This window comes from Glandiceps talaboti, chromosome 14 (assembly GCF_964340395.1).
Source record: "Glandiceps talaboti chromosome 14, keGlaTala1.1, whole genome shotgun sequence".
Classification (NCBI taxonomy): Eukaryota; Metazoa; Hemichordata; class Enteropneusta; family Spengelidae; genus Glandiceps; species Glandiceps talaboti.
The window spans coordinates 12,879,399-13,156,138 of record NC_135562.1 but is presented as its reverse complement, the minus strand read 5'-3'; the positions used below and the strand labels follow the sequence as shown (position 1 = coordinate 13,156,138).

The following is a 276,740-nucleotide window of genomic DNA, read 5'->3' as shown; positions in this document are numbered from 1 at the left end:
ATAAAACCTCGTGTTCTCGGTCCAAGAAAGTTCAGTACACATGAACAACCACGCCTTCGACGCGATGTCGTCGAGACAGTAGGACGCCCTCTATGACGCATTGTAACTGATATGTGAGTGTATTCAGACATCATAGTTCATACCTGTGTGCATAATAAGTAATACACATAATGACAAAAATGTGTTTTAAGGAATGCAAGGAAATTTAATTCGTGTCTGAATACACAGTTTATAGACAACTAGCTGCCTGCTGAATTGCCAACTTAGGAATCGGCATTTCTACCCACAAGGTTTTTTTTCTTTTCTTTTTTACGATAAGATGTACAATGAAGGAAACTCTCTCAAATATTTGAAATGAAATGAAATGAAATGAAATGAAAGAAACAAAATGAAATGAAACTGACAAAAGAAAATTGACAGGCGTATGAGTGGAACCTGTGGTATACACCCAGACTTTGATGACAAACTACATTGTTCTTGAACCATGCATTCCATAACTGTTTACACAAGGACATCAAGTCAATGCTCACATGACTAGAGGAGTAATTCAGCTAATCCTAATGATGTAATTATTACGTAAAAATGTTTGGTGGCTGTTAACGTGTTTGTTTGTTTATTCATTTGTTTGTTTGTTTGTTTGTCTGTTTGTTTTGGGGTTTTTTGGCTCTTCTCCATATATGCTTACAAATTTACGAATATAAAGCCTTATTTTGTTTCGGTTACACGACCCCACACACACACACACACACGCGCGCGCGCGCACACACACACACACACACACACACACACACACACACACACACGTGGTGACCTCTGATACATAACTTGAGCTGCGTATAATTTGAAATTACTAGATCATTTATTACCCCCCTCCCCCATTTTTTGGAACATTTCAATCATTTCAATCCCCATATTGGTCGATATGCTAATTTTTGTAACAAGAAATAAAAACAATTTTTTTTTTCAAGTTGTATGGAAATCAGTTCCAGATGGTACCACATCAGGGTTAAAATGATAAGCTATGTCAGTCATGTATATATATTATATGTATACGTTAACCACCATTCTCGCAAACCAGAGTTCTGAGCGTTTCCGTAAAGAGGCTGCAAGGTGCTAACTCACACATGGCCATACAACGTTTTTAGTTCTCCAGCTGGCCATGAGAGGGCGTCATTAAATACTCAGGCTGGGCGATGAATTTGAAGGTATCTCTGCGCAGGTTTGAGCACCAATTTGTCATTGCAATGACATATTTACGACTTATTCATAATTAAACGCCCCATAAGCTTATAATGTATTACTAATTTGAAGGTGTATATATATTTTTTAGTTTATACTGACGCAAACCTTTGTCCTTCGACAAATGACATAGAAGGCGAAATATTTTGTTTCCTTTCTAAATAAATACACATCTCTGAAATAATCCCCTTCTGACATTTTCAGCAGATAGTCCTAGGCGAAATTATATTATCGCTTTCTGATTGGCAAACAAAATTTGTCGCGCATTTTACATGTAAACATCACGTTATTACGCATTCAAATATACAGAGAGAGGCACACGAGAATAGAAGTATACCTGGAGTGTAACCATGGCAACCGTTGAATTAGAGCGATGTGCGTACAAGATCATGCTACGACAGACAATGTGATTATCTATGAATGTTTGCGCATCTTCCCATAGCTTCTACTGTCGTATTGTTATCCTAACACGTGCCTCCCCCTATTGTGTTTCAGATTTCTGACATATCGTCACTTGCAAATGGCATCGAGGTCAGATAAAGCAAATCGGCGATGACGTCATCCTCACAATAGGTGTGCCTCTCACCTTGTTCGCCATCTTGAAAGTGAATTTGATTCTGAATAGTTACATTACGTAATATATTTGCGTTGTCATTACAAAGTGGATTTATGAAGATCGGAACGACCGAACGATCGCGATCGCTACCCGTGTGTGCAGTGTGCCACGTCGATGTCACCGTAACCTAGGTTGGACCACAGTTACTTGTTCAGGTACGGTTGGACACCAATAGTACGATCACTACCAAGGTAATCGTGGTTATGACGGATGAGTAACGGACGAGATCTGTTTTTTTCAGCACGTCGATTTTTGAAAGACAATGGATGACAATCTGTGACAGCATACAACTCGTTACGTGCTACCTGTTCCAGGGAAAAAACATTACACGATTTTATATCACTGCTGCTTAACGAAGAAACTATTCCCAGGCCTCCTTTCTCTCCAAGATAAGTGTACGCATGGTCACTGATTACTTAACAATGAAGACTCTACAGAAAATTGTGGTGCTTTTGGCTATTTTGGTTGTAGGCAGTATTGTCTATGTCAGCGTACAGATCGGTATGCTTGATGCGGTGTTTACACATCAAGGCCAAACGGGTGATCGGCAAATAGGAGCTCCACGTGTGAAATTTGTTCGTGCAGACAACAGTTTGTTAAATGACGGAGAAAAAGACCGGGAAGGGAAAATATTGAAGAAAATCAATGAATTAATTAAACCTATGAACGTTGCAGACAACACCCATATAAACAATAGCTTTAATGGCGGAGAAACGAAAGTTGTTAATCCTCAGAATGGAGTTCGTCTACCACTGCAACACTACGGTGCAAGTGCCAAAAATGGTCGGTGCTTCCTCGACAAACAGATGACTTGCGAAGCGGTATATTCACGTGTTTATGAATGTCTGTCAGGAAAGATAGTAGGCCGTGAACCACTTCCAAATTTCTACCTGCAAGACGAGATCGATTATTTCACATACCGGGAAGCTAGCATAGGATTTGTTCATCTCCCCAAAGCTGGAGGTACGTCAGTTGAAGACATCTTATCGGAGTTTAAAAGGAGACGATGGCAACATATGCATGTCTTACACTGCACCCACTTCTTTCGGGCTGCAACCACGCATTTTAACACGAACGATAATATACTTTTTACCTCCAAGCGAACTTTTGGACTCCACAATTTTGTGAATCCTTCTCGCCCATTCCTGTATTTAGCGTGGTTTCGAAATCCCATATCTCGGATTATTTCTGCGTACTATTACATCAAAAAGACGCAGCCATCGTTTCATAAACTATATGTTAAATATGTTTTAAATACTGACAATTTGACCGAATGTATACAGGAGTCGAAACATAATATTTTCACAGAGTTTGATAATTTCGCTGTTCGACTTCTGCAATTCGGGGATTATCCGATTATCGACACGACGTTCGAAGATTGCTGCGGTGCGTACATCGACGGACTTACCAAGGTACCAGAAGTGAAAGAGGAGCACTACTTGATTGCTAAACACAACTTGGAAACAAAAATGGCGTTTGTGGGTGTCTTAGAAGAGTTCAAACTATCTCAAGACATGCTTTGTTACATGTTAAACATACCGTGTCCTCGGGAAGAAATACACGTTAATGCCAACAAGCATGTGCATGACTTAACCGACTTCGAGAAGGAGGAACTGATGAAAAGAAATCACTGGGACATAAAACTTTATGAAGATGCTAAACAAATTTACGAAAAACAGAAAACTAGGTACTTAGAATTAACTAGTGAAAAGAAAACAGAGGTGATTCATTAATTACTCTGTAGTACTTGCGACATCAATCGTCGTAAACCGCTATAAACCTCTTTACGGCAATTCTACATAACATCCAACTTTGAGGAGTGCATTCTCGCCAGTCATAGCACAGGGTAAAGGACCAATGATCAATTTTGTACTCGCGATTTTCCGGATTTCTAATATTATTTTCTGTACATTCCAAATAAAGTTTTAAATACTGTTTCCTCTTACTGTTTTTTTCTTCTATTTCCTACCTGATATCAATGTCTTATCTGAGTTTATCAGCTTTGCATTAATTAGTAGCTTGCTAGAACAAACTCACTATTTGCCCAAATTAACGCATTATGCCGTGAGTGTAAACATCTACTGATCCGACTAAATGGTAATCCGTGTATTACCATTTAGTCGGATCAGTAGATGTTTACACTCACGGTATAATGCGTTAATTTGGGCAAATAGTGAGTTTGTTCTAGCAAGCTACTAATTAATGCAAAGCTGATAAACTCAGATAAGACATTGATATTAGGTAGGAAATAGAAAAAAAAACAGTAAGAGGAAACAGTATTTAAAACTTTATTTGAAATGTACAGAAAATAATATTAGAAATCCGGAAAATCGCGAGTACAAAATTGATCATTGGTCCTTTACCCTGTGGTCATAGTACATTTCTCCCATCACAATAATAAACTTGGGGACATGATTAAAACTGACATAAAAGTCAAGTTTTTACGACAAGGGGGTACTACTAGTAATTACTAGTAAATATTTTTCGCTGTGTCACCGAAAATGTTCTCTGGCTTGCTTGTGAGAATGTCATCGTGATTAAGACCGAAAGTGATAGACCGCTTTCTTCACAGCCGTATAAGAGGATTAGAGTCTGACCTTTGACCTTTTCACAAAATGTTAGCGATATGCCAATCATGTAGTATTAGTATAACCTTTTGTATCTCTATATTCTGACTATAGCTTTCTATGCACTATACCACAGTGCGTTACTTCTAAGAGTGCGTAACAACAAGGAGATTAATTATCTGGGAAGATTTTTTTTGATAGACTCTACTCCAAACCATGTTTTCCTGACTACATGTTCGTTTTGATTTTTTTATTCAGTATTTATGATTAACCTCATACATATTTTTCGTTGGAAAGTTACATTTTGAAGTTGTTTCAAAATGAAGCAAATCGGTTTACTCATATGACCAACACCTTGACATTCACCCAGTGCTTTACTTCGTTTGGAGTCACGTGTGTTGTGGGGGGGGGGGGGTGAGATTTTTTTTGCCAATTTTGTTTCTGCCCAAAGCTCCCTGATTAGTTTCACTGAAGTAACCATTATATTTGAAAACTCGAAAATTGCAATATAGGTGAGAAATACATATTGAGGTCTATTTGGATTTGTGAATAATGGAAAAAATTGTACTACTGTAAAAATTTTGAACTTGGAAAAAGAAACAAGATAAAACAAGATAAACTAAGTAATATGGAACTTGCAATCCAGATTGAGCATGCTCAGATGCAAAGGACTATGGGATTATCTGTGGTTATCGTAATACCTAATGTGGATACCAATAAAAAAACCCACAATGGTCAGGGTAAACCATGACATGATATTTCGTGGTTGCAAACAATGTAACAGCAATGTTTACAATACCAATTCATTCGTATTTATTATCACATTTCCCACGATACAACATTCAACATGGCGGGTTTGCAAGTTCCCTATTACAAGTAATCAGTACGTCACATCCGGTTTGTACTGTACATACAACTTCATATAGAACTGTTGATTCCCCAAATATTGAAACATCATTTCGTATAAACAGAACTGACTACCTGTGTTTACTTGTGATTACAAGTAATTACTTAGATTTTACAGTACACAAGTATTCACCACGTCATGTCCAATCTGCACATGCACGTGACATGTTGCTTCCCCAGATATTAAAACGTCACCATTTGTATGCATATTATTAGATGAACAATTTGATTACAAGTGATTGTGTTTACTCCTGAGTTTGTTTAGTATTTTACAAATCATTTTCGAGTGTACGAAAACAAACTTTTTTTTTCACAATTCTTTCCTTCGTTAGAGTTACAAATACGGGCTTGGTTTATATGTTGTTTCAATTTTGTTGTTGTTGTTGTTGTTGTTGTTGTTGTTGTTGTTGTTTCAATTAGACAACAAAGTAAAGTTGCGGGTGTTTTATTAAGGGGCACAAGTTGAATTTATACGTGCTTAGGAGTAGTTTTACTGCATATTTAAAACCTAGGTATACCTTACAAACGAACAGATGACGTAATTTATGATACGTATCAAAAAATGTTCAGGAAATCCCTACTATGCAATCAACTGTTCTAACAATTCCAGAATACTATCATAATATTAGAGAAGACATGCTTCGACATTAATATTATACTGGAATGTAGGTGTTTTCACTTAGAGTAAAAAGTTTATAAACTCAGCTTGTGCCCCTTTAATCTGAAATGAACACCAATTTCTCGTTCATAACTACTTTTAATAATATTCCGTAAATATCGCCTTAATAATTTATGTACATCAGACAAATTATTGAAACTCCTCAGGGTTGTCTAATATAGGACATTTATTAGAGTAAATAATACGTACTGTTTACGTTGCCGTACAGAATGGTGGTGACATAGATATACTCTCAGTAAGTTAGGGGGTCTACAGGCTCTTTCTGAAATTTCATTATGAATCATAATCTTCAATCAGAATATCATATCAATAACATTAATAATCTTTATTTCTACTGGATAGTTGTTTAAGTATATAAATACTTATCTCCCAAGAAGTCCAGTGAGGACCATCCCTCATGGGTTCAGTGTTAATGCAGGAGGAAACCGGGGTACCCGGGAAAAACCTGAGTTGTTCAGTAGAGTCAAACTGAACGATACTCTTCTTACTTACAGCGTGGTAAATTTAATAAAACCCCGAATGGGTTAGAACCCTGACCACAGTGGTAAGAGGCAAGTGGTTTAACCACTTGGTCACAGACAACCCGACAATCAAGAGAGTATGAACATGCATATGCGACATTTCACTGCACTGTATGTATTTATGTTGGTTGAATATGTTAAATATTTTTCAAGTTGTCTATGTTAATTAATTTCAACTAGGTGTAGGTTAATTGTGTTTAGACCTACCGTGGTATCGAACCATGCGTCGTTTAATGACTGTACATGTCTCGGTGGCTTCGGTTGAATTTGAAATTTCATCTCAGGACTTCATTGAGTTAGAAGTAAAGAGAAATCTTGAGATTCAAAACCACGGATAGTACTCGACTTATAAATACGTAAGCGTTTTGATTGAAAATCAATAAATGTATTGTAGAAATAAATGTGAACTTTATAAAATATGAAGTCGAGTGATCTGTCGTATTCTGTATGATATAAATGTGTGTAGTTAAAATTGCAGAGGATTGGAACGAGGTTACAAAACTGTTTGGCGAAGGTGCAGAGTAATAAATGTTATTATACCAAAAAGATACTACGCCAAAGAGCTTTAAGAAATTGAAATTGCCAAATCATCGAATACTAAACGGCCACCTTGTCTGCAAGGTTACGATATGAAGGGGCGCCCTCACTCATCGGTCAATCTTTTTTTTAATGTATAAAGTTGTCTGATAACAAAAAACTGCCGGACAACAACCAAAAAATCCCGCAAAAACGCCTTTCCTTGATCTGGAGTCATACAATAATAGCTGAAAAAGTGATATATACCGCATGTATGATTTACTATGTTAGGAACTAATACAAAATATAATATCAGAAGATCATCAATGTATAAGGGTACTATATACTTATATTCTGGTACTAGTGTGTCCAAAATTAGCAGAGTTTTTACAAATTCAACCAAAGCATATTCGTTCGTTATGTATAAAGGGAACAATGTGAGCGTGGGGAGTACCTTTATAGATGCAGTTGCTTTAATGCTGAGGGGACCTGACTCAGAAAAGTTATTTTCACCATTATATTTTTACACTGCAAACAACTCTAAATTAGCTTTATTACTATAAACATTGACATATCTGGTTTTAATTTTAGAAGACGTCTTCTATGCAATTCGTAGGGCGCGCGCGGCATTATGGAGAAAAGACATATTTAAACACATCGCTTTTATTTTACTTCAAATGCGGATTCGGAGACGAAATAGGGTCCAAAACTTTGTTTATACCAGTTGAAAACTAAATACATGTAAAACTAGTTAATATATCCAGAAGTGAAATATTGGCTGCATGAAACGTTATGCAATGTTACTAAAGGAAACTTGTAATTCTGTTTATCTGCTTGTCAATGATTTATATTTGCGAGTGCATACACTACAAAACATGCTGATATTGTTAAAATTACGAACTCAGTAACTCAGTAGTGTGTTGTCACGGTGGCAGCATTACGTCGTATGAGGGCATGATTTACATTTTTCCTCTTCAGTGACGAAAGAATTTCGAATCACCGATTCATAGTACTGGATTGACGTCAAGCCAAGGTAATTGTATTGGCGATATACCAGGGCCGTAGCCTGACCAAATTGCCAAGGGGGCAGAACTTTGTCTTGGTGCATTTAAAATTTAGAAAAGAGCTAATTTACATAAATGTGCATGCAATTTACATAATATATATTTTAGCATATGCAATTAAATATCATATGTAAGGTCAGAAAACATAAATAATGCTTGTCAACGGGTAACCTAACCCATCACATTGGGTAAGTAGGTCGATTTCATTTTTTCACAATGCTTGACAAGGATAAAACAAACCATATATAATGACAGCAAAATATTTCAGGTCGAGTTTAGATAGAACTTATTCAGTCATCTTGATACCATCTAATGCAATTTGTCTGCATAGCTACAGTTAGGAAATGTACCCAATTTACGGTTATACAAATGGTGTAGTTCCTCGCACCCTCTCTTCTCAAAAATGTTAAGCCCCGCCAATTGAAACTCAAGCATTATTTTAGCCACCCCTTCTCAGGCTTCTGTCACCTACACTACAGTGGAGATATAAAATCATATGGTACAATGATGCATTGGAAGGAGTCAACTCCAAAGGTGAAAAAAAAAATGAAAATAAGACATTGTAGGAGGCCATTTAGTGGCATAAAATATCAAACCATAGACATAATAAAATGCCAGAATTGAAACAATTATGCTATGTATTACATATTATCTGGAAGTGTATTTTGTAGTGGCAAAGTTGAAAGATATTATGCGGATGTGCTTATGGTACATGACTTCTCCTGAAGTTTAATTTCGTTCCAACAAATCCCGAATAAAGAGTAAAACATTTCAAGACTTTCAGACTTTTGATGGCCCAATGGTCGTAAACTTTTGTTCAATTCTTTTTTAGTGCACATTGGATATTTAATCTCAATTCATGCTTGTATGCAACATCAGAGCCAAGTAAACCACTGTATAAGATATTATATAATTTGGAATAGACTCAAATGTATATTGTTACATGTGTACTATTCAGAAAATATAAAGAAATATCCTTAATTTTGAAAAGAAAATGCGAAGCCCGCATGAGGATATATTGCCCATCACCAGAAAAACATATATGGGTAGGTTCAACTGCTTTTTCATTCTCTTCTGGCCTAATGTCGAAAAGATGTCACATTCAAAGTAAAAAAAATGGATGGTGCTTTCTCAAATAAGTAACACAACAAAATAATAATTTTCTTTACTCAACTCCCAAACCTGTTATGGCCTCATTTATGTTGGAGCCCAAGGTAAACTCAGTGAATTCTCCTTGTCATTATCATTATAAGGGGAACTGGAGTTTGGATTTTGATGTCGAAGGTACAGCTCTGTTTACAAATTCAGGGCCATTCTTTCCATAGCAAATTGTCGCTTCAAAATGAATTGTGGAATAACGCTAGTGTCAGTGTGCAATGAGATAATTATATCAAACAACATTTTAACCAAAGACAACGTCGAACACAATTATTGAAAGAAATATCTTCAAATAGTGGATCTTAAACTGCGTACCTAGTTTAATAGTTTTCAGGGCCACCAAATATTCCAAAAAGAGATCTGCCGTTTTATCAGCATGAAATCTTTTAATATAAGGAACAAGATGTAAATGAGATCGAGCGCATCTTCGGAGTCACGAGTCACTGCATGCAGCATAGCAGGCGACCTCACGTTGAACGACTTTTTCCGTCTTTTTTTTTTTGAGTTTCACTCGCTGACATTATAATTGCGACTTGCTATCTTCAAATGAAGGAGACTTTCAAGACTACTGTTACTCGCAGAAAATACACAGTGCATGTGCGCACTTCTTTTGTACTTTCCCGCGCAACAAAAATTCAAGTTGCTGCGAAATGTTACAATTTTTAATTTTTTCAAAGTTATTAAAGCCAGCGTACAATAGCGATATAAGATACATATTATCAAGGAGTCAGTGTACAGTCACTTTAGTGAACTATCCATTGAAATCGCGCATGCTAGGAATCGTCACGTAAACAACGATTAATGGCATCGCTATGTATTCAAAAAGTAGCTTTATTTCTTTCTTTTTTTTCCAAAATCTGGAGGGGGGGGGGCAGCTGCCCCCCCCCCCCCCCAGGTTACGGTACTGTATACTGTAGTTCATCGTTTGCAGCATACCGTAGAGGTTTCTTAAATTATTATTATTACCACGTTATAGTGTTTCATTGATGGGACATTACAGCTAAAATGATGTAGGCTTGGTGTTTCACTCATGGGACATTACAGCTAAAATGATGTAGGCTTGGTGTTTCACTCACAGGACATTACAGCTAAAATGATGTAGGCTTGGTGTTTCACTCATGGGACATTAGTACAGCTAAAATGATGTAGGCTTGGTGTTTCACTAATGGGACATTACAGCTAAAATGATGTAGGCTTGGTGTTTCACTAATGGGACATTACAGCTAAAATGATGTAGGCTTGGTGTTTCACTCATGGGATATTAGTACAGCTAAAATGATGTAGGCTTGGTGTTTCACTCATGGGATATTAGTACAGCTAAAATGATGTAGGCTTGGTGTTTCATTAATGGGACATTACAGCTAAAATGATGTAGGCTTGGTGTTTCACTCATGGGACATTACATCTTACCAGCCAGAATGAATAATTTCTGCAATCGATATCTGACACTCGAATACGCATTATCATCATTAAGTGTATTTTTTGTGTGAATTAGCTTGTACAGATCCAGTCAGGGTCGGACCTGAAGGTTTTTTTTCTTCTGAATTACGTTTCTTCCTTTAAACACGAGAATTACTTTTTTGTTTATAGCTTGACAATGTAGTCGTCAAGACAACCAAACGAATAATTCCATGACATCATTTTAGAGTGAAACCAAACATTATGAATCAGACACCAGGATAGGGTCCAGAAAGTAACAGTAATATATATATATATATATATATATATATATATATATATATATATATATATATATATATATATATATATATATATATATATATATATATATATATATATATATATATATATATATATATATATATATATATATATATAAGCTTATGACACCAGCGATTTTAAGTAGACCCACCCAATATTGCAAAGGCTAACCCAAGGGTAGGTAACGTGCACTTCCCTGAGTGCAACATGTGTTATTATTTGTTTACACCGACGGTCAATGACTCTGGTGAGTGGTCGGCATAATAAAAGTAATCCCACTTGTCAAATAAACAATGTTGGAAAAACTGTTAGGAAGAAAAAAGATTATATTTCATGGCCTATATATTTATATTAAAGTTATATAAGCGATCGTTAGACGACTAAATAAATTGGATCCCATTTTAGTGGTCTGACGATCGCTCGAAGTGTGAAACTTTGAGTAATGACTTATAACATCCTTATTCTTTTGAATTGAGTCTATAATGCTCTGTTACTAATATTTACATCTAGCACTGTTCTCTCCAGCGAGACACTTACATCCATATGAATATATGTATTGCGCACACTAAGTTTAAGTTTATTTATTTTCTAAAGCGCCTTTCCTATTTAAAATATTCCAAAGCGCTGCACATAAAATACAAAAACATAAATAAGGTGAATGCTACAAAAACAAGTATACCGTTAAGACCCTTAAAATGTCAAATGTTAAAAGGATAGTGAATGGTCATTAAAATTATAGACTGAGACTACTCAGCGGCAGAACATGACGTACGTATTAGAATAACCAGGGTATAACTTCCATAATTTTGGTTCAAACGCGTTCAGCTTGGCTTGCGTGAGGTATAATGTTCTTATAAGATTTAGTTCACTTGCCGATTTGGCATTACATGTACATATAATACTGTTTCATCGATCTTTGCCAACATTCCTTGATATTCACAGCTGTTTCCGCTATAACATTTGCGATGTTGACTCGTTCCTTCATATAGTAATGCATGAAATTATGTATTTTATATACAATATTTCCTACTTGGAATAACTACGGAATTCAGTCGTGATAATTTCAGAAAATGATGGATTTCACCAGTATGTATAAAGTAAAGTCGCGCCGTCGTAGCTGAATTACTAGTAATCTGTAAACGTGTCACGTGATTAAAATGGTCCGTAGCTATAGCTAGCTCCGCACAGGTCTGTGTATATATAGACTAACATGAGATGGGTTGATAACTTGGTACTGCGATTGATAGTTTTCTGAATCAAAGCAGCCTCTAGTCTAGAAGTTATACGTGTGGGCTCGTTTTCTATACGATGTCGCTCTCCATGTATTAAGATATATCATGGCATATCGAATATTCTGTGCAATCCGTGCTATTTCGATGGGAGGAATGAGATGCTACAAAATCCCATTTGGACAATTAGAATCAGAATTACAATCACAGTTTAGCTTTCATAATTCACACTTCATGGTCACAGTATCATTTAAAGGCTTTCGTAAAAGGGAGAGCGAAGCAAATGTGAATTACAAGATATTACAATATTGTAATATGGAGGTGGTACATCTTTTATCATTCCAGACAAGGCTTAATTGGTTGTTTATCTAGCTATAGACTGAGGGGGTGTTTCGGAAAAAAACCCTAACTATTTCGATTCATTCAAATGACATATCTCAGATACATAGACGAAGAGAAAACATTTTGATCGTGAGGTCATGATTTATTTAAGCGGATACGTGGGTATGATCGAAACTGTCATGGCTGTTTATAGTCAGGTTTACTACTGAAATGACGTGTTGTAACGACTACCATGCCAGTGGGAGGGAGAGTTTCTCTTTTAACGACGTATATGAAAATAGCATGTAGTTGTGAGGGGTGGACCATTTGATATCCTGGGGGGGGGCTTGGAAGAGTGGTGGATAGTCATTATTGTCCCCCCCACCTGCTTGCCTGTGAATCATTTTGCTCTCCTTCGCCTATGCTAGCAACTTTTTTTTCTTTCCTTCTTTGAGATATCCGGATTTTTTTACACCTATGTTGAACACCTACTTTTGTTGCCACAATTTTCTACTTGGTTTTCGCACAGGGTAATACAGAGAGTAAAAAGATGCTGTTCTATCACACACAGATTACATTTAGGAAACTAAATAAAGACTATTTCAATGCATGTTTGATTTTGAAATTGACAATTTTATGCCATGGTATAATGCCACACTGAAAATGCAAATCGTAGAAAGAGGGGAAGGGGACTCCGAAATGCATCAACGTTAAATACGTGAATGACATTGCGTTTACCATGTAACCAGCTATGGGTTGTTAGATCAAGTTTGTTAATAAGTGGAAATATTTTTCCAAGCTGGTCCAGACTTGATTTTTAATAATTGGTTTGAAGGTCAGTTAACCACGTGACCAGTATGTCAAGGTTATTGACCCTAGTATTAGTATGAATTAGCATTGGCGATACGTCCGCAGGCCGATACTTAGTTGACCCTTCTTTTAAGACGTTTCACACTGGCTGTTGGGGTCCTTCATCATTCGCAGTTCTGTCTAACGAGACAGTGTTCCCGATTGCTTTTGTTTGGCTTAAAATTGAATTTTGTTCATCAAGCAGAGATGCGAGTATTAATATAAATTATGATCAGCATGGCTTTTTTCAGCCTGGCTTTTAGAGGCAGAATACTTCAGTTTAGTTGTGACAAGTATGTCTTTAAGATTTTTTGTTTCTTTTCTGTGCTATGATTGGCGTGGTCGGGTAGAGTTGGTTCAAGGTTACATTATTTTCTAGCAGTTCCCAATGTTTTGTTAATGCGTCTTTCAGTTTAGACGCTTTGATGTTGGGACTATATGTTGTCTTGAGGACTAGAGAAATCTCTTGAGTTGGTGTCCGATTTTGGAGATAAGTCTCCCTATTATCATAGTAGAAAGAGGTGGAAAGGGACTCCGAACACCATCAATGTTAGATACGTGTAGAACCATAGACCCTCCACCCTGCGTGGATGGTCTATAGTAACATTAAAGTATATAGTGTATGTTGCAGATATAACAACATTGATGGGAAGACATGAGAATAAATTTTCAAAGAATGTAAGTAAATATGTCTAGCAACATAAACATTGCAGAAAATTTAATTGTACTGTCTACAGTTGGGCTAATACACCATTGGCGCTTTCATTGAATTTTTTGATGTTTTCCAGTATTTTTTGACAAACATTAGTCTAGCCACAACAGTTGGTTTTGTTGAAGAGTTGTTGTTGTTTTTAGTTAAAAGTTAAATTTAATTTCCCAAGAATGCATAATTGCCAATCAATGTTACTTTTGAACACCACATGTGTGTAAAACATGTTATGATAATTGTCTTTGTTTCTGATCGTTTATTGTCTTATCAGATTTTCACTTTTTTTTTTGTACAGACGTGAGTGTAAATAATTCTAAGTTATTGTTCCTTTAACTTGAAACTGTGTTGGGTTGAATTGTAATCACACTAGAGCTACTTCCAGAATATTTTTGGATGTTGTGCATCATATCCCTGCCAAGAATTTTTTTCCTAGCAGCAATCTCCGTCTTTTTTTTCATCACCCACTTATATCCGTATTTTTTTTCAAGCAAATCCATTAGGCGTGTTTTTTTCCTATCCAAATCTTCCAAGCCCCCCCCCGGATATCAAATGGTCCATCCCTAAGTGAAGGTCAAAGTATACGAACGATGCACTTCTTTTTCCCCTTTTATCTGTGATTATTGCAACATTTACAGTCGGTTGCCTAATTTGTGTAATTTAAAAAGCACCGGCCAGACATACTGTGACAGGCCTAGGACCGGCCACTAGCTACTAGTACTACCTAGGCCCTTAATATGCCTTCACAAAATGCATTTTAGAGTTCGAAATATTATCTATCATAAGAATGTATTTCATGGGGTAGTAATATAAAAAGTAACTAAAATTTTGCAGCGAATAAATAATTTCAATATCAAAATTTTTAATATAAAATAATATATCCAATTATAGCTTCATATCACTATTGAGGGCGCCGACATTCACTTGCTGGAATTTGATGTAACCTTTGACCTTGCCTTTGTATGTGGAACCGAGGCTTAGACTGCGGAGGAGGCAGGAAGGGCAGAGTAGTTCCGTCTTCGAGAAAATACATTTTGTGAGTAATATTTACGGGATAAAATCATACCAATCGGACCAGCGACTTTCAACGACATTATAACCGAAGACTGGTCGGAAACAAAATATTGATACCGAGAGGGAGTAGACGAGCGCTTTGTTCTAAACGAAGGTTGGAGAGAGCGAGTGAGGCACGGCGTATGGGGAGGAGATACGAGTATGGAAGCCGTACCATATTTCGACGACGTCACTGCACCAGGGTGTGTCGGTCTATTTCAGGTAATTCCGCACGTAGTTCACACTTCTCCATTTTTTTTACCCAGCTCTCCTAACGACTGTATTTCGTTTGTGGAATTTTTAAGGTATGATATTGACAAAATATAGAGGGAGTCGAATTAGCGAGAGGTTAAATTCCATGGAATATAGACTGAGCGTCACGCTAGGTTAAGTTATACAGCCATGACCTTGACCCTTTTCGTTATAATATCATTGAAATAATAAACGTTGGCGTTTTTATTTCAGGAGGGCGTTCCATTGTCAATGTGGCCTTTAATTTTTAAAATGAAAAATGAAATTTTGGGGGTTATTCTGACCTTATATAACAATATACACAACTCGGCGTCATTGTAGAAATATTGCTCTAAGTATTATGAGAACGACCTCACACCATGGCGCTGTGAAGGACAATAACCCCAACCAGTAAAACTGGGTGTAACTCACTTTATGCATCGTACATAGTGATGGCCCCCTTTCTGTGTTGTTACAGAGGGAGGGTTAAGTATTCATGCAAACAGTTTGTTTATTTTGATTGCTATCAGTGTTGCAAAATCTGGCTTGTACCATTCAGAACCGTGACCCCTCCCCCCTGTATATTTTTTCCAAACTTCCCCCCCCCCCACCACCAGGTAGTTTATTTATTTTTGAATAAATTTAATATTAATAAGTTACCATGCTTATTCTGCCAAGCTCTGTCACCGTAGAGTATTAACAGATTATTAGTAATTTATAGGGGGAAAAAATGATAGCGTGAATAATTTTATTTTAAAATAGAAGTTGTTCCAGAATTAAAAAAATAATAGAATGACATCCACAGCTAGCAAGTTAATTCAACCATACACATGTCAAGTAAAATTTAAAAGTCACAATTAATAATATTTTTGTATTAAATATATTTTATGTAATCATGCCACATACTTTAAGTACCACAAGTTTGTCGTCACGGAAACATAGTAAATTTATTGCTATTTTATTATTTATTTATTTATATCTATTTATTTTTTTTATTTATTAAATTGAAAAAAAAAATGTACAAAACAGTCTCTGTTGATTTATGAGTAAAGAGGCTACTTAGGTGTGTGGTTATTTTTAGGGTTGGTGAGGTTAATTAACACATGCTTGGTGGTCTTGCATTGAGAATTGTTATTTAGTTATTTATTTATTTATTGTTTGTTTTTTCTACATTTTGAAGAGCCGTACATTCTTCCAAGCTGTTCAAACTGTACAGACCATTTTGAAGTACATTTCCTCCTGAGATTTTTGTATTGAATTTACATATTGGACACTGTAAATGTTACTTGTTTTCTAGTGATGTTCTAAAAAAAGCGGTGAAATCCTCGCAATACAGTTGTATATATAATTTATAGTTGCATTGTTATCAATTGAAGCATTTTGTATCAACTCTGTACTTGCTGCTGGACTCAAATTAGCAATAGTCCAGGGCATGTCACGAATAAACACTGTATCTATATCTTGGACCAATGGATATCAATATAACACTAAAGCTGAAATCATTACCTTTCAAGACTAAATCTTTAGGATTACTCAGTGTAGAAGTTCAGTGTGAACCCTGAATTGTAGAAGTTCACATGAAATGAATAACCATTATTTCATAATACTACATTTCCATATTTCAAAATTTGAATTTTTTTTTTATAACCATACATGTATTGCTCACATTCACTAAAAACTTGTAAATTAGGCCAAAAAAAGAAGACGAAGGAATTGTTTCTGGTCAGGATAGTTTGTCCAAAATGACACTTTTTTTTTTTTTTTTTTTTTTTTTTATTCTCAACAAACCTTCACTGTCACACAGTCTACTATTTATAGCAGTGACTGTTCTTTTTATTTAGTACTTTAGAGCAAGTGTATACATGTGGGGCAGATGTCATTCGCTTGTTCATGATTGGCTCTACAGTTGTCTTCACTGAAGTAGGGAGGCTTATTTTTGTGTTTCCCTACAAATGTGCAGACTGCATGGGCTGGACAAACACACACACAAAAAAGACCGACACAAGGGTATTTAAGTGATGCGCGCTGACCAGAAACTTCTTTTTTGGGGGGCCATACATAAAATATAATATTTATATCTCACTGTATTCCATTTTATTAACTGAAAAGCAATGAAATATCAATGAGAAGAGTTGAGAAAATTTTCCTGTCAACTGAAAATTTTTCATATGTAGTAAAGAAAATTATTTTGAAAATTGACACGAAAATCGAAAAAATTCTAAAAACATAACACAAAAATAGAGATGACATGATCCCAAAAATATGAATGAAAAAGTTCAATATTGTTCCGACATAATCAATCCAATGCAGTCAGAAGCACAACTTTAGTGGGCACTGCTTTTCTGACCACATGCAGGGCAAGTTGTACACATTCCAACAGAAAATAGAGGGTGTAGTGTTAAAACTACATGATTAGTGTAAAATGCACTCATTTGGTGTTTTTTTTTGGCTGAACAGAGATGTACTGGAGAATGAAACTCAATTAATTAACCTCAAGTGGGTGTCAGTTATAAATAGATTCAAACTTTCCCCTTTACATATATATGTGTAACTTCAAACACTTACATCAAAAAGTCTTATTGAGTGAGGCCCACCCAATGTGTAATGATTTTTAGACCCCTCCCAGTTTAAATTAGAATGCATTTAGCAAACTGAAAGAGATGACATTAGTGTTGAGGAATTTTAGTTTACAAGGGTAGGGTGATAGAATGGAAGTCGCTAGTTTTGTCAGTGCAGTACTGAATTGTTATTTCTTGGAAGGGCCATGATTTGTAAATCGCAGCCTCTTTTACAGCACCGTCCAACACACACACCACCGAAAGGCCATGAAATATCAGCTGTGGTTTGTGAGAATGGGAGGGGGAGGGGCTACTCCCCTTATTTGAGTATACATATTGTGTATGTGTCTCCCTGCTTTGGGGTGCGTTTTATAGCCCTTTGGTCTAAAATGGGGACTGTTTTTTTTCAAGCTGAAGAACCTAAAATGGGGTCTACTTTGCATTATTTTCCATTTTGCTTGGTCTAAAATATGGTCCACTGTACTTTACAAATCATAACTGCCATTAATTGCCCCAAAAATGTTGTCTCCGAAGGAAAATATATTTAGGTCTAAACTTTCATCTTTTAAAAACCTGTAATGGTCTAAAATGGGGTATTGATTTTTGGTCAAAGTGGGTCTAAAATTGGGGTGGGAGTTTCCAGCACTGGCCACACTACTCCTACATGTACGTACCTAGCACAGCTGGTCACTGGTACCATTCATTGTGTATGTTCAAATATATACCAATCTGTTACATGAAATTGCTCGATGATTTACCTGTGCTCTAATCATTGATTGTTACTGTGCACACAGTGGCTTGAATTCCATGTATTAATAGTCATGACTTATGTATAGGTCATTATTTTTGTTTTGTCAACATGTGGTAAATTTGTCCGACAAACAAATAAATAAAAATAAAAGTAATGTCGAGACTTGTAATAATCCAGAATCTATATATTCAAAGATCTTACAATTTCACATACATTGTAATTCTAGGCTGCTTTATTACATGGTAGCAACAGTATCCTTCTCAGTTCACACTTGATTATTTCTTTGAAATTTATTATAGTGAAATGAAAATTATGATTTATATGCAAGGTCATGAGGTCAAGAGTGAAAGGTCATAACAGATTTAAGGCATACAAAAAAATCACATGGACTGATAGTGTAGTCATTTCTAACCTTTCCTTCACTTCATTTTTCCTTGAAATTTATAATTGGGTATTGAGGAATAAAGGAAAATTTGTCATTGTTTGAAAGGTCATGGTAGGTCAAAGGTGAAAGGTCAGGAAAGAAGTGAGGTATAGAAAAAATCACAGTCTCCTTTCTAACCTTTCTTTGATATAATTGTTTTCCTTGAAATTTATAATTTGTGAATTGAGGAAGAAAGGAACATTTGTCATTGTAAGCAAAAGGTCATGGGAGGTCAGGGGAGAAAGGTTACATATGTAGGTACAGAAAAAAATCATAATCTCTTTTCTAACCTGAACTTTTTCCTTGAAATTCATAACGGTGTACTGAGGAATAAAGGAAAATTTGTCATTGTTTGAAAGGTCATGGAAGGTCAAAGGTGAAAGGTCAGGAAAAGATGGGGACTCTAGAATCACCTGGGTTTGGTACATGATGTATTGTGTTGTACAGCATGGGCATTTCCAAAAATACTTGACTTAATAATCCAGTATTGGTTAATAAGTAAGGAGTGGTAGTGCATAGAAAAAAATGTTAATCAACTGTCTCTCGTATCCTATGTACTTATGGTAGAATTTAGAAAGGTCCTGACCACACCCAGGTGGTTTGTGTTCCTTGGAGTTGAAGGAACGAGAGACAGAGACACGCATTCCCTTTGATAAGGAAGGCAGTAGTAATGTCCTTCAATTACATGTGTATGTTGGAATAGTTGGATGGCAGTCAAGCAAATATGGTAGTAACTGGATTTCCTATCCATGCAAATTGAGAAATTGTTTGTCAGGGACGTGACTACAAGCAAGGACAAGCTAGGATTTAAACGCATGATCTATTCTAGTCAATGGACTCTAATCACATGCTTGAAAATAAAGTACATGGTTTCATTATTTATGTCCTTATTATTATATAAAAGTAACTTTTCACACTATTATTATTGCCATGCTGTTGACTTTTGTTGTGTTTTGTGATCTGTCGACTCCGACAGACATTATGGCATACTTCCAGAATAGTCAGATAATAGCCTCTACCAGAAAGGAAATACAACTGTATCCTAGATTACTAGTACATTCAGGACAAGATCGTTGACCTCTCTTCAGTGAATCATGTACGTATATGAGAACCAAACAGTGAAAATGATAGTATGTGTCAGCCTTATTCAACAAGAATGTAAAACAGTGGACTTGCTGAACAGAAAATACATCTTTGTATCAAAGCTAGGGAGTTGGGTCAGACCCCCTAATGTGCTGATTAATAGGATCAACCGTGACTGACCACAAAGTTTACTTCTGCCTTTCATGTACAAATGTAGAGTTAGTCTATTCAGTGTAAGGCTGTAGCACAGTAGACTAACCAAACAGGAGTTATATTTATATCAAAGCTAGGGGGTTAGGTAACAAGTAGACCTAGTGTTAGACCCCCTAAGATAGTGATTTGTAGCATGACTGACCATTAACTTCCATTTGCTAATAATTATAGTTTCATGAAGTTTTCATAAAAATAGTAATACATGCTTCAAATTTCACACGTGGTGCATACACTGATGGTGATAAAACACATGCACTGTACATTTGTACATCTTAACAATGCATGCTTCAAAGAATAATGTAGAACTTAGAAACAACAATCCTGACACTAGGCTGCCATGGTGTGTACCGATAGTCACTATGAAATTAATATGTGTTGCGTATGATTTGTTTTAAAAGTGAGAGTGTATTATTAAAAGAAGTACGGTGGAAAAAAGACGGTTGGGTCCCATGAAAAAAAGAAGAGGGATAATTGGGAACTGAGTAATAATTGGTATCGAGAAATTTGAGACACTACATTAAATTTATAAATGTATTGTGAATAATGAGGGTAGAAATGCTTAGAATGAAGTGTTGTGGTATGGTGTAACTAATACTGTTTTTTTTAGTACAAATTGGTGCCTGTAAAGGTATGGTATTAAAATCTATGGTGTCTTGTTTAAGTGAATGAATAGATTTGCAAATGTTAATAGAGTTTTGTTAGAATTGAGGGGTGCATCTATAACTAGCATGCTTCATTAAAAATGTTACAGGTTTTGATAAATAACTGGTGTAGGAAAAATTAATGTGTGTGTGTGTATGTGTGTATGTGTGTGTGTGTGTGTGTGTGTGTGTGTGTGTGTGTGTGTGTGTGTGTGTGTGTAAAATATTGTGTGGTTTTATTGCTGTTCTAAATAAGGTGACAATGCCATATTGAGAGGGGGCGTTGCTCTATATTACAGCTAAAACACCCTATATTACACCTAAAACAGGAAGTGTTCACCAGAAGACTGTACATAAGTCGGTCAAAATTGATTACTTAGCCAGGTAAGGGTATTGTGTTTAATACTTTGCTAGATAAGACAACTTTTACTGCAGGACACAGCTGTGATTGAAGAATGAGTTGTTGTTTTTTTTCACACATTTATTGAACGTTAGGTACACAAATGTAGCCGGTCTGGTTTTCCTATTGTTCCAGTTGTTCAGAGTGAACCTCATGGAGTAGTCTGGATGCCAATGTGGTCTCTAACCCAAAGAGAGATCTTAGACTTAGAGATTCAATGAAGGATAGCACTCGATAACTTATACTAGAGTACAACACATGAAATGGAGATAAACTAGCCTGATGTAAATACTAATAGTAATACTAGAGCCCTTCAAATGCTAACATATGCTGGTGTACTATTAGTGCTAGCCTAGTACTAGAGCCCTTCAAGTGCTAACATATGCTGGTGTACTATAGTATTTGTGCTAGCCTAGTGCTAGTGCTGAGCTAGCTTGGTGTTAACATACATGTAGAGCTAGTGTAGGTATCAACCCTCCCAGTTGCTAACACACATTAGTGCTATCTTGATTTTAGCACTAATCTACCCAAATGCTACATTTTTTGTAGTCTAGTTACTACACGTATAGTTGTTCTGTGATCTCTTTCTAGCGTTATAGTCAAACAGACAGTGGACAATCTACATGTAGCTATGGTAAGTCTCCTGCTGGGGAAGGGATGAACAGCGCATATCAGTAGTAATCCATCATACAGACTGACTCTAACAGGGGGTTTGCAATTGGTTACGTTGTTAACCTCACAAACTCAGCATTTGGTTTGAATTTACATGTAAGTGACATAAAGACACTATGACATCATCATGTTTATAGCATAAATAAACCACAATGTATTACTGTTGATGGTAAAAACAGAATTCTGTGCTGGAAAAATCTATTTGGCGATACATCTTACGGTGGAGATGATCGTAATGCTTATACTATAGGACTTTTGTACCTTAGCATCAGACTTCCACTGGACTAGCAAATTGGACAGCATTCCTACATACCTTGTAAGTTACACATAGTAAACTGAATTAATTCATTCCCTATGGTCTCAGCATTATCCTTGGACTGCTGCCACTCATTCCATCAATTTATGCAACTTTGTTACACTCTAGTGGGACTCTGCTTTCCGCCACTATGACTTTCATGATAGCATGTCATATTTTATGAAATTTCAATATATATTGAAATTACCAAGGATAATGCAATTGATAATATATTGCATTACCATGGTTCTAATTTGACTTGTAGACATGGTAGTCATATTTAGCCAGGTGAACTATTTCATCTTCAATTTTCTATTGATTTCCACTGGTCTAACAGAGAGTAACAACAGTAATTGAGGTATATTGTTTCTTAAAAGTTTAGTAGTAAAGTGTTCTTGACTGCAATTCTCGATACCTGCAATATAATTCTCCCACCTACATCATATTACATGTAGGTTTGTCATAAAATTAATGACTTCGACACTAGAACTTCTGCTCCATATGCTACACATGCATTATTTTACTATCGGCACGCAATGATAATAAGTTGACCGTCTTGTACTGCATGAGGTAAAATGCTATTGCTGGTACAGTACTCTGAATTGCATTGAAATTTTATATTGATGTTCATATTATTACTACATGTAGTCTAACAGACTACCACCATACATGTATATATACGTGTAGGCTAGCTCAAAGTGAGCAGTGGGTAAATTAGTAGTCTAGATATGATGTTTAGAAAAGTGGAAGTGTTTTGGACTACTGCTGGGTTTGTGTTCTATGTATCATTCTTTGTAAAAGTGGTACTTGTATATATTATACAGTGGCAAAGACAAAGGAAGCTGGTTGATGTATATGTATATGTATGTATATGGATTAAAATGACCAGCAAAGCCAGATTTAGATGCACTGTTTCTGTCATGGGTAGTAAAATGTGTTGAGTTAATACTTAGATTTTTGATTTTGAAAATTGTTGAAATATGGAAAGTTTGTTTGGTAGAAATAGAAAGACAGTGACCAGTAATGCTGCATGGCACCCATAAATTTCATTTTCCTGAGTAAAAGTACCATCCAAAGCTACAGTTATTTTGTGTGCACTCTTCATTTGAGAATGTCTCAAGGCACAAAGGTACATTTTAGCTCCAATATCTAGTATCATGAAGTTAATAAAACCTTTCATAGCAATGATAATGAGATCCCCTACAGGTCACCTTCCATAATGATGATAAGTTCTCCTAGGTCACCTTCCATAGCAATGATAATAAGATCCCCTAGGTCACCTTATATTCATAACATCGATACTAAGATCCCCTAGGTCACCTTCCAAGGCAATGATAACAAGGTCCCTTATGTCATAGCAATTATAATAAGATCCCCTAGGTCACCTCCCATAGTAAGGATAATAAGATTGCCAAGGTTACTTTCAATAGCAATGGTAATTATACATGTAATAAGATCCCCTAGGTCACTTCCCGTAGTAAGGATAATATGATCCCCTAGGTCACCTCACGTAGCATTGATAATAAGATCCCCTAGGTCACTTCACATAGCAAGGATAATAAGATCCCCTAGGTCACTTCACATAACAATGATAATAAGATCCCCTAGGTCACTTCCCATAGTAAGGATAATAAGATCCCCTAGGTCACTTCACATAACAATGATAATAAGATCCCCTAGGTCACCTCACATAACAATGATAACCACATCACCAGAATCGGTGACCCCTTCTTGAACTGTACATAATGTATATTGTTAGGGAACATTTATACCACTTAGACAGCATAACATCCCAACATTCAGTTTCAGTGAGTGACTGGTACATCCCTTTAGGCTTTATAATAATTGCTACAGTCTTTCCACACCCGCATGACTTGAATTCTTGGAAACCGTGTTATTTTTGGAACACATTAATATGTGTAAGGAATTGATATGCTGGTACTTCTAAGTCAGAATATTATTTCAACCGTGTGGTTTTTTTTGTTTAACAATACTACAAAGAACCTTACTCTGTTAGTTTTAAAGTTACTTCTGTTAAAAATTGAAAAAAAGAAAGAGAAGAAAAAAAAAGAATTTTGCCATGTAACACTCTATAAGCATAGCATATCATTTCAGTGGTGAACAAATCCACTGGTCCTGGGTGCGGGAATATTGATTTTTTTGGGTGGACCACACAAATTTTACCTTGTCTGGTCCGTTGGACCAGTACCTTTACTGTTAATAACTATGTTAAAAGTCGTCTGAATATACAGATTCATAGGCAAGATTTAATGTTTCACATTAGCAGGACCTGGGACCACTAATTCTTTCAGCAGGACCACTGGATTTTTTAAGGCACTGGTCCGGGGACCACCAGTTCACAAAATGATTTGTTCACCCCTGCATTTGCATGCTGGTATGCAGTAATGTTTTTGATATTACACTACACTGTGCATAGATACCACCAAGTATGCACATGCACAGATGCAAGTAATCATGAGTACAAATGTAACAATAAATTTATAATTGGTATTTGTTGTATTTTGCAATTGCATGGAAACCCAGATTATGGATGTATTGCTGTTTATTAATAAATAAATAGACTCAAACATGAATCATTGACATCCTAGAAAGATACATGTAGTTCACCCAATCTGATTAAAATCCGATGTAGATGTCGGCTATTTGTTCATTGCTATTTTACCTTCGTTATTTTGCCTGAATTGACCTTCTTGGTACATGTTTACATTTTTTAGCCTGATCGCCTCCTCTACGATCTAGAGGAGGAGAGGAGGCGATCAGGCTATGTACCAAGAAGGTCAATTCAGGCAAAATAACGAAGGTAAAATAGCAATGAACGATTAGCCGACATCTACATCAGATTTTAATCAGATTGGTAGTTCACCATACTGCCATCTATAATGGTTAACAGCAGTAATCATTGCCAGTTTATGCCACAGAAGGCAACTTTTATTTTTAAGTTTAACTGTTAGAACATAGACAGAAAAAAAGTTACTTGTGTCAGCAAACGTTATTCCAGAAATATATATTGTTTTGAAATTTGAACTTAATATACTTGCTTGAATTGTAACTTGATATCGCTTTGAGAGCAACGATTTCCTGGCTAAGTTTTAAATTGCATCATAAAATTTGTCCCCTAAGATTTTTTAACGACAGTGAATTGATTTCATTCACAGACAAGGAAGAAAAACGGACAAGGAAGGGAATGTTTTGCCCCTGGATGTAGCAATACACAGCTGGATAAAGACGGAAATCCATCGGGAATACATTTCTTTAGATTTCCTCAAGACGAACCAAGACGGACTCTGTGGTGCCAACAAATCAAGAGGCAAGACACTATTGATGACATCACAGCTAATTCTGTCCTCTGTGAACAACATTTCAAAAAAGATGATATCAGGAGAACACCGTATGGAGCTAATCGATATTTTCTGAAGAAAGGTAAGACTGTCGTTTGTTTTAATACCTCTAGGGGTGTCTTGATTGGTGTACATTTGTAAATAACTCATTAGTCAATACACTTGTCTGGAGGTGTTACAATCAACTTATCTTGGTGTTACTGTCTCAAGTACACAAATGTACTCTACCTCAAGGCCAAGGCTTTTGCCCTTGGAAGCACAGAATCCTATAGTTCCTGTATGACATCATGAGATTTACACATGTTTAGTTTATAGAGAGACCATGTTGGCATCCTGACTACAGAAACCTGGCCTGGTTTTAAATTACCAATAGCATTATGTGTGGATCTTGTGTTGACTTTGTTACTATAAAACCACCCTCCTACATGTAATTCAAGTCATGTGTGGATCTTGTAATGACTTTGGTACTATTAGACCACCCTCCTAATTCAAGTCGTGTGTGTGTGTGTGTGTGTGGGGGGGGGGGGTGCATGATTACATCATAGGTTTATGTACAATATCCACTTAGATTTTGACAGAGCTGTTGGTGGTAATGTCAAACCCATGACAGATTGCTACACTTCCACATGCATTTGTTAGGGTTTGGTGTAGAGAAAACTCTAATGTACTGTAAGATTGTACCCCCCCCCCCCCCCCCCCCCAAGACAAGTCTGTGGGCTAAAACTCTGTTTAAACTTAGATGTTGCTCCAATGTTTATGGTTTAGTCTGACTTCTATAGTAATGTCTCTGTCTATATTTTATCCAGATTAGTGAATTATTTTACCCACAGCAAGCATTGATACATACATGTCTGTGCACAGTTAACTTGTGATATCACAGCATTTTTGCTAACCCTGATGTAGAGGGAGATGGGGTGGGGGAGGGAGAGGGGGAGATGATTAGGGGTTGTAAAACTTGCATAGCATTTCATACCTCGTACCATTACTGGTATATTGGTAGGGAACCATTGAGTAAAATTGTTGGGGAACTCAGGTAGATTTGGTCTACTTACTGCACTTCACAAAAACAGTAGTAGGAATCACTTGTTAAAATACCAAGTTTACCTAAACACTCTTCTCAATAAAAAAAACACTTGAAACCCTTGAAAATTGAATTATTAAAAGAACTCTTGTGTATTTCACATATTTAGTTCCCTTAACAAAAACACTGGTAGGGAACTCTGTTAAATATGTTGAAACACTTGTAGATTTTTTATCCCATACCTTAGAAACTTAGGTAGATTTTACCTAGTCACCACCCTAAGCCAAAACACTTGGAAGGTAACTCTGATAAATACCTTGGGAACTGGAATATATTTTGCCTACGTACTGCCCCCCCCCCCCCCCCCTCCTCCTCCCCCCTTTCTAACCCAAAGTATGCCGTCAAGTCCTATAGGTTATTCTGATGACTTATTTTTGTGTCTGTAGATTCAATACCACAGCAAATCAGTGATCCTGTTCTACTTCCCAGGAGAGGAAGAAAGGCGTCAAAACCGCAAAGATATGAAGGTAGGGGGAAGTTGATAGACATAAATAATGATGCTAGACAGCTTTCAGTCAACCTCTTTCACTTTAGATGTTAATTGTCACCCATCTCCAGTGTACGTTCCATTGAAAGACTAAATTCATGTGTGTTAGTGATGTATTCAATTGTTAGAGAGATCCTGTTGCCCCCCCCCTCCCTTTCCTTTCCCCTTGTCTTTTTCATGAAAACTATGTTAACAAATTGCTCTTCAGAAAATGTGTATGAAATAAGAAAATTAGTCAAAAACAGATTGCCTGCTAATGGTAGCCAAATGTTGTTGTTGTGGGTCAATATGATAAAAACTGACATTTCTTGTGAGTCAGTGATATATACAGTAAGAGAAAGGAGAACACCAAATTTTGGTACGGTCACTAGAAATTGGTGACTAAAAATTCTGTGCATCAGTGACATGTCAAATTGGCTTAGCAGGCACACTGGTCAAAAATTGGATATGCAAACGTTCATAAGTAGAGCCAAATTAAAAACAAAAACATTTGGGTGTATTATGTGGTTGTGTGACATGACCTTTGACCTTATTGCTTATGAAAGTGAAATGGAGTAAGCCATAAATTACATGCAATGTACTGATGTCACACAGGAAGTTGTCAGCATTTCACAGTACTGGCAAACCTTAAGGAAATTGATTCTATGATTTATGACAGTGGTTTACTTTAATAGACATTTGTTGGCAAGGTCAATGAGATGCTAAGTATTTAGGAGAATGGTGGGTGTCAATTTTCAATTGAATACTTATGTAGAATTATTGTACAACTTTAATACATACGGTAGGCATGGTAAAAGTGTTCAGTGTGTGGACATTTGTGTGAGAGAACAACTTACATTTAGCATTGGACCGATTACCTTGTGAGTGTGTGTGTGTGTGTGTGTGTGTGTGTGTGCCTATGTGTGCACATATGTGTATGTGTGTATATGTATGTATGTATGTATGTATGTATGTGTGTATGTATGTATGTATGTGTATGTATGTATGTATGTAGATGTGTGTATGCATGTGTGTACACACATGCACACACACATACACACATCCATCCACACAGACACACAGACACACAGACACACACACACACACACACACACACACACACACACACACACATCCATCCATAATTCATCAATATACAAGAAGCACAATGACTGTATAATTGTATGTTTAACTTTTACAGATTTCATACCACAACAAATAACAAGTCCTGTGGCAACACCCAGGAGAGGAAGAAAGGCATCTAAACCACAAAGATTGGAAGGTATGGGGAAGTTGATAGATGCAAATAATGAAGTCAGACCAAAGACACACCAGACCAGAGATCAAAAGGCTACATTGTATGGAATACAAAACCAAACTAAGGTTTGTGTCATGTATATGTCAAATTCTTTGTATATAGTGGTGGCTGCAGTTGTCAAAGGCTCACTTAGAGCAGGATTTTTGTATTTAAAAAATCACACTTGTCTGTGAGAGGTACAGAAACGATGGTTCTCAACAAATGAATGATCACATGTAATCCTTAGTATTAAGATAACACTAATGTGATGACCCAGGGATTGAAACATGGTCCTTTATATTCAAATTGTGTTCAGTGTTCCCTCTGCTAAGGTTGATGATGTTGTCTGATTATGAAGTATGTATTTTGTACAAGTCAGAGAAGTGTCAAGTATTTACACTTGTATACTTTATAATGATCATAGAAATACATGCAAAGGTGTGGTTTCCGGTCTATGGAACAAGTAGGAGGTACCACCTAGATACTTCTTTCAAAGTGAAAATTTCTACTCACAGAGTCTAGATAGGAATCCCAAATTTTTGTAGACCTATCAGCAGCAGCATCATGGGTGTACTACTAGTTATGTCTAGAGTCATCAAACTAATCGAGTAACCAGTTCATTAATTAATTCTTTGCCCTCCCCCTCCCCACAAAATCCCTCACCCCCTCCCAGCACACACACACACACACACACACACACACACACACACACACACATGTGAAGCACTCATAGAGACATACACACACACACACACACACACACACACACATACACACACACACACACACTCACACTCACACACACCTTATCCGCCCCTAAAGTATAACTTCCACATTACAGATTGAAGTAACCCATGACCAACCTCAGACATGTGTATTGTCAAAAGATTCCAAATCTCCAAAGAAAGTATCAATTAAATATTACACCAAGGTCACCTATTATTTATTTATAACATACTACCTCCCTATAACTTCATGTACATCAAGAGACCATAAAACGTTGCACTTGACAATTATTGCCATCAATACTCTTCATGATTGCTGATATACCCTATATTACAACACTAAGAATGACACAGTCACATGATGTATCTGCTGTTTGCATGAGACAGAAAAGCCATTTATATGTACCTCATTACATTTACAATATAACTTGACCAAAATGAAAACTGGATGATCTCAACAAAACTCAAATCAAAGGGTTTCGATAAATTCTGACAAGTTTTTGCCAAGTTAACAGCACCAGCAGTTAAATATATCTTTACCACTTATACAAGAAAATATAACCGTTTATATATTTACTCATGTACAACTACATTTTCAAAATATATTTACTGTTTGTAGAAAGGAAGTCCTTTCATGTTTACATAATAATACCCCAGTAAAGTTGCAAAATATTTTTACTAGTTGCACAAGAACAGAAGGCCATTTCTATACTAGTATATAATTTATACAGTATTAATTTAGAAGTGACTTATTTTTCATGAAAATACTTTCAACAGAATTGTCAGGACATCTAAACAGAGATTTGTCTTATTGGTGTTATTATCACAAATAGAGTTTCCTGAGAAAGTACTAAACACCAAGACAAGTTTTTGGGCTAAGTTTGGCCAGAGATAGTTGATGTAAATTTTAAAGCAGTCCATATCCTATTTGTGTGTTATTGAAAAGACGGTCCTACCTATATCTATAGTTGTTAAAACATTGAGTTAGTAGTTATACTAGTCCACAATAAAAGATAAGTACTGCCAAGTCAGGGTGTGGTCAAACACATTTGTGGACTATCTACTTCACTTATGCAAATGAGTGTTATTTTAAGTTCCAACATGACAACACAGTACCCTGACTTCAACCAGTACTTTGGGTAATGGGAACACAGTACACTGATGTCAAACAGTGATTTTGGGTAATGGAAACACGATACAATGACCTTTGGAAATGTCTAGAGAACTGTTTCATCTCTAGGAAAAAGTGTTAACTGTAAACCTAGATATTTTCACTACTACTACATGATTTTGCAATTTTACAGTCTTCAGCTAGTTTTCAAAGACTAATTTTCTCTAATTACCAGACTGGTACATTGTGTTCATGTGCAAGAAGGAATTTTAGTCAGTACTTATTTTTGATTTTTTGTTTTCCAGTGAAATTAGCGAAAATAAGTCTTCAGCGAATATTTCCAGGTTTACAATACTTTATAAAAATTATATACCCTGGTATTATGTATTTAGATTACTATAGATTATGTATTTTGTAATTGTGCTACACTGTACATTTCAGTATTTTAGATTATGACGTGTGGATTTCAGTATTCATATGGATGCCAGTTTTAACTGAAATGAGGTCCAGTTGTGTTATAGGCATTGTGAAATGTATGTGAAGGTGTGTCTGTCTTTCTGTGTGTGTGTGTGTGTGTGTGTGTGTGTGTGTGTGTGTGTATGTGTCTGTCTGTGTGTCTGTGTGTGTCTATGTGCTTTTGCATTGTGTTTGAGTCTACATTTCTGAGCATGTATAAATGTGTGTCTGTGTATGTGTATGTCTGTATGTGTACATGTATGATTGTCCAAGTGTCCACATGGCTCTTGTGTGTGTGTGTGTGTGTGTGTGTGTGTGTGTGTGTGTGTGTTCATTCTCGATAAATATATTAAGAAAATAATATTTCTTTTAACGCTACATAATTATACTTTGCATATCAACAAACTATTTGCAGTAAAAGAAAAAATTAAACTAAGATTCAAATAGTGTTACAAAGCCTTGGGTGTGTACTGAATTGTGAAAGTGAGAAGTCATACTAGGTACATTCATGTTTATTTAAAACCAAATGACTTAAGCAGGCAGGATGTTGTTAATAATTCTGGGAAGTGACCAACCTCAAGGAAATCAATGTATGATACATGACAGTTGTAATAAGTGTTTATGATGTCAGCTACTATAGGTATACTTTGTTTATCAATAGAGTAATGTAGGTGGCAAATTTTGAACTGAATACAGATGTGGAAGCACATTGTTTTCTCATAACTAGAAGTACACAGTAATAAGCCATTGCAGACTGCAAACAGGAAATTGAGAATACAGCGCCCTCGCTCAAATTGGGGGTATCATCACCTCATAGTACGGTTTCGTAATAGCATTGTTCCTTGTATTCTGTAGAAGTGTGAATCAGGGATGTTTACATTGTTCAGACATGGAGGAAAGCAACAGTGCTCTATGATTAATGGAGTAATGTATACCATGTATACCCCCAAGGTGCACACAGACAGGAAGTAGAGCTACCCCCAAGGTTCACACAGACAGGAAGTAGAGCTACCCCCAAGGTTCACACAGACAGGAAGTAGAGCTACCCCCAAGGTTCACACAGACAGGAAGTAGAGTGCCACCATGGCAAATTTTCGAAAGGCCTATGTGTTAAGTGTATATTGTTATGGAAAGCGCACTGAGACGCAGTGTAGTGCGCTCTTTTATAAGAAATAAATTATTATTATTATTAAGTGTACTAGATCTGTGATTGTCTACATGTCTGTCATGTGTATTTAGGGATCATGTACTTAAAGGTCATTAATTATGGTTCACTTCTCTGAAATCTTACTGTCATTTTCTTTTTACTAGATTGCAAGAAGACAGGAAGGCAGTCAAACTATGTCTGTCATAGCAGGTTAGTTGATTATTGAATTGAATTGAATTTTATTCCACCAGAAAATGAAAACAAAATATACATTCTTTGAGAGTAATACAAAACAGAATTCTGGTGAAGGTCATGGAATAGTTCCTGAGGAACTAATTAAAGTCTGTGAACCCAACGTTGATGAAAAATAAGGCTGGTGTGGGATACGAGATATAACAATGAAATTACATCTCCTGTGACTAGTGATGGAAATTATGTCGGTGGAAAATTTAATAAATATACAGAAACTCTCTCGGTATAGGAAATGAAATGAATAGAAACTTTACCCCCCCCCCCCCAAAAAAAAAAAACCAACAAAACAAACAACAACAACAACAACAACAAAAAAAAAAAAAAAAAAAAAAACCCTCCAAGGTTCCCAAACTTCCCCTGTACCACCCTAATAAAGATTCCAGGTTTACCAAACTTTCAGCCAAAATTTGCTCCAAAACTTCCAGAGTTCCCAAACTTCTGAAGTGTAACAACAACTGTTCAATTCGTAAATTTATTTTGTTTATAGATGCAAAATACAGAAAATACAGTGCAGTAATGACGAAACTACAGCTACAATCTGATTGGCTGGATAAGATGAATAAACTGAGAAAGGAGGGACTGTTTTGTGATATTCATCTAGACATCAACGGTAGAGCTATCAAAGCACACAGAATTGTCCTCTCGGCTTGTAGTCCATTATTCCACAAACAACTCGCCACTGGGGGCACTCTTCTACCACCCGATGAAGCCTATACTAGTGACTTTGTGCAGGCCTTAGACACTGTCATTGAATTTGCATACACAGCTGAGATACACTTGACGGCTGAGAACGTTCAACACATCATGCAGATTGCATTTCATTATCAAATTTTACCGCTCGTTGATATGTGTTCTAGTTTTGTTGGACAACTCAAACAACAGAACAATCATGTAAGAGTCCCCGGAAATAATGAAAATGGGTTCAATATGGAAGAATCTATGGAGGTAGTCGATCATAGAGATTCCGTAGAGACAGATCGCCATGGCGATGTAAATGTCAGTAACAATATAGACTATGGTTCGGATCAAGAGGAAATCGCCAGTGTGAAAAACAGCAATGATTATGAAATAGCCGAGATGGAAGAAAGATCACTGATTAATGTTCATGCTGCAGATATCAAGCAACAAAATGGTTTGGGTGAAGATACTGGAGGTTTGAATGGGGATGGTTTGCTGTCACTTGTTGATACTGAGGCTGAGAATTGTAGGGTACAAGAGGGGAGTAGTCCTCCTAAAGAAGGAATCTTCCGATCACAACAGGATGTATCTAAAGATGACGGAATACAGCTCAGGCAACTTCTCCTCAATAGGATGTCTGCAAAATCACCGGATAAGAGAGATCTGGAGAACCAAAACAGAGGGAAAGGGCTGCCGAAAGACAGGGATATGGGTCTAGACGTGGTTGTAGACACAGATTCATTATCCCTCGGTATGTGGGCGAGTCAATTTGATGAGAATGTGTCATGGAAACGCTACACTGAGGACAGTCAGAAGATGAAAGGTGATGACGAGGAAGATGGCAACCCACAAGGCACCCTCTTTCTGTGTGTTGACTGTGGAAAAAGCTTCCCGTCAAAATCTAAATTACTCAAGCATGAAAAGTGTCATTCTAAAGATGTCTTCAGGTGTAAACACTGCTTTGAAAAGTTTCCATGGAAACACTCACTCGAACAGCACATAATGCTTCAACACCCAGATGTCTTAGACTCTCAAGAAAACAACAGTAACGATGCCCTGTATCCTAACAACGCTGTGCCAGCAGATGGTTGCTATGGTGATTCTGAAGTAGAACTTGATGGCCGTGAGAAGGAAAAGGTGTATTTTTGTGGCATCTGTGGGAGAGGTTTTTCGGAAAGATATCGACAGATGAGACATGAAAAAATTCATACCAGAGAGAAACCATTTAAGTGTAGCCAGTGTGAGAAAGTGTACTCACGAAAGGATAATTTAGACAGACATTTCTTTGTTCAGCATTTAATACGAGATAGAGAAAGTAAGTTAGTGGTACAAACTGAAGGTGGTGATCGGGAAGAGGAGAATGCAGCTGCTACGGAAACGACCAGTCCAGAAGCCGATCCCAAAGATGGAAATACAGTTACCGATGTTAATGATTCACCCAAACAAAATGAAGGTAGCAGTGCTCAAACTCTGACAGATATTCCGTATGATAATAAGAACGAAACTACATACGCAGGAGAACAGAATTACGTGAACATACTAACAGGATTCATGGCACCGAAACCGACTAAACAACATGTATGTCTTGTTTGCGGTAAAGAATTCACCAACAAATACCGACTTGTCAGACACGAAGTCATCCATACCGGCGAAAGACCGTATAAATGCGAGATCTGTAACCGTAAATTCACCCGGAAAGATCACATGGAACGACACAAATCAAGACAACATCCTAACGGTGAGATTGGTATCCCCAGCAAGAAAGGCCGAAAACCTAAAAGTAAACTGGATGCCATCGACTTCGATATGCCAACCGGCGTACCGGAATTTCAATGTCCAATCTGCGGTATGGTGTTCCAGAATCAAAAGAGTCTGACGGTACATAAACAGTGCCACGAATTCGTAGATTGTAAAGGCTGTAGAACGATATTTCTAAGTGAGGAGGATTTCCGTACCCATCAGTGTATTGGTGAACCAATGATATACAGTCCACAACCAGGGCCTTCAAACCTACATGTACATCAAATGGATGTACCTACTTAGACAACATCATGTCATGAAAGTCCCCAGTAGGTGCAACTTGTACAATTTATATTTTTCGTCCTTTTTGTTCTCATTTTCGACTTATTTACAGCATAAATGGAGTTACTTTGGCATTTCACTGACGTGTCTCGATGTGTTTTTAAGTAGGATAGATTTTATTTCTACTTCAGACTAGCAATAGCAGAGACACAACACACAGACGAACAACACACGTACATGCACACATGCACACACATATGCACGCATGCATGCATGCACACATGCGCACATGCGCACATGCTTGTGCACAACATGATCCTTTACCTAATCACATCAAAAAGTGATAAACATTGCTATTCTTTTACAGTGCAATAGAAATGGGCTTCTGCTGAAAAATTTACACATGGACTTGATTATTCCAAAGGCTTCAAATTTTTTTACTTCCAACTAATAAATCAATATGATTATTTGTCTACTACCTACATCCAATATGTGCATGACATCTCAGTAATTGTTATTCTGCACTTGACTTTGTCGCACTATGTGTTAAAAATGTCATGTCTCGTGAGTGAAATGCCAAAAGTCGGCCCAATTGTGCTGTATACTGTACGTGCTGATTGAAAACATGTCTGTCTGATCACATTGTTATTAAACCCTATCAGCATAGAAAACGTATAACTTGATAGTACCGGTAAATGAAAAAAATGACCCGTACATCTGTCAAGGTTGTTTCATGTAATTTGAAAGATGGACTTTATGTACAATTTGATGTATTCTTCAATTCACAAAAAAAATAGACAGAAAAAAAACTAAAAAGTTGCAGCTACTGGGGATTCAACTCTAAGACTTCACTGTATTTGTATCTGTTGAAACAGTAGCAAATGTATCATTCAGTCAGAAGTCCGACAAACCATTGAATTTATGAAATTTTTACTTCCATAACTGATCCACACAGTCAGTCAGAATTGTACAAAATTTAATGATTTACAAAAATTGTATATCAAATTCATTCACTTTTCACAATTTTCAGAATTTATGAAGTCAAAACTCTGTTGTTATTCAAAATTGGCACAACAATATATTTCCATTTTGCTGTACGACACGTGAACAGTAACCACAAACCAAATATGCTGTAATTTGTATATCATAATTTATAAATATAAAAAATTTATGATTTCATCATTTATTCATTATTTTTTTGGCATTTGGTCTAAAATGAAATTTAGTTGTGACAAAAAATTATGAAACTGTTGAAATTTGTTCATAAAACTATGTGAAGATTGAATTTTGTTCTGAAAAATATTTGGCGGGAAAGTGCTATTTATAGTTTTAACATATAGATAAGATATTGTCGATTTGTACAAGGCAAACAGGAACAATACATCATAGCTGACTTAAAATCTAAGTGAATATTATTTTAGATAATTTCATAGCAAATATTCAGTTGCATGTTTAGTAGCCTTTATTTATTTATTTGAATATCATTGTGTGTTTCACCACAAATAATGCAAAATGTAATTCAAAACATTGAGAAGCCGTACATCTTGAACTATTGCCTGAGCTTGGCGTGACATTTCCAGTCGCAGATTCTAAAAAGAGTTGATTTTTAGTAGTGTGCTAGTATCTTTTGACAGTACTACTAAGATTATATGTGTTCAATTCAATTCAAATTGACTTTGCTTAGAGGTCAAAGGTCATATGCCAGCTGCAATTAGCCTGTCTTTTGATTTCACTGTTCTTTATTGTTGATACATGTACTGAAGACTTTGGTGTGTTTTAGCACTTCATGCACATACAAAATGCAGTACTAGAATCCTAATCTAACTCCGAGTAAATTTAGAATTTGCACATTTTCTTGTAGCATTAAAGATCGACTTTGTTACAGTGCTGTCAGAATTCTGATTGTTCAACCAAAAACAAGTTGGTGTTGCAATGTTCTGATTGTACAGCCAATCACAAACTAGCAATGACTGGCATTCAGATTGTTTAACCAATCACAACATAGCACTGATTGTCATTCAGATTATTGAACCAATCACAACATAGCTTTGACTGTCATTCATATTGTCCAACCAATCACAAACCAGCATTGGCTGTCATTCAGATTGTTGAACCAATCACAACATTGCACTGACTGTCAATCAGATTGTTGAACCAATCACAACACAGACTTGCGACATACAGCATCCTAATAACTGCATTTGCAGAATAACCACTTCAGACTCAAGATAGATACTTTAATATTTTGCATGATACCAAGTACTCGTACACCGTACTAAATCTACACAACTCATTATTTAAACAATGTAAATAGAAAACAGAATAAAATAATTCCTAGTCGACTTTCACTCAACTACAGTTGAATTTTTGTGGACACACGTTGCATGATTTTCATGAATTTTACTCTTTAGTCTAATTTTTTTCAAAGGGAATGAGGTGCAAGACATTTATCAAGATATGAAAGTTATTCATTTTTCCTGACCACGAATGTGTCGAGAAAATGAAGAGATTGTGTTTGTAGCATGTAAAATGACAACACAACCATGTTTGTTTTTTTCAAACTTAATTGCAATACAATGCATTTGATAATATTTCTTCAGCGATATCAAATTTTTTGATAATGTTTGATTTAGCGATATCAAAAATTTGACATAATTTGTCAAATGATTCAAATTGAGTCAATATTTTTTTTCAAAAGTTATATAAAATTCATAGCAAGCTGCAATTTTTAAAATACACATTTTTGTGTCATCTAACTCAAATATTTTGCTTGATTTGATAATGATGTATATTAAAAAAGTTTAATGTAATTCAGATGGAAACATCTTTTTGTAGAAATTAGAGATTTTTTTCTTGTATGTTTTTTTCCCCCCATTATTTATCAAGTGTTGTTATTTATAAAAAGCGTCAAAAATTTTTTCATAAGAAATCGCGTGAAATTGTATATGAACTGGAATGTATACTTAGATAAAAGCACTGAATTTTATCCTAATAATTGTCCGAAATGTTGTCTTTGTGTCTGATTAGATTGTACATCAGTACAAGTATAATATATTGAATAAAGCGTTTCCTTCAAAACTTAACAAGATTGATTTTGTTATGTGTTGTGGTCAGCTTGACCTCATGGTCAAAATGAGAAGGTCAATTTATTTACATTCATGCCATACATGTGTCAAACGGAAGTCATGTTGCCGATCAATACCCAAATGGAATGTTATTGTTCAGGGCTCGAAATTAATGTTTTTTTCCTTGGTTGTCCCAGTGGGCTGTCAAGTTCAGAAATTGGTAGCCCAAGGATGGTGACCAGTAGTCCCATATTCATGAACTGAAAACAGAGTTTCTCTATTGGAATACATGTAGGTGTGTTATGAAAATAATGTCAGAAAAATATTCCATCCTTTAAATCATGCATAATCAGTGGTAGCCTGAGTGGGTTACCAGCTGCAAATTATGGTAGCCCCATGACAAGAATTAGTAGTCTGTGGACACGGGACTACTGCTAATTTCGAGCCCTGCATGACAGTGTATGTGTTGTGGTCGTTTCTCCTACAGTATCATTTTATTTCACACTACAGGGTCAAAATCGAACGAGGGCTGACTTGCTCTCAATTGCAAGCATGGCATCATGCATACGAGGAAGTCGTGGTATCAATGAAAATTTGGAACAGAATATCATTGACTGTGTTGTGGTCTAAAAATTAATTCATGGTACCTTCAGTAGTATTTTGCCTCATGAGGGCAGGTCAAAATAGAACCAGAAGGTCGACTTATTCTTGGTACCTGCATAAGTAATTTACCTCATGCTAGGGGGTCAAAATAGAACAAGGTTGGCTTAATTCTCATGAGTTCTTACAGTATAGTAATGCATGTGGAGCGGAAGTCATTGTGTCAACCAAAACTTTAACAGAATGTCATTACTTATTTGTTATAGTCAATGCTCAGTACCTCTAGTAGCATTTTATCTCATGCTAGAGGGTTAAATTAGAACAAGAAGGTTGTCTTATTCCCAAGCATGCCTATAGTAATGCAGGTGTGACAGGGTGGAGTAGATGTCCCCAAAACATAAAATGAATGATATTGCATTGGTCACATGTTGGGGTTATTTCACAGACATGGACCAATTTAGTCACACACAGACATGAACCAATGCAGTCATACACAGACATGAACCAATGCAGTCACACACAGACATGGACCAATGTAGTCACACACAGACATGAACCAATGCAGTCACGCCCAGACATGAACCAATGCACAGTCACACACATACACGACCCAATGCAGACACACTGACATTAACCAACAGCGTCACACATAAACCAATGCACAGACGTCAAAAACTGACATAAACCAACATACACAGTCAGACAGACATGGCCTTGTGCACAGACAAACTGTAACAATCCATTACCCTAAAAGAACGTTCAATAATGACTCTTCATTTCCTTTGACATTGAAATACGACTTTATTGACACACACTATTCAGTGATGACAAGACAAACACCATCACATCGAGTACTGTCTTGTAATAATAATAATAATAATAATAATATAATATTCCATGCACTAAGTACATAATAAAAAGATTCTTATCCATAAATATATCATTTCAAAATGATATAATAGACATACATATATATTTAAATTCTACTATACTTGTATATTCAGTATGACTTTCACAAAGTATACACATTTCTACATTCTGTATAATTCTATTTCTATAAACTGTGGTGAGTTGACACAAATGAATGAATAATGATGTGCCAATGTTTAAAGGTAAATGCCACTCCGGGAAATGCACAAAGTGACCGTACGGATGAGGATTTGGTATTTTATATCGGATTTTTAATTTATAAAAACAGTTTTGACATGGCTTCCTACTTGAAAAATCAATATGAAACAACATATGCCAAGTCTGTGTTTGTAACTCAAAAGATTGATAAACGTGTGAAATGTTTGTTATTTTACGTACGATAAACTTTTTACATGCTTTTTATCTTTTTGCACTGTACTGAGTATAATACAAAACAGATTTTGTCTATGTTGTTTCACATTGATTTTTCAATTAGGAAGCCATTTTAAAATTGTTTTATAAATTAAAAATCCAAAATAAATACCAAATCCTCATCTGTATGGTCACTTTATTAATGCATATTCATGGTGTTTCCACTGAAGGTAATAAGCACTCAGGAGTTATTAATATTCATTGTTCATCCATTACATATGCATTTCTGCCCTGACTGCCATGAGGTAATGTACTCCCACCACAGTCAAAAATCACCAAATGAGGCACAAGTTCAAATTGGTGTTTCTCTGTTAATTCTGCGTATTGTAAGGCATTGTAAAACCATGTAATGACTCTCCAGAATCCAAAGTTTATGACAATGTCTTTATTTCCTGGAGTGGTGTTTCCCTGTAAACTGACCAACATCTAGGATGCCTGTAGAATCAATGACATCCTGTATTTGTTGTACACAATAACTAAGATTGTACAATATAAAATTGATGACAATTCATGTCATTCAAATATATAACAATGAGTTTATATTAAAATGATTAAGGTTTTTTTCAACTTTATTGGATCGAGGACATTTCAAAGGTGTATTGTTCATATGTATTTATAGCCTTGGGTGTATGTGTGTGTGTATGTATGTATGTATTTATTTATGTATGTATGTATGTATGTGTATGTATGTATGTATGTATGTATGTATGTATGTATGTATGTATGTATGTATGTATGTATGTATGTATGTATGTATGTATGTATGTATGTATGTATGTATGTATGCATGTATGTATGTATGTATGTATGTATGTATGTATGTATGTATGTATGTATGTATGTATGCACATATTAAGTACATCACATGTAGAGTTGTTTTTCTTTCCTTTTTGGCAAGTTTGGACAATACTGGCAAGCTTTTGTAGCATTTTACGTCTATGCAATCATGTCAACACAACTTTTACTGTTCTTACCAATGTATATACAGTGTACATAAATCCAGCCAAATCTAACCAGAGATATAATTTGATATATATAGACCTGATATTGAAATAATACAACTGGTATTGATTTTTAGAAAGAAGTCTCCTAGCATCACCTATAGGCAAATTACAGACGGCAACTCTATGGGTACAACAAGGAGGCCCTGTACGGACTCTACAGCTGAAATGTTGACGTACCATATTATACATAAAAGTAGATCTTTTCTCATACAAAACCTTTTGTCTAGTACATTCTGATGAATTTATTATTACATTAGTTGTTCTGTTGTTTTGGAGCCCTGTCTAACATGAATGGGGTATGATGTACTAAACATTACCGGATATGTTGGAGGGGGACCTCATATTTCATACAAGAAATGTTACAATCTGACAGAAAATCTTTTGAAGGTTTGATATGAAAAGCATACTCCAACTCATACCTGAGGGTATTACATGGGACCCCTTTCACCGGGTCCCTCCCCATATTGCCATATGCCCCCTTCCCCCATTATTAATCTAACCCTCCTCTTGTACAATCAATTTGACAAAATGTACACCACATCCATCCAACGTGGACCCAATGTGCCCTCTAAGACAAATTGCACACATAATTTCTAGTGACTGTACCAAAATTTGGTGTTCCCCTATTTCATTATTCTCATACTAAGTGGTGACTCACAAGAAATGCCAGTTTTTATCATTTTGAATCACAACAACAAGATTTTGCTATCCCTAGAGGGCACACTGCATGGACCTATAGCAGAAATTCCTCAAATGGCATGCAAAATACAAGGAGACTGGCTTTCAGACATTCATGCATGGATAAAATACAATACAATATATTTACACTCTAACTGACACATAGTGAAGATGAACTAAAACACATACTATAAAATCATTTCTATAACGTGGTCAGCAATTTTGGTTTGTTTTAATTAGACCAAGTTAAACACTATTTCCTTTCGTTTTCATAATTCTAATTCAGGCATAAATAAATGCTACAAAACTGAAAAACTACATCAAAGGATACTGTACACGTTAAAAGTATATATTACACTTGATCAAGTTGCCATGGCAATGTCTTCGTATTGTGTTATGATAAGATTTTCTGCCGCATCGTGTTCAGGCCTCTCAACATCACTGTCCTGTGTTTCTGGTACATAGCCATCGCCGGTCTGTTTTTGAGTTGCAGTCCTGTCACCATCATCACTGTTACAGTCCTGCGAGTCTTGGTACAGTGACATCATCATCTGATCTCTGTGTACTTTCTGTTCGTGTACACTCATGTTGTCTTTCCGCTGGAATTTCTTGTCGCAATACATACACTTAAACGGTCGAAACTCTGTATGAATGATTCGGTGTCGTTTCAAATTCTTCTTCGAAATGAAATGCTTTCCACATTCTTTGCATAGAAATTCACTGTTGTTGGTTACGGTTCTCCTTTTGAGTGTTGCTTTTTTCTTATTTGGTTTCTTCGGACTACTTTCTTTGTCAGCGACACTGTGCTGTGCAACTTCCGCTACTTTTTCGCCTTCCTCAGTGTCGTCGTCAACTGGGATTTCAGAAATGTTCCTCCCATAATGTTTATGACATTCCCTCTGGTGCCACAAAACGTAGTCCTTCCGACGAAAACATTTATTGCAGATATTGCAACGGAACTTGACGGCGCCGTGGAAAGATAAATTGTGTCTTTTCAAGGTTCTGTTCGAAATGAAATTTTTGTCACAGAGTTTACAATACAAGTCATTACTCTGTTCTGTATTTATCTTCTCGTCATCTTCCGTTGTTTTGTTGACATCCTCTGCTGTCATATCCACTGAGTCGGTGTTACTTACTACATTACTAGATCTATCCATAAAGTCACCGTCATCAACAATGTCATCTCCAATTCTTTCATCCAGCTGTACCAAGCTGCTATTCGCATTGTGCGCTCCTTGAATCTGATGCTGAATCTGTTGCTGTGGTTCTTTAGTAATCTTTACTCTGATTCTTTGTACATTCTTGCTATTCGTATCCTGTGTGCCATATATCTGATCCTGAACCTGTTGCTGTGTCTCGTCATTATCCGTTATTTTGAATCTTAGTAGATTCTTTCTATTCGTACCTTGTGTGCTACGCATCTGATGCTGATTCTGTTGCTGTGTCTCCTCATGAGTTATTATTTGGATTCTTTTTGGATTTCTCCTCGCAATCCTAATTTGGTTCTCACCACCACTGACAATGTCACACCCTGAGCTGACTCGATTCTGTGATCTGGCATCCATTTGATCTTCTGGTACAATGTCTTGTTTTTCTTCTTTGACTGTGGTCCATGTTTGTTTGTTTGTTTGTTGTCTGTCCTCTTTCTGATTGGTTTTCTTCCCATAGATGCTAAAATGAGCTGTTTTGATCTGTGGTTCTTTGTAGTTGCTACCCTCTATACTCTGATTGTGACGATACTGTGTGTCTTCAAACGAATCACTGTTTATCGCTTCAACGGGTGTATTTCCAGAATGGTCTATTTCAAAGTTTCCTGATACATCCCCATTCTGTGTTCCACTCAGATCATTACTTTCATCGGGTACAGTACTTGTTGATACAGCTGTCATGTTCTTATCGCCGTTGAGTGTGCTAGCCGTCACTACATCATTACTACGAAACGACTTCTGTGCAATTGGCAAAATACTAATATCTCTCCCAAAGTACTTGTGAACCCTCTCTTGATGCCAGACTGCGTAATCTTTACGTGAGAAGTCTTTCTTACATATATTACACTTAAACGGTTTGACACCGTAGTGAATAAGCTTGTGTCTTCGTAGCGTTTGTTCTGAAACAAATCGTTTACCGCACTGGGCACAGACATACGGAGAACTGGCATTTGAATTTCTACGTGGGTTCACGATGTCAAAATCTGCCATCCTTGGCAAACTTTCATTACGAGATTTAGACGAACTTTGACCCCAAACTTGTGTCGGGATTTCCTCTTTCGTAATTTGTTGAAAGAACTCCATCTCAGTCTGAATAACTGTAATATCTCTATCAAAATGTTTATGAAACTTTTGTTGATGCAGAACCACGTAGTCCTTTCGCTGGAACGTCTTGTTACAAATATTACACCTAAATGGTTTTAACATGGTATGCGTTAACTTGTGTCGTCGCAGATTCTTCTTGGATACAAACTGTTTTCCACACTGGTAACAGTAAAAACCGTTTCTACGGGAATGTTGCGAGTGTTTGATGCGTTGAGTTTTAGGAGTTAATGTGCTAATGGCTTTGTCAAATTGAATTTCTTCATTGCCCTCAGCGTCTACCTTCTGCATTTTGACAGTGTTGCCGTCAACGTACCAAACACAGTCTTCGGCCATTTCTTCGCTTGGTGTCTTGTTGTTACCAGACTGAATGTGTTGAGATGGTTTAGTGTCATCATCCCGGACACGTCTATTTTCTGGGATCTTATCCACTTCTCCCATCCTAGTATACTGACTGTCCTCATCGCTCTGTTAATTTATACACACAAAGAATAACATAATTAGAAGACGATCACTTCAACTTATTCATGTCAGCTTGTCGGGGATAAATTAAGCACATTCCATATCAAAACTAAGCATTACAATGCATAACGGATAACTAAGGCATTTCAGCTACTCTACTTGCCCCATTCACTTAGAATGTTCACATCAGGTGTAAAATAAGAATGTTTTGACTGCTTTATTATCAGCTCAGTAGTTGCTCTAAGTGTAATCTATTACTCTGTAAACAATGGTTACCCTTTTGGAAGAATAGACCCTAGCTGATCACTATCAGTGTCAATGAAATTTGTCTATTTTCTAATTGTAGTAATTGTGACACAGTTGGGTTTTGTCTTCTGGTGACATTGTTTACAAATTGAGTACATTTAGAGTAACCACTACTGGGCTGATAATGACACTCTTGTCTTAAACCTATTATGAACATTCTAAGTGAATGGGTCGAGTAGCTGAAATGCTTTAGTTATCCCTTACGTGTTGTATATCATTTTTAAGCAGCCCCTTGTCTTTTTCTGGTCAACATCAAATGTTGTCTGTCTGTCTGTCTGTCAGTCTGTTTGTCTATTTTATTTATTTCATTGTATTTATTGAATAACCACTTATAGGCTTCTTTGGTTCAGTGTTAGTGCAGGACGAAACCAGAGTACCCGTGGAAACCCTGCATTGTACGGTAGAGTCAAACTGAACGACACTCTTCTTACTTACAGCGTGGTGAATTTAATCAAACCCATCCAACACCTGGCGGGTTCGAACCCAGGCTGCAGAGGTACAGTAAGAGGTGTACAAGCCAACCGCTCGGCCACCGACAAATGTCTGTCTGTATGCTTATACCTTACAGTTACAGTACAAGTCAGGCAGGCTAGTATTGGACTAGCTGGATGCTAACACTAGGCTGGCACTAACTGTAACACCCACCATCATGTGCTGGCAACTGGAAGGGCTATTGCCAGCACTAGTCCTATATTAACACTAGACTAGCTCAGTGCTAGCACCAGGCTGGCACTAACACCTGATAACCAGTATGTGTTAGCAGCTGGATGATTTAATGCTTGCATGTACCAGTGCAGCCCAATGTTAACACCAGGCTTAGCACAATACATGTATCAACACTGTGCTGGCACACTACACATGTTACAGGTGTTAGCAGCTAGATGAGCTAATGAATACCTCAACCCAATATAAACACAAGACTAGCACTGTGTTAACATCAGGCTGGGCTGACACCAGGCCTGCAAATCAGAGACGGATTCTTGAGATATACAAAATGTACTACACAATAACACAATGCAAGCCATGAGTTTTAACACCAGGCGGCTGGCAGGTGGACACAAGGCTAGCAAATTCATGTTTGTAAGACTACAACAAGAGATGTTCTTGAGGTATACTGCAGGTGGCAATACAACAGCATGAAATCTCTGACTACACTGTTAATGTTTTTGATTGTATCTTGATAGTTGCTGGAGCAGCTCTACAAAAATTAAGGCAATGCTTCTGAGTTCTGAGTCTTACATTCTTACCTGTACTTCTATCCAAATTTCATCTTTAATTTGAGGATATTCCCTTGTTTGTTGTTCTCTCCCAGTAACACCTGCTATTCTACTACCGCCATTTTCACTGTCACCTTGAGCTTTTTCATTTGAATAACCATGGTGTATCATTTCCCTCTGTCCTGGATCCGAGTTGTTCAGTCCCAGGTGTTGCATAATTTCTCCTATGCAGTGTTCACGGTTGTCTTTATCGTACTGTGTCCATCGATGTACGGCAGTTCGGACATCTTCCGGAAACTTGATCGCAAAGTGTCCATCAGAAATGTATGACACCAACGCATCCACACCGAGATGAAGAAAGGTGTCACTTTGACAGGCAGCTACGAACTTATCACGGCGGTGATCGTGAACCGTGTCTGTGACGTTTTCATTATCGTCATCATCGACAACGAGGACGTCCTTGGTTATCTTCATCACTCGAAGACAGTTATCCGGCGTGAGCTGCTGATGGAGATAATCATAGCAGTATTTCTCTAAATAGGGCAGTTTCCACGAACAGGCAAATCTCAGCACAGACTCCACCGTTTCCATACTAACTGATACTTCACCAGTATACAGAAAGTCTAAGACATGACTGACAACAGCTACCGTTGTACTGGTTAGTTCTAACTTAGAAAGATAAACATCGGAGTTGGACGAACAAAATGTTTCATGGAAACTGTCGCTGAATGCTGATAGAACAAGTTTATGAGCTGGGAATTGTACTCCGTTGACTATTAGTAAAACATCACACAGTTCAGCCTTGTGTCTCATTTTGTTCATGGTCTGCAAACACTCAATTGCTAACTTGGCTGCCATTTTAGTAGTGTGTACACAGATAAGTATCTGTAAATCACAATGACATCTTCATCTGTAATCAAATGATGTTTTTTCTCCCCTGGTCCTACAAACAAAAAAATAATGATACTTGATTAAAATTTGACAATGGAAATGCAAATCATATATCTATAGCTATTTCAAGAGACACAATCTGTAAATTTGCCCCAACTTTTAATAATGTTGGTTTTTATATAGTACTTTCCCGCTTTGTACTCAAAGCGCTTCACAATTATTACCCCTGGCTTGGATTTATAGCGGCTCAATAACCCTTTACACTTCAACTCCCTGGGGAGCATACAGTCCATTGCAGCCTTTATAAACACATAGGATTAAGGCCTTCACATTGCAACCTCTATCTTACCAGGTCCCCAATTATACAGCTGGGTTGACTGAGGCACAGTCGTGGTTCAAATCTTGCCCAAGGACTTTAACCCAATCAGAAACAAATGGCAGCAATGGGGCTCGAACCTGCAACCTGCAGATTCCAAGCCAACCACACTAACCATTCGCCCATCATGACTCCAACTTTTGATGACAGTCAGTACACAAAATTCACATACATACAGTTTACACAAAATTTGTTCCAAAGAAAATCAGAAACAACACAGTATGCTAGAAACAATGGTCACCGCCCAACACCATAACATGAACCCATACTAAAACAAACAATAACATTCACAAATGGACTGCTAATTCAATCAAATCGATTTTGAGATCTAAGAAGCAGACTGACGTCAAAACACTTAGCATTCAGTCATTCAAGGTCAAAGCCAATATTATTGGTGTAATATTGGGTTGTTGTTTGTTGTTGTTTTTTTTAAGAAGTAAGCTTTAATACTATATATTCAGCAACTCACAGGGTCAAAGCCTATATTTACAAGAAGATTCAGTTTTCACTTATAAGTTATAATCCACGTTTTAACCAATTTTTCATCTATTTCTTACAAAGTAACAAACCTCTATATGTACATCAATACACATACAAATTGTTTTATAAATTCATTTTTAAACAACTGTGTAACTAGATATTTGTTGAAACGTTGGCCAACATGTTCTACTGACAACATATCCTGGTTCACAAAGGGTACAAATGCTGCAGATAACACAGTCTGTAAAAATTAGTAAAAACATTGATGCTTCAAATACAAATTCTTTAACAAGGCCGAGCCAAGATACCCAGTCCCACATAATGTTACACTGGCAATGGTTCCTATACCCATCCTTAATTACAACCTTGCTCCCTCACCATGATGTGTGGTGGGGAGGGAAGGGGGGGGGGGGGGGGGTAGAGGGTGGAGCAAGTGCTCCTACTGATAGATGAACTGGATGTTCTGCCAAAAAAGGTCAGTTTACTTTTATTGGAAAAAATAATGGGTGGGGGGAGTTGTCCAATTGCTTCCCAACAGTTCCCTAAACATGGAATCAGTAAATATGGATATGTATTTTTATGCTCAAAAGAACCATAGACCCTACACATGTATGGTTTATGAAAGAACTAATCACACACTATATATATATATATGTCATTGGAATCAGCAAGTCTGTTTACATGTGATATAGTATGCAATGTAACATTAACTCTGGGTAGTCATTTCAACTTAGACTAGTACTCAAAACTAAAATTAGACCAAATCTAATGTTTTAAGTTGCAACAGCTGTATAATTATGTCAAACATTTATAGAATGTATGTAGGCTAATTTTATCAAACTGAATACAGTGGTTTAATTTTAGCAATAATCCTGGGTACCTGGTTATTGTTTTCTTGTTATTATGATATGAAATACAACCTGTGTTTAGGTACATTCTAATCTTGAAAAAGATTACCTAATTAAAAGAAGTATTTATAGTGAATAACTAATGAGAAAAGATTAATTTCATGATGGCTTGATGTTTTCTATGAATATGTGAATGTGTGTGTGTGCATGTGTCTGTGTGTATACATGTACATGCTTATGTACTTTTTTTTTTAAGTCTGAGTGTATGTGTGCAAGTATGTGTGTGTGTGTGTGTGTGTGTGTGTGTGTGTGTGTGTGTGTGCGTGTCTGTCTGTCTGTGGTGTATCTCCTCAGGTCAAGTCCATGTAAAAGACAGTGGCCATGGTAGGATTAGGGTCTAAGTCTGCAAGCATGATGTGTAACATGTAGTTTTGTGTGTTAACTGTCTCATGTGTATACATCATACATGTGTGTGTATGTGTAAGCTAACATTTGAAACGCGTGTGTGTGTGTAATGTTTAATCTAAATCTATTTTTAACAGAGCAGATGGAAAATGAAAGAAACGGTGATATCACAGTTTCACATGTTAGGTTTTCAAGGCCAGGTTGGTAATTGTATGCAACCTGTTTTTTCTTACCCAAATTGTGCAGAATTACTTACTAAATGGAAGACTCGCCCCACACTTGAAATACAGCTACATGTATGTTACTTAGACAACTGCACCCTGCTACGATAAGCGTACTACAGTTGTGTCCACACGCCTAGTAATGTCTAACGTGTTGGATCGGATACGGGCGGAACAATGGTGTGGTGGTCCAGACTATTCAGATACCAGGGTGTGGAAAACAGGGGAGGCAGCAGCCGGGTACACGGGTTTCATTTCACATCTCGTACGGTACTTTGCATTAAAGTACGTGTACCACAGCGATAACTTCAGTAAATGTTTGACTTACTTCACCCGTACAAACGTGGACACTTAATAATCTTTGATTCGGCGAGACTTAACATGCAAATTATCGAGCCGAGTATATATCGCAGGGATAAAAATACCGGAAGCCATATTTGCAAAAGGATAAATTACAACAGCAGAAAGAAATTGAGGTAGCAAATGAAATCTTACCTTGAAAGGCGATCCAACTTCAAATAATGGCTTCTTTGTTATTTGACGTGGATGAATATCTAATTCACGACAGCCAAATGTACGGAATATACAATAAATTTGGCAAACGGAACAACATCGAGAAAATGAAAACAGACGACGGCCATATTGAATACTCAGGATTCCTCATGGTTAGATTCAGATTCGGATTCAAGTTGGAATTCAATTTCTTATTTGCCAATGTGTGATATAATTGCATGTAAATGTGATACACTGGTAAAACTGAAAGAAAACTAGTTAACAATTACATGTAAAACGGGGTATAGACACGAGTTTTTGTGATTTCATCTCACGGAAATCAATTCAACCCAAGTATTGGGGACAACCAAATGCGAGCTTGAAAGCCCCGGGGGTTCACCCCTATGTGTTTCATTCACCATACTCATCAAATTTATTGTTCTGCACCGTATACGCACATTGACCTCCACAAATACCATGTAGTAGTGTCCTGCGATTTAAGACAGTATTAATGTTACGACTATGAAATAAAGGAATGGATAAACGTTTTTACAATTTGAGGAACGCCATTCCCCGTGATAAAGATATGTTCACATTGGGTTCTGGCGAATCATTTCATGATCGCTCATTGTGCTAGACTGGCAGTATAGTAAGTAGGCTAAATCTGTATGAAGCACCAATTAGACATCTTTTAAATTGAAAACAAATTAGTATCAACTTGATCTTGATCAGCTCATGGGCTCTTAACCATATGACCGTAATTAATATGATAACTGTAATTATGATATCATATGAACTGTAGATAAAAACACGAATTCTGAGCTCGTAATGAGCACAGATTCCAGTCACAACAAGTGTTGTCGTCTGAATGATAAAGTTTGGCTTTAAAAGTTATCATTTTATCCAGTAATTCTTTCCTTAGATCCTTGTATAAATTACAGTAAAACATAAAGTGTACTTAATTCTCTGTTGAATTTTGGCAAAAGTCACATTTCCTGTCTTCGACTTGAAGCCTACACAATGAACTGTAGATGAAAAAGGGTAGTGAAAGTTTTGAGAATGAATGGAATATGCGGGTGAAAAGTAAACTCAGTAAGCTTACTAATCAGAAAGAACTACATATCATGTCGTGCAGGAAAAAAAAAGGTTCTGGGGAAGAGTAAATGACGTCAAATACATTCAGGCATAATTTATGATACCATGAACTCCTTGCATATATATTGAGGATGACTTCGACTTTATGTCGAGCCAAACACAAAGTTTAAGTTTTTATCCGATTCCATCGGTTACTTGAATGCAATGTTTGGTGAATAATTTGTTTGTTTGTTTGTTTGTTTGTTTGTTTGTTTGTTTGTTTGTTTGTTTGTTTGTTTGTTTGGTTGTTTGTGTATCTTGTTTTTGTTTTATTGTAATCTGTAGACTTCCATTATATTGGATTTCGTCATCCTCTGTTATAATTCATTACCATATTTTTGACGACATGCACTCACAAAAGTCGCGTTTTTTCAAAGTACAGAATGGGGGAGGGACCACAATTACTAGACAAATAAGAAAGAACTCACACACACACACACACACACACACACACACACACACACACACACACACACACACACACACACAGATGTCACAGGTTTAACTTGAACTGGTCTAATTTCTATAAATAAAAAAAGTACAACACCTGTACAGCGAAATTGCTAGTATGAAAAAACTATGCTTATTATCTATAAATTTAGAGTACACTTGAAAGTTACTGACGGCTGGTCGTGGCAAATAGTATTATAAAACTATACTCAATTTAAATTTGTTATAAGAAAGAACATGTTTCAATGGTGACGTTATGGTGAGTTTCTTTCATTTACAGCAAATTCAAAATACTCACAATGTTCGACGTACAGTCTTGTTTGTCTTGTATTGAAGCTCAGACTTGGGGCACACTGTTGGTAGTGCAACACATACAACTCGTGGATGAGATTGTCAATTGTTCACGAATACATTGCACAGTTTTACACAATGTATTATTCTCAGTCCGGCAAACATTGAGTTTCCAAGCAATAATAGAGTTCAGAACTTCCTTATTCTGAAATCCAACAGCATACTACAGCAATATTGTAGGTTTATAACAGATCAAATGCCGAAGATCAGCTCCCAGAAATGTCCAATATTTATCCCTTTTCTACTAAGTATCAAAACAACTCTATTGCTACACACGATTGGATGATCCTAATTGCCGCCAGGTGTCCTTCATAGTTTATGCAAATTCAATCACCTTGTTTATCTACTTGTCAGCCATCTGTCGAAACATGTTATGCGAATTTACTACTTATTAAGTGAGCTTATATGCAAGTAAACATTATGCTTTTGATTTTCATAAACTAGTCAACATTCAACAATACAATATGAATCATATAATTATGACTTTACAACCGGTCATACACTCAACACAAAATATTATGTTGTAATACCTTCGAATTCTTCCACCTTTCGATCACCCCTCCACCTTCCAATCAACAAAAATTTCGTCATCTTTTAAGAAATGTATTACAATCATAACATAACAAAGATATCGACCGATTCTTTAACGCCGCTCATGGTGAATTGAACGACAGCGAAAACATGAAACGTTCGCAAGAAAATAATTTTAACATATGCATTTACGACCAAAGTTGTTTCACTTGACAGATAATTAACAACACTTTTACTGCTATAAAACACAGCATGATCGATTGTTATTAACGGAATCGAAGCTTTTCATGAACATGAAAGTAAAGAAACTCTCTCTGCAATCGCTATCCTGTTTAGTCTTGGTTACCCAGACTCTCACCACCGGGGCCACAGCCAGGGGCCACAGGGCCGCTTATACGAGACCACCCGGACGTGAAATTACGCGTGAAACTACGCGTTCCCAGAAACCCATGTTATTTTTACCCCTTCACTTATCATCGTCAAATACTTATACGTCAAAAATCTCGATAATTTATTTATTCTGAACACATCTTCAGTCACAAGTGTTTTGTGTTACATACATGTATATCCACTAATTTTGTTACTGCTCTCTGTTATTCTTATATATATGTATTGTTGTATTTGATGTCGGAGAACTGTGTATCCCTCACAGCCCGAACCAATAATGATATAAAGGTTAATGCATAACGCTCAATTTAAGGTGCGCGCCCTCTACGACAAACTTTGACGTTTCACTTGTACATAGTCACTTGTGTAACCAAACTATTCATCTACCCAGATTGATTGTATCCCCAAGTGTAAAAAATCCATTTCACATATTCATACTATAGCCTGCTTAGTTTATTACTGTGTTAAAAAACTTTGGTCATATAATTCATACTACACTGGGAACTGCATGATCCTCATTGTACAGGCGGCACACACCTGTAACATAGTTGTAACAACCAGGTTTACACACAGACACAACCATGTACACATACACGTATAAATACATATATACATACATACATACATACACACACACACATACATACATACATACATATATCCATACATACACATACATACACAGACACACAGAAAGACAGGCGTACACATACATACATAAACATTATACATACATACATACATACATACATACATACATAGACAGACAGACATGCATGCATGAGTGCATGCACACACACGTATATACATTATACATACATGCATACATACATACACGCATACACACAGAAATAATTACTCTTAAAATCACCATTAGTATATCTGATATAGAACATTTATTATTTTACAATAGGAAACAAAGAAATCAGAAAATAGCTTTATATGCAGAATTTTGTAAATAATTCTAGTCATAAAATTCATTTCTATATTTCATACATACATACATACATGGGTATTAATTATATAGTGTACATACACTGTGTATATATATATTGGTTTACATGTCATTCTAGTCATAGTGTTATATATATATGTTAGGGTTAGATTTCTAAATAATCATTATCAGACCAGATGATTAACTTTATACTTTTAAGAAAAAGTGGAAAAGTGGAACTAGACATTTAGCCTTGGTATGTATGTATGTATGTATGTATGTATGTATGTATGTATGTATGTATGTATGTATGTATGTATGTATGTATGTATGTATGTATGTATGTATGTATGTATGTATGTATGTATGTATGTATGTATGTATGTATGTATGTATGTATGTATGTGTGTGTATGCGTGTGTGTGTGTGTGTGCGCGCATGTGTGTGTGTGTGTGCGTGTGTGGATGGATGGATGCACACATGTATGTATGTGTACATATGTACATAGTATGTGTGTATGTACATACATACATACATACATGTGTGTGTGTGTGTGTGTGTGTGTGTGTGTGTGTGTGTGTGTGTGTGTGTGTGTGTGTGTGTGTGTGTGTGTGTTGAAAACATTACAAAGGCTTGATATGCATATATTTTTGGCCACCTTCATGTACGGTATTCTTAATACACACCAATACATTCATTTTAAATTTATGATTGTATGCAAGCAGAAAGTACTGTTATGCAAATTAATATACAAAACAAAAGATTTCAATTGCACATAAAATAATCCACAGAAATCTAGGTAGGGTGAAATATTGTCATGCTATTAGTTAAAATTGACATTTCATATATTTCGTCATGGTTTCTTTCTGTCATTTCATTGGTTTCTATGCCAACAATATATACAACATATTTGGTTTCCATGACAACTGTCTATACAAAACAAACAATATTGATTTGAAGGACAAAATTTACCATATTCTGTATTCTCGTAAGCCAGAGAACATTTTTCTGACCATGAAATGAAAAATAATTTGTTTTGGACGGTGCCGAAATAAAGGCTTGTGATTTTTTACGACTTATGATGTACATGCAAATAACATTGGTTTCAAACTGTATATACAAAAGATATAACACCAGTTGCCATGACAACTGTATACACATGAAATAATATTGGTTACTATGGTAACTTTATAAGCAGATAAAATAGGTTACTATGACTACGATATAACAAACAAAATGGGTTGCTATGACAATGAAAGTACCACTTAGTAATTATGATATCATATGAACTGTAGATAAAAACACGAATTCTGAGCTCGTAATGAGCACAGATTCCAGTCACAACAAGTGTTGTCGTCAGAATGATAAAGTTTGGCATTAAAAGTTATTATTTTATCCAGTAATTCTTTCCTTAGATCCTTGTATAAATTACAGTAAAACATAAAGTGTACTTAATTCTCTGTTGAATTTTGGCAAAAGTCACATTTCCTGTCTTCGACTTGAAACTTACAAAATGAACTGTAGATGAAAAAGGGTAGTGAAAGTTTTGAGAATGAATGGAATATGCGGGTGAAAAGTAAACGCAGTAAGCTTACTAATCTCAAAGAACTATATATCATGTCGTGCAGAAAAAAAAAGGTTCTGGGGAAGAGTAAATGACGTCAAATACATTCTGGCATAATTTATGATACCATGAACTCCTTCCATATATATTGAGGACGACTTCGACTTTATGTCCAGCCAAATACAAAGTTTAAGTTTTTATCCGATTCCATCGGTTACTTGAATGCAATATTTGGTGAATAATTTGTTTGTTTGTTTGTTTGTTTGTTTGTTTGTTTGTTTGTTTGTTTGTTTGTTTGTTTGTGTATCTTGTTTTTGTTTTTTTGTAATCTGTAGACTTCCATTATACTAGATTTCGTCATCTTCTGGTATAATTCATTACCATATTTTTGACGACACTCACAAAAGCCGCGTTTTTCAAAGTACAGAATGAGGGAGGGACCACAATTACTAGACAAATAAGAAAGAACTCACACATACAGATGTCACAGATTTAACTTGAACTGGTCTAATTTCTCTAAATAAAAAAAATACAACACCTGTACAGCGAAATTGCTAGTATGAAAAAACTATGCTTATTATCTATAAATTTAGAGTACACTTGAAAGTTACTGACGGCTGGTCGTGGCAAATAGTATTATAAAACTATACTCAATTTAAATTTGTTATAAGAAAGAACATATTTCAATGGTGACGTTATGGTGAGTTTCTTTCATTTACAGCAAATTCAAAATACTCACAATGTTCGACGTACAGTCTAGTCTTGTTTGTCTTGTATTGAAGCGCAGACTTGGGGCACACTGTTGGTACTGCAACACACACAACTCGTGGATGATATTGTCAATTGTTCACGAATACATTGCACAGTTTTACACAATGTATTATTCTCAGTACCGGCAAACGTTGAGTTTCCAAGCAATAATAGAGTTCAGAACTTCCTTATTCTGAAATCCAACAGCATACTACAGCAATATTGTAGGTTTATAACAGATCAAATGCCGAAGATCAGCTCCCAGAAATGTCCAATATTTATCCCTTTTCTACTAAGTATCAAAACAACTCTATTGCTACACACGATTGGATGATCCTAATTGCCGCCAGGTGTCCTTCATAGTTTATGCAAATTCAATCACCTTGTTTATCTACTTGTCAGCCATCTGTCGAAACATGTTATGCTAATTTACTACTTAAGTGAGATTATATGCAAGTAAACATTATGCTTTTGATTTACATAAACTAGTCAACAACACAATATGAATCATATAATTATGACTTTACAACCGGCCATACACTCAACACAAAATATTATGTTGTAATACCTTCGAATTCTTCCACCTTTCGATCACCCCTCCACCTTCCAATCAACAAAAATTTCGTCATCTTTTAAGAAATATATTACAATCATAACATAGCAAAGCTTTTAAAGATATCGACCGATTCTTTAACGCCGCCCACGGTGATTTGAACGACAGCGAAAACATGAAACGTTCGCAAGGAAAATAATTTTAACATATGCATTTACGACCAAAGTTGTTTCACTTGACAAATAACAACACTTTTACTGCAGCTATAAAACACAGCATGATCGATTGTACGGGAGCTTTTCATGAACATGAAAGTAAAGAAAACTCTCTCTACAATCGCTATCCTGCTTAGTCTTGGTTACCCAGACTCTCACCACCGGGGCCACAGCAGGGGGCCACGGGGCCGCTTCTACGAGACCACCCGGACGTGAAATTACGCGTGAAACTACGCGTTCCCAGAAACCCATGTTATTTTTACCCCTTCACTTTATCATCGTCAAATACTTATACGTCAATAGTCTCGGTACTTTACTATTTATTCTGAACACATCTTTAGTCACAAGCGTTTTGTGTTACATACATGTATATCCACTAATTTTGTTACTGCTCTCTGTTATTCTTATATATGTATTGTTGTATTTGATTTCGGAGAACTGTGTATCCCTCACAGCCCGAACCAATAATGATATAACGGTTTATGCATAACGCTAAATTTAAGGTGCGCGCCCTCTACGACAAACTTTGACGTTTCACTTGTACATAGTCACTTGTGTAACCAAACTATTTATCTTATGTCATGAGACATAATTTTACGTACCCAGATTGATTTTATCTCCAAGTGTAAAAAATCCATATCACTGACTCAAAATTTCACATATTCATACTATAGCTTGGTTACAGTGCTTGTGGTACTTAGTTTATTACTGTGTTAAAAAACTTTGGTCATAATTCATACTGCAGTGAGAACTGCATGATCCTCATTGTACAGGTGGCACACACCAGTAACATAGTTGCAACAACCAGGTTTACACACAGACACAATCATGTACACATACACGTATAAATACATACATACATACATACATACATACACACATATACATACATACATACATACATACATACACACATATACATACATACATACATATACATACATACATACACACACATATACATACATACATACATATATCCATACATACGCATACATACACAGACATACATACATACATACACACACACAGACACAGAAAGACAGACGTACACATACATACATAAACATTATATATACATACATACATACATAGACAGACATGCATGCATGAATGCACGCACACACACACACACACATATACATTATACATACATGCATACATACATACATACATACACGCACACACACACACACACATGAATGCATGCACACACATGCACACACACACACACACACATGCACACACACAAATAATTATTCTCAAAATCACCATTAGTATATCTGATATAGAACATTTATTATTTTACAATAGGAAACAAAGAAATCAGAAAATAGCTTTATATGCAGAATTTTGTAAATAATTCTAGTCATAAAATTCATTTCTATATTTCATACATACATACATACATGGGTATTAATTATATAGTGTACATACACTGTGTATATATATATTGGTTTACATGTCATTTTAGTCATAGGGTTGTATATATATGTTAGGGTTAGATTTCTAAATAATTATTATCAGACCAGATGATTAACTTTAGACTTTTAAGAAAAAGTGGAAAAGTGGAACTAGACATTTAGCCTGGGTATGTATGTATGTATGTATGTATGTATGTATGTATGTATGTATGTATGTATGTATGTGTGTGTATGCGTGTGTGTGTGTGCGTGTGTGTGTGTGTGTGTGTGTGTGTGTGTGTGTGTGTGTGTGTGTGTGTGTGTGTTGAAAACATTACAAAGACTTGATATGCATATATTTTTGGCCACCTTCATGTACGGTATTCTTAATACACATTTTAAATTTATGATTGTATGCAAACAGAAAGTACTGTTATGCAAATTAATATACAAAACAAAAGATTTCAATTGCACATAAAATAATCCACAGAAATCTAGGTAGGGTGAAATATTGTCATGCTATTAGTTAAAATTGACATTTCATATATTTCGTCATGGTTTCTTTCTGTCATTTCATTGGTTTCTATGCCAACAATATATACAACATATTTGGTTTCCATGACAACTGTCTATACAAAACAAACAATATTGATTTGAAGGACAAAATTTACCATATTCTGTATTCTCGTAAGCCAGAGAACATTTTTCTGACCATGAAATGAAAAATAATTTGTTTTGGACGGTGCCGAAATAAAGGCTTGTGATTTTTTACGACTTATGATGTACATGCAAATAACATTGGTTTCAAACTGTATATACAAAAGATATAACACCAGTTGCCATGACAACTGTATACACATGAAATAATATTGGTTACTATGGTAACTTTATAAGCAGATAAAATAGGTTACTATGACTACGATATAACAAACAAAATGGGTTGCTATGACAATGAAAGTACCACTTAGTGGAAGGCATCGTATGAAAATACCCGACAATAAAAATTTGATATGTCAAAAATGTTGCAAATTTAGTTGAAAGTACAAATATTGTGTTCCATCAGACTCAGTTGACGATAACACTTTTTACAAATTATTAAGTGTGGCCATGCCATTTGTCAAACTTTTCTATTTTTTTCTAATTTGATATTCTGTACGTCAAACTACGAATCTACTCCTCGAAAAGGACCAGATCAAATATGTGGAGGCATAGTATTATTATTATTCAGATATAATTTGATATATTTTTGCATAATTTATGGATATGGACATTGGACAGTCAAAACTTTATCATTCAAAGCTATGAAATTCAAGTATTTAATATATTATGATAATTCGTTTAAGGGACTACCTGATTAATAACATTACTATAAAAAAAGGAGTACCCGATTAATACAAAATTATGTAACTATAAGTTGACTGAAATGTACATGAAGAATTATTGTATTTATGTAACCTGTACTCTAAATTTATTTGTTCTCTTACTTAATTGAAACCTGATTCTACTCTAAGTTATTAAAACGTACAAAATTCTTATACTATTAAAAATGTGCTACTTACAAACAACAAATTTTAGGACAAACTTCTTGAAGTACATTTTATCTACAATTCCAGTCCAAAATATGATCCAGATGTACTAAAAATTACAGAAAAACAGAAAAATTGTTGTTGTTTTTTTACCTAATTTTGGCGGGAAAATATACACAAAAATTATCACTCCAAAGTCTACTTCTTTTCACTAAGATATTTGATAAACATTATTTCTACATTTCCAGTCCAAAATATGATCAAGATGTGCTAAAAAGTTACTGAAAAACAGAGAATTTGTCGAACTTAGTTTTGGAGGGAAAAATGTAGATAACGAATTATCACTCTAAAAGTCTTATATTTTCGACTAAAAAATCTGGTATCCACTTATTGATATGCAGTATTTCTACAATTCTAGCCATATAACATAAAAATCACAATTTCAAAAAAATTACAGAAAAACAACTTAATTAAAGCGGGAAAAATAGTCAGTACTTACAACAAAATTCAATAATAACATATACAATATAAACAGTACTCTACATTTATTACAACTAGTTCATTAAAATTTGCAATAATTTTTTGTCACACAATTAATACATATTTACAAATATAATTATCAGTATTGTTTGAAAAAATTTCTCTTCAATAATTCAAATTTTTATTTACACATGCAAATTTATTGACGAATAACCATGACTACTACTAAGTTAAATTTAACTTTATAAATAATGATTTGAATAATGGGACTGTGAATATTGTAATGCTTCAAATAGCTTGGGTTAGTCTCTCAATCCACCAAGTTCACATTTTCAAGCATTTGTATGTAGACTGCTAATCTACAATGATACAATACGTTGTCATGGTTACATAGATTTGCATATATTCAAATATGACCCCATTGTACTGTACGAGTAGATAGAATTCTGCCAATTGTTTTTTTAAAATGACAAGCTGACATGATGTGCTTCTTAAGCAATGCGAGAAAAAAAATTCTCCCTGAACATGGTATGAGGTGCACAGCGCCCTCTAACTAGTACTTTCTAAATTAAACTAGACAATAAACTATAAAACAAACTGTATGTTTATCAAAATATGAAATTTTATCTTCCATGATGGACATAAATAAAACATGGTTTAGTAGAATCTAGGTGTTGGATCAAGCTTTTTAAAGCAAAGTATACCTCTATCATATCATCAAGCAGAAAGGCATGATTTAATTTTGAGTAAATTTTTGATCACTTTTATCGTCCTTGCTTGACATGGATTGTCTGTTGTGAGGTGATTCTGAAAATTCTAAGTAATTTACATTACTTTAATAATACTCTTTATTATATTCAGTACTTTTATTAATTTCATCTTCATTCATAATTTACATTTTTACAATGATTTACAATTCCAGCAACTCCTAAAGTTAAAGGAGTGTGTATTTAATTGCTTTTGATTAGAATCCAGTTAATTATAGGGATAGATTTTTTGAATTTTGTAATGTTGAAATAATGACTTCAAAACCCCCATCTGCATTGATAGCATTGTTCAAATGTTCTGGATTGCTCAATTCAAACTGAATTCTTGCTAGATGTGTTATATTTGGAATTCTCACTTCTGCTACCTCAATATGTTTTCATTTTTCTTGTTTCTTTAGTATTATTGAAGTCAGTACTAGTATATTTTATTGCTGGTTAAATTTTCTTAGATGTCATCGACTCCATCTTTGTCATCATCTTTGTCGTTATCATCATCATCAGCTGGTGGATCTTCTGGTTTATCATCAGCAGGTTGTTCCTCACCATCACCATCACCGTCTGGTGGTTGTACTTCTAATTCTCTCTCTGTTAGGTTGTCATCTTCATCCTCTGCAAGCCATCTGTAAATAGTTGTAAAAATAGATGTGATTATAGATGGTTCAATATTTAATAACAATGTCAACTGTATGTGTGTACACAAAGGTAGACATACATACATACATACATACATACATACATACATACATACATACATACATACATACATACATGCATGCATGCATGCATACATACATACATACATACATGCATACATGCATACATACATACATACATACATACATACATACATACATACACACATACATACATACATACATACATACATACATGCACGCATGCATACATACATACATACACACACATACACACATACATACATACACACATGCATACATACATATATACATACATACATACATACATACATACACACATATACATACATACATACATACATACATACATACACATACATACATACACACACACACACGGATGCATAACAGACATAAATGTACATATACATGCATACTTATGAAGACATACTATCCGATGCACAGAGGATAGCTTTCTTAATTATTGCCAACTTTATCAAATTACAGTTTCTACTGATAATACTAATAATACCAGACACTATATACAATACTTACTTATTACAGGGGAATACATGTTCAGTTTCATCATCAGATTGTTTGATAACTATTTTATCCAAGTACCAGCCTGAACCAGTGCCCTGGCCATCGTGACCTACAATGACCTTCTGTAGAGGTCCTAGAGAAACTGCTTCAAGCATAAAGGTATCCTCCTTTGGGTAACAAAGTGTTTAAAAACATAATAAGACAAATCTGTTGTGGAAGTTTCCTTTAGTTTAGAATGAGAATAAATTACTGGAACACATATCAGGCACATTATTTTTTTTACCAATCAAAATAGTTTGCAGTGTTTGGCACAGACAGCTCTCTTTAAAACTTAATGGAAGACAAGAAATGTTTATGAAAGAAATTCAAAATTTCTGGAAATATATTGTTTGAGAAATTTACAGTACGTGTAAACTTATAGAACCTTCCAAAATGAATTTTTTTGTTTTTCAATTTAGGTCTTTAGAAGATTCGATTTTACATAGTAATGAAGTCTGGTGCAATGCATAAATTTACAATGAAAGTTAAAATTATAGACTTTAACAACAGCAAATTTCAACATTACTGCAACCCAAAAGAACAACCACTTATGTGTTTTCATGATATGAGCAACTATGTACTGGGCTTATAACTAATGTAAGCAAATGAAACAGTATTATATTTCACACTTGATATATATGCTGTAAATGATTGTGGCACACAGTGAAACTGCTTTACTTGGATGCTATGGGTTGTACAACTGGTGTATGGTAAAAGTCTGAAGCAATACACACATATACAATGATAAAGACATTACCAACTTTCACATTTTTCTTTCCTCAAAACCTCCAAATAATTGTCTTTGACGAAAATATTCACTGCATTGAAAATCTCTTTTCCTTATGATCATAGTTTCATTGACAAAAAAGCCTGGCCATTGTTTCCTTACCTTTCCAGTTTCAAATTTGTCATTCCCGTCTTTGTTTTTCCGTAGCTCTCTCTTTCCAGTATCACCTTTGTCACCATAAATGTTGAGATAGACATTAGAGTCTGTACCACTAGAGAATTGGCTACCAGTATGTACTATTACTTCATATGTTAAGACTACAATGAAATACAATTGAAAGGTAATGTTGAGATAAACATTACAATCTGTACCAGGAGAGAATTTGTTACCAGTATTTACTTTTACTTCATATATCAGGACTATAGTGAAATACAAGTAACAAACAGAAAACAGATGTTGTCAATCATACTAGTAACATATATTAAATTATAATATACACATTTTTATCATGTTTTCCTACATGTACATTGTGGTCAAAGTGTTGAATTATTATCTAGAGAGGTACAACAACTTTATATACATGTACTTCATCAAGTCTCTGCAACCTCCATTAGCAAATAGGACTGAATCCTTCATATAGCAACTTGTCCTACCAAGTCCCCATTTATACAGCTATTACAGTCCTTACAATGGGTCCATTATTTGGTGACCCATTTTGAAGTATGAGTGATTTCTTTATACATCGTTCTCTTCTCTATTTTAAGATCATTACATGGTGACCTCTCATTTTAATTCTTGATTGAAATGGAGTTTTCTTGAACAAGGTAACTCCAGATGGTCAGTCTCAGACAACACACCGCATAATCACACCGAGATCTTCCTTGGCGGCCACAAGCTTGACTAGCTCCTAAAAACTATTCTTGTGGTCCTCACCAAAAAATTGTTTTGTCATTTTATACATTATCTATTTTTGGTTCATTGACTTGTACATTTTGGCATTTTGTACATTTGTAGATATGTTCAGAGTATTTTGTAAGCTCTCAATTTCTGGCACTAAAGTTATAAAGTTATTATTTTGGCAATAAAATGCAAAAATTCAGACTTCTATTTTTGAGGTGTAGTCTATGTTAATTAATACATATTAGCACAATTAATAAATATAATTATGATTTCACAAGTCCTACCTTGAGGTGTTTCTTCCTCCTCTTCATGTTTTGCAGGTAGTTCTCTCACTATTTCCTCATCACCTTGTTCCCGTGACAACCATTTGTCACATGAGAAGGTAACCTCACTGTGGTTCATTTGATCAATAAGTACAACCTAGCACACAGAAAAAAAAGATGTTGTTTTTTGTTTAAACTGAAATAACCATGGCAACAGACTAAAGTAAAATTTACAAAATTAATGAAAAGACTCTCAAACTTGGTTGACGTAAAGCCCAATTTCCCCCTATTTTTCTTTTTCTTTCTTTCTTCATCAATTTCGATGGAATTGGAGTTCAAGCACTAAAATAACAAAAAAAAACACCAATGCAACCATAATTACCATAATTCATTGTTTAACTTACCTTATCCAAGTACCAGCCTGGACTGTCTCCATTATTGTCATGATATATACGTACTTTATACAGTTTTCCAATATTATCTACATGAATCTATTTGAAAGAAATACATGGAAAACAACAAATTATTAGTCTTAAGTGCCAATGGGGACATTTAATTGCATGCTCTTGACAAAACATACATATTTATATTATTTGCATATTATAATTATCACCATTTGCATATAGTTGTCATATTTGCATATGGTTCATTTGCATATTCTTGATATTTGCATGTACTTGACACCAATTGTATATTGCTAACAATTGCATACTATACTTGACATTTGCAGATACAAATTTCTGCTTTTATTGACATAATGTACAATTAGTTGTCATCCATACAGTTGCATGTAGTTTACTCAATGTGTATATTAATGACATAATTTGCATATTAATGACATTTGCAGATACAAATTCTGCATTTATTTACATAATTTACAATTAGTTGTCATATAGTTACATAGTTACATATACTTTACATAATATGTATATCAATGACATCATTTGCATGTTAATGGCATCATTTGCAAACACCTTCACCACATGCTATCCAAAAGGAATAAATCTACAGTACTGTTATAATACCACTAAGAATAATATTGACTTACATCAAACTCGTCAGTAGCACCAGCCTTGAAATATTGGCCACTGTCATCTCCTAGAGGAATCTCATCTGACTTATCTTCATCACCGTATACTACCATGGTAACACTGGCAGTTGTACCACTATCATCTCCATCTTTGGTTGTTACGACAACTTTGTAGTCACCCTCTGATGATAATGAAACAAAAGTTTTAAGAATAATAGTAAAAGTGAACAAATACCATATTTAATAACATAACTTATATATAATACCATAAATGACATAATTTAATATGATTTATTTATACTTTCCAATAGAAAAGTCATCCGGTCATTAATAACTTTCATTTGCCAGGGTACAATATATATCTGCAAATAAGTTGTATTTCGTCTCACGGCAGATCTCACGAGATCCCACATGAGCCATTCCGTCCATAGCAACCACGTGAGGGTGGTCAAGCTGAAAGTGTCAAACATTTAGCAACACTACTGTTCTCAATGTCATCACACATGACCATCTTGAAAGCTTGACTGGGATCACATTTGACAAAGTCATTGCTAAGCATATTTACATATCTCGCAAGATTTGCAATGAGACATAAAATCCCTTATTGCACAGGAAATGTTTTCCTATCATCTTTCAACATATTATCATGTAGACTGCAAACATGGTAGTCTTACCCTGTGGATCAGGTTTATCTTCACTAGCCAGTATTTCTCTTTCTTTCAAGTTATCGTCTTCAACCTCAGACAACCATTGACTACATTTAAATGCCCATGACTTCTCAGCTTCTGGATTACGAATGATAACTCTATCCAGGAACCATCCACCCTCTACACATAAAAAATAATAAATAATTAAGGTATATCGTTCTCACAAAAAAATGTTGATGGTATAGCAACTAAATTAAGCTTAAATTAATTTACTTTGTTTTTCTATTAATTCATATTCTTTAAAAAAAATGCACTTTTAAATTACTGGACATTGTTTGACTGTTGAAGGAAAAGTCTAATCAGACTTATTTCTGCCTCTACTTCACTTATATTGATTACTTTTATCAACTTACATAAAGTTTTTTTAACAAGGGTGATAAAATAGCACCTTAAATTGGTAACTTCCTACACTTTGAAATCTTGTAATAAAGCTCTACTGCACTTGACATGTGTTCAGCCATTGAGTTTTTCCTGCAAGGGTTTATGGGAAAAGCGCTGATGATGACATCACATACCCAAATCTTACTCCTTGCATTTGTAAAAAAACAAAGTGATTGTGATAAATATGATGTCATTATTACAACAGTTACAGCTACACTGAGGCTCTATTTTTAGTCAGAAGGGCAATGTAGTATATCTTACCTGCACCTTCACCATCATGTCCAATGACTGCTTTACTGAGTTCACCAAGATCGACTGCCTCCATTGTAAATTTCCTTTTCTGAGAATGATAAAAAGGAGTCAACATATAAAAAGTCTGCAGTAATTGGTGGACTTTCACTCAGAATTGTAAATATCACAACTGCTTCAATTTATGAACTTTTTGGAGAATATTTCAAATGTTTGCAATAGTAAATGACACTTTGCTCAAAACATTACAAAACAAAACTGTTGACACTATTAGCATGCATGTATATGTCTTAAAATATGATTAGAAAAATTTCACAAAATTTCTGCATGTCTTGCTTTGGTACAAGTGTAAAACAGTAACCATTTGTGTTGGATTATACAAATTATCATTATGTTAGGGGGTTTGACCCTATTCCTAACTGTAACTGTAACTCCCTAGCATGTAGAGAAACAGTCCACTATTATACGTTCTTCCTCTTTCTTTTTAGACTCTTGTACTAACCTTTCCTTGTGGGAATTTCATTTCCCCCTTTCCTTCGCCATCTTCCTGTCCATCTCCAGATCCACGCTGCCCATCACTTTCATTTTCCTCTTTCTTGTCATCATCCCCCTCCTCATCATCATCCTTGGGTTTATCAAGTCGTCTTTTCCCGGTATCACCATGTTCACCATAGACAGTGATGTAGACATTGGCATCTGTACCGGCATTGTCTATGTCAGCTGTACGTACTTCTATTTCATATTCTATACTTTCTAACACTTTCTTCTCAGGCCAGATGGCAGGGATTTCTTGGACTAAACTTTCATCTATTCTCAACCAACATTTTGGCTTAGAATTGAATTCTTGTAGAGTATCAGTGTCCTTCATTTTGATCTGATAAAATTCAAAAATTAGCTTAGTGTGAATTTCTGTGTTGGACACCTCAGTTGCTATATATCTTGAATTTAAATCATTCTGAGGATATATTTGTTATAACTACAGAACTGCACAGTAATAGTGGTATGAATGGTGACCCCTTCACACAAATGCATGAACACCCCCCCCCCCCCCACACACACACACAACACTAACACACACTGTACATGCCTACAAATGCATGTAAAGTATACATTGGTATACACATGTACAAACCTAGCATAGTACATACACACACATGTATATGTACATATATGCACGCATTCATCATGTGATGCAGGCACGCACATGCACACACACACAGACACACACACACTGAGACACAGACAGAGACACACTGATTAACAAAACCTGTTATCCTACCTTGTCTAGATACCATGCATGGTTATCTTCTGAACCATCAAGTTCAAATCTTATCTTGTAGATCATTCCAATCTGACCTACATTGACCTGTATAAAAAGAGAAATATAAACATTTATCAGTTTCTTCAGGAATGAATTTGTTTGGTTCAATAAAGGCCTAATCACTGAAACACAACCCTCATGGCCAGCCATCCACAAACACCCCCTTTGACCCACCCACCCACCCCACCCACCCACCCACCCACCAACCCATCCATCCATTCTCATTATCCACACCCATCGCCCAAAACACCAAATCTCCAAAATTACCAAATGAACCACTCTCATCCTAACTATGAAACAAGTCTTCGTAGAAGACACAGCTCCCCTGAAATATTTTACTTCTACATGCCATCCTACCAATTACCCCTTAATACATCATACATAGTATAGTTGACAATAATTCAATGTACTCACGTCAAATTCATCAGTTGTTCCAGGTTTGAACTTGTCAGGTTTATCTTCACCGACAACTATTACATCACTAATACCATCACTACCATACACTGTCAATGTTACTTTACACTCAGTGCCAGCATCCTCCTCTTCACCAGTTGTCACAAAGAGTTTCCACTGTCCCTCTAAAAAAATTATACAAGTACATATCAATCATTGTCACATAACATAATATGACAGAATCCTATGATGTGCCAGTGGCAAACTTCAAATAGTATGGAAAACCCACGACACTTGTCATTAGTACCACCATTGTGGCATTTACTCTGGGGCATTTGCCAGTGTGTGTTTGTGGTGCTCTTTGCAGCCATACGTCATGAGCAATTTGAGTCAAAATTTTGTTACAGAGGAGATTGGAAATTTTGAATATCCCACATTCTATATTTGGAAATAGCTCACTACATTCCATTTTGACAAACTCTGTCACATTACATACTTGGAGAACGTATACATGTAGTTCACATTCCATATTTGGGAGATATCAGTAGTGTCACTTTCCATATATGGGCAGAGTGTGCCAGGATATTGGTTCTATACTATATATGGACAGGGTGTGAGATACCAGTAATATCAAATTCCATATATGGGCATAGTGTGCCAGGATATGGGTTCTATGCCATATTTGGACAGGGTGAGATACCAGTTGTGTTAAATTCCATATTTGGGCATCGTAAGCTAGGACATGACTGGCCATCTATTACACAGCTCTACATGTGCACTTTCCCATATCATTAAATAGGCATTCACATCTACATGTAAGTATTCAAACATTTAGAAAAACACATCAACTTACGAGATTCTGGTGGTTGTTCACCTTCAGGAAGTGGTTCTGCAATCTTGTCACTCTCTTTAACTTCCAATGAATCAAACGTTTCCTCAACGGGTTCCTCAGGATTATCTTTGCCAAGTATTCTATACACAGAAATATACATTCAAAATTTATTGCAAACATCTTAATGTGATTTGAAAGAGAACTTTTACATTGTCTGTTCTTGAAATACAATCATGCTAAGTGCTATTTGCCTTTTTAATATATTTTTGTTTGACAATATGCTTTATTACTAAATATTGTTGCCAGTTTGAGCCTAACTGCTGGGGACCTGGTAGGATAGACGTTGCTATATGAAGGATTTATTTGATCAAATATGCTCACTAAAGGCTGCAGAGTTGAGGAGGTATATAAAACATCATTGTGCTGTTATTGGTCTGTACTAGAATTACAAATATTGTAAGTATTTTGAGTACAGTGTCGGAAAGTGTTATATATAAAACCTTCTGTATATACACTGGATTACCAACACAGATGAGTTTTTGTTTGAATATGGAAACTTATTATTATTATAAGCAAGGAGAATTGAACTTATTCACAGAGTGAGAAAACCAGCACAGAATGAAGTGTCCTATTAAATCTGACTATGACCTTACCTATCACATGATATCTGTGTTTCTTGTTGTGCTGCAAGACTCTCCTTAATCACCACTTTGTCTACAAACCAAGGTTTGCCAGCTGATTTCCATAAAACAATCTTCTCAAGTTCACCTAGGGTCACTGCCTCAATTGTAAACTCATCCACCTGTAACAAAAGTCAGGTGATACAAAGAGTGTCAGGGCAAAGAGATTTGGGCATTCATGATGTCATCACCAAAGTTTTTCCCATAAACCCTTGCAAGAAATCCAAAAATAACTGAACATATGTTTAAGTGCAGTAGCACATCTTTACAAGATTTCAAAGAGGAATAAGTTACCATGGTGTTATTTGATCATCCAAGAACCATACTTAAGTTGATAGTAGTAATCAATACAGTATATCATAGGCAGAAATAAATCTGACTGGTCTTTTCCGTTAACATTAAATGGAAAGCCTACTGCTGCATACCTTTCCTGGTTGGTCAAAGACTGTCTCTCCATTGATTGGTTTAGCTAATAATCTCTTGCCAGTGTCACCTTTCTCTCCATATATGGTCATATACACCTCAGAATCTGTAGCTGCATCCTCCTCTGTTGATGTGTGTACACTCACATGATATGACATTACTATGGAAACGAAAGGAAAATCACTTTTACTTCAAAATTATGGAATTCAGAGTTCAGTGTTTTCTTCAAAACTTGAAGTGGGACAAAGGTGAGATCATCTTAGCTTCATTTCTTATACTTCGGAAGCCCTGAAAAGTCATATCTCCCTACAGACCAATACATTTGATAACATGAACTACCCCCTCTATAGACCATAAAATTCAATAAAAGAACTACCCCCTCTATAGATCAACAAAGTCAACAACAGAACTACCCCCTCTATAGGCCATACCTTGTAGAGGTTCTTCATTCTCTCTTATTGTCGGAAATTCCCTCACGATGTCACTGTCCTCCTGTGTCCTTGACAACCATTTGTTGACATCAAACTTGTACTCGCCATCCTCCTCATCTTTGAGTGTGATATGTTTGATATGTAGTGATGGCGATTTCTTTTCTCCAGTGCTCTCATCTGATTGGTCATCTAACCAAACTCTAATCTTGTGTACTTGACTGAACTGAATGGTACCGACATTGACCTGTATTGACAGTCACAAACATTGTTTCATCAGCTTTGTTAGACATTTTATACTAGTAATCATGAACACTGTCTCAGATTATGGCTTATCAGTTCATAAAGACATCAGTTCTGATAATAATGATGCACTGTATGACAGACACAGACACAGACACAGACACAGACACACACACACACAGACACACACACACACACACACACACACACACACACACTCACACACAGACACAGACACATACACATAAACAGATACAGGCCTACACATAGCCAAATAAACCATGCCAAGTGTAAAAGTAAATTAGAATGCATATTGCATCCATATGATGTTCTGTTGACTAACATGCTGTCAACCGCATGGCTCTGGCACAGAAATTTCAACATGGTTGATAACTTCATAGCATAAGTGAGATACACATTATATCCAACACTGTGTATTGTGACATACACAATCAACAATTTACAACAGAAGACAACCACTTACTTCAAATTCATCTTTCTTTCCAGGTGTAAACATGTCATCCTGTCCGTTGTCAAGGGTAACAGTTTTTGACATGTTAGACGTCATGTCAGAGGTCATCTCGTAGGCAACTAAGCATACTTTGGCATTATTGAGTTCACTTTCACCATCCTCACTTGTTTCAACGATACATGTCCATTTTGCTACAAAGGAAAAGAGAAAACGTAAACGACATATCACTGTCCAAATATGGGCATTTGTGCATGAGGAATGGATGGTCAGTGGCTTAGTGATGAAATCACTTGCCTCTTACCACTGCAGTTGGGTGCAAGCGTACTCTGGGTTTTATTAAATTTTTCATTGGATCATGCTAAGTGAATGGTGTTGCATGAACACTGGACATTGTAATTGTTACATCATAGATTTCTTACACGTTCAGTAGTGTTAGACTTCAGCTGATAGAAGGCTTATTCCTGAAACATCTACTATCTGTAACTTTAACGGACTGAGGACATTTCATCACAACTTTTTACTGGAAACTGTAGATGCATTCCTTCATCAATTCAGAAAGCACAGAAACTAAGAATTACCTTCTGGGTGTAGAGTACGTGATGTTTCATCTTCACCGATCCACTGTTGGCATAGCAACACTGTCTCCTTAGCATCTTCTTGTTCAGCGTCTTTGATGACAACTTTCTCAAGATACCATTTCTTATCAGCATCATCTGAATCAATCCCTATAACAACACTCCTTAGTTGGCCTAGATCTACAACTTCTAACTTGAAAGCATCCATCTGAAATGGCAAATGACATTTAACGAGAGTTCAAATACATGATGGGATCTTTTGGATAATAATTCACCACTTTCATGACGTGTATGAGCTACATCCAGGTGTAACCTGGAGGCTTGCGATAATAGAGTCCGAATATTCAATCTCTTCGATATCTTAGCTTGCTTTGGAAGCCAATAAAAAATTATGTCTTTGTTCTTGAAAGAGGTGTTGTGAAAATTAAAGAACACACCAATAAGACTGCATGTTTTTCAATTCAATGTAAATTTACTCAAAAATAACATGACATATTTATACTCAAGTCTAACACAATGGGCACTAATCCAGAAACAGAAAATTCTACTGTGTGTTGACTCAATGTATATTTTATGTTTTACTTAATAAGTTAATGTTACTATTCTATCAACTTTTCAACCATCCAAAATTTTCAACTTACAAACTTACAATAACATACAAGCAAAAAGAATGTTCATGTTATCCAAGTATCCACAATTTCTTATCAAACTGTTGTAATGAAAACTTTCCAGGCATCTATTATTTCCGTCCATACTTGTTGAAATATCTCTTTTTACACAAAAGCATTTAATAATAATATTGCTTTACCTGTCCCTTCTGGAACATCTGCTCATTTTCAGTTGTTGGTTTTTTAAGATCTCTCCTACCAGTATCTCCAATACTTCCATTGAGTATAGCAAAGACTGTAGCATCTGTACCACTGTCATCTTCCTCACCAGTGTATACCTCTACTTGATATTGACGAACTGTAAAGTACAACGATAAAAACTTAGTTAATGGAGTGTGACCACTTAATAATGTAAAACACGGAGTAGAAAGAAATTGTCTGGAACAATAAGTTTTTTACTATTAAACATTGCTACTTTTTTTTGTCTTGCTCATCAAAAATACTACCAGCATTGTTACTTTTTCTTTACCTTAGCCATTGTCTATTGATAATTGTAATGTATTATTTGACTATGTTTTTCACAACAAAATGGTTGATTCTTCTTCATGATGGGCTTCAATGGGCACTTTTGTGTGGTGTAAACCCCAGAGTATATTCACATTTTTTGTTGGTCAGTTTGCCATTGGGTCCCCCTCAACATGTTGTTAGCAACCCACAGTACAGTCCACATGCAAACTTGGGGGGGGGGGGGGGGGGGGGCAGAGTAATACACATGATCTGATGATTTTTATACAAGTTATTTCAACTATACAAAACATACTAATATTACTGGAACTGAGTTCTTGTTGTTTATGTCAAAGGTCATTGTCGTACGAAAAGTTACCAAGATATTTCTATCACATATCAAATAACTGTTTTCTAACCTTTGAGTGGTTCTTCACCTTCTCTGATAGCTGGAGCTTCTTTACCGATATTACCGTCCCATCTTTCGTCCTCCTCTTCACCAATCCAGCAATCTAGATTAAATTCTAACTTTTCTCCAGTGTCCTGGTCCTCCATTCTCACCTGTAAACAAGTTATTTTTCCTGTCACATACTAAGATTTTCATTTTTAACAAATAATCACTGTTGTACATTTCAACTTTCTATTGACTATATCAGCTACTCTGAAGTGAAATTTTGTTGCTATGGTTACACTATTCAAAATTATGAGCAAAATTTGATGATGAACATGTCATAAAAAGTCAGATATTCCCATGAGAGAGGATTGTCATTGGTGACATAGTATCACATGATCTTGTTAACACACCATGATTGGTCCAAAGTTTTGATCATGTGACTATCATAAGTTCAGCATTGGTGACATAGTGTCACATGATGTTGTTTACCTGCCATGATTGGTCCAAAGTTTTGATCAGGTGACTATTGACTATCATAATTTCATCATGGTGGCTCTTATTCTCAGTACACAGTTTTCAATGGCTATCACTATGTAACATGAAATGACACATGAAATTAACAAATACTAACATATATTCAGTATATAAAAGTTGGTGAATATACTCACTGAGTCTACTTTCCATCTAGGATCTGGATTGGTGTTGTTATGAAACAGTCGAATCTTAGACACTTTACCAATATCACCAAAGTTGACCTGAAAACAATTCATACGAAAATTTATTCTCGGTGCCAATAAAGTGACTGAAATTTCCAAATTACCAGAACTGTCTCTTGTCATTGTATGTTGAACACCACTGGCTTCAGGGCAGCTTAGCAGACGTCCTTCGCATTGATTTTTTACTCCACTAAAAAGCAGACACAGTGTGGTGTGGCATAGAACATCTTCTACCTAAACCTGCCTAAAACTGAGTCTAGTTTCCAATCTCAAATGAACTTGCCCTTGTACAAAACAAAATAAATTTGTCATGCTACAAAACTGGAGAAACAAGTACCGGTATATTGTACTACTAGTGTGTTTAGTAAAAATGATTATGTTACAAAGACACTTACATCAAATTCATCTTCATTTCCTGGATCAAACAAGTTGGAATTCATAGATCCGTCACCTAGGGAGTCTTGTGAACTCATAGCATTCTCACCATAGACAACCAAGAAGACCATAGCTTTAGTACCAGCATCTGGTTCATCTGATGTCTTTATCCATACTTTCCATATACCTTCTACAGGATAAAAACAGTAAATAATGTGTCATTGCAACAATTTAGCGATTGGTGTTTTCACATTATGACAATCGTAAATGAACTATCGGCAAGCAAACATAGTCACTAACTAAAGCTATGAATGGACTGACCAAACTACACTCACCATAAGGAGGTGTATTTGATAGCAAATAATTCTTGAGTTGTCGCATATTCAGCCTCATTCAGAGGATGTTTACACATTAATTTCTGTAACATCAGACAAATATTTTCTGATTTTTTGCAATATATATAATGAGTATAATATAAAAGTGATAAACCACTCCCTTGGTGCTCGTACACCAGTCAGTTTTGACCAGTGAACTCAATATATGCACTTACTATCCATGATGCATATATTTCATTCACTGGTGAAAACCGACTGGTATATAATACCATCTCCAGGACGGAGAGGGTAGAGTTTAGAGTAGATATTTACCAGACTTTGGAGTTGTACTATCTTCTGGTTGTTCTGATGGAACTGGGAGTTCTCCTAGTAGAGTGATTTGTCGTTCTGTCTTTCTATCATCAACACCAGTATCAAACCACCTGTCAACAGATGAAATGAGTTTAGTTATATTGTCTAAGTGGGACGTGGATTTGTTCCTGTCTGTCTGTCTGTCTGTGTGTCTGTCTGTCTGTCTGTCTGTCTGTCTGTCTGTCTGTGTCTGCCTGTCTGTGTCTGTCTGTATGTCTGTATGTCTGTCTGTCTCTGTCTCTGTCTCTCTCTCTCCCTCCCTCCCTCTCATCAAACAAGAGATGAGAATGCAGTTGTTTAATGAATAACATCACGTCATCACCCCAAATGGAGGCATGATTGTACATGTACCAGTAAATACAACTCAGTGCTAACATGCCTTGATATATTTCCTATACACACAACTTTTGATCTAAAAGCATCATAACTGACCTTTGACACGGGAAGTAATACATCTTGTCAGATTTCTTGGTTTCTTTGACTGTAATCTTGTCTAGATACCAACCAGCACCATAGCCTTGTTCACTGTGACCAATTGTAATCTGTTTGAGTCTGAATAAGTCTACTGCTGAGATGTAGAAAATATCAACCTACAACAAAAATGCAGGATGGTATATTTTATCTGCCACAAAAATTATCAATCAATCAATCAATCAATCAATCAATCAATAAGCAAATTTCTAAAGTGCCCGTTTCAAAATTATGCATACCAATAAAATATATAAAAACAGATAGACACAAAATACAGTAATAATTAAATATATCGACATAGAAAATAAACAAAAATAGGTTAAAAGTTTGTTCACTTGAAACATTTCAGTAACAAACTTCCTCACAGTTTCAAAGTTTCAAAACAAAAGCACTTAATGAAGGGTTAATTGAGAAATGTCTGCTTTTTATAAACATTTTTAAGACTGAGGTCATTGTACCTCACCAAGTTTTTCTTATGCTTCGTATACTGTTACATATTAAATTGTGTGACGGAGTTATTCTATTGATGCGATTTGTGAAAGGAGCTATGTGCTGTAAGTGGGGCGAAGGTACAGTAATAAGCTAGGGCTTAGATAGTCAAGCTCACTGATTTTTAATGTATCCAACCCTAGGCAAATCATAACTTAATTAACCTTGTATTAAAGTTATTTTACCTGTCCAAGTTCAAACTTGTTGGGATTGTTGGTTGATTTGATGAGATTTCTTTGACCAGTGTCTCCCTTTTCACCAAACATAGTTAGATGTAAATCTGCCTCTGTAGCAGCTGCTCCTTTCTTTCCAGTATAGACACTGACCTCATAGTTATAGACTGTGTGGAAACAAAAGTAAAATCACTTTATATCACATGTAAGCCAAGCTGAACACATTCAAACGAACTATAAGGGATAGACACTCTGGTTGTTCTCATGCAAGCCAAGTTGAACACATTCAAACAAAATATAAGGGATAAACACTCTGGTCGTTCTATGTCACAATAACGTGTGTTGATATCATTGTATCTGCAATGCTCAAACATGAGTTAAAATATTCCAAATCACAATTATATTATTTTTCCCCAATTGTTATAACTACTACATAATGCATATCTGCTAACTCCCATGAGGCAATGCAAGTCCTGGGCAAGGACATATTGCAACAAAGAGAAACAAGTTTCAACTCAGTGATCTAAGCAATCACACATTATAAATAATGATGTACAATCATGAAATGACTGTCCAGATTCCACAGTTTACAAAAATATGTTACTTTATTTTGTGGGGTGGCATCCCCCTTTAAAAAAACAGAAAGATACTAACCAGGAGGAGGTGGTATATCAGGTCTGATAGCTGGTAACTCTATCATGACATCATTCATTTCATCCTCACTATCATCTGATTTATCTTTCTTATCATCTTCATCTTCCGTATCTTGTTCCTTGTTATTCTTTCCTTGTGATTTCTCACTTCTCCTGTTATTTCCCTGTCCTGGATTGTCTGGTTTATTATCATCATCATCCTTCGTGTCATCTGAGTCACCGACTTTCATTTCTTCATCTTGTTTTAACCAGTGGTTTGCAAAGAAATGAAATTCTTGATTCGTGTCCTTGTCCTTCATTTTTATCTGTAAAAACACAAAAGTTAAAATTTATAGTTGAACAGGTATCTCAAGATATTTTTGTGTCCTGAGTTCTCCACCAAGGTTCTTCTTCAAAATGACATTGTAAAGGGTAATGGAAACTATTCTTACTAAGGTTCTAAAACCATTAAGAGAGCAAAATAAACTTAAAACATACAGACAGGAAGAATCAAACTTTGAGTTTTTGCTTCCAGTTATTGATTCCAACAATCTACAGTCAGGTGACTCCATTAGGAGGTCACATGACCAGATGGCTCAACATCATTACACTGATGCCATCTGAGTGATTTGGATGCTGGGAAATCTATTAAGGCAATTCAACAAAGGTAGGTTTATCTCTATGAATGAATATTTATTAACCAGTCTGTTGTCAAACTAAATTGTTCAGATTCTGTTTAAAACATTCTCTTACCTTGTCTAAGAACCATGATGGGTCATCACCACTTTTGTCATTGAAAACCCTGATTTTATAAAGTGGACCAACATCACCTACATCAATCTGTCAATAAAAATGAAAATACGATTCCAGTAAGATTTGATATCAATATTATCACTGTCAATCACTTTTACTGTAACACTTAGACAATGCATTGATTACATGTAAGAGTCTCTCACATTTCTTTTCTTCCATCCATCCACCCCTCCCACCACCAGTCCATCCACCCTCCCATCCCTCCCTCCATCAATCAATTCATCCATCTATATATTCACCCATCCACCCACCCATCCATCCATCCATCCACTAATCCATCCATTCATCCCTCTCTCCCTCCATCCATCATTCTGTCAATCCAGCTCTGTCCATACATGTATATGCCCATCCGCCCATCCACCCACACATCTGCCCATTCATCCATCCATCCCTCCTTCTCATCCATCCATCTACATTTGTACTTACATCAAATTCCTGAGTAGACCCAGCCTCTAGTCTATACTGTATTTCTTTATCTTTATCTTCATCAACTTTCTCCGTGTCATCTTCTTCATTGCTTGGTTTTTTATCTTTATCACTCTCACTATCCTCCTCTCCTTCTTTCATCAATGGAATAACTTCACTGCATCCTTTGTCTCCGTAGATCACCATGGAAACCTTGGCAGTGGTTCCCATCTTGTCCTCTGTACCTGTTCTAACCCATACATGCCATTGACCTTTAGTACCTGATTCACCATCATCAGCATCAGATGTATCCTCTGTTTTCTCACTATCACCTTCTTTGGACTCTGGAGGAGGTACAGGCCTTTCAACTGCAAGATAAGAAACAAAACACGATTACATTGAAGTCAAAGTAAGGCAACCATATTTATTTTATGTTTCTCATCTTAATATTACTATGATGAGTCAGTCGGTTTATTTAGAAATATAAAATAGAAAAACAGCGTGTGTCTGTGTATTAGTGTGTGCACGCATGCATGTGTGTGTGCACACACGTGTCTGAACTCAGAAAAAAGCTAAGAGTGAGAAACAATTATCTTGTCAAAGTCCTAAATTTCAACAACAAAAAGGATAACTTTCACTAAAATACAAACTTATAATGTGACCATCTCATCATTAGTGACATTTTAATTTGTTTCTGATCCACCTGTAGAGGGCATCAATTTTTAAATTTTTTTGTTGAATCAAAGAAATGGGAAATATGGGTTTGGTTGGGTCATGTGAAATATGTGGGGAAAATACAACCCTAAAACTAAATTATAGTAACTTGACTGTCTTTTCAGTTGGTGTGCAAAACAAACCTGTCCAGTAAATTGTATGCAGTTTAAGGTATTTCTAATTTCTAATTTTCACAAGTTAATACACATGTACTTACTTCCCCATACTTCTCTCTCAATAAACACATTGCCGTCCTCTTCAGCTTTACCTATCCATGCTTGGAATGGAAACATGTACTGAGTCTTGGCAGTACTGGACTCCTTAACTACAACGTTATCAACACACCAAGTACTGTCAGTATCCTCTGAATCTTTACCTATGACGATCTTTTGTAACTGACCTAGGGAGACTGCTTCTATAAGGAAAGTGTCAACCTGAAAAAGAAGCATATATAGTGTTTGAGTAACATAATGTATGAGAGAGAGAGAGAGAGAGAGAGAGAGAGAGAGAGAGAGAGAGAGAGAGAGAGAGAGAGAGAGAGAGAGAGAGAGAGAGAGAGAGAGAGAGAGAGAGAGAGAGAGAGAGAGAGAGAGAGAGAGAGAGAGAGAGAGAGAGAGAGTGGAGAGATACAACATTCTGATCACCTTGTTTTTGCAGAAACAAGAGTTTTTTATCCTGTAATTTGAAAGTAAGTATATAGCGTAGTTATTTGGAATCAAAATGGAACTAAAATATTGGATAATTTTTCCTTTATGTTCAAAAAACTGCAAGCTAACATAACATTTTTTGTGGTGATTTCAAAAGATGCTGGTCTGCAGTTTGCAGTGCCACATAGCCCCAAATTGACCATTTTTCATCTGCTAAGACCACTACTAGACAATATTGCATTAGATGACTTATTTTCTGATTTATTTTACCTGTCCTTGTTGGAATAATTTCTTTTCTTCCTTCTCTTCAGTGTCTGTTCCTTCATTCCCATCAGTGGGAGCTTCTTCATCATTCTTCCCATCTCCATCTTCCTTCTTATCCTCTTTCTTAGGTTCTGTTCGGAATAACTGTCTTTTCCCGGTATCTCCGTTTTCTCCAGTGATTGTGAGGAATATCTTGGCATCAGTACTGGCCTCCTCTTCGTCAGCTGTCTGTACTTCTACTATGTATGTTTTCACTGAAAATTTGACGATGAGTGTATATATCAATCAATCAATCAATCAATCAATCAAACCAATCAATCAATCAATAAATAAATCAATAAATCAATCTAATCAGTCAATCTAATCAATCTAATCAATCAATCTAATCAATCTAACCGATCAATCTAATCAATCTAATCAATCAAATCAATCAATCAATCAATCAATCAAATCAATCTAATCAATCAATCAATCAATCAATCAATCAATCAATCAATCAATCAATCAATCAATCATCATTTACATGTATCTTAAGTTTCAAAATGTTAATGACAACACTACCGATGAATTATCAAAACTTGTAAAATAAAATGTCCTCTTATAAAGATTTAAAGAATAATCATTCAAAGAGTCCAAGTCCTCACACGGACCCAAGTACTCACAAGGACCCAAGTCCTCACAAGGACACAAGTCCTCACACTTCTGAAAGTGTGTGGGATAGATATCAATATACTATATAACTCAGAGTGTTTACAATTGTGTGTACAGAATAAATATCATTAATATACTTACATGGTAGGGGATCTTTACCAGGTTTCATAGCTGGTACTTCTTTACATACATCACTATCTTCTTCATCTCTTGACAACCAACAGTTTAATATAAACGTCAACTCTTCTCTACTGGTTTGATCTTCCATTTTTATCTAAATTTATAAAAAACATTTCATTTCTCATATTAGATTCTAAACAAATGGGGCATACATACACAGTGTGTATATGGTTCTTTGGGTGCAATTTTTGCTGCAAGGTAACCTGTAGTATTCTACTTCTAATAGATGCATACTTAATATAATAATAATCTTTATTTATACTGGATAGTTCTTTAAGTATATAAACACTTGTCTCCCAAGAAGTCCAGTGAGGACCATCCCTCATGGGTTCAGTGTTAATGCAGGAGGAAACCGGAGTACCTGGGGAAAACCTGCGTTGTTTGGTAGAGTCAAACTGAATGAAATTTTTTTTACTTACAGCGTGGTAAATTTAATCAAACCCTGAATGAGGTTCGAGCTCTGACCACAGTGGTAAGAGGCAAGTGGTTTAACCATTTGGCCACCGATAACAAATAACACCTGATACCTATGTCATAGTTAGACTGTTTTTAAATTGAATTTGAAATGAGCTATGGCACATTGACTGTGTAAACTAAATACAGGATCCTCATGTACATAGCAGACTTGAATTCTTACCTTATCTACATGCCATCCTGGGTTTTCACCACTATTGTCATGTTCAAGACGAATCTTTGAAATCTCACCAATCTCTCCAACATCAATCTGAAATAAAATCATGAACATAAATCTATTCATTTATTCCTAGAAATAAGTTAATTGTATGTTACGTCTCAGTACAATATTCTTTTTTTAGATAGATTGATTTTTGGGTGTTCCCAAGTTTACACCACAGCATCACTCATTTGGTTTGTGTAACAGCAATGCAATAGATATCATGGTTACATCATGGCTACTGTAATAATACATCATGGTTACGATAGTGATACATCATGGTTACTAGAGTGATACATCACGGTTACCATAGTGATACAACATGGTTACTATAATAACAATGAAACATGTTTCAGTTTAAAATTAATGGTAGAATACCACAATTTTATGCCAATCTTCACATGAAACAAAAAGAATTTTTTTAAAAAAATATAAAAAATAAATAAATGCAGAGAAAAACATTCAGATTTGGCTCACATGTATGTCTCTTTTTAGTCATTTACGACTTCCATGTAAGTGAGACAAACTTCTTGAAAAGTCCATTAAGGTATAAAACTAGTTAAAGATTCAAACCGTTTTTTGTACTCATTTACTGGTCAACTGATACAAGAAAGACTAACTTTTACTATACTTACATCAAATTGTTGTTCATCTGCAGCTTTGAACTCATCAGTTTCTAGAGGTAGAGGTTGAGTTTGTCCATAGTCACCATACACAGTTATCACTACTTTAGACGTTGTACCAGCATTCTCTTTATCACTGGTTTTAACACTAACTTTCCATTTACCTTCTGTCAATATAAATAATAACACAGTATTTTCGCTTTGATTAATAATTAATTGCAAAGAACTGCCTCAGAGTTAACAAACTTTTGCCTACATGTACACATACCTTTAGTCAATACAAATTACATTGAGATTTTATTTTGATCATCAACTGTAAAGAACTGGTAAACTGAGTTGATACACATTTTTTGGTGAAGACCATAGAAATCTTGGGTCATTCTGTGAACCGCGTTGTCAAGTAAAACCATGTTACATATTAATTCAAGAGTATCATGAACATTTGCAGGTAAGGACAATTTACAAAATTTCCAGTCATCAAATCGTAAACATAAAACTCTGTAAAGTAGTAAGTGACTTACCACTTTGTGGTTTTACCTTCTCTTCATCGTCTATCTCATTCTCTACAGCTCTGACACCTGTTGGTAGGTCAAAGGTCAAGGAGATCAATTATGGACTTACTTTTAAAATGTTGGCTCTGTTAAAATACTCTGTTAAATAGTTAGTTTCTCAATCTAACATATTCAAGATTATACTATTGTGTATCATTTTGTGTCTGACTGTAATGCAATACTTTGCATTGTTTGAAATATTTCAGAAATTTCCATCTTACCGAGCAATTTGAGTTGTTTGCTTGTTTTTCTATCATCTACGTGGTCATCTAACCACTGGTCACACCAGAATACATATTCTTGCTCCGCGTCCTCTGATTCTCTGACAAGAATCTTCTGTATAAAGACACCAGCACCTATTTGATAAAATACATATGAATCTGTTTTAAAAGTGAAAAGTAGCAAATGTTACATTTAGTATGTCTGTATGTGACCATGCATTCAATGACTGGGAACACCTGATGACTTTGTTAGGTGTTAGTGAGGACAATATAAATTATACAGGACACAAGCCAGGTTAAACACCTTCAAACAATAAACATGGGTTTTGTATCCATATTTTGTCTACATCACAAGTCATGTGTAAGTTATTCACTTTGCAGTGCTCAAAATAGGAGTCAAACAGTTCCAAATTATTTTTGAAACTTTGAAATAAATTTGCTTAAGGAGGTATAATTATATATACATGACTTGTGATGTAGACAAATTATGGATACAAAACCCATGTTTAGTGTTTGAAGATGTTCAATCTGGCTTGTGGGGTTCTCAAAATATGAGTCAAAACTTTCCAAATCATTTTCCAAATTTTCCATAACGTTTGCTTAAGGAGGTATAGGTATATTATTCCCAAATATTTTTATTGAAAAATACTTGTGACCTATGTGGCTTTGTTATTACAAGTCTTTGACTTGTAGTGACAAGGCTACTTAGGTCACTCATATTTTGCTTGGCTGAATTAAGAAAAAATATTGGGGAATAATGTCTAAAGTAGGAAACGTTACTGCGACAGATAGTAGGTTGATTTTTCTTACCATATCCTATACCATCTTGTGATATCTCAGCCATTGTGAGTTGTCCTAGTGACACAGCTTCTACTACAAAAGTATCCAGCTGAAATATACAAAATATTGAAATTCAAAAATCTATATTGTCCATATTATCAAAACAAATGTGAAGTTATATCTTGGTTATGGGGCATGGCAGTTACAAGTATATTGAATGGAAAGTCCAGTCAGACTTATTTCAACCTTTCCTACACTTTTATTTATTACTGTTATCAATTAAAATATGATTTTAGAAAAATCATTCAACTTGTGAAAAAAGTCCTTCTGCACTCTGAGATTTCCAGCAAGGGTTTATGGGAAATCCATGCAGGAAATGATAATACATTAACTCTATCCTCTTTTTCTTGACAAACACAAGGGGTGTAAACACAAAGAGATAGTGGTAATAAAATGTAATGTCACTATCAGAGGTTTCCCATAAACCCTTGCAGGAAATTCTAAAAAATGGCTGAACACATGTCAAGTGCAGTAGGGCTACTTTACAAGATTTCAAAGTTAAGAAAGTTAACAAGGTGTAATTTTATCACCAAAAATATTGAAGTTGATAGAAGTGCACCTAGCCAGACTGTTTTTTTTTTCCTTTTAACATAAAATAAAAATTTATATAATATTTTTATCATTTTTATATTTGGGATTTGCTTCCAAAAAATTGTTTGACTCTGTGATTAGACATTTTCATTTGATAGATGTTTATATTGTTTTTTTCATTCTCCATATAAATAAACAATTCTTGATATTCACCTGTTTTCTCTGGAACTTCTCTTCATTTTCACCAGAATAGAACAGAAGTCTTTTACCACTATCACCTCTCTCTCCATGGAGAGTAATATGAAGTTTAGCGTCAGTGTTAGCAGCCCACCTGTCCCCAGTATACACCAATACCTGGTACTTCAATACTGTTAGGATGTAACATATACAAGACAGAAGTAATTACAAACACTGATAGCACAACTAAACTAAGGGTTTTAGTACGTAAGGATTTTTCTGTCAGACCCCTACGCAGTGCTGCTGGTTTATATGTGCACAAGGCACACTGGGGTACCTCAAAGTTGAAACATTGCATTAGCAGCCCAGGGTCTCAGTTAATTCAAGACTACATTATTTGTCAAATTTCCTTGCAATGTCAAAGTCACAGGTGATACACTTACCAGGAAGTGGGTCTTCACCTTCTCTAATTGTAGGCAATTCCCCTTACAATGTCACTTACCAGGAAGTGGGTTTTCACCCTCTACATATTGGCAATTCCCCTTACAATGTCACTTACCAGGAAGTGGGTTTTCACTCTCTACATATTGGCAATTCCCCTTACAATGTCACTTACCAGGCAGTGGGTCTTCACCCTCTCTAATTGTTGCCAATTCTCCTTACAATGTCACTTACCAGGAAGTGGGTCTTCACCCTCTACATATTGGCAATTCTCCTTACAATGTCACTTACCAGGAAGTGGGTTTTCACTCTCTACATATTGGCAATTCCCCTTACAATGTCACTTACCAGGCAGTGGGTCTTCACCCTCTCTAATTGTTGGCAATTCCCTTGCGATGTCAAAGTCATCTCTGGTCCTAGACATCCATCTATTGAAACTGTAGAGGTACTTTTCATCTGATGATTTATCAGTCATTTGAATTTCTTCCAAGTACCATCCCTCCCATTCATCTTTATCGTCATGTTCTACACGGATCTTATAAACAGTACCAACATTGTCTAGAGTGATCTATAGTTAATAAACAATAACATATCAAGTGAAGTCAGATCATGTGTTCTACACAGATCTTATAAACAGTACCAACATTGTCTAGAGTGATCTATAGTTAATAAACAATAACATATCAAGTGAAGTCAGATCATGTGTTCTACACGGATCTTATAAACAGTACCAACATTGTCTAGAGTGATCTATAGTTAATAAACAATAACATATCAAGTGAAGTCAGATCACTGTACAGTTTTGTTTTAATAGTGAGAAGGGCACAATTCTTCAATCAACCAATCAACCAATCAATCAATCAATCAACCAACCAACCAACCAATTAACCAACCAACCAACCAACCAACCAGTCAATCAATTCATCAACCAACTAACCAACCAAACACCCAACCAACCAGTCAGTCAGTCAATCAATTCATCAACCAACCAACCAACCAACCAGTCAATCAATCAATGGATCCATTATCAACCAACCAACCATCCAACTAACCAACCAGTCAGTCAGTCAGTCAATCAACCCAACTAACCAACTAACCAACTAACCAACTAACCAACCAACCAACCAACCAATCAGTCAGTCAGTCAGTCAGTCAATCAATCCATCAATTTATAAGTCGAACATTCTACCATTCAATTAATTAATTAATGAATCATTCAAACTCATGAATTTCATAATTATTATTCAAAATACTGATGATAAGAACAGTTGATTGAGATTTAAAACAATCTTAACTAAATATCAGTAGTACTGTGCAGCTTGACATCATTAATCATTGTACAATAATAGCTGAAGGAGGTGTAAGTAGCTTTGGATGAAAAATAAACATTCAAAATCAACACTCTGAGCTTGAAATTACTGTTAGGAAACACTAACTGTACTACTACTACTCACGTCAAATTCATCCAAGTTACCAGGTCCTAAAGCTGGTTCACCTCCTATATTAATAGGATCGGTTTTACCTGTCTCACCATACACAGTCAGATAGGCTGACGCCTCACCAGGTGGAATGGAGTCTTCATGAGTTGTTATAATTAACTTCCACTCTCCCTCTGCTGATGAATTGAATGTTAGCAAAGAACAGGTGCAAGTTAGAAGCCTGGTTAGTGGTTAGCATTGGATATATAGAGGGAGTGGCATCAATAGTTTGCAAAGCGGTGTGTTTTCTCAGGACTAGTAGAGGCCACAATTAGTCCGGAAATGTTATACAATATGCTTTTCAAAGTGATGTAATTTTGTGATGTAATTTTTTTCCCTTTATTATATACACTAGTTAAGAATTAGCGCCAATGGCACTGCAGCTCTACTGAGAGTAATTGAGAACTTTTCATTTAACACTATTGCAGTTGTACTAACTAGTGTCTGATGTCAATGGCACTTGGGTAGTTCGTGACAGTAAATGAGTACTTTTCGCTATTTCATCACTAAAAAAAACACACATTACTGTCTGGTGCCAATGACACTGAAGTACTACTGACAGTATTTAGTTACTTTCATCAAACTTAAAACAGTGTTCTATTCTAATCTATCAAAGCACATATAGCATAAAAAGTGAAATAGAAACATAAATGCATTCTCAATAAAAATTACTAATGAACCTGTCGTAAAGAAACCAACAGAAAATATAAAACATAATGAAACGATAAATAATCAGAATTCATAATTGTGTGATAATTAAAATTGAACATAATACCCTCCATCAAAGACTTGAACCCTCAATAATGTAATCAATGACTGGAGGGAATTGTGAACAGACAAATAAACATTTATGGTATCACCTATAGAGGGCACCATTTAGGATCTGATCAAAACAATACTTTAAAGGGACACAAGCTGAGTTTATAATTTTCGGGTGATTTTTGCTGCATATTGAAATGCACCTGTAGCATTCTACTTTCTGATTCAAAACACACATACTCACTACTTGCTTTTGGCAGAACTTAAACTTGATATTGCATATGATTCAATGACTTGATTTAGTATACATAAACTAAACAATTATAATGCCAACTGTGCTAACAATTCCACGAAATGATTTTTTATGCATGTATGAGCAATAACATTAAAAATATGAGATCAGTTGAATCAAGGTTTTACGTATTAAGTATTTTCATCTGTGGAAGAGTAACTTATAAACTCAGCTTGCGCCACTTTTAATGTAAATATGAAAATGTAACCGCAAACCAAAAGAAAAACTCAATTTTCATATAAAGATAAAAAAAAGACAGTCAATCAAGAGATGAAAAAGAGCAAACCATTTGAAAAAAAATGATTTAAGAATGAAAGAAAATAAAGCAAAGAATGCTATCATATAGTCTTACCACTTTTCACTTTTTGTGATTCTACTTTGTAAAAAAAAAATGACAGAAAAAAGTTTTCAATGAACTGAAAAAAGTTTTCACAGCTTTGAAAAAAGTGCTCAGTGTATTGAAAATGTTCACAATGTATTGAAAAAAATCTGAATGTATTGAAAAAAATTCTCAATATATTGAAAAAAATTCTTAATGTATTGAAAAAGGTTCTCAATGTATGGAAAAAAGTTCTCAATAATGCAATATATTAAAAAAGGTTTGAAAGTACTGGAAAACCTAACAATGATATCACTAAGGGGGAAATATTTAAAGGTGCAAAACCAGTGTGATATCACTAAGGGGGAAATATTTAAAGGTGCAAAACCAGTGTGATATATGTGATTATTACATCGCCTGTATAGCTGGGTGGTGTGGTGACCAATCTGATAAAAATCTGATGTGGTGAGAGCGGCTAGATTACTTTTATATGTACCTCTATTTCCATCGCTTTAGTGTCATTTGTCTTTGTTGTTTGAGGCAATCGTTGCCATGGTCACCAAGAACAAAACAAATGACACAAAGTGATGGAAACAGAGTTTACTTTGGTATGGAGCTCGAGTGAGCAGCAGAATCCAAACATGGGGTGTAGTGTAAAAATTTAATTATAGTGTATTTAAATAAAAAAATAAAAAATAAATTTCTCTAGAATGGTGCATTATTTGATCATAAAATACTTTTTTTCAGTGCTTTGACAATTTAAAGATATTTCCGGAAACCAAATTCTATATATTAAATGTGATGGCTTACGTGGTTTTCCTAGTAACAGTTCTCTTTCTATGGCGTTATCATCCTGTCCAGCATCCAACCACCTACAAATAAAGATAAGGAAAATGATGAATTATATCAATAATTGTTACCATTCATACTTTAGTCATTAGTGAAGACTTGAAGCTAGTCAATTATAATAATAGTGATTAGCATTCCAGTAGTTGTTAAAAGGGGACTGCAAATCCAGTCTATAAACGTTTGCGTAAACTTTGGGTTCTGGAGAGTCATTTCATGATTTTACATCACATAACGTTATGGGTGCTTGCTTCAGTCAATACTCATTGAAACAACTATGGTTTCATTGTCCGTGTCTACATTGCAGAGCAAACATAATCCTATCTTTGTCATCCCTGTGACAGACACCTTCAAGCCCTGTAACAAACACCTTCCAGCCCTGCAATAGAGAGCTTCCAGCCCTGAAACAGATATCCTCCAATCTTATAACAGACATCACCCACTCTGTCACAGACACCCCAGGCAGGTCTGTAACAAACACCTCCCATTCCTGTTATAGTAAACCTTCAAGCTGTGACAGACACCTTCCAGCAAAGTAGCGGATATTCTCGACAAATTCCAACCCTGTTAGAGACATCCTCAAGCCCTGTCACAGATACATTCCAGGCATGTAACAGTTACCCTTCAACCATGCAACAGACACCTTCCAGCCCTGTTACAGACACCTTCCAGCCCTGTCACAGACACCCTCAAACTCTGTCACTGACACCTTACGTCCCTGTAACAGACACCTTACAGCCCTGTAACAGACACCTTACAGCCCTGTCACATACACCTTACAGCCCTGTGACAGACACCTTACAGCTCTGTTACAGACACCTTACAGCGCTGTAACTCACACCTTACAGCCCTGTAACAGACAGACTCCTTACCTCTGACAAGGGAAGTGGAATTCAGCTTCAGAATCCTGTGCTTCTTTAATAATAACTTTCTCACAAAACCATCCCTGTCCAGCTTCCTGTCCATCATGTCCAACTACAACCTTCTGTAGTTCACCAAGTGATACCGCCTCTATCTGAAACACATCAAGTTGACCTTTCTGGAATTTCTGGTCATTGGTCAGTGACTTGTACAGTACTCTGTTACCAGTGTCTCCTCTCTCACCGTAGATACACATGTACAGGGTTGCCTCTGTATCAGAGTTGTCCTCCTCACCCGTGAAAACAGAGATGAAGTAGCGGAACACTGTGTATAGTAAGAAATACAAATATCATATCTCAAAAATTCATAAGATAATAACATAATTCATTTGTTTACTTTTCCTGTTTGTAACAGATTCTGTTCATCCACAGTCTAATGTCGACAGTTGTAAATTAAATCAAACTGACTCATACTTAGGATTTTAATCAGTTTTCAGTTTGACTCTGTGAAATCATAATTGCATATAAGAAATCTTTAAGTCAATTTTCCCTACCTGGAAGTTGTTCCTCGTCTTCTCTGATAGCTGGTAATTCTCTCAAGACATCCAAATCATCTTCCTTTCTTGACATCCATCTATCAAATTTATAGACTAACACTTCCTCGGTACTTCTGTCTTTCATCTGAACTTCTTGTAGATGCCATCCTTCCCAGTTATCGGAGTCATTATGTCCAATACGTATTTTGTACACTTTACCTACACCAATTTTAACCTGAGAAACCATACATACAGTTTATGATCAGTGGCTATCTGATATACATGTAGAGTTGAAGTGCTTTCTTGTGTTTGAGCATCCCTAGTTACTGGCTAAGTGTTCACTGAGTAGGACACATTAAGTGAAAATGAACGACTGCTGCATTTTCTGAGCAACCCCAGTGTCACCGTACCGATAATGGCAACCAGTTTATATCAGTGATAATGATATGATGATAATTGAAGCCGTTAATGTATTTATAATTTCACTGGCAAAAGTTAGAATAGAGTTCTAGAAAATCCATGTTCAGTTTTCTGCCTCATATTCTTGGAATGAACTATCTATGAAAACTAGCAAATAGAATATGGATTGATTGATGGATGGTTGAATGTATGGACAGTTAATTGATTAATGATGGAGAGATGGTTGGATTGTTTGTTTGTTTGTTTTAACTGAACTCCTGAAAAAAACACTACAGTAAAGGTGTCTTGGTCTGAACAAGTTTCCATAGTTCATCTCTGAGGAAGCAAAGTGATTGTATGAAACTATGAAATAATATGGTAATAAGGTGGCCACCTCAGGTTGCCCAAAAAAGGCTCACTCCTACCACACTTATGGTGTGAGTTGGGGGTGCCTATAGTAATAGGTATCCGCGTAAATTACATATGACAAAATGCAACAGAGTTTTGTTGTAACTTACCCTCTCAAACAGGTCTGTCTTGCCAGGTTCAAAGAACTCAGTCCCACCCTGTCCAAGTGGTATTGGATCTGATTTGCCTTGATCTCCATAAACTACAAGATAAACCACTGCATCCATGGCAGCTATGGAATCATCCGCTGTTACTATGGTTACATCCCATTCTCCCTCTGGTTGTCCTGGGAACAGTTCTCTCTCTGTTGCTTTGTCATCTTGACCTGCATCCAGCCATCTGAGAAAGAACAAGAGTGTTGTACTTTCACTGTTAAGAACTTTAGTCAGTTTATTATGAAATTGCTATTCAAAATCTGACATCCTTTGCCTTAACCAATCAAAGCTGTTCTTACGTAACAAGGACAAATCACCCGTAACCAGATGAGTTCTTACCTGTCATTGGGGAAGAATACTTCATCCTTGGCATCATCTGATTCTTTGATGGTCACATGACTAACATACCACCCTTGACCTTCTTCCTGTCCATCGTGACCAATCACAACTTTCTTTAAATCACCCAGGTGTACTGCTTCAATCTCAAACACATCTTTCTGTCCTTTCTGGAATTTCTGTTCATTGTTAGATTTGAAGAGAACTCTGTTACCAGTGTCTCCTCTCTCTCCATAGATACACAGATAACAAGTGGCTTCAGTTTCAGCGTTCTCTTCCTCTCCTGTAGTCACTTCAACCTGGTACTTCAACACTGTTAATAAGAAACATTCCAAAGTGTTGTCATGAGTTTGAAATACAATGTGACCACATTAATGGGTATCTGATAGGATGTGATTGCTTAGATGGTCCTTGTGTAAGCTATGAACCACTCTCAGTGCCTAAGTTTACCCAGCTATATAAACAGGGTATTTGCAATTTGATAGGATTTGTTTGCTAAGCGAGTCTCCAGGCAAGATTTGAACCGCTCTAATGTGCCTAGGTTTACACAGCTATTATATCAATGGGTACCTGGTAGGATGTGATTGTTAAGTGTATCCTTGGATAAGACTTGAACCACACGAAGAGCCTTGGTTTAATACCTGAAGCTATATCAATGGGTATCTGAGAAAATGTGTTTGCTAAGTGAGTCCTTAGGTAAGACTTGAACCACTCAAAGGCATGTGCCTCAGTTTACCCAGCTATATGAATGGGTACCAGCTAGGATGTGATTGCAATGTGAAGGATGGGCAAATGGAAGAAGGGCTTGAAAATAAAACATCATTATTATCACACTGGGCCAATGTAATTTGAGTGATTTCAACAAAACTTACATATATACTGAAAGCATGACTTTAATGCAAAAACCTATCCTCACATTACACTTACTGAAAAGTTGTCCACCATTACTCATCTTATTCTATACTTCCAAGATCATATTTTCCCTACCTGGAAGTTGTTCCTCGTCTTCTCTGATAGCCGGTAATTCTCTCAAGATATCCAAATCATCTTCCTTTCTTGATATCCATCTATCAAATTTATAGACTAACACTTCCTCTGTACTTCTGTCTTTCATCTGAACTTCTTGTAGATGCCATCCTTCCCAGTTATCGGAGTCATTGTGTCCAATACGTATCTTGTACACTTTACCTACGCCAATTTTAACCTTTGGGTGTAAACAAATTAAATAAAATTTACAAATGGATAAATATGACATAGTGACAGCAGACATACTTTCTTTTGGCTGAGACAGACACAAAACTACAAGTAATATTGTTGAATGTGGTAGATTACACAAATGGGTGATCATGATGCCTTCGTTATGTGGATATAATCAACCTGTAACCAAGATAATGTGAACATTGGAAATCCCCAAAAAGTGGACTGTTAGATTATAGATGTATTAACAAATACAACAGTGCATAAGGCTTAATTCTGATATTAAAGTTAGATTAGAGAACTTGAAGAAAGTTCATTCAGATGTATTGCTGCCTTTTAGGAGTCACTTGTGTTTATTACTGCTATCAAACTGAATGTGATTTTGGGTGATAAAACAGCACTTTAGTGATTTGCTAGAAATCTTGTAAAGAAGCCCCTACAGCATTTGACATATGTTTGGCCATTTTGGCATTTCCTGCAAAGGTTTATGGGAAAACCTGTGGTGATGACACAACATTTACTACTGTACAATCCCTTTGTTTTGAAACTATGAATTTGTGAAAACAAAGAGGTTATTGTAAAATGCCCAAATGTACACACTTACCCTCTCAAATAGGTCTGTCTTGCCAGGTTCAAAGAACTCAGTTCCACCCTGTCCAAGTGGTATTGGATCTGATTTGCCTTGATCTCCATAAACTACAAGATAAACCACTGCATCCATGGCAGCTATGGAATCTTCTGCTGTTACTATGGTTACATCCCATTCTCCCTCTGGTTGTCCTGGGAACAGTTCTCTCTCTATTGCTTTGTCATCTTGACCAGCATCCAACCACCTGAGAAACAAAATCAGTGATATTTTGTACTCTTTATGTGTTCCATTTTTAACTCAGTTTATTTATTCAAAGAATTTTTTGTTATTCAAATTTGGCATCCTTCCCCTGAACCAATCAGAGTTGCTCTTACTTTATACCATACAAATGTCAGTCCTAATCAGTTTGAGTTCTTACCTGTCATTGGGGAAGAATACTCCATCCTTGGCATCATCTGATTCTTTGATGGTCACATGACGTACATACCACCCTTGACCTTCTTCCTGTCCATCGTGACCAATCACAACTTTCTTTAAATCACCAAGTTGTACTGCTTCAATCTCAAACACATCTTTCTGCCCTTTCTGGAATTTCTGTTCATTGTTAGATTTGAAGAGAACTCTGTTACCAGTGTCTCCTCTCTCTCCATAGATACACAGATAACAAGTGGCTTCAGTTTCAGCGTTCTCTTCCTCTCCTGTATTCACTTCAACCTGGTACTTCAACACTGCAAACAGTGATATTGAAACCATCGCATAAACATAGTATATGCAACAAGGAACTAAAAATCTCAATTATACAAACAGTACAACTTGTCACTTTTTTTAGTAGCTTAGGGGATGATAGGTGATAGGTGTAGTAGCCTTGGGGATGACAGGTATACCATCAACACTTTGCATGTTAACTGTGTTGGAGTGCATCAAAAGCACAAGAAATTTGAATTGGTCATACAATGGAAAATGTATACTGTAGTACTCATTTGCTTGATAGAATAACAACACAAAAGGTAGGTATGACTTTTACGATGTTATGGATACTGGGTCCTGTTCACTTCTGTTTACCGTCATGACTAAATGAAAATATCATGTGACTATTGTTGTCCAATGGTATGGTGCCATTTTGACAAGCCTTATCTGTGCTCGACATGAGGATTTGCTGATAGATTTGTCCCTTGAGTTGGTCGTCTCATGTGAACATCAGTATGGCGAGTGCTCGCAGAGTCTGGGGGAAACTTTTGGGAATTCTAAAACACTGGTACCTGTATTTGTTGGTACAGAGCATATGAGCACATGTCTTTGGGTGATGTGTGAGTGAAGCCCTCCTTTGATTGATCATCAGGCCAGGCGAAATCATGACAATGTCACAATTAATCTAACTTTAGTTGTGATCAAATGATGAAAGAAAGGGTGTGTGTGTGTGTGTGTGTGGGGGGGGGGACGATTTTAAATGTTGAGTATGTCCATCTTGCAAACAAAATGCTGGTTGTAAATTGTACTCACCTGGCAGTACATCTTCTCCTTCCCTGATTGCTGGTAATTCTCTGACAATATCAAGATCATCTTCATTCCGTGACATCCATCTGTCAAACTTGTATTCCAGGATTTCTCCAGATTTTCTTTCCTTCATTTTGACCTGATCCAGATGCCATCCTTCCCATTCATCTTTCAGTTCACGTCCAATTCTAATCTTGTATACTTTACCGATAGCACCGACATTGATCTGTGAATGAAGAGATTTAATCTATCAATCAATCAATCAATCAATCAATCAATCAATCTATCCATCCATCCAATCAATCAATCAATCAATCCATCCATATACATGCACCCAATTAATTGATCAATCAATCAATCAATCAATCAATTCATCCATATACACCCACCCACCCACCCAATCAATCAATCAATCAATCAATCAATCAATCAATCAATCAATCAATCAATCAGTCAGTCAGTCAATCAATCAATCAATCAATCAATCAATCAGTCAATCAATCAATCAATCAATCAGTCAATCAATCAATCAATCAATCTCTCTGCTCACTGTTTGTACAGTTTTCATTGCAATCAACACTTCAACAATATCAGGATATTTTTCACTGATAACATTTAGATTTTAGATATTTATCATTTTGATTTGACTTACATCTTCTTCATTGGTTGTACCTGGTCCAAAGTATTCAGATTTCCCTATACCCAATGGTATAACGTCTGTTTTATCTTTCTCACCATAAACTACAACATGAACTTGACTTTCATTACGTGGTTTAGAATCTTCAGATGTTGTAATCCATAGTGTCCATTCACCATCTATACAAATAAACAAGATTACAGTTTGGTCACTTCTAGACAAATACACAGAAATTGGTGCCAATGGCACTGCAGCATACCTGATGAAACTGTTAGTTTTCTTTTATTTTATACCAGTGTTAAAATCACACATAAGTATCTATAGGTTAAAATGTTTGTAAAAAAATCTGATTTGGAATAGCAAACAAATGTATAGTATTACTATGGAAACCAAGCTATCAGCAGACTAAGCTAGCAACAAACTAAAATGATTGTTGTTATATATGGTATTAGATTACACAAGTGGATGATAGTGGTGACTTGGTTATGCGGACATGAACATTGCGATCACCCTGTAATCAAAATAACGTCAACACTAAATGAGGCTGAGCGAACGTGTTGCCACTTGAAGACAACTTGCTATAATGTCCATTACTAGCTTGTATTAACACATTACAACAATAGTTTTAGAGTTTGTGCCTGTGTTAGCTTCCTGATACTGTGATAGCTGATTTGCCATCCATACAGGTCATATTAGAATGAAAGATAAGATTTCAAAAACAAACAAACAAAAAAAACCCCCAAAACCCCCAAAATACAAATTCAAATAAAACAAAAATAAAAATCTGGAGTAAATTCAGTCCCAAAGATCTTACCATCTGAAGAGTTTTCAGGTTTTTCTTTGAAAATGACAAAAATTGCAAAAAAAAAAAAAATATGTGTAAGCAGCTTATTCTAAAATATGATGAAATGAAATGTGTTGGTAATGTTACACAATATGGGTCTCATCATTTTTCAGCTCATTTGTTCTCAGTATAGTCAACAAAGACAGTAGTCTAGTGTTATTATTCATTGGGTTAGAGATGATTCGATACCACATTGGTGTCCAGACAACATAGACAGAATTCCTTCCAAACTGTATCCATTATTTATCCATGGATAAGGATGACTAGACAAAATTCATTGTAATTATGTAAAAGTATAATTATAATTATAATTGTAGTGATGACTGCAGAGCTAATGGATTGCTCTAGAATCATTAACAATTGGTATCCAATCAGTGGTATCCATACAAACTTCATATCAGTTCATTAGGCTGTCCAATCAGTGAGATTCTTACAAGGGCTTCACAGAAGTCCACTGTTCTGTCCAATCAGTGAGACCCTTATATCTGCCCATTGAGCTGTCCAATCAGTGGGACCCTTACAATAGCCCATTGTGTTGTCCAATCAGTGTGAACCTTATAAAGAGCTTCACTTCATCTCATTAATTGTATTATCTAATTAGCAAGACCCTAACAAGGGCTTCACATCGAGCTGTCCAATCAGTGAGACCCAAGCTTCACAATAATCCATTTTTCTGTCCAATCAGACAAACTCTTGCATCAGCCCATTGTACCGGCCAATCAGTGAGACTCTTACAACGGTTTCTCATTGGTCCACAATATCATTTCAATATCTGATCCTCTAGAAACACTGACTGTGTCTAAAAATTAAAACCAAACCAAACCATTCCACTAAATCTAAATATATTTACCTGGTACACCACAAGTTAGCTCTCTCTCAATCTTCTTATCATCCTGTGCAACATCAAACCATCTGAAATAAAATATCACAAAAATTATTCATAAATAAACAGATATATTGTCAAAAATACAACCCCTATACCTAGTGAAATACTTCATTTTTCTAAATATTACCTAGACTATTTACATCAGTTTTTACCTGTTGGTTTGTAAGATGTTGAATTAATTCACTTAAATGAAAATCTAAGAGATGACATACTTCAAACTTAATAATTTTTTAACATAAAATGATCCATAGTTTTTAAATTTGTTATATTAACTCAACCCCTTCCTGGTTTGAGCTCTCAGGAAGCTATTGAGGACCCCTGTAGGTTTCTTTATAAGCTGAGTTTCAGAGAGACCCCCTGTAGGTTTCTTTATAAGCTGGGTTTCAGGAGACCTCCTGTGAGTTTCTTAATCAGATGGTTACAAGAGACTGCCTGTAGGTTCCTTTATCAAGATAAATTCAGAGGAACCTCCTGAAAGAGAGTGTCAGGGGACCACAACACCCCCCTATGGATTTCATTATCATAATTGTTCACCTACCTATTACAAGGGAAGTAGGTACCCTCAGCTGCTTCTTCAGATTCACTGATGATAACTTTCTCCACAAACCAACCATCTCCTGCTTTATCTCCATCGTGACCAACCACAACTTTCTTTAAATCACCCAGGTGTACAGCTTCAATCTCAAACACATCTTTCTGTCCTTTCTGGAATTTCTGTTCATTGTTAGATTTGAAGAGAACTCTGTTACCAGTGTCTCCTCTCTCTCCATAGATACACAGATAACAAGTGGCTTCAGTGTCAGCGTTGTCTTCTGTTCCAGTGTAAACTTGTACATAATACTTCAACACTACAAAAATATTACAAAAAAGAAATTGAAAAACCAAGCTGTAGAAATTGCTAGCAGTCTAATAAAACAAGTAAATTGTAAATACTACTCTGGCAATCGAGGTCTCGGTTTACTAAGATAGACACAAACTAAATCTATTGTTCTTCAATGTGGTAGATTACACAAGTGGGTGATAACAGTGTTGTGTGAATCTAATCATCCTATGATCAAGAGAGTGTAAACATTGGAAGTCTCCAAAAATGTACTCTGCAAGACCATGGAAGTTATCAGAAACACCACCCTAATGTGTGAGTATGACTAAACCAATGTCCATTCAATAGCTTATATCAACATGTCACAACAGTTTGTATCTTTAGTAAACCAAGACCTCGATTGCCAGAGTTGTGACCACAGTGTAAATATAGATGTCAAAAAAAAATTGCCTAGATCTCACTGAGAGCTATTATATAAAATATGATCATACTTGTGATGCTATCATTCAGTGTAAGCAGTCAGCTGACATCTTAGTCTTGAAACAGCGTTATTTTACACTTGATATGAATGCTATAAATGAGTGTAGCACACAGTGGAATTGCTTCCCTTGTCATAATGAGTGTTACAGCTTGTGTATGGCCGGGGACCTAAACCCTACGACTTTGCATCATACTATTGCCAGTTCACAAAGTAGTCTTTAGAAAGCATTACGTTTTTCAGACTACTTTTTTTTCTTTCTTTTTTTCTTGTAACATTATAACATTATCTTCCTGTCGGTTAACCATTTAAATAATGTTCTGTTTCCTATACAGTCCAAAACCCTTTGGGTTAAGTTCTGACTACTTTTGTGAACTGGTAAATGTGTATATCGCTTACTCAAAGTTGTCACTGAAAACCATAAACACACAAAAGTAATCTCAGAAAGCGAGGTTTATCTGACGATTCACAAACTGAGACTCTCAAGGTAAAAACACCATTTAGTTGACATACCTGGCAGTACATCTTCTCCTTCCCGGATTGCTGGTAATTCTCTGACAATATCAAGGTCTTCTTCATTCCGTGACATCCATCTGTCAAACTTGTATTCCAGGATTTGTCCAGTTTTTCTTTCCTTCATTTTGACCTGATCCAGATGCCAACCTTCCCATTCATCTTTCAGTTCACGTCCAATTCTAATCTTGTACACTTTACCGATATTACCAACTTTAATCTAGATGTATGAGAAGAGAGTAAAATTACACTTTTGAATTTTTTTAAGTCTATTCTGTACACATAGCTCTATGGCATATACTACTATGGAAAGCAAGCTATTAGTAAACTAAGATAGATACAAGCTAAAACTGTTTACAGACATTGGAGAGTTTTTTGTTTCATATCCCCATGCATGCAAACACTTACTTATCTAGTACCCTACATTCCTTTTACTCTGATTGTTTCAAAACATATGATCAAAATCATTAATGACAGATAAGATTTGATATGATTTGATGTGATTTGATTGATGATAGATGAGATTTGATAAGAATTGGCGATAGATATGATTTGATGATATATATGATTTGACGATAGATAAGATTTGATATGATTTGACATTTGATAATGACTGATGAGATTTTATAAGAATTGGCAATAGATATGATTTGATGATAGATATGATTTGACAACGATAGATAAGATTTGATATAATTTGATATGATTTGACAGATTTGATGATAGATGAGATTTATAAGAATTGGCAATAGACATGATTTGATGAGATATGATTTAACAATGATAGATAAGATTTGATATGATTTGATATGATTTGACAGTTTTGATAATGATGGATGAGGTTTGATAAGAATTGGTGATAGATATGATTTGATAAATCATAATGATAGATAAGATTTGATATGATTTGACAATGATAGATAAGATTTGATATGATTTGACAATGATAGATAAGATTTGATACGAATTGAAAGTAACTTACATCTTCTTCACTGGTTGTACCTGGTCCAAAGTATTCAGATTTCCCTACACCCAATGGTATAACATCTGTTTTACCTTTCTCACCATACACTACAACATGAACTTGACTTTCATTACGTGGTTTAGAATCTTCAGCTGTTGTAATCCATAGTGTCCACTCATCGTCTGAAATCAACAATTATGAGTTTTATCTAGATGTTCAAAAATTGACATTACCAACAATCCAAGACATAGACAGTGGTTTACCTCACAAAACTGTTCACTATAAAACCTACAATCTTGTTCATTTAAATGTATATTGCTATGCAGAAATCACAATCCAGTGGATAATTCAATTGGTGGAGAAACCTGTGGGTAATTGTACTGGTGGTTAGACAAGTCAGGAAAGCAGATGATAATTCTATTGGTGGATGGACAGATGCTGAGAAACTAGTGGATAATTGTATTGGTGGACAGACATGTTGGGAAAGCAGACGATAATTCTATTGGTTGATAGACAAACTTACCAGGTATTGTTGGTTTGAGTTCTCTTTCAATCTTCCTGTCATCTTTACCAACATCAAGCCACCTAAAACACAAATTTAACAAAATGCCAATTTCAATATAATGTGATCTTGATGTGCAGTAAACAAAAGTTTATAGCATCTGTAGGTTGAGGGCGCCTGTCAAGATAGGTGCACATAAAGTTAGAGCTGTAATCTATGGGTTACAGACTTACCTGTTACATGGGAAGTACCATCCTTTATCTGTGTCTTCAGATTCCTTGATTAATACCTTCTCAATAAACCAGCCTTCATGGGCCTTCTTACCATTATGACCAACCACAACTTTCTTTAAATCACCCAGGTGTACAGCCTCAATCTCAAACACATCTTTCTGTCCTTTCTGGAATTTTTGTTCATTGTTAGATTTGAAGAGAACTCTGTTACCAGTGTCTCCTCTCTCTCCATAGATGCACAGATAACAAGCGGCTTCAGTGTCAGCATTGTCTTCTGTTCCAGTGTAAACTTGTACAATGTATTTCATCACTGTGGAAAGAAATTTTGTCACTGTTAATTTTAATCTTTCAGAAAAGATAGCTAAATACCCAATCTCCCTATATTCAGAATTAACATCACGGTACCCTATCAGCCAGGACTCACACATCTGTACTGAACTGAGCTATTCCCAGCACACCGCAACCACTTCTTGTTTCAGCCAATCAAATAGAGTTATGTGGCAAGATCTAGACATTAAAGTGACCATGATGCAGACTTTTTAAGCCATTAAATTCATGACCACCTATCCTAATGTTGCATCACTAGTAAAGAGTAAGTTTCTGCAAAAACGCTGGTATGTTATCAAGTACAAACAAATGACAATTATCACCATGACAACAATCATTCAGATCACCAGAGATAGCTGCTGTCACGCTTATTGGATTTCTAATCTGCATATTAACCTGTTTGAACTGAAATTTCTTGATATCATTCTACAGAAAAATTGCCATGTTTTCTTTTACTTTGATATCAAAAAAGAAACAGAGAAATCCATGAGAATCCTAATCTAAGAATAAACGACAACGTAGTTCGTTTGCAAATATGATAGTTATTTTCTGTTTACCTGGTAAGGTGTCCTGTCCACTTCTGATAACTGGCATCTCTCTGACAACGTCCAAATCATCATCAGTAGTTGACATCCATCTATCAAAATCAAACACTAATTCCTCTTTGCTCTTTCTCTCCCTCATCTTTACCTACAGGTAAAAAATGTACACATATTCAAATCAAATCTAATATACCAAGCACAAGCTAAATTGTACACATTAGAACAGAAAATATGTTATTCATTTCCTGGTCGCTCTGTGCCATGACAACACATGTGTTTAAATCATTCATTAAGTAGTTCTACATATATCAAATTATTGGGTAGAATGGTTCTACTTGCCATTCATTATCCTAGTATTTTTTCACAGGAAATGGTCAACACTAAATCTGTTATTTTTCGACTTTTTCCTAGAGAGCATTTCTTCTGTATGATTGATATGTTGCCAAGTTTTTAACAATATAATTTTGAAGTGTAACCAGACTCTTGTTTCATCTACTCAAAGTTCTCCTCAAGTTTTGGTTCAAACAACTTCAAGTGCCTGTACTCCATGCTAGGACTGATTCTTGTAATGTCATTTTTATAGTACCTGTATTCCATACTAGGACTGATTCTTGTAATGTCATTTTTATAGTACCTGTACTCTATAGTAGAACTGATTCTTGTAATATCTTTTTTTACTTACTTGTTGTAGATGCCATCCTTCCCAATCATCTTTATGGTCATGTCCAATTCTAATCTTGTAAACCTTACCAATTTTACCAACATTAATCTAAAGGTATGATAAAAAACAGTGATACCATATCACTCAGACTCAACAACTTGATAACTCAGTAATAAAAACAATGTCAGCCAGACTTTAAGAACGCAAACAATAACTCAGTAATAAAAACTTGTCACGATAAAATGTCTTCAGGCCAAAGAAAAGTTAACGTACTTTACATTTCAGGATTAACCATTCAGATTGCCTCAAGTCCTCACACTATTGAAATTATGTGATATAGGTATTTATCAAATATTTCATATCAATTATTAATATTATAAAATATATATTCTACTATGATTAGTGAATTAATGTAATATAATTACATATTCATTGATAATTAAGATTTGACAATGATAGATAAGATTTAATAATGAATTGATGAGATTTGATAAAATGAATTGATGAGATTTGATAATGAATTGATGGGATTTGATAATGATAAGATTTGATAATCATAGATAAGATTCGACAAGACTTGATAATTAGATCTGATAATGAATTGATGAGATTTGATAATGATAGATAAGAATTGATAATTAAGATTTGATAATGATAGATAAGATTCGATAAGACTTGATAATTAGATTTGATAATATTTGATATTTATAGATAAGATTAGATTTGACTTACATCTTCTTCATTGGTTGTACCTGGTCCAAAATATTCAGATTTCCCTACACCCAATGGTATAACGTCTGTTTTACCTTTCTCACCATAAACTACAACATGAACTTGACTTTCATTACGTGGTTTAGAATCTTCAGATGTTGTAATCCATAGTGTCCACTCACCATCTACACAAATAAACAAGAAGAGAGTTTGGTCACTTCTAGACAAGTACATATAGTAGAAATTGGTGCCAATGGCACTGCAGCATATCTGATGTTAATGACTAATATTTGATCCCTTATACTGTGAATGTATTTATATTAAAAAATATTTTAGTTTTTTTTAAAAGCTGAAACCAGATTTGTGCCAAAATACAACCTGCGAAAAAACACCAGTGCTTTTGCTTGCTCATGGTAAGCCGGCATGAGACACATCCATGCAAAGGACACACATTGTAATTGGCAGCGATATTACTTATCAAAGCATAAACATCACAGGATCCCATTCCAAATAATGCTGTTTACTGATAGAATACTATACATTATAACAATCAAGTCTGACTGTTAGTGTTACATTATAACTTCCACAGATATAAACAAACTGATAAAAGCATTGCCTGAACCTACATCAGTGGCACATCTGTTGTTTTTGTATCAGTGGTAATGTTCTTTTCACCTATTTTTGCTATTGCATAAAATCTTTCCTCAGGTTTAATACGTCACTCAACCAAAAGCGTCGGTGTTTTTTTGTGGGTTGTAACTCAGTGTGAGTAACTACATATAACAAAGGCATATATAATATTCAATACGAATCAATACATTAACTTTTAAAGTGATGTGGCCAGAAATCACTTGAAAGTCAAGAATTATTTATCAGCCAAAACGTAAAAATTTAAATTTCAACCAAAAAAATTGTGCACAAAAGTATTCATTACATTCACAGTACATGCATTCAGAAATTATTGTCAATGGCACTGCAGTGCAAACAGGGGTTATCTATTAGTGAATGGTTATCTCTCTGTGTTGTCATTCAGTTCAATAAAAATCTATTAGTATAAAAATGAATTTGTTATCAAATTAAAATAAATATAACCATCATGAAAATAACAGTATCAAGAAATGTGAAATATAAATATGTGAAACAAGATTCAAAAACAGAACATGAAATATAAGATAAAAGATAAAACGAATTAGCAATCAAACAACAAACGATGTATTATTATTAAAAAAAGAAAATTGACCAAACTATGTCCCATATCTTACCAACTGATTCATCATCATCTACATCGTCTGATTCTACTTTACAAATGACAAAAATAACAAAACAAAATGAAAAATATCTTTATTATACAAATCCTGAATTTCAAAAGGTATCATTGCTATTACAAACTGAGTTTAAATATTTGTTACTTGGATAAAGCCATAAAAACTAAACTTGTACGACTATCGTCATTGTCTGAATACAATAGGCCTTTCCAAAATTAACATGGTGGCGCTCTACTTCCTGTCTCTGTGTACCTTGGGGTAAACATGGTATAGGTAACTTGGTTAATCATAGAGCACTGCTGCTTTCCTCAATGTCTGAACAATACAAAAAACATCCCTGATTTACACTTGTACAGAATACCAAAGGCCAAAGCTCTTTAGAATTGGTACAATGTCACAATGAGGTGATGACACCCCAATTTGAGCGAGGGCGCTGTATTCTAAATTTCCTGTTTGCAGTCTGCAATGGCCAATTAGCTGTAATCAAAACATTCATTTATCATCATTTTATTAATAGAAAGCATGTAGTATTTAGCATTAGGCAGCAAAAAAATACAAATTCTGTAACCTGTGATAGAATGAAGAAACACAAGGCCTTTGTATATTGTGTTGAATTGACTCACCTGGACTAGCTGGTTTCAGTGTTCTCTCTATCTTGTGATCTTCTTTACCAGCATCAAGCCACCTGTTAAAAATAACACCAATGTATCAAATTAGAATCAAATTAGAATCAATCAATCAATCAATCAATCAATCAATCAATCAATCAATCAATCAATCAATCAATCAATCAATCAATCCATCAATCAATCAATCAATCAACCAACTTATAAATATCAATCAATATATCTCCTGAACAATCAATCACCTAGTTAACTAACCAATCAACCAATAACTGAAAGATTCATTGCTCAACCTACCTACCTACCAACCAACCAACCTACCAACCAACCAACCAACAAACCAACAAATCAATTATATCAACCAACCAATCAATTGACCAACCAATCAATCATATCAAACAACCATGGGATAAGACAATGAAATTCAGCAATTTTGATATTTGTCAAGACACAGAATAAAATGCTAGAAAAGAATTTTATCAATCCTACAATCTCTTGATTCTACTCTCATGGTTTCCATGGTAATACTAAAACCATATACAACACATGGTGACATACCTCTTACATGAGAAGTACCATTCTTTATCAGAATCTTCAAATTCCTTAATAATAATCTTCTCCAGTTGCCATCCTTGTCCAGCCACTATCTTGTCATGTCCAACAACAACTTTCTTCAAGTCTCCAAGTGACACAGCTTCTATTTCAAAGATGTCAACTTGACCCTTCTGGAATTTCTCCTCATTGTTTTTAGCCTTGTAGAGTATCCTGCGACCAGTGTCACCTCTCTCTCCATGGATTTCCAGGTAGATTTTGGCATTAGTGCTAGCCTTGTCATCTTCACCGGTATATACTTGTACATGGTATTTAAATACTGGTAGAACAGAGGGAAAAAGTAGTAAGTTTACCATATGTTGAGTTTTTACACTTTTTATTTCTTTGTTTCTTATCCTAACACCTATGTTATAAATGATACACAACTGTGTGTGTTACCAGATTAAGTGCATTTTTTTCTGACATCTATCAATAAAAATAAAAAAAACCAACGGATTTTAACATATCCCTTTTACATCATGTTGACAAATACAAGAGTCTCGAGACACAGGGATTATCGCAATGGTAAATGTGATGTCATTACCAGAGGTTTTCCCATAAACCCTTACAGGAAATCCCTAAAGTGACTGAACACATGTCAAGTGCAGTAGGACTTAAATACAAGATTTTAAAGTTGAATAAGTTACCAGAGGTGTTAAATTATCACCCCAAATCATAAACTTTGATACCAGTAATTAATACAAGTGTACTAAAGTAAGACTGAATGGCCTTTTCTTTATAAGTGTCATTATCAGACATTTATTTAGCCACATAAAACATAATGTCAACTTGATTTGGATGTATGCACTAAATATACATTTTAAGGTAAATCTTCACCTGTAAAATTCAGAGTATGTTAGTTTGCTATACATTAACTCACCTGGCAATGTGTCTGCACCAGCTCTTACAGCTGGTAATTCTCTCACTATATCAAGATCATCTTCATCCCTCGACATCCATCGATCAAAATCAAACTCCAATTCTTCATGACTGCTTCTATCTCTCATTTTGACGTCATTCAGATGCCACCCTTTCCATTTCTTCTCATCTTCATAGCCTACCCTTATCTTGTAGACTTTGCCCACTTTACCGGTGTACACCTGGTAAATTACAACAGGTGCAGAGTTAGTAATATGCAAATGAGGTAAGCTAATTACTGTGACCACCATATTCATATCCTTATCTTGTAGACTTTACCCACTTTACTGGTGTACACCTGGTAAATGGCAACAGGTGCATATTTATTAATATGCAAATGAGGTATACTAATATTTGTGATCATCATATTCATAGCCTACCCCTACCTTGCATACCTTACCAACTCTACCAGTGTAAATCTGGTACATGGCAAGAGGTGCAGTTTCTAATATGCAAATGAGGTAAGCTAATAATTGTGAACACCATATTCATAGCCTATCCTTATCCCCTTTACCAGTGTACACCTGGTGAATCATCATCTTGTATACCTTACTTTCTTACAAGTGTACATCAGGCATGTGAAAACATTTCATTAAAATCGATGTAGTAGTTTTTGAGATATCATGTCCACAGACAGGCAGACAGACAGACAGACAGACAGACAAACAAACAATAGCATAACATAACCTTCCCTTGCAGAAGGTAAAAATTGTAAAAAAAAAAAAAACTGTTAGCAGCCAGTGTCACACATACCTCAAATTCATCCTTACTATCTGCAGTAAGTGTGTTTGGTCTAGCCCCACCTAAGAGTATAGGGTCACTTTTTCCTTTGTTGCCATAGACAACTAGGTGAGCCATGGCATCATTGCGTGGATGTGAGTCTGAGGCAGTGGATATCCAGACTGTCCATTCATTATCTGTCAAAATCAAATAAATCAAATTAGGTTAGATTAACTTAGATCAAAATGAATCAAATCAAATCAGATCAGCTTTGTTCAGAAATCAATCATATATGAATCAAATCAGATCAAATCAAATCAGAGTAAATCAAATCAATCAGGTCATATCAGCTCAGTTGAGGTCAAATCATATCCAAGTGAATGAAATCAGATCACAGTAGATCAAATCAGTTCAACTTAAATGTCACCGGATGATAGTAACAATATAACAGTGGGACAAAACATATTTAGTAATAATTACCTGGTTTTCCCACTTTGATTTCTCTTTCTACTTTATTGTCAGCCTGACCTGCATCAAGCCAGCTGTAAGGCAAATCAAAGACATTTATTTATGATTATCATTACATGTACTTGACAATGTATTGTTACATGAAATAAGATTATCATATGATGAGAGACACAGGGCATCAAAGCAAGTCAAGAAGAGGATTCCCATAAACCATTGCAGGAAATTCCAAAAATAGCTGAGCACATCTCAAGCGCAGTTGGGCTTCTTTACAAGTTGAATAAATCAAGTTACTAAGGTGTGGGTTGTACCACCGGAAATCATATTTAAGCTGATAGCAGTAATCAAAAGATGAATTGACTTTTCCTTTATTTGTACATCAATGTGCAACCCTGTATGAAGTTAGTATATGCCATAGCATATCTGTTATTTGGATAGCGTCTTCACACTAATTGATCTTAGATGCAAAGAACCTCTAGTTTTGAAAAAGTTACATTTTGATATGTCTTTTAGATTCTTATACTTACTTTCTACAAGGAAAGTAGAACTCCTTGTCAGCATCTTCTGCTTCCTTGACTATCACTTTGTCAAGGTACCATCCCTTCCCCGGTGTCTTGCCATCATGACCAATCACTATCTTCTTTAAGTCCATCAAATGAACTGCTTCTATTTCAAACACATCTCTCTGTTCTCTCTGGAATTTCTCTTCGTTATTCTTAGACTTGTAGAGAACTCGTTTACCAGAGTCTCCTTTCTTACCAAAGATTGTCATGTAGATGTTAGCACTGGTGTCAGCTTTCTCTATGCTACCAGTGAAGACTTCAACGTAGTACTTGAGAACTGTAAAAGATATTTATAAAGTTACTGGAAAGACAAAAGATTGTAAACTTTGTAGGCAAGAAGTCCAGTAAGTCATCAGTGCCTGTTACTCAGCTGGAGGAAAGACGTCCCGGGACTTCTTGCTTTTTTTGACTTGCCTTTTCGTAATATAACTAATGAAGGAACGACCGATAACACTGTCTGAAATGTTACCATTAAAAATCTACTGTAGTTACTGAGCAGTAACTGATGAAGACTTGACAATGTATACTTACCAGGTAGTGGGTCTTTACCATCGATAATAGTGGGTAGTTCTCTAACAACATCTAAATCTTCCTCTGACCTTGATAACCATCTGTCAACTGAGTATGTGTACTCGTCTCTCTTTTTGTTATCTCTCATTTTCACCTGCAAATCATAACAGTGAATGCAAAAATACAATTATAACCAGTCTTGAATCCTAACACCTAATGAACAGCACATACTGGGTATTACAGAGATTTACATCTACTGTCTGATATGTTACTGCAAACTTAAAGTTTTGTGGACAAATAATGTTTAAAAATAATATTTTAAATTTTTTTTTACTAAAATGGTAAGTTAAAGTGACCTACCTCCTGTACATGCCAGCCATCCCATTTATCTCTGTCATCATGTTCTATTCTGACTTTGTATGGTTCACCAATGTTACCTTCAAAGTTAATCTGATACAAAAAACATACAATCAAAATTGAGAAGTGTGTTGAATTATGAAACAATAGCACCTTGGTTGCTCAAAATCTATTAAATAGATGCCTTACTGTACTTGAAATGACTGTTCTGTTATTTTGTGGATTTCCTGCAAGGGTTTATGGGAAGACCTCTGGTGATGACATCGCATTTAACCTTTGTCTGGACACGTTGTATTTGTCAAGAGAAAGAGAGGGTGATATTAAAGTATGATGTCATCACTAGAGGTTTTCCCATAAGCCTTTGCAGGAAATCCCAAAAATGGCTAAACACATGTCAAATGCAGTAGCTAAGGGCCTCTTTGAAAGATTTTAAAGTTGAGTATGTTACCAAGATGCTATTTCATCAACCAATATCATATTTGTTTAAGTTGATAGCAGTAATGAGTTCAAGTTTACTGAAGGTAGAAATATAAGCCCTGACTGGACTCTTCCTTTAATACAATATGTAGTACAACACGTAGTCTGTTTGATAATACATGTACTATAAAAACTCAACACTTACATCAAATTTATCTGTTTTACCAGGTTGAAAGCAATCAGCACCAGACAGTGGAATACGTTCTGATGCATTCTTCTGTCCATATACTGTAATATAGGCTATAGCACCATTAGGAGGTTTGGAGTCATCAGCTGTTATTATCCACAGTTGCCAACCATCATCTACAAATATATACAAACATTGAATATTCAATAAATTATGTTTTAAAATTTCAATTTAAAAAGTAACATGTACCACAGAATAAAAATATTAAAACTTTTTGTTGTTACTTTGTATGAGAAAACTTCAACCCAATCTCAGCTAAATCATGGAAAAAATCATGTCACGTTATGATTTTCTTAAAACTCAAATCAAATTGACATCAGTATTAATTAAGGTATTCCAATATGGCCACCAATTACAGTGTTAACATTATGGAAAATTAAAATATTGATGAAGGTCGTTAACCCTCAAATCTATTATCTGAAACTTGGAACAAGCTTTCATATTGCAAAAGTTTGGACGGTTTTTAAGAACTGTGATTTTCAAGGGAATTGGTTCCCAAGGTGTATTCTAGCTGCATTCTATCTTAGCTTGTCTTTCCATCTAGTAAATATGATGTACTTTGTTTGGTATTATAGTAATCTGACTGACCTGGTTCTGGAGTTGGAGGTGTTGGAGGAGGTGTGATATCTGAAAATAAAACACAGATAGAAAATATTTAATGCTGTATCTTTAACTTATAAACCTATCATTATCATACACACAGCTCACCTTGTGCACTTTCTACAAACTTTGATTGGATACCAGGTTTGTTAATCTGAAGTTACGTATCATGATTGACCATATCCATATAATTAATGTTATTTTCATACCTTGTTCATCTGGTGTACTTTCTCTGAAATCTGATTGGCTACACTAAGTTCACTTAGATATGATTGGTCCAAACCATACAAAAGACTCACCTGCTGCACCAGGTTTAATCTCTCTCTCAATCTTTCTATCATCTTTACTGACATCAAACCACCTCTTGCATGGAAAGTACCACTCTTTCTCTGCATCTTCTGTTTCCTTGACAACAACATGATCTACATTCCACCCTTCACCAGGTTCGACACCATCATGGCCAAGGACGATACTTTTGATTTCACCCATATGTACAGCTTCAATTTCAAACACGTCCATCTGTCCTCTTTGGAATTTGTTGTTATTGTTCTTAGACTGGTAGAGAACTCTACTACCAGTATCACCTCGTTTACCGTAGATTGTCATATGAACTCTGCATTCAGTGTCAGCATCATCTAAATCACCAGTGTGAACCTCTACATAGTAACGGATCACTACAAAACAAAATCACAAAGTACAAATCAAACCATTTCAATAAAGTCAGTAAGGGTGTACTTATTTTTTAAAAATGTTTTCATTGTAAAATCTTCAAAATGATGGGTCTGTCACGGTCAGTTAAAATACAACATTAAAAAACAATAGCTAATTGTAGTACACCGCTGATGGGATGTTGGCGAAATGTGGGATTTGCTTCCAAGAATTATTTTGACTCTGTGAGTACAATTTCATAACTAATTTTTTTTTTAAAGTGCGTGTGTATACATGTTTGTGATGATCTCAGTTCATAACAGATCTTGATGTCTTAATGAGAAATGACTATGAACCAAGTGTTTTATTGAAGGTCCTGTAATTTCAGTTATAAAAGATAAATATCACCCAGATACATGTCTGTAGGGTCTTTACATCTGTCGGGTCTTTACATCTGTAGGGGCTTTACATCTGTGGGGTCTTTACATCTGTTGGGTCTTCATCTTACCACCAGTGATGTCGTGATTTTTTTTTGTAATCCTGTCATAGAGGGTATCTTTTTTATGGGGTATTATTTCACCAGATTGAAAAAGTACCGGTAATCCATGAAAAATGTAACTGGTTTACATCAGGGGTAATAATTGCAGAGCACTTTGAGAAATGAGTTGCAAAGCACTTTACAAGGAGTCACATTTAAACACATGAGGTAAGTCACATTATTTACCTGGTAGTGGTTTTTTGCCTTTCCTGTCTACAGGGAGTTCCCGTACAACATCTAAATCATCCTCAGATCTAGACATCCATCTATTTAGTGGTAATGTCATAATGTCTGTAGTACCTCTCTCTCTTAGTTTGACCTAATAGAAAACATTTATCAATCAATCAATCAATCAATCAATCAATCAATCAATCAATCAATCAATCAATCAATCAATCAATCAATCAATCAATCAATTAATCAATCAATCAATCAATCAATCAATTAATCAATTAATCAATCAATCAATCAATCAATCAATCAATCAATACAAAATTCAGTAGAAAACATTACAAGGATTGAACAATCATTATAATATAAAATTATATGATGACGTGTAATGTTGTGTTCATATTATTATAAATTGTGACATGAACTGATTTTAACAGTCATGATGAGACGGTTAAAAAGTTTTAGGACTTCACAGAATAGTTAAAAAATTCCGGGGTCTCAAGAAATGGTTAAAGAGATTCCATGACTTCTCATAATACGCAAGAGATTCCAGGACTTCACAGAAATGGTTCAAACATTTTAAGACTTTCCATGAATGCATACAAATGTCATGACTTTCAAATAATAAGTATGTATGAATCCTGCTCTGTTAATCTCTACAGTAAAGCTACTAGGTGATAGGTCTGATGGAATTTGATGGAACAGAAATTTAATAGCTGGACTATCAAAGCTTACCTCATTTACATGCCAGCCATCCCATGCATTTTCGTCTTCATAACCAATACGGATTTTATACAGTTTACCAATTTTACCACTTTGAATCTGTGGAAACATTACAAAATTATTAAATAAGTTATTATCAAAGTGGTGAACTGCAAGGACAGCATTATCATCATATTACATTCGTTTATAAAGAGAATTAGAGAAAGCCTGCGGACTGAGGTCTGAAACTACGGTAGCTTGGAACTAAAGTTGTACTTACTACTGGTACTGATAATTTTGTAACAAGTTGTCATGATATATTGTAGTCTATTTCCTGTTTGACAGGAATATACACTTATTATGTGTCTAAACATGCTATTTTAACTATATTTTCTCCATCTATCTATCCACCCACTCAAGCACCCACCCATCCACCCATCCATCCATCCTATCATCCATACATGCACACACATGTACACACACACACATACACACACATACACACACAAACACACACACACCAACTAAAATACACAAAAGTAAGTAATGTTATCAATTGTGTATAAAATTATATTTCCATAATTTTTCTCACCTCAAATTGATCCGTTTCACCAGGTGCTAGTGTCTCTGGTCTGACTGCTCCTAGTGGTATCATATCTGTTTTACCCTTGTCGCCATACATCACTATGTGAGCTGGGGCTTCCTTCCTTGGACTAGAATCATTGGCAGTAGAGATCCACAATGTCCATTCATTCTCTACAACAAAAAATAGCAAAAACATAGTTATATCATTATGTATTTAATAACATTCAAATAAACTTTATCAAACAGCCATAAATATGAGCCAAGTCCCATATATCGCAACCATTGCTAGACTGTAGACAAAAACCCTGTGTATTGTGAGTTCTTGCAGCTGGTGTATGTATATTTCCTCTAACGATGATTTGTATATAATGTGAAACAAATATGTTCTTACCTGGCTTGCTTGCTTTTATTTCTCTCTCAATCTTTCTATCATCTTTAGCACTGTCAAGCCACCTAAACAAAAAAATACAAGATAATTTCAAGGATTTATTTTTTAATCAATAGTAATAAGTTGATGTCAAACTCAGATACACTCAAGGTACACTTCAAGTTCATGAAACCCTGTCAATAAAAGTCTGTAATGCCTATCTACTGAGAGTATAATTAAACCAACTCCATTCAATAGTTTATCACTGTTGTATCAACATATTGCGACAATAGTTTTAGTTTGTGTCTACCTTAGAAAACTAAAGGCTCAATTACCAGAGTGGTATCAACATGTTGCAACAATGCTTTTAGTTTATCAATAGACGGTGGAGAGGAAATTGTTTATGGTTTATCATAGTTTGCTGACACTAGCTTTCTTTCCATAGTAGTATGTTTGAAGTGAAAGAAATGAAAATTATGACTTACTTCCTACAAGGAAAGTACCACTCATCTTCAGCGTCTTCATGCTCCTTGATAATAACTTTCTCCAAGTACCATCCATCACCACCTATCTTGCCGTCATGACCAATCACGATCTTCTTTAAGTCCATCAAATGAACTGCTTCTATTTCAAACACATCTCTCTGTTCTCTCTGGAATTTCTCTTCGTTATTCTTAGACTTGTAGAGAACTCGTTTACCAGAGTCTCCTTTCTTACCAAAGATTGTCATGTAGATGTTAGCACTGGTGTCAGCTTTCTCTACGCTACCAGTGAAGACTTCAACGTAGTACTTGAGAACTGTAAAAGATATTTATAAAGTTACTGCTGGTATAATAAAGACAAAAGATTGTAAACTTTGAACACTAGGAGTGCTGTTCATTGGCTAAATTACCAGGTACTTTTTTAACACCCATAATCATATACATAAAACTGTGATATAAATAATCAATACAAGTGTAATAAAGGCAGACAAAATTCACACAAGATATTTCCTACAAGACAGTAGCTTTTGAAGACGGTCCCACAAATTGAACATATGTGTTCTCAAAGAGGGTTTTAAAGATACTAACCTGGCAAGGGATCTTTTCCAGGTCTCTCTGTAGCCAATTCTCTCACAATATCTAAATCATCTTCACTTCTAGACAGCCATCTATCAAAGTTGTACACAAATTCTTCTTTCCTCAGCCTGTCTTTCATTTTGATATTTTGTACGTACCAACCTTCCCAGTTATCTTTGTCGTCGTGACTTACTCTAATCTTGTAAATATCACCAATGTCACCAACATTGACCTGTGAAATGAAACACGATACATTTATCTTACTGACAGTCAAACCGATAGAGAGCTGAAATCAGTTGGTTATAAATTGTATAGGTCATTTTGATAACTTTATGTCATGCCTCTAATGAGCAATCTCCATGTCACATACATACTGAAGATATGTGATTATACTACGGAATCCCATTATGCATGAGTGCCAGTGTGTCGTATTCTGGGTATTTGCAAAAGTGCTTGCATTGTTCTCTGCTGCTGCACTTTCAATTGTGCAAACACAGCAGAAAAGAATGCAAGCACGGGGATTAGTGTTACTAATGTGTTCATATTCGTGGCCCACATGGTGATCAGTACTGCAGTGTTCTATGCATCATGTAGTTGTTTTATGTATTCATGTGGTTGGCCATAGTCTAGCTGCTAGACCCCTAAAGCTATTCTGCTTACTGTAAAAGTGACTGAAGATTGCTACTGGGGGCACCTCCCAGATAGAGGTACTCAATACCTTGAGCTTTAGCCTTTATTCAGCAACCCCCAAAAGTACAGATCCAAGGTCTTACTACAAGACTAGGTTGGCCATAGAAGAGTGTCTTACCTCAAACTGGTCGGTTGTTCCAGGTGAGAAATACTCCTTCTTTGTAGCACCAAGTATCATAGGATCTGTACGTCCTTTCTCACCATATACTTCCAAATATACTAATGCATTGTCTCTGCTTAGTGATTCACTGCCAGTTGTAAACCATACTGTGTATTCACCACCTATACACACATAGCAATATAGACAATAATATGAGCGATGACAACAACTTGAAAATTCCAAGAATGAAAGCCGGTCTGCACCGAGGCACTGGTAATTTGGAATAACCTTAATAATATTAAGTTGAGACTGGCAAATAACATCTCACAGTTCAAAAATAGATTCAGGATACTTCATCTTTGCTACTTTATGGAACTTTTTTTCAAAGTGCAATGTCAATACTTCAATTTTTTCCCAATAGTTAGCTTTTTTTCTGTCTTTCACGTGTACCTAACCCTTGCATTCCCATCCTCCCCCCCCCATCACCATTCATCTCCACTTGTCTCATAGAAATTATCCACACTACATTACTTACTTGGTTTAGCTGGTGTTAGCTCTCTTTCTATCTTCTTATCATCTTGACCTTTATCTAACCATCTGTTGACAAAATATTAAAAATTTAAAAGTTATAAATTTGAAAAATAATTTATATAATAAAACGAGGACCATACATGATTGTGCAGTATTAAGACAACCATTATTAGTAATTATGTGTTGGTACATTCACTATGACAGAGGGTGCATGATAAAAGTAGAATAAAGTACTATTGTAGCAGTCATATGATTTGTAATTTAACAGTTACTATTACACTGGACTAGTATTTCCAGATAAGGCAATGTCTAACTGAGAGTGTGCACCCTGGCATTTCTGTTTATAGCTGATGCAATGAGTAACACTGAAGTAAAACACTTTCTCTATGTGCTACGCTCATGTATAGCATTCACTTTACGAGTAACACTGAAGTAAAGCACTTTCTGTATGTGCTATGCTCGTGTACGGTATAGCATTCATATTACAATGAGTAACACTGAAGTAAAGCACGTTCTCTATGTGCTAGTTTATAGCATTCATATTACAAGTAATACTGAAGTAAAGCACTTTCTCTATGCTACACTCATTTATAGCATTCATATTACAAGTAATACTGAAGTACAGCACTTTCTCTATGTGCTAGTTTACAGCATTCATATTATGTATCATCTCTAAGTTTTTAATGAAACTTCAATAATGTCTGTCACTGCTGTAACAATGGTGGAGACAAAATTGAAAACAATCCTTAGCCATTAATTTTGCTAATTTTTCCTTTTTTCTTCTAGTTGTTATTACTAATATAAAAAAAAATATCTTGTAGTTGAAGTTCAAATAATTTTAATGAGACTTACTTTTTACATGGGAAGTATATTTCTTTGTCAGAGTCTTTGGCATCCTTAATAATGACTTTATCCAGGTACCATCCCTCACCTGGCATCTTACCGTCGTGACCAATTACAACCTTCTTTAGATCACCCAGGTGTACAGCCTCAATCTCAAATTCATCAATTTGATTGATGGCAAACTGAGTGTCGTTGTTCTGTGATTTGTAAAGTACTCGTTTACCACAGTCAGCTTTCTTACCATAGATGTTGATACTAATAGCAGCTTTGGTGTTAGCTTTAGGTAAGTCACCAGTGAATACTTGAATCCAATATTTCTTAACTGAAAGAACAATATGAAGTGTACACATATGAAGTTCATGAACGGACTCATTAGAAATAACAATATCTTTATGGGTGTATAACAGTTGTATGTTTAATATGTTGTGTTATGTTGTGTTATGTTATGTTATTTTATGCCATGATATGTTATGTCATGTTATATGTCATGTTGTTATGATACGTTATGGTAATGTTATGTTATGTTGTGATATGTTGTGCTACCTCATGTTATCTTGTGTTATGTCATGTTGCATTGCACTGTGTTATTTACATTTTGTTGTGCTATGTTATGCTATATTATACTGTTACATATTGTTGTGCTATGTTGTAGGTGTTATGCTAAGTTTTAGTAAAACGTTGAGGTGTGCTTACTAGCTTGATCTCCTGCTTTATGTTTTATTTTTGCATTGACATAATAATTATGTATTTTATTGTGTTGTGTCGCATTGCTTTGTATTGTGATTTATCATATCATGCAATATACTGTGAATGTATTTATTTTAGCATACAAAGACATTAGCAAAAATGCCATTTTCCACATGTCAGCACCACTTTTCTGAGCTAATAATCAATATATCAGAACAGTAAGATCTATTTGGCTATTAAGTTAATCTTCTCACCTGGCATGGGGTCTTTTCCTGGAAGTGCTACTGGTAACTCTCTCCACACATCTAAATCATCTTGTTCCCTTGACAACCATCTGTTTACATCCAATGCAACCATGGCACCATTGTTCATGTCTCTCATTCTGACTTTGTCCAGATACCAACCAGGTTCATCGTAGGCATTGTCATGACCAATACGAATCTTAAATAAGTCACCAATATTGCCAAAATTCACCTACAATAGTGAATGAAAGAGTTAGAATGATAAAGTGCAATTATATGTATTTGTATAACAAAAAATACAATCAGGCATTTCACAGGTATGGTAAATGCTAACATTATCATGCATTCCGAAATGTGCAAAATATTCTGCTTCACTTTCATTCATGCACTTTGCTTGTGAAAGTATGGCATCAGTACTGCAGGCACTTGTACAAATAACCCCTCCCACCCCACCCCTACATACTCCAATTTCGCACTTTCATGATCTCTGTGTGACCCACATCAAAACATTCCTGCTGGCTCAAGAAAAAAGCTATAGGTACACAACAAACTACTCCTTACCAGTGTCACTTAAACATCATGAAAGTCAACTATGAGTACAAAAACTGCTTGAATTTCAAATAGTTTCACTACTCAGTGGCATCGTCATAAACAGCCTCTTACAGCACCGTCCAAGAGGCGCCTACAACTTGTTATTTTGTAGTGTCGCGAAAGAAATAACAGCTCTGGTGTGTGAGAATGCTCAGTGGGCTTTTTCATGAAAGTCACCTACTGGTACTAGTGTGGCATAGAGTTTTTCATATAATAGTGTAGTTTACGTACCTTGAATTCATCTGTATTTCCAGAATAAAAGCAGCCATCTTTACCACTGCCTAGGACTAGTGGGTCTGACATACTTTTACTACCATAGGCAAACATTATCACTTTAGAAGTAGTGGATGCAGAGTCTTCACTACCAGTAGTTACCCATACTAACCAATCATTGGCTACAAAAGAACAAGAATTATTACAAATTTTATACCATATTCAAGCCAAGTTATTGTCTTTCAAGAGAAAATAAGCATTTTATACAAAATGTACCCTGGTTGTTCTATGTCACCACAACCCCTGTCTATATCACTGGTTTTGTGGTGCTTGAAATATGAGTCAAAAAGTTCCAAATTGCAAACTGATTTTTCATAAACTATGCTCAACGAGGTATAGTTATATTAATTGTTCTCCAAACGTTTACTGTATTCAGCCGCAAAATACTTGTGACATAATGGTTTGTCATTACTTGTCTAGCAACTCATAGTGACAAAGCCCCTTAGGTCACTCATATTTTCCTTGGCTCAACGACGAAAAATATTGGGGAATAATATCTAATTATTCCCTAATATTTTTCTTCTTTCAGCCAATGAAAATACAATAGTGACTTAAGGGGCTTTGTCACTTGGAGTCAAAGATTATCAGAGAACCTAGAATCATTCTTTTGTCCAGGATCAACTTTTTCTATAGATCTGCCAGACAATTTGTTTTCCACATCTATATTTTTACTCTATTCTGACACGTCCCTTTAAACTATCCATTTGCAATTTATGTTGGATTTCTCTTTCGTCTCTTTTCTTGAGTTTCCTCTTCTCAAACAACTGTTTTCCACATCACTATTTTAATTCTGACATGGGCATTGCAACTAAGAAAACTTAAACACTATCTATAACTTATTAGTATTTGTAGCATTTCTCTTTCTTCACTATTTAAATATTGTTCTTTCTTTTTTCTCACCTTGAGTTCACTCTACAAGACAACTGTTTTTCACATCACTATTTTAACTCTGACATGGGCCTTTACACAAAGAAAGCTACACCCAACTATCTACAATGTATTTACAACTTACATAGTATTTCTCTTTCCTCTCTCATCTTAAGTTCCCTTTCTATTTTCTTATCATCCAAGCCTTCATCTAGCCATTTATTACATGGGAATACGTATTCTGTCTTAGCATCTTTCTTATCTCTGATGGCTACTTGTTGACAAAACCAACCAGCTCCTGGACCTTTACCATCATGGGATATGATCACCTTGTGAAGTTTACCCAAAGACACGGCTTCGAATTCAAAACTGTCAACCTAAAACAACAAAGAAGATATTAAATCAATACAGAAATTCAACATTTTAAAAACATACATTAATATCTTATCATTTTTGATAAATTTATTTTAATCTAAAAGAAAATATCAAATTAAAGATGAAATTTAATGCACGTCTAAAACATTGAACTTTGTATAGATTTGTCAAATTAATATTCTATATCATTATGGTGGAGGTAAGGATAATCAGGAATACTAGTCTAATCACCAATTACATGAAAGAAGAACAATATAATCAATCAATCAATCAATCAATCAATCAACCAATCGATCGATCAATCAATCAATTAATCAATCAGTCAACCAATCAATCAATCAACCAACCAATTAATTAATCGATCAATCAATCAATCAATTAATCAATCAACAATCAATCAATCAACCAACCAACCAATTAATCAATCAATCAATCAATCAATCAAAAATAATTCACAATCAATAATCAACCAATCAATCAATCAAAACAGTTCATAATCAATCAATCAATCAATCAATCAAAACTAATTCATAATCAATCAATCAATCAATCAATCAATCAATCAATCAATCAATCAATCAATCAATCAATCAAAATAATTCATAACATATACATATATACATATATATAATTAGATAGGTGGGTAATATATTGTGAAGAGTTTGAATATACGGTAATGCATTGTATAGAATTATCAAGACATTCACATGTACTAGACATGAAGACAAAACACTGACATCCTAAATGACAGAATAACAAAATGTAAAGTTATGACTTACTTGTGCTTGTTGAAATTTGTCAGCATTGTCTGATCTATGTAATAATCTCCTGCCTGTATCACCACGGTCGCCATAGATACAGATGTAAACATTAGCATCAGTATCAGCACCAGGTTCATCACCAGTGTATACCTGAACAAAATATTTAAGCACTGAAAACAAAAACACAAATTATAAGTTATAAAAATGTGTAGAATTATTAGAAATATTATTGAGATAAGAGTTTTATGATTTTTTAGTTCTATGACAAATAAGATTCGTCTGTGCAGGTGGGTGATAAAGTTACAAATAAACTAATAAAACTCCTACTGCCCTAAAATGAATGAATGAATCCTGGCATTCAACATGAATCCATAATGCATTCTTAAGGTAGAATGTGCCTTGGAGAGTAATTTCCTTGATAATTAAAGTTCTCTTAATCTCTCTAAATTTTGTTCAAGTAGTTAGGATAACTGTCAATTACTGCAGAAGACCAGCTTTCACTAAACTATGACAGACATAAACTAGAACTATTGGTGTTATGTACATGTTGTAGATTACACAAGTGGGTGATAGCAGTGTCTTGGTTGGTAGATATAATCATGTAATTAAGATAGTGCAAACACTGGGAGTTAGAAGTGAGGTTGATTGTGGCACCACTGGACAAAAAACTTGTTATCAGAAATGCTACCCTATAGGGAGGTAACTACATCAAGGTCCATTCTGTGACCAGAGCTGTTACTTCTTCCGCTACACTTCGAAATAAAGTTGGCGTGTTATGAACGGTGCCATAAAAAAAAGCCATGGTATAAGGAGATGATCAAGATTCTGTCATTGTTATATTGTTATATCCTGCATTGCTGCAATAATAGTTTTAGTTTGTGTCTATCTCAGTAACTTGAAAACTGGTTTGCCACAGTTGTACTACACAGTTAAAAGCTGTGCCTCTGTCAGTAGCTTAATTGCTATATGTCTAACACTTACATTGCAAGATGCATTAGTTTTTCAACTTCTATTTACTTACTTGGTAATGGTTTCCTGCCCGGTCTAACAACTGCTAGTTCCCTGAGAGTGTCACCATCGTCTTCACTTTGTGATAGCCAACGATTGACTTTAAATTTCAGTTGTTCATTATTTGTCATGTCTTGCATACGTACTTGACTCAGCTGCCAGTTAGCTGATGAAGCATTGTCTTCACTTATTCCTAGTCTTATCTTGTACATGTCAGTTGCACTGCCTAGATTTACCTGTCATAAATGAAATAATTAATCAATGCATTAATGGCTAAATTACGTGTAACTGAATAAATAAAGGAATAGATGGATGGATGGATGGATGGATAGATGGATGGGTTGCTGGACATATGGATGGATGAGTAGATGGATAGATTGGTGGATGGATGGATGGATGGATGGATGCATGAATGGAAGAATGGATGGATGAATGATGGATGGATGGATGGATAGATGGGTGGATGATGGATGGATGGTGGGTGGGTGGGTGGATGGATGGATGGGTAGACGGATAGATGGGTGGACGGATAGATGGATGGGTGGCTGGATGGATTGATGGATGAAAGGAAGGATGAATGAATGAATGGATGGATGGATATATGGACGCATGGATGGATGGATTGGTGGATGGATGGATGGGTGGATGAATGAATGAATGAATGAATGAATGAATGAATGAATGAATGAATGAATAATTCAATCAATACATAAACAACTAAATAAACATACCAAGAATTCTTCTTCTTCACCACCTCTCAATGTATCGCCTGGTTTTCCTAGTGTAACCAAATCAGACACTCCCTTCTTACCATAAGCTATCACTGTAACAGGTAGCTTAGTACCTTTCTTACCAGACTTCAACCAGATCTTCCAATCACCATCTACATAGGATAATAACAGATTGGTTTATCAGAATACTTAATTAGTGTCCTGGAATCATTCAGTATAACAGTAGGTTTCGTGTTTCACTGATTATCAAGACATTTTTTTTCTGTATCTGTATATAAATACGTCAAATGACCAGATGCTGTATATTTGTCTGTTATGTATTACAATAAATGTTGGAATAAAAAACTATCATGTAATTTCTGCTCAGCAACCTCTGAGCAATGGTCTCCAGTTTACCAGTGTTAGCAAAACCCTGGTATCATATTACCACTCTCAAAGTAAAACTAAATCTTAAAAGAAATCCATGATTAACTAACCTCTAAATGTTGTTTTCTGTTTTTCATCCATAATGATTGGTGATGCAGATCTTGGTGGTGGCAACTCATCAGTACCTTTTTTCTTTCCCCCTGCAACATGAAACATAAATGGGATTAGAGTTTGCATATATTCAACATGTTAAAGTAGTATGTCTGTGGTCAAAAGAAATATATCTAAAAGTCTGTGTAAAATTACATCATGTGTTGTAGATGCCGAATCTGTAATTAGAGAAACTTTCATTGAGTCAGATTATGTTATATTGGAAATCTAATGTAACAGTAACTTAGAATCAACATTTGGATTTCTGCTATTAAAGTCAAATGTCTGAGTCAACTTCACTCAAATCAAATCAACCTACCAAATACATTGTTATCTTTGAAAATTGAATGGTTTAGAGACAGTGATAGTTTATGTATGCAAACTCTGACACACACACACACACACACACACACACACACACACACACACACACACACACACACACACACACACAGACTGGCACAGAGACACACACATACACTCATACACAAAGACAGAGACATACATACACATAAATACATGCATGCATGCATGCATACATAGATACATACAGACAGACATACATACCTGCCTTCCTGCATACACACACACACATACATACATACATACATACATACATACATACATACATACATACACACACACACACATACATATATTACATATACATACATAGAACACAGCACACACATTTATCCTTACTACTATAGGTCCGAGGTGATGATGGAGGTGTGGGTGTCCTGCGAGGTGGGGGTGGGGAGGGTGATCTTTGAATTGAGGGAACTCCAAGTGTTGGGGAGTCAACATAGACTGGCGTGTGTGTTCCTGGGGAGGGTGTAGGTGACTTAGGTGGTAAAATGAGAGGAGAGCCACTGGTTGATGGGAAGGGGGACTGCTCCTCATCAATGCTTTCCACTGAAGTAATGCAGCATGCACAAAGGATAGAATAAAAGTTGTTTAGAATTATTGTTACTGGTCTTATAGGCAGTCTACATTGCTAGATCTGTTGGGATTTGACTAACTCATCCAGTTCATCTACCATCACAAACTGGTAGGTAAAATGAGCATGAACACAGTCACAGATCCAGCGATATAGATAGGCTACTAGTCTCACTACAAGAATGCACAGCATCAGAAAACAATACTACACAAACGAACACTAAGTAACTCTAGACAAAGTTCATCTTATCAATGTAAATTATTTCAAATACACAATATATGTTAATGTTAACTGCTAGTTATTCAAAACAAAAAATTCAAATCATAAAAAAGTGTAGTTAGTATTTAGTATAATTAAAACAATTCATACTCTTACAATATAAACCATTCTGTAAATCTGCAAAAGTTAGAGTCAAACGTTAGTCAACCAGTACAACAAAAAACTCAAACCATTACAGAAGTGCAAGTTGATACTACATGGTGTATGCACAATTTATCTTGTAAGTTGTAGCTTTAGCAAGCCATGATTTTCATAGGACAGTACAATATTTGGAACAGCAAATTGGACACAAGTGCACAAGCTCAGAGAAACATTAACGGCAAGTAATTAGATACTTGCATGAGCAAGGTCGACAGTAGATGGATCGAAATGTTGCATTCGTTTCCAGTTTACTGTTCCAAAATAACTATATTGTACTGTCCTAGTGATTCTTGGAAATATGAACTATATATTCTCCATGTTTTTCATGTTCTGACAAATTATTATACAGGGTTATACAATGATTGTTCTCCATCATGAGAACAAGGGAATCGATACTTGAAAATATGACTAAAATGTTCAAAATCCCCATTATTATTTTTCCCTTTTCTTCATTATACTTTTGCAGATACATTATCATTCCCAATATATATATTAATTCAGCAAAGACCTAAAACTCATAAAAGGTTTCATCACTATTAATCCTTGACTTGTACTAACATGGCCCCTTATGTCACTAATATTTTTCACAGCTAAGACCCCTTATGTCACTAATATTTGCACAGCTGAATGGAGAAAAATATTGGGGATAATATCTAATTAGTTATTCGCTGAAAGTGCAAAATATTTTGTGAATGTTAGTATCAAATGTTGGTTAATATAAAACACACTGAAATCACTACAAATGTGTGAGTTGATGTTTAGTAGATTTCATCTAGACCGTCAAATATGAAGTGTCTTACATCGTTGGTACAGTAGCGTAGGTGATGGTTCTGAACCTAAGACTGGGTCTATTGTTAGATAAGGTACAGGACCAAGACTTGGACTAACAACTGTCCTTTCCTTCTTAAAACCAACTACGTCCACAACAGAGCAGCATTTGACGAAATCAAAATTCACGATTAAAAGCCACAAAATGTATGACTTGGAAGTTCACACTAGAGTTGACCATTACAAGAAGACTGAGATGGCCGTGCATGCATAAAAAAATTGACTTAATGCTCTTCTAAGCTTAACTGATATTTTATGTATCAGTAAAAATTTGTATAAACTCGACTTGTGCCACTTTTTCTTTAAGACATCTCGCCTTCAGTAATGAAAGAAATAAGTGAGGTTAAGTTTTCACACAAATAAACAATATATCAATGATGTGGTGTTTACATGAGCAGAAATAGCCTGCAAGAAAAAACAAATTATACATCAAGGATGTGGTATTTTGTATATTTCCAATTGTTACAGTTACTTACATTCTACAACTTCAGGATAGAATCTGACATTCCTTTCCCCTGTATCCACTGTAGGTCTTGCGGTACCATCTACTGCAAAGCCTACATAGATGCCTCTGTTCTTGAAACTCTGTAAGGTTATGAAACCTTTGTCCTTATGTCTGGATACTATAAATTGACAGTATGCATCACCAGTACCCTGTATATAAATATATATGAATTGTAATATTTTGAATAATAATATAGTTTGCCTGTAAACCACCATATGTATAGTAATTCGCTATACTGAGTTTTAAAAAAAGTAGTAATTTCATGAACATCAGTTGCCATGGTGACAGAAATCACCATATTAATTGTACTTAATTCAAATGTCGACATAAACCTGATTATAGTGTTATTTGTCAGTCAATTGTGAAGGTCAGTCAGACTTTCAGAGAGACAGTCAGTCAACGAGTCAGTCAGTCAGTGAGCCAGTCAGTCAATCAATCAATCAATCAATCAATTAATCAATTAATCAGGCAATGAATCAATCAACCAATCAACTGATAGATTGTTCAGTTAAGCAATCAATCATTGAATCAAAGACATTATCACTAACAGCTCTCACTTTAATGAACATAGTCATGTAATAGGTACATGGCCATATCCTATAATTAACACTTAGAGTGTCTTGCGATGGACAAAATTCCTGGCAATGATGTCACATACATACCCGACAATCACATTGACCATCTTTGATACGTAAATATTTATCAGGGTATGCACAGCTCTCCAACATTCGAACACCACCTTCATCAGCTTTGTGCACTCTCCAGTAAGCTCTCTGACATTTCTTGCCATGTGCATTACACTGTCCACTTTCATCAACTACAAAGGCCTGGATTTTAGATGTATGTAAAACCACTACACCCTCATCTCGCATCATACCCTGTAAAAATAAGTGACAAAATACAATATGACTATCAGGGGATTCACACTGCAAATTCTTTTACTAAAATGAGTGTATTTTAGGCCGATACTGGTACAAGTTAATGAGGTGATTCTTTGGTCTGAGACATGTAGCAAATTTGAACAAATCAAATCCAACTGCAGCCCAAAAAACATCTTTTAGCAACTTCAGTTGAGAGTCGACTCTGGTCCCTGCGATGTGAATGTAGTATAAAGAAGTAATAGTAAAGACTATTAGCTTTAAATAAGTGGATACTATCAAAATAAACCACTTAAGTTGACTATTTTGTTATTTTGACTACCTAGAATCAAAGGTTTCTGTGATCTCTGCTAGATAAGTTGCCAAATAAAATCAAAGTCTCATGTGACCGAACAGATGCTTGTAATATTGCAAAAATGGTGGTCAAAAAACAACTGACGACTAGGTGTTTTTTGCAACTGCCTTGTTGCTATTGACAGTGATGTAGATAATAGCCGGTTACCAGTTACAATGCCCGGCTATAACAGCTGTGTGACTGGCTATAAATTTCAACCTGAAGATCTACTATGTCACATTGGCAAAATCCTATGTTCAGAAAATTAAAATATGAGTTCCAAAGTAGTTCTGTAGAGTCAGTAAAAAAATAATTGAAATGTAAGATGGATGAACAATGGAATTAACATAAAGAGAATGCACTCATCCTGGAAATATTGTCACACCTACCTTGACATATGTAATGAACTGCCTGGAGGGTCCAATACTAGACCCCCTAGTATCATGACTTTTACCACTAGCCAGGAAAGTAACAAACTGACCAGGAGTCTTGACTGACTCTAGAACAATACTTCGGTCTTCTTGTACTCGTACACGGAATTCACAATAAGCACCACCTTTACCCTGTCAATCAAACAATACATCAACCAATCAAATTTGAATATTGAGTCAAAGTATTAAATAAAATTTGTTTAATGAGCTATAGTGTCCTGCCCACATGCTAATACAGTGAGTAGCAGAGTAGAAGGACAGCTGACGTTGCCAATTCTTTGGATATGTGCAAGTTATTCCTTGAAAAAACATAGCAATCAGCCATCCAGCCATTCATCATGACAAAATGAAAAATATGAAAAATATAGATGATGTGTGTAAGAAATGGTATCCAAATGTAAGAAAAGGAATTTACACCGAAACAAATTAGCATGGTGTTGTATTTCTTACTAATACCACACGGTCACCTCTCCCTTTATGGTGTTGACTTGACGATGGTCATTATACAATTGCATCTTCATGTCATATTTTCAAGTAAAACCTTGCATTCATATTCAAACCATGTCACAGTGCACAGTGATTGGTTGTCAGGGGTGACATGGTATTAATAGGAAAAGACAACCACGGACAGTGTATATGAAGCAATGTTTGCTGATATAGTATGTCTTACAAAGCAACCATTTAGCATAAAAGATGTACAGAACAGAAAGTAAGACTACAGCTACTTTCATAGATGGGCAGTTAGCCAATGTTATAATGATATGTCTGAGTGGTATTACAGCCATATGATGATATGTCTGTGAGTGGTATTACAGCCCAAATTGAAATAGCACTGGAGTTAAAAGATTAACGACTATATTGTAGAGCAAAATCCAATGAAGTATTAACAACAAAAGTTGTGGGTCAATTTGTGGACAAAGATTGGGGATGGAAATACTGGTAGCCTGCAATGCTCCAGTGGACATCTAACAATTCTACATCCCTGACTCATGTACAATAACATCTGATGAAGGCTGAATCATTCCGTTGAAATATACAGTGTACAAAATCAATGCTTAGAATTCAGAACTACTAGATAATTGAGGGTTGATCGGTTACTAATCACAGTCATTTGCATAATTTATGATTTTGGTGACTGTATAATTTGGGGCATTCATCAATGATAATAAAGCACACGTCTCACAAACCGTGTTGATTTAGCTTTTAGTCATTTGCACAATTAATTAGTTCTTGTAATTAGGCAGTGTTTGAATTCTGTCTGATAATCACCTTGATTTGGTTCTTTTAATATAACACATTTAACACTATTTTAATTTTGGCTGTAAATATTTGAGGATAGACATGTATGTTATGTTATTTTGTGTTGTGTTGTGTTGTGTTGTGTTGTGTTGTGTTATGTTATTCTATGTTATGTTATGTTGTGTTGTGTTGTGTTATGTTATGTTATATTATATTATGTTATGTTATGCTATGTTATTACAATGTGGATACCTGTCTAACATAACTGTGTTCTGCAGGTACATAAAGTCTATAATACCCATACCACTGCTTGTCATGAAATAGACATAATGATAATAATAATAATAATAATGAATTGCAGTTAGTTTGAATGATAAATGACTGAAATCGACAATGATTTCAGAGTGAGTGAATGGTAATAGATAGAGTAAGGTTAGTCAAGCTAGGAAGTTAATTAGTTGATGTAGTTAGTAAGATTAATACTTGCTTACAGTGGGCAAGGGGTAACTTTGTAACTTGGAATTGCCTCTTTTCATTTCTAATATATTGTAAGAACTTTAAATACTGATGATGAAATCAAAATATGACATCCTGGATATACTTTGTAACCCTCCATTTATTCTCTGCATTATATGTTAAAACAACCATTTTCTACTTATATGTACATGTTATTAAAAAGAAGTGTATTGGTATTTTAAAAAAATTATGATACAATGTGTCAATGGCCATTGATTTTATTAAAACATAAAGATGGAGCCATTTTCCAAATAATTGGTAATTTAGGCACAAATATACATAGAGGATTATCATGTTCATTGTAATGTACACTTTTTGTTTTAAAGGGTACTGCACAGATCCACCTTGATAAACAAGAAACAAACCCCCTTGCCCACCCTGCTAGCAAGAAATGAACCCCCTTGCCCACCCTTATTGCAAGAAAAGAAGCCATGCCATGGTTGGCCTTTGATACCTTTCTGTTATAATTGTGACCAGGTGGTAGATACATGTATAGCCTGTATAAACTATATGCCTGGTTGCCATGGAAATACATAATTTTAGGTTAATTTCATACAACAATCCATGATGTAAATATAAATTGAGCATGCTAAGGGTTACAGTAATTCCTGACAGAATGGAGTTTATGTTAATAAGTGATTATATTTGAAATTACAGGCGAAATAAAGTTGCCTGGGTGTTTCATTTATAGGACACAAAGATAGACATATTTCAACTCTAGACTGACAATAACAGAGACACTACACACACAGCAGGTTCCTTTACCCAACCACATTGAACAGTGATAAAGCATTGCTATTCTTTCACAGTGCAGTAAAAACAGGCTTCTAATGAAAACATTACACACGGATTTGATGATTTAATGACTTCAATTGTTTCCTTCCAACTGATAATCAACATGATAACTTGTCTGCTTCTACCTCCCCACTGTGCATGGCACCTTGTCTGTAATTTTTTTTTTTTTCATTTAAAGTTTTCTGCATGCATGTAAAAAACATTGTGTTTCATGAGTGAAACACTAAGGCATCTTAATTTCTCCTGTAATACCATAAAATGATATGGATATTAAAGATTCTGTATAATAATTAGTATGTTGTTTGTAATAGGTGTTTATATGTAGTGTATGAATTTATTGTTGGACAACTCCAATATGTACAAGTTTCAAAACTATAAATGTTGGTAGGTATGGAATATTTAAAATTCAAAAAAAAGTTAATGTAGTCAGAAACTTTAATATCCATATTTACAAGTTTACAGCAACTGACCAAAATTATTCATTCTAATTTCACACTTTCGTGTTTTTGTGCCAAAAATGAGATACTGACTTGTGTCACTGTATGAGGAAGTACAGGTGTTACAAGATGAGCATGCAGTTTTGATAAGACAACACAATCAGAGAGTGTTATAGCATAGACCCTACACGAAAGGGACACGTCTCTGTCGGCTTTCATGAAAGGGAATGGTACTTCCACCCATGTGATGTTGTATAGGGTCCGTGTAGGGTCTGTGGTTATAGCTATCATGTCAGTTGTACATACATCTGTAAATCTATCAATATCAACTCATAGTCTAGACTGTAAGATACGCTGTGTCGCTCTGCCTTCACCAGCCTCCTCTCTCGGGGTTGAGCGATGTGTGAGGGAATCCTGTCACAGCATACCTTACAGACTGCACACAGTCGTGTGCATATAGATGACATGCAGTGCTTATAATCATGCTCAAAGTCAAATAGGTTACTAAGTAAATTGTGAGAAATAAGTGTACATATATGAGTGCAATATTTGTTATATAGCATAGTAGTACTGGAAAACGTCTTAAGTTAAAAATATTCATTCATATTTTGCATCTATCTATTTTCTACTAACTGTTTTTTGACAAGCTCTTTACTATACTTATTCGTTTTGGTCAGCAAAGATTTTTGCAGGAAGCACATTTAGCTTTACTTTATTTTGGCTGATAATTGGTTTGCTATAACTGTGAACTTCTAGCTACATTACTTTAAAGTTGCAGTGCTAATTCACACCAACTTCAATGAGTCTGCCTGTATTACCTATAATGATAATGTTGGTTTCTTATATAGCGCTTTCCCAGTCCGTGCTCAAAGCACTTTACAATTATTACCCCTGGCTCAGATCAGAACGGCACAACGACCCTTTAGTCTTCCTCAACTCCCTGGGGAGCATACAATCCATTGCAGCCATTTTAAGCGCATAGGATTAAAGCCTTCACATAGCAACCTACATCCTACCAGGTCCCCAGTTATACAGCTGGGTTGACTGAGGCACAGTCGTGGTTCAAATCTTGCCCAAGGACTTTAGCCACTCAGAAACAAACAGCAGGCTGCGACGGGGCTCGAACCTGCAACCTGTAGATTCCAAGCCGGTCACGCTAACCATTCACCCATCATGACTCCACATATAACGTTACTCAGAATTTATCATTTTTACTGATTTATTTTGAAGTATAAATATTTCAGCTGAATAAGCACACAAATCAGTTAGAGCCAAAATACAAAACATTCACATTGGTTCAACAGATGTTGGGAGTATAACTTTTTGCGTGATTCCAGAGATTATCTAATAAAACCTTGCAGGAAATCCCAATATGGCCGAACTTATGTTAAGCGCAGAAGGACTCCTTTACAAGATTTCAAAGTTGCATAAGTTATAACAAGGTGCTATTTTATCACCCAAATCATATGTAAGTTGATAGCAGTAATGAATACAAGACTTTAGGGTACTAAAGGCAGAAATAAGTCTGGTTTAGTTTTTCCTCCAAACCTATCAAATTGACATCACCATCTGAATGTGCTGGACATGATCTGACCTACCAAATAAAAATTAATTAAGGCAAAGTACTTACCTGTCCAAGTACTTTATTATGGTCTACAGCTAAATGTAAGGACGGATTTAATACACTACTGAATACTCGTATTGTGCCTTTCCTTCTGTGTACCTCAAAGTGAGCTGAAAAAAGATGTACCAAAAAATTGAAAAATGTGTGTAAAATGAAATAGTAATACCAACAGCCTAGTCCCAGACTCTAGGTGGGTTTGAGTCCTGACTGCAGTGGTAAGAGGCACACATGATTTGCTAAGGATATTATTTGTTGAAATTTCATCTTTTTTTTGGCATAATTTCATGTTTTATCTTATATTTGAGATAATGCATCAGGAATCTACTTTAATTTCATTTTGATGAAATTTTTCTGTTTGTTCATTTCAGAAATGTTTGCTTTTCATATTTGATAGAAAATATCAGCATTGAAAATGTAACAAATAATTTGTAGACATTTCATTACCTTTAGCTAACATCTATGAAACACATAAGAATAAAATCATATATCTCAAACACATTCTCTTGATTGTAAATCAGTGTTTTTGATATTAAAGGGCAGTAAGCAGGTAAAATTTACCAGGATTCCCTAGTAATTTTACCAGGTTCCCAAACCAAAAATTATGGTAGATTGTATGGGTCACTATGCAACTTTTACCCCTTTCCTCCTTGCTGTTACCCAGGTTCCCCAACCTTTAAAAAAAAAACACTTTAAATTGTATACAAAGATAAACAAAATAATAAGTTACACACAAATTCTGATTTAAAAGTGGAACAAAGTTTAAATCATATGCTATACTTGTTATGATACAATAGTCAATTTTCTGGTTCCAAGATGCATTGCGCGAGAGGACGTCACTTATGTTGTTACATTTAGTCTTGTCTTGTCTTTATTACGTCTGAAATAACATTCTCGTCAGGAAATGATGGAAAGACATGTTGACCTCTTTGATTATGAGAGATTTTATAGAACAACGGCTAACCACCATCAATGATAGAGAGGGATTCTATGGGTGAACCCAGGGTATGGTCAGGTGACAACTATCCCCTGAGTAGCGTGTACAAAGCCCTCAGCATGTACACAATACATGGCACTGTATGGAGAGACATGCAATGCATCTTGGAACCAGCAACAGGTCTATTGTCATACTTACAGAATGGGTCTTTGCCATCAAATTCACCATTTGCATCCACGGTTGCATCAGCTTTGATCCTGACAGCCTTACCAGTGGCTTTACAATAAAATATAATTTGATTATCCTTGTTGTATTTCCATTTCTCTACTGCCCACTGTAAATAAATAAATAAACAAAATTAACATGATTTTAATTCCAACAGGTGGTCTAGTTGTATTATATCTACTGCTCACTGTAAGTATATAAAATTACCAAAAAAATTCAATACTGTTTCGTTACATTTTTTGTTGTAATACTACCCACTGTAATTACACAATACTATATACAGTATTTGAGAGTAAATAACATCATGATACTTACCATATCTTTTTCAGATGCACTGACTGTTGTTGAAAGAAAGAAAAACAATTAATTAGAGAAAATCAGAAATGTGGGTAAACTATCGTTTAACAAATATCATGTAAAGTTGACAAGCATTTCCTTTATTAAAACTGAGAACAATCTCATTTCTGATCTGGCAAAATAACGAATGGTCATGCGAAAGAGTTTGTTGTACCTGGTCAGATTAAAAGCTGATTGGGTACAAACTAAAACTTTAAAAGTCGAGTACTCCATATTCCTGTTATTTTAAAAACAAAAGATTGTATAGTTTGGCCACTAGTAGTGCTGTTTAACAACATCTTTTGGCCTAACAATGGGGGCACAATATAGATGTAAATACAATGTTTCCTAACATGTAATTTAGTTTTTTAGGTGATGCCAGAGGTTAGTGTTGTGCTGTCAGATAGGGTGGAGGTTCTGTAAATGTTAGTTGAAAGCATTCATTTTTTTATTCGCTTGTTTGCTTTTACTGCTACATATAGTTGGGTACATGAAACTGAGAAACGAACTTACTTGGGGGTGGTTTACTTTCTACAAACAGTTCTCTGACTGTTTTACCATCATCCTCTCCTTCATCAAACCATCTATATGAAACAGAATTAAAAACATGATGTAGAATTTTGTAAATAATAACAAAGGAACAAATTAACTGTCCTTAAAAAACTGAACTGCTTATTTAGCAGTTCATAAGCATACAAATGGCATAGACATTTATATACTATCAATATATTAAAAATCTTATGTGTGGCATATGACAGTATTGACTATTTGCTGTTGATGGTACAAAACAAGTTTAGGTTAGGGGGTCTCATTCAGAGAGTGTGTGGTCTATAAAATGTTGGCCAGTTCATTTGTTGTAGTTTATTCCTTGAGACCATCAGGCTGGCGTAAACTGTAAAATATAACACATCAGAATGCTGACTATAGTAGTAATTGTATTAGTACATACCTGTGACAGGGGAATACATATTCTTCATGTGCATCAGATGACTCCATTATTATCACTTTCTCCAAGTACCAACCTTTCCCTGTAAGACATGCAAGTATTCCATGTTACATTATCTATATAGTAATCACTACATCACAAAACATATTGCTTGCACATCACAACTCTGTTGTGTACTCACCTGGTTCATCGTTGTCAGGGCCAATCACAGCTCAGTTGTGAATAGGCAAGTATTGTCATGGCCAATCACAACTTGTTCCCAGTTTAAATATGAACTCACCTGGTTCAGTATTGACATGGCCAATCAGAACTCACTTTCAGTAGACATATATACTCACCTGGTTCAGTGTTGTCATGGTTAATCACAACTCACTTTCAGTTGACATACTCACTTGGTTCAGTGTTGTCATGGCCAATCAGAACTCACTTTCAGTTGTGTACTCACCTGGTTCAGTGTTGTCATGGCCAATCACAATTCTTTGTGGAGCTCCAAGTGATACTGCCTCCACTGAGAAGATATCTGTCTGCCCTTTCTCAAACATTCTGGATTTCTTAGATCTATGTAAATGTCTTGGACCTGTGTCTCCTCTTTCTCCATATATGGTGATATAGATATTAGCTTCAGTACCAGCATTCCAATAGTCTCCGGTTATCACTGCCACCTGATATTTGTACACTGTGTGTACAATATAAAATTAGCACATATGAGCTTTAAGAAATAAATGTCACTGACAGCTCCTTTCTACCAAAAAATTAGTCAGTGCAACATTTATAAATTTTGACACTGTACTCTGTCACCACACTTAATAGGCCTGTATGTAAATTTAATTTGTCTGTCTGTCTGTCTGTCTGTGTCTGTCTGTCCGTTGCTTTGTTTGTCTGAATGATAGCCAATCTACCTACTAGGTATATCTGTCTGTCTGTTTGTTTGTCTGTCTGTCTGTCTGTCTGTCTCTCTGTCTGTCTCTCTGTCTCTCTGTCTGTCTGCCTGTTGTCTGTTTATCATTACCTATCTGTCTATCTGTTGACAATAAATAGAGATACATGGATTGGCTATCATCTATAAACACATATAAATGTACCTAGACACACGCACACACACACACACACACACACATACACACACACACACACACATACACACATACGCACACACACCTGGAAAGAGTTGTTCTCCATGTCTCATAACTGGTATCTCTCTACAGATTTCACCATCATCTTCTTCCTTTGACATCCATCTATTACAAGGGAACACCAACTCATCGCCAGTATGAATGTCTTGTAACTTTACCTGCAATGATAACATATTAGAGTCAGTATTAACAGATGGCAACAAATCAACCATGTCACCATGGCAACACAAATCAACTTCATCAGTCACCAAATCGTCCTAGGAGTAAATGTTATAATCTCTGTACTAATATGTGTCACACTCTACCAATCACCATGGAAATTAGTCAACTTTGTCACCATGGCAATGCCACTACACTTCACTTGTCAACCAATCATGAGGTGTCAATAGTGACTGTCACCAAGACAACATAACAAGTCATATACATGTATGCTGTTGTCATGGCAACATGGGACATGTATATATATACACCCATAACCATACATGTATTACAAATTTCCCTCTGTCATCCTAAGGCCAAATAAAAAAAGTTGTTTGGGTCCGCCTACCCGACCCCACCTAGTTTTTCATGCTGACCCTAACTTTTTTTAATGTATTCAAGAAAAATTATAATAAAATCGCGAAAATCGCGAAGTCTCGCAAGAAACAGTAGGTGTGGAAACTGACATCAACTTAAAAAGACAATATATAAAACTATTCTTCCAATCTGTAATAGCTGTATATCTGATAGGAAGAAATGAACAACCCATATGGAAAACAATGGAAAACCTGAACTAGACACTCACACATGAAAAAAAATATAATAAAATAAAATAAAACATCTACCAACCCCACCTATTTTAAAATTGAATGTAATCGGAACCACACAATATTTTTTTTTTTACATCTAACTGGTATACTTTCCTCTATTAACATGATATTGTCATGCATCACTGCTGCTCACTCACCTGTAACTTGTTTATTTATTCAATTAATTAGTGGTTAATAGTGTGCTAATAAAGACTTCATTTCTTTACCCATCAATAAACATTGGCTGTCTCATTTACCTTTGCATTCAAACATTAATTATTCCTTATTTGATTGATTATTCTCCACTATGACGAGTAATGATCTCATTATGTGGGCAGCCTTTGAGATGAAGTGAGCGTAATATACTGCTTCATTGTACTGTGAATATATTTATTTTGGTGCATGAACAATCTGGCGGAAGAGGTTTTCTATTCAAGATGTGTCTGGCGAAGACAGGGGGAAATCAGATACTGTGACTTATAAATTACTCATTTGACTATCTGGCATATTTAGTGTAACTTTTCTTGATGTCTTTCACAAAAACTGAATACAGAAATATATCAGAATTTGCATAATGTGTATACAGTATGTTAGCAGGAGTTATTTCCATGGAAAATGTTCCATGTACTCACACTAATTTGCATATTTAGTTCCATAATTTGTACATTTATGACATTATTTCCACATTTGTTACTGTTATTTGCATGTATGACATAATTTTCATATGTTGTTACATCATTTGCATATTTGTGAACTATTTGCATATTTATGACATCATTAGCATATTTCTAGAAAATGAACTTACCATATCACATAGCCATGCAGCAAACTCTACACCATTGTCATGACCAATACGGATTTTATACAGACGACCAACATCTCCCACTGTAATCTGTACATACAAATAAATACCACAGACAGGTTACTAAATAGTCAACTGCTATGCTCTATAAATGCAAGCTGTCAAAATATTCATTCAAGTAAACGTTTGGTATATTTTAACTTTCTAGCTGGTGTACAGAAGTGTTTGTATTCTGGCACTAACATAATGCCTTTGATTAATTGGTTGTTGGTGGATTGATTGATTTTGATTGATTAGTGTGTAGCTTGGCTGGTTGAGTAATAGAATAGATCGATAGTGAATTGATTGATTGATTGATTGATGGTTGACTGGTTGGTATTGGTTGATTGAGTGACCAATTTTTTTGCAATGCTATAACAAGAGGAAAAATACACTGTGAAGTCCATATGCTTCATACAGTAGCTGTCATTTTCCATTTTTAATGTAAAGAAATAAGTCCATGCATGAATGAAAAATGACTTGGGAAAGATATATGAACATACAGACTGACTTACATACAGACAGACAGACAGACACACACACACACACAGACACACAGGCACACTCAAACAAACAAACAAACAAACAAACAAACAAACAGAGCCCAAAATTCATATAACCTCTCCAGACATTGCCCGTTGAGGTAACACAAACTTACTGTAAATTCGTCTACATTTCCTGGTAGGAATGTATTGCCATCACCACCACCTAATAACAGTGGTCCTGAGTTGCCTCTTGTACCATACACAGTGATAGAAACAGTTGCCTCTGTTCCAGCTGCTGGGTTTTCATCTGTAGTTACTAGCACCTTGTATTTGCCTTCTATAAAAAAAAGATGCAGAATAATATCTCATTAAAAGACTGGTTTTATCAGATTTTCATTTCTCTATGCCTAGGGAACTCAATAAAATAATTTTTACCATCCCTATACAATGTACAACCCCTCTAAATGGATTTATTATAATTGGCAAGTCTGGCTTAGATGAGGCCTGCTGTGAACTTGGATGGGACCCCCCAGGGAAACAAAGCTAAACACATATGTTAACAATGGCCTCAATATTTCTTGTAATGGTAAATAATTCTATGACAGAAGTGTAATAGTAAACAAAATATATTACACTAAATACATCAATATACAAAATAAACATAATTTGCATACTGAAATGTTAAAAAAGTCACTGTATACTTACTACTTTTCCTGGCAGGTTTTACATCTTCTTCTTTCTTAGGTTTGGTTCGATGTTTAAGTGGAGCTCTGTTTGGTACTGGCCCATAGTGTTTGGGTTTAAACTTTTCTCTGCCAGCAGCAATAAATGTTGTATCTGGCCAGTTAAAGATGGCTGATAGACTTTCAACCTGTAGGCAACCAAACAAAGAATACAGTATTAGTTACGGATATCAAATTTTCTGTATGTTCAGTTGTGTCTCTATTTTAAACAAAGCAATTACAATCTAGTATCCTAGTAGTCGTTTTTGAATGGCGACAGTTTTACGTTCTATCCTGGATGTTTCTTCAGGCCGATGGTTGATCTAATGACAGATGGTGTTGATGACAGTTGACAACAGTAGAAATGACATGTGATGAGAACTGTTGAGCAATTTTACTAATCACATGCATTGTTGTATGCGCCTGCCAAGTTATGACAACATACATGTAGTCCCTCCTTCACCCCTCTTTCTAACCACCTATGTTCTTTGTCTAATATAACCACATTGTCAAAAGAGGAGCTGTGTTTCTATATTGTGTTGAAACTTAGGATAATGTCCAGGCCACGGACAAGACTAGTTCTGCCAAACTCTTTTGTGGTCCTCACCAGTAACAATCATGTCTTTCTTAAAGCTATTATTTCTTTTTGTATGCCTTCGTATATATATATTTTTTTTAATATGTTCTTTGTAACTTGGTCTAATTATCTGGTCAAATAAATACATTCATTTGTGAAAGAACAAAATTACCATGATTAAAAAATTACAATGCCCTAGAGATGGCCACAAAAAAAGACCGTGCCAAACTATTGATTTAGCAATGACATTATCCAAGACACCTCCAGCAATGAGATTCAACACACAAATTACTAATTAACTACCTTTAGAAATGTGGGTCCTTTGAATGACAATTTTACATGTATACAATTGTCACTCACAATTGTGGTGTATGTGAGGTTTCCATGTCAGGGCGCCCTCACACATCGACCAATCCCCAGTTTACCATTGACAATGGAATGTATGCATTATAAAATCTATAAGTTTGCTATATTGTATATTTACTGTGATTTTGACATTATGATGTAATCTACAACACAACAAGTATACGGCATTGTCGTAAGACCACAGACAGCAGTGTCTGAAACACACACCACATTGCATCTGTTCAGCAGAAAAAATACACCCTGACTTGCAAGAATGCAACGTGGTTCAACCGAGGACACAGTATCATTCGATAATTAATCTCTAATCATTGACTACTGTTTATTTATTTATTTACTAACTTGTTACTAAGGAAACAAACACACTCTCTGCTGCTTAGCAACCATCAATATTACATGATATCACTCCTTGCCTCTACATGTTCTATATCATCAACAGTAAACAGAATGATCTTGAACTTTGACAGAATAAATCAAATTAATTCTGAAATTTGACTTCAAGGTAGCAAATAAAATCAAAACAGGTTCTGGAGACTATACTTTATTTTTATGATTTCACGGAAAAAAGGAACTAGGTATTGAAATGTCATAGTGGAACCGGATATGTAAATATTAAAGTTTATGAGATAAAGACATGTTTATTACATATCGAAATATACATGCCAATACAATATATAATAGTTTATGAGTTATATGTGTTCATTACGAGTAGAAATATACATGCCCTGGAAACAAATAATCTCCTGATGTTGAATATATGTGAACAGCTGATACCGTAAACCAGGCCATTTTTTATAGACTTATTTTTACTTTTATTTTATTTTATTTAGAAAATAGAAATGAAAAAAAAAGTAGTGACTAAAATGCTTTCTTGTACATGAACACAATGTACCAGTCTGGTAATTAGTCAAAATTAGTCTTTGAGAACCAGCTGAAGACGCTAAAATTGCAAAAACTTTCTAGTTGCAAAAATGTCATGGTTTGTAGTATGAGTATGTCTGACTAAATTGATGGTAGTTGACAGTAACATTAACATTGAATAATTACCCTTCTTTTCAGAGAAGATTGCCCAAAGCTATTAAATGAACTATCAAGATCAGTGAGCCTGATCACAAGGTTTCATGTTGAGATGGACGCCTTAACGATAACATAAAAACATCACTTACACATTGTGGATTATTTATTTAGTTAATGATATAAAACAGTAACTGCATGAAAGAAACAGTTCTCTGCTGACCATGGATTTTGTTTGAACTTCAAGAAATTATACCTTGTGTAATACTAGTAGTATGCATGCTGTTACTGTTACTGTTTATACCATTGACTAAATACAGAGCCTACATGGTGTAAGTGATGTTTGTGTGTTATCTTTATGGTGTCTATCTCAACATGAAACCTTGTGATGAGGGCTCACTGATCTTGATAGTTTATGATAGCTTGGGCAAAGCTTCTTCGAAAAGAGCTGTAATACAAGTCATTACGTCATCACGATTTGTATCATTAACGAATCAAAACGTTGCATATTTTGTTTCTAATTTACCGTTTCTAAGTAAGTACATCTTACCGTTTATATAATATCTCTATCTTATTTATTTACTGGTAATTGACAGTAGTAGTCTCCGGATGACTGCACTGAGATGTTTTCTTTGTAATTACATTTTACAAGCCAAGTCATCTGTGTGACATTTATTTCCCTGTATACTGTAATACCATTGTAAATCTCCTTCAGACCATGAATATCATATTTATAAATAGTATACTATGATGCCTCAATTGCAATAAGTAGTTTTATATTTGTGTTCATCTATTGTCTGTTTGTACAGTGAAATATTGCAAAAACACTTTTAATTTGGCCTAATTTGGATTTTGATTAAAAAATCTAGGTGTCAAAACCAGTAGTCTGGCACAGCTATAGAATAAGTTGGGCCAGAACAAAAGAACAACCCCATGTTTAAGATAATACTAATCAAGATTGAACCATAGCCCTTTATTAAAAAGTCGAGAGAATCTATACCATATTCTCACATTAGAGTACTGCTATCATAGCAATATACGGGTACGAGTATATATTCTACCAAGATCCTATACAGCTGAACTGAGTGTAAGACACAATCTTGGGTTGAATTTTGTTCAAGGACAGTGCAACAAATAGTTACAGTATGACTGCCAGATTTCCTGCCAACTTTCTAACCATATGACCAACATGACTCCAGAAAAAAATACATTAAAGAATACACTGTAAACACCTTGAAGCCGAGCATTGAATATAACTACTGCATCAGTGAATAAGAAACAGTTACACAATGTATTACAAAGAAATTGTCAATAAAATAAAATGTCATTTCCTATTAAAATCTATGTTGCATAGTAACCAAGAAGTGAAATAGCTATCAAAGGAAGACATTCATACAAACATATCTTGGGCCTTATCAAATATGTATTATCTGGTGGAGTAATCAATCCATTTAGTGGCTAGACAACCCTGGCTGACAGCTGACTAGACAACCCTAGTAACCATATCAATAATACATAGTATTCATTATACGGTAGTATGCATCCCTAAACTCATAGCAGAATCTTCAAAACTGACTATTACAAATTTTAAAGTACTTTCAATTTTATGGAATCCTGGTGCCAATTTCTTCTTCAAGTCACATAGAATACCAACAATTATGGTTGGAAGGTAAAAACTATCTACACTATAGTTTATACTGAGTCACATTACCTATTTATCAACATGCCTAAAACACTACAATTGATATTAATGGATGAACCCCTTCCCAATGTCACCCCACGCTCCACGCCCACCCCCACCCCCACCCACATATATTGTCAACTGACATAACTTGCCTTCTGACAATCATACATGTTTACTTACTATCTAACCAGTTATCAATGAACCATGCCCCAAACCCCCATCCCCAGTCCATACAAACCATTACTTACTATCTGACCAATGCCATTAAGTAATGAATCACTCCCAATCCAATACATCTCAAGCCCCACTACATACACACACATACAAATAGTCAAAAGTGAGTTATTGTCAGGCCACCAGTAACTGCTGGACCCTCCCCTCCAACCTCAGACCGCTCCTACTAAACACACACGCACGCACGCATGCATGCACACATGTACACATACACATACACATGCACACGCACACACCCATTCCATTTACACTTACCTTCTGACCGTCACCAGTATACAACAGATGGACTTGCATTTTAAACATATCACTGATATCTTGTAGTAACATTTCATAAGAATGAGCTGATCTTCTATTTAAAAGCATCACATGTTTTTTATCAGGTTCTCCATTCTTACACACTGTCACTTTCTTGGGTTTCTTAAAGTCAGGTGGTGGGGCCGACGCAGCCCCTGGTGACACACCTACAAAAAAGTTACGACTCTCAGGTAAGCTATGAGCTGATTGTTTTCGTAGTGCTAAGATGCGGGCACGATTTGGTGTCAATGGCCGCACATTGTGCCATGCTTTTGGTTTGGCAACTTTCGCAACATCTAACGGTTTCGCTTTCTTCGTTGATGATAACAAATAGGATTGTCCGTCTCGTAGTTGTTCGACTTCGTTTATATGATGTATTGCTCCTGGCGTGTGTATACTACGTACTCCAAATGGTAATTGTACTTTGGAACTTAGTTCATTCAGTAATGATTCAAAACTTCTATATCGTCTCTGCGTCACAGCTAGCTGTAGGCCGGCAAAGTTTGTGTCTCCACTTTTGTAAAACATCACCTTCTTAGCCTTGGATTTGCCTCCGGGGCCACCTCCCCCTGGTGGAGGCGGTTCTGGGGGTGTTGGATTCATTATGGCAATCTGTGGTGGAAATATGATAGCAGATTATTGTCGTGCAATAATTGTAAAAAATTGAAGTTAAAACACCCACATGTTTCATTAATATTAATTATTAGCCTATAGCTGCAATTCATACTTATATTACCATATCATTTCATATCCTAATTTAAGATAATTCTTAAAACTGCACTAGCCATTGCTGGAGTTGTTTTTTCAATCAAACAACTAATACATGTATATTCACAGAAAATTGTTGAAATCCCAATTTAAAGGTCTATTTTATCAATACATATTGTCTATAGTAAACGGTTATTTGAACTTGTGTTCATGGTGGTGGTGCTGATTTTAAGCTAAAGACCCAAAAAACTATTTTTACTGTACCACACTGTGTACATCTACACAACTTTGTTTACCCAAAAAGTGATTCAACAGTGTTCAGGGTGTACGGTATTATGATTAAATCGTTATATCTCACAAAACGGTTTTTAAAAACATTCCTGGACCAGTTGTAGCTAGTGGAGCTATTCAACATTAGTTTTTAGAAAGGAGCCCTTTTATTTGAACATCGATAATCATGGCAGCTACAGTATATTTACATCTACATGTAGTATCATGTATATACTAAAAAAACATAAAAATGAAAATTTTAAAAATAACTTGAAATTCCACAGCTATCTCCTTATAAAATACGATTTTATTTTTACAAAGTCATGAAAAACTAACAAGACCCTATCACATACATTGTACATGTACATGTACATTGTACTGTATCCTGACAATCCTGAAAACATAATTACTGACCAAAAATGTTCATTAGTTTGATAAATCAAATGACTTCATATACAGGTTATAATACACACAGGCAGGCAGTTCAAAGTTTTTTAGGACTGAGAATTGATTTGAACTGGTTGACAATCCTCATCATCATAATAACAATTACATACATATAAATAAACTGTACAATCTGACAACATTGACCTGTTGGAGTAGGGGTTATCAGCTGAACAGGATACGTGTACATGTATACAGGTAGTCCTGGCAACATGTACACACAAACTACATTTGTATGTACAATGTATAGACAGCGTGACTAGTACACATACATTGTATGTAGATGTTTTCATACTGAATGTCAGGGCCATAAATTGATACAGCCCGTTACAAGTTACCATTCACTAGTTTTGTTGATACAACCACATATAAACTAATTAAGAAATTGCACATGCTATAATTTAACTTAGCAAGAAGAGATTGAATGAATACTGAGTTTCTTGGGACATTTTGTCTATCAAAATGAAATGATCTACTGTATGAACGTGTCACAATGCAGACGTCAAAAAATTGACATTCGTGTGCCTGTGTCTATAGTTGCAATACGTTTAAATGGCTTATTTCATCATAATAGACAAAATGTAGCAAGAAATTGCAATCTTGCTATCTTAGATTAGAATATGCAGTTTCTTATTGGTGTCTGCATGATTGCATCACACACAGCTAGTGAATGGTAACTTGAACAGGCTGCACCGTTGGGCTATAGGCAAACTAAAGATACATGTAGACAGGGTTATCAGTTGGACAGGATCTCTTCTTGGCACTACATGTACATGCAGACACACAAACATGACTGGTACATCATCCATGGAGATGCTTTCATACTGAGTGAATGTCAGCAACATAAAGTTAAGTTGATACAACTATGGCAATCAAGCTCTTATACATTAGGTTATCAGTTGGACAGGATCTCCTCCTACATATACAACATATACATGTACTTAACTTATAAATAACATTTGTATGCAGACACATATATATAATACACGTAGATGCAATGCACTTATGGAAATTCAGCTGTTGTTGGTTGTGGTAGACTCATGATATTTTCCTATTGAATATCACTGATAAGAGACGCAAACCAAACAGTGAGTGTATTTTCTATTACATCAACATCTGTTGATAGCATGAGAAATATGAATGTTTCAACAATTTCCTAAAGAAGACTCTAGATACCTACATGTACATAGTGTTTATGATAATGTTAGGTAACCCTGGTAACAGAATGGGAGCAATTATGATAATGTTAGGTAACCCTGGTAACAGAATGGGAGCAATTAGTCAAAAGTTGAATAGTTTCCCTTATATTCTAGCACAATATTGTTCTTGGTAAAGTAGATCTGGAAGTTCAGATAGATTTCATATACTGAAATTATCACCATTAGAAAAAAACACTGTACACAGGATACATATGAACTATATGGCTACGTATACACATACATCATACATTTAGTACCTTTGCCATTCACAATTGGTGACCAATTTAACGCAAATCAAATTTACATGCTTACTTTGGCTTCATAAGTAATGAAAACACTAACCACACTGACGATGACAATATCCTCTAAGTATTTTCCTCTCTATAAGTAACCAATTACCAAATCCTACTGACATGCACGAACTCACATCAACAGCTCTATACTTCTACACCGGCCATCCACAGACACATGTCAACAACAGCTCTACATATACATGTACTCTCCACAGCCCCCTAAATGTACATGTTCCTCCAAGTACCCAAACCATTCATGTCCAATTACATGTACCATTGGCAGTGCAGTACTATAAATCAGACACTTATACTGTTGCTATGTACAAATTAGGCTGTGACGAATCACTAAATAATACATGGTTGCTACGTAATTGGTTACTAAGCAACATCTTTTCTTGACAGCTCACATTATTTTCTGCTAATTCATCAAGCATGGCGCTGACTAATTATGTAGATTTAGAGTTTTCAACTCAATTGGAATTTTATAAATTTACTAAAGTAACCAATGTACATACATGTACACATGTGTCTCAAGAGAGAATCCCTGATGTCATCAAGTACCTGCATGACAATGGTTAACAGATATTGGGCTAATCAAGGTGTCATGCGGTGTCCTCTCCGAACAATGCTAACTGAAGCACTAAGACCTTCTTATCTGAGACCACTAAAAGGGTGAATGCCACGCCAGGAAATATAGGTATTTTCATAAACTTCGGGTTCTGGAAAGTCACTTCATGATTTCACATCACATAAATTTTGTGCAATTGCCAAGAAATACCTAACTTAACTTTATTTCACCTCTATTATTCTCACACTCGTCCACCGTTGCATCATGGAACTTAGCAGACATACATATTAGATGCAAACTGAATATTCATAAATCCTAAGTGCTTATTACCATATTTATGAATATTCATAATCCCAAGTGCTTATTACTCTTTTTGATGAATATTCATAAATCCTAAGTGCATATTACTCTTTTTTTACGAATATTCATAATCCTAAGTGCTTATTACCATTTTTATGAATATTCATAATCCTAAGTGCTTATTCCACTTTTATAAAGTCATGCATATTCATAAATCCTAAGTGCTTATTATTCTTTTTTATGAATATTCATAAATCCTAAGTGCTTATTATTCTTTTTTATGAATATTCATAAATCCTAAGTGCTTATTATTCTTTTTTATGAATATTCATAAATCCTAAGTGCTTATTATTCTTTTTTATGAATATTCATAAATCCTAAGTGCTTATTACAATATTGTATAAAGTCATGAATATTCATAAATACTTAGTGCTTATACCCTTTTCTTTATAAAGTCATGAATATTCATAAATCTTAAGTGCTTATTCCCCATTTTTATAAAGTCATGCATATTCAATGTGCATCTAAATTGCACATCTGTGAATTCTAGTGAGGTGTTGTGGCGGCTATACCAATAATTTTCACTCAGGTATCGTGGAGGTTGCCCTTGTACAATTAGTAATGTTGTCATTTCTTTTTAATTCTGGCATGGAGGGTGTCAATTTTTTATATTATTTTGCCAGATTGAAGAAATACACATTGTAGGATTGGTCAGATCATGACAACACATGACACAATTACAGTACATGTAAGGTCACCCTAATACATTTAACAGACATCCAATATTAGTAATTACACAAAAATTGACTTTGTACCATTGAAGTAGGGTGCATCAATAACTAATGTGCTAATGACTTCAAAAAAGGTGTCACCTAATTTTATAATGAATTACCTTTTTGGAAAAAATTAGGAAAGGTATGTGTTAATTGCTATTCAGCATTGTCTCTGGGGAAATAGAAATTAATTAAACCAAAAACAATTAGGTGTATTAAAATGTGTCCACAAAAAAATTCTGTATACCAGCTCTTCCATTTACTTTTTAATCTACTGATGAATTACACAAAATTAATACTTATATATTCTACTGTTAATTAATTCTTGGTAACTAATTTGATAATTAAGGTCAACATCTATAAGGGGAAACAAAATTACTTATATTACAATTGTTACATATAAAAGGTTTGGATGAAACATCAAAAAGGGCAGCCAAATATGTGTGGTCTGCAATAATGTACTAGTATGCCATGAGTGGAGGGTGGTGAGGGTGGCATGACACGACATATCTTTACACTGTGTCTACCAAATATGTTATTTATTTAATTTGAAAACAACTTGACGAACCCTTAAATTTCTTTTATCGTTTTAAAAAGACCAGGAAAAAGCTTTCATATTCAATTTTTTTTTTTAACTTTGTTTTTTGGGAAAGTGACCCCCATCTAACCTTAACACTGTAGTCACATAATGAAAATATGCATAAATGTTGACTGCCTAAACCAGTTTCTCTATGCATTTCATTGAACTCAGTAGAAGGCTACAATTATAGATAAACACATTTAAATTATCAATTACTTTCAAAAGTTCACATCATAACTGACTTCTTACGTCAGAATTATTAATGACAAATCTTTTTACTTCCTTACGTTGACAGCACTAACAATTTATTTTAAAATACTTGTGAGTATGTTGATAGAGAACAAAAGAAATCACTAAAAATACACTAATGACAATTCTGATTGCTTTTAACTTCTTTTGAAAATTTATCAGAAAATATTGCATACATGTATATTACTCAGAGAATATTACATTTTTTCTTTCACATAAATGATTAATATTTTAAAAGGCATTTAAAGTTTCGATTTTTTCCTTTAAGTCACTTGAACCCAATTAATAACACAGAATTTCATCAACTTCTGAATCATAAGTTGCATACTTTGTAGTCTGGCTGATGGCTATTTGGCTATTCACTGGATCTAGAGTTCGTGTATGTAAACTAAATTAAATTCCAGGAAATTCCATGAGCTTTTCCTCGGTTTCCCAAGAGTTTTCAGATCAGCTGGTTACTTTCAATTAGTTGTTTTCCAGGAATGTTGACCAGCGAAATACATTATATGTATCAACACACCTGCTTTTTAATAGATATGGGTTATGCGGTTGTACTTTAGGAGGGCCCTTCAGCCATATAATACCAAGGTCTGCAAAACCCATATCCGGGCTATAAAGGTTTTATCTTATACCCCATGTAGTGGCATGGAAACATTATTTGAATCACATAAATTGGTAGAGAAAAAAATTTGTAAAAATGTAAAAATAGTGAAGTAATTAGCAAAGCCAAATCACTGAGTGAACGGATATCGATGAGTGCACCACTTGCCATATTTGGGCAAAGTGTGCGAGACATGATACAATATACAATACATTATACACTGTAGATTCGGGAAACCCATGGCTGATGAGACTGCCATACCAGCAGCCTATAGATTCCAATCCACTCATGTCATTCTAACACAATTTCACCATGACTCTCCAATGTTATTTATTGTGGATTTGCCTTTTTAGAATTACTTACATGTGTAAAACATACAGATCAACTAAATCAACAAAGTTCTAAAATTAATGGTCCATGACACTAGTCACTTCACATTTCAGACAGTGGTTTCTTCATACATGCATCCTACAACTTACAAATACTTCAGGTTTCCTTCATTCTATTATTTTCTGTATTCTTGTATCTATGGCAACTTCTCCTCACATTTGCGTCTCATGTTTTGACACCTTTTGACTTCCTATTTTCCACTTTTAACACCTAGCAATTCCTTTCACATATCGGTACCCTTTCCTTCCACACAATATCATGTGTTAGATCTCCAGCACTTTTACTCCATTCCAGGACATTAGAAGAAGGAGACTGTATGTCTCCAAAAGCCAACAACAGAGTTAATGTCAAGAGTGCTACTAGCCCATTTTAAATAGATTAATAGTTACACCTAACTACTTATTTGCATTAAATTGTACCACATCTCTTAATATACATATATATTAATACTTGTCACCTCAAACCTGCAATAGCTACAACTGAAATATTTTTTTAATTAAATTATTTAATTAGATAATATTTAATTGACCTATTTTAATATCATACACCCTGAATGGTATTGAATACCCCACGAGTATAATATAATAACTTTATTGCCAGAAATTACAGGCATACAAGATACTCTTATCCACAAATGTACAAAATATCAAAATTTACAAGACAAATGAGCCAGAAAGCAGGTAATGTAGAGAATTACAAACAAATTTCAGGCTAAGGCCACAAAAATAGTTCTTAGGAACTAGTGGAGCTGTACATAAACATGTAACTGCATGCATAATATGGTACAATAAATCTCATAAAAATTGAATTTCGGATCCACACCTTACAATCAGTGCCCTATACATGTACATGATTACAATCTGTTACAGTGCTACTTATGGATAAAATCGACCTCTAATTAACATGTATAATGTCTAATTATTGGTATTTTAACAATTTTTAGTGAATATCTCTGGTTACAGCTAGTAGTAGTACAGTGTTAATGTTTACATGAATTGATCAAACTCAGTTTCCGAGGTGACAGAAATGTAAAATGACTGTTACACAAAACACTTCACAAGTTATAACCCTCTCTACAAGTATTTATATGACAAGCTGTAAAATGGTACAATATGAGGCCAAAAAAGAAGAATTTTTTCAGGTCAGTGCGTGCATCATTCAAATACCCCTGCGTAGGTCTTTTTTGTATGTTTGTCTAGCCCATGATGCAGTCTGCAGATCCATGGGGAAACACAAAAATAACCCTCCCTACTTCAGTGAAGACAACTGCAGTCTGTCTCAGTCAATCATGAACAAGCAAATGACATCTCCCCACATACAAGCTTGCTCTAAAGTACTAAATATTAAAAAGAACAGTAACTGCCATAAATAGTAGACTGAGTGGCAGGTTTGTTGACAATTATTACTAAAAAAAAAAATCACAAAGTCGCACCATTTTAGACAAACTGTCCTGACCAGAAACAATTCTTTTGTTTTTTTTGGCCTAAGTATACATTTATGTCAAAGTTGGAATGACTTTTTAGCACAAGTTTTCCACTCCTAGTCCTAGCTACGGTATGACAATATTGTGTTTACTAGTATTTACATGTACCAGTATACCAACACTTACAAACTGTAAAACTTGTGATTAAATCTACACCTTACAATTGATGATTTGTTACTCAACATTCCAATTAACAAGTACTGTACTGTACTGTAGGGCATACTATCTCACAGTCTTTGAGTAGATGCTTGAGATAGTCTAAGAACAAGTGTGTATTTGTGGGTTACATGTACACTATAATCAATCATTCTGTGCGCCATTCACTCTGAAGTGTGGAACTCCAGGGTTCACTCAAGGGTATATGATCGATCCATACTGTACACATGTAGCTTTTAACCTTTCTAATTTGTTAGCCTGGTGTAAGCTAGACTTTCTCACAGCACTCAATGGATTTATTAAATTGTCTGTTTTCCCATTTACAATGTACTTAGACTTGATGGCTAGTTCCCTCCTCTAGTACGATTGCTCCATCATTGAACATTTAGCATCTTACTTGGGGATTGGACTAGATTCTCTCACAACCTCACTACATGTATTTTAATTAAATTGTCTTAAAACAGTTTGACTATTTACGATAAAACTCTGAGTCCAATCTAACCCTCAACAGATACTTAAGACTATCCATAAACAGTGAATGCCAACTTGCATGAAAGCAGCTGAGTGGTCTTTCATTGTCTTAAATGTACCATTGAGGGCAAGGAGATTGGACTTGTGATTGATAGAAATTGGTCAAACTGATATATAAAGACAATTTAGCGAAAGTACAAAATGTACATGTAGCTAGGCTATGAAAGCCTAGGATAGTAGGATTAAATATATGCCGCCCTTTGGGGTGCGTTTTCTAGCCCTTTGGTCTAAAATGGGGTCTGTTTTTTTTCAAGCTGAAGAACCTAAAATGGGGTCCACTTTGCAGAATTTTCAATTTTGATTGGTCTAAGATGTGGTCCATTGTCCTTTACCAAATCATAATTGCCATTAACTGCCCAAAAATGTTGCCTCACATGGAAAATGTATTTATGTCTAAAATTTCATCTTTTTAAAACCTGTAATTGTGCAAAATGGGGTATTGATATTTCGTCAAAATGGGTCTAAAATGGAGGCTCAGGGTTTTCCAGCTATGGCCACACATCCCTACAAGAGCTGGCCACTGGTACTGTCCTCAGGGATTAGACTACCTAATTGGGTCACAGTAAAAGTGGAAACACACACGTTAGATAAGTCGGAGAATGTAACTGTGAGAGACTCTAGGCGTCAAGCCTGCAGATGTTACCACTTATAAAACTTACATGGTAGGCTATGTCTAGTGTTACTATCTGATATACATCTGGTGCAGATACTAAACCATCCTGGTTGCTAACACTTGTGGTGATTGTTGAACTGTGTATACTCTATTCCTTTAGACAGACTGATTTAGCATAATTGACTGGGTTAGATGAGATCTCAACATGTCCATTCCTTAAGATCATACTCAAATTTCACCCACTTAAAGTTAAAACCAGAACACATATTCCACTTGAGTGTAAGATACACCAAGTTGTTCCACGCTATCAGACTTGATAACTGAAAGAGTTCCATGACACATCGTATCTTACAGACTGACAAAAAACAGTGCCCCCAATAAGATTCTGATTTCAACCTCTTACTATACTACATGTATGGAAAAATAATACTCCAATTGCAGCAAGTTTAGCTTCAATATCATGGCATTCACAAACTAAATTTTGAAATATATAATTGCTTAACATTAATTACTGTAATAAAGTTAGATACACACCATCATTGCATCATCATCAATTTACAACCCATAACACCAAAGTAAAGAGTTTTCTGTATGTAAAACAATCAATTATAGCATCCATATCACATGTAAAAGTATACTGTTTCATTTGCTAATTGCTCACGGTTAGAAAGGCCACATGCTATACTTGTAAATGAACCAATTGAAACAGTATACTTTTACACTTGATATGAATGCTATACATGAGTGTAGCACATAGAGAAAGTGCTTTACTTCTGATCAGTATTACTCGTTGTAATATGAATGCTATAAAATGAGTGTAGCACATAGAGAAAGTGCTTTACTTCAGTGTTACTCGTTGTAATATGAATGCTATAAAATGAGTGTAGCACATAGAGAAAGTGCTTTACTTCAGTGTTACTTGTAATATGAATGCTATAAATGAGTGTACCACATAGAGAAAGTGCTTTACTTCAGTATTACTTGTTGTAATATGAATGCTATAAAATGAGTGTAGCACATAGAGAAAGTGCTTTACTTCAGTGTTACGAGTTGTAATATGAATGCTATAAATGAGTGTAGCACAGAGAAAGTGCTTTAGTTCAGTGTTACTCGTTGTAAATGGGTTGTACATTTATTATCACAACATTGACTTACCTAATGGGCTGTAAATGAATTTGAAGTATTTTTCCTTTCTTTCTTTCTTTTTCAACTTGGTTCAGTTTCTTTCAGATGATATAAATTATTTCTCACATCATGACGTACTTTGTTGGAGGACCTGTAATGAACAAATAAAAACATCTCATTAGCACACATATTAAAACATACAAAGTATACACTAAGACAGTGTATAAATAAGTAAAAACCTATTTCATAAAGAAATTATTACATTTACAAGTTGTCATTTATTTGTCAGACTGATTGAGTGCATATATACCCCATGGGACTAATATAGTAATAATATATGCACAATTAGTAGACTTAATTCAAAAGAATATAGGATGTTATATTATAAAGTTGTTGATACTCAGAATTTCATGGATTGTCAAGGTCTATATATACACTTAAACGTTTGTGTATATATTGAGTAACAAGATGGTCCACAAAACTAGACAATTAATAATAATAATAATAATAATAATTTATTCCCACGTACAAAAAAAATGTGATACAGAACAGAACTAAATATCCTTATGTATATACATAAACGTGTTATTCGGGAAAAGGGTGTGGAAGTAGTTGTTACACAACTAATCGAGTCCTCCCCTCACAAAACATATGACACTTATCATTTAATTTTGCCCTGTTTCAATCAAGACTATTTAACGTGGTTTTATTAGTAGCAATAAAACACCATTACATTGTATACATGCATGTACAAGGAAATGAATGTCAACAAAAAGTATGTACATTTTTTTTGTACATGTAGGTGTAATAATGTTTAATGTTCATATGTATGTATGTATGTATGTATGTATGTATGTATGTATGTACTGTATGTATGTATGTATGTATGTATGTATGTATGTATGTATGTATGTATGTGTGTTTGTATGTATGTATGTATGTATGTATGTATGTATGTATGTATGTATGTATGTATGTATGTATGTATGTATGTGTTCACAGACAGAGACACAGACAGACAGACAGACAGACAGACAGACAGACAGACAGACACATTGTACATCCATACCTCCTGTCAATCACTGGTTAAGACTATTTTATTGTACAAGTATACACACACACACACACACACACACACACACACACACACACACACACACACACACACACACACACAACAAATACCCACACCCATACATGCATTCATAGATCTATCACACAAATGTATCAATATGGTTTTTTGTGTGCAGGGAGAATATTTTCACGATTGGACCATTAAAGTTAATCGTATTGAACTCATAAATCATGGCTCACACCCTGTAAATTTTTTTACAACAATAATGTACCTGACATAGCCAAGTTTTCATGAAAAATAAAGTAATTTGAAATACATAAAATATAAATTTATACATGGGCCGTCGCAGGCAGAAAGGGCCCTTATGTCGATTTTTGCTACATTTTAAGTTAAAAGTTAGACGCGTTCAAACATTGTATCACTTTTCGTTACCACTGAGTTCGAAAGTGCGAATGACCTTGAGGACTCTCGGCTTGATGTTTGATCGTTTTGGGTTAATATTTCTTTCTTTTCGAAAAAATGTTGCTCATTTTCGATGAAAATGAATAAAAATAATTAAATTGATAAAGGTTTTAGCATTTCTACGATATTTTTCCGACTCCAAACGAAGTTCCGTGCTGCACATTCCCGCCAGATCTCACACGTGACCACTAACTTCCGAAATCAACTCAACGTTTCAAAGCGTAAGCAAACCTCTTCACAGCTCTTATTATATTAACCTACTACAATGTCCTTAGAAATCCCAATTTGTCGTGAAATAGACCCGGAACTACGCGCGTTACTTGAAAATCGTCAGGATGACATCGCCGAAACCTTTAGCCCACCGCAATCGACATCCAATTCGCAGATTTCCCAAGATGAAAATACCACTACTACTAATATTATTGTCCAACGCGATTCAGCCGAAGCAGAAGGTAATTCCGAAGACGAAGACCACCAACTCGACCCAGAAGAAATAGCAAGATTATTTTCAATATCAGACGACTTATCAGCAGACGAAGGGCCCCGGGATGATTTAGCCAAGAGCGCAGTAGAGTTAGCGATGAAAGACGGATGTGGATGTAAGAATGAGTGTTTTACCAGATTGAGTGTCGACCGAGTATGGGAATACCGTTTAAACGTGGCAGAGTTTCCAAGGGACCAGTTAGATGTACTTATATTATCAAAGTTAGAACAGAGTGAAGTCTTAGGTGATACTATTCGTGGAGGCAAGAGGGAGCGACAATACTTCAACTACACCTTTGTTGGACAATCTGTCTGTGAAAAAGCGTGGCGTTACATTCATAGTATAGGTGAGTATTTTTGTTTTCGTACTTTTATTAATTGTTGATTTTCCCTATGTCGACATGTCGTCGCTGCTTTTAAAATTCACTAATTGCAGTTTTAAATGAAAGTCTGAAAGCCTGGTGAAGGGTCTATGGCCTGACGTAGTAATAATAGATGTTCATACATTAAACATCGATGTCAAATAAGGCCGAAACATAGAAGAGGGGGAAATGACGACGCTGGAGTCGATATTTATTTGTGTCAGTTGTAATGAACGCCCGGTCGGCGAGGTGACCTCGATTTTATTTTAGCGGTACTGGTATCAAACTGGGATCATGGTGGTACTTTCATGTTGGGTGTTGTAAACTGAACGGTTTATGGACAGGGGAGGGACAATCATTATTGATGGCAGAAATGGGATGGTTACGTTTTTCAGAGAATACATTTGTAAATCTGTTCTTGGTAATCGAATGTAATCGATGAGTACAAAATATGCCATAGGTCAAATTGTGTAAATAACTTACTACTAGTACTAGTACTACCCATACAGCGTCAACACGTACCTGAAACAATTTGTATTTACAGTTTGCTTACTGGAAGTTTGATTTGATTGTACTGAAACAATATGATGTAACGTTATAACTTATACAGTGCCATTCAAGCTATTGTTATTGTATTGGTAATTCACTACAAATCGAATTTATACAATTGTATAATTACTTATGTAGTTTGAGTCATTCACCTAGTCCTATCACTTGTATACAATTGCCATGATTTTGTCGATTTTGTCAAAATTGTTTTTTGTTAAGGTCATTACAACTAGTCATTGATATTCGTTAAACCTCTGTATTAAACTTATTATTAATAATAGTAATAAGTAAGTATCAGTATTTTAAGATATATTGTGACATTAGTTACTCTTTTCTTCATTGCTATTAGGAGAAAAAAGATTTAAGAATATAAAGAGTCATTACAAGATGTATGGTGTTGTCCCAAGAAATCATGGTCTGAAAGGCAAGAGACCAGTTAATGCATATTCATTTGAGGTAAGTCATTAGTTAGTATTGCTGAGTTTATCTATATATAACACTTGCTGCTAGGTAAAGCCATCCCATTTCTAATATTAAAGTATACTTTATAAGTTTTGTCATCGTGTAAAAATAACCACCTCCCCTGGTTGTTTTGATGTGTCATTTTGTTCACGTTGAGAGGGAAATTTCAGTAAACCTGAAATTGTATTTTATAACATGACATACCGTATATGTAAAGCTCAATCTGATATAATCATTTGGCTGTTGCAAAACTATATATATATATATATATATATATATATATATATATATATATATATATATATATATATATATATATATATATATATATATATATATATCTAAAAAAAATTAACTAATGTGTAAACATAGGGTGCATAACATTTTTAGATTGTTGTTTTCCTCACAGGCAAAATATAACAATGTTTTGACTTTTCCCATACCTTTATGGAAAGAACACAAGGGGATGTGTATAAGCTGTTATTTGAAAAATACAGTATTTAGTTTCACAGTATTGGTTTGGTAAAGTTGTAGGTAAAATCTAAGTGTCGAAACAATATTATATTTAAAAGCATTAACTTCAAAAGGTGACCATGTACTATATGCACCGTACCATTGGTGAGTGTGTCATTGTTTTTTTATCCTGTTCTTTAATTCTCACTCTGAAATACTAATATATTGTATTTATTCTTCTGAGTGTTCCAGGTAATACAAGATGTAGTTCAGTTTTTAATCCGATATGGCGAGGAAAATGGTTTACCAATGCTGGCAGCACCACGTGGAAGGGATGGGAGGGCCCCTGTATACTTACCTTCAAGCGAGTCTAAGATGGATGTGTACAACAAGTATGTTGAAGCGTGTAGAGACTGTGAACCTATTAGAGAATGTGTTGGTGAGACTTTATTCAGGAACATTTGGCAATCATGTGTCCCCCATATACAGAAGATGGAACCCTGTACTGATGTATGCGCGAAGTGTGAACAATATAGAAATAGTATTAGGTTTGCTGTTACTGAAGATGATAAATTAGGAGCAAGTTTAGCATTTTCTGAGCATATTTTGAAGGCCCAGAAAGAGAGAGAATTTTTGAATATTTGTATAAAAAATGCACAAGATGAGTTAAGTGATAGAGAGGTTTTGTCATCTGTAAGTCCATGTTCACAAGATTTATTTTCTGTCCACTACACTTTTGATTTTGCCCAGAGTTTTATGTTACCTCATCAGTCTAGACAAGTCAGTCAGCTTTATTTTTTGAATCCACTACGTGTTAATTGTTTTGGAATATGTAATGATGGTTTGAAATCACAGATGAATTATTTATTTGATGAGTCCCAGACAATAGGAATAGATAATGGCAAATGTCATGGAGCCAATAATGTAGTAAGTATGTTAGATGACTATTTTGATCACCATGGTTTAGGAGAAAGGGTTTGTCACTGTCATGCTGATAACTGTGGGGGTCAGAATAAGAATAAAACTGTTGTTCATTATTTCTGTTATCGCACGAGTATAGGTTTGCATGATGAAATTAATTACCATTTTCTAGAGCCAGGCCATACTAAGTGTATATGTGATGCATGTTTTGGAAAGATACGCCAACTTTATCGAAGAAGTGATGTAGATACAGTCAGTCAGTTGAGTAATGTAGTCAGTAAAAGTGCTAAAATTAATAGTGTTAAGTGTTATATGTGTCAGGGCACAGTACCAACTTTTCAGTGGTATGAATGGGATAGGTTTCTAAATAGATATATGACACCACTGAAGGGGATTAGACAGTACCATCACTTCAGGTTTACAAAGGAAGATCCTGGTTATGTGTATGTCAGGAAGACAGTGACAGACAGTGAGGAGAGGATCTGTCTTGTCAGGAGAGGCATTACATGGCCACCATCTCCAAATTGTAAACCTGAAGTGATGGCAGCAGGTGGATTGAGTCTAGCTAGATTGAGAGAGTTGCTAAAGCAAATAGTTCCATATGTAAGAGAGCCATACAGACAGGTATTCTGCCCCGAGGAGTAAAATGTTATAGTCAAAAACAGTGTCAAAAAGGAAGTATAACTTGAGTACCATATGATTTATCAGTACAGTATTGGAAGCAAGGGACAAGAAGATTATGTCAGTATGTCTTTCTTACATTACAATTTGCATAAGGTATGTTCTCAAAGTGTCACATTTCATTAAAAAAAACTACTTTCAATCAAAAGATCACATTTGATATAATTTGTAGACAGATGGTCCAATGCAAGACATTCACATATATTGTTATATCAGGTCATCATAGTATAAGGTACATGTGGTTATCATGTTCGGAAGTATACTCTGTATTACAATCATAGCATTTATAAACATTCAATATATATTGTCACTTTCAATCCATATAGCCATTTAGTTCATTTACAATTGAAAAGTGAGGAATGATATTAGAAGGATATCTAATTTTGATGTTCAATATTTATATGACAGGGTTACTTTTATTGTCATCATCATTTAACCTTTCGCCCTCCACCTATTCTCATATGTTGACTGTAATACACAAATATATAGCCATAAGATGAATTTCACATTTCAATTGTACATTTATTTTGTTTGAGACAGTTTATGAAATTTAAGATTCCTTGTACGTATGAATTTTTTAAACTTATGATACAATGTACATGTACACACAAAAGTAATGTTTAGAATGTATTAATAAGGTTTCCTTTACATGTTTGAACTCAGGTGCGGTGTATATGGTTGCCATGGCAACAATTTAATTGCCATGGAGACATATAAGAGTGTTGTGATTTAATATATTTTTTCAAGTGTATACATTTTGCAGTTTTCTTTAGTAATTATTCAATAAACTAATTGTTTGGTATTCCTATGTGTGCTAGTGAATCTTTCCCCCCCCCATAAAATAATGGAATGATCCAAAAACAAAAACAATAATTATCAGCCCACATACTTCTCATTGTAAATAAAATTATCCATAAGAATGATTCCAACTTGTAACATTATCATCAGTTGACACTCCTATACATTCATTATACAGTGCTTACACAAGGCAATAGCAAAAGCTTTTGTCAAAATACAAAGGTCAGAGGTCACTTCTTTGGATGGGCCAAAATGGTAGTTTTAGGCCATTTTCAGCAGAATCCTTTCATACACTGAAAATTAGCCATATAAACTATCTAAAAATGCAAAAAAGTCAAAATCGAAAATTTTCGACATAAGGGCCCTTTCTGCCTGTGACGGCCCACATAATATATAGTAACTATCACATAATGTAATTTCAGAGGTTTTCACTCTCCTTACATCTGTTCATATCGTATCTTAATTCTTTATACGACAGTATGCACTCTATACAGTCATACAAATATATGGTAACATATTATTAAATATATTGTCACATAAAATATCTATAGTATGTTTTCGGTTTAATACCTGACTATACCAATTTTGCCACTGCACATGTAAAATATATTAAATAAAGAAAATACTAGCTGTTATCATTAGAAATTCTCAACAACTAAAAAAAACACACTAAAAATTAAGATCTTGATCCAAAAAATACAACAATGAAAAAAAGTATCACAGTCTGCATTGTATGTGTTACAATGTACATGCATATGTATAAAATGAATAGGTACATCTGCTGACATCAAGCCGTGGATGAATGGAAGCTGTTACAATAAAGGAAAGTAAACAAACAGCTTGGATTAATAACACATGGGACAGTATGTTGGAACAGCAGAGGCAATGTAGTATTACATTTCATGACTTGATAGTTTTATGGCTTCTTTATGTGTGCAGGAAAACTTCTAATTTGTTTGTGAACTGACAGGAACTATTATGTAAAAAAAGCCACAGTGCTGTTTTTATCAAATGATGAAGTGTAATTAAGTCTCTGTACTTCCAACATGCTGTACCAAGTGTTATTATTCTAATTCATTTGTTTACTTTCCCTTTTTGTAACAGGTTCCATTCATCAACGGTCTGATGGCAGCAGTTGTATTATCAGAACTATATACTTATTTTCTTTAATTGGACTATAAATCAATACAGTAATCATTAATGAGCGCAATTATTGGAAAATTATGTAGTACATTTGTATATAATGAACTAATCGATATTAGAGCATGTAAAAGTGATATGTTAAATGACATGAATTATGTGTGTACATTATGTATACAAGATGTATTAACTAGATTATTACATGTAGTGTTATATAATTACAGGTAGCAGTAATATCCTCCAATATTTTTCTTCATTCAGCTGGAGAAAATACGAGTGACCTAAGGAGACTGGGTCACTACACGTCAGTATACGAGTAGTGACATTAAACCCTTAGGTCACTGAGTATTTTCCAGTTGAATGAAGACAAATATTAGGGAATAATATACTTATACCCCCTCAAGCATAATTCAGGAGAAATCAGGAAAAATGATACCGATGTTGAACATTTTGAGTCACATTTCAAGAACTGCAAAACTAGTGACGTAGACACAGGTTGTCATTACGTAAAACTATTACGGTATACAATCTATAAATTTATATTCAAAGACAATAACTTAGCTTGTGTGTGGTATTATATAATGTACATGTATGATTTGTAATCTTTAGTTGACAGGTGCGTTGTGCAATATCTAATAAGAGACAATGTTTTTGCTGTTGGTCAAACTTCAAACTGATAAAAAACTGGTTTTTTTCTCAAATTTAGTGGTCTGAGGTTTTCTTGAACATGTCGTAAGGGATAGAGGGGTATATACTACATGATTGGTTAACCACAAGAGGAGGTTTGTTAAGTATGTACACACCCATACATTCACTTTACATACGTTTGTAGTATACATTTGTAAGTGTGTGCGTGTATATATATGTAAGTTGTAACTGTGGTGTTTTAATACATGTACAAAAATGTATGTACACACAGCATGCATTCACTGTACATACATGTAGTATACATTTGTAAGTGTGTGCGTGTATATGTAAGTTGTAACTGACAGTGTGGAGGAGTTTTAATATGTACACAGGGAATGCATTCACTGTACATAGTATACATTTGTATGAGTGTGTATATGTAAGTTGTAACTGTGGAGGTGTTTTAATATGTACACACAGCATGCATTCACTGTACAAAGTCCTACACACCTTACTTAGATTTATTACTGATATAAGAGCCTACTTAAAAACATAGTATTTGTCATACATGTATACTTGATTGCCTAAAGGGTACACATACATTGTACTAGGTCACTCAGTTGACTTTGAGTATGCTTCATGGTCATAATAAAGACATTTCTATTCTATCACCATGGCAACGTATGGGTGGACAAATAGCTCACTTTGCTCTGACTTTGATTATTGCTTCATGACCAAGAGACACATACTTCCATCACTATGGCAACTGAATGATGTGTCCCTTAAAGCCAATATATAATACATGTATTCTGTTGATCCACACATACAAATTTTTCTGATTCAGCTTTCATACACTTTAACCCACAACAAAAAATGTCACTGATACTATAGGACACTCTGAATTATCGCCAACCTAAGGGTGGACATAGCTCACTTTGTTATGACTTTGATTATCACCTTCATGGCCATGAAAACAAACATTTTAATCACCATGGCAACCAATGAAGCTTTCTTAAGAGTCCATAGGAATCACAGCAGGTACAAATGTAGTTATGTCCTGAAGTGAGCACTCCTTTAAACTTATATACTAACTTTGTATCTTTGGTCTGATAATGATACGCCCTCTCGCAGTATACTAAGCCTATAAATCCTTCATAAAAGAGAGAAAGAAGTACGGTAAATGTAGAAGTTTCCTACAGTGATCTACATAGGTAGGGGGTATCACTGTAAAAAGTCCTAAGGCAAGTGGTAGAGTTCAACCTTCGCAGTGACCTTAATCTTAAACTTGCTGTTGGTAAATGTCTACAGTTTTGGTTAAAAAATTTAAATGACAATTTTTTTTTAGTTTCAACAAAAATCCAGGACTTGTTTTTTACTATTCTATCAAAGAGCTCAAATTGAACGCATATAAATTTGGTAGTCACATTTTGTACACTGAACTGTTTCAGTTCCAGTGGTCTAACAGACCATTGTCTTAAAGGCGAGATACGGATATAAAGGCACCCTAACTTTGTGGGGGTTATTGTCAAACTTGAATGCATACAGTGAACACAGCAATTCCTCTATGGAAATCCATGACAACTATGAGCAGCTGGTGATTTTGGTAATAAATTCAAGGTATGTGTGGATGTGTGAATGTCTTGGGAATGTGTGTTTTAATTGTTACAGAAAGTTGATATTTATACACGGTATATAGTATATAAAACATGATCTAAGTGGGACTTATTCATTACTCATACTGAAATCCATTACTATTCATTACTCGTATTAATCATTCAAGATTTGGAAGTCAAAGTGCTAACAGCAATTACACTGGTAAGGTTGCTAGCTCTGAATTTATGCTATGTGTGGGACTTGCATATATACATGTACATGTGTACATTCCAGCTGCTCTTACAAATGTATACTAACATAATCAATTACTGTAATTACATGTTGTAGTATCTTTGATAGACTCCAAAACAACAGTGTCAGTATATGGTATTTTGTATTTTAACCACCTGTGCTCTCCATAACAAATTGGGCAATTAATACGGTCCCGGGGCCGCGCCGCCGGTACATTGAAGAGAAAGCATATGGTACATTGTAGAGAAAGAATGGTAAATTGTAGAGAAAGAATGGTACATTGTAGAGAAAGAATGGTAAATTGTAGAGAAAGAATGGTACATTGTAGAGAAGAATGGTACATCGTAGAGAAAGAATGATACATTGTAGAGAAGAATGGTACATTGTAGAGAAAGAATGGTACATTGTAGAGAAAGAATGGTACATTGTAGAGAAAGAATAATACATCGTAGAGAAAGAATGGTACATTGTAGAGAAAGAATGATACATGTTATAGAGAAAGAATGATACATTGTAGAGAAGAATGGTACATTGTAGAGAAAGAATGGTACATTGTAGAGAAGAATGGTACATTGTAGAGAAGAATGGTACATTGTAGAGAAAGAATGATACATTGTAGAGAAAGAATGATACATTGTAGAGAAAGAATTGTTCATTGTAGAGAAAGAATGGTACATTGTAGAGAAAGAATGGTACATTGTAGAGAAAGAATGATACATCGTAGAGAAAGAATGGTACATTGTAGAGAAAGAATTGTTCATTGTAGAGAAAGAATGGTACATTGTAGAGAAAGAATGGTACATTGTAGAGAAAGAATGATACATCGTAGAGAAAGAATGGTACATTGTAGAGAAAGAATGATACATGTTATAGAGAAAGAATGATACATTGTAGAGAAGAATGGTACATTGTAGAGAAAGAATGGTACATTGTAGAGAAGAATGGTACATTGTAGAGAAGAATGGTACATTGTAGAGAAAGAATGATACATTGTAGAGAAAGAATGATACATTGTAGAGAAAGAATGGTACATTGTAGCTTGGAGAAAGCATGGGAACAAAATATACTTTTTTATCCCTTGGCTCTTGCAATGGTGCTATCTTCTGATTAGTGCCACAAGAATTACATACAATGATACATGTAGGATCATATTTTTTTAATGTTCTGGACCAATTTTTTTCTATAACTCTGCCAGTTGTGTAAATGTAACTGACCAAGATTGGAAATTTATTCACAATATGCTTGAACTTACTTTGACAATGAGAACTATTTAATTAAATCTACATGATTTTTAAATATCACATTTATTAAAATTTCATTATTAAATCACACAATTGATTCAATGTCCCATTGTGTTGTTATGCAAAGTAATAACATAGAAATCATTGCCAACACCCAACAGTATTCTACCACTAACATACATTTACATGTATGTGACCAGACAATACACCTTTCCAAAATTTGCTATGGTGGTGCTCTACTTCCTGTCTGTGTGAACCTTGGGGGTAGCTCTACTTCCTGTCTGTGTGAACCTTGGGGGTATACATGGTATACATGTAGGTTACTTAGTTAATCATAGAGCACTGCTGCTTTCCTTGATCTCTGAACAATATGGAAAACATCCCTGATGTACACTTCTACAGAATACCAATGGACAAAACTCTTAAGAAACAGTACATACTGTTTCTTAAGAGTTTTGTCCATGAGGTGAATTTACCCCCTATTTGAGTGACAGCATTGTATTCTCAATTTTTTATTTGCACTCTTGAATGGCTTATTAGTTCTCGAGACTTAATTTACTGCTTCGTTACAATACAATAACAGAGTTCTGATGTATAATTCATATAAACTAACTATATTCAATTCAGATGCATTCATTAACACCAGAACACTTCACACAGCTGACAGTCAATATTGTCATACCCCAGCATCTCATCACATTTACTTGACACTAAGTTACAGAAGCTAAGTAAATAATATGATGTGTTTATAACATTTACATGTGTGTTTTTTTGTACCTACAGGTATTGTTTTTATAAGGTGGCTGTGAAAAATACAGTTTTATTTCATGTTTTCATGATAAAATTAACACATTAATATAGCTATTAAAAATTATATGTAGGCTTGGTGTTTCACTCATGGGACATTATATGTCATTAGGAAGATAGACACTAGTCAACTCTAGACTAATAATGACAGAGACACAATAAACACAGCAGGATCCTTTGCCCAATCACATTGAACATTGATAAGCATTGCTATTCTTTCACAGTGCAGTAAAACAGGCTTCTAATGAAAACATTACAAATGGACTTGATGATTTTAAATTTAATGGCTGCAATTGTTTATTTTCTAGGATAATTTATCAACATTTCAACTTGACTACTTCTACATCCCCACTGTACACGGCACCTATGTAATTCTTTCTTTCCAGTCTGCTCTATTGGAAGTCAATTTTCATGATGAAATGGTTGTCACTCCTAAAGAAATTAGAGACGCGACTTTTGAGTTAGAAAAGGGTAAAGCAATGGGAAAAGATGGTATAACTGCCGAACATTTTATCTATGCGAATCCAATCCATTATGTTTTACTCAGTTTGTGCTTCACTGCTTTTTTCGTTCATGGGTACCTTCCAGATAGCTTTTTGCATGCAACAATTGTACCTATTGTGAAAGACTAATTACAGACCTGTTGCTATAGTTATGGCAGCATCAAAGTTGCTCGAAATTTGTATTTTATCTCGCATTGGGCAGAGTATTGAGACAAGTGACTTTCAATTTGGGTTCAAAAGTAACCACTCCACTGATATGTGTATCTGTGTGCTAAAAGTGATAATTGACTTTTAAAAGTGACATAATTCGTCAGTTTTTTCTTGTTTTATGGATGCAAGGAAAGCATTCGATAGGGTGAACCACTGGACCATGTTTAGAAAACTGATCAATAGAAATATTCCTTTATTTATAGTTAGGATATTGCTATTTTGGTATAGTAGCCAATTATTCTCTGTTCGCTGGGTTTCAGTGGAATCGGCCCCTTTTAGTGTTATTAATGGGGTTCATCAAGGAAGCATCATTTCATCCAAATTATTTACTGTACAAATGTATATGTTGACGGACTGAGTAAAGAGCTCCAGTTAGCAGGAGTAGGGTGTCATATGGCTGGTAAAATAGCTAACCACCTGTTTTATGCAGACGACCTTGTCCTGATTTGTCCTTCAGTCAAGTCTTTAAAAGGAAATTGATTAAGATTTGTGAACAGTATGGTGAGCAGCATGACATTCTTTTTCACAAACTAAAACTGAGTGTATGTATGGGGGGTTATAGGAATTCAAGTTAGTAACATATATGCAGCTGTTTAACAAGGTGAGTTAATTAGCACCAAGGAGTGCAAAAGTAACAAGTAAAGTAGCCCTGAAGTTATGATCAATAAATACAATCATGACATTTCAAATGAATGTTTTTTTTTAGAAACGATACAGGCAAGATATATGTACATGTACATGTATATGTAGGTTCAAAACCTATACAAATACATGTATCTGTGTACTGAAACAGGATGACACAAGTTCAAATACAACAGCGGCAATTAAGGTTTCATATGAAACATACAAAAACTTGTTGAGAAATACAAACAAAAGCTACCAAATAGACTTTAACACAGTAGGGTATGTAGCATTTATGGTGACTTCCGTGATCTTGCAGTGCAGAATACATTCTGAGGACATCCAGAGTTTATACTATCTTGATAAAGGGTGTTTACATCTGCACAACAGAAACAGCGCTATCCCCCATATGTGTAACCTAACACATTGAGCAACAGCATTTTTAGTTTGTGTCAATCTTGGGAAACCGAAACTCTCGATTGCCACTGTAGTAAATGGTGCAGTATGCATAGAAAGAACTTCTAAGAACCAAGTGCACAGTACATGTATAGCCGGAAACATGTAGTATACATTGTACATGCACATAAATCAAATGAAAGCTTGCAGTGGCTCTCGGAACTATACACGTATGCATACATTTAGATTGCTGAACATTTGGTCAACAGGTCATACATCAACAGGTGCCATACACCATCAAGTCATATGGTACAAATTTACAGTGTATATTGAATATCACATCATTGTAAACCCAATTTCGTTGGCATCAGTATCAGTAATTGTACATTTAGTACACACAGATCAAATAAAAACTTGAAATTAATTTAATTAAGTTCTCAGAGCTATACATTTAGACTGTTGAATATTTGGTTCATAGGCCATATGTCATCAAGCCATACTTCAACTGACCATACTCTACAGTTTTAGAAATTTAATATTACCCCATATTGTAAACCCAAATTTCATAAAAATTACTCATGAATGAATAAATAACTTTTGAGTTAAAGCACATTGAGTTTCTCCCTTGTTTGTGGTTAGAGCTAATACATAATTATATATATTGCCGGGCTCGAAGTTAACAGCAGTTCCATGTACACACACTATCAATTCTTGTCATGGCACTACCACAATTTGCAGCTGCTAGCCCACTCAGACTACCAGTGTACCACTGATTATGCGATGATTAAATTAAAGGATGGAAGATTTACAGATATGACAGTATTTTGATAACGCACATATTTCCGATAGAGGAACTCTGTTTTCAGTTCAGGAATATCGGACTACTTAGTCAACATCCAATTTCTGATATTGGTAGCCCACTGGGACTACCATAGAAAAAAAAAGTTAATTTCAAGCCCTAATTACACACAGACATGATACATGTATATTGTGTTCTACAAGATCTATGGTCTACATTTGTACATACATGTACATTCCGAGGTGCAAAATTTAAAATGAAAAGGTGGAAATGGGAGAGAAAATATTACTGGCTACAAGTACGTGTATAGTTAACAACAAAAGGGGTGAGGAAAGTGAGAAGAGATATTAGAAGTCTGAAAAATAATGTATGGAAAAGGTACTAGGCAAGAATAAAAAAAAGAAAAGAATCACTAACAAAATGTTGATTTTCATACCCTGTATGTATATTACTGCCTTTGAAAGGTTAATACATTGTGTCTGCATGAGATTGAGTATGCCATTTCAAACACAAGTGAATCTCAACATTTCCCATATAGTAATACAAATTGTTCTTATCAACATGATGAGTCATGACAATATTAATCACATATTTTTTCCATAAAAGGTTATGAATTTTATCAATTTTAAAAAAGAGATATCATATCCTCAACTGCTCAACTGTCATTTTCAAAATCCTATTTAAAATTAAAGCATGAAATGTGGTTATACTGAATAACAGTTTATTAAATTTAGCTACTGAAAAATGACTGGAGTTTAATTGAATACAAATACAATGTATATAAAATTAGCTGTTGAAAACTGACTGAGATATCATATACTCTATTGAAAACAGGTGCATAACATTAAGCTATAGAAAACTGATAGACAGTTATACATCTCTTTATAATCAATCACTGCTTTGCTGTCCTCATTTACCACAAAGGTTACTTTATCAGCTGTTACCACTGACAACCACCCATAGCAACAACAGAGATGTAAACAAATATGGCTGCATTCCTAATGTATATACATGTTATAACATTCTGAATTGCAATATAATTCATTAGTTACACAGAGATATGGGACCAATGACTGCCACGTCAATTGACTCATATCTCTGAAATGATTACAACATCACAGCACTGTGAATACCTCTAGTAGGATTGGCAACAGATGGACAGCAGCTAGGATTTAGGATTTCTGTTTGATACATTATACAATGTACAGATATAAAAGGCAGAATTTCCATAAAATAAAAACATAATTTTTAGACCTTTGAAAGAATTAAAAAGGCATTGTGTGTGTGTTTGTGGGGTGGGTGGTTGTATGTGTGTATTGTATAACTGTATGTTACACATATACAATGAGTAACACTGAAATAAAGCACTTTCTCTATGTGCTACGGCCTGGATTAGCCCCTACTTTCGTGTAGGGTCTAGGGTATTACATTCATTTATAAAATTCACATCAAGTGTAAAAGTATACTGTTTCAATTGGTTTATTTTCAAGCCTAGCATGTGGCCTTTCTAATGTGGTCAATTAGCAAATGAAACAGTATACTTTTACACTTGATATGGATGCTATAAACGATTGTGGTACATTCAGAAAATGTCTTACTTTGGTGTTATGGGTTGTACATAAAGTAGATATGTACAATGTATGCAGACTTGCAAGAATGTATGTAGGTACATGTATATTCATGTACAAACTGGGTATGTATGTGTATGTATAAGTTAGCTGTTACCAAAGTACATATAGACATGTACATTCATTTATTATATGCCATGCAATACTTCAAATAATTTAAACATTGAATGGATTCATCTACATATCAAAGGGGGAAAATGCAATTTAATACTAATAAATGAACCTAGAAAAATACAATTTGTATTTTGATTTAATTTACATACATATTGAATACTAATAATACAGTAGTTGAATATTAATTGATTACAGAAAAGTGAAAACCAATTTACAATAATGACTTCTCCTACTACTTGCTTGATTAGCTGATGGTACAGATAAGACTCAACAAAGATAGCTTAATTAAGAATAAGAGCCAACAAACTTCATAATATTAGCGCAAAGGTCATTCAGTAACTTGAAGGACAGAGGTTTTGTCATTTGTGGGCCAAAACTATGGAACTCTCTATACTGAGAAACTGAAGGGCAAAAAATGTGGAACATTTTAAAACGAGAGCTGAAAACACATCTTCTTAACAGCATTGTAGACTGTAATGATTTTAATGTTACAGTAGTTATTTTGAGTGTATTACTAATATAAGTTTTATCAAGTCTTTTAAATATGTTTATCCATATGAGTTTACATATGTAACTGTACAGGTATTTCATTTCATTTCCGAATGTATATAATTTTTAATTTTTTAAATGTTATTGTTCAGCGCTTTTGGATATTTTTATAATAAGGAAAGGCGTTATAGAAAATAAATAAATGTTAAATATTAAAGTACATGCAGGGAAAAACTAAAGAGAATTATTTGTTTATCCATCGTCATGACAACACATTATAGGAGTTTTACCAGCATGTCAGTTCATGTAAATTGATCCAATATGTACTGGACTAATGAAGGTACATTTGTACATTGTACTTATAACAATTACCTTTCTATATTAAAGTACCTCAAATTAATCAGGTTTTATCTCCCTACACTAATGTAGGTACAAAAGGTACATCTTCTATGACTTCTTCTACTCTTTAACAGTGTTGTAAAGACCATTTTCAGTAGGGTACATGATGATGTACATATTATTTGTTAGCCTAACATCCTGGCAATTTGGGGATTTTGAATTTGATTTCCCTGTGATGGGGAAATAAAGAATTCAAAATACCAATCCGCATGGAAACCACGCTAGGTACATGTACAAAAATGTTGGATATGTTTGCGGGACCAATTTATTTGAAAATCAAAGTGGACAACAGAACAATAAAAATAAGCTTTCAATTGGTAAACTTTGGAGTGATTTTAAAGTTTACCATTGGCTTGAAAGCTTATTTTGTTGTTCTTTTGAAATCATCAAACAAAGTTACCAGTTGGTTGTTTACCATCTTGTCTTCAAATTGTCAATTTATTATTTGTCTACAGAGTTTCAAATAACATGTTGTGATTGCTTGCACTTTTGAAGGATACATGTGGATAAAATTAAAGACCATTTTGTTCTCTGTAAACGTAAACGTAAAGATACTATTGCCTAGTAACCCCACATTTTCCTTCACAATTTTAATTGGGAATGGTCTGAAGTGTAAAACAGTTCTCATTAATATTCAGTGTTCAACCATGAATACATTATTTCTGCAGATTCCCATGATGCAATAGTCCATAGCAAGGATACCCTATAAAGGCACATAATCAACTTGATGTTTCTCTGAAATTGCAAGTAATTGTAGGTGATGTAAAATCATGACATGACTCTCCAGAAACAACAGTTTATGAAAATGTCTCTATTTTCTGGAGTGGTGTTCCCCTATAAACAAAGTAACAGAAAAGATTTTACTTTCTGAAGTGCAGACTTGTACAATGTAAAGCACTATATTTATAGGTCAGAGAATATCATGTACAAAGTGTTTACATTGTGCTTGCAGTATTTTCGGAGCACTACACCTTTACTGGCTTCGCTTGTGAATAAAGTACTGTGACAGAGAACCCTGCAAAGCACAGCACTCATGCAAATACCACTGAGTATACACAATAGAAGTCAAGCATCATGGGGTTCTGTAAATATTAACTTAATACATGAGTATCAACTTGGCCTACATGTATGTAAGACGGTTAGTAGTTATATTGCATGTGATAAATGGGATTTCCTTTTTTACATGTAGTTAGAGCTGTAGACAGCATATACTGTCTTTTCTGCTTTTGTGTACATTTTACATGTCTTTTTATCCTGTCCTCTGTATATCGTTTTTCAGTCGTATTCATTTGTATGTACAATTTGTTTTTGTTCTATTGTGGAGGGTCGCTTTCTATAGGTGTTAGTCACCTGTGTGACTCATCCTGACTTTATGTCAAAGCTGAATAAATAAATAAATAAATAAATAAATAAATAAATAAATAACAATACTGTTAAACGGTGAAAAGAGTCACTGCAGGATGCACCATTTATGTAAGTGGACAGAATTCGGGGAGAGGGGGGGGGGGAATGAGCTTATTAGAATTCTCCATTGGAAAATGATATATCATTTGCCTCTAGGTGTCAGTAACTATCATGATCAACAGGGTAGCATTTAGTGTTATGTTTGTAGCTATTGTGGTGGTAAAGTCATTGACTATTCACTGTTAGCCTATTGTACATGTTATATTATACAGAAGATTAAATCTCCCACTGAACAGAAAATACAACTTACAGTGCATTGTATCTCAGCTAAAGACTTGCATTTGTATGCATTTCATGAACATGTATGCCTGATAAAAGTCGTGAGACTGTTTGCACAAACATAGACGTTCATAATCCAAATGTTAGACCCACTTCTTTTCAACTAATTAATTACTAACCATGACTGCTTTTCATGGCTCAGTAAGCAGATTAATCTACCTGAAATTTCCAAGTCACTTTACCACAGTTCCCCATCAAATGTAATTAGTACAAAGTATTGGAAACTATGCCAGTTTTACTATATTCACCCCTTTCTGCTACAGGGGTTCCCAAACCTTGGCAAACACACAGTAGATTATCTTAATCATAACTACATGTATATTCGATATGAAATGTATTTAATAATAACAGCTTGTATATGGTGCTTTCTTACTTTGTGCACAAAGTGCTTTAATACTCAGGGGTGAACAAATCATTTTGTGAACTGGTGGTCCCCGGACCAGTGCCTTAAAAAATCCATTGTGTGCTCAAAGCACTTTGCAATTATTACCCTGACATGGGATCTATAGTGGCACAGCGGCTGTATACTTCCTCAACTCCCTGGGGAGCACACATTCCACTCTGTCCTCAAATTGCTTTACATTACAATTATTACTCCTACAAATGTAGCTGATATGGATCTACAGTGGCACAGTGGCCCTTTACTTCCTCAACTCCCCAGCTGGGCAGCATACAATCCATAATATTCATGATATTGGATTCCATATATCATCATAGTTAGTGTTCTAGTGAGCTACATTTGTAATTTGACTGTAATCATTTGGCAGAAATATTTATAATTCACAACATACTATGATACAATATATATTTCACATTTACTTGTTCTTTGCATCCTGGTCATTACCATGTACAGTTAGAGAATGCAAACTTAGGAAAAGTCTACATTTACAGTAGCAGTGAAATATTAATCAGATTGCTAAGAGACATTATAGACCTCTTGTTAAGATGTACATGTAATTAGTAAAGATAAAGGTAACTCCCCGACTACAAGCAAATACAAGCAACATATAAGTTGGAGTACAGGGACCAGGACAAATATATAATTTTCTTCATGATTTTCTGGATTTCTAATATTATTTTCTCTCTCTATATTTCAAACGTGGAAGTGTGTTATACTTCCATGTGTCAAATAAAGTTTTAAAATATTGCCATCATAACTATTGTTTTATCTCACTGTTCTTTCCTATTTCCTACCGTTATCACTGTTTTATCAGAGTTTATCAACTTTGCATTAATAAGTACACAGCTAATCCTAAAACAAACTTACAGGTTATTTGCCCAATGAGCACATGAGTTGTCAATGTAAACATCTACATCTACATGTGTACATATACGTCTACCATCAGAGCATAGACCCTCCACCAACGGTTGGTGGAGGGTCTTTGATCCGACTAATAAACTGGTAATAAACACCTATTATTTGAAAAACACAAAAAGTAAGAAAGCAATATTAGAAATCCGGAAATTGCGAAAAAAAAAAATTCATTCATCCTGATCCCTGTGGTAGGGGTGAAACATTTCCCTTTGACCGGTAAATAAAGGACAAATAGCCAAATCATAATTTTAGTCATTTTCCTAAAGGTACAGTGCTGTACAAAGTCTGGAACATTGTCCACACCCAGGTACTACTTCCAAGCTAGTAATTAACATAACTAAACACAGACAGATCAACAAGTGGTTGTTGAAACCAACTATTGTTTGTTGGTAAGGTTTCATTATTAATATGATTATACAGTCTACTGGATCTATAACAGAAATCCACATTATGTAAACATTTCAGGAAGACTACCGGTACATCCATATGATATTTTAGTTAATTACATTTTGATGCTGAAATTATTTTCTGTAAATACATTTTATTGTTAATATCTAAGATGTTTTGGAGTGCAGAGCCTGGCTACTATACCGGTACATGTACATACATGTATCTGATTTTTGAATGTCCCAGCTGTCAAGACAGAGGTGCATGCACAATGTATACATGTATGACAAAATGGAATTTTGGATATGGATACATTTGTGCACATACATCCATTTGTATGTATCAGTGTCACCACAAAATTATAAATCCTTAATTTACAGAAACTGAGGCTGACCTGTCAATGTGCATGATTAATTCATTTTTCAATTTACATATTCATTCAATAAAGAAATTAGAAAGGAAAGGTACTCCTTTAGTATGAGTGGTTGTTAAAAATTTTAAGATCGGAAGCTATTAGTTTTTCATTCTGCCGGATGTTTTTATTTTAGCATAATTGAATGTACTGTATGGTACTTGTATTGCATAACAAATAAAAAAAAAGTTTATGTATTATGAGCGGATGTTAAACATATTAAGATTAGACATTTTTATTTTAACCTAATTGAGTGTATCGTGTGGTAATTGTACACGTAAGTTGTATTGCTATATGTGTAAGCAAATAAAAGAAAATTATCGGTGTTATGAGTGGATGTTAAGCATATTGTTATTAAGAAAAATTGAAAGTTATTATTTTTTCACTTTGTCACATGTTTTTATTTTAGCATAATTGATACTTGTTCTGTTAAGCAAACAAAGGAAATGTACCCTTTACAATAAGTACATGTACTTGTTAACGTGTGTATTACAGGAGAAATGAAGATGCCTTGGTGTTTCATTCATGAGACATGTTTTTTTTACACACACACATTCATATATATGCACAAACACATACACACACACATACACACACTTGTGTATTTCTTTGGGTGAAAACAAACATCCTGTAAGTGAAACACCAACTTGAGGCAACTTCATTTATCCAGTAAAATCAAGTTATTTAGTTGTTTACATTGCTACATACAATGTACATGTACAACAATGTATGTTCTAGCATGGTTGGACTTACATACTTGTTCAAAGGAAATGTATGCTTTGCAATACTTCATCTTTTACAGTGACTGTAAATCTATTAGTATCAATATAATTCAGTATTTCATTTTGGTACATATGGGAATAATTTCAAAGTGTGTTTTTGTAAAGTAAACCTTTTGCTATAATCATTGATGGCCTGAAAGAACCATTCTTCTCACTAACTGCTCACTCCACTGAGAATGGCTTGACAATTCATTCACCACAACCAGTATTTGAGAAAACATAGTTTCCTGGTTGTCACTTTTAAAAAATCTTCTGAGACTTTTGATTCCTATTTGTTTGGAAGAATGTAGACAATTTTAACCTTTAATTTCAGCCTGAACTATAGACTTTTGACCCCTAGTTTTTGAAAGTTTGTAGAACTTATACTTGTACTTGTACTTTGAATCTATCAGGATACACTTAAACCAATTCTCAGTGCCAGAAATATAATATTTCTGCCTAGGCGCATCATAAAAATAAAGAACATTTGGTTTCTTGGTAAACATCATAACTTTTGCTCTACGTGCTTCACACACATTACTACAGGTGTGCATGAAAATAAGTTGACCGTCTTGTTCCATTTTGACCCTCTAGCACGAGGTAAAATGCTATTGGAGGTACGGAGAATTACCCAGCCATTTACTCCCTCGCCCTCCATGATGTGATAATCAATTCACTTTAATGCATAATGTAGAGTCTGTATATAGATACATGTAGTTCATTTCATGATGAAATAATGTTGATTTCCATTGACGTCATCTCGAAATGAACACATTGTAAGTAACAGTACGCGCATATTGATTAAGTTTCACCAAGGATGTTACACTATAGACTATTCTATGAGTACATTCACAAACATAACAATAACAAACATTGATTTTCAGCTTCAAGTCTGCATGCAAATTTTTCTGTCTGTTTCTCCTACAGAGATAGTTGAAGGACTATACATGTATATGTAAACTTCAAAGTCGACGGTATTACAGCCTTTCCAGGATGAGCATGTAGTTTTGATGAAATGAAACATCGAGTTCAGTGAGATGCTGATTGGCTACAACATATGTTAATGTAATAAAGTTAGCAGAGAGCTCTCACTGTAAGAGTGTTTCAATGTACATTTTTGTATACATGCAGTCTGTGTAGTCAGTGTAAAGTATGGGTGTTCAAGTGTTTAAACATGATGTATAATTTACTGCTGCTATTTACATCATTAACTAAATAACTACAGAGCAGACCCTTTGAAAGCATGATCGTGCAGTATCTTTATAATGTTTTGGGGAGCATAAAAACCTTGTAGCCAGTTATACTGTCAAAGTTGTTATCTCATTATTGAAACTACATGTACATGCTCATGCTGTCAAGGCTGTACAAGGTACATTGTAAACTATACATCTCCTACATGTACATGTACCTACATGTACATGTAGGTACATGTACATTGTACATGATTCAATTGAGACACGATACTGGTAACAGTGGTAGATAGGCAACTGGAAAGAAAACCTACTGTTAACAGTGTTCCATGAAATCCCTTATAAAACTATGTTCTTTTGATTCTGAGATCTACAGTAGAAAAATTTGTTTGAACATTAACTTTTCAGTAATTTTCACTATCCAGGCAATTCAAATATAATACCCAATATTACATAATTTTGTTTCGACTACCTTTAAATTAACTATTTTTCAATATCATATATTGTACAAGAATTCAGTAGAAAAAAGTGTATTTGAACATTAAGTTTTTCAGTAGTTTTGACAATGCAAGTATCTAAAATCCAAAACTCAATTTTGTGCCAACTACATTTAACAGTAATTATTTTGTAATGTCAGTTTGTATATTGTATTGATGCTTTAAAAATGCGGTCCATAAATTTACCATCATTTCATTACAAATGCTTCAATTTCTTAACGACAACTTTGTACATTACTGGTCCCTGTTTACAAATGTATATCTTAATAGTGTTTTCATTATTAGAGGCAGTAAGTTTGGTTGAGTTTTGTTTAATTTTACTGAGGTTCCTAACCAAAATTTTGACATACATCTATATATTTTATATGGGTATTAATACATGCAACAAGGTACTTTCTTCCTAATCAAATAAGCCTTGCAAAAATCTGAACATTATACCACTCGTTCTGTTTAGTTATACAATATAATATTATATGAAGAAGTCACAGTTGTGTAGGGTATTATCAACTAGATTATAAAACCATTGACACATGTCAATACATAGTGTTATAATGGAGAATAACCTAGGCTAGTAGTGGTATTTATTATGTACATGCAAATTATAGTATGTAACTGTAGTGGGCTCCGTACATATGGTGGATCAGATGGTATATCTACATTTATGTAGTCTAAGCAATATGTTTAAGTAATCAATAATGTCATACAAAGTAGCTACTGTAGTAATTGCTATAAAACACAATCAGCATAATGTAATAAAATTCAATATACATCCTAAAGTAAAAATACGCAATGCATGTATGTCTGAATACAAAACATTTTCCTTTCTACCAAAAATAACATAAATCTGAGAAAACATAGAATTCAGCACTTATCAAAAGGAAAGACCATTTACAGAGTTAAAAGAAATGTATTCCATTTATCTACCCTAAAGTTTAGACTTTTCGTATAAACCTTATTTTGTTATTTTTTGTTAACTATTATTACTCTAGTTTGTAGATTTACTAGTTTGTTTTAGGACCAAATTATTGCAGAAAATCCAATGAAGAAATTCAGAATTCTTAATGGATGCAATAACGATTCTACATTGTATTGTATTATATTGCATTGTATATAGATTGTATACATATATATGTCTACATGTGACATTAACACTCTGCATATACAAATGTATACCAGCATACAAACTGACACACACACAGACAAACTGAATGTTACTATGCCAATAGAACAAGGAAAACTGTAAATTTCTGCAAGAGACTTATTTTCACTTATTTCACTGTAAAACAAAAACACGAAAATAAGTAGTGAACTTCTTGAACACAATTAATGTAGCAGTCGGATTAATTAGTAAAATTAATTATAATATTTGAGAACTAGCTGAAGACGTAAAATCACAAACTTTTCTAGAGGTGAAATTATTTACATTGTAGGTTTTTCAATACAACTGTACAATTGTAACATTTCACGCTATACAAGATAAGCATATATATTGATAATCAATAAACTTGACAGGGTAACAGTAGGACATATTGCGCAATGTACTTAAATCTACAATTTGAAATTATCTATCTATTTTACTGTGTGGTGAATCACAAGAAGTGCCAGTTTTTACCATTTTGACCCACAGCATAGACCATGCCCACAGCAACAAAATTTGGCTATATAGTATCATTAGAGGGCACAACTGTACACCACGCACTACTACATGCATACAATACACACACATGTGCATACACACTTACAGTCTATTTTGGCTTAGCTTCATTAAAGCAATTGATACATCACTAGCAAAATGCCACACTTGGTTGGGGGAAAAGTAAGAGGAAAATTCCCCCATAACTGGATTCCAGGCTACCTATATTGTACATACATTGTACATGTACACTCACAATTAAGAACAGGAAACCTTCCAATACATGTCTCCTTTTTATGACAGTCACCATTGACATTTAGGAAATTGCTACTTTCATCACTTTTTTCAGTTTAATAAGAAATATAACATATTGCTTGTTTTCTATAAAAAACAGAGTTGCCATAGCAATATAAAAACAATGTCATTATAATTCTTGTACATGTATTTCCTTAACACTTTTAATTTATCATGAAAAATGAATTCAATTTATTGAAAATTAATTTCTGACTTAACTATTATGTAAAACGTTATTCATGATTCTTCTGTCAGCAATTCACATGTAATTCACAGTAGGTCCCTTTGTATACACATGACACTTATATTCTAGAAGCTATCCATGGTTTCAATATTCTCTCTCTGAGTTTATCTTGAAAATGAAAGTTGTGTCTATTCCTTTCACATAGATCATTTGATTTTCATTGTAATTCATCACACATCATTGACAGACACAGGTACATATTTCATTCATGATTCTCATCTGTAAATCATGTTTAAAAATAATGCCACCTAAGTTTGAATGTACATATAAGTCACATGTGGATGTAACAACAGCATCAAGCTCAAATTGGATTAACAGCTGTTTGTGGTAATGTAAAATTTAGCACAGATTGTTGTTCTACTTACATAAATTTGACTGTAGATGAAAAGAGAGAGAGAGAGAGAGAGAGAGAGAGAGAGAGAGAGAGAGAGAGAGAGAGAGAGAGAGAGAGAGAGAGAGAGACCATATATATGCACTTTCTAGGTATAATCTCTAGTAATGGCTTTGTAAGCATACCCTTTTTATACCAGGTGTATGTATAAACGATCTTCTTTTGATAGTTGAAAACCGAAAATAATTGAGTGAAAGGAAGACTTAAGTGCTTTATAACAAACAAGATAATAGCTGTATGGACATCACAGCTAGATAAGTCTATAGTTCCTATACAGTATCGTTACCATTTACACCTTAGAAACCACGTTGGCATCCAGATTACAGCTACAATGTAGATCCAGGACAGACATGTAATCATATAGTTTATAGTCAGTGACCCATTACACAACCTTATTAAGACACCACCCTTGACGACATAATTCACTAACCAGTAAACATTAACAATATTCCAATGGCCCAGTTAGAAAAGGGGTTCAAATTTTGGTGTGAAAAACACTGTATAGTTGTCTAGCAGCTGAGGTTTAGAAAAAGTTTTACCTGAACAAACAAATGACCCTATTTAATTCAACTCCTATAATGTAATGATAACAATAATCAATAAGCTGACCCAGGATTTAAACAAAGCACTTTAAAGGTTCTGAGTTTTCAGAATAGTGATTAAACTCTAGGTCTAAATAACATTTAATCCTAATAAAAAAAATTGTGTGGTTCCGATTGCGCTCAATTTTAGAATAGGTGGGGTAGGTGGATTTTTTATTTTATTTTATTTTTTTTTCTGTGTGCGTGTCTCGTTCAGGTTTTCCATTATTTTCCAAACAGTCTCTTTGTTGTTTATTTCTTCCTATCAGATGTACAGCCATTACAGATTGGAAGAACAGTTATATTTTGGTTTAAGTTGTTTCCATATCTACTATTTCTCATGAGACTTCACAATTTTTGCGACTTTATTTATTTTTTTCTCAAATACATAAAAAAAAATTAGGGTTGGTAATGGAAAGGTAGGTGGAGTCAAGTAACCAGAACCAAACTATTATTTTCTTAGGCCTTAGCGTGCAGAGCTACAGAAAAAAGTTGGTTGAGAGTCAAAGAATGATTCTTAGCTATGTAATCTTTATAATGGCCCCAGTGATAAAATAACGAGAACCTGGGATTGAAACCCTGGCCTTTAAATGGAGACTCTATATAATTACAGATTTACATATCTATTCAACTGATCATGTATACTCCATTATTCTTTATCTTATATTATATTATAGCATTACCAATTCCAGTGAATTTTGTGCCGTCATCGCTGTACATTATTACTGATAATGTACTCCGTTATTGGGCATCACGGCCCCGGAACGAGCATAACAATACAAGCTTATTTGTTCTGTTTCTTCATACGACTAGGTATTTTTTCGAAATGTATGTTGTTACTTATGATTGTCATTTCCACTGTTTAAAAATACAACGCATTCATGAAACAAATTTGTGTTCACAGCAGTTCATTGGAGTGTATATGTGTGTGTACGTGTACGTACGTGTGTCGCTATGACTTTAGTATTCAGCTTCCGGGCCGAACATGGCAGACGATGTTCAGCGCTGTGTATATTATACGTTGTTTTGCGTTTCTCGGTCTACAAATTCACTGGAATCGGCAAAACTATAAAATAATAACAATAATGTTCATCCTCCCAGTCCATTATGGACTCAAGCAAACTTTGCACTCCATAATGGGCTCGGCTGTCGCCTCGCCCATTATGTCGTTCAAAGTTTGCTTTCGTCCATTATGGGCTGGGAGGGCGTACATTATTGTTTAAATAATGTTTTTAAAAGTGTAACGTTGAGTTTCATTAATTCTACTCGTGATCATGGAGTTTTTGAGGACAAAAACCCTGACTTATAAAGCCATCCCTTACCAAACTGAAAGCTCAGTCCCAAGCTGTCAAAAAGCTTTTTCAGAGCTTTTCAGCTCTGTGGCACACTACCAACATTTCTATTGCAGACATTCAAAAATGTGTTGAGCTGCTGAATGTCTGCAACAGACTTCTAGGGTTTATGTCTGTTAGGAAAAAAATTCTTAAGCTCACTGACAGCTGTCTGCATCTCACTGACAGCTGTCTGCAGCTTGTACAGTCAAATTATACCTATAACATGTACATGTTGTATACTGTATTTTTAAAAATTAAGTTCCTCTTGTATAGCAAGTACCAAATGTTTTCATTCACTAAACTGAACATAAGCTAGTATATCTTAAGTGCTATTTGTGTAATTGTTTCCATGGATAGCATACAAACACACAATGTGCATGCACTTTTTGGTTGATAGGTATGCACAGATACCCTTAAAGCAGTCTGCCTAGAAACATCTCCTTTGATTCTGAACTTTGAACTTGCACAATTGGATACAATGTATCAGAAATTATTTGCTATACATATGTGCACGTACATGTACCATGGAGGTATAAGGATACCTCGATCCATACATGTAGTAAAGGGTGCTAAATATATAGTACATGTATGATTTAGGTGTTTTTGCAAACACATATCTCTCTATATATTGTGAATATACATGTACATGTACCCTAAATAGCACATTACAACAACAATAATAATTGCATCTCATCAGAATAAATGAATTTATTTTTGTACAAGATCACAACAAAACCTATTAGATTTAGAAGCTTGCATAACTTTCACTTTTCTTGAAGAATGTTTCTGACATATTCTAATTTAATAATAGTGGCCGTAACCCAAAACATACATTAAATTTCTTACCTACTGGAAGGAGTATGATAACATTTGTTTATAATGTCAGATATACATGTGATACCTAAAGTATTTGTTCTTTATACATATTGAGGAGACAGCTATATATGCATCAAACCTGGTTTCATTCTCACTTTTTAATCATTTTGCTAACAATGCACTTCAGTTTAAAGAATTTTTTTTTTCCAAACTTGGACAATGTATGTTAATGAAGTCTTTATATGTAAGCACATGAATTGTATTCCACATTGTACATCAATTTTTCTAATATGATTATTAAATACATTGTGCTTGTGAGTATGAGTTGCACACATTGGTTGGTACATGTACTACTTCACTTGAACAGTCAGTACTATTTTACATTGTAAGACTATATCTTTGTGACTGGGTTGTCATCAGGCCAAACACATCAGGCTAGTGCTACATGTGCTGTACACCAACACTAAATCATGCCTCACCAGTCACCAGCATGTTAACAACAGGAAAGGTTAATAACTTCACCAGCCTTATATGTTAACACTTGTGAACTCAGTGCTAACATTAGACTGGTATACTAATACCTCACTAACATGTGTTAGCTACTAGAAGGGTTAATCTACACAAGTCCAGACCAGACCAGACCAGACCAGGTTAGCAGTTAAGCTCATGTGCTAACACTGAGCTGACACCTCATTAATATCTGTTAATTAGCAACTGGAATGGTGTTTTGTTCAACTTATAGTTACATTTATTTGTGTACAAACAAATACTCCCCTCTGGTAGAGGGATATCGAGGTCTACCTGCAGACTAAAATGCATACATGTATAACACTGGACTTGTACTCACATCTCACCAGCATGTTAGCAACTGAAAATGCACAGCACCTGGTTAGCTCACAGCTAACCTTCATCAGCATGTATTTATAGCAACTAGAAGGGCTTATACATGTACTTATACCTGCACTAGCAGGCTATCCATTACTCATTAGACTTTAGTATCAATTTAAAGTTCTTCAACTGTACTGAAGTAATTCTACAGGAGTCACCTGGTGCAGGTAATATGCCATATTTACACTGACAACATACATGAAACAACAGATCATTTGAAAATATGCTGACATAGCATTTAATATGTTATCTCTAAGGATAAGAATATGCTGACACAAGAGTTTAATATGTTGTCGCAATGGATTACATTTGTAAGAATATAATCATTGGGACTGCACTGTGTAAAAAATACAGTTAGGGTTATATCTTTACTCAGTGTTTATAGATCTAGTTGACTTAAAAGTTAAATATTAATTATTACATTATATATCTGTCACATTCCATTTACAGCGTTTTGTTAGAAAGCATCATTTTTCTTTTATATATTTTCTTCAGTGAAGGAGATGCTGTTCTAAACCCCTCATCTCCCCCCCCCCAAAAAAAAATTTTTTTTTACTATTGCCATAAAGAGTAACCTGGTAGTTACAGTGACAACTGTAAATAACAAAAACTATAGCAGCTGACGCAAGGTTTAAGTAAAGTATGAATTATCTTGTCAAACTATGACTGGCCTCAAATCTACATGTAGCTGACTCCAAAAAAAGACAAAAATTATACATTTAAAAGGAAAATGTGTAAATTTACAGGATTCTCCTCAATACAGTGTCAGTGATACGGTGTCTTTATTTCTCAAAACATAGTAATGTTTTATCATATCATAAACCATAAAATTTAATTTTTGTCATAAAGATTATTTTTGAAAAAATACAAATAAATATTTTGTTATACCATTATTTTATACACACGCTGATGCTAATTTGTTTTTCATCTCCAATTCTATAGTTATTTCAATTGTGACTATTCTTATAAAATATGCCCAGACAGTACGGTTGATAGCGATATGTTATTCAGCTGTCACTGGTCATAGCCTCTCTGAACAATGTTTGCAGATATGTCAGTACAACAAATTGTATCTCGCAGACTGTATTAAACCATAAGGCTATTATATGGCAAATGATAAACACCTCCCCAAGGAGAGAAAAGCTGAAAATTACCGGTGGGCGAGAATCATGATTTAAGAGCTCTGTGTATGTACATGTACAATGTAGTATGATGGGTATTCTGTAATGAGGTTGCAGGAAGAAGCGAGAAGTATACAATCTATTCTGAGATCTAAACTGTTTAAAATGACTTTTTACAACTCTTTACACCTATATTCTAAAGAGTTGACATTTACCAGTAATTTGCGACTACTGCAAAGTAGACATCCGTGTTTTGGGATGAAAACTAATGAGATATCACTATGGAAACAAGCCTAACAACAGTCTCTTTACTGCAATATGTTGAAAAAAAGAAACACTGCAAGGGGAACAGAAATTTATTTTTATTAACAACCAGACCACACACATTTCTGTTTAGCACCTGGGAATATACAGACACTACAAAATGTCCATGTACATATATACTTTAACTTATAACATTAGTCTATTTCATTGTACGTTGTAGTGTTCTTTAATATCTTAATATTACACTTATGTACCCAAATAGAATTGTCAATTTCCTATACAGTTATAATAAAGCTATATCTAATCTAATCTAATCCAATCTAATCTATATACCTGACTTCTTAATGAAAGATGATATAGCCTAGTTCATTGAAGTACGTAAAATACAGAATCAAAGATTGATATTTAAGTTGAGTAACCGTTAGCATGCGATGTACGTAATACAAATGGACAAAAAAATTGATGTTATTTGCTACACTGATAAAGTAATATCCTGATATATACAAAAAAAAAAGTAGGTATATGATACTTACACACAAACAAATTTCTTACAGCATGTAGATAATGCTTGAATATAATCTTCTATTAAACTGAAAGTCCTGAGGATTACATGTACATGTAGGAGGCCTCAGTATAGCACTGTGTGTGGGTCTCAGTTTGATTACAATCTGAACTACGCTGTAGGAATACTGTTAGGTTTCCTTCATTTACTTTTTATATCCTTTGCATATTATCGTTTGTTTTTTTATTTGTCGTTTTGAGAGTGATCGCCTCCTCATTCTTACAAATTTTTGTGTGGATCTCTGCCAAAACATTACAATTTTACCTTAAGCATGTACTAATATCTTATTGCTACAGACTTGATACTACATCTACATGTATTCTGTATCAAGTTTTCAATTGTACCATCCATCCCAAGGAAAAGTGTAACATTTTGAAATAAAAATAATTTTTAAAAAAAAAAAGGTTTTAAATTTTATCAAGACTGTTTGAAGCAGTCACTTTGCTGACATGACATGACCTTTCTGTTGCACAAAATGAAACAAATTGCAACAATCACCTTTTCCTGAACTCCAGGGTTCACTGATTTCAAAACAAAAACTAATCATGCAGTGAAGTCAACAGAGGATAGATATATACAGTAGTGACCTATCCATGGAGGCCAGGAATGTACATGTACATGTACACACATGTATACGTATATCTCAATCTAGCCTCAGGTTTCCTGGCCAGAAATTCACACTGTATATATTATTTACATAATGTATCATAGCCTAGCCTGGCCTAGTAAGAATTTCACCCCATATACATGTCTGTAGGGTAGTCTTGCGCAGGCCTGAAATTCACACTGTATAGTGATCCTAGCCTGGACAGAAAATCAAGCTATATATGTACATCAATTGTTTGTATCACAGCCTGGCCTGGTAAAAATTTCACCCTATACATGTCTGTATTGTATATAGCCTTGCCAGGCCAGAAATTGATACATGTACTACATGTATGAATTTCCGACAGTATACTGATGATAGCCTGGCCAGAAATTCAGACTGTATTATTACAAATGTTCAATGTACTTTAATCATTTGTATTGTAGAGTACATATAGCTTACCAAGAATTTCACCCTGTACATGTCTGTATCATATAGCCTTGCCTGGCTAGATATTCATAAATTCACTCTATATTATATACATGTACATGTAAGTATCATAGCCTAAAGTTGTATGTAAATTATAGTTAACTGTATAGCCTAGCTAGAGTATAGCCATCACCAAGCATTCACAATATTGTAGACAACATGTACATTGTAGCCTAACCCAGCCAGACATTCAATGATGTCAATTTTAGCTTCACCTCTACATTGTAGATCTGCCATGGCCACAAATTCACAAGTTGTAAAATGGTAATTATTACTAAGCCTAAACGGGCCAGAAATTCATACCCCCTAGAGTCAGCGTCACCTTGCCAGAAATTCATACCCCTATCAGCTTCACCTAGCCACACATTCATACAGTGAGCACTATTCTATTCCCAGCCACTGCCAGGCCAGATATTTATGCTCTACATGTAAATGTCCTCTGGGCATCATTAATTGTGTTGTAAACAAATGAGTACCTGGCATAAGATTAGAGTAGCATATCTATTGTGACCATAGGATGTATTCAGGGTATATTGTGACCATGTTTATGCAGGGTATATATGACCTCTACTAAAACAAGTCTTAGATAAGATGCTTAGCCTGCCATACAAGAAATTAATACAGTAACCTTGCCTTCCAACCATAATAATAATATCTCGTCCTTGTAAGTTTTTCTTGGCCATGTCTAAATTAGACAATATAATCAGAAGTATATTCCAAACATTAATTCTTACAGGAAAACTGTGATAAATGTTTTAGCAGATCATTGAGGTATAAAGGGACGAGTCTGCATTGGACATTATCTCCCTCTCTCTCCTTTATACATGTAATTCCATATATGTCAAGATCTTATGAGATTCCTAGACTAGAAAACAATATCACTAATGAAAGTAGAACTTAGCTGATGACAATATTTAAGGTCATAAAAGGTCACTAGTAAAAGTAGGTTTTAAATTCAAACATTTTTTTAAAATTTATATTTTCTGTAATTTATCATTTTATTCTAATTCACCCTATTTTTGTCATATCCTAAAAATGTACTTTATTTATTTATTTTTATATATATTTTATTCTTTTTTCATCATAGAGGAACATCATTTCAGTGCATACTAAGCACTGTTCTCCCAATCTACCCTGTTGAAAGATATACAAAATCACCATCCAACACACAGACAAGAAAACGAAACAAAAAACAAAATTTAAACAGATCTCAATAGTACTAATTAAACACTGTCAGGTACTATTTGTCTTGATTCAAGATGCCCAATACAAATTGACACATAACAGTGTTTCACTACACCTCAGACTACAGACTACACTGCTAACAATCACGAATAAAAGCTTATTGACATAGAATGCATAATGTATTGTTTATTTTAGGTAGTGTGGCCTTAACTTTGATCATATCAAAGGCTATCACAAGGCCAGGTCAACTGTACTGCCTTGAAGGAGATGTATAAATAATTGAACAAAGGAGAGATGGCAATATCGGACCTTAGTATCCTTACCATAGATTTGGTAGGTGCACTTAGGTAGTTATTGGTCAACACTGGGCTGACAGCCTTTACCGTGAATAACAGTGGTGCTACATATAACTGTTTGAATGACACTTAATTGTAACACGCAACTACTATGTGTATGCTGTTTGTTATAGAAATCACACTGTGCAGTATACTAGCTACATAGTAGTGACACTGTCATGACAGCCATAACACTTACATACGTTATTACATACATACACACATACATACACACATGTTCTATATCGCTAAGTTGAGGTTGTCACAACAGCCGACATTCAAATAAACATCTACCATTCATGTCTAACCTAACGGAACACTAGTATACACTCACCTGCAAGTCTAGGTTATCCAATTCTATCTGTGTTACGTCTGGCCGTGTGTATGTCTTTCCACCAACTCTACCACAAGTAATAGTTTTAACTGCCACTAATCCGGTGATGACTATTTTGCATATATTAGTGGTATGTCCTAAGCTTACTGAGCATGAACAATAACCAGGGCTGTTGTTGATCTCTGTGCACATAGAAACGGTATATTGTTATGCAAATGAGCTACCAGAGGTGGCAGTCTACACGAGCCAGTCTGCACACAGTATCATTGCAGGTAGGCTGATGTGATATTGGATCTTATAAGGCCTACCAACAAGTCAGGCTAAACACCGGTAATTGACAGTCCTACTAGGCAATAATTTAGAGGCTAAATGACTAATATTAGTCCCTAATTAAGTGTTATCAGGAAACTCGTTTCTAATTAGGAGTGAATCAGGTGTAACGTAATAAAAGGCTCTTAACCTATTAGCAATTATTACGGGCAGTAGTAAACAGGAAATTTAATACGTCTATTTTTGGCATTTATTGCAAAAGGATATGCAGAGATACAATTACTTGAAATCTAAGACACGGACTAGCGAATTTTATAGTAGAAATGGAGCTGGGAAATTTTCATGATGATCACAAATAAGAAAATAAGGCGATACAATGCATCCTTCAGATAGAGATGTACTGATCAGTACATCCCATGCTACAGCTCTGCAGAGGAATGAAGGGGGATACACACCTAATTCAGATCAGGATTAAAATTGAGATGTCAAAAACAGTTGTCTGGCAGAGCTATAGAAAAGAAGTATGACCATAGGGAACAGGAGGAATAGTTAATTTTGTTCTCGTGATTTTCCTTCTGAAAATAAGAAAATATTACTTAGAAATTTGAAAAATCGCAAGAACAAATTAACTATTTGTTCTGCTCCCTGTGGTATGACTACTGATATGAGAGCACTAATGTTAAGAATTAACCTGGGATTGAATAAACGGCCTTTAAAACAAGAAGTAAAATCTGAAGTGTTTTTTTTTATATGAATGTGTTCATTATGATCAACAAAGTAGTATATCCCCATGACTAGCAGGTTACCACTTTGGTAACCATGAATTACTAACACAGAATTGTCTGATTATCACCTTTCATTTTATTTTCATTTTTTGAGTAGTTGTTATAACTAATTAATACTTATGTTTAATAACTATCATCCATACCATATTCCATGAAGCAAAAGAATTATCAAAGAATTTGGTGCTAGACACTGCTACTCACTTCAAGGTGTCCATGTCTTCAAAAACTTATTGATCACACTTTTGATGTCTTTTACAGCTGCACTGTAGCTGCAACTGGAATGTTTTTCTGAAAATATATAGTTATAGGTACAATAACTTTACTTGTAATATCGTACACTATGAACAGTATTGCATTACCTGTGGGTACACACATTTTTTGTATCTGCATACACAATAGATCAAATAAAATTGACTATTGGGTCTGGACCCAAAAACCATCACCTTCAAAAAGCAATTGCAATTTCAAACAGTTTCTGTACTACTTACCGGGTATGGATAATACTGACCACCGATAACACGTAACATGTATAATGTCTATGCTTGTCTCAGTTACAACCAGTGCAGTTGGTGACAGATCCAACACTATACTGCTCACAGATGATACTCCTTTAAGAAAGCCTTTTTCCCCAAACAATTGCTTACATATCAGGAGATAGTGCTCTGGGTATTCATGGACAAATACCCCTTCTTTACTCTGATAAATTATTACACCTAAAATTGAGAGCAAAGGTATGGTATGCCCTACATATCTGTCCTGTAGTCATTTGTGGTAGAATTTTAATAGAAGAAAAATGTATAAATAATTATGTGTAGATAATCCTACTTCAGACAGAGTATTAAAGTTAGGATTCGATTCTGATGATGGCCATCACATTCACATTCACAGTCACCTGTGAGTTAATATTCAATTAGATGGATGTATACACTACAAGTAAAAGGTTTCGACATGTCTTCTGGAAGACGTGTCAAAACCCCCTGGGGTGTCAAAGCTCCAGAGCTAATATTCTATTCAAGGATGGTCATTACAAAATGATGGAGTTATAAAATTATGAATATTCAAAAATACCATCACTGATATCCTATTTGAGGACAACTACTGGAGACAGTATTTTTTGAAAATTCATAAACACCCTTAAAGGCCTGGGGCAGGTAGATTTTATATCTTATTTTATATTATTTTTTTTCATGTGTGAGTGTCTAGTTTAGGTTTTCCATTGTTTTCCAAATGGTCTCTGTGTTGTTTATTTCTTCCTATCAGATGTACAGCCATTACAGATTGGAAGAACAGTTTCAGAGTGTCTTTTTAAGTTGATGTCAGTTTCCGCACCCACCGTTTCTTGCGAGACTTCACGATTTTCGCTATTTTATTATTATTTTTCTGGAATACGTAAAAAAAAGTTCAGGTCGCCGGAAGAATCTAGGTGGAGTCGGGTAACTGGAACCAAACAATTTTTTTTTTATTTGGCCTATAATGTTAATAACGCCATTATTTTGTGACCATCCTTCAATATTGGGTCCATGTTATCGGATTTCGACATGACTACTGTTCCTGTCATCAAGTTCAAACACGTAAATATCAATCACCCCGTCTAGAAAGCAAATATATAATTAAATTAACTGCAGTGAACTGTAGCGGTTTCGCTCCGTCGTCGCTCGCTCTCGGTCCTCCGCTAGTTTTTCTTTGCAAACCCCGTAAGAAAATATAAATAAAAAAGTATTGCAAATAAAACAAAGCTACAATTAGTGCAGCTAAGATTAATTAAATCACACAGAGCTAAAGATAACAACATGACAACACTATTTAGTAACACGATCGAAATGAAAATTCAAATTTCCCACCTCAGCTCAGGGCATCCATAAAGTGATAAACAAACTAAAGTTGAAACAGTCGGTTCCAATCCCAGTACTCTTCGAAGTCTAACTGAAAATGGGCCGCTAAAACACAGAAACCCATCCAATTCGTACCATTATAGCTTTCCTAGTAATTATCGTAGGTTGGTTATCCTGGGTTCGCCGTAAAGTGATGATCATGCATACTTTTTTGCGTGGCATTGACCCAAATATAGAAATACATGTACGAAGTCGGTCATATCATGTCATCAGGGGATGCGCGATTTCTTATATGTTCTCGCAGTATCTCGCGAGGTTCACCTTAGCAACATATCCAAGATGGCGGAGTCGCTGACAACAGATCAGGCCAAGCAAGTTGCAGCTTTGCCGGTAAATGGTGTTTCTTTTCTTAAATGTCGTTCCTTAGAATTCTAAATTTTAAGGCAGTTGAAACCTAATTAGAGTAAAACTATATCACAAGAGTGGACATCCGATCATTTCTCAGAACAATATCAGCAGCAACAACAACAACAACAGACGCATTGAGATGGTTGTCGTCTTCAACTGACTCAGTTCAGTACACTATTTTAAACTTGTCTGCAGTCTTATTGACAGTACAGCAGAATGACTTGCGAGGGAAGAAAATGCAGCAGAAATACGTGATTTTTAATATCAGTATACAATATTGCAATAAATGTTACAAATCATGAAGAAAATGGAGACCATTGTTTACAAATTACAATATGGACCCCCCCCCCACCCCCACCCCCCCCCCCCCACACACACATACACTTCACAGAGACACACGCACACTTTGTCTCGATATGTGAGACGTTGTGTATATTGAGAATACCGGTGGTACTTAAAGTCTAAATTTTTTGGGTTCCCTGTGTTGGGGGGTATTAAAATTAACATTATTCTGTGCTATTAGAAAATACACTGTGTTAGTGTTAACCCATTTTAATTTTAAAAAAATAATAATTAACAATATTTTGTAATGATAGAGTTATTGATGGTGATATAAAATCTCTGCTTTATTTATATGATGAGATTTATCATGTTGAGCATATTTTGGCAAGTGCTGACAATCGATTCCCTTGTTTGTGTAATAATTTATTAATATTGTACATAAAGAAGTTTATGCACCATAATTTGAATTCCCTTGCCTTGAAATGGAAGGTTGAATTTTATCTTTATAATCTTTATTCGTCCAAAACTAAATTCGGAAATTTGTTGAATGGTCGCCGCAAGAGCAGCGCCCTAGTGCCCTAGTGTTGAACAGGGTGTTGAAGAAGCAGGAGGAAACCGGAATACCTGGGGAAATCCTGCGTTGTTCGACAGGGTCAAACTGAGCACCACCCTTCTTACATACAGACCTGGTTAAATTTTAAATCAAACCTAGCCGACACCAGGCGGGTTCGAACCCAGACTGCAGAGGTAAGAGGCGTACGAGCTAACTGCTGGGCCACCGACAACATTTAATTGAAATTTGTAAGTGGTCTTTATGTTTTCACTGTCAACAGAGAAAAGCTGGTAGGCTGCAATTGGCCAAATATTTGAAATGGAGCATGGATGATTTTGATGAAGACATTGATATGAAGAAATCTATTATTCTGGACTATTACTATGACAACCTGATGTTTGCTATCAAGACAGGGTTCCCATGGAGTGAAGTGTGCACTGTCTTCGAATTAGCCAAAGAAGTGCAAAGTGATGCAATAGGTAATGTTACCATGGTAACTCCTTCATTTGCTGACAAAGACCATCCAATGATCCATTGTTTCTTCTTATACTCTATCTTTTGTTTATGTCAGATGACAGCCTTCTCTCAAGCAAATGATACTAATAAGTTCTGTCCCAAGAATTTTCAATCCGTTATTATCAGCTTTGACTATGTAATCACGGCAAGCGGAGAATATGAAGGCTAGGAGGTACAACCAGCTAACTAGCAGTGCTGTAAACAGGCTAGTCACTGTGAACCTGTTTATCTCATTTCCATCATGTATAAATGGAGATTAACGCCATATGTGGACTCACTAGATCAAAATAATATATATTTTAATATCATAATAAAATATTGTGTTCTCTGTTGAATTTTTTTCTTCAATAGGATTACCTTTGACGGATGCCATCATATTATACAAGAATAAAGCTGTTCAACTATCCAATGTGACTGCAAACAACTTAAAAACTTTCACATCCTATTTTTTCGTAACATTCATGCAACATTATAAACTCTATCAGTTTATCAGCAGTCAGGAAAGAGAACCCATGATTTCACTTTGTAAACTTCATGTATACCCGCCTCCTGAGCCGTTACCATTCAAACAAGGCAAAGAACACCTTGTATGGAACTATGAACAAAAACTACAAGAGTTAGACCTCCAAGAGAGAGAACGAAGAGAAAATATTTTGAAAAACAGACAAGATCTAGTGTTGTCTGAAGATCAAGTATTGGAAGAACCTTACCGGGAGATAGAGGCTGATGTAGCATTAGATAGAGAGGTAAAGTATAATTAAAATCAATTCAGCTACAACAAGAGAATAAGAGAATACATGTAGACTTAGTAGGGTACAGTGAAAATTAATTAAGCTGAATGGATGAATAGCATAAAAAAATTTTTAATTAATCAAAATAATATCAATCACTATTTTTTTGTAATTTTTTTTTCTCTCTCTCTGTCTGCCCCTCTCTCTGTCTCTGTCTCTGTCTCTGTCTCTCTGTCTCTCTGTCTCTCTGTCTGTCTGTCTGTCTCTCTCTCTCTCTCTCTCTCTCTCTCTCTCTCTCTCTCTCTCTCTCTCTCTCTCTCTCTCTCTCTCTCTCTCTCTCTCTCTCTCTCTCTCTCTCTCTCTCTCTCTCTCTCTCTCTCTCTCTCTCTCTCTCTCATTTTCATTTTTCTCAACAGAGACTTTCCAAGCTGATAGATGAAGCAGCCACAGCACATATATCACTCACACAGAAAAACCTACAAACCAAAATCCAAGAAAAACATGAGAATTTAGAGTTTTTATTTGAGAAAACAGCATTACCAAGACCAGCTGTACTCGGTGCACCACCAAGAATCAAATCACCAACTAAGAGTTCAGCCAAGAGTAGGCAAAGTACTCGTGGTGGTACTAAGACAGCCCTATCTGACCGTACAGGAGGCAGTAAATCAAGGGCTCCATCTAAAACATCAGTACGAGGAAAGACACCCAAATCATAGTCAGTTTTTTTGTAGCTGTGGAAGAATGAAGCACTGTTGATACTTTGGTGACATTTCGGTGCTGAAACTAACTTTTTACTGGTGTTGGTTTGCTCCTTAATTCAAAATAATGCTTGAACTATCATTGCTTTAACAATCTAACAACGCTGTTCTTCGATTCGCAACCTAACAGCTTATCAAATTTATTCACTAATTCAGGAGTCGGTATCGATATGCGATATACTTTAAACCTCTCTTTGCTAACAATCTTACGAGACAGACTATAAACTCTGCCAATCTTTTGAGACTTGAAATTCCCTCACTATATAACATCTGGTGATGATAATAAACAGTGCTTCCTTGTTCCACACAGTTGAGGTGTCTGCCTACCCATGGAGACCTTGTAGTTGGTGATCTTGGCTATTTGAAATATTCACGAATCAAAACGACTGTTTTGAAAGTCTTTGGTGTACTCACCATAAGGGAAAATTCACGAATCAAAACGACTGTTTTGGAAAGGCTTTGGTGTACTCACCATAAGGGAAATATTCACAGAATAAAATCTGTTTTTAAAGTCTTTGGTACAGTCATCATTAGTAGTGTCAATCCAGGGCATTGTTTTAAAGGCCCATGATTCAATCCCAGGATCTCACATAAGTGTTATCTTATCACTGGCTTTAGCTGTATGGATTAAATTAGATCATTCTTTTGTTCTGGACCAATTTTTTATATGGCTCTATCTACCAGACAACAGTTTTTTCATTCCTAACTTTTAATCCAATTCCAAACTGGACATTTAAAGGCCAACAATTCAATCCCAGGTTCTCACATTAGTGTAATTTTATCAATGAAATGGGCCTGTATTATTTCTCAGATCATGCAATAGTCGATTTTCCGGTTCCAAGTTGCATGGCGCGAGAGGACGTCGTTCATGTTAGATTTAGTCTTGTTTTGTCTTTATGACATTTGAAATAACATTGTCATCAGGAAATGATGGTAAGACATGTTGACCTCTTTAAGTATGGGTGATTTTATAGAACAAAGACTGAACACCATCGATGACAGAGTGGGATTTTACGGGTAAACCCAGGGTACCATCATTTGACGACCATCCCCCTGAGTAGCAAGTGCAAACCCCTCTGCGCTTACAGAATACATGGCATTGTATGGAGAGATGCGCAATGCATCTTGGAACCGGCAACAGGTCTATTGTTTCAAAACCATGCAGTGCTTGTGTTGGTAGTTTATTTGCATATGATTAGACCTCTAATTTTTACATTGTTAACTTAATGTATTTCAATGCTCTACACTACTTCCTTTCAAATATGTACAAAATAAATGACAATATACAAAAATAAGCTTTTCACTGAAAACTAGACTTTGAATAAGTCGTGTTGTTCAGTGACGGCTGGTAGTGTGGCATGAATGTCATATTTGACAGACTGTCCATTTTGTACGAGTTATTATAGTCCAGTGTGTAATATCAAAATACCAGACTATACTGCTACAAGTTTTGATATATTTGTGACGTGTTAAGTAGCCCTGTCATATCATTTTGGTAGAACTGCAGTTGTAAAAAAAAATAGATTTCTGGGAGATGTGGAGATGTCCCAATTTTCAAAGCATGGATTGTAACTTGAGTGTCAAGCTGATACTGGGTCCCATTTTCAACTGAAGTTGGCGGTGTACATGATATACAAATGCTGCACATATGCAGAAACCCATTTTGAGTTAAAAGTGTGTGAAAGTTGGTTACATATGTTTGCTTCTCATAAGCAAGAGTTACTTTATCATTTGATGGGGGGGGGGGGGGGGGCTTCTCACAAGGGGAAGTTACTGAAACTTTTCATACACATGGGAGGAGGTGGGGGGGGGGGTGTTACTTCACAATCTAGAGTTACAACTATACCTTAAGTTTCCAGTCTCGTGTGGGAATAGGGGCTTCTCACATGCACAAGCTAGAATATCTTCCACTCATTGGAAATGTGTGTGTGTGTGTGTGTGTGTGTGTGTGTGTGCGTGCGTACGTGCGTGCGTGTGTGTGTGTGTGTGTGTGTGTGTGTGTGTGTGGTGGTGGTGGTGGGGGGGGGGGGGGGGTATGTTATAGAGTTGCTGCAATAAGACCGGGCCGGGTTGGTTTATGACAATGTGATAGTTAACTTCTATATGTATTAGACAATTACATGTATTTATGGTATCTTCAATTTCGCAATTACAATTTATACGTGTCGACATCTATGTCTGCAGGAAATGACAGAAATTACTAATTATAGACATGTACAATGTACTATAGTAGGTTAAGCTCATTCAATTACAACTTATTAGAGAGATAAAGCAGAGCTTACAAGAACGAGACAAGAACAATGTCATCGTTTTGTGCTTTGCGTCATCAAAACATGCAGATGTAAGTGGCCTGAATCTCATCAGCAAGCCATTTTTGGTGAGAAACCAGCAAGTTCCTCGCAAGTGAGTAACGAGAATGAGATGCAGATGAGAAACGATTTGTTGTTGTCATCTCATTCTCGTAATGTCTGCTTAATATCTCTATTAGCTTCATTTTTGCTTTCATTATCCTTTGTATGACATATTTACATTTTTGCCATGTGGGGGTAACTTTCATCTTGTGGGGGGTAACTTTCATCTTGTGGATGCAGCAATCTAGATGAAAATGTAAATATATGATACAAAGGAATATTCAAGTTAAAGTAAAGGTACAAAGATCCAAATCAAACAATTACAATTTAATACATAATTTGAATGAAATTTAATATGCCTACATGTAATTTGAAAAAAATTAAGATAAGGTAATATTAATACATGGCACGCAGTACTCTCTGAAATGATCCCCCTCCCAGCTCACCCCATCCCCTGGAGTCCTCAGAAGTGATCCTCACCCACCCCATCCCCTGGAGTCCTCAGAAGTGATCCTCACCCACCCCATCCCTAATACCCTGGAGTCCTCAGAAGTGATCCTCACCCACCCCATCCCTAATACCCTGGAGTCCTCAGAAGTGATCCTCACCCACCCCATCCCTAATACCCTGGAGTCCTCAGAAGTGATCCTTGCCCACCCCATCCCTAATACCCTGGAGTCCTCAGAAGTGATTCTCCCCCCCCCCCCCCCCCCCCCATCCTTAATACACAGGAGTCCTCAGAAGTAGTTCCCGTCTCACCCCATCCCCACTCTCTGGAGTCCTCAAGTGATCCCTTCCTATCCCACCCCATCCTGAGGCGTCCTCAGAAATGATCCCTCCCACCCCACTAATAATCACAGAGTCCTCAAAAGTAGTCCCCCTCCTATCCAACCCCATTCTCGCAAACCAGAGCTATTATTTCTTCAAAATATTAACCGGCTTGTTAAGAACTGTACCGTTAAACGGTCGTGGTTTGCGATGATGATCCAACCCCTAAATCCCCAATAGTAGTTCCAGAAGCAATCCCCCCACCCCCAAGGAGTTCTGAAAATTACTCTTCTCCTGCTCCTTGAGGAGTCCTCAATCTACATGGATGGAAGATGTAATAGTAGTTTCTCCTATTTACCCATTGGCTGCATAATGTGTTACTGCTAGATGTTTGGATAATATGTATATATGTATATAGAATTTTATAAAACTAAATATTGTATATAGTTGTTATATATAGAGTCACATAATACTTATATGTAAAATATGTTTTGATATCTTCATTATGCGTGTATCCTGGAACTCCTGGTGACATGTTTCCAAATTTAGAAGTTTGTGTTGCTTTTTAATTCTATTATGTTAAGTTTGAAATGTTGTGTTATAGAGTATGTATACTTGCTGCAGAATAAAAATTGATTTTACTTAATAATTACTGTGACCTCTTTAATGCTATTTGTTACTTTTTTGTATTGTACCATGAACAACATGTAAACATATATATACTCGCATATTTACATACATGCATATACACAATACATACATACATACATAATATACATACATACACATACATACATATACATGTACGTACGTACATACATACATACATAATATACATACATACATACATACATACATACATACATACATACATACATACACACATACATATACATACATACATACATACATACATACATACTACATACATACGTATATACGGTACATACATACATACATACACACACATGCACGCATGCATACACACACATACATACATACATACATACATACACACATACATATGATATACATACATACATACATATATACACATACATACATACATACATACACATACATACATACATGCACACATGCATATACACACACACATACATACATACATACATACATACATACATACATACATACATGTATGCATACATCCATCCATACATCCATCCATCCATACATACACATACACTGTATACACATACATACATACATACATACATACTTACACACACACTCACATTCACACATACATCTCTTGTACTTTCTACACTGTTTTGATCCAATAAACCTGTGTACTAGTGATCTGTTACGTCATACAAATACAACACAAACATTTTCATCCATCAAACAAAGCTGTCAACTTTATTTTGGTAAAAATTAAATTCACTCTCTAAACAAAAATACAGTTATGTAAAACTCATAAGAATAAGGATGTAAATATACTTTGGTTGGTCTTGACAATGAATGTAATACAAAGTCTATATAACATGACAGCATTATACTAAAACAGATGCTAATTTACATTGAATTCTTATGACTTGCAATAACAACTGACTGGTTGAAGAAAAAAGGCGTTTAATATGGCACTGAAACATCTAACATACATTTGTACTATCAAAGTGTGTGATGTTGATTTAATCTTGGTTGGTGGATTGATACCTGACACTTATTATCTTTGAACAACACACAGTTGATGGCTGTTGCTATGGGTATGGTTGCTATACATAGTTGTTGACTAACTCATATACACACAAAGACAGATACTTTACCATGCCTACAGGACAATTGGACTTGCTCAGCTGGGCCAGTTGTGTGTGTGTGTGTGTGTGGGGGGGGGGGGGTGTAGCTTAAGCTATTGTTCAACTGTTCTCAGTAATACATTTTATTCATGCCATAAAAAATTGTACCAAATGAGCTAGAAAGATTTGTATTGGTCAATACACCAGGATTAACAAAATAAATACATAGGTTGTATGTTTCTGACATATATATAGTTCTCTATGAAGGCTCAGACCACTGAAGGTAATGTGCAGTGTAAGTTCACCATTTACAATCTTTCTATGAATCCTCTGGATGTCAAACTCTTTTACATCAGTCTTTATAAAATATCAAGTGTCGGATGACTCCTCTAATAAGGAGTCTAAAATCAACAGTTTTACACAATCATTAAATGTTCCTTCTCACAGGATTTGTGCCATTGTTATTTTACCCCTTCATCTTGGTTGCCATAACAACAGATGATATTGTTCTGATCTTGCATATCACGTGTCCATCGCGTTGTAGATACCATTATGATGCCTTCATCTTCTTCGTCTTTTGCTGGCTGTGTTTGTTTTGCTGGATGACTCCGACACTTTCCGTTTACCATTGGTAGAACTTGAACTTGAACTCTGACTATCACTTGTAAAAAGTCTATAAGTGATACTGGTTAAGGTAAATAGCAGTTATGGGCAATAGTATACTTTGTGAATCTAAATCCTAGTTTGAAATTGACACACAATTGCCATTTGTGCAGCACAGCGCCAAAGTACCCTAGTGTTAAAACATACGAAAACCAGAGTATCCAGGGAAAACCTGTTGTTTAGCAGTGTCAAACTGAGCATCACCATTTTTACATACAGATCTGGTTCATTATTAATCAAACCTCTTTGCCATTGACCTCTTTGCCATTGCTGCTGGGTTTGAACCCATACTGCAGTAGTAAGAGGTACAACAGCTAGCCCTTCGACCACCACCAACCCTGACTGCAGGGGTAAGGAGCATACGAGCTAACTGCTCAGCTGCCAACAACCCACACTGCAGCGGTACAGAGCATACAAGCTAACTGCTCAGCCACCAACAACCCACACTGCAGTGGTACGGAGCATACAAGCTAACTGCTCAGCCACCAACAACCCACACTGCAGCGGTACAGAGCATACAAGCTAACTGCTCAGCCACCAACAACCCACACTGCAGCGGTACAGAGCATACAAGCTAACTGCTCAGCCACCAACAACCCACACTGCAGTGGTACGGAGCATACAAGCTAACTGCTCAGCCACCAACAACCCAACTCAGTACAAAAACAGCTTGAATTTCAAACACTTGAGCAGAGACTTTTTCAAGATAATGCTAGGATGTAGACTGTGTTTGTTGGGTGTGTGGGAGAATGACACATTTTTTCAATATAATTTGAATACTGGACTACTAACAACATCATAGTTAAAAGGATATGGGTCTATTTGTATATCTTGTCTCATCAAACCAGTTAATATATACTCTGTACTGACTACTGGTATGGAAGCCTTGATGGCTGCTTGACATGCAGATTTATCAGCATCACATGATATCACTACTGTGTGGTCATCGGGTTTACGTGGCATCTGAGTTAAGAACTGTAAAACAAACAAACCATCACAAGATATTACTGTGTGGTCATCGGGTTACGTGGCATCTGAGTTAAGAACTGTAAAACAAACAAACCATCACATGATATTACTGTGTTGTCGTCGGGTTACGTGGCATCTGAGTTAAGAACTGTAAAACAAACAAACCATCACATGATGTCACTATGCAAGCTCTGACGCAGCACTACCGTAAAAAAAAAGTCGACCGCCACAACTTCCAGTCAAACTTTCCAAAGCAGCTGTTGGTTGACATACAACTACTAAATTTGTATATATAAGCAGCACTAGCTTTTGGTGGAATTGTTAATAAATCGCAATTTAATTTTCTCCAAGCACAACGATCTTTGGCAAGTGCATCATGCCTTCAAAATTTCCTAGTAAACAATGTATGTATGTGAGATATGATGTACATTGATGCCCCAGAGCCATTAGTTTCGCACAATCCCTTCAGTTTACTAGTAGTGTGAGGGCCTTATGTAATGCACTTGACCACTGAATCATGACTAGATGAACTATGACCCGAGATGAACTATGACCTGAGATAAGAATGGAATGGAGTCCTGAAGGGATGTAGGACATTACACACTGGGGTATAATTCAAATGAGGGGTTAGTCGTATACTCACCACTCCTCCAGCACATTTAATGATATCTTTTAGTATGTTAGGTGGTGGTGCTACTTTGTTGGTCACATGGACTTTGTATCCTTGTAAAGCTGATCCTTCCAATGCTTTCTGTCGTGAAGCTGCCAAATCAAAACTGTACTGCTCCTCACCTTGTTTGTCTTTCAATAAGAATGGTTCAGAATCTAATATACAACCACAAACATCAATAATAATTAGGTGTTATTCATACCCCAATATTTTTCTTCATTCAGCCAAGGAAAACATGAGTGGCCTAAGGGGCCTTGTCACTACAAGTCTAGTGAAAAATATAGGAGAATAACATAATTACACCAGGTCACTAACCAGTCTTGGTTAACAATGAATATACCAAACATAACTACTTGTTACTTACCTAGGAATGTATTAGCTTTCTTACACTGCTCTAACCAATCTTGGTTAACAATGGGTATACCAAACATAACTACTACCGTAGTTACTTACCTAGGAATGTATTAGCTTTCTTACACTGCTCTAACCAATCTTGGTTAACAATGAATATACCAAACATAACTACTAGTTACTTACCTAGGAATGTATTAGCTTTCTTACACTGCTCTAACCAATCTTGGTTAACAATGGGTATACCAAACATAACTACTAGTTACTTACCAAGGAATGTATTAGCTTTCTTACACTGCTCTAACCAATCTTGGTTAACAATGGGTATACCAAACATAACTACTAGTTACTTACCTAGGAATGTATTAGCTTTCTTACACTGCTCTAACCAATCTTGGTTAACAATGGGTATACCAAACATAACTACCGTAGTTACTTACCTAGGAATGTATTAGCTTTCTTACACTGCTCTAACCAATCTTGGTTAACAATGGGTATACCAAACATAACTACTAGTTACTTACCTAGGAATGTATTAGCTTTCTTACACTGCTCTAACCAATCTTGGTTAACAATGAATATACCAAACATAACTACTAGTTACTTACCTAGGAATGTATTAGCTTTCTTACACTGCTCTAACCAATCTTGGTTAACAATGAATATACCAAACATAACTACTAGTTACTTACCTAGGAATGTATTAGCTTTCTTACACTGCTCTAACCAATCTTGGTTAACAATGGGTATACCAAACATAACTACTAGTTACTTACCTAGGAATGTATTAGCTTTCTTACACTGCTCTAACCAATCTTGGTTAACAATGGGTATACCAAACATAACTACTAGTTACTTACCTAGGAATGTATTAGCTTTCTTACACTGCTCTAACCAGTCTTGGTTAACAATGAATATACCAAACATAACTACTAGTTACTTACCTAGGAATGTATTAGCTTTCTTACACTGCTCTAACCAATCTTGGTTAACAATGAATATACCAAACATAACTACTAGTTACTTACCTAGGAATGTATTAGCTTTCTTACACTGCTCTAACCAATCTTAGTTAACAATGAATATACCAAACATAACTACTAGTTACTTACCTAGGAATGTATTAGCTTTCTTACACTGCTCTAACCAATCTTGGTTAACAATGGGTATACCAAACATAACTACTAGTTACTTACCTAGGAATGTATTAGCTTTCTTACACTGCTCTAACCAATCTTGGTTAACAATGGGTATACCAAACATAACTACTAGTTACTTACCTAGGAATGTATTAGCTTTCTTACACTGCTCTAACCAATCTTGGTTAACAATGGGTATACCACACATAACTACTAGTTACTTACCTAGGAATGTATTAGCTTTCTTACACTGCTCTAACCAATCTTGGTTAACGATGGGTATACCAAACATAATTACTAGTTACTTACCTAGGAATGTATTAGCTTTCTTACACTGCTCTAACCAATCTTGGTTAACGATGGGTATACCAAACATAACTACTAGTTACTTACCTAGGAATGTATTAGCTTTCTTACACTGCTCTAACCAATCTTGGTTAACAATGGATATACCAAACATAACTACTAGTTACTTACCTAGGAATGTATTAGCTTTCTTACACTGCTCTAACCAGTCTTGGTTAACAATGGGTATACCAAACATAACTACTACCGTAGTTACTTACCTAGGAATGTATTAGCTTTCTTACACTGCTCTAACCAATCTTGGTTAACAATGGGTATACCAAACATAACTACTAGTTACTTACCTAGGAATGTATTAGCTTTCTTACACTGCTCTAACCAGTCTTGGTTAACAATGAATATACCAAACATAACTACTAGTTACTTACCTAGGAATGTATTAGCTTTCTTACACTGCTCTAACCAATCTTGGTTAACAATGGGTATACCAAACATAACTACTAGTTACTTACCTAGGAATGTATTAGCTTTCTTACACTGCTCTAACCAGTCTTGGTTAACAATGGGTATACCAAACATAACTACTAGTTACTTACCTAGGAATGTATTAGCTTTCTTACACTGCTCTAACCAATCTTGGTTAACAATGGGTATACCAAACATAACTACTAGTTACTTACCTAGGAATGTATTAGCTTTCTTACACTGCTCTAACCAGTCTTGGTTAACAATGGGTATACCAAACATAACTACTAGTTACTTACCTAGGAATGTATTAGCTTTCTTACACTGCTCTAACCAATCTTGGTTAACAATGGATATACCAAACATAACTACTAGTTACTTACCTAGGAATGTATTAGCTTTCTTACACTGCTCTAACCAATCTTGGTTAACAATGGGTATACCAAACATAACTACTAGTTACTTACCTAGGAATGTATTAGCTTTCTTACACTGCTCTAACCAATCTTGGTTAACAATGGGTATACCACGCGATAAACCACATAAAAACTTGACAGTTCTCCTCACCTACACAAAATAACAAATACATGTTCAGTTAAAGACAAATATTTTTAAGAAAGTACATTTCATTGAGTTATTATTTTTCAAATATGAAAGACTTTTCATTACAGTTACTGAAATTATTAAGATACGTGTATCAATTGATGTGATATTAAAATTTAATAAAACCTCATTAAGTGTCTTGTTTTTTTAATATGTCTATGAATGTTCTCAATCATCCAGGTATGAAGTTAATAACAAAGTAACATAATTATACTCTATCCTACTGGACTTGCTGTTGCCTTATTATAAATTCACCAAGACTTGGACGTTTTCCAATCACATTTTCAATACTTCTCATTACAAGTCACAGATGGTCATTAGGTTTCGTGAATAGCAAATTAATTTGATCAAAAATGATGTCCACTCAACTGTGATGATCATGATTTGGACAAAACATATTTATCATTTTTGTGTATGATAGTAATTAATTGTCTGTGTAAGGCATTAGACTATTACAAATACTGCAAATTCCATTTTTAGCTCCTTCAAATTTATCGTCTTCTCAAATTTTCTCATAAAATACTCAATGATAATAAATTATACACAGCTATCACATCTTCTCCATCTGTCATTACATTTCGTCCTGTATGTCTGTCATGTTTTCTCTTGTATGTCACTTTTTGTCCTGTACGTCTGTCACCTATACCATGTATACCCCCAAGGTACACAGACAGGAAGTAGAGCGCCACCATGTCAAATTTTGGAAAGCTCTATTAACACTTCATGAAGTACTAGTAGATACAATTTCAATTGTTGCCATATACAATATAATTGCAGTAATTGTTGGAGGAGTATTAAAGGGGAATTGATATACCTTACCTTATCAGTGACTAGATGTGTACATTCATATACTGAGTCTACCAACACACCACCAAGGTTGGTAACTGTCTGTAATGAAATCATGATATAATTAATCACAGGTAAGATTTTTACTTTTAGCTGAAAATCTATCGTTTTGTAATTTGTAAATTCTTTTCATATGTTCCATAGTGAACTTTTACACAAATGCTGGTTTTCTGTTTTTAAACACTTGCACACAGAGAGAGAGAGACATATAACATTAGACACACAATATAATCAAACATAATACACACACACACACACACTAACACACATAGACATACATACATACATACATACATACATACATACATACATACATACATACATACATACACAGGCTGTCAGTCAGTCAGAAGGCAGCAGCAAATACATATGGACAGGCAGACAAGCAAACACACATGTGCATATGCAGGTGCAGACAGACAGACAGACAGACACAGACACACACACAAAGCATTACAATGTACATAATATTATGTTATATGTAAAAATTAGTCATGTGACAGATGACTGACCTTCTCAGCTATCTTATCAATAACACCAGTAAACATAACTTTAAAATCCTTAGAATTTAAAGATGATCTCCTTCTTAGTGATGGCCTGGTTGCTGAAGTACTTTCTACTTTGTTGTCCTTTTTCCTCTTCGTTGGTGTCTCTGAAGGCTGTAGAGAGAATTGAAACAGTGTAAAGGGTTGTTGTGCCATTATAGGTTTGTGCCAAGGGTAATATAATACACATGTAGAAATGAATGAAGCTGAGAAAGAATACAGGGCAACTTAGCACCAACTAGACATCTCAAGAAATATCCCATCCTCACTAAGTTTCACAGCGATTGGGCCAGCAGTGTTTGACTAACTTAACTCATTTATGCACATTCACGCATGCACACGTGTGCGCATATACACATGCATGTACAAGAATGCACACGTGCACACACACACACACACACACACACACACACACACACACACACACACACACACACACACTCCTCCACTCGTGACTCCATACCAATAGCACTACTGAACTTCCGTTCAGCTTTGCTAAAAACTATGGGTAACTCAACTGACAACACACAGACATACATACATACATACATACATACATACACAACATTGAACCAGCTCTCAGAAATTTCTGTCAAGTCATTAATATATTTTTTTCAAAAACACCTCAATACCTGACTCTCCTCATCAGTGTCGTCCTTTGTACTTTGTGCCCGTGTTGATTTCCTCTTCCCAGCTCTCTTACCACTTTTATCAGTTTGTCCAGCCATCTTTTTGCCACTTTCCTGTGAATCCTTCTCACTACTATTTTCAGCCTCGACATCAATTTTCATTTGTCTATTTATTCTAGACTGAGTTTTATTTTGAGATGTTGATGGTTTCAGTTCTTCGTCACCCTTCTTTGTATGCCTCGAACTCCTACCTGCCCTACCCTCTGTAGTAGTGGAATCTTCTGGAGTACTGACATTTTGTTTCTTTCCCCTGATACCTTTTCTTGTTGAGTTACTTTTGTCTGTATTAACATCCTCTGTGGTGTTCGTACTTTCTTGTGTTTTTCCTCTTGTACTCTTTCTTTTATCCTGACTATCCACACTTTTATTAGAATTTTCTGATCGACTAGTTTCTTGTGTTTTCTTTCCTCTCGCTGTCCTTTTCTGATTATTTTTATCATCATCTATTTTATCAGAGTCCTCACTTTTACTAGAATTATGTTCTTTATCATTTGTTTCATCTGAAACACTGACAGTTCCTTCTCCCTTTTTCCCTCTCACGGTCTTTTTCTTGGTAGCACCTTTTCCTACACTCTCTGTACTAGCTGCCTTGGCAATTGACTTCCGTCCCCTTGTAAGTCTTGTATCCGGTACTACAGGTGTTGGTGTGGGTTTGTCAGTGTCATCACTGGTTTGTACTATGGTCTACAAAGTAAAGGGTACAGTCACACATTAGGTAGATAATATCAGAGAATCCCATGATGCTAGGCTTGAAAGTACAATAGTCTGAGATATACAGACCACTAAACATTGTATCTTGACTACCACATTAGTAGTAGTCAAGGGTACATAGACCACTAAACATTGTATCTTGACTACCACATTAGTAGTAGTCAAGGGTACATAGACCACTAAACATTGTATCTTGACTACCAAATTAGTAGTAGTCAAGGGTACATAGACCACTAAACATTGTATCTTGACTACCAAATTAGTAGTCAAGGGTACATAGACCACTAAACATTGTATCTTGACTACCAAATTAGTAGTAGTCAAGGGTACATAGACCACTAAACATTGTATCTTGACTACCAAATTAGTAGTAGTCAAGGGTACATAGACCACTAAACATTGTATCTTGACTACCAAATTAGTAGTAGTCAAGGGTACATAGACCACTAAACATTGTATCTTGACTACCAAATTAGTAGTAGTCAAGGGTACATAGACCACTAAACATTGTATCTTGACTACCAAATTAGTAGTAGTCAAGGGTACATAGACCACTAAACATTGTATCTTGACTACCAAATTAGTAGTAGTCAAGGGTACATAGACTACTAAACATTGTATCTTGACTACCAAATTAGTAGTAGTCAAGGGTACATAGACCACTAAACATTGTATCTTGACTACCAAATTAGTAGTAGTCAAGGGTACATAGACCACTAAACATTGTATCTTGACTACCAAATTAGTAGTAGTAGTCAAGGGTACATAGACCACTAAACATTGTATCTTGACTACCAAATTAGTAGTAGTCAAGGGTACATAGACCACTAAACATTGTATCTTGACTACCAAATTAGTAGTAGTCAAGGGTACATAGACCACTAAACATTGTATCTTGACTACCAAATTAGTAGTAGTCAAGGGTACATAGACCACTAAACATTGTATCTTGACTACCAAATTAGTAGTAGTAGTCAAGGGTACATAGACCACTAAACATTGTATCTTGACTACCAAATTAGTAGTAGTCAAGGGTACATAGACCACTAAACATTGTATCTTGACTACCAAATTAGTAGTAGTCAAGGGTACATAGACCACTAAACATTGTATCTTGACTACCAAATTAGTAGTAGTCAAGGGTACATAGACTACTAAACATTGTATCTTGACTACCAAATTAGTAGTAGTCAAGGGTACATAGACCACTAAACATTGTATCTTGACTACCACATTTATAAAGGTGGTAGTCTGTTAGACCAATGGAAATCAATACAAAACTGTTGCTGAAATAGTGCACTTGGCTAAATCTGACACACGGGTGTTTAAGTTAAATTCATGCAAGTTGAATAGGGAATTTGCAGTCCAGACTGAGCATGCTCAGACACATAGGACTATGGGATTTTTTCTGTGGTTATTGTAATACCTAATCTGGAGCTACCGATAAAATAAATCTCCCACAAAGGTCAGGGTAACTATGAATTGATCATTTGTGATTACAAACAATGTAACAATATTGTTTACAGTACTAAATGATTAGCATTTATTATCCAATTTCCCATGATGCAACATTCAACATGGCGGATTTGCAAGTTCCCTATGATGTGACAGATGCAAAAATATTATGTGCAAGAGTGCTGGCAAAAACAAGGTAGATATTAACATGAGTACTCGGTGCACCTGTGATTTTATGAGCATGGTGAGTGAAAGTGTAGCAGAAAACATAACAAACATGAGTGTATATAAAATACCTAAACCACTCATGCATTATGGGGTTCCAAACACAATCATGGTACATTACATTATATCAAACTATGATAACAATGCAAGTTTGACCCGATTTGCCTCATTCTGTTAATCCTGAGTTTCCCAACTTGTGGTTTTCAAGAACGACAAAATACCCCCTCCTCATAGAAAGAAGATTAACCCGGATTCCCAAACCCTCGAAAAAAACAAACAAACAAACAAACAAACAAACACTACTTACTTCATCAGTCTTGTGTACCTGTGTTGTTCTTCTACCTCTTCTACTGGTTGCCTTGGCAACTTCCTGTAATAATACATTTCAGGTTGTTTCAAATATATGATACATGAAAACCTTTGAAACCGACATCTTTTCTGACGTAATGTTTGTATTGCTAAATTTTGTTGAACTACGATAATGTCTTTCAAAATACACAGGATATGAGAGTCTTTGAAATAAATCTTTCCCCAGTGTGGTGTTGTGAATTCTTTATCACATGGACCAAATCTGATCACAATTATAGTTTGCCTCAATATTTTATCTTTGACAACTATGATACGGATAGTGAAACATGTCAATGACATCAGATATGCTAATGATTGTGCTGTGTGTCTGTGTGAGGGTTTTGTGTGCATGTGTAAGTGTGTTTCTGTTGGTAAGTGTGAGAGTATGTTCGAGTGAAAGTGAGAGCATGTGTGGGTATGTATGTTTGGGTGTGTGTGTGTGTGTGTGTGTGTGTGTGTGTGTGTGTGTGTGCGCGCATGTGAGTGTTTCTATTGCTAAGTGTGAGAATATGTTTGAACGAAAGAGCATGTGTGTATCTGTGTGTATGTGCATCTGTATGTGTGTGTGTGTGTGTGTGTGTGTGTGTGTGTGTGTGTGTGTGTGTGTGTGTATCTGTGTGACTAGTTGGGTATACTACCACTCCTCACCAACCTACACAGTAGTTGCCAAAGATACACAAATAACTAAGCTTATCAAATCCATGCAATTTACCTTTGGTTTGTTCTCCTCTTTCTCCAAAGCAATTGGCAAACTTTGACCTCTTTTGCGTGTTTGTTTGGTACTCTGTTCTACAGTTTCAGAGTCTTCAAGTTTACCATGTGATGATGTTGATGGTTGCTGATTATCTTCAATCACACTGGTTTTTCGTCGGCTCTGCCTGGTTGGTTTATCTTCTTGATTCTCCACCTTGTCATCAATCACCGTGCTTTTACGTCGGCTTTGCCTAGTTGGTTTTACTTCCTCTTTTTCTTGGTTGCTGTCTGTGGCTTTGCGTCGACTTTGCTTGGTTGTTTTTTCTTCCATCTTTTCTTCAACTACCAACATTTCTGACTTTTCTGTTTTATTACCTAGATTACTCTGCATAGAGGTTTTATTGATACTTCCGCCGACAGGGACAGGTTGTTTATCTTTGTTGTCTGTACCTACAGATCTTCTACTCCTTGTAACTGTCTTGATAGGTGTGGCTGTATCTTCATTGTTTTCATCAAAACTTGGAGTCAGATTCTAAAATAAACCATTTCAAATTCATTTTATCTCAAATGAGCTATTACAGTTGAACATATATGAACTAAACATGAAAATTATACCCTGATTGTTGACATCACAACAACATGTTTCTAAGTTATTAGTTCTGCAGTGTTCGAAATATCAGGTGTTCGAAATATCAGTCAGAACATTAAAAATCGCTGTTAATTTCAAAGAAGTTTCATCACTTATGCATGTGGAGGCGTACTTCTGTTCTTGTCCAATATTTTTCTTCAATCGGCCTGAAAATTCTGAACCAAGGGTTTTGTCACAATTCAACTTCCGACTCCAGGGTTCGTACACTTAAAGCAAAACAAAATTCCAGGACTTTCCAGGGGTGTTTCGTCAGTTTTCCAGGGGTATTCATATTGATTTTGGCCATTTTCCAGGGGTGTTGACACTAAAGTATATTTTTTGAATGACATCTAATTGTCTGATGTGGACGAGAAAAATCAACAACAGTTCCCATATGTCACAAAACATTTTAAAGACAATCGACACTATGCAAAATGTTGGTTTCAAAACCACGTTTACACGCTAAGATTAACGGAGAAACCTCTGCCCTACCCCCCGAGTAGCCGTTTCGTCAAGCTGGTGCATTGATCGTGTAAGATTGAGTCGCAGCATTATAATAATAATAATAATAATAATAAGTTTATTTCACCAAGAATAAATGTACATGTACATGATTGGTGAGGACCAGAGAGGTAGTTCTAGTGGAACTAATCGAGTCTCTGGCCCTGAATACATACACTTGTTAAATGAAAGCAGTAAATTTTGCCATCTTATATACATTAGATATACATTAAATATATTTACAGTGTCAACAAAGACTGAAACTTACATTAGAAAGAAAAAATATGATACAGGATTTTCACTATACTGTGTTCAAAAGATAATTTTTAAGCGACTTTTTAAATAAATTTCTTGAGGTTATTGATTTTATCAGATTTGGAGTTTCGTTCCAGTGTTTTGCGATAGAGTAATAAATGTTGTTTTGAGTTGTTCGTCAGTCTAATTCAGACATATCCAGAAAAATAAATCAAAAACTAAAGTTTGTCCTCGTTATTGTATGGTTTGATGTTACTAGATTTATAAGCCACCTAAAATAATTTTTTTCTTCAAAATTTTGAATAAAAACGTCATTTACGTAACGAAATTTCGAGCTATGAATAACTGAATACATTCATCGTTTGCGTCTCGATGTTTATGTACGGATGCCACGAGTTGCGGAACATCGCGATTTCAACTCAACTTGACCATTGACGAATGTTACTGTACCGACAACATAAAACAGTAGTTTATTCTTTTAGAACATGTAACACAAATACCCATTTATCGACGAAATAAAAGTCACAACTGTACTTCCACAACCCGGAAATTCAACTTGCACTTCCCTAGGCCCTATCCCTAGATTGTAGTATCAGTCGACTCGTGCGCCGAACTTGTAACAATTTCTAATCAAGGTTGATGATGCTTTGATACTCGCTACAGTGTTACGATAATCTTGTTAACAGACCTACTGTACATGTTACCCCGGCCGGGACTGTTACAATATCATGTCCCTGAAATGACGACTGGGAGATGTACGGAGTAGCAATATATGCAAGACCGAAAGAAACACTGCGGCGCCCATTCAACTAATACGCACGGTCTGTGGGGCAAAGTGTCTTGTGGAACGATCGCTTGACTGCCTGGGTTCAAGCGGCGTGAATTTTGATTCATCACCCAGCGTGGCGAAAGACTTTGAAAATATTTTCGCGATTTCACATTTACGAGATTCCGAATCATATGAATGGGTGGCTCGAGCACAAACATGACGATCGTCAATATTAATCGATCGATTGAACGTGATCATTTTCCAGGGTTTTCCAGGGGTAGGGCGCATTTTTCCAGGGTTTTCCAGGGCTTTCCAGGGAGGGTTTGAAATTCCAGGGTTTTCCAGGGTTTTCCAGGACTGTGCGAACCCTGGACTCTCTGTAATCAAAGCCCCTTAGGTCACTTGTATTTTTCTTGGCTGAACAATGAAAAGTACTGGTAATAATATATAATTGTATTCAATCCCCTGTGGTTTACTTTCTATGTTTATAATGAATGGAGTACATTTGTACTGGGGAATAATATCTAATTGTATTCAGTCCCCTGTGGTTTCCTTTGTATGTTTACAATGAATAAAGTACTGGGGAATAATATATAATTGTATTCAATCCCTTGTGGTTTACTTCATATGTTTACAATGAGTACCTCTGTTCATTCAAAATGTGTTTAGAATTCACAACAAAACTCATTACCTTAACATTAAATGCCACCCTCTGAGTTTTCTTAGGAGAGCCTTCTTTCTTAGGTGAAGACATAGCTGATTTGGCAGGTACTTTTTTTAGCATAGATGGTATCCTGATTACACGACGTCGCCCATCATTTTCGGTTTCTTCATCACTTTCTGGAACAATCTGTAAATCGAATAATATGGTTAGCCAGAAATTCCACTCCATTAAATTCGATTTAATCCCCAATATTTGAATCCCTCACTCTTCGATCTCACTTCGAGACATGAGGGTGAACGCATGGCACATCACAGATGGACGGATAGATAGATGGACAGACAGACACAGACAGACAGACGGACGGATGGATGGATGGACAGAACCCAATGTACAAGTCCCCGCCAGAGATATGATGGTGAACTTGCACACACACACACACACACACACACACACACACACACACACACACACACACACATACACAGATAGACACATGCACATATGGACGGAACAAAATGTATAAGGCCCTCCGGTGCCCAACTGCTTATTTATATAGCAAAGTTATTGTGTAAATTTGAAAGCACTTTTTTATCAATGAGGACCAATTCTTTGTTCAGGAACAACGTTTTCTATAGCTCTGCCACTGACAACTCTTTTTCACACCTACATTATAACATAATCTAAAATGGACCTGCCACACTTACACACACATTTGAATCCTAATCTAAAATAGGTCTTTAAACAGCTGCAACACTTACTTCATCATCATCCCCATAGACCTGAGTTGCTTCAGTGAAATCACTAGTTGTTGGCCTCCCTTCTGCTTCCTCTCCATAGACCTGTGTAGATGCCAGTAAATCGTCCTCACCATAGGCCTGGGTGTTTGCTTCCATATCATCCTTATTAGCACTAGGCAATGTTTGTTTCCTAGCAACCGTAACTCTTTCTGTTTTCTCATCCTGAGCCCTTTCTCTTTTCCCTCTCTGCATCACTTCTGCATCTTCTTTCACCTTATCTTTACTTCCCACACCTCCTTTATTTTGTCTTCCTCTGGTTGACTTCCGCCTCCCTTTCTTTTCCTCTTCACCTTGTACGTTTTCTACATTAGTTTCTGGTTTTGTGGAGGCAGCCTTAGCTTTACCTGTCATCCTTTTGCTGGCTCCTTTCTTCTCTGCCTGTGCTGTTGTTTCACTAACTGCCTCAGAAGTTTCACTTTTCTTATCTATGACGACAGTTGCTTCCAGCTTTTTGTGTTCACTTTGACTCTTTCTTGAATTATTCTCCTCCTGTACACCTTGATTATCACCACCTTCATTATCCATGGCAACAGTATCATCATCGTTGCCCATGGGAACAGTATCATCTTCATCACCCATGGGAACAGTATCATCTTCATCATCCATGGGAACTGTATCATCATCATCAACTTCCATGCCATGTGTGGTCTCTATTTGTGGAGTTTCACTGTCACCATCACCTGCAGGATGGGGAGACTCATCCTCAACATTATCATCTCTGACATGTCTCTCATCTCCTGTAGCCTGAGTTGCTTCTTCATCTTCATCATCATCATCTTTGTCATCTGTGACTTTAACAAGTTTTCCTTTTTTCCTTTCTCTATCATAACCTACAACCTGAGTGGATTCTTCTTCATCACCATCAGTATCCAAAATTTTGGTTAATTTTCTCCTCGTCACCTTCCCTTCTTTCTTATCTGTAGTTTCTCTTGTAGTATTTTTCCCTGTCCTAGTATTTTTACTTCTACCTTTCTTAGCAACTGATGTCTTACTTGTTTCAATGTAATCATCAACAACCTGTGTGCTTTGCATTTCTTCGTCTACCATCAAAGTGTCTCCCGTGTCATCTTCTTCATCATCATCTTTCTGTTTAGTATCTTCATTTTCTACGGCCAGTGTGGCTTCATCTTCATCTAAAATCATTGTCTCTGCAGGCCTAGCATCTTTGTCATCACCCACTGCCTGTGTTGCTTGGTTATCTTCATCAGTGTTATTGTCATCACCCACTGCCTGTGTTGCTTGATTATCTTCATCAGTGTAGTTGTCATCACCCACTGCCTGTGTTGCTTGGTCATCTTCATCCAACATCATTGTGTCTGCAGGACCAGTAGTTTTGTTGCCATGGTCACCTTCAACTGCCTGTGTTGCTAGGTCATCTTCATCAGTGTTGTTGTCATCACCCACTGCCTGTGTTGCTAGGTCATCTTCATCCAACATCATTGTATCTGCAGGACCAGTAGTTTTGTTGCCATGGTCACCTTCAACTGCCTGTGTTGCTTGGTCATCTTCATCAATGTTGTCGTCATCACCCACTGCCAGTGTTGCATCTAGATCTTCTTCTTTATCTTCCATATTCCTTCCTATGTGAGAAAAATTCAAATTAATAGTAAAAGTGCAATTAACATTCAGTCTGACTCACATGTGTACATCTTGGGGTTCCACACTACAAAAATCTAGGCAGTAACTCGGGATGCTCAAATGAAACATGTTTCTGTGTAGAAATTTACATGATTTACAAAGGATTCCTCTAACCATATACAACCAGTGACAACTAAACATTTACAAGCAGACCTTGTTACAAACAAGGAAAGTAAACAACTGACTTCCCAAGTCCAATGAGGAAGAAGAACTCATGGCACAACATTGTGGACTCTATCCACATGATGATGATAATGATGATGATGACACAACTGAATTAGATTAATGACACTTGACACAGCATGTTGGAAGTACAGAGAGATGTATTACATCAATCAGATAAGAACAGTTCTATGACCCCTTTTACACAATATAGCTTACACTCACACATGAATTTTCAGTTTCCCTGACATTTCTTGTACATGTAAAGAGGCCATAACACTATTTTTATTAAACCATACACGTATCTCTACTTCTGACATGTTGTACCAGGTATTACTGAATCCAATTCATTTATTTACTTTCCCTGTTTGTAACAAGTTCTACTTGTAAACGCTTGCCTGTCACTGGATTTAGTGTCTCTACAAATGACATACCTTTGTTAGTTTTATCATCAATGGGTTGTATTTCTTCATACCCATCATCATCATCATCATTATTCCCATCATACACCTGTGTCGGTTCCTGGTCCAAGTCATCATCATTATCATCATCTTCATCATCACCTTCTGCCTGCATCCCATATGCCTGAGTAGCTGCTTCACAGATGGTATCGCCAACATCATCATCTTCAATGTCAGTAGCATCATTATCATCACTATCTTCACCCTTAGTGACATCGTAAGCCAGTGTGGCATCGTTGTCTCCTATGGCCTAATGGAATAATAAATTGTCTCCTCCTTAGATATACATACAACCCATAACACCTAAGTAAAGTGTTTTCTGTATGTACCACAATCATTTATAGCGTCCATATCAAGTACAACCCATAACACCAAAGTAAAGCGTTTTCTGTATGTACCACAATCGTTTATAGCATCCATATCAAGTACAACCCATAACACCAAAGTAAAGCATTTTCTGTATGTACCACAATCGTTTATAGCATCAATATCAAGTACAACCTATAACACCAAAGTAAAGCATTTTTTGTATGTACCACAATCATTTATAGTATCCATATCAAGTGTAAAAGTATACTGTTTCATTTGCTAATTGACCACATTAAAAAGGGCACATGCTAGGCTTGTAAATGAACCAATTGAAACAGTATACTTTACACTTGATATGAATGCTATAAATGAGCGTAGTACCCTAGACCCTACACGAAAGTAGGGTCTAATACAGGACGTAACACATAGAGAAAGTGCTTTACTTCAGTGTTAGTCATTGTATATGTTATGTTCCAATATGATTCTCTTATTCACAACATGAAATAGTATGTAGTGACAAAAGCTTTGAGATTGATAAACGCATCTATAGTACTCATATACTATCAGTTACTAATACACTCACAACCAGTTGTCAAGGTTACATGTTTGTATCAGTAATCATAACTACTAATTCTACTCAATGTCACAATCAAATCAGTTGTCATGGTATTAGGTTTGTATCAGTAACCATAATTACCAATGGACTCTACTCACTTTTAGAATCATGTTAATTGCCTTGGTAACAGATTTGCATCAGTAACCATACCAACCAACAGACTCTGAAACATCACATGTTTATGCGAGCATTCTGTGTAAATTGAACACCATCTAGCGCCTTTGCACAATTTGACTTTTTGGAATTTGGCGCTATATAAATTTTTATGATGATGATGATGATGATGACTCTAATAACTGTCGTGTCAGCTGTCATGGTAACAGATTGCACCCTTAACCATACCTATAGACTCTACTCACTGTTAGAATCATATCAGTTGTCAAGGTAACAGATTTGTATCAGTAACCATACCTACCGATGGACTTTCCTCACTGTCATCATCTGGGACGTCGTAAGCCATGGTAGCAGCCTCAGCCAGGTTACCTCCATCCATATCTCCATCGCTTTCTCCTTCAGATGACAAATTTAAATTTGGACCTGAGAGAGTTAAAAGATTACAAAATGTTACCAATTTCTATTTTCTTATATTCTGAGTGAAATATCACCTTCCTCACTTGTGACTTCATGAAGCCATTACAAAGGTTCACTGGGTAGAAAGCATACAAATATACACAAAACTCTACATTTGATATCTACCTGGTGGTGGCTCTTTTTTATCATCATCCTCAGATTCTACAAAACTATCATCATCACCATGGCCACCATATGCCTGAGTTGCAGCACAGAAAATAGACTTGTCCTCCTCCTCCTCATCTTCTTCATCATCTTCAACATCTACAAATAAGAAGTGAAATGATAACAGTGGTAGTTTATGGTATTTGAATAGTGAACAACTTTTTGTTATTGCATATCAATTCACATTGTTTATTTCAATGTATATGTGTTTGTGTGTGTGTGTGTGTGTGTGTGTGTTTGTGTGTGTGTATGTATGTATGTATGTATGTATGTATGTATGTATGTATGTATGTATGTATGTATGTATGTATGTATACATGTATGTATATATGTATGTATGCATATTAACAAAGGAGTGCATACACCTACCTTCTATAGAGTCATTTACTACATAGGCCTGTGTAGCAACATTGGCATAGTCAGTTACATCTAAGTCCCCATCATCTTGATTCTTACTATTACTGCCATTACGTTTACTATCATCACCACTTAAATCAGTGTCTGAGTCAGACTCTTTTACAAATACAGGCTTCCCTGTAAAAAGACAAAACATGTACTGAATATGTTGACGTGGTAGTACTTACAGCAATGTGGCTACAAGAGCGTGTTTTTTGCCATTTTTAGATTTTACCAGAAATCAAGCTAGAGGCAAATTTCCCAACACAAAGTATTGTTTGCAATATGTGGTAGATTACATACGATTAGTAATCCAGCCTTCTGTTTACTAAGATAGAGGGAAACTTGCAACTTTGGTACATTTGTATGCAGCAACCGAGAGACAAACGCAGTGAACATTAGCTTTGTCACTTCACACAGAGGTGAAGCAACAGACACAAACAGATCACGATTACTAATTACACCTATCTATATTATTCACCTTTTTGAACATCACCAGACACCCCATCTTCATCAGAATCTTCAGCATAACACACAGTGGCTTCAGCATGTTGTGGTGTTTTGAGTTCTAACTTGACAACTTCTTGATCACCTCTCTGAGTAGGTCCAATGATATCACTACTGTGTTCATCACCAGCTAACATATCATCTGTGTCACTACCACTATATATTAGACTATCCTGAAACCAAGTCAATTCAATTCTCATATTATCCTGGTCAATTTTTTAAAAACAAAGATGATTGACATAAACTTCATGTTACATCAAACATTTCAAGGAAATTGTGAATTTAATCATCAAATTTATTGCATTGGGTTAGCAAAATATTCACCATCCAATTCAGTCAGTCTGTCACCATTGATCACTTTTGATTATGGCTGACCCACGCAAGAAAGCCATGCTAAATAGTCCTGTGCAGTGACATAGACAACAAGCCTTCACTGGAGACATAGTCCCCACCCCCACCCATCATGGTGTGTTTTATGGTAAAGTTATTGTACAAATTTGAATGGTGTCTCTAGATACAAAACTTCATAATTTATTGACCAATTTGCTATTTGATCTTCAACATGGAGGTCAAAGTCACCGGGCACTGCCCATTGGTGGTAATTAAAATCATGACTTACCTTCATCTCAGCTGACACCAAATATTGACAATTAACATCAGCAAATGTGAGAGAATCTTCATGTTTTAATTCATATCTTACATTAGGTTCTAAGTACATCTGTAAGAACACAAACACGGTCATTATCAGATACAGCTATCAAAACATGATACAGTGTACACATGACATACATTGCCAGTATCACTTCAAACATGTACAGTGTAAAAGTTGTTGATAATTGAGACCCTAACATTTATTAAAATCACAGACGATTCAAATGTATGTATTTTAACATAGTTGAAAATAAAACAAGTCTTCATAGAAGACAAATGCCCCAAAATACTTTTATATGACTATAATGGGTGAAATTGATTTTTTTTTATTTTGACCCCGAAGGTAAAGCTTAAAGGTCATGGTCATATATAAAGCTACAGGCAGAAAGGTCATATCCCAAAGAGAGGCTAATAAATTTGGGTATAAATATCTATTCTAAAAACAGTGTTCAGTCAAAGTAACAAAGATAGCTAACATACCTTATGTCTTTTAGATTTGTTCCTGCTATCCATATCATAGAGTAAGTGGACACCACTGCTTACTTTTATACATGCATGTTGTTTGGATAAAGCCTGTACAAATGTAAATATTTAAAATTGTGGGTTTTTTTAGGGCAATAAGCACTTTGGAGTCATAAATATTCATGGTTAGCATTACATGTTATGATATATGCTTGTCTGCTGACTCCATTGAGACAAAGTTTGTCCATGGACTTCCACTGAACCAGGAACAAGTTTCAAATTGGTGATTCTTGGCAGTCAAACATAATTCATGTGATGTTAAATTATGAAATGACACTCAAGATATCATGTTTACGAAAATGTATTTATTTCCTGCAGTGATATGCCCTTTTAATAGCTGGGTAGATATGTGGAGACATCAGGCTAACATTGTGCAGGCAATTCTAAGTACTTGTAATAGCATTTTGCCTCATGTTAGAGGGTCAAAATAGGAGGTCGACTTATTCTCACGCACGCCTATAGTAATGCATGTGAAGCACAAGGAGCTGAAGTTAAGTCACCCAAGAAATTGAATATTCATTATATTTACGGTGAGCCTATATGCAGTAATATTCTATTTCAGTTAACAAGAATTGCAAAAGGGGATTCTTGAGTTGTAATGTACATGTAAAGAAAGTTACAGTTATTACAATAGACAGTGAAGTTAGACCGACTGTTTACATACTGCCAAACCAGAGTGACTATAGCGTTTTTTATGTCACCCGTATGCATTTTTTATTGCAAATTACACAAACAAAATACAGACATCGATAAAGCACATGTATATGAAATGATAGAGTTTATCACATCGTGAACACAAATCATCATCACTGAAGCAAGGGAACAGAGAACTGTGATATAAAAATGTAACTTTTATTACGTGCACACTAGCAGTACTTAATTTTGTTTGTGTAATTAGCAAAAATAAGAAATAGCAAAAAACATTGGGTAGGATATTAAAAACATTGTTTCTAGTATATCTGCTCGTCACTTACCTTGATAGGTATACTGATTTCCACCTTGTCATGTCTTCCAATCCTGTTCTCACCTGACAATAACAAAACAAATTTCTTTAACAAGTTTGTGATTGTTTGATACAAATTATGTGATAAATTTCCTGAGAGTGATTGATAAGTTGACTGGCACATTCAAGCCTAGTGTAACAAGAATCCATTTCCCATTTGATTCTCAGTATTGGGGAAAGTGTGTTGGTATTTTTTAGGGTTGCGCTCATTTGTAAAATGCACAAATCATGCAATCACACAATAATAATTTTAATTTTTATACAGCACACTCACCAACTTTTTGCTCAAATTGCGTAACAAATATTAATTACCCTTGGTATTGACCTATACAACACAACGACCCTTTATACATGTACTTTCTTCAACTTCCTGGAGAGCATACAATCCACCACAGCCTCAGTAAGCACATAGGACTAAAGCATTCACATTGCAACCTCTATCCTGCCAGGTACCCAATTATACAGCTGGGTTGACTGAGGCACAATCATGGTTCAAATCTTGCTCAAGGACTTTAGCCATTCAGAAACGAATGGCAGCAGCGGGGCTCGAACCTGCAACCTGCAGATTCCAGGCCAGCAACTCTAACCATTTGACCATCACGACTCCACAATGGCATGTCCTGAAGACAATACTGATAAATATTACAACATCTCAAACTAAGACACATAGGGACATACCTTCAAAAACTGGATACATCGTTTCTTTTACACCCTTCTGTGTGAACACTTTTAGAAAACCAACCTTCAAAAAAAAAAAAAAAACAAGAGAAAAATATTAATCCTCATTTTCCCAACAAATTACTACTTCTGTACAAACAAATACCCCTCTACATTGCCTAAACTTTCTTTTGGTTATCTTTAGATAAATAGTTTACTTACTGGTTTCTTTTGGTCGTCTTCAGAATCATCATCCATGTCTATAGCTTGTGTGGCATCTTCATAATCATCCAATGGAATCACTTGGGTTGCATCTAATTCGTAATCCATGCTGGCTTGGACGAGAGCTGTGAAACACAATCAGAACAATTTTTTTAAGGAGCAGTTCCGAACTTGTATGTTTCGACTAAATTACTCAGTTTTCTTCTGAAGTTCTGTTGTTATACTATAGTACACAGTTCAATCATGGAAGTGCCATCCAAGGTGGCACTTCCATGAGGTACACTTGTCATATCAACACAGAAGGACTTTGTAACTTGTATGATCAGTAACAGTACCTCGATGATACATCCATGAATAGGAGTTAGACTCCCTTGTGTGATCTCAACCTGACCGAGTGTGATCGCCTCCCGCACATATCGTGTACGTTTCCCCTAGTGTGTACGTGCATGGGCCTAGATTTTTCGATTGTGATTCACTTCGTCCAATATCCATCTTGTCCCATTACTTTGCTGTTCGGTTTATAATGTGCTGGACTAGTAATACCATGGACAGAATGAATTCACACAATAATTGTTCCAAGTGAAAGGCTATTTAGATACGTGTCAATTACACATAACATGTACACCACTTTGATCGACCGTACGTACGTACCACCATGGATGTATTAGTCTCACTAATATATCCATGGTAGTACCTTGGAGGAATTATACTGACAGTATAATTCCTCCAAGGTAGTACTGACTCAGCATATGAACATACCAATGGCAATAGAGTAATAGCAGATGGCTCTCGATGTTTACGCTGCGAGGATTCGACACGTCTTCTCCCCACCATGGTTAGCCCTATGTGATCGATGGAGGGAAGAAGACGTGCTAAAAGCCCACGTACACATCCAGAGCTAAACGTAATCTCCTAATCACCTCCATGCATGTGATGTGACTAACTTACTGTAGTGTAAACAACACGGTGTGTACGAAATATTTGCAAAACAGGAACTATGACTGTGGGCAGACAACTTAACTATGAATATTTATACATTTAATAAACACTAAGTTTACACGCTACTGATAAATAATTCCTTACCTCAAATTTGAATAACAATGTCGCTGTCTTTCAAGAAATCTCGAAGTTACGTACTACCACAAGTTTCATATACATCTGCAGCAGTCACTTCCGCATCAAGCCTCGTTTTCGACTTTAGCGCCCTAACCTTTGACCAATGAAAAGTAGGACTTGAATTTCCTTCTCAAAATCGAACATCGTGTGATTTATCGAGTCGCAATTTGTTGCATGAAGATTAAAACTTAAATGTACATCGATTGTTAAAGTATCGCTTGTATAAAACTGCTTGGATGACAAGAAAACACAACATCTAAAAAAGTAGGTCATAAGAAATTAACGTTGGTGGCGCCCGATCAAAACTTTTCCCGCGCAATTCAATCAGCTGATAAGCATGATAATGCATATTCATTTTAGTGGCGTCCCTTTAACAAATCAGTATTCACGTGCGAATGTGTTCTAAACATCAACTTTTTTGTGCATGTAACGTGGGATAAATCGGCGAATTGTGTGTGAAACAAGTTGTCAGCGATCGAAAGAGTACTTTATTTAATCGTTTTCTGTCAAAATACCAACAATCAACTCCGAAATCAGACGAACACTGGACCAGGAACTCCTTAGGACGATCAAAACAAGACCTCTCTCTACTCACACCCCACGCTAACACAACGTGACAGGTCACAGCTCGGTAAGAGGACTCGGAGGAAAAATCCAAATACCAAAATTCGACAATGCCTGTACTCTCTGAATACGAAAAGCTTCGTCAGAAGAACATCGAAGAGAATCGTAAGATTTTACAAGAATTGGGTCTCCTCAATGCAGTAAGTTGGCAGTGTTAGTTTTGTTGTTGATAATTAATGGTCCCCGCGATAATAGTGTCACACCACTCTGAGACGTGAGATATCTATGTGTTAATAAGTTTACACACATCACCCTTCTTCAGATGCCAGGGCATGGCGAGAGATCTGAGGATAAGGGTTAAGGTGGCTAAAAAGTGTGAACGGAATTATTGATATCACAATGTATGGAAATTAAGAGAAACAATGTTTTAAAAACAAGAGAGGAAAGTGTGAAGAAAACCAGTAGTAACTACCATACCATTGATCAAATTTAAGTCAATACTTGTAGAAAAATGATGAAGGATAAATATAAACAGCACATATCAACACAATTCAATACCTTTAATGTAACTTGACTAGAATCTTTGAATAAAACTGTTTTTGTTTTTTTTTGCTGTCAACAACATACACCGTTAACACCTGTGTACACAAAGAATACTACTCCAAGAATAATCGAAAAGGTGAACAGAGGTCAAGTGTTTCCGGTGTTAGTAATAACAAACAAAATCACTGAATTGATTTAGTTCATAAACACCTCATACAGATAAAGGAACAAATATTATATTAGGATGACACAATTCACAATTCCAGTTAACAAAAAATCACAGGAATATGGTAATCTTTTTTGCTGTGATAATCTACGCCACCTCTCAGAGAAAACACAACTTTCAATACTTGAATGGAAAGCTACTCTTTGCACTTGTCAACACGAGATATTGGGGTAAAAATCATGTCATTATCAGAGGTTTTCTTATGAAACTTTGCAGGAAATCACCAAAATGGGTGAAGAATGTGTGTCAAGAGCAGGGTTTCTTTACAAGATTTCAAAGTTCAATAAGTTATTGAGGTGCTATTATCAACCAATCCTGGTGGTGGCATTCCCTGACAAACTGGGTATGCATGCTTGTTAGAAATTTCACGGAAAAGGTGATGTTCTTCGTCGGCCATCTGCGTCCGTGGAATCATAAAAAATGGGTACTTTTCGAGCTCACCCTAACATTAGGGCAAACAATGTACATGCAGTGTATGGATTAGGTGTCCTTGAAGGTAATTTTAACCTCCGGTATTTGGAAATAAGGGGGTGTTTTTTGCAGTGAATTTCTCTCAGATCCACTAAGGATCTGGGAGAAATTCGCTGCAAGAAACACCCCCTTATTTCCTGGATGGCATCCAGGGACTGCCACCGCCGGGCAACCAATACTGATAGCAGTAATCAATATTACAAGTGTACTAAGGCAGAAATAACCCTCGCTGAACTTTTGATCACCTTTTTTGTTTGTTTTTTTACATTCTAGTTCAGCTCACACTTCAAAGTAATCAAGAAGCCTACAAAGCGTAAAAGGGCACCCAGTACTCCATACAAGAAGAAAGTGATAATTAAAGAAAATGACAGCTCAGACGACAAAGGAAGCAGTTTTACTACAGGGGTCAGAAGGTCAAGCAGATTACTTGGAAAGGTAATGATTTCAATATTGTATTTACTGAGAATTTTTTGTCGTACGACGATTGAATTTTAAATATAAACTCTGATATCTTGAGTCCGTTTGCTGTTTTGAAAGCGCTGCATAAACTGAAGGGGTTTGGCAAAAGATAAACTCAGTCTTTTTATTTCATTGCACAGTAATTTCACAGATACAGGCCTGAGGAATTACAATATCATTTTTTTTCATTGTGTAAAGAAAAAGAGAAAAAAAATCCATCTTTCTTGAGCCTTACAAATTAAAGAAACTTAACAGCAAGTGTTATCAGAAATGCCTATTTAGCCTTACAAATTAAAGAAACTTAACAGCAAGTGTTATCAGAAATGCCTTTTTTACGCCATCAAAGCAACAAAAATTCTTCAAGTATTTGATATCAGGTTACAATCAGACAAAACTTTTTTTTAAAATCATTTTGGTAACTTAGAAGTTGAACTTTTGTAGTACATGTACCATATATGTTGACAAATTCCCAGTAGGATGTCATAGGAGCAACAGATTATTATTAGTGTCATAGGTTAAAGGTCAGAGGTCAAATAATTTAAAAATCATAGGATGGAACGTATTTAAATTTACAGGATGTTCCCAGTCTTGAAGAGATGGAAGAAGAACTGAAGAAAAGTAGTGCTGAAGACGGAGAGTACAGACGTACAAAAGTACAACCAAATAGACCGAACTTCTATGGCATTGTACCAGGTATTCATTGTAGTATTCACCTTCATACAGTTTTAGCAGAACTCAGTTAACCCAATTGTATAAATGGGGACTTGGTAGGACAGAGGTTGCTATGTGAATGTTTTAATCCTATGCACTTATAGAGGCTGCAATGGATTGTATACTTCCCAAGTATAAAGGACCATTGTGTTGCTATAGACTTATGCCAGGGGTTGTAATTGTAAAGTGCATTATATAGTGTAGGGAAAGCACTAATAATATAAAAACTATACATGATTATTGTAACTAGGGTAGTCAGATGTACATGTACATGTACTCTTTTTGACATAGAGGGCGCCCTTCATACTTCACATCTACATGTACATGTACAGTACTCTCCTGTCACTGCTCTCTCCAAGATATAAGCAAATACCATTTCTGCAAAAACGATAACTCATTGATAACTATAGAGTCCCTAAAATAGATAATTTACCTCATATGAGTATAATAAAATTGATGTTATTAATATTATTGATATAGTAATTTCAAGTTCAGTCATGATGAACATCAAATCTACAGTATGTAAATTGTTGCCACGCTTTTATCACAGAATTAGAAGCAGACTAAGCAGCCCTTTGACATAGAGGGCGCCCTTTGTACTTCACATCTCAGCCCAAGCAAAAGTTGACAAAGCCAGTCATAATGTATGCATTGTTTTGTAGGTGTTGAAGTTGGTACACTGTGGCAGACAAGGATGGAGTGTTGTTACGCAGGAATACATCGACCTACTGTTGCCGGGATACATGGCGGAGAAGATGGAGCGTACTCTATTGCATTGTCTGGAGGATATGAAGATAACATTGATCTTGGCTGTAGTTTTACTTACACTGGAGAAGGTATGTACAGAATATACAACAAGGTGTGTTATCAGTGTTTCTGTTAAGGGTGGTAAGTAGGTCAAATCTACCTGAGTTCCCCAGTCATTTTACCAGGGTTCCCAACCAGTGTTTTTGTTGAGGGTGGTAAGTAGGTAAAATCTACTAGTTCGCAAGTCACTTTACCAGGGTTCCCAACCAGTGTTTTTGTTGAGGGTGGTAAGTAGGTAAAATCTACTAGTTCCCCAGTCACTTTACCAGGGTTCCCAACCAGTGTTTTTGTAAATTATTTGATGTACCAAGCTCATGAACGTTTTGGTCTATGAAAGTACTCTAATATTATGTTAATGTTGATCCATTACTGGCATTAAAACTCATCCAGTGTTGTTTACAGGTAATAGTGTGGTTAGGGCTTCATTGACATTTTTTTCGTATTCATATGCATACTAAATTTTTAGTTCTCCCATTTGCTTTATAGGAGGGCGTGATTTGAAGGGGACCAAAAACAATCCTAAGAACTTGAGGACAGCACCACAATCTAAAGATCAAATACTTGCAAGAGGTAAGTAGTTAGAGAAAACATTGCCTTCTGATTGCATTCAGTAATTAATTGACCAAAAGAAAGTGTTCATCAAATACTAGACTAGAAGTAGGACAGTACAATAAAGTTACTTTGGAACGGTAAATTGGAAACGAATGCAACGTTTTGATCCGTCTACTACAGACCTTGATCACGCAATGATTTAATTACTCAGCCTTAATGTTTATCTCTGAACTGGCGGAATAATATATCTGTAAATTGATGGTAGTGGATATCCTTGGTCCCTGTTCGTGATGGGGCTCCTCTATCTGATGTAGATAGCTTCCTTTACTTTACGTTTTAACCAGTCCTGTTCTCTGGCTAAAACCATGGTGTTCTTCCAGGACACATTGTGGTTTTGTGACAGTGATCCCCAACTCCGGTGGTGCTATCCCTCTTTGTGTGCTCTTTGAATCGGATGCTGAGGGGGGCGTTTGGACTCCCTGATGTAGGTATGACTGCTGTCCTGATCACATGTGATGTGGTAAATTGTGCCACAGAGTTGTTCTTTTGGTGTTTTGTCCTTGGGGTGCACTAGCAATGTGCACAGGGTGTTGCTTGGCTGGTGGTACAAATTAACGCCATGAAACTGGAAAACTCTGAACAATTGTTCAAAGAGTCCCTGTAGATACGATAGTCCTAGTATGAGCTGGCTAGATAGGGAATCGTTGGACTTACAGACAGTTGGTTTGGTAGTTCGTGGTGGTATGTTGAGGGGCCACTCTTCGTAGTCATTGGCCCTCAATGCGTTGTGGATATGTTGCAGTTCAGCTCTTTGGTCTTCCTTCATAGTTACATATTGAAGGGCCCAGTTGGTCAACATGCGGACTACAGATCTCTTGTGTACCAGAGGATGGTGGGGACTGTAAGTTGAGATATTGGTCGGTGTGTGTTGGCTTCCTGTAGATGGTTATTTTGGTGGTGTTGCTATCCGTCATGTTCACACCGAGGTCAAGGAATGGTAATTTGCTATTGGTTTCTGGTTCCACAGTGAATTGGATATGTGGGTCGATACTGTTGATATGATTGGTCAGCGAGTCCACTGCATCTTCATCTGTTTTTGGCGAAAGTATCATCCATATAACATAACCACAATGATGGAGGATTGGGGGCTGTAGAAAGGGCACGATCTTCAAAATGGGCGAGACTGGCGACCCCATGGCTGCTCCATGAGTTTGCTGGTAGAATGCCCCGTTATATTATACGAAGAACGCAGAATTAAGACAAAACTCAAGTAACTTGGTGATCTGTTCAACATTTACCGTTCCAAAGTAACTACATGCATATTGTACTGTCGTATTGATTCTTGGAACCATGAACAATATATTCTCCATTGTGCTACGACAACATGGATGAGATGTCCTAAAAACACTCAGAAAGGCGGAAAACATCATGAGGAAGATCGCACGTTGGGAAAATCATAAGAAGTTTAATGTCCGTTGCATTCGGCAAAATATAATGCCAACAAGTGTCAAATTAAACTCCACTGTCACCGGAATAAGAGCCGACCAGATTGTAGCTAAAGCTGAAAAACACTCAGTGTATGTGTTCGCCAGTGTTCATATACCTTCAAGAAGTTGGGAGATGCTCGAGGTATACAAAGACAACAACTTGAAACCACCCTGGATTCCAGTGAGCAGGTAGAGGCTGAATGATTTCTCAAATCAGCACAACGTACAACATCTGAAAATACCAAGACTAGACGGAAGTTGAAGTTTGAAGAACTCAAGAACAAGAACCAAAAGAAATGTGATATGAGTGAAACCACCATGAACACAGATAGATGGGTAGTCAACCTAAGTAAAAGACAGCTGAATAACAATGAACTTTCCATCTTGAAAAAATGGATTGAACTTTGCTATAACACCTACAGCACTACCAATCCCCGATATCATAGCTGGCACTGAATCAGTGTGTAATAAACTACTGGAAACCAAGGCGGCGGAACTGAGAAGTGAAGTGGTACGGGTGGTAAAATGGGCAAAATTACCAAAGACCAATATTTCCAAGGCAGAGCAGGAAGCCCTGAAAACCCTATGTATGGATGAGGACATTATTATACTACCAGCTGACAAAGGCAGGCTACAGTGTTAATGGATATTGAAGACTGTAGAAAGAAAATCAACATTATTGTCAGATCCTAACACTTACACAACACTGAATAAAGACCTAACTTCCAGATATAAGAATAAACTAGTCAACATCTTGAAAGACATAAAGAAAGGCGGGAACATCAGTCACCAACTTTACTGGAAACTTTATCCCAGCTCTGAAGAACCACCTAAACAATACAGCACGCCCAAAATACACAAACACGATGCACCATTACGACCCATTGTGTCTACCTGTGGCACTATCACTTACAATATTGCTTGCCAATATCCTGACACCTCTTGTAGGTAACACTATCCAGTCAAAAATAGCAAAGAATTAGTAGAAAAACTTAAAGATCTTCATGTTTCACCTGGGGAGAAACTGGTCTCCTATGACGTCACCACTCTGGTCACAAGTGCCCCAGTTGATGAAGCACTTCATGTCATCAAAAACAAGGTAAAGGCAGTTGACACTCTCAAAGATCGCTCAGAGCTCAATGTTGAACAGATCACCAAGTTACTTGAGTTTTGCCTTAATTCTGCATACTTCATATATAATAGGGCATTCTACCAGCAAACTCCTGAAGCAGCCATGGTGTCGCCAGTCTCGCCCATAGTCGCGAACCTATATATGGAGTATTTTGAAGATCGTGCCCTTTCTACAGCCCCCAATCCTCCATCATTGTGGCTATGTTATATGGATGAAACAGATGAAGATGCAGTGGACTTGCTGACCAATCATATCTACAGTATCGACCCACATATCCAATTCACTGTGGAACCAGAAACCAATAGTAAATTACCATTCCTTGACCTCAGTGTGAACATAACAGATAACAACACCACCAAAATAACCATCTACAGGAAGCCAACACACACCGACCAATATCGCAACTTCCAGTCCCACCATCCTCTGGTACACAAGAGATCTGTAGTCCGCATGTTGACCAACTGGGCCCTTCAATATGTAACTATGAAGGAAAACCAAAGAGCTGAACTGCAACATATCCACAACACATTGAGGGCCAATGACTACAAAGAGAGGACCCTCAACATACCGCCAAGAACTACCAAACCAACTGTCAGTAAGTCCAACGATCCCCTATCTAGCCAGCTCATACTGGGACTACCATATCTACAGGGACTCTCTGAACAATTGTTCAGAGTTTTCCAGTCTCATGGCGTTAGTTTGTACCACCAGCCAAGCAACATCCTGCGCACATTGCTAGTGCACACCAAGGACAAAACACCGAAAGAGCAACTCCATGGCACAATTTACCACATCACATGTGATCAGGACAGCAGCCATACCTACATTAGGGAGTCCAAATGCCCACTTAGCGTCCGATTCAAAGAGCACACAAAGAGGGATAAGGCCACCGAAGTTGGGGACCACTACAACAAGACCGGCCACAATGTGTCCTGGGATAACACCAATGTTTTAGCCAGAGAACAGGACTGGTTAAAATGCAAAGTAAAGGAAGCTATCTACATCAGACAGAGAAGACCCATCATGAACAGGGACCAAGGATATCCACTACCATCAATATACAGACATATTATTCCACCAGTTCAGAGATAAACATTAACGCTGAATAATTAAATCATTGCGTGATCAAGGTCTGTAGTAGACGGATCGAAAACATCACATTCGTTTCCAATTTACCATTCCAAAGTAACTGTATTGTACTGTCCTATTGATTCTTGGAACCATGAACAATATATTCTCCATTAGACTAGAAGTATTGTTCTTTCTTACCTAATGTTTTTAGGAACTCACAGAGTTGTTGAAGTCGCAGTTTGTTGACTGCTTCATAAACTGCCTTATATTACTCCTTAATAGTTCCTTATTTTAGAAGTGAGAATTTTAGATATTCTACATTTAACATAATTTACTCTATTTGGAACTCCTTGTCATTTGATATTTCACTTGTCATTATTATAAACAAGCATTTCCAGATTTTGAATACTCAGATTGCAAACCATTACCATGAGCTACTCGTGAACAAGTTTGTGCCCCATGTGTCCTCTAAGCAGTTAAAGCTACATTTGAACTGAGGCCCAGTAGTTTCTTGTGGTACACCAAAATTTGGTGGTCCCCAAATAATAATATCATAACTAATTAAAGTCCGCCCATAAGCTCGTGCAGTAGATTCATTTGTGACTGGCTGCCTCACTGAGATATTGTAGATAGCGCCCTCCGTGTGGAGAATGCATATAGGATATAGAACACACATGCGTAGTCATTGTGCCGCAATGCATCCTTGGGTAAAACCACACACAAAAATTCGCATAGTATATAGGACGCACATGCGTACTAGTCATTGAGCCGCTACGTGAGCTATTAAGTTGAGATTCACAAGTTTTTATCATTTTGACTAGTGGCCAGTGTTCCCCCTAAGCTAATTATTAAATTTGACATGCCATTGATGCACAACTAAAAGTGTTGTCTTTTATTTGAGGGCTGGCCATGTCTTTGTTCTATGCCTTGTACTGTACTTGTGGAGAACAGTTATATTATGAATCTTCATAATTGTTATTATTTATTTAATTATGTATTTATTTATTTACAGGCAATCTGGCTTTGAGTAGAAGTGTTGAGACTGGTAATCCTGTACGTGTGATCCGTGGATATAAACTTAACAGTCCGTTTGCACCTGAAGAAGGGTACAGATATGATGGTAAGTGACTACACCACACTGTATCACAATCACATACATTCACTGATAATGGCTGGGACAGTTTGTTGGCGTCCTCTACAACATCAGGTATGAGAGCTCAATTTATGACTGCAAATATGTTGGTTTGGCAATGGTTCAGGACATCTCCATGACAACACCGTTTGTTTTGTTTTTTCAGGAAAACAGGATCAGGAGGATATGTTACAACTCACAATTTAGACAAAGATCTGCTCTAAACAGAAACTTAAACTTAGAGAAAAATGTGATGCAAAATTATCAACAGTTGATTTATGAATATGATTAAAGTCACCTATCTGAGATGGGGGTACAGGTCAAAGGTTAAAGTTAGGTCACATTTAGTCTATCTAGATATGGACTTTATAAATTTGCATATTAGTACATACTTTGATATTCTGATTGGTTAATTGCACTTTCTAGGCATATATAAAGTAGTGAAATACTGGTTCACCATTGGTCTATCTAGATATGGACTTTACAAATTTGCATATTAGTACATACATTGATGTCCTGATTGGTTGATTTCATTCTCTAGGCATATATAAAGTGGTGAAATACTGGTTCACCATCGGTCTGTCAGGATTTGGAGTTTATAAATTTGCATTATCGCGTATTGAGGATCAGCCATCACCTCCATGGGAAGTCGAACACTTTGATAAAGGCATGCCTAAGGTAAAACTGTTTTATTTCTCTTTTCTGAAGATACCAAACTTGAAAGTGTGTGACAACGCAATGCAAATTTTTGAAATAGAGGTCAAAATGTTCTTAAATTTAAATTTTAGAATCCAATATGGCAGTAGAATCCAATATGGCCGTGGAATCCAATGTGGCCATATAATTCAATATGGCTGTAGAATCCAATATGGCCGTAGAATCCAATATGGCCGTAGAATCCAATGTGGCCATATAATTCAATATGGCTGTAGAATCCAATATGGCCGTAGAATCCAATGTGGCCATATAATTCAATATGGCCGTAGAATCCAATATGGCTGTAGAATCCAATATGGCCGTGGAATCCAATGTGGCTGTAGAATCCAATATGGCTGTAGAATCCAATATGGCCGTAGAATCCAATATGGCCGTGGAATCCAATGTGGCCATATAATTCAATATGGCTGTAGAATCCAATATGGCCGTAGAATCCAATATGGCTGTAGAATCCAATATGGCCACCAAAATCTATCTTAACACTGGGAAAATAAAGGAATGTTGATTTCTCTGAAACGAGATGTAAACTCCCAAATTTTTTGTGTCTTTTTGAAATGACGAGGAACAAGTTTTCACATAACAAAATTTGGAGAGATGCAAGAAATTTGATTTTCAGAGGAATCGGTCCCCAAAGCATTTTTTCAATCTGAAAATTCACCAATGCAAAGAGCCAAATTGTTAATTTCTTATTTATTTTTTTTCATTCTCAGCCTGATCCAGCTATTATGGATGAAGACAGTAGATCTGATAGTGCATATGGTAGTCATGGCGATAAGAGTGACACTGAAAGTGTACAGGTGAGACAGTGGAAAATTTATATTTTAATTCTTGTTTATTTCAACAAAGATTTACTGATAGATCTACAAACAATTATGCAATACAAGCCAGGTTGAATGGGCTCAGACAAAAAATATGGGTTTTATACCCTGGTTATTCTGTATCAAAACAACTCGCAGCTATGTCATCAGTTCTGCATTCTCTCCGTAACGATCCAAATTGTCATTATTTTTCCCAGTTTTTCATAAATTATGTGTGGGAGATATAATTATATTATTTCCAATATTTTTCTTCATTCAGTCTGAAAATACTCATGACCTAAGGGGCCTTGTCACTACTTGTCTTGCAACTCATAGTGACAGGACCCCATAGGTCACATGTATTTTCCTTTGTTGAACAAAGAAAATTATTGAGTAATATTAATATCAATTAATGAATGTAGAGTACTCAGCCATACTTCAGAGGAATTCTGAATGCAAGAGAAGTCGGCCACACACAAAACTCGTCCCAGTGACAATTACGTCCTTGCAGAGACCATGGTAATTCTAGAGGTGCCTTCTTTGATTTCGATAGTTTCAAATTTGATTATTTTGGAAAAATAAGGGCATGGTGTTGGTACCTTATTTCTCTTTCAAGGGGATTGTCTCATTTTGTGATATATACTCTGCCAAACGACACTGACTTACATGACAAAACTGTTTAGTAACTATGACAACCCTGAATATACTTGTCTTTTTTAGAGTAAAGATACTAGTGAAAAAGATGACAGATCAGATGTGTCTAGTCCAAGTGATGGTGACCATGACGACATAAAGGAAGAGAAAAATGAAGATGATACAAGTGTTACAAAAGATGAGATAGATAATAAACCTGATGCATCAACTAAGTCTGAGAGTAACCATGACAACTCTGGAAAGAGTGATGAAGATGAGACCATTGATGACAAAAAGAGAGATGAAAATGCATGAGACCATGGATGACGATATTATCATGTTGATCACGTCATTGAAAAATATTCTCCTCAAAAAACATCTCTGAATACGCCATATTTTGGTTATCAGATAGACAAAAGATTTCCTAGTTTGGCCACTAGGGATGCTATTTGCAAGTTGTTTTGGTCCCAGAAGTGAGGCGAGAGTAGTTGAGTATTGGCTTAGGTAAACAGGGTAAAGAAATTTAAAGAAAATTTGTCAGTGACATTGCAAGCATCAACTAACGTGGTTTTCTGTTTTTGTATCCAAGCTAGGGAGTTAGTTTTAGGTTAGGGATAGGATTTGACTCCCTAGTGGAGTGCTGAGCATCAACTAGCTGGATTTTCTGTTTTCATATTCAAGCTAGGGAGTTGGTGTTTGTTTATGTTTAGACTCCCAAGTGACAAACATCAGCTAGTTTGATATGCCATATTTGCATTCAAGCTAGGGAGTTATTGTTAGGTTAGATAGGATAAGAATAGGGTTTGACTCACTAGTGGAGTGATCAGCGTCAACTAGCTGGATTTTCTGTCTTTTGTATCCAAGCTAGGGAGTTAGTGTTAGGTTAGGGCTAGGATAAGAATAGGGTTTGACTCCCTAGTGGAGTGACAAATACAACACCTTTATTTGTATGACCTATGTGCTGCTAACATAACAGTTCTTTACTGACTGTACGTATCAACAGTGCAGCTGGAATGAGGTATTTTTTGGAGACCAAAGTTTTTATAATCATACAAATCAAATGTAATATTTTGTTGATAATGATAGATTTTTTTTGTATTTTTATACTTAAATGTAGAGATAGATTTGAGCGAATTTAGAGAACATTAACATTTTAATCACTGCCATGACAACCAATGGCTATACTAACACTGCCAAGAGAAAAGAAAAATATTATTTTTTATAGCGAAATTTATTTTTGTATATATGCAAGTAAGTCCATAGTGCTGTTGGCATTTTTACATTGAAATAACAGTTAGAAATATTTTGGAGAAATTTATTATCAAGTAGAAAATAGTTTTAAAAAATGGTGAAAACTTGTATTGGTATTTGAATTCCATTTGTGTCTTATGAGAAAGATGGTACAATAATTCTCTTTACTACCACCGTAGTTGTTTCAGGTCGGGACACTCCGCACCAAAACGTAACACTGTTTTATGTCAGTGTTCGCAGGGTGATTCACTCTACTTTGTTGTATCAGAATTTTAACAGAAATATTGTATTTGTTGTAAATCTGGAATCATCCTGACGGACTTCCAAAGTTTGAGACTTGATGTCGTAATAGGCTGAAGTGTGCATGATTGAAGCAATGTAATTGGCTATGAAACTCAATATGTTAATGAGTTTGTGACAAGAAGCAATTTGATTGGATGTGAAAGATGGCATGTAAATAACCAAAAGCAATGCTATTGGTAATGAAAATTGATATGTTAATGAGTTTGTGACAAGAATGCAATATGATTGGATGTGAAAGATGTCATGTAAATAACCAAAAGCAATGCTATTGGTAATGAAATTTGATATGTTAATGTTATTGTGACACGTTGTGCTGTGATTTGGCATCATGTTTGATATGTTAATTACTGAGTAACCATGAACATTCAATAGTGGTTTTTAGATCTGTACTGTAAATTACAACCCCCCCCCCCCCCCCCAAAAAAAAAAAAAAAAAAAAAAAAATGATTTCTACAGCATGTTCATGAGTTGGAAGGATTTAAGTACATTACTTGTCATCATTTTCTGTAATTTTTCATTGTACAATAGTTGTCTTTTAAATAAATTGTATTACAGACCAAAAAAACCTAGTTTATGTTGTTATGTTTGTATATGTATGTATGTCTGTATACATATATATATATGTGTGTGTTTGTTTGTGTGTGTGTGTGTGCATTTATGTCATTTTCTTGTTTTGATTTGTGATTTTTTGTTTGCAGGTGTAGACTGGACGATAGTTGTGTTGTACTAGCCCTATCAGGCTTTACACATCAAATGTTAGCTGATAGTGTGGTGCAACATGTCAAAACTTACTTAGGTTTTTGAAGTGTCTATACCATGCACTACATAATATTATACTAGATAGTACACTCCAAAATGTTGTTCAAACTGGGAAATATGATTGGGCTCTTTATCATCACTAGCTTTCTCAAGACAATGATTGTTTTGACTTTGTTTTGTTGATTTCGATGGATTCAGAATAAACCATGCTAAGGAGCTAAGCTAGAGGTACCCCAATCTGATTAAAATCTGATGTGGTAAAAGCGGCGAAATGTCTTTATTTACCACTATTTCCATCGTTTTGTCTCGTTTGTTTTGTTGCGGGTGGAAAGGCAGCTATCACCCAGAACAAAACAAACGAGACAAAACGATGGAAATAGAGGTAAATAAAGACATCTAGCCGCTTTCAACATATCAGATTTTAATCAGATTAGAGATACCCAATCAACTCTTAATTAAAGATGCACTAGCTGCTACTGAAAGGTTTTTGGAAACTGTCTTGTTAAATATAAATAGTTACTAATAATATCGTACACCCTGGAATCACCTGTGGGTAAACATTTGTGTATCTGTACACATCAGGTACAATAAATTCAAATTGATTTTAGTCTGCACCCAAAAATCAGGGACCCAATGCAATCACAATTTCAACCTGTTACTGTATTACTAATATATACAACCGACCTCTAATTAACATGTACAATGTCTAATTAGTGGCATTTTAACAATTTTCAGTGAATATATTGTTGGTTGACTGATCGACAAAATAATACTCCACTTTATCGTACAGCTAGTGTAGGGTTAATCTCACATTTTCGAACTCGTCTCAAGGAAATACTATCTGCTCTTATATCTTCCATTCTAGAATTTTTTGTTTACGAGTATGCTATCAACTTAATTTCTACAATTTTAGAACACTTAATCAACTGGCAAAGCACTTTGCTTATATAAACTATTTCTGTGTTGGTTTTATTCAAAGCATCAGATGGCAAGTCATTGTGAGTATTAACTTGGTTAAAGGGATATATGTTCCAGTACTGGGTCATGGGCCTCTAACTCATTACTAATACATGTATTAAAGTGGCTATATGGATGAGAAGCGGGTATTTATTTTGGATTTTTAATTTATAAAACAACTTTACTATGTTTTTCTACTTGCAAAAACTACTCTATGATATAACATATATGGTATGGAGACCTTGATTGTTAGTCAATTAATAGCAAAACTATGCAAACAGTGTAAAAAGTTTGTTATGGTACATACAATAACAAACATTTTACACATATATTTTTGAATGTTTTGCAATTTATTGAGTTACAAACAAGGACTTGGTATATGTTATTTCAAATAGGTTTTTATCAAGTAGAAAAACATAATGAAGTTGTTTTATAAATTTAAACATCCTAAATAAATACACAGTTCTCATATGGCCACTTTAATGACCTCTATAGTTGTCGATTGTATACTGATACACCATTGTTCTGAAAGTGCTAAGTCACTTGTATGGATACAATAGGCAATAGCTGAATAACTAAGGTACAAGTCAGAACAAAAAGAAAACGTTTATACTTCATACAGCTGTGTTTGGTTTACTGCAACTAGATGATGAATGTTTCTAACAATTGGTATTTTCTAGTACCACAAAACAAATAGTATCTGTGTGTTTGTGTGAAGGACACTTTGGTCAAGCAGTGTGCGAAGTGGCAACACTCCATTGTAATAACGTATAACCTCTAGCTCGCACTCTGCCCGGTACTCTGGCATCCCTCGTTAGTCTCCCCCTGTACTCAACAACACCCGGCTGACTGTCATAGTCTTCGACATTTTGCTGAAGTTCAAAAATGCTCGCATTCGGAAAATAACACATTTTACTAGACGCATTAATTGATCGAGACTGTAGTGTTTCGTTCTTTGTCATGTCGTAGCGTTTGCGAGCACCGGCTGAGTAGTTTCAGTGAACAGTGTGTGATCATAGACCCAGTATGATTTGATATACGTCAGAAAACAAAAACAATTGATTGTTGTGTCTACAGAGGTCTACAGCGACAATGTAATTGTTTGCACTTTGTTGTTCTACTTGTCTTTATTCACGAACAATGTACCTGTATGTAGGCCATAAGCTGAACTCCAAAAATAAGTCTTTGCCAGCAGAACATTTCCATTCACAGAAGCCTATACTAGGACGAAGTTTATTTATTTGTTGTCTACGTTTCTATGCGGATTGAAATCTCCCTCATGACAAAAATCCCCCATTCTTTTGTTGACATCTTAAAATAGTCTATGACATCATCCACGCTGTCATTCATGCGTGTGTAAATCAATTGTTCATACAAATCATGACAAATGCGCATGTGTGAATCAACAAGTGGCTTGAATATTGTGTATGTGTGAACTGTACAGGTAGTCGACTAATCTCGTTCAGGATGTAGTCTGAAGATTGTTCGTCTGTCTGTCTCTTTACGGATGCTCATAATGTTGCAACACGGCATGGTATTCAACGCTCATTTTTAAACTCTGGATATATCGCTGGGTATTACTGCGGTGCCTGACATCGATGAAAGTTTATACCGTACCGAGTAATCAAGGTACCAGACGACGAAGGTAGCCATTGACTTTATTGCCAGCCTCCACTAAGTTCAACGGGCGAGTTTGAGCCACAAAGAAGGTAAATGCATTTGTAGAGAGATCTAGAAGAACTCAACTTTGTTTTTTTACTGTATCTGTATACTATGTGTACAGAATTCCAGTATATATTGTGAGACCTCCAGTTTCGTGTAGGGTCTATGATATTATTGTGATGTAATATAGTTTCTTAGTAAGACCTATAAACACTGAGTTTTGTCGTTACGTAAGCCACACAGGTGAGTTGACAGCTACCTGCAAACTTGAACGACTACCACTACGTACTACGCTAATTCCGTTAACCTAAATGACATTTTGATTTTTTTGAGTTTTCGCTATCGCTTCCGAAGGAAACAGAGAAAATTCAAAAAATAAAAAAAAATCAGATATGATAGCAAAATAGCGTAGCATTGATAGTCCTTGAAGTCTACAGGTTGGCGAAATCACCGTTGACAAACTGAAATGGTATTCAGTTCTAAAAGAAAACAGAGCGCACAAACATGAAATGGCTGGAGGTTAAATTTCGGTGTATAAAGAATATGCTAACTGTGTACATTGTCTGTTTTAACCACATTCTGCATTGTAATACCAACAGGCTGAATTGCCAAACACACACCGTCTTGAATAATAAATCTATTCACACTACAGTATCTTCTGAATCATTCGGTTACAAAAGATATTGTACTTTGGGGACATGATACATTTTAGACACAATAGCCATACGTTTACAAAGAGAGGTTGGCTACCAAACTAAAGACATAATTGCAGTAAAAAAAATGCTTAGATAACTCAAGATGAACACCGGTACACTAAATAAATCATTCTTAGCATGGGGTGTAAGGAGGCTGTTAGTTCAAGCCAAACAGGACGTGTTTCACTTTGGGTCGAAGGACGAGTTCAAAGTACGTCAACAGACAATAGTCAGTATGTAATGTTCGCCTTCTATAGTTTGAAAGACTAGATTATGATGCGGTTACTCTAAAAGTAATCAAAACATTTGTTTTAAAGTAACCATGTGGAGAGAAATGTGTACATTTTGTATTTATTTCGGATTCGCAATTACTAAAACAACTTTACTATGATGTGGGTTTTTGTTGTTGAAAAAGATAAATGTGTTTTGCCACTCAATAAATTGCAAAAATAAAGTATGTAAATCATGGTTTGTTATTGTACGGACAGTCAATAAACCGAGTACAACTTGTAACTTGCACGTGATCACTTGTAGTCGCACTTAAACCAATTATGCAATAAAAAGAGTTTCATTAAATTTCTTGAATAATGGTAACATGCGCGAATACATAAAGACACAATGACAATAATATGACATTGGTGGAGAGTCTATGCAATAAACACATTGAGCACACATAATCAAACTAAGTATACATGTTTTCTTGAGACTGGTACACCGACTTTGACGGTGTTATGTACTTGTCACGGTGTTTACACAGTTTATTTACAAATCACTTCCTTGCTGACAATAATGAACATTTTGCATTTATTTACAATTTATATATTGAGTTACAAAAACAGACTTGATCATCTGGGGCATTGGGGCACGTAGTATTTATTAAATTATTTTTTCCTTGTACAGACTAAATAAAACGTTTTGACGAATTGAAGAAAACAGTTAAGCAATCCCAGCAATAATACGTGTCTCTATGGTCTGGGGTGACAACATCCTATATAATCCGTATAGCTCCACTGATAAGATGCGAAATCTTTAGATAGAAACCCTGGCCTCTTACTGGCTTTACTTGTATAGCCTTTACCCATGCGTACAAGTGAGAATTGCATAGTCATTCTGTCACAACCTACAAATGCTTTATACATACATCAATAGTAAAATGAACTTCTGAACTTTGTGTTTATTCACCTTACGTTATCTGTGTGTATTGTTAAATGTAAAAGAAGTGTATGCATACAAACCACATCCATCTTAAATGTAGCCATTTATCAAACGAATACTCGAATCATACAAAACATCCCATTTCGTCTATAAATGCTAAAATATCTATCGTGGGGGGGGGGGGTGCACTCACATATGTCCACTGTTGGGTAGAGATTTTCCCTCCTGGTACTAATTCTCACAGGCACTCGAATCAGAGTGTATGGTTTATTTAATGTATAATAAATAAGATAATAATAATAATAAAAATAATAAATACAATTTTTAAAAACCATACACAGATTGATTCAGTGCCTGTGCTAACTCTCATACATCATTTTAGACTAATATGAGTAAAATAAATACACGTACACCCCTAGCTATATAGACCAAGTTGTAATTTTGTAAGACCTCGTACATAGAATGGATTTGAACCCATGCTGGCTATCGTTGACCTGATATTAGACTAACCTTCCCAAATCTATACCCACCCACAATGCATACCAAAATGTCGGCACATCCATATATATCATCATTTACATTGGGTAACACTTTCCCACGTATTATCCCACTCCAGGCAGTGAAGTATAAATGTGTACACCAAATAACCAATCATTGTTAAATTCATCCTTAGAGAAATAACCAGTAGTTGAGTAGCTAACAAGCTACTATACTCCATATTAATATAAGACACGTTAGTTCTCACAATAGAGAGGTTATTGGCCACCAATCCACTCATTAAAGCTGAATGCAATATTTAAGTGTTAAATCATTTGATTGATATACTGTTTCATCTATTATTTATACAGCAGCATATCTCCATGGTAACGGTTAATGATACCACTATTCATTAAATTGTTCCTTTCACGCGTTTCTTAGAAACACGAATTCATCAAATATTTATTTAGTCAACAAAGAGGATTTCCGTCTTGTCCCACGTTCTTACAAGCTGTGTGTTGGTTGTCTGAGCTATTAAACCTGGGAGGGGATCCATTGTATTTATCACTCAATTATCAACATATATACACTATACATCATGGCTGCAAGTTAAGGATCATTGTATCCTTTAATTTATCAATATAATTTTCTTGAAAAATTAATGAGGAATTAATACCCCTGAGACGTTTGGAAAAAATCACGGATTTTCCGAAGTTATGTAGGCACGATGTGATTAAAATATGATGTGGTGTATACTTGATTTCTTTATTTTAAATACCACTATTACCTTCGTTTTATGTCGTTTGTTTTCGATTTTGTTGGTTCGGGAGTGATCGCCTTCTTTCTACTCTCGGAATAACGAAATCGAAAAAAATGATAATAAACAAATGAAATAGAGATACATAAAAACAAAGATGTATTCATGACAGCAGATTTTAATTTGGTGTAACCATGAAAACGACCTAGAAATATTTTTGCAACGCTCAATGTGATTAAATATCTAGGAAATAAGTAAACCGCCATCCATCTATTATCTGTATGGGTCTATGATTAAACATCTAGGTATGGATGAGTCACAAATTACGTCGTTAATGACGTCATGAATGACGTCACACATTGTCTATTGGTTTACCTACACAACAACGTAACGTATTGGTTACATGATACCAAGTCTGTGCATGGAAACGTGTCAGTCCCATATATTGCTGTAAACAATGTCAAATTCAATGTTAACGTAGGTGTAATAATTGTAGTTTTGTTTTTATTTACAATACTTTTTTAAAAAAAATACTTTATTTTGTTTGACTCAACATTTTTTGTTTTACTTTTTATTTCTTACGGGATTTGCAAAGGAAAACAAAGTTCTAGCGGAGGACCGAGAGCGATGTAGCGAAACCGCTACAGTACCGAATCTAGTGTGAACGCAAAATAAAATTGTCCTCGACAAGGGTCGGGGTTCGGAAAAGTATATTTGAACCCTTTTAGTCCAATAGCTTTGCCCCCCCCCCCGCGATCAAGTGTTGTAACCCTACATAATTTCTTTAAGAAATGTCAAAAGAATTTTCAATGGAGTAAATTCATGGCATCCACTACAACCGCTTTGATAGTCGTTAATTTCAAAGTGTAATATTATTTGAATGAGAATTTCATAAAGTTACTTGAATATGTTGGAAGTTGAACGAATATATTAGAATAATAATGTTCTCCAAGTACTGTGCAGACTAGATGATATATGACAAATTGAACCAAATCAGAATGTGGCTTATAATCTCAGATTTGCTTGTCTGTTTACTGACGACGGTGATTTCAACAAAACTGATCTAGACATGTCGAATAATCAAAGGATTTCGATTACGATAAATCTCTTGATGAGAAAGAGATATCGTAGGTCTGAATCCATTGATTATTAAAAATATGCAGGCTGGAAGAATTGAGGTCGTCTGCAAGCGATTTAGAGCGCCGCCAACGACGAGACGAGTCTTTCAGTTTAAAAGTGACGTAGATCAGTTTTGTCCTCGGATCACCTGCAAAAGAAACCCTCGAAAAAAACAGAAACTTGGTAAAACTGCGCTATACTACTGACAATATTTAGTTGAAATGCCACTCTGTTTTGTGCATGAGACGAAGATTTTGGCTGACTTCACTTTGACCTATCATTATCACTTTTACCAACAGGTAAAATACCATAACCATGGCAACAGAAGATAACGAGCTCTGCCATATTGACGGCATCACTAAGATGGTGACATGTGATTTATCTTACAAAGAGTTGAGTAAATTTCCTCCCGAGTTGTATCGACAAAGTGGCGTTCAGGTCCTCTATCTTACTGGAAATAAATTGAAAAATGTACCGAATTGGGTCGGATGGGTGGATCGATTGGATACGTTGGAAGAGTTGTATCTCGATGATAACTTGCTAGAAGAGTTTCCCTTAAGTGTCTGCAATCTAAAACGTTTACGTGTGTTAAATTTGAATGGTAATACTCTCAATAATGTGCCAAGCGAAATCGCCAAATTGAAGGATTTGAAAAGACTAGCTCTCGCTAGAAACGAATTTGACCACTTTCCGGAACATGTACTGAGTCTTCGTAATTTAGAGTACCTATTTCTCGGGGATAACAAAATTGAGAGTATATCATTGAACATTGGAAAACTTATCCATCTGAAAGAACTGTGGATAAACAACAACAAAATTTCGAAATTCCCAAATGCCATATGCGAATTGTCAAACCTGAAACATTTATGGGCCTACCGCAACGAAATCAGAAGGCTGCCATCTATGTTTGCTCGCCGCCTCAGCAAACTTGAATCGCTTCGTGTCTACGGCAACCCATTGGTCGAACCACCTTACGAGGTAGTCAATTTGGGTATAGGCGCCATCAAGAAGTACGAAGAGGAGATAGAACGCACAGCTGGTGTACGCGAGCCAAGACTTAAGATGGTGGTACTTGGAGAAGCCAAGGCAGGTAAAACGAGTCTTATTTCGACGATGTTGTCTAACAAATCAAGGTTAACTGGTGAAGAAGACCGAACCCATTGCATAGATGTCCTGAAATGGTTCACAGAGAAGGGGTTGAGATTTGAAATTTATGATTTCGGTGGACACCAAGCTTATTCCGTCACACACCAGTTTTTCCTGACACCACATTCCCTGAACGTCCTAGTATTCGATCTTCATAAGTACACGGGGGATTTGTTCGATACTATGATCGGCTATTGGCTGAATGTCTTACAAAGCAGGGTACCAGGTGCGATAGTTTGCCTCGTGGGGTCTCACGTGGATCTCTGTAAACCGAAAGAAATCAAGTCGAAATGTCAAGATGTGATGGAAAGAGTAGCTAAAATGAAGCAGCAACAAATCCTTGATATCCAGGCGCAAATGAAAGTTCTCGATACTGCGCTGAAAGAAAACAGTGGAACTGGTGCATCACACAGGTTGCCTGGAGTCAGCATCGACACATTACGAAAACGCAAAGTTCATCTTGAATTCCTCCTCCAAAACCGTCTTCAAATTACCCACAAACTCCACACAATCAGTTCTGCATGGTCGATGGAAGGAATTGATAATTTCAGGAAGTGTATTCTGAAGTTGGCTGATGACGTCAACAACTTTCCCGACTTGCAACGTGTCCTACCGTCTACTTGGTCCAAACTCGAGAAGGCGTTTCTAAGAGACAACGGTAACTTTGGCTACAGTATGCCATGGAAACAGTGCGTTGCCATGGGTGAAGAATGCGGGCTTGATGAGGGGAGACTACAATCAGCTATTTACTATCTTCACAAACTTGGGTCGGTGCTTCACTTTGAACATATACAAGAACTTCGGAAATTTGTCTTCCCAAATCCCGTCAGGTTGATTGACATATTCAAAGACATGTTTCATCACGACCTGGAGGCACTCCTCAGTTACAGAGGAACAGCGTTTCGTACACAGTACACTAAAGTCAAATTTCGTCAAGTAAAAGCCGATCTAATGCAACGTGGTTTGATGTCATTCAAGCTTATCGGTATACTGACAAGCGATCATCTAAAAACAGACTCTGAAGTTCAACTAATTCTTCAGTTGATGGAGAAGTTTGGGATATGTTTCCCTCTGCCACAGATGTCCGATGACAATGAAAATACCGAGAATAAAATGTACCGGTTTCCATGGTATCTGCGTGACAAAAAACCAAGTGATGTCAGTGCTTGGCCAGTAGAGATATCGTCTGATACAGAGCAGATCTCCATTGGGTGTGAAATCCAAGGTTTCTGTCCATCTGGCATCTTTGAGAGACTTTGCGTACTTGTCAATCGGCATATATCGCCCTCATACAGGGAAGACTGGAGTGATGGTGTGTGTGGTTATAGCTACGATGGCTTAGCAACGTTCCTCCTTGACTATCGCAGTGAAGACATTGCTACGGAATTAGGCGTGTCTGCAAGAGGAACCATGGCAACAGTGAGGTCAATGTGGAAGGTCATTATGGCTATCTTTGAAGAACTACGTCAACTAATGAAAGAATGGCCTGGTAAGGAACATTTCTTTAATATTAATGTAACACATTAACGAGTCTATTTTAACTTTGCCAATGATTTTTTGGCCGTGCGAAAATCCGTTTTTATGGACAGGTTGATAGAGAGTGTGGGTTGCGTCAGAGTTTTCAGCGATTAAGAAGTACGGACCCAAAATATATCATTAACCAGTATTTAATAGTATCACTCATTGTTGACTGACACTGCCAATGACCTATCAGTAACCAGTATTTGTATCCACCCAAGTTGATTGACACTGCCACTGACCTATCAGTAACCAGTATTTGTATCCACCCAAGTTGATTGACACTGCCAATGACCTATCAGTAACCAGTATTTGTATCCACCCAAGTTGATTGACACTGCCACTGACCTATCAGTAACCAGTATTAGTATCCACCCAAGTTGATTGACACTGCCACTGACCTATCAGTAACCAGTATTAGTATCACTCATTGTTGACTGCCACTGCCACTGACCTATCAGTAACCAGTATTAGTATCACTCATTGTTGACTGACACTGCCACTGACCTATCAGTAACCAGTATTTGTATCACTCATTGTTGACTGACACTGCCACTGACCTATCAGTAACCAGTATTAGTATCACTCATGACTGACACTGCCACTGACCTATCAGTAACCAGTATTAGTATCCACCCAAATTGATTGACACTGCCACTGACCTATCAGTAACCAGTATTAGTATCACTCATTGTTGACTGACACTGCCACTGACCTATCAGTAACCAGTATTAGTATCACTCATTGTTGACTGACACTGCCACTGACCTATCAGTAACCAGTATTAGTATCACTCATTGTTGACTGACACTGCCACTGACCTATCAGTAACCAGTATTAGTATCACTCATTGTTGACTGACACTGCCACTGACCTATCAGTAACCAGTATTTGTATCCACCCAAGTTGATTGACACTGCCACTGACCTATCAGTAACCAGTATTAGTATCACTCATTGTTGACTGACACTGCCACTGACCTATCAGTAACCAGTATTAGTATCACTCATTGTTGACTGACACTGCCACTGACCTATCAGTAACCAGTATTAGTATCACTCATTGTTGACTGACACTGCCACTGACCTATCAGTAACCAGTATTAGTATCACTCATTGTTGACTGACACTGCCACTGACCTATCAGTAACCAGTATTAGTATCACTCATTGTTGACTGACACTGCCACTGACCTATCAGTAACCAGTATTTGTATCCACCCAAGTTGATTGACACTGCCACTGACCTATCAGTAACCAGTATTAGTATCACTCATTGTTGACTGACACTGCCACTGACCTATCAGTAACCAGTATTAGTATCACTCATTGTTGACTGACACTGCCACTGACCTATCAGTAACCAGTATTAGTATCACTCATTGTTGACTGACACTGCCACTGACCTATCAGTAACCAGTATTAGTATCACTCATTGTTGACTGACACTGCCACTGACCTATCAGTAACCAGTATTAGTATCACTCATTGTTGACTGACACTGTCACTGACCTATCAGTAACCAGTATTAGTATCACTCATTGTTGACTGACACTGCCACTGACCTATCAGTAACCAGTATTAGTATCACTCATTGTTGACTGACACTGCCACTGACCTATCAGTAACCAGTATTTGTATCCACCCAAGTTGATTGACACTGCCACTGACCTATCAGTAACCAGTATTAGTATCACTCATTGTTGACTGACACTGCCACTGACCTATCAGTAACCAGTATTTGTATCACTCATTGTTGACTGACACTGTCACTGACCTATCAGTAACCAGTATTAGTATCACTCATTGTTGACTGACACTGCCACTGACCTATCAGTAACCAGTATTAGTATCACTCATTGTTGACTGACACTGCCACTGACCTATCAGTAACCAGTATTAGTATCACTCATTGTTGACTGACACTGCCACTGACCTATCAGTAACCAGTATTAGTATCACTCATTGTTGACTGACACTGCCACTGACCTATCAGTAACCAGTATTAGTATCCACCCAAGTTGATTGACACTGCCACTGACCTATCAGTAACCAGTATTAGTATCCACCCAAGTTGATTGACACTGCCACTGACCTATCAGTAACCAGTATTAGTATCCACCCAAGTTGATTGACACTGCTACTGACCTATCAGTAACCAGTAAGAAAATAAGTCTTTACCACAATGATGTAATCCCACACTGTAGATCCGGTCCTCCGTTCACAAGTGCCTGTGGATATTTTTCTACACATTAATAATCCCATCCTTTCTTTATTCCTTATAAAGGTATATTACATGATGAATTCATCGTCTGTCCTCACTGTGTCAAAGGTCAATTGACAGACCCAGAAGTGTTCCCGGGAGAGTTTCTAAATCAGCCTCGTCCAAGAGATGTAATCCGGGTACCTTGTCCATCTGGTAGGGGGACGATGGATGCTGGTTTGGTATACCCACCGCCACTGGACGAGGGTAAGAGGAATCCCAAAAATGATAATAACTAATTTGATTGCACATACAAATTTAAAGGAATTTGTTTCTGCCTTATTTCTGCCTTTAGTACACTTGCATTGATTACACTGCTATCTTACTTCGTATTCTATTTTAGATGATAAAATAACACCAATTGGGTAACGTACACAAATTTGAAAACTTGTAATTGTAAAGAAGTTCTACTGCACTTGACACGTGTTTATCCATTTAGACATTTCCTGCAAGGGTTAATGGGAAAACCTCGTGTGGTGACATGTTACACATCTTGACACCCTTCACTGCTAACCACTTGCCTTGGATAGCTTGAAATAGTGATAAGGTCACGACAAGTCTCCGGGCTATAGCTAGCATGAATGTAACTGGATATTCCTGACAAACAACCAATTCATCTAAGACTAGAATAATTGTATTAATGTACGACTTGTAATCAAAGTCTTGTTCATCTTTCCAACAGACCCGTCACCTATAACTGGTGCTGTAGTTCTTCCATCATCCGGCACAGTAAACAGAGCTGACGTTCGTGGATCAGGTGCTTACGTCATACAAACGGGTCCCCAGTCTACTGTCAATGTTGGTTACAGCATGTGATGTGTGATGGTCTGGAATCCATGCCGTCCTTAGTCCCGGTTACCCATACTGCACCGCGGGCTCTCTGTGACTTCCACCGGATACTTTTATGGGAATTCATGTCAATACCTGTGACATGTACATTGACAAGGATTCCAAGTTTCCAACAACATATATGCATTGCATTGGCACCGATTCAACCCTCAGCAGCATCATCGTCAAACTACAGGTCATTTTACGGCAATTTTACTTTTCGTTTAATATGCCATCAGCAGGCTGGCGAAAAATGCTGCAACATTTTACTGAGGCAATAGAGTCGGAAGAAACACCTACTGGTCACATTATCGCGATACACATATATATTTACCTTACATGCAACCCAATAAAATGTTATCCAGTTTGTGATATTTCAGAATTGAAATACAAAAATATAAGCTTACTCCAAGTATGCACTCGGTATACTTGGAGATGGAATCATGTACGGAAAGGGGGGGGGGGGGCGTGAGTAAGTATGATATTGTTATATTGTTACATGTCTTCGATGTGCAAATGGCAGGATGCATAGTTCAACCTGTGTTAAACCGAATGTCGTAGTAACCACATAGTTGATTAGCGCACACGCAGCCGGGTCACACAGGCAGAACTCAAGTCTGTATCCGGGCAACTTTATGTGGTCTTGGGATTTTGTTTCATATATCGATAAACTCAGAGTCACCATAAGGAATGGACATGCGTGTTCATGTACACGTAAAACCATCGAACGTACAGTGGGACAATTAAAGTTTGCGAACAATAACTTTTCCATCATTTTTTTATCTTACAAAGTGTAGAATTATGTGCCAAATAGTTTGACTTTCAAAAAGAGAGAATCTTCTTCGCATAAATTTAAGAGGGAAATGTTTGGTCGTTGTCAGTTCAGTAGTAGGACCAGGAGTAATTTTGTTGTACAGTATATAACAGTATTATGGTATTATGTTTTAAAGAACTGTGTAAAAAAATAATCTTGTTCATACTATTGGAATTTCTTGTTGAAAAAACTTAAACCCTGAATATAATATTGAATCTTCACCATGATAACTATGTGTGATATGTTTTTGCGATTTTCTTAGAAGTTAACCAATTAATATTTCCGATGAAAACTGGACGCAGCATTGTATGTAGACTGTAAGATACGTCGTGTCGTTCCGCCCTCACCGCCCCGTCATGGGGTACCTTACAGACTACATTGAATGAAATTAAATGTTAACTTGAATTACGTGCAAATGGTATTATATACAGAAATTTACATGAACTGGCATTTTCCTGTTTGTGAAAAAAATAGCATTTACAGAATATATATTTTGTGGGTTTGTTTACGTTATGCATTTATGTGTATCTGAAGGGCATTTATATGTCTTGTGTTGTGTTGTGTTGTGTTTAGTTAATTACATAATAAGGTACATGTTAACGATGTAATCGGACAAATTTGGGAAAAAATAAAAGAAACTTTGTGTTTGTAACCGTATCATATGAAGAATTCCATGCATTTCTTTTAATTTCTGTTTGTCTCTGTCTGTCTGTCTGTCTGTCTGTCCGTGTCTGCGGTCTGCCTCTCTGATGTGAGTATATGTGTCTATTTGTCGGTGTGTCGATATGTGCGGGTGTGTGTGTGTGTTTGTGGGGGGGGGATGGGGTGGGTGGGTGGGTGTGTATGTATGTATGTATGTATGTATGTATGTATGTATGTATGTATGTATGTATGTATGTATGTATGTATGTGTGTGTGAGTATTTACATGGACCGTGTCAATAAACACTAATCCATAAAGTTTTTAACTTTGGCTATTTAGTCTACTGCCCTCAACAATTAAAGTATAAATTCTTTTGTTGATGTGTCACGTATTAAAACTGTCAGTTGTCAACTTTCAGACAGATAACCCTTATTCATCGCCTAAAAACGCCCCGCATAAAGGGGAGATATTTGGAGCTCTAATAACACACATGCAAGTTCTTCCCAACCGCCATCCAAACAATTATTGTGGGAAACGATTTTGCAAACCTTGAATTTTCTTACTGTGCCAATATTATATAAAACCGCATTGTCAATAATCTCAGTTTGAACTATTTGGATATCAATGACAATCACGACTTTATACAATCTACCATTTTGGACAACCTGAATTGAGGAAAGAATACTGATAGCCTCATTTTTTTAAAAATGCACGGTAATTTGTATATTCTTCAGGGGATTACGAAATTTGGATTTAATCAAAGCATGAATGTCCACTGACAATTGCGATAACTGATTTGTAATAATATAGACGGCAGGGAACGTCATGTCGTACCGCCCTCAACGGTCGGATCTTGGGTTGGCCAATGTGTGAGGGCGCCCTGACATGGTATACAGACTACCAAAACCTACCATCGTTGTCCCTTGTACTGTATCATCTTTGCACAAGATTTGAAAGAACATGACCACACATTAATACCACAGAGTGTCTACAAATAGCATAATATGCAAGAAATGGCTTGATTTTGGGAATCTGAAGTTGAAATGCACGCGAAAAGCTTGTAAGTGATAATAACATAGGAGCAGACAAGTGTATACACAGAAATTTGAAATTTTTCATAACTTTTTTTTAATTGATTTTATATACCTTAAATTGCACTTTTAATACTTGTAAACGTTACCAACCATGCAACTTTCAACAAAAATACTTAATAGATGGAAACTGACTGTAAAATATTACAATATTGCAGAAATAAAAATGTCTGTATCTATAATCTGATAACCTTGTATCCCATATTACTCACTGATAAATAAATGTACAACTTCTTAAGTTTAACATTGGAAAGCAAAAACGTGTGTTGTAATGCAATGTAACATGGTGACAAGGTGATACTACTATGGCAATCCAACTATCGTCAAACTAGGATAGATATAAACTATTACTACTGTTGTTGTGTATGGTAGATTATGCAAAGTGGGTGATGGCAGTGAGCTGTTGATATGGCTATAACCAACCTGTAATTAAGATAGTGTAAAAAAAACTGAATGAACTTGAATGTGTGGCCACTTGCGGAAGACTTATCAGAGACACCACTCAGCTGTGACTTTAATTAAATCAATGTCCGTTGCTAGGTTATATCAACATGTTGGAAAAATAGTTTGGCTTTCTCTATTTTAGTCATTCTCCCAAACAAAAGCTGTTATTTCTTCCGCGACACTGCAAAATAACGATGGTGCCTCTTAGACGGTGCTGTAAACGAGGCTTAAGTGGTTTATGATGATGATGATTTTAGTTTGCATATAGCTTGATTTCCATAGTAGTATGTATACACCTGCTTTTAAAAATGACTGTAAAGTTGGCATCAGAATCAGAATGAGTTTTGGAAGTCAGGTGAAAACTGATTCTCATTGCAGCATCAGATTCAACATCACATCCAAAAAAGTTTGGGCGATGCCCAATCTCATGGCAACCATAGATTGGCCTGCAAATGTAATGAACTAAAAACGGCAAGTATTCTTATGCTAATCGTTTTGTCTAACTAATATGTTAATTTACGCAACAATTAAGTGAATGAAAGGCAAGACTCCTGGCCTCATGCACATTGAAGACTACGAAAGTGCATCGAATGTGATGCTGACACTCTCTGACACCACAGAACATGTCAAAGGTCATTTGAAATCTGATTATCACTCTTGTGCCAACTTTTCAGGCATACATTGAAAATTAAGTTTCCTCCACAAGGGCAGTAGAAAAGTATGAACGTACCAATATTTTTTTTTGGAATGAAAACTAAAAAGTAAAAATTTACAAAACATGCAAGTTCAAATAAAATCTGTACAACGATGCAATATCTGTGTGAACAGAAAATAATAAAAAAGTTAGAGTACACCTGCTTCAAAAACTGAATTATTTGAAATATTTGGAACATAAAACTAGTCTTCTAGAATTATGCAAAACATCCAACCAGGTTTTATCAAAAGAGGCAAATACACTGCAAACATACCCAAGAAAATGATTGATATCACGTGTTTTCAAAAATATTTTCAAAAAACCCCAAATAAAGGTAAATATGTTCTTAATATGCTTTATTAAGCATATTACCCAAATTTCAAAAAAAGTGGTCCCTGGATCCGACTTCATAAACACATTAATGTGAACTTACTAAATGTGTGTATATTATAATAAATTCTTAAAACAATATTCTATGAAAAAACTATATTTTTACAAATAGTTTGATTTTCAGTTCTTGAATTTTTCAAATATGTTATCCAGTTGAAGTGGCCATGTGAATGAGGATTGGGTATTTATTTATTTTTTTTAATTTTATAAAACAATTTTATGATGGCGTCCTACTTGTAAAATCAATATGAAACAACATTCATTGATTGACAAAGTCTGTGTTTGTAACTAAACACATTGCAAAAAACTAAAAAAAAAACGTTTAAAATGTTTGTTATTGTACATGCAATAAAACAAAGATTTTACTCATATATTAATCTGTTGCCATTTATTGAGTGACAAACAAGGACTTATGTTCTTTCACATTGATTTTTTTCAAGTAGGAAGCCATGATAAAATTGATTTTTATGAATAAAAACTCCAAAATAAATATCCAATCTTCATCATTTATATAGCCATTTAAATCTCTAGAACATAATAATCATATCGGTATTTAAATATTGGTCTGTATGTATGTATACATACATTGGTCTCTATTTAGAACAAATTGAGTTCCTTCATGAAAAAATAAATAAATAAAAAAAAACACGAATAAACAAATTTGGAATATACTCTTAGAAAATTTCATATGTATATGTTCATTGAGAGGCCTCATCTTTACACCAAGTTTGAAATTAGTAATTGGATACAGGGAGATGACGTCAGCCATTTTGAATGGTGCATTATGGGCAATTTGGTATTCTTTCATTGTACAGATGAATCAAGCATTGTTATCAACAATCTGTTACATTGTTTCTATTAAACCACAAATTATCTAAGGTTGGTAACCTTAACCCTTGTGGATGGGTGGGTGGGGGTGGGTGGGGGTTAATGTCCTGATAATCACCCAAGATTAGGTACTAAAATAATTTGAATTCCCTAGTCCTTTGCTTCTGAGCATGCTCAGTTGGGATGGCATATTGGCTACTTCCTGCATCCTCTCTCGTGGATCTTTTTTTTTTTGGGGGGGGGGGGAGGGGGAACAAATACAAAAAAAAAATTATAACTTGGTTTTAGATGATATAACCCCTCATAGCCATGTGTTAAAGTCCAAAAGTTTGTGCTATGACCTAGCCTGGAATCCATGCAGATGGGGGTTTTGAATTTGTTATTTCCTTATTTCCCCAACATAAATCAAAATTCAAAATCCTCAATCGCCTGAATTTAAAAATTTTTGTAAATGAATGTTACAATAACTTAACAATAACAAAGTAAAAATAACATATTAAAGTTCTACAAAATGTAACATGCGAAGTTTCTGAGGCCAGCCACAGAAATTAAGATACTGTATCGTGTTGTAATAGTGCAGTATGTGCAGAACAAAGACAAAACCATGAACACCTCCCTCCCCCCCTTTCAAACAGGCTTCATTCTGCCGTCAACAGGCTTTCCGCTGCCTCCATTGGCACTATACGTCTCACCTTTGATTGTCCAGATCGGTACTGCCCTTTCCCCGAGTCGAGGTTCTTCACATGTATTGTTTCATTTCTTCATGTACTGCCAAACTGTTGGTATCTGTGTTGAGGAAATATTTAACCTTCCTTTTCCCTAACTTACATGGCGCCCTCACATGATGGTTCTTTAGAAAAAAATGTCTATGAAGTGTGTAACTGTTTCCTGTAACAGTTAACTGAATTTATTCGGGATGTGAGCATTTCATAACTTTCCATCATTATGTTAATAACATAGGAAAAAGAAATTGACCTGAATTTCATCCGATTTATGAATAAAATGGTGTGTTCGACAACAACTTTACTAAGTATCAAGTGAACAATTCCGCAAGACGTTTTAAGAAATAGCACCCTTTCTGAATACTTTTGATACAATGGAATTCTACATTACAATTGGAAGTGCGCCCTCTAGTGACAATTATTACACATCTATGTTGAAAAGACCTTTGAAGTAAATAGTGCCATCTAGTGGTGACACCTGCTATATACGTTTGATATACATACATCTAAATAACATCCTCTGTGAATTAGTAACAGTGATATTAAAGCAGGTATTTATACTAAATGTCATGTGCGTGTAAACACTGAGTAGTGCTATCAATAGAGCTAAGTGCACGTTAGAGAAAAGTCAGTTTAAAGCTGCACTATCTGCAACTGGAACAATTTTTTGAAACTGTTTTGTTTGATGTAACAATTTACTCATATCGTACACCTTGCACAGTATTGACTCACCTGTGGATAAACATATTTGTGTAGCTCTACTTATAATATGGTAACACTAAATCTAAAAAAAAAATTTTTTTTTTTAGGTCCATACCTTAAAAACAGCGCCCTCAACGTGATCACGGTTTTAATCTTACAGTACTACGTATAGATAAAGTTGATCTCTAATCATCATATCAATGTCTAATTATGTCTATTTTAACACTTTTCAATTAACATATTGTTGGCTGTCTAATCGCAAAAAATACTACTCAAGTTACAGCTAGGGCAGCTTTAATGTTCCTGATAGACCCTTTGAATTGAAATACCCTTGGTAAAAAGCACATCCTTTGTAAACAATTTTTTACCCTGTTAAATATTCGTCTAATCAGAGAGTTCATCCTGTCTGGTATCCATATCAACCACGGCATCGAGGTACTCAATAATTACTCTATCAAGCCAGGTTACAGTGTTTGAAAACACAACACCACCTTCGAAATATCCAAGATGGCCGCCATGCTTAGTCGTAACAAAGATGGAATTGTTCACTGTCTGTGCATGTTTCTTGGGAATATCATACGCTTTGAGAGGTATCAATGGATCATCCTCTGCATTCAGAACCATCAACGGAATCTGAATCTGAAAACGATGAAAAACTATGAATGTAAGAACATTTCTTTATTAAAGTGACACAATATAAATATTTACTTATGTGAAAATACTTATATAAAATTATTCTAGTATAATATTGATGTTGATGCATATCTTCTATGACATCACAATTACCTTCTGGCATTGTGAGAACAGTATGGATTCCTCAATATTTTTTGGTATGGACCATAAATTATGTCATCGGATTGTCTATATGTTATATCTTAATCCCAGTCTTGAGTTCAGTCAATTGGAAGTGATATATTTAAGTAAGTAGAATAATTGAGTGACTTATAAATACACGACATAAATCTCGCCCAAAAAATATAAACTCAGCTTGTGCCCCTTTAATGACGTGGTCTGTCACGGAAACAAGAAATCCAACTAATTATAATTCATAAATGGTAGTTTTTCAATATATGGGGAAGTGAAAGATACATGTTCTGACTAGATATAACAAAGTGATTATTTCTGTTCATCCTGTTTATTTTCAAATCACTTCCTTTATGTACAATGACAAACATTTTACACATTTAAAGAAAATAAATTTCACTTCCTGTATATACACTGAAAAACATTTTACACATGTTAAAAAATAGATCTCACTTCCCTTATGTACAATGACAAAACATTTTACACATTTTTAAAAATAGATTTTTGCAATTTACAGTCATTTCGTCTACGTTGTTTGTTCCATGTTTTTTTTAAATTAGAAAACATAGGTTTTTTTATTAATGGAAAATAAAAATTAACAATCCACTTTTCATCCATATGGCCACTTTAAATTGAATGTTAGTGTCGAAACCACACATTGATGAAACGATGATACTACTTTGTAATGCTGACAAAGCGAATATTTTCCCAAATTTACAATGAATAACAATGATGTAAAGCACTTTCTCTATGTGCTACAATAGTTTTAGCATTCATATCAAGTGTAAAAGTATACAGTTTCAATTCAATGGTTCATTTACAAGCCTAGCATGTGGCCTTTCTAATGTGGTCAATTAGCAAATGAAACAGTATACTTTTACACTTGATATGGATGCTATAAATGATTGTGGTACATACGGCAAATTCTTTACTTTTGGTTTTATGGGTTGTAAATTTCTAATAATTTGTACACCTACATTTGGAATGTAAGAACAGGAGCTTGCACCTCTATAGAAATCTTCAACGGAATTATAACAAGCCATTTTTCTGAAATGATAAAAAAAGAGAGCAATTTTTGTGATGTTACAAATTTCATTGTGTCAGAATGAACACAGGATGTTATTTCATGTAGACCTATTTGTGTCTGTTGACCAAAAAATAGAGCCAACAGAATATAAATTACATAAACTAGAACTTGCATTTCAATGGAAAATCCTGTCACACCTATTTCTGGCTTTTGTACATTTGATTACTGTTACTGACTTACATATGATTTGATAGCATCTCGGTAACTACTTCAATTTTGAAATCTTGTTTGCGTAGTTTTATGCTGACAATAAGTGTGACTGCAGAGAACCCCACAACTACTACTGCATATAGCCCAAGTATGCCACTTTTGTGCTTACACGTCATGGTGTTCTCTCAGAGGTATGCTATCATGATAAGAGCAAATGAGATATCCCAATCATCACATTGTGCCCAAATATACCTTACAGCTAAAATGATGTTGGTTTGGTGTTTCATTCATTTATGGGAGATTACGTTTATTTTTGACACAAAGATAGACATATTTCAACTCTAGACTAACAACAACAGAGACACAACCAACACAGCAGGATCCTTTACCCAATCACATTGAACAGTGATAAAGCATTGCTATTCTTTCACAGTGCAGTAAAAACAGACTTCTAATGAAAAAGTTACACATAGACTTGATGATTTCAATGGCTGCAATGATTTATTTCTAACTGATAATCAACATTTCAACTTGACTACTTCTACATTCCCACTGTGCACGGCACCTATGTAATTGATCTTTTTGCATTAGAAGTTGTCCGAGTGTGTGTAAAGACTGTCATGTAACATGAGGGAAACACCAAACCAACATCATTTTAACTGTATGTAAAAGAGCCTGGATATAAAACTTAAAAAAATGAAATCTTGACTCACCTGGTAAAGTTCTCATCTATATGAAGCAAACTTGTAGCTTCAAATATTTTATCCAGATCATAGTCAGGTACTTTCTTTCCTTCTTTCTGATAGTACATTTTAGCTCCATTACCAAATAACATATCTTTGTTTCTTCTGAGAAGGGACTTCATGTTCTCAGTCATAGCAAAGTTGTAGAATCGTCTTAGTTTCTCCCATTGATGCATGGCGTCTATTCCACTATGAAAAGAAAATTAGTTCTTATCTTAATACCATGTATTTAATTTGCATCTCTTTTCTCCCCTCTATGAATCCATCAATCAATCAATCAATCAATCAAATAATCAAGCAATCAACTAATCGATCGCTCAATCAATCAATCAATCAATCAATCAATCAATCAATCAATCAATCAATCAATCATCAATCGACTTGTAGTGACAAAGACCCCTTAGGTCACTCATATTTTCTTTGGCTGAGCAAAAACAAATATTTGGGAATATCTAAGTATATAATAACAATATTTTGACTTACACAGGTTATAATACTCAAGCAGATTAAACTCTTTTTAGCATTGAGCTTTCAATCTCTCTTGGTCGATGATCCTCATCAGAATAACAAATTCCATAGTTAAAGCTGACCACTAGGTGTTATAACCTGTGTAAGCTTTTTGATCTACCAAGCTGATGAACAATTTTGGTCTCGTAGCAAGACCTTGGATCTGTGTTTTGTTGTGAGTTGCCAAACAATGCTGAAAGGTAATGAGCACCTCTGTTTTGGTGCAGCGCCCCCAGTGGTGACCTTTGATAACTTTTATGAATAACCTGAGGGGTCTAGCAGCTCGGCTGGCCTACAATATACTTACTAAATTAACTCGTAGCCCTGGCATAAGGATACACCACACAGGAATTTGTCTTGTCGACTAGCATTCTCACCAAGATATTTGAGAACGATATTTCCACCCATACTAAAACCAACACCTATAAAATGAGTATTAGGGTGTCTATCCTCTAGGTACGTTACCATGGCAGCATATTCATCAGTTTCACCTGACAGAAGACAATGGAAATGAAATTGACAAAACAATCCATCAATGCAGCCATATTATTGAACCCTACGACAGAATAATTGTCCTGTTTGAGTAATACTTGAGTGTAATATACTGTTTTTTCATAATTTTTTCAAACACCATCATTTTATTTTGGAGAAAAATGTGCTAATAATGTTTCAAGTGGACATGTTTTTTTCCATCTTTTCATTGTATGCATGGTGCGCTCAGACCACTATAGAAAGAGGTTGTCTTGCTGCTAGACGTTCGGGCTTCTCCCGACGAAGTTCGCTGTCACGGCGAACGCCCATCCTTGTCGTATTGTAAATTAGGAATAACACCTGAGGTCTAGCAGCTAGACTAGGACATGAGTAGCTGTGGCCAGATTCATAGGAAGTATTTATAGTAGGAGCACAGAAACTTCAAAGGCTTATTTATTCTTTATTGTTTAGTATAATGTCGTAGCGTTATTTTACAAATTGTGACGCGAACTTGGCCGCTTTATAATGAACACGCAGGACAATAGCCACCTTAGCTCTGAAATATGATTTGAGAACTCTCTGTCAGCAGTTGTGTCGCAGTTCTCTGAGTGCACATTTCCAAACTTTGACCCGTCTTTTTTACACCTGACCCCATGAAGACGCGACATTACACAAATATCCATTATCGGATAAAATCTGATTTTAGACTCTAGGTTAGATGCTTGCTCTGATTCACTTTTTATGATATTATCCTATAAAAAGTACTCTGTACGTGCGAAGAGTAATATTAGAGTCTAAAATTCGATTTTGTTGGCGTCTGTCAAATCGTTACCTAATCTTGCTGCGAGATGTTCGTGCTTTCTTTCGATACTAATTACTATAAGCGAACGAAGTTCGCAGTTAGGGCTTGCCTTGGATGTTCCATCCTCGATAGCGATGTTCGGTCGTGTGTCGTATTGTATCGGAAGAACGTCCGAGGTCTAGCAGATAGACTAATCGCTACCATGAAAAGAGGCCAATGGTTTGCGTGATGTTGAAAATAAAACATCCATATGATTATTATATTGAAACGGCTTAGTGAATACACACAACTAGCACTATAAACGGAGATGTGTTCCAACTCAGACTCAGACCACTAATGAATATTTTCAGTGATCTGAGGTTACACAGACAAGGAACACAAAATTGCAGTCCCGTGCTTTTAAGTTTTATAATGTTTTGCACTCGCAAATCCGTGATCAAAGAATGTACACTTGCTATTGGATCTAGGATGAATAAAGTTTAAACGTTGTAAACCTTTCTCGAATATATTCTGACAGTGATGTTGAATTTGAGGGAAAATTCTGTTTGACAATAGAATAGACTAGCCAAGATTACTGACTACATAGCTCTTCAATGTAAGTGTGAGCAGTGAAGTGAAAACAGCTAGTGTACTTCCCGTTTCACGGACAAGGCAACATTATATCGCCCTTCACATGCTATTGTTTGTAATTGATAAAACAAAAGGCGTTCTATGGAATATCATATCCCTTCGTCGCTAAAATTAACAGAGACGAGAAAATGACGGAAATGCAAGTTATCGAACATTCAGGATAAACACCTTTTTCAGTTAGAAAAACTTCCCTTTTTGAAATGGAGATTAGTCCCCAGCATCATTTTCACAAACCTGCGAAGAGGCCTTGATTGACACAACATTGTACAGTCATGGACACAGTCTATCTGAGAGACATTCCTTACTGTTCACAAATACAGACATTTCTACTAGGCTACATCCATTTCGTAGGGTCTATGATCCATCTCAGACCGGTTGACCACTAGTGGTCTGAGGGTCCATGTCGCCCTGCTTGCATACGGAGTAAGTCGCCTACAAAGAGACAGTTGTGAAACCTGGGCTTACCTGAAATGCTAGTATAGTAGTAACTAAAGATTTAACGCATCTGTGTTCAAATATCAGCAATAAATCGACTATTTAGTAATTTTACCTCGCCTTGGCTACAAAAGTACTAGTCCCAGTCCGGAGGACCAGAAATCCCGAAATCACAAGTTCAATCGTAAAATTTATGCCCAAGCGGACGCCCGATCAAATGTGGCGGAGTTTGTAAGGCGGGACTTTGAAATCAGTCGGAACTGGAAAAGTTCCGATTTCGACACCTTTTGTGATCGTACCAGCGACTACTATCGTCAAAAAGATGTAAAATGAGTACATATTCGACCGATTGCTAATATTTGATAGCTTTATAAAAAAAATTATATGTAATTATTTTGTTATTGGTGCGAAAGTATTTTGTTTTCGCACTCGCTATAGGACGGTTACTTTTCGTAGGACGGTGTTGAGCGAAACGCGTGCACCGTCTGCAAGCAGGACTGTGAGCCATGGTACAACATCTGAGCACAGACAAGGAACACAGTTTCTTGTCTGTGATGTGAGGTACAACTACTGACCATTATCGGATTGAGAGGTGTCAACGAGTTCCAGCAAGATGCTTAGTTTAGACAAACAAGTTTTATTTACACATAGCCCCAAAGCATAGGCTGGTGGCGTTATTCACCATATGGGTACAGGTATAAGAAGGTGCTAAAAGGTGTTACTTTTAGCATCGGCAGAATTGTAATGTGGTGCAATATAACCAATCAAACTGATTTTTGGGTCCGTACCCACAATTCAGCACCCCAATATGATCTCAATTTCAAGTACATGTACTACTTATGGATATTATTAACCCCTAATTGATATGTACAAAGTCTAATTAATGGTATTTAACAATTTTCAGAGAATGTATTGATGGTTGTCTGATCAAAAAATATAATTACAGCTACTGCAGTAAAAATTTCCCCCTCCTCAAAAAATGGCACCCCCTAAAAAACAAACAAACAAACAAACAAACAAACAAACAAACAAACAAAAACAAACCCCAAACCATCAGCATATGAAATATATTCTCAGCTTATGTCTTTTAAAAGGTTACACTCCCGGCACTTACCATATGTAAATATTCTTGGTGAAGTTAGGGGGACATTCTTTAGTGCACCTAGATGATTCAATACAGCAACACGGTAACCATGACTACGCGAGTAGTCAACGAAAGTCCTAATGTACTTGCATTCACTGGAATTACCAATTCCTGGGGCAACACAGAGAGTGTAGTCACCTGCAATAAAATGTATAGTCAGCAATCAGAATTACACATAGTTGGAATTTCAATTCAATGCTGTGTGGATATCAAAGTACAGTTCTTATCAATTCTTATGCATTTATACAATGGGTTGCATGGTGGTGGAGGTGATGGTGGTGGTGGTGAAGGTGGGGGGATGTGTGTCATACCGGGGTACACGTGTGTCATATTTTTCAATTCCACTTGGATGTGAAACTTAAAAGCTTTTTTTAAATAATGGCCACCATATCATGGAAATGGAAAGTCCTTTTTTTTTCCAATTTAGACCAATGATTGCAAAATAAATAAACAATTTTACATTTCACTTGGGTGTGAAACTAAAATTTATCTATAAAGACCATCACATCAATGATCAGTATAAAGGGCAATTACTTTTTTCCAACTTTGACCACAGACAAGGAAAAGATTTTTGTCTGTGCTTTAACAAAAGGTCGCAAATTTTTAAAAAATTTCACTTGGTGTTAAACTAAACTTTTTTCATTATTAATGGTCAACGTATCAGTGAAAGGGAATGACTTTTTACCTGCTTAGACACATGACAACCCCCCCCCCCCCCCCCCAATAAATAAAAAAAAAATAAAAAAAATAAAAATTGTCATTTGATTATGGGTGTGAAACGAAGATATTTCTAAGGGTGGCCTGTTGTCATGAGAAACAGAAATGAAATTGTCATTGTCATCACCTGCATGTATATTTAAAAGGTCAACGCCTTTTGTAGACTTGAGCCATGCTGGAGAAAAGACACAATGGAGTGTAGTTGTGATGCAATCATTGTATGTACATGTACATGCAGTACACTGTACATGTGTTAGACACGAGCTACCATACCGTGTCTCCATCCACACACCATAAACTGCACACACTAGTAAATGGATTACTTTGATTATAATCTTATCAACACAATAATCTTATTATACTTTGTGAAGTAGTTTGTATTAATATTAGAGGTATTTTATAGATGGAGTTTAAATATCGTACAGCTTGGAAGATACACTAAACAATAGCTAAACAACTGAGGTGCAATGATCCAGAACGAAATGAAAAGAAATTATACTTCATACAGCTGTGTTAGGTTTTACTGCAACTAGGTGATGAATGTTTCTAACAATTTGACATTTTCTAGTACCACAAAACAAACAGTACATGTGTGCGTGGTTCAGGACACTTTTGGTCAAGCAGTGTGTGAACTGATAACAATCCATTGTAATAACTATAACCTTGTACTTTGACCATAACTCGTTAGTCTGATCCTGTACTCAACAAGTCATTTGTCACAATATAAGATAAGATACACTTTTATTGTCCACTAAACATACATACATACATACATACATACATACATACATACATACACACAGACAGACATACATACATACATACATACATACATACATACGCACGCACGCACGCACGCACACACACACACACACATACATACATACATACATACATACATCTAACAGCTACATATATACGGACTGGTTTATTAGTTCCTTATGCATTTCTTTCTACATACATACATCACTACAGTGCCCTCTAAGCCAATTCGACACGCCACTGACACCATGACGGAACAGCCCTCCTTTAAAAAGTTGGACTTCACTTCCTCACATTGTTATCAAGAGATTAAGCTACCTGAGTTAACAATGGCCAACTGGGGTAGGAATGGTCCAACTTTTAAAGGTACTTTTCATAATGCACACAATTTCTAGTGATGCACCAAAATTTGGTGTTCTCCTATCTTTTACTCATAATGCCATTTTGACTCACAACAACAAAATTTGGTTATCATTAGAGGGCACACTGACATACACACATACATACATACATACATACATACATACATACATACATACATACATACATACATACATACATACATACATATACACACACATACATACATACATACACACAAAAACATACATACATACATACATACATACATATATACATACACACATACATACATACATACATACATACATACATACATACATACATACATACATACACACATACATACATACATACATACATACATACATACATACACATATACATACATACACACATACATACATACATACATACACACATATACAATCATACACACATACATACATACATACATACATACTAAACATACATACATACATACATACATACATACATACATACATACATACATACATACATACAAACATACATACATACATACACACACACACATACATACATACATACATACATACATATACGTGTTACAACCCACTTTGGAGTGACAAATAAGGGTGTACCCTGCATCTATCTTGGGAATTTAGCTGTTGACCTTTCTAGGATTGATATGCAAATGTCCAACTAAAGGCCATCTCCAGTCTGCTGAAACTAAAATCCTGTTGGGATGCGATAGCACCATCACATTTATATGACAGCTATCGGGGGTAGCTCAGATTTCTGTGCTAGAGTAACAACATTGAATAGATGTCCAATGTGTCAAGATAAACGTAGTTTAAATCATAACATGGATCATATTGAAATTAGAGTACTGTCCTGTAAGTGATACTGGTGACAGCAGCAAAATACAATCCTATCTTATGGAGTCTATATACAGTAATAACTTATTCCGTTCTGTTTCACATCACACAGATTAGAATACAAGGTTAGACCGTGTCCCTTAATCTAGTCCAATGTCATACTTACCATGAGATGGATGTGGTTCGGTTGCATCAAACACATCAAATGTGCAGGTAGCACCATCCGGCATTAGAACACTCCGACGAACACCTCTAGGTACGGGGCTCAGAAATCGTCCCATTTTAGCATACACAAAAGTTTGAAAATGTCCACTTTTCCCCCATAGTAATGTCGGTATATAACTGAAATGGATGAAAGAGACATATTTTGAATAAATGCAGTAACTAGAGTAAGTGTAATATATATAACCGTCTTCTTTGATCAACAGTTTCTCAGTTGAAAAAAGGTGGGTAAATGGTGGGTCCATGGGGAGCAGTGTGGGGCCAGGGAAGAAAGGCTTAGATCTTCAGTATGTTGTAATATCTTTGATCAACAGCTTTCTCAGTTGAAAAAGGTGGGTACGGGGTAGGGAGCAGTGTCGGGGGGGGGGGGGGGGGATACAAGGCTTAAATTGGTGATGACCAGAACAATGGACATCAAATTTCAGTTTTAGATTGCTGTCTTGCAGTTTTACTGTTTAGTGTTTACAAAAAAATTGGACCAAAAGAGGTTAATTATGCAAATTATATATATACACCTGAACAACCATCACTCAATATTAAGCTTCAGATCATAACACTCAAATCTAATTACGTTATATGCTTGATTTATGCAGATTTAGCCAAGTGAACTGTTTCAGCTACAATTTTCCATTGATTTCCATTCTAACAGACTGTCCCATTATAAATTTGGTAGTCTAGATACAATGTTTAGTAGTCTATGTGCCCTGGGCTACTGCTAATTTGGTAGTCTAGATACAATGTTTAGTAGTCTATGTGTCCTGGACTACTGCTAATTTGGTAGTCTAGATATAATGTTTAGTAGTCTGTGTCCTTGACTACTGTTAATTTGGTAGTCTAGATACAATGTTTAGTAATCTATATGTCGTGGACTGCTGCTAATTTGGTAGTCTAGATACAATGTTTACTAGTCTATATGTCCTGGACTACTGCTAATTTGGTAGTCTAGATACAATGTTTGGTAGTCTATATGTCCTGGACTACTGCTAATTTGGTAGTCTAGATACAATGTTTAGTAGTCTATGTGTCCTGGACTACTGCTAATTTGGTAGTCTAGATACAATGTTTGGTAGTCTATATGTCCTGGACTACTGCTAATTTGGTAGTCTAGATACAATGTTTAGTAGTCTGTATGTCCTTGACTACTGCTAATTTGGTAGTCTAGATACAATGTTTACTAGTCTATATGTCCTGGACTACTGCTAATTTGGTAGTCTAGATACAATGTTTGGTAGTCTATATGTCCTGGACTACTGCTAATTTGGTAGTCTAGATACAATGTTTAGTAGTCTATACGTCCTGGACTACTACTAATTTGGTAGTCTAGATATGAAATTTAGTAAATATAGTGGTTGAGGTGCCCTGGACTAATGTTACAATTTGAGCACTGCAAGGCAATAGATGTTGAATCTATTTTTACATGAAGTCACTGAATGTAAGCATCAAGCTATATATAAACATGTATACAAATATAAATGAAACCACACCCTGCAGATGTCCACAGTCTGCTGCCCTGGGCTGGGCATAAGTAGTGCAGACATAACATTAACAGAGCATCTCTCTTGACATAATTTAATCATAAAATAAAAATAAAAATCTGAAAGTAAAATATAATTACAATAAAATTAAGGACATTAAAAATTACATGGAATAAACTATTGTACTACAATAAATAGCAAATATATGAATTTTATGATAATAAATGAATCAATATAATTTTTTTTAAATGTTTAATTTGGAAAATATTAATATAAACACTTGTACATGTATATATTGAAAACAAATGTATTGTTGTTTTCCGTGCTACTGGCAGAGTGTTACTAGATGTTAACACGAAACGCTATATTCATAATGGCAGCGTATCGATTACTGTCATTAGCTATTTCTCGATCGATTCGTCCTAAAACAAAGCGTGACTCGTCAGTTCCCTTGCAGGCTGTGTATTATCATTACACTAAAATGATACGGTACTTACACGTCCATTAGAGTTGGGCACATTTTCATTATTTCCCGTACAAATTTGGATTCCCTGAAGTAAAGTTTAGGTTTCTCAGGTCCGCTATTCGAGTGCAGGATTCTCATTAGCACGTAAATGACGACCAGGATGACGAAATAAAACACCGCATCGGCCATGGTTGAAATATTGATGGGAGGGGTGTTCGCTAAGAAGTACTCGCCGCTAGCTGAGATCACAGACGGAATCACGGTGTCAAATTACAAGCTTTGACTGCTTAAAACCGACCTCGATCAACGTAGGCTATTGGAGTTACCGTACACTAAATTTTCCAGTTGCTTGTCATTGCATAATGCATATAGCGATCATGACAGAAGCTCGTGCGCTGTCAACAAAATCGCAAAGGTTTCCGAGATGAAAAGGTGAAAGGTTAAATGTAGATTTAGATGAGGGCGCTGTTCTTTTCTGCCCGACGATAAACTTGAACTCGATGCGTCATATCATATGATAACAAAAGATATGGAAATATATTTTTGCTTCCTCTGATGTGTCTATTATATTACATTATAATTTGTTATACTGTTGTAAACACTGTTGTTCAGAAGCACACTATGGATTTTGGGGTACTCAATATCAAACTAGAAACGGGGGGTTAAAGAACGATACATGTATATGGCAACAGGCCAAAGGTATCATTTTTAACGTTTACGTACAAGCTTACCTTTATTCAAACAAGGTTTTATTTTACTGTATTTTTTGTTGATTTAGGCCTGAGAGATTTTCGGGTAGTTTTGGGTTTTGTTTTGTCTATATTTTTTTATCAACAACTTTAGTATAGACGAAAAAAAAACCCACCGGCCATCCCAAACAACAAAAATGAATAATGCTAGTTTAAGTGTTCATAATTCCTTCAAAATACAAATAAATAAAGCGAATGAATATAGTTTGAGACATCGAAAAATACAAAAAAAAAAAAAAACATAAAAAAACAACAACACCTAGAAAGACAGAAGATAATACTTTTGGCCAGAGACTGGTCGAGTAAAAAAATCCCAAAACCCTCAAAACTTTACATATAATTTATGTAAGTGGGGTAAGGGAGAACTTCACTATTTCGCTAAAATCACGATGTCCAAAGTCCAAACAATCTCTTTAGCATGCGGTGTTGTGATGAATATGAATGAACTATTCTCCGTCAGCTCAGAACTCCCACACTGAACTGGACATTTTTAAATAAGGACCCGCGTTCGTTAGGGTGATATCTGCTCGTCTATCACCCATTCTGAAAAAAATAGCTCCTTATATAATGTAATAGAGAAAATGAATGGTATCTCTATCAATATTTGTCAGGCCAGTCGCAGAAACTGGTAGCCCCCTATTTGTTACAGTGCGAGGTGAACAGCGCCATCAACGTAATAAGAGGCCTCCATGAAAGCCCTTGTTTTTCAGCGAGAATGAGGATAATCTGACGGTCGAACATGATTTTTAAATATAACATGCACTGGACCACGGGAAAGCAGACAGACACAGACCAAACCGATAATGTTGATATTAGCTATCAATGGCGTTTGATGTAATTACATACACTAGTAATAGGGTGGCAGATGGATTCCGCGTATACCAAAGGCACGCAGAAAGTTCTATAAAGAGGTCTTTTATTCCATCAGTAATTTAATTTCTATTTTAAATTCAAGGCAAAGTTTAACTTTAACTTTAAATTTCATGTCATCCAAGATGTGTTATCTGTTACTTCTGTCAGTTTTTAACTGATCAGACCAAGCTTAGCACTGTCGCAAAGTCTGTAATGACTGTAGCCTGTGTCATCAGCCGTTATTTTCTTTATTTTGTGTTATGTTATTGAGTGACTAAATATCTTGAGAGAGAGAGAGAGAAAGAGAGAGAGAGAAGAGCGAGAGAGATGTAGAGAGAGAGATAGAAGGGGGAGGAGGAGAAGAGTTGTGTAAGAACTTCAAGTTATATTGATAGTGTCGCAATGCGCCCTGCGTGCGTTGCGTTGCTGTCTTTTATTACATTTTACAAAGCAGAAATGTATGTAGTTAACTGCATGATCTTTTATTTTACCAGTACAAGAATTAGATATATGTTTCGGGAAAATTCCAAAGTTCTGCACACTTTGAACTGGAAACGTTTATGAAGGACCATTTACTGATCATTTTATGCACAGGCACTCGAATCAATGTGTATGATTAAAAAAAAATTGTATGTAAGTCTTATTTACATACAACACATATTTTTTTCTACACATTGATTTGAGTGCCTATGATTTTATGGGGTTGAACCGGAAGAATTACTAATACATACAACGGGAAATTCCCACGAGACACTGACCATCGTGTTCGCCCAAACGCCGAATATATGTTCGCTTATACACACTCTCAAAGTTATATGGTTGATCTAATACCACCATTCAGTGAAATAATCTCGCTACATTCAGTATTCGTATATGTAAATATTTATTTGATACTTGTATTTTCCGTTTCATTTGGAAAGCCCCACTTACATGTAAGTACGAGTACATATCTTACTTGTCTTTTTAGAGCAAGACCACAACGTCCATATTTGTAGTCTAACCTAATTGGACTGCGACGGTTACACTTTGAATGGCTGCTAACGGGCCGTATTTTAGGGTATTTTCAACTCACTGTAACTTTCATCACAATCACTATTTTCGATACTGTAGAAACCTAGACCTCAACTGATTTCTCTTCTTTCTTGCCGGTAAATCAAATTTACAAATTATTTGTAGCAATACTGATTTTACGGCGATTTCGGGAAGCATATTTTTAATATTTCAAAGGAAATTTCGGCGCGTTTTTTTTTCGTTCATGAGTCCTAGTTTGTCCAATATCATGAGTATGTGGTATATCGTAATGTAATCAATCTGTAAAGAATGTTGCCTATACAAAGCACATGTTAGTCACAAAATGACAAGAGAGTAAACATACAAGATGTGATTGTTTCACTTTAGCAATAGATAATCACTAGAGGAAGGAGGATACCTGTCACGTGACTCACTCCGCCTTCAGAACAAAGCAGCCCATTCAAATCATGACCATTGCATGGAATACTTCCGGTTTCCGTGTCTCAGCACTCAGCGAATGTGTGCCGATGCAGTTTGCGACAGACCCTTTTATAGCATTATTCGTTTGCAAGTGTTATCAAGTCATCTGTAACACATTTCATTTTGGTAAATGTCGATTAAAGGTCAATTAATCATTGATAATTAATTGATAATCGTGCATAGTTGTGGCACTTACAAAGCGAGTCAGAACTATCAGTGAACCTGATCACAAGGTTTGATGTTGAGATAGATCTAGACATCATATACATCATTCGAACAAAATCCATGGTCACCAGCCAGTGAAAGTTGGTAGAATCTGTTAAAGTTATAGGATAACCTTTTCAGTATTGCATTCTAGGTACATATGTAATATGGGAATAGAGTATGTGTTAAACTTGGTATATTGACCAAATTTTAGTTACCTGGACAGGCAAGTGAAAATGAAAATGTACTTTCCTGGTATCCCATTCAGTTGCCATGTAATTTGTAAGTCGAGTCTTGACTTCCAAAGCAATGTGCCGAGCAACTAAGACCATTCCATAACATCATTGGAAGGGTATAATATTGACGGTTGTCAGGGATTGTTCATTTCAAATTGACAACATAATTGCATTGTGCATGTTATCATCAAATATCACAATCATGTCAACAGACAAATGGTAATATTTTCCAGAAATTACTGTGTTGGCAGTAGTCAAAGTAAGGGAATTAGCATTCAAAATACGAATACAAATGAGCCTCATATGTGCGTCATTGGTCTTGGATGCTCTGAAGTATATTTTTATTTGTCAACAATTTCTCTGTAACGTAATATTAAGTGATGATTGTGACAGAAAAAATCTATTAGGAGAGTGTAAGTCCTCTTTACTTTACCATATTATCATAATAAAGACCACCTCCTTAGCAAAAGCCAAATGTCACACTGGATATCTTCTAGAAAAGAAACAACATTGATGGGTAGTCAAGAGAGTGACATTCAAAAATAAGTGTGCATAGCAGCCATGACAACCATTATCAGAAATATAAACATACCAGCAAGTAAAGTTTTCCGTCAAAATAGCAACATTGATGGATATCAATTTCCAATTTTATTTTCAATACATAATACTATTGTATGGTAGCTGGTAGTGTCCCAAGACCCAACTCTCCAAATATTAATACCCCTCCTTGAATCTTTGCTATAACTATGCATTACAAAATAAATTGATAGTATTTTGTCTTCCTACAGCCTCTTGATATACCCAAGTGATCATGGCAACTCCATGGCCATTTGGTATGGCCCAATCAGCGAAAGAAAGACTAGATCCATTTATGACATTACTGGTTAATATATCAAAGGAAATTACTCCGGGTATGTACTACAATATTTTTGAGCCCTTTTTTGCCATCCATAAGGGGACGTTATGTTATGCTTTTGCATAAATACATACATACATACATACATACATACATACATACATACATACATGCATGCATGCATGCACGAATGTGTGCGTGTATGTGTCTGTCCATCTGTCTTTGTGTCTTTATGCCTGTCTGGACACAAAATCTCAATAACTCCTGCATCTTCCTCATGCTAATGGCATGAACCAATTAGGTTTTGGTAAATCTCCTATAAATATCATTGAGTCATTTGCATAATTAATCATATTCAGTAATTAGTAATCTTAAGAGTGCAGGCTTCAAATTCCATATAATGTGGTACATGCACTGGTGATACCAGAAAACATATATAGAAATTGTTGATGTATCCATTGCTTTTTGCCCATTATAGAGTGCTATATTGGATGTGAATCTGTCTATGCTGCCACGTGTATTCAGACATGTAATTCAAGGGTCGATATCAAATTTCAATTTCAACCAAACCTGGCACTAATGTCAGATATGCTATAGTCTGTATAGGCATGTTGCTTAGTTTCTCAACCTTTGCGATACTGAATGGAGCTGACTTTGTAAATGAGTAAAGTTGCATAATTAATGATATCCGGCAGGTGAGCAAAGTCTGAAGGGTGCAATCTTCAAATATTGCATCATAGTGTACCTAAAATAATAACGAAATGCAGTTTTCCTTTAAACCTTGTTGAAGTAGTTTTTAGCTGTAGACAGTCATTTTCATAAATAATGTCATTTACATTTACATTTACACTTAGTAGTAGGCAATGAAAATTAACGTTGTCAGTGTGCATGAGATTCACTGGTAATATGTTTGTTATGATGGGACTGTAGTACTGGACATGATCTGGCAAGGCACAAGGGAAAGCCCAATATACAAATATATATTTATATTGCGTCAATTCATTTTTACTGTACAAATCTGGACCCAACATTGTTATAATGGTTACAGTTGTGGTGTAGCTTGCGCCTACACACATGACGTAAACATGTCTACCAACACAGCTCCTATGAATGGAGTCGACGTAGTAAGATAAATCAACACATCAATTACTTTTCGACGAAGTCACAGCTCATACAATTAAATTTGTCCAACAGTTTCTCTTTATAAGTACTCGAGTGAGCTGAGAGCAATTACTTAAAACTTCGGAACATCTTCATTGAATTGTTTACTTTCATTGAAATAAACAAAAACAAAAGGAAAAACAAGACAATCAACAAGAACGATGACTTTGCATAAATTGACATCACGCTCTTTGATCTAAATAGTAAACCAGCGTTTACAGGCGTGGTGAGGGCTTTACGTCAAAGAACACAATTGTTAACCACACAGTACGAGTAAATAGGGCTTTTTTAATTTGGGTAATTTGTCCTCTATATTTTATCGCAGCAATTCAATGAATCCTGCAACGGTGTATGGGGAAGGGATAAAAACTCTGGCGATGACATCACCGATACCCGGCCTTAATCTCTTGATTCCTGGCAGTCTTTGCATAAAGCTTTGTAGCATTAAAATAAATAACATAATATGGATATGAAGTGGAACAGTCGATGCTGCGAAAATAGTGTTGTCTTGGTTCAGTTAAGTGCTATGCTGCAGTTTTGTTTGTAAGACTACTGCAAAGATAGAGCTATCAGCAAGCAAAGACAGTCACAAACTATTGTTGAGTGGGTGATAGTGGTCCCTTGGTTATGCAAATATCATCTGTAATCAAGATAATGTAAACACTGAATGAGGTTGCATGTTCAACCGCTTGAAGAAATCTTGCTATCGTAGACACTATCAGAGATGCCACATTTCTGTGAATGTAATTACACCAACGTCCGTTTGTGGCTTATATCAACATGTTGTTTGTAAAAGTAAATCTTAGTTTGTGTCTATCTTAGTTTGCTGATAGCTGGCTATCCATATAGTTGTAACGTTAGAATGATTTTTACAGCAAGCTGATTATTCTCCCGTCTTTGCAATTTGGCGTCTGTTTATTCCTCCTGAACTTGCCAGCTTCCCACAGCAAGTCGTCACAAAATAGACGATAATTCTCGGAGTCGGTCTCATTTTATACCATCTCACCAAAGGGTATCACATACAGACTGACTAGTCTCGGTTACCCTGACTAAGGCCGCTGGGGGATCTGCCTACTAGAGCAACCCAAGGAAGGGAGTGCCTCCAACGGCGAGAGTCTTGGTAACCGAGACTACAGACTGACTTGTACATACAGTACGGCCTTCTTGACTCGCATATTTCATGTCATAGGAGTAATCATCAGAAATCCAACCACAGAACGACAAAACGTTAAGTACGGAGACGACGATATGAACTTTTGTTGAACTATATAGAGGTACATGGTTAGTGAATCAAGAAAACAGGCAACAAGCGTCGAATTTGTTAATGTTTAATCCAATAATTAGCTCTTATATTAGGTGTATGAGAAGTTTGACGTTTATTGCACGCCGCAGCAACGACAGGTTATAGATAGGTGAGATGATTTATTGATGTTATGCATATTACTGCAGTGGTTGAGACCCACTGGTACCAACTGTTTAACTGTATTATCAATTATATTCTAATTCGATTGACAAAACATTTCAGTTGACATCGCTAAATTTAAAGATTGCCTAAATACGGTAGGTGTAAATAAAAAAATATAACGCCATTTACGGCGTATTTTCACGATTTTTTTCCCATCGGACTCGTGTTATAAATTTAGAAGCGATATCATATCAGTTTGGACCAATCAGATTACTTCTGGGCAGAGCATACGTATCTTTCTTAGTGGTACTTAAAGTTTGTTGTTGGTTACGTGTAGTTATACCAGCAGAGAACGGTTTACAGTTGAGCCATTCTTTGACGAGTATTCAAAGGGAGGTAGGTAGACAATTTTTAAAAAGCTCACGGCCAATTCGTTTTTTACAATAATCTTATAGGGACATGAGCTGAGTTTGTGCTTTTTTGTTGGGTAATTACTTTTGTTGTATATTAAAATAGATACGTTGTATTCTAATTACTGAAACATATTTAACTATCACTTGCTATCGGAAGATCCAGATTTCAAACCGGGTATTTAGGAAGAATACATTTATGATTCGATGCTTTTGATTTTACGCATAAAATGTCATGGAAACCATTGTAATATTATCCAGTGTGCTACAACGTACACCAGAATACGATTTCACTGCAACTGAAAGCTTACGACGACATGAACATTATAGTATAAGTTAAATATAGTTTGACGTACGTATTTTTCACTCAAATCAAATAGATTGTATAGTCGATCAGCTAAAGCCACTTCAGGTTAGCCATACTTCAATAGCGTTTGAAATCACCCAGGTTGTCGCACGTATCTATACATTGATTGAAGAATGCACGTACCTTATGTAATGATTTGTATATGGGCTTGGGGTTATAGCTCGCATGCACTGTACTGTACATGTCCAAGTTTGTTTCCTTGGCTATTTATAACAATTCTTGTTTTTGGGAATTGATGTCAATTATTTAAAGAGTTAATTAGGCAGGTCAATAATAACTTGTTTACGGATTAACACTTTGTTTAAATACTCAGCTCTTTTACTTTCATTTTGAATTCGCGGAATTGTTTACATGTTATCCTTAGGTGAACCCACAATAGGGACTGGACACAAATTGTAGCTAGAGGGAGGGGCAGGTGTATTTTGGGGAGGTAATAAGTTTCATGCAATGATATCTTGATAAGGCAAGATTGATAAAATAATTGTTGTTTTTTTCCGATGACATGGCTTCTGAAAATAGAGTAGGTAGGTCGGAATTTATTTTATTTATGTTGAGAAATTACTTCAACCCTCGGACAATACACTCACTGCACACAATACTTCTCAGGTAGTTTACTGAGGTGTATACGAAATAAGTAGTTGAACACAGTTTGCAGAGTGTACTTCATAAATTCATCTTAAAAGATCTTTTGGACGCGATTTAAAAACAATGTCCAATGATACTTTGGCAAGGTAAACTTTCACCATTTTGACAAATAAAAGTCTTTGCCATTTCAGTAAATTCTTACTATATTTATCCTTTTTACAATGTAAAAAATGTTTAGCGCCAGCTGCCTAAACAAAGGTCGATTGGGGTATTGGAATCATTTATTTTTGACTTAAGGCGTAACACATATTCCAATGAAAGAGAAGCGGGAGGGTCAGTAATATTTATGTATAGTCTTGAAGGGGGGGGGTGTCAATCTTTTGCACACATTGAACTTCTGAAAACCTCCGGCTCCTCCCCTTATAGTTTATATGCAGACCCTTAATATGGTCCTGTGTAGCATAGTAGTTATCAGCATAAATATAATTATAATTCGATGATATTGTATATGTATGTAAATTATAATTGAATTTTTTTTCTTCAAACTTAGGCTCTGTTGTTTCATATTGTATCTTTTCATATGTAGAAAGACACAGTAAAGTTTGTTTGTTTGTTTTAGTTAAGTGTGCCCAAATTGCCACTAAAGACCGCCGTGTTTTGGATACGCTTACTATGGCAACAACATCACTAATGAAAAGATAATGCATGACAAAATGTCTTTGTTTTTTATTCTCCCTCTACGGTGACAGAGCGAATGTTATTTTTCTTTATTCCACACTTCGTCATAAAACAGACATCTTTATCTGCAATACTTATAGCTTAAGTACATGTAACTGTAGGCAGTGTTTTGTGTACAGTTTGTAAAGCAGGTAAATTCTACCTGAGTTCCCAAGTCACTTTACCAGGGTTCCTAACCTAGATTATGGTACAATGTATTGTACACTAAACCCTTAAACCCTAGCTTACACACTGATATTGTTTATTGATTTTCAAGTTCCCTTTCATACGAGTATACTAAGGCAAGCAGCGATAAGCCTAGTAACCACTGTCGACAGAACAAACCACGTATTTCTGTCACGAACTCCTTATACTAAATATAGGGTCACGAAGAGTCAGTTTGCTTTATTGTCGACACCCACCGTTTGACTGTCAAACATTTCAAAGGTTTAGTTTGTTCACCTCAAATCGACGATTCCTTACAGACGCCTAAGAAAAGAAAAACTATCGAGTGCTTGAAAGGTAAATAAACCACTGTTCTTAGCGAGTGCTGATGGGAATGATGTTTTCCATTTTACGAAATAAGGCACGGTTAGTTTTCGTGTATTTATTTTTCTGATTCGATTCTTCAAATAATGATAATATTAAATCATGTTGGTATTTATAAAGCCCTTTCTCATTTTGCTTTGCAATTATTACCCCTGACACAGATCTATAGTGGCACAACGGCACTTTATACTTCCTCAACTCCCCGGGGAGCGTACAATCCATTGCAGCCTTAATAAGCGCATAGGATTAAATCAATGATACTGCAACCTCTATCCTACCAGGTTCCCAGTTATATAGCTGGTTTGACTGAGGCACAGTCGTGGTTCAAATCTTGCCGAAGGAATTTAGCCACTCAAAAACAAACGGCAGCGACGGGACTTCAACTTTCTTCTACACTCTACATACAACATATGAATTCCCCCTTCATTTTGTAAAGTTTATCCTGTCAACATGCATATCAATGACATCACATCAGCAAAAAACGATACTATTGACCATTGAATTGAAACACCGACATTGCCAATTGTATTAGTCAAATGCAAGTTCTGGCTAAGTATACATCCAGTAGTACCTTTTAAAATCCATACACCCCCATTTTAAATTTAGCTTTCGTCCCTTTTATGATTGTCGATTCCTGGGTTTCCATGCTAGTACGATCTTTTTGAATCGCATGTTTCGTCAATCACCTGATGTTCGACATAAACGACGTAAATATGCAACGAGTCGAATATTGTTAATGTTTAATCCAATAATTAGCTCTTATATTAGGTGCATAAGAAGTCTGACGTTTGTTGCACGCCATAGCAACGTCAGGTCATAGATAGGTGAGACGATTTATTGGTGTTAGGCATATTATTGCAGTAGTTGAGACACACTGCTACCACTCATCTTTGAGAGTTGTATTATCTCTTATATACTAATTCGCTTGTTATGATATTGACAAAACATTTCAGTTGACATCGTTAAAGATTGTCTGGATACGGTAGGGGTAAAAACAAATAACACCCTTAACGGCGAATTTGCACAATGTTTATTTCACCTGACTTATGTAAATTGAGAAGTGATACCATTTCAAACGCTTGTTTTACTTCATTTTTTGTTGAGAAACTGCTTCGACCCTACGACGAGATACTCAATATTCACACCGCGTCTGTGGTAGTTTAATGGGGTGAAAACGAAATAAATAAATAAGGACAATTAGTCATGAATAATGTATGCAGAGTGTACTGTATAAATTCGTCTTAAACGATCTGGTTTCTATGAGATGTGATTTTATTCAAATAATGTCCAATGATACTTTGGTAAGGCAATTTACACGTAAATAGAAGTAAATTATTACCAATTTGACAATTTTGAATGACAAATACAAGTTTTTACCATTTGAGTAAATTCTCACTATTTTTGAATGTAAAAAAATGTTTATGGTAGTCGGCCTAAACAAAGTTTGGTGGGCTTTATCGGAATACTTATTTTTGACTTGGCCTAACACATTCCAGTGAGAGGAATTGGGAGGGTCCGTAATATTTGTACATATTCTGGGTGATGGTGGTGGTGGTGGGGGGTTCATTTTTTTGCACACATTGAACTTCTGAAAATCTCCGACCCCCTCCCCTTGTAATTTGTGTGCAGTCCCTTAATATGTTCCTTGCTATAAATTGTAGTTGTAATGGAATGTTTGTGTAGCATAATAGTAGGTATGAGCATAAATAGAATTATAATTCAATGATATTGTATATGCATGTAAAATATAATTCAATATTTTTTCTTGAGAAACTTCTCAATCGTGGTGGAATTTCAGTTCCCATATTATAGTAACTATTGCAATAATTCAATTACAAAATAGACTTGGCCTATGTTGTTTCATATTGTATTTTCTCATGTGTAGAATTTTTTTTTTAAAGAAAGAAAGAAATATCCATTTCTCACCCAATTGTCACTTTATATATCATCGTGTATTATATGATATGCTTACCATGGCAACAGCATAACTAATGAAAATACAATGGATGACAAATGTAGTTCTTTTCCATTGTTTCATGTGATGACCGATGTAATGATGTTTTTTCTTCTTTATTTCATACATTGTCATAATATAGACATTTTTCTCTGTAATGCCGAAGTTGTCAAAATAACAATAGGGGTTACTGATGTTCAGGTTATACGCATACGGCTAGCAATGTTAATAACCATTGACGTCGACAATGAAAACACACATATCTCTTCTTTCCAACGTGAGCTCCTTATTGTTAAGATGGGGTGCGAAGGGCGAATTTGCTTTATTCGACTTTTACATATTAATAAAGTCGGGACTGAAAAAAAAATTGATTCATGCCACACATTTCTAACACAACTATAACAAAAGGAGCACTGTCGAATCGTTGAAAAGAAAAAGAAAACCCAGCTCACAATAACAATACTTGATAGGAGTGTAATGTGTAGTACTCGGCAGCGAGGTTTATACTGACTACATTGAATAAAATCCCCGGGACTGTTCACAAACCATTTGCTGTATACACAATTAGGGTGCTATTGTCAGCTACAGCTCAGACATAGCCATTTATATAGGTATACGATCTATTGTTATCAAAGGCGACCTGCCTTTGTTACCAATGCACGTATCGAAACTAGCTCCAGATGACATCATTATCTTCTGAGCTCCAAGTAAAAATAACTAGCTTAGAATTCAGTCGTGTAGGCTTTTTGGCTAACGTCTTTTTCCTATCGCTGGATTTTTGGCATA

At 35.7% G+C, this 276,740-nt stretch overlaps 7 protein-coding genes across 7 annotated transcripts; 4 read left to right on the top strand and 3 right to left on the bottom strand.

Moving 5' to 3' along the window:
* Nucleotides 1-15,081: 15,081 nt before the first annotated feature.
* On the top strand, nt 15,082-38,047 carry LOC144445507 (uncharacterized). The gene is made up of 6 exons (XM_078135093.1): nt 15,082-15,368; nt 25,591-25,855; nt 27,241-27,321; nt 28,522-28,703; nt 32,221-32,266; nt 32,796-38,047. Exons 1-6 carry the CDS (start codon nt 15,309-15,311, stop codon nt 35,027-35,029), a joined length of 2,868 nt encoding a protein of 955 aa, XP_077991219.1. The 5' UTR covers nt 15,082-15,308; the 3' UTR covers nt 35,030-38,047.
* Nucleotides 38,048-58,298: 20,251 nt separating this feature from the next.
* On the bottom strand, nt 58,299-186,105 carry LOC144445282 (uncharacterized). Its single transcript, XM_078134823.1, has 100 exons — nt 185,969-186,105; nt 151,572-151,692; nt 141,220-141,870; nt 137,076-137,241; nt 136,544-136,707; nt 135,850-135,936; nt 134,282-134,414; nt 133,569-133,799; nt 133,127-133,205; nt 132,691-132,761; nt 132,157-132,179; nt 131,815-131,950; nt 130,689-130,792; nt 126,030-126,203; nt 125,091-125,306; nt 124,400-124,577; nt 121,696-121,785; nt 121,220-121,371; nt 120,502-120,724; nt 119,499-119,650; nt 118,490-118,721; nt 117,436-117,599; nt 116,626-116,845; nt 115,694-116,006; nt 114,846-114,907; nt 114,329-114,492; nt 113,533-113,752; nt 112,948-113,260; nt 112,487-112,548; nt 112,103-112,266; nt 111,544-111,630; nt 110,824-110,956; nt 109,751-110,125; nt 109,440-109,478; nt 108,810-108,967; nt 108,191-108,280; nt 107,852-107,984; nt 107,285-107,597; nt 106,773-106,834; nt 106,326-106,489; nt 105,535-105,754; nt 104,622-104,934; nt 104,064-104,125; nt 102,197-102,360; nt 101,486-101,572; nt 100,819-100,951; nt 99,935-100,244; nt 99,723-99,784; nt 99,218-99,381; nt 98,236-98,455; nt 96,963-97,272; nt 96,389-96,450; nt 94,710-94,873; nt 94,064-94,283; nt 92,982-93,291; nt 92,579-92,807; nt 91,765-91,981; nt 90,781-91,090; nt 90,397-90,625; nt 89,498-89,714; nt 88,956-89,268; nt 88,048-88,109; nt 85,844-86,004; nt 84,738-84,957; nt 83,985-84,139; nt 83,211-83,289; nt 82,401-82,535; nt 82,150-82,206; nt 81,641-81,795; nt 80,970-81,056; nt 80,294-80,426; nt 79,508-79,755; nt 78,808-79,024; nt 77,898-78,244; nt 77,412-77,498; nt 76,681-76,984; nt 76,039-76,193; nt 75,326-75,483; nt 74,855-74,964; nt 74,228-74,397; nt 73,785-73,871; nt 73,142-73,283; nt 72,419-72,576; nt 71,614-71,818; nt 71,048-71,226; nt 70,324-70,567; nt 69,895-70,052; nt 69,443-69,591; nt 68,811-68,929; nt 67,979-68,142; nt 67,523-67,609; nt 66,746-67,117; nt 66,256-66,334; nt 65,581-65,733; nt 64,925-65,088; nt 64,281-64,367; nt 63,898-64,033; nt 62,876-63,030; nt 61,960-62,114; nt 58,299-61,368 (listed from the first exon to the last, which is right to left on the bottom strand). The coding sequence occupies exons 3-100, from the start codon at nt 141,859-141,861 to the stop codon at nt 61,194-61,196; spliced, it is 17,013 nt and encodes a 5,670-aa protein (XP_077990949.1). The 5' UTR covers nt 141,862-141,870; nt 151,572-151,692; nt 185,969-186,105; the 3' UTR covers nt 58,299-61,193.
* Nucleotides 186,106-189,189: 3,084 nt separating this feature from the next.
* LOC144445748 (uncharacterized protein C8orf74 homolog) lies at nt 189,190-193,722 on the top strand. The gene is made up of 4 exons (XM_078135391.1): nt 189,190-189,245; nt 190,379-190,577; nt 190,966-191,360; nt 191,762-193,722. Exons 1-4 carry the CDS (start codon nt 189,195-189,197, stop codon nt 192,059-192,061), a joined length of 945 nt encoding a protein of 314 aa, XP_077991517.1. The 5' UTR covers nt 189,190-189,194; the 3' UTR covers nt 192,062-193,722.
* Nucleotides 193,723-196,630: 2,908 nt separating this feature from the next.
* LOC144445280 (uncharacterized) lies at nt 196,631-220,328 on the bottom strand. Its single transcript, XM_078134822.1, has 22 exons — nt 220,234-220,328; nt 219,151-219,275; nt 218,950-219,013; nt 218,243-218,295; nt 217,227-217,319; nt 216,619-216,813; nt 216,070-216,268; nt 215,562-215,726; nt 215,154-215,291; nt 214,873-214,994; nt 213,506-213,782; nt 211,233-212,851; nt 210,502-210,660; nt 207,677-208,189; nt 206,924-206,986; nt 204,169-204,909; nt 203,504-203,650; nt 202,965-203,033; nt 202,010-202,109; nt 199,255-199,436; nt 198,457-198,617; nt 196,631-197,658 (listed from the first exon to the last, which is right to left on the bottom strand). Exons 2-22 carry the CDS (start codon nt 219,256-219,258, stop codon nt 197,541-197,543), a joined length of 5,286 nt encoding a protein of 1,761 aa, XP_077990948.1. The 5' UTR covers nt 219,259-219,275; nt 220,234-220,328; the 3' UTR covers nt 196,631-197,540.
* Nucleotides 220,329-220,640: 312 nt separating this feature from the next.
* LOC144445636 (uncharacterized) lies at nt 220,641-233,523 on the top strand. Its single transcript, XM_078135261.1, has 9 exons — nt 220,641-221,030; nt 222,344-222,505; nt 223,105-223,222; nt 223,903-224,076; nt 224,534-224,617; nt 229,302-229,409; nt 229,963-230,099; nt 230,849-230,935; nt 231,656-233,523. Exons 1-9 carry the CDS (start codon nt 220,941-220,943, stop codon nt 231,881-231,883), a joined length of 1,188 nt encoding a protein of 395 aa, XP_077991387.1. The 5' UTR covers nt 220,641-220,940; the 3' UTR covers nt 231,884-233,523.
* Nucleotides 233,524-236,292: 2,769 nt separating this feature from the next.
* LOC144445569 (malignant fibrous histiocytoma-amplified sequence 1 homolog) lies at nt 236,293-246,931 on the top strand. The gene is made up of 4 exons (XM_078135176.1): nt 236,293-236,547; nt 241,003-243,338; nt 245,653-245,835; nt 246,311-246,931. The coding sequence occupies exons 2-4, from the start codon at nt 241,019-241,021 to the stop codon at nt 246,442-246,444; spliced, it is 2,637 nt and encodes an 878-aa protein (XP_077991302.1). The 5' UTR covers nt 236,293-236,547; nt 241,003-241,018; the 3' UTR covers nt 246,445-246,931.
* Nucleotides 246,932-252,832: 5,901 nt separating this feature from the next.
* LOC144445662 (monoacylglycerol lipase ABHD2-like) lies at nt 252,833-264,607 on the bottom strand. The gene is made up of 7 exons (XM_078135293.1): nt 264,450-264,607; nt 262,422-262,597; nt 259,527-259,694; nt 256,382-256,565; nt 255,538-255,756; nt 254,565-254,634; nt 252,833-253,422 (listed from the first exon to the last, which is right to left on the bottom strand). The coding sequence occupies exons 1-7, from the start codon at nt 264,605-264,607 to the stop codon at nt 253,168-253,170; spliced, it is 1,230 nt and encodes a 409-aa protein (XP_077991419.1). The 3' UTR covers nt 252,833-253,167.
* Nucleotides 264,608-276,740: the final 12,133 nt, after the last annotated feature.

Bases quoted from the DNA above. Each gene is read 5' to 3' on its own strand.
- LOC144445507 (XM_078135093.1), top strand. From the start codon at position 15,309: ATGGAAGCCGTACCATATTTCGACGACGTCACTGCACCAGGGTGTGTC. The intron at 15,369-25,590 runs GTAATTCCGCAC...TTTCATTCACAG, and splicing joins GGTGTGTCGGTCTATTTCAG to ACAAGGAAGAAAAACGGACA. The intron at 27,322-28,521 runs GTAGGGGGAAGT...TAACTTTTACAG, and splicing joins AAAACCGCAAAGATATGAAG to ATTTCATACCACAACAAATA.
- LOC144445282 (XM_078134823.1), bottom strand. From the start codon at position 141,861: ATGAATCCAACACCCCCAGAACCGCCTCCACCAGGGGGAGGTGGCCCC. The intron at 91,091-91,764 runs GTAGGGAAAATA...TCTTATTAACAG, and splicing joins AGACGAGGAACAACTTCCAG to TGTTGAAGTACCAGGTTGAA. The intron at 68,930-69,442 runs GTAAGGTCATAG...TTCTGTGTATAG, and splicing joins ACACAGATATCATGTGATAG to AATACTTGGCAAAGATAATC.
- LOC144445748 (XM_078135391.1), top strand. From the start codon at position 189,195: ATGGCGGAGTCGCTGACAACAGATCAGGCCAAGCAAGTTGCAGCTTTG. The intron at 189,246-190,378 runs GTAAATGGTGTT...CACTGTCAACAG, and splicing joins AGCAAGTTGCAGCTTTGCCG to AGAAAAGCTGGTAGGCTGCA. The intron at 191,361-191,761 runs GTAAAGTATAAT...TTTTCTCAACAG, and splicing joins ATGTAGCATTAGATAGAGAG to AGACTTTCCAAGCTGATAGA.
- LOC144445280 (XM_078134822.1), bottom strand. From the start codon at position 219,258: ATGGATTACGAATTAGATGCAACCCAAGTGATTCCATTGGATGATTAT. The intron at 218,296-218,949 runs GTATGTCCCTAT...TGTTATTGTCAG, and splicing joins GATGTATCCAGTTTTTGAAG to GTGAGAACAGGATTGGAAGA. The intron at 206,987-207,676 runs GTAAATTGCATG...GTATTATTACAG, and splicing joins AAGAGGAGAACAAACCAAAG to GAAGTTGCCAAGGCAACCAG.
- LOC144445636 (XM_078135261.1), top strand. From the start codon at position 220,941: ATGCCTGTACTCTCTGAATACGAAAAGCTTCGTCAGAAGAACATCGAA. The intron at 224,618-229,301 runs GTAAGTAGTTAG...ATTTATTTACAG, and splicing joins AGATCAAATACTTGCAAGAG to GCAATCTGGCTTTGAGTAGA. The intron at 229,410-229,962 runs GTAAGTGACTAC...TTCATTCTCTAG, and splicing joins AGAAGGGTACAGATATGATG to GCATATATAAAGTGGTGAAA.
- LOC144445569 (XM_078135176.1), top strand. From the start codon at position 241,019: ATGGCAACAGAAGATAACGAGCTCTGCCATATTGACGGCATCACTAAG. The intron at 243,339-245,652 runs GTAAGGAACATT...TTCCTTATAAAG, and splicing joins ACTAATGAAAGAATGGCCTG to GTATATTACATGATGAATTC. The intron at 245,836-246,310 runs GTAAGAGGAATC...TCTTTCCAACAG, and splicing joins CCCACCGCCACTGGACGAGG to ACCCGTCACCTATAACTGGT.
- LOC144445662 (XM_078135293.1), bottom strand. From the start codon at position 264,607: ATGGCCGATGCGGTGTTTTATTTCGTCATCCTGGTCGTCATTTACGTG. The intron at 262,598-264,449 runs GTAAGTACCGTA...CATCCATTTCAG, and splicing joins TGCCCAACTCTAATGGACGT to TTATATACCGACATTACTAT. The intron at 256,566-259,526 runs GTAAGTGCCGGG...GTCTTCTGTCAG, and splicing joins ACCAAGAATATTTACATATG to GTGAAACTGATGAATATGCT.